The 288,358-nt window shown below is 45.0% G+C and overlaps 1 protein-coding gene, 2 long non-coding RNA genes and 1 pseudogene across 12 annotated transcripts; 2 read left to right on the top strand and 2 right to left on the bottom strand.

The window, feature by feature from the left end:
- The first annotated feature begins 14,873 nt into the window (after positions 1–14,873).
- On the top strand, positions 14,874–14,931 carry LOC120096366 (U6 spliceosomal RNA; annotated as a pseudogene).
- Positions 14,932–56,325: 41,394 nt separating this feature from the next.
- Positions 56,326–273,440, top strand: C13h1orf21 (similar to human chromosome 1 open reading frame 21). 6 transcript variants are annotated; one of them, NM_001433973.1, is given in 6 exon segments: positions 56,326–56,669; positions 146,278–146,499; positions 175,321–175,415; positions 235,958–236,034; positions 243,201–243,261; positions 264,572–273,440. In NM_001433973.1, coding segments are annotated over 5 exon segments (366 nt in total). In that variant the 5' UTR covers positions 56,326–56,669; positions 146,278–146,405; the 3' UTR covers positions 264,611–273,440.
- Positions 80,416–85,619, bottom strand: LOC148001678 (uncharacterized). The gene is made up of 5 exons (XR_015636012.1): positions 84,768–85,619; positions 83,165–83,253; positions 82,808–82,992; positions 81,755–81,814; positions 80,416–80,671 (listed from the first exon to the last, which is right to left on the bottom strand). It is a non-coding gene; the product is annotated as an uncharacterized LOC148001678 (long non-coding RNA).
- LOC108352552 (uncharacterized) lies at positions 86,498–96,753 on the bottom strand. Of its 5 annotated transcripts, none has more exons than XR_015636008.1 (8): positions 96,542–96,747; positions 94,545–94,684; positions 93,168–93,260; positions 92,876–93,003; positions 88,798–89,105; positions 87,093–87,155; positions 86,759–86,969; positions 86,498–86,618 (listed from the first exon to the last, which is right to left on the bottom strand). It is a non-coding gene; the product is annotated as an uncharacterized LOC108352552 (long non-coding RNA). The 5 variants fall into 5 exon arrangements; XR_015636007.1 differs by having other exon boundaries at positions 93,168–93,317; positions 96,542–96,728; XR_015636009.1 differs by lacking the exons at positions 87,093–87,155; positions 96,542–96,747 and having other exon boundaries at positions 93,168–93,317; positions 94,545–94,680.
- Positions 273,441–288,358: the final 14,918 nt, after the last annotated feature.

The raw sequence follows: 288,358 nt of genomic DNA, 5'->3' as shown, positions 1-288,358 counted from the left end.
AACTTGGCTCTTGGTTTTGGGGTGCATGGAAATGTGTCTGTTTTAATAGTCACAAACCTGTCTGTCATCTCCTCAGACAGAGTCTAATATACATACGTACAGCAGGAGTATGGATGACTTTCAGACATGCTCAATCACCCTGGTAGAGATCAAAAACACTCCCATCCGTGACTTACTGCTCCACAATAACGTGTCCCTGCACAGAAAATGCCTCAAGTAGTATAAGTGTGACTATCTGAATTTACCAAATTACTCAGTAGATCAGAAAACTCAGTATACATAAGGAATTCACAACATCTATTAGAAATAAACATTTGAAAAAGGTGACTTTTGAAATAAATAGCATTGACATGGAATTAAAACTGATAAAGATCAATCATAATAAACTACATTCCACACCATCTTGGTGCCTTATAAAGAAATTCTAAAGATATAACAAAGCATTTAAAGCCTGTGAGCAAAGTCGCTTCCTGTAAACTGTGCACGACAAGGCATTGTTCCCAAAATCTTTCTTCTCAGACTCATCTACGTATAGCCACAGAGAGCTTTCATAGTACTTAGCAGATTGCTTCTCAAATGTGTATTTTTGCATTGAGGAACGTGTTATATGATAAAGGTAACTGAACGGCTTCAGAGGACAGTGATTTGGGGGTTTTATTTTTCTCTAAAGATAAAGCAAGCAAGAATAAGACAGAAGATGGGTGCGGTGGCCCAGGCCTTTATTTAATTTCAGCCTCTCTCCTTTGAAATTTCTACCCTTAATAATAATCAAATCTAAACAGCTTTTATTCAAGTCTATTCTCCAATGTACCCGTGTACCAAGAATAGAACAGTCAGCCTGACCTAATTGGTTTTGGACATATGCACAGTAAGGCAAAATTATGTCCTCTAGTTAACTTTTAGGGAGGATCCCCCACTTATTATCTTATTCCTGGGCTTAATTATGTGTGCATACAATGAAATTCAGATGAATTATGGGAAGGGACATGTGCAGTGGGAAAAATGAATATATTATCTGATCTATTAATCAAAGTCAAGAGCTACCCTTTGTGACCAAGACCTCCTTCTCTTGAACTCCATAAAAGGAAACCCAAAAAATAATTGGGCCCTTGACTATTCTCAGTCATGTAGCCTGTTGTCAATCATCTTGACACCATACCGCTCTATGTTCTGCACCTATCACTTTGCTTTGGAGAAAATTGTCACACTTCTCTTGCTAATCTGAGAGGCTTTCCTTCAGTTCTCTGGATTAGAGGCCAAGAACCTAGAAACACAAGTTCATCCCGGACCCTGACCAAGGGTAACTGTTAAACTTAGGGGAAAGCATTTGGTTCTCTAAAGTTAGAAACACCCAAGCAAGAATCCTGCCTTGGAAACATTCTCCTTGACCTCAGATATAAGATTTCACCTTCCTGGCTCACTTTTCCTCACTTACAAGTTGGACGAGAGAATCTTTGCGAGACTGTCGTGACAATATGAGGTGAAGCAAATGCTGATTCACACCAACTTTGACCTATCTTCTTCTTAATTTTATTATTCTGCCTCTGTCTACAGGACTGCACACTTTTGAAAACAGGATACGTGTTGACCCTTCATAACAAGTTACCACAACATGTAGTCAGATATAGAATGCAGAGCGGGAGCCCCAGAAACATTTTTTGTCCTGCATACTATTTTGTTGACATTACATGAAGAAGATCGTTGACTTAAATGAACAATGTTTTCAAGTCTATCCTCATGGTTTTCATTCTCCTATCTTTCATGTGAATTCCCATATGTGACAACACATTCTATAAACAAATAAAACGTTGGCACAGGATGATATTTCAAGCATGTTATAAGCTAAAATTCTTGAATAAGATTGAGGAATCTACTTAATATTAACCCCTGAAAAATGAAGTCCTCCTGAATATTAATTAATATTTTAGTATAAAAATTCCAGATTTGGGAAGTAAAAGTTTCTGGACACATCTGAGAATCAGCCCAAGTTTGTTCTGTCAACATGCCACCAGAGGTAAGGAAACGTTCATGTTTTCCTATTGTGCAAAGTCACGTCTACAAAGTGACTCTTGTCCAAGTGGCCCTGTCATATGAGACGGCTAAATGTTTTTCACTTAGCTTTGCAGACACATCCAAAGTCATACTGACCGAAACAATTTAGCATATGACTCATGGAAGCTTGAGTCAAAATTCAATGCAGAACTGTTGCTTCTAATGAAGGGAAAGCAGTGCTCACAGAGAACACGTATCATACAAAATGAGGAGAGTCAAGTTGAGACACAAGGCCATTTGGGGAATAAGAGGCAAAGAAAAAGATCAGGTCAAGTTACCGGAGGACAAAGATTAGAAGCGTTTGACTTATTTGAGAACTACGTATGGTCACACATCTATAATTCCAGCTTATAGGAAGGACGGCAAGTTTGAAGCCAGTCAGAATGTCAGAGTGAGTTCAAGGCCATGCAACACTTCTAAGCTAGGACCTGTATCAAAATCACACAATGAAACCAACCAACCAAAAACCATTCAATTCAGAAGGGATTCACCTGATATATAACTTGTTTAATATACTAGACAAGAGAAGGTAACAGTAGTTCCTATGTGACATGATAATAAAAATGTGTGACCATCTTTGCTGCCACAAAATATAGCCGTCCCTCTCTCCCTCCCCCCTTCTCTCTCTGGTTTGTTTTCTCAACACAGGGCTACTCTGTTTAGCCCAGGTTGTCCTAGAACTTGCTGTGTAGACCAGGCTGGCCTTGAACCCACAAAAATACCCTCCTGCCTCTGCCTTCTGAGTGCTGTGATTAAAGACATGTGCCACCATATCCAGTAGTTACTCTTTTTTATTTGTTTGTTTATTTGTTTACACTCCTGAAGAAAACTCACAGATATATACTGTAGTTGTTGGGGAAAGAAGGACTTAAGTTCCTTTGAGGTTTCTTTAAAGAGTGTCCTGTCCGAAGTCCTTAATATTCAATTCAACAGAGAAAGGAGAAATAAAAAGAACCTGAAAGAGATACATCCTAAACCTCGTTCCTGATGCCTCATTGTTAATCATGAGCATGACCTCAGGGACCTCATATAGACCTGCTCACTCTAGTGAGTATATAGACCCAAGACCACTTTATGAATACAGTGGAAGGAAAACAACACAGATCTTCCAAAAGTGCTTAGATTTCCCAATTCCTTAACCATCAATTCTTTGTATTACATGACAGATCTCAGATAGTCCAGACCCTCTACACAGGGCCCCTGTGAATATGAGCCTTACTTATCTAAAGGTGATGTCAATCTGGGACCTGGCTCAAAGGCTAGAGGGTTTGCCTAGCAAGTGTAAGGCTCTGGGTTCAGTCCCCAGAGCTACAAAAATAGACTGAAGGACAGATAGCATTGGTGCCATTTCTAATGAGGGGGTTGGTGCTTTTCCTTTTGAGTCTGCATAACTATTGAGAAAACCTCAAAGAATGATTCTTAAGAAGCTTGTGGACGTTGTGGGTGGTCCCCACATTTCACCAGTACTTATGTACAGTAGTGTTGACTTTCTTTCATCAATTGCTCCTCGATAATAAACGTCTCACCTCCCAAACAGCCAGTGAGACAAGAGATGTTGACTTCACTACAGCTTGAAGAACAGGGGAGGCTGTATTCAGAGGTCAACTCCTAGAATCAGATGTTCAGCCAAGTTTGGCTTCTCCAGACTTTTTAAAACTTCCTTTTCTCTCCAAGTTCAGTACTTAGAGCTAAGACTGAAGTGATGCTCTCAGTGTTTCACAGCTGAATCTGAAATATGATGTGGGTCTTCTTTACTATTGTAATTTACAGTGTGTTTTCTTTTATTCAATAATGCTTCTCGGAGAGAGAACCTAAGATTTGACAAGAGGGGTACGCAAGACTACAGAAGAAAAAACACCAACTTACTGGTCCTTCAGGCAAGGCACTTAAAATGTTGTTTGTGTTAAAATAAATACACATCTATTGTTAAAGATAATTCACAGGAATTCCTCGGGAAAATCATGAGACTCTGGAACAAGGCTATGCGTGAAAAGCATACTGCGAAGGACTAGGGAGATGGCTCAGCAGATATGGAATGCTGTCCCAGAAGACTCAGGGTCAGTTCCTAGCACCCAGGGTAGCTCTCAGCCATGTGCAACTACTTGTGTAGTTTCAGGGAATCCACTACTTTCCATGGGCACCAGGCACACATATGGCCCACATATGTGCATGCAGGGAAAAAAACACTTAAACATATTAAATAAATAAATAAAATATTTTTTAAGCACACTATGAGCTTTACCTATAGTCTCTTGGGCATGAAAGGTACTACAGGAAATGAATAGCCTAGGGAAACCTTTTCTCTCTTTTTGCCTCCAAACCCTAAAACAGACAGTAAGCAACATCCATACACTTAGAGTTTTCAAAACCTACTTTAAAATAAGGTGTCAAATGCTTTGACCCTCTTTCTAGCCTACCACCCAAAGGTAGGGGAAAAAAGATGATAAATGGGACAAGGGGATGTGGACCTGTTTAGAAGTAATTCTTTTGGTCCATACCAAACTTGTTTGTCAGATACCAGCAGTCCAGTTCAGAAGTGTCACCAAACACAAATCAGCAAATCCAGCAGATCCAGCAGAAACAGCCAGGCTTCCACCAAATCGGCACAAGTCAGCAGGAATGTCTAGGAACATCAGGAATGCTGTGTCTCTGCTGTGTCTCTCTCAAATAAAAATGAAGCTCAGGGAAAGCATGAGGCTAATGAAGAGCTAACTATGCCAGAGTCCCATCACTATCCACTGAGTCCTATGTATACTCTCTCCAAACATCATGAGTTCTCTCATGGGTCTTGCCTCAGCCAAACACCACGTGTGAGACTTCATCTCATGACACAACCAGAAACTTCCACTTCAAACATCTTTGCCACTGTTACTAAAATTCCCATTTTAGTAGTAGGTTCAGCCTTTGGCATTTCCTCATTGGCAAGGCCCTTTCTGGTTCTATGGGGGTCAACCCAGTATGGTCACAGGGTCAATGGGAGACTGAAAGATCAGTATCAAAGAGTAGGGACAGAAAACAGGTCATAGCAGAGTGAAGACTTCATAGTTTGAGTCTGGAAGGAAGGGTCCACAGACTAAGGCATGTTGGTAATTTCTAAAAGGTGGAGGACAGGGTATAAATTGATTTTCCTTAAAGCCCCAATGGGAATAGTTCATGGCACTATGTTAACTTTTAGTTAAACTTAATTTTTAGTAACTCATTTTGGCCTTGAAACCTACAGAACTATAGGGAACTAAATGTGACTTATGCCTCTGAGTTTCTGACAATTTTTTACTAGAGCAATAAGTAAGAAAGAGGACATAAATATGCCTAACAGGGCTTTAGTGGTCCCAAAGTTCAGGTTTTTTTTTTCTAATTCTTGTTACTATTACTGGTTTGAGTTTAATAGTACTATGCATCAGAGGTTCTCAACCTGTGGGTTGCGACCCCTTTGAGGGTCAAATGACCTTTAAACAGGGATTGCTTAAGGCCAACACAGATAGTTGCTTAAGACCAACACAGATATTTACACTGCGATTCATAACAGTAGCAAATTACAGTGATGAAGAAGCAATGAACATAGTTTTATGGTTGGGGTCACCACAGCACGAGGAGCTGTATTGAAGGTTCACAGCCTTGGGAGGGTTGAGAACCACTGCAGTTTTTAGTTTGATTAAAATTTCTGTAAGTTTTAGTTCCACTAACAGAAAATGGGAAAAGATGGAGTCATGTCAGAAGTAGAGTATTTGCCTAACACGTGCGAGACCCTTGGTTCCATCCTCAACACAGGGCCCGTAGAGAAGCGAGCAAGCACAAAGCGAAGCAGATTCCTTTGCTGATGGGAGTGGAAATAGAACAATGCAAACCGTTTCCACATGATCTCATTCCCACGTGTCTACAGTCAGCAGATTTACAGAGACAGGAAGCCCACCGGTTGCCAGTGGCTTGGGGGGTGGGACAATAGGGAACCTGAGTGACGCAATGGGCACAGGGCTTTCTTTCGTATTAATAAACATACTCTAATTTATTTTTGTACTGGAGACTGAAGCATGACCCAGGTGATTCCTAGTCAAGAGGGCTTTACCGCTGAGTTACATGCTATTCCAAGTCAATGAAATATTCTGGAACAGGATATTGGTGATACTCGTATAACGTCGCGCTGTATTAAATATCGCTACTAGTACATTTTAAAGTTATGTGTTTTACCACAATGACAAAAATTATGAAAAACATGTGTAGAGCTAAAAGGAAGGAAAGAAGGAAGTAAGGGGGGAGGGGAAGGAGGGAGGTACGGACGGATGGATGGACAGACATACGGAGGGAAAAGATGATGAGAAAAGCTAAGCTTTTAAAGTCAACATGAAAAACATTTTAGGCACAACCTCCTGCCCCACCTTGAATCCCCCAGTCTGCCTGATTTCCAACGCTGAAATTCACTTAGTGTTGGCCTGATTTTCTAACAGCTGATGGTTTAGATGTTTTCTGCATATTTCCAAATAATATGTTCATCATGTTCTGTAACCCATTTATAAGCATTGACATTATCTAGTGACTTCTAATTATAGTTGATAAGTACACCATTCTGCCTTTTATTCATCATATTTTCTGTATCCAGGATCCCTTTCTCAGTCTCTGGCTTTCTGTTAGTACCAGCAGGCCAATCTTCTAGGCTCTCTCTCCCCCTGGGGATGTGCTTACAATGGTTCATGATTGTGACCTGGCATAAGTCCTTTCTGTGCACTGAGTTTCTTCTCTGTCCCTCACACTGAAAATGCTTCCTAACTCTTCATATTTAAGAATAGAACACAGATCACCCCTGCTCCCCAATGAAAACCTTCCTAACTGTGCACATTTTCCTATAGAACACAGATTACCCCTGTTCCCTTTCAACCTTTTACCATTATCTGTAACCTCTAGGTAAAGGATAAATCCTCTATCTATAAACTAATTACTGTTCGATGTTTACATTTTTATTCCTTTACCTATTTCGTATTAGAACCCTATGAAGCTAAGATAAATTTCTGTGTTTATAAGCTTAATTGGGAATGAAATAATGTTTTGAGCGAGATATACAGCACTCACTCACACACTCCTCAGTGAAAACTGTCTCTGAGCTGTTTGTGCATTTAATATTATCCTTTTTTTAAAACGAGTAAATATTCAGACATAGAAAATATCTGAATAGACAGTTTTCAGGATGTATAAGTGCTCTCTGGGGCATATAATTTAAAATAAAGGTCCCTTACATAGGCATTGAATGTCTAAAATTCTGAAAGACAAGACCGGGGGAGAAAGGCTCAGTAAAGTGTTTTCCATGCAAACCTGAGGACCTGGATTCAATCTCCAGCATTAGGAAGGCTTTTTGGTTTTGTTCTCAGTACTGGGAAGGTGAAGACTGGTAGACCCGTGGGGTTCATTGGCCCACCAGCCTAGCCAATCAGAGGAACCAATCACACTAGCCGGCATGCATAGATACATATGACAATATTAAGTACTGGCAAACTTGCTGAACAGATAGTGTGCTGTGATAAAATGTCTGTAAAGCCATTCCCATGAATTCCCATTCCTATGAATTTCACAAAGAGAAAGGCAAACATGTCCACAAACAGATTTGTGTACAAGGTAACTAATAGCTTTACTCAAGAGAGCCTAAACTAGAAATGATATCAAACTCTATGTACGTGGACATATACAAACACATTTTAGTTAGGATTATGTCATATAATGGAATGTTTCTCACCAATGGCAAAGAATCTGGGTCAGGAAAAAAGGGGAGTGAATCTCCAATACACTGAGTGAGTGAAGTCAGACGTGAGAAAGCATGTGTTTCATGTGTCTACTTGTGCAGTGTTCTGCAAGGGACAGTTCTCAGTGATGGTGTTAGCAGTTCCCTGTTTGCCTGGGTTGTCATTTAGGTGAATTTAACTAGAAAAGGAGGCATGTGGAAGTAATGCATGTTTCAGGGATGGGAATCACTCTTTGTGTTAGCTGTATTAGTGCTCATGCAGGCGTACGTACTCACAAAAATGAATAGAAGTAAACTCTAACGTTAGTATGCATGACTGAGTTTAACGTACTCCTTAATAAAGTTGACTTTTAAATGTTTGTGGACTCCCACTTTTAAGTTCACAGGAGCTTCTATCTAAAACCACACAGCCCAGCCTTAGCACCTATACTGTCACAGGAAGATGATGCCACCCATCCATGCTATTGAGACCCTGAAACAACCCACAGAATAGCCCGTGGCTGTATGGTTAATATTCTTAGGCCCTCGTCTCCTTAGAGCTGGACTCTTGTTATCCTTCTGGTGGATACCGGTGGTCTTCAACCTTTGGACCAATGAGACAAAGCAGAAATAATGTTGCTTCAGAGCCAGGCCAGATCGCTATGAGTCCAGTCTCTAGGAAGCCTTAACAATAACTCTTACTATTGTTCTTCCTATGGGGTTGCCATCTCCTTCAGCTCATTCAGTCCTTCCCCTAACTCTTCCACAAGGGTCTCTAACCTAAGTCCAATGGTTGGCTTTAATTATCTACATCTGTCTTTGTCCTTGGCTAGTCAGGCCTTTCAGAGGTCTGCCGTACTAGGCTCCTGTCTTCAAGCCCTACATGGAGGACCTGGAAGGGGCAACTTCTGAATGTAAATAAATAAAATAATTTAATAAAAAAATAAGTCCTACTACCTTACTTTAGAGAATACATTGAAAAACTCCCACAGGCTTCATGGACAAGGAAAGGGGTTGCCAAGCCAAACTTTTGACATTACCCCCCAAAATACCCAGAAAATGTAAGTGAGGACGCCTGGACCGGAAGGGTAGACCAGACACCACATGAGCACTGCTCAAGAACCCCAACTGCTTAGGAACCGCTACCACCTCACAAGGCTGTAGACTCATCCAGCCAAGTGCTGACCTTCATCTTGACCCACAGAACATGACAGAAATTAAAAAGTTGTTGTTCTAACACTTAGTATTGTACAGTTCTGGTTAACCCCAAATCCATTAAAGGCCCTTCTTTTTCTCCTGCTTCCCATATTCCTGTTTTTCAATAGTTTCTTTCTCTGATATGTCAAAGTCAATACCCGTCTACATATTAATTATTCTACTCGTGGGATTAAGAAAGGGCAAATATCTGAGAGACTCATAAAGGCCATCCTCACTTGTCACATCAAATCCACAAATGAACGATGAGAACTGTCAAGTCAGAGCCACCGTCATCCCTAGCTCCCACCACGGAGCCTGTGCTGTGGATGGATGCTTACCTCATGCAAGCTAAGGTACAAATCACCCATAGTACAAATGACCCCCAAAGGAAACACTCTCGAGTTTCCTGTGGATGTTTAGGTAACTCCTCCTCCTCCATGGAAGGCAAACCTCTCTGAAATGCCAAGTCGCTCCTTGGAGTCCCAGGTAAGCTGTTGGGTGCATCTGAAGGAAGAGATCTGCTGAAACATGGGATGGCAGCTGACCTCAGCATCTGTGTTGATACATTATGATAAATAGAAAACACTGATGCTTCACTTCGTGGCCCTGGAACTTTGCTTAGCTACAAAATGCCAGCTGTCCCCGAGGCTCCAATTGCTTACTACTCAAGAATTCGTTCCGAGTACGAGAGAGAAAAGAGGACCGTGCACAAGCTGGTGGCAAACCCCAGGGAATAGTACAGATCTGAGAGCTGTTGAGACGAATCCGAGTGCTTTCAGATCATAAGACCTCCATTCGTCATCACTTCTAAGCATATTCTTGCAGAATCACTGTTTCGCTGATTGTTTGGTATTTATAACAATAACCTATACGTCTACAGTCTGAATACTCAAGGCCAAATGCTAATACTTTAACAACCTGCCAGTGCCACTAGGTTATCCAATTATGCCACCTCCTGAATAAAAGGCTATCACGGTTATTTACTGTACGTTATTTACAATGACCTAAAAACTTTGCCATGACCTTTGTACCATCAACTTCTTTTACTTGATGCTGTCGCCAGTCCCCAGTCACAGGGGCCTTTATTAAGCATTTTCTATGTGGTGTACTGTATACCATGTTTTTAGATGTACTATTTTACCTGAATTAATATTCATAATAGCCCCCAAGAAAGACACAATGTTATCATTTTATATGTAAAGCCCCAGAAATTGTGTGACTTAGCCAAGGTGACCTGAATAGAGTGTTGGAGCCAAATAGTCAAGTCTTTGAATACCAAGTTCAGCCCCCCAGATGTGTATCTTCCAGCCATATAACCAATTGCTTGACTGCTATTTTTACAATATGACTAACAGACACGTGAAATGTACTGAATAAATAAATAGTTCTCATTGGCCCCTTCCATCCTCCTGTCCCTGACCTCAGTCAACAGCCATATCCAGTTGTCGAGGCAGACACATGTCATCTTTCCTTACCCTTAGTTCTCGACAGCGGCTACCCGGTTCTGTTGGTTTCCATTGTCATGATATTCATCTGAGCCACCTCCATAACCTCACCCACTACAAGAGCACGGTCTCTGCATACAGAGGCCACATTGGAGTCTGTAAGGAGTCATCACTCACTTCTTACAACATGCCCCACACAGCGATCTCTTCACATCACACACACTATGACAGCCAGACTCCCGGCACAAATGCACAAAGAGCGGCAGCCGGCCAGTTTTCAGTCTTCTGGTGCTCTCTTCAGTTTTGTAATGGTTGAAGCCATTGTTATTGGGAAGGGAGGGAGCCCAGGCAGAGTCACGTCAGTCACCATCTGTGCTCCACATTAGATCCCTCTCTTGCTTGTCAGTTGGCTTATTTCCTTTTATACAAATCCTCCACCCATGTGTCCTCACCCTAACATAAGCCACTAACTATTCCAGGGTGTTTTGTTCAGATGCTTCTGGAAACAGTGCATTGATGTCTTCAACACACTTCTTTGTTTGTCCCACTGTGTTGTCCACAGTGGTCTCCAGCTTCTGAGCTTCCTACTATCCTTCCACCTCAACCTTGGAGAGAGTCCACTGCAGGTCCTGATGATGCATGGTTTTCAGTTACATTCTACCCTCATCGTTTCACTCAGGGTTGTGAAGATGCATCTGGGTAACATGTTCCATACAGTGTCTATCTGGTAACTGCTATCCAGGACTCTGATGTATCCACTATTTGACAGTTTAGCCCTAGAGGGATGGTCATCCAAGTCAGACTGGTTCCCACCCTCCAAATCACAAATAGTAAATCTCTCACTGCTGTGGCCTTGTGTGGGTGTCACTTAGTCAGTCATACCGATGTGCAATCTTGCATATTTAACTGGAAACTGCACTGCCAAACGGCTCCAATAAAACATTCATAATGAGACAGCCATTGTCACAGCGGGATAGCTAAGAGCTGCGGGTGTGTCCCACACAAGATGAGACTGTGTCAAATAAGATAACATGATCCTTCTTTCAGAATGAGACAATCTGGTACACAAGTAAAAATAAAGAGAGGGTTGAATAGTATATAAAAACCAAAATAAATAAAACACCTAGAATAATATTAATGTCTCCTCCTGTGAAATATGCAGTTTTGGCAGAGCCACAAATGTTGACAAAGTGAGATACACAGATACACCTATATCCATGAGGAAAACCTTACATATTAAAATTAGGAATGATCCAAGAAGTTAAGAATAAATTATAAAATGTTAGTCCAAGCAGTAGGTAACTACTTGGAAATTTAAAAATATGGAACATTTCTAAAAGGAAATTTGATCAAGAAGACCTTAAAACTAAAGTTTTAACTCCATAATAAGCAGTGAAAAAAGGAGAAAGCCTCACACGACAGTGAATGAGGTGAAATGAGTCCTCTGAGCTGACAACAGCAGGGCCATGACGCCGGTCTTGCTTTCAGTGACAGAAACAAACATCTTTAAAGTGTATCATCTATCTAGAAATATTTTTACAAGTTAGGAAAAGAAAATGTATGGAGACAAAACTTCATTTTAACCAAAAGAGAAACAGAACAATGAAGTACATGATCTATTGCAAACTTGAGTAAGGCAATAAGAGAATGTGACAATACAGATGACAGAAAGTGAGAGGGACCTTGGAGGTGGCAGAGTAAAGATGCTTGCCATGAAAGTCTAAAGATCTGGGTCTGAACCCTGGAACCCACCCAAAGGCGAGAGAGAACCAGCTGCACAAATATGTCCTCTGACTTCTATGTGCACACCGTAGAACTAGTGACCCACACATCTCACGCATGTGGGTGATCATAACATACACACACACACACACACACACACACACACACACAGATACACACACACACAGATACACACACACAGATACACACACACGTACATAGACACACACACATGCATATACAAGCACACAACAAAAGTAATAAATTGAAATAAATTTAAAGAATGAGAGAAGAGTATGAGCTACAACGGATGGGAAACTTTTAAAAATTGTAGACATAATTGCAAGTTTTCAAATCTAGAAGAAATTGATAATTTGTTAATAAAATATAAACCACAAAAATTAACCCCAAAAGTAAAATATGGAAAACTTTTAATGGATGAATTGCCTGGAGGATGGTAGAAGGTCTGTGGACACGTTCACTAAAAAATGTCACATACCATTTCAAAGCTTTTACCTAACCAGGCTTTAAGGAGCAGAGAGTTTCTATCTCACCAGCTTCCTTTATTCCTACACTTCCTTCCCTTCTCCTCACTGCTTTTACTTTCTTAAACTGATTTTATCTTCCATAGCTTTAACAGCATAAAAGCAGACACAATCTTTCTCATTTCACAATGATTTGCAATTTTCTGTTGTTGTGTCTGACTTTAAAGAGAAATAATGGGCATATACCCAAAAGATGCCCCAACATATAAAAAAGACACGTGCTCCACTATGTTCATAGCAGCCTTATTTATAATACCCAGAAGCTGGAAAGAACCCAGATGCCCTTCAACAGAGGAATGGATACAGAAAATGTGGTACATCTACACAATGGAATATTACTCGGCTATCAAAAACAATTACTTTATGAAATTCGTAGGCAAATGGTTGGAACTGGAAAATATCATCCTGAGTGAGCTAACCCAATCACAGAAAAACACACATGGTATGCACTCATTGATAAGTGGCTATTAGCCCAAATGCTTGAATTACCCTAGATGCCTAGAACAAATGAAACTCAAGACGGATGATCAAAATGTGAATGCTTCACTCCTTCTTTAAAAGGGGAACAAGAATACCCTTGGCAGGGAATAGAGAGGCAAAGATTAAAACAGACACAGAAGGAACACCCATTCAGAGCCTGCCCCACATGTGGCCCATACATATACAGCCATCCAATTAGACAAGATGGATGAAGCAAAGAAGTGCAGGCCGACAGGAGCCGGATGTAGATCGCTCTTGAGAGACACAGCCAGAATAGAGCAAATACAGAGGCGAATGCCAGCAGCAAACCACTGAACTGAGAACGGGACCCCCGTTGAAGGAATCAGAGAAAGAACTGGAAGAGCTTGAAGGGGCTTGAGACCCCCTATGTACAACAATGCCAAGCAACCAGAGCTTCCAGGGACTAAGCCACTACCTAAAGACTATACATGGACTGACCCTGGACTCTGACCTCATAGGTAGCAATGAATATCCTAGTAAGAGCACCAGTGGAAGGGGAAGCCCTGGGTCCTGCTAAGACTGAACCCCCAGTGAACTAGATTGTTGGGGGGAAGGCGGCAATGGGGGGGAGGATGGGGAGGGGAACACCCATAACGAAGGGGAGGGGGAGGGATTAGGGGGATGTTTGCCCGGAAACCAGGAAAGGGAATAACACTCGAAATGTAAATAAGAAATACTCAAGTTAATAAAAAAAAAAAAGAGAGAGAGAGAGAAATAAAACGACAAAGTCTTCTTTCTAATCATTAACTGATAATTTCTATATTAATTCAGTCTAAGTCAATAAATAGTTATTTGGAGCCAGTGAAGGATGAAGTACTGATTGTTCCTGGGAAGAACAAAAATGCCAAGTTAGAAGAATTTAAACAAAAATTTGAACAGCATAGTTATTATGTAGCTGTTTTCTCTGAATTGAAATATTTATTCTTGGAAGGAAGTGGGAGGCTCTTAAGACTTGAGTAGAAGAAATGTAAAAGGTTCAGGAAGTAAAATTAAGGGGCTCAGGAAAGTGCTGAAGCTTACAAGACTCACATGGCCCCTCCCCTAAGTTATAGGAGCAGTAAGAATTACCTGTTCTCTGCTCTCTGGCCAGCCTAGCTGCATCCAGTTATATGTGAATCTTCAGAAGTACAGCTCTTGTGAGTTGTCACCCATGTTGGTGTAGAACTTTTGGCAAGTTGGTTACTACTTTTGGTCTTCCATATTTCTGTAAGTGACCCCAATAAACTAGCTAGATTTGAATAAAATCACTCTGCAGTCTGACATAGATGCCCTATCTTAGTTGAAGTGATGTTTACTTAAATCTCATTAGAAAAATTAAACAACAAAAGTTAATACCCTTCTCTTAAGACATAAGAATAGAAAAGGAAATATCCACTAGTCACCAAAATGACAAAAGCTGTTCAGTCTCACAGACTGTTCAAATCTTCACAGCTATGTCTTATGTGAAATGATCCTGTCTATGTTCTGGGAACCCTCACAGCTGCCATAGTCATAAACAGGCTTAGAAACATTAATAAATGGTGCTGAAGAAGCTTAATAATTCTGGTAACTAACAACCAGCATGTTCTGCAGTAGATTCTTCTTTCCAGGGCCATCTGGTTCATATATCAACATAGAATTTTGTTTAAAAGGAAAACAAACTAACAAACACAGGTTAGTGAGAAGGCTCTGGGGGGTAAAAGCACTTGCCATGCAAGCTTGAGGACCGTGCTCGCTTCGGCAGCACATATACTAAAATTGGAACGATACAGAGAAGATTAGCAAGCTTGAGGACCTTCAAATCCCTACAAATCTACATTCAAGCCAAGCTCAGTAGCCCATGTCCATAATTCCAGTGTTCCAGTGAAGACAGAAGTGGAGATGGGAGAATCCCTGGAAACTTGTGGCCCAGCTAAACTGGTACACATATGATGAAAACCTCTCTCAAACAAGATGATAGACAATAACCAACATTTAAGGTTTTCCTCCGACCTCTACTCATATATGGTGACACATGTATACCTGCACTCACAAACGTGAAAATACACACACGCACGCACGCACGTACGTGCAAACAAACTTTCTTTCGTGGTTAAAAAAGAGCTAAACCATTGTCCCTTACCTGGCTGAGAGCATAGCTAGACATCACAGACTTAAAGTAATTGTTCTATGGTAATTAAGGGTGGGGGATTTTGTTTTGTTTTGTTTTGTCTCTTCAAAAAGGCATATAAACTACAAAAAATAAAGGAGATTAATGCCATTGAGAACCCCGTTGCTGATGCAGGTAAACATAATGAATTTAAACATATCTAAGCGGGAATAGGAAGTGGCATTTTATTCCCCGTGAGTCTGAGGATATTGCTGCCTTTAAGGACTTATGAATTCTCTCCCTACACATTAGTTACTTTTATTATTGCTGTGACCAAATAGCTGGCAAGAAGGAAAGGAAGGGTTTACGTTTGCTCAGGGTTTATGAAGGGATACAGCGCATCGTGCCCAAAAAAACTTTGCAGGACTGTGAGGCAGCTGCTCACATTGTCTCTTCAGTCAGGAAGCAGAGAACAGACAGGAAGTGAGCTGGGCTCTAAAGCCTCAAGTCTTACCCCTCATGACGCACTTCCTCCAGCAAGACTCCACCTTCAAAGGGCCCCGCCCTTCCAGAACAGCGCCTTCAGCTGGCGATGAAGTGCTAAAACACAGGAATCAACAGTGACTATTTCACAACTAGTGAAACTCAGAATGACATTATTAAGAATGTCTGACCTGAACATTCAAGAAGACACGGTGTGGTGTAGTAGGTTATGGAATTGAATCAATGGTTTCCAAAATTTGGGCAAATATGGCCCTCATTTCAAGAATCCGGATTGGTATTTGCTGTGTGCACAACCTTATTCAGACTGTGTTCTCCAGAATAGAGATGACCAGATGTTAAATCTCAAGTCCACACGAAGAATTTCCATACCAAAAAGAATAGGAATTGTTGGCTTTTTCAAATTGAGCCATTTCAGAACTTTTGGAGGTGCAGGGCCAGACAGCGCCTCACTATACAGTCCTGGCTTGCCTGGAACTCACTATGTAGACAAGGCTGGCCTTAAACTCACAGAGAGCTCCCTGTCTCTCACTGGGATAAAGATGTGAGGCCAGATATTATAGAAGTTTTAAGAGCCTGTGATAGGTTCTCATCTCTACATGGTTGGCTGGAAGTTCTCGGACTGGGTTGCTGAGGGGTACAGGGCAGGTGTGGCCTATCACACAGTCTTCTTTCCAGTTTGACTCAGTCTGAGGCTCACGTCTGAGGCCACAAGGAGAGTGGCTTTCTGCAGTCTGCCCTCATGCGTGCTTCCTGGTGTCTTAGTTTCCTAACCGCTTGTAGTCTGAACTGAACCCCCTCATGCTTGATCTAACCGTGCTGGCATTATTCACTAGTTGTTTCGAGACTTGGCACTCATCTCTCAGCCATCCTGATATGACCTCCTCACAGGTAGGAACTTGTCTTCTGTTAGTCTGGCAGGCTAGGGATCACTGCACCAAGCTAGATCCTGCAAGCGTAGGAGAGACATTTGGTTGGTCGGTTGTAGACCATAGGGAATGAATGGTGCGTGTTTCTCCTGGCCTGCCAATTTAAAGATACAAGTTCCTCCCTCTCGAAGGCCTATCACTGAATTATGTACAAGGGCGTGAGGGTTACCATCTGCTCGTCACGGTGTGCTTTGCTTGTCATTAGTGATTTCCTACATGGTCCTTTAAATTAGAGAAATGCTGCACATCCATTACTCATTGCCCACAGTGATGCTTTTGTGAGCCGTTCCCTGCTTATCTCAAGGGACGTGTGGGACTGACCCAGAGCAGTCTGTGAAATAAGCAATTTTATCTCTCCTCCCATCCTTCCTTCTTAGGCTTGTTCACAGCTTACCCGTCCTTCCAGCCTCCTTCTCCAACCTCTCTCAACTAATACCCTATTCATTAGTTGGTAAGAACTATAATATATCATGTGTCAGGTGTCATATATCTTACATCTTATATATCTTATCTTATATCTTTTATATTGTGTATCTTCTTATATCTTATATCGATCTTGTATCTTAATATTATATAACTAGTATTAACTCTTCGCAGGACTGTTTTTATTTTACTAAAGAATTCATAAAGAATGGGGTTTTGGGCATCTAGAGGAATTAATCTGTAATCATATATTTCCTATCTTGAAGAGTGGAATGACACTTAGTGACCAGCTTCCTGAAAGGTTGCTTTACTCAGTCAAGACCCAGTGCTCACGAGATTTAAGAAAAAGGTCCCGTTTCTATATGAAAATTTAGATTGTATTTTTTTAACTTTGCATAGGAATATTCATGCTTTAGGGGAACAGGCTTGAACTAATGAAACTCATGAATCACTATAAGTCAAAAAGTAATTAGCATGTATTTGTTTTCTTTATTATAATACTCGTAATTCTCTTTAAGAACGAGGTGTCACACATCTGGTAGAAATGCCACAAAATGTCCCCCTCAGCTCAGCACAGAGCTTACATAGCAGGCAGGCAGACATTCCTGTTGAGCGAGGCTGGCTGTGCAATGAGACTTTTTGGCTGTTGCTGTTCTCCACGATATCAAGGGACCTGGAGATTAATAATTCATTGGACTACTGTTTGTTGAGAATGAAATCAAAACAATCGATCAGGTATCAAAACATGCAATTAGGAATGAAAGCAACACACATGAAAAGCAAGTCCCATTGAGGAGATTATTAAAGGAAATTGGGGGTTAGAATATGAAAGGGATGGATCGCTACATAATTAGTGTCGGCAGAATTCAAATGTTTACTCGCTTCAGAAGGTTTAAAAAGATAAAAAAAAATTGGTGTAAGAAAGAAAGGAATGGCACAAAAGGAGGGAAAATGTATTTTGTGACTTTATTTGTTTATGGCGTTGGGCCTGGGATCACACTCGGGACCCATGCACACTAAGCTACATCTTCAGCAAGAAAAACAATTTTAGTAGCCGGTCACAGGAAAGACAAGGTGTTAGGCAATGTCCTTATTTTGCTGGCTGTGAACGTCCTAAAGCTACTGGCTACACAAGCTATCTATCCCTCAAGCAAAGCCAGAGGCATAGGCCTCAGGCATAATTCCATACGGGCAGCAGAGGAGACAAACAGGATTACGTGTTCTAAGTTGATCTCAGACAAAGAATTTGGGCTACAAGAATAAAGGGCGAGAGTGGGAAAGGGATTTGATCGCTTCACAGAATCTTTTTCAGTCACTGCCAGCCCACTACCTGGGATAACTTCGGAAAGACTGCAAAACCAAAGCTACAGTTACCCTTGAGCAAACTTGGAGGAAATGTTATTCCGCCCGTGTCTCTTTAAGTAGTCCTTTGAGCAGCCAGAGACTTCTGCCGTCACATTCCCTCATAGCATTGCTATGTTCCGTATAAAGGCATTTCTGGGTTAATTACGTCTTAGGAAAACAGCTTCTGTCAAGTCTAGGAAGCATATTAAACTGAACTGTTCCTTGGTTGCACAGTGTAGGACAAGCCAATGTGACATCCTTAAGTATGGCCGTTCTGATTCCAGCTATTTCTCGGTCGAGAGCATAGCTGTACATAGGTGCTCAGTAGCTATTTATGAGATCAATGGAGACACGGCCACCAATGCGTCCTTTTTCTCCTGCGTGTTTCATGTTCAGAAAGAGCTTGTATGGGAGATGACAGTGACTGCCTTACTATGTTTGTTGTTTCAGGCCAGCATGCTAAAGTGAGTTTTAATTCCTGGAACTTCTTTAATACAGTCTAGGCAGAGAAACAACCTCAGCCCCATCTTACTGAGCTCTAGATATTGAAAGACTTTCAGGGATTGCTTTCGGCCCTATTGATCTGATTTGCATTGCAAATATATTTAATTCATAGTGCATTTTACTTCAAAGGAATAAAAAACACTTCCCTTTATTTGTAAAAATGGTTTATTGATTTATTTTACGTGCACATGTTTTGCTGGCATCACGTCTGTGTGCTACATACAATTCCGATGTCTGTGAGGGCCAGAAGAGGGTGTTGGGTCTCCCTGTAACTAGAGTTACAGATGGTTGTGAGCCACCATGTGGGTGCTGGGAATCAAACCCAGGTCCTCAGGAAGTGTAATAAATGCTCTTGACCACTGAGCCATCTTGCTAACCCAAAGGATACTTTCTGCTTGAATACTGCCTTAGAGGGGAAGCTTTTCTCATTGCTGTGTTTATGATTCTTATCTCACACTACAAAATCCAAACAAATTCCTCAGCCCAACCTAAGAAATAATTGTAGAGAATTGTAACATTAAGTTTAAAAATTAGTCTAATTTTCTAATTAGTCTAATATATTGTACATTCAAGAAAGGTTCAAACATGGAAATGTTGGGAAATTACAGATTTTTAAGTTTAGTTCCTCTGCACATAATGGTAAACAAAATTAATTAAATATTCTTTATTAATGTGCAAGTGTTCAGTAGCTTTTATGTATATATAATCACCAACATAATCAGTAAGAATGCTAACTCCTCAATAGAGAAAGACGTAAAAAAAAAATCACTGACAATTTTAAAACAAAAGGATAAAAATAACCTTAAAAATATGTTAATGGTCAACATTCGTAATAGTTCAAAAATTAAAATTAAAATTGGAAGCTCGGTTTTCTCTCTGTCATGTAATACATATTTCGCAAATAACGTTTATTTTTGGCAAAAAACAGACACTTTCTGGAAAGCATTTCTGTGCCAAGACAAAACAAATATGCTTTGATGTTCTCAGGCAAGCAAAAGCAATGTTCTACTTATGTTTTCTTCATCATGTTGCTTATAATAGCTAGAAGTGGAAAAAATAGAGATTTGAAGTGAAAGGGATAAAGTAACATGTAGTCGGAAAAAAAATTCAACAAAACTGTGAGATCATGAGAACCTTCATATAAAGCAATGCTAAACAAAAACAAAAGTACTCCTCGCTGTGCATGCGTATGGCTTGGCTACTTCAGCTTATGTCTCTGTGCATGCTTGGCAAAAGCTTCAAAGGACATTAAAATTATTAAAATACTGAGTCTGCATTGTGCTGATTTACCTGATGTTTTCTTCTGTGTGTCTTTTTCCTCCACACACTTCCTCCCGTGATCATGTGTCACTCCCTTGAGTTTTAAAATGTAGCTTCTCAAAGTTAAAAGAAATGAAACGCCTGCTCCAAACTGCCTTCTAGACGTTTCCACAGAAGCATTCAGCTTTTTCTGGGGGGAAGTGATCTCTCTGCACATTCCCTAGGCTCTGTGCCCTGATACTGTATTACAACATAAAACTGCTCTCCGCTGACTCCTCTGAGGAAGGGATACTTGAGTGAGAGATGTTGCCAGTCTTTTCAGACCGTACCTAAGAGGCAGGTCATGTCGGATGGATCAGATGTACAGTTAATACTAAGAAGGAAAATAGCCTGGGACTAAGGGTCTTGGCTCAGTGGTGTAGCATATGTTGAATGTGAGAGGCACTGTGTTCAATCTCTAGCACACACACACACACACACACACACACACACACACACACACAAATGTAGGGAAAAATACAGTGTATCACAAAGATATCACCATCAGCCTTCAGAAGAAAAGAAACATCTTACCTAGTGCAGTGTCCTTGAGAAATCTTTCTTAAGCCTTCCCTAGTGTCCCTCTGCCTTTTCTGTAGTCTTGGAGATTGTCCTGATAGGACCTCAGTATTTGCAGCACTACACAAGACTCCGTTCCCAGCCTCATCCACCCAGCCAATCTGTGCGTCCCTTAAGCATAAATGTCTGTTTTATTCATTTCTGCCCTGTTGATATCTATCCTGCTGAGCAACCAGAGGTATTTATTGTCTGGGAGGCTCAACTGAACCTTGCCTTTAAAAATGAATTCATGTGAATCCTGGTGGCACAGGCCTTTACTCCCAGCACTGAAGAGGGAGAGGCAGGCAGATCTCTGCGTTTAAGGCCAGTCTGGTCTACAGAGTAAGTTTTGGGATGGCCAGGAATACTCAGAGAAGCCCTGCCTCAAAAAAAGAAAAAAATTAAAGTGAGAAGTGCAATATTAATCTTGAAGTCAGATCAGTGGATGGTGCAAAATCCTGACTCCCTCTTCAGTTCTGTCTAAAGCACCCATAAAACGAGTGGTTTTAGATTATTTGATCCAAAGTAGCTTCATGAAGCCCAGCTCTTGTGTCTTTAGCACATGTTCTCCTACAAGACTTCTTGTCCATCCACATATGGAGCCTTAACTCAAGCATTTATTTTAATAACTTTGTTTGGAAATGACTACATAAAGCCATGAAACAGAATTGCAAGTTTTTTTGTTTCACTGAAACTGGATCAATGTTTCCTGGCAAACACTAAGTGCCGTCAGTGGCTGGCCAGGCTTCTCTGTTGGATGTCTGGTTGTTTCTTACTTGTATAGCGCAGGAAAAGTTGGATGGTACAATCTACCAGAATCCTGAGAGACTCTTGAAGCTGGGCAAACCGCTCCGTCTGGAGCACACATTCATTGGTTAGTGCTTTCATTCATTGGTGAGTGTTAGTGCTTCCTGTGAACTCTGCCTGGAGACCTGTCGTCCTTTTAGGGCCTCCGAGAAGCCTTGCCTGACCACTCTGCCATGTAAGCTCCTGCTGCACTTGGAATGGACTTCTTCCCACATCTGCTTATTTCTCCAGACGTGAAGTCCTGTGAGGGCATGGACAGCATTGTATATGGTTTTGTAGCCTAGTGGTCAAGCACAGTGCATAAAATGTAACCATTCTAACAGAACTAAACCACTGGGGTAGGGGGAGCCGAGGGGGACTATGTTTTTTAGATAAATGCTTGCTATATTTTTACACTTTCTCTGGGAATTATCGCCTCCTAAAAAGAATATTAAGGTTTCCTAGGACATAGGTTATATTAGTCATTTTTTTTTTTGTTGCCAAGCTAAAAACACCATGACCAAGGCAAAGTATAGAAGAACCAGTTTACTTGGGCTCTTTGTTTCGGTTGGATAAGAATCTTCAATGGCAGAAATCATGGCTCCAGGCATGGTGTCAAGAGCAGGAAACTGAAAGCTCACATCTTCAAAGGTCAGAGAGCGAACTGGAAGAGGTTCTGAGTTTTAACTTTCAGAGACATTTCGGCAAGTCCACACCTACCTATAACCTTCTCAGCGTCACCAACTGAAAAGGAAGAATTCAAATACATGAGCCTGTGGAAGACATTCTCATGCAAACCACTGCACTGGGTGACTGTTGGAAACCATTGGATTACAGTTCTGTCTTAGCTCTCTCTACTGGCAAATTAATTCCTCTTGAACCTCAGTTTCCTAATCCCTTAGCTGTGCTGATTGAAGACTAAATGAAACAATGTTGTTCTTCAGAAACCTTAGAGGGATTACTAATCTCTCATCTATGGCTGGAGGTCACCCTATGCTCGTAAGAACACACTTTCCCACCAGTATTTTCTTTTCTTTTTCTGTAAGCTTCTTGTTTTTACCCATCAATCCCTTTGACACTCTAGAGCAGTGATCAGCAAATACGTTCCAGAAAAGGTCAGATGTTGGCTGTTATATGTTTTAAAAGCTTTGCGTGTCCGTTGTATGCCATTATTTTTCTTTCATTACAATCTTTTTAAGATATAAAATGATTCTCAGTCTAGATACCGTACAAAAGCAGGTCTCCAGTCAGCTTAGACCTATAACCTCTAGTCGGCTGACCCCATTGTCCAGCAATGGTCCCTGACTGGCAGCATCAGCAAGTTGAAGGAACTCATTAATAACGCACATCCCTATAGTCCCTTTCTCCTCTCTGCCTCCTGAATCAGAAACTCTGACTTTGTGCCTAACAGCCTGCCCCACCCCAGGTGATTTGAAGGCCCATTGTCAAGCTCAACTGAATATCAGACTCACGGAAGGAGCTTTAAAGCAGGTCAGTACCAAAACTCCCTTGGATACCCAGTCAGAAATTCTGGGTGTGGGACCAAGGCACAATGCTGTTTAAGATGCTGCAGGTGATTCTGTTTGCTGCTTCTGTGATAATGGCTATATAAACCCAGGAGAGACGGCCTTCACATCTGCAAAGAAAAGTTTAGTACTGATAATGTTGCCAAAGGTTTGTAGTGCTTCAGAGTCTTCTTTTGATAATTTTTGAAGGGATCTCGCTACAGCTAATCAGAAGACAAGTACCTACAGTTACATATAAAGCAAAATATTAGGTAAAGTGCACATTTTAAAGGTGTATTAATTGAAGGCTGAGAGTGGAGCTCAGTTGCGGTGTGGTGAAACACGCCCGTAATCCCAGCACCCAGGTTATCAACTGTACTGGCTGGTTTTGTGTGTCAACTTGACACAAGCTGGAGTTAACACAGAGAAAGGAGCCTCCCTTGAGGAAGGAGCATTTTCTCAATTAGTGATCAAGGAGGGAGGGCCCCTTGTGGGTGGTGCCATCCCTGGGTTGGTAGTCTTGGGTTCTATAAGAAAGCAAGCTGAGCAAGCCAGGGGAAGCAAGCCAGTAAGTAACATCCCTCCATGGCCTCTGCATCAGCTCCTGCTTCCTGACCTGCTTGAGTTCCAGTCCTGACTTCCTTTGGAGATGAACAGCAGTGTGGAAGTGTAAGCTGAATAAACCCTTTCCTCCTCAACTTGTTTCTTGGTCATGATGTTTGAGCAGGAATAAAAACCCTTGACTAAGACATGAACCAAGGATGGGGTTTATTAATTATCGAAAACACACTGAATTAAATTACAAGCACCATGGAAGAAATCACAATGGTGGAGAGAAACTAGAGCAGAATACGTGGATATCTGCTGACTGGCAGACCACTAGTGTGGTGTGTGTTTAGCATGCACAAAGACCTACATTCAGTCTCTAGCTGTGGTGAGCATTGAAAAAGTGGGAATCAAAAATCCAAAGTCAGGGTTGGGGATTTAGCTCAGTGGCAAGCGCAAGGCCCTGGATTCGGTCCTCAGCTCAAAAAAAAAAAAATCCAAAGTCACCCCCTTTTATAGATAGAGTTTAAGGTGAACCAGGGATTCAATTCGAGAGACTCTGCCCTTCCAAGTGTATGGATAAACCTAACTATATTTGACTAATTTGCATATGAAAAAGAATCCTTTTCATTTCAAAGTAGCCCACAATTTCAGTCTTACAAAAAGAATCACTCTAGAAGAATCACTCAAGTTCTCTTTCCCAATTTACTGAGGTGAAATCTGAAGATTATCTTTCTAAACCCCAGGCCTCACCACAGTGAGCTTGGTCCATTATTCCACTAACTGCTCAAAGAGTATATACTGTGGGATGTTTCACTCTAAAACCCTGTTTTCCTATATGTGTTATGTATTATGTGGAGAAACATCTGCATGGTTTCATACTGGTAAGATCATGCTAGAGCGTCCCATTTGACAAATGACATTCAGATAGTCTGCTCTAGCTACAAACCAGTTTAGCACTCATGCATTATTTGGCTTCAGGTCAAGGTGGTGTAATATGACCGACAGGGTATACTGCAGTGTCCCTAGCAGCCATCTTAAAGATCAGCAAAACTCATTCCTGTAAGAGAAGCTCATCCTGTAAGGTCAAGCCCTATGGTCATAGGCGTGGGATCTTTGACTGGAATTGTTCCTTGCAGGGAGAGGCTTCTGGGTTCTGTCTCCGCTGTGGCAGCAGGCTCACTGGATGCTTCTGCCTTTATCCTCGTCCCCTCTGGCCACTGACCACTACTCTGCCTTCTTTGTCATTAGCATTCCCAGTTTGCTCAGGAACCAGATAGCCATGTTCTCTGGGGAACTCTGTCCTTCTTTCCAGTTGATTCCTGCTGGCGACACAAATCGTGGTAATTCCACTGTTGTGGTTAGTGTTTGGAGTGAGAATGGAACCACAAATCTGGCCAATGAAACCTCAGAGGAAATCTGTAAGAAGAGCTTCTGGAAAGGTCTCCGTCATTCAGTGGGGTGCAAAGAAAAAAAACCTGCCTGCCTCCCTTCTTCCCTCCCACCCCTCCCTCCCTCCCTCCCTCCCTTCTTCCTTCCTTCCTTTTTCTTTCTTTCTTTCCCCCTTCATCCTTTCTTTTCATTGTTGGGAACTGAGTCTAGGGTAGCAAGTGCTTTTCCACTGAGTTAGATATTAAGCCACAACATGGAGTTTTGTAAAAATGTGTGTTGCTGGGAGCCAATGTAGCTATGTTGCAATGAAATATGTCTTGAGCCAAAAGCTGACATAACACATAGACGTACAGTATGTTAATTGGGATTTGCTACAGAAATAAAACCAATTATAAATCATTTTGGAAGTACAATTTAGAGAGTCCAGGAAATCCCTCACTCTTCCCACCTACAAGCCACAGTGTCCAGAAAGCTGGGGCTGTAACTTTTGGTTCAAGGTCAAAAGTCTGAGAAGTATGCTGGGTGCAAGGGCTAAGTCTTGGACAGACAGATTGGGCACCAGGAACACTAGCATCCAAGGCACTCTTAGGCAGATAACCAGGAGTGAAAGAGCCCTGTAGGTAAGACTGCTCAAGAATATGGCTGTTAAATGAACCCACACACCTATGGTCACTTGATTTTTGACAAAGGAGCCAAAACCATCCAATGGAAAAAAGATAGCATTTTCAGCAAATGGTGCTGGTTCAACTGGAGGTCAACATGTAGAAGAATGCAGATCGATCCATGCTTATCACCCTGTACAAAGCTTAAGTCCAAGTGGATCAAGGACCTCCACATCAAACCAGACACACTCAAACTAATAGAAGAAAAACTAGGGAAGCATCTGGAACACATGGGCACTGGAAAAAATTTCCTGAACAAAACACCAATGGCTTATGCTCTAAGATCAAGAATTGACAAATGGGATCTCATAAAACTGCAAAGCTTCTGTAAGGCAAAGGACACTGTGGTTAGGACAAAACGGCAACCAACAGATTGGGAAAAGATCTTTACCAATCCTACAACAGATAGAGGCCTTATATCCAAATATACAAAGAACTCAAGAAGTTAGACTGCAGGGAGACAAATAACCCTATTAAAAAATGGGGTTCAGAGCTAAACAAACAATTCACAGCTGAGGAATGCCGAATGGCTGATAAACACCTAAAGAAATGTTCAACATCTTTAGTCATAAGGGAAATGCAAATCAAAACAACCCTGAGATTTCACCTCACACCAGTGAGAATGGCTAAGATCAAAAACTCAGGTGACAGCAGATGCTGGCGAGGATGCGGAGAAAGAGGAACACTCCTCCATTGTTGGTGGGATTGCAGACTGGTACAACCATTCTGGAAATCAGTCTGGAGGTTCCTCAGAAAATTGGACATTGAACTGCCTGAGGATCCAGCTATACCTCTCTTGGGCATATACCCAAAAGATGCCCCAACATATAAAAAAGACACGTGCTCCACTATGTTCATCGCAGCCTTATTTATAATAGCCAGAAGCTGGAAAGAACCCAGATGCCCTTCAACAGAGGAATGGATACAGAAAATGTGGTACATCTACACAATGGAATATTACTCAGCTATCAAAAACAACGACTTTATGAAATTCGTAGGCAAATGGTTGGAACTGGAAAATATCATCCTGAGTGAGCTAACCCAATCACAGAAAGACATACATGGTATGCACTCATTGATAAGTGGCTATTAGCCCAAATGCTTGAATTACCCTAGATGCCTAGAACAAATGAAACTCAAGAAGGATGACCAAAATGTGAATGCTTCACTCCTTCTTTAAAAGGGGAACAAGAATACCCTTGGCAGGGAAGAGAGAGGCAAAGATTAAAACAGAGACTGAAGGAACACCTTCAGAGCCTGCCCCACATGTGGCCCATACATATACAGCCACCCAATTAGACAAGATGGATGAAGCAAAGAAGTGCAGACCGACAGGAGCCGGATGTAAATCGCTCCTGAGAGACACAGCCAGAATACAGCAAATACAGAGGCAAATGCCAGCAGCAAACCACTGAACTGAGAATAGGACCCCCATTGAAGGAATCAGAGAAAGAACTGGAAGAGCTTGAAGGGGCTCGAGACCCCCTATGTACAACAATGCCAAGCAACCAGAGCTTCCAGGGATGAAGCCACTACCTAAAGACTATACATGGACTGACCCTGGACTCTGACCTCATAGGTAGCAATGAATATTCTAGTAAGAGCACCAGTGGAAGGGGAAGCCCTGGGTCCTGCTAAGACTGAACCCCCAGTGAACTAGACTGTTGGGGGGAGGGCAGCAATGGGGGGAGGGTTGGGAGGGGAACACCCATAAGGAAAGGGAGGGGAGAGGGGGATGTTTGCCCGGAAACCGGGAAAGGGAATAACACTCGAAATGTATATAAGGAATACTCAAGTTAATAAAAAAAAAAAAGAAAGAAAGAAAGAAAAAAGAATATGGCTGTTAGCACTGAGGAAGCGAGTTCTGGTGGGAGACTGATCTTTTAACAGCTCATTCATTTCTTAGCCCCCTCCCTTCTCAGAGGTAGGTAATGATGTTTCTTTCAATGTAAGTTCTCTCTATTACAAGGCTACACCTCACTGAAGTTCGTAGCTTTGTCGTCCAATCCTATGCCAGACACTGCACAGTGCACCGGCCACACCATGTGGTTCCTGGCATTTTAAAAATCTGTTTATGTTTATCACTCTTTACGTTGTTGTTACCATGGCCACAGTCTGAGCTGCCCGAAGGCTACTCTACATGCCTCTACATGCCTGGTGCTTTGCATGTCATAGGAATCTGGTAACCATCAGATGACTACACAAGTGAACTCTTCTTGCAAATCAAAGGCCAAGGAGGAGCTTGAGCACTTGGGCATATTTCTGGTTCTATCTTGGAGTCAGAACCCTGAGTACTAGCTAGCATCTTCTTCCCACACCGAGTTAAAAACCAGAGTGAAGAGTATTGTAGCTCATTTTTAAGAGCACAGTGACTCCTTCCTTTTCTCTTGCTCGCCCTCCATGGACACTTTTGAACTAAGTGACTGGATCCTGTGGATATATTTAAGGCAGACATTTTTATGTCTTCAAGAAAATTATTCTTTGAAGCCCTAAGAATTTCATCATTGCAGTGTGTGCAGTGTGTGTGTGTGTGTGTGTGTGTGTGTGTGTATGCACATATGTGTACATGCATGAGTGTGAACACAAGCATACCTTTTGAGAGAGATGGCCAATCATACCAGTTCTACAGTTACAAGTTTATAGGGAAACTTTGAAAGGATGGACCAAATCTAAACATAATACTGCTTGACAAGTAAGTGCCTTCAAGGGAAGTGTCTCATCCAGCAGACTGACTCTGGTAGCTGGCAAAAAGGAATTGGCTTAGATTACCTTCTAGGTACCCTTCTGTCCATCCCTTAGAAAGATAGATTTGTGGGCCTGGGGGTGAGAATGAGCACAGGAGAGTATAACGTCATTATCTACCTCAGAGAAAGGAGGCTGCTTCGTGCTAAGACCAGACGTCACAAGAAACATTGGGAAAGAGAGTGAAGGGTCTGTCACTGGAGACCAGGGTCCTCTGAAGCAGACTCTGATTTTGAAATGAATCCCTTTTTGGACAGAACATCCTCAGGAGTTCAACAAAAGAGGAGAACATTCTAGACCGAAGCAAACATGCATATTAAACACGCTTCTTAAAGCCCTTGGCCGTCCACGTAGAGATGTATTGGCTGAATAACTGATACCAAGTGTGGTATTAATCCCACTGCAAACGCACTGCTGGAATCCTTGTGCAACACTCAATGTTCCCTATGAAATAGGGGCTTGCGTGTCTTTTACACTGCATTGTAAGTGTCTTAAGACGTGACGTCTTTGAACCTCAGTAGCCTAAGACACTTCCAGTGGCAGACACTCGGTAAATGTTTTGAAATGGAACTAAATCAGCATTTAATAGTGACACGGTCCAGACTCCATTAGTTGACAGATACTTACGAAGCCTAGGAGAAATAAAACAGGTAAGTGAAGATATTTCGCTTATGACCGGGATCTGGAATCAGATAGACCCCATTTGGTATCCCAGCTTTTCCAAGGTGCACGTGCTTCCTCACTGAGCCTCAGTTTCCTCCTTGAGAAAATACGGGTGTCAGATTTCTCAGTGGAATGTTGGGAATGAAGGGAGGCACTGCCGTAGGTTGAACTGTGTGGCTCCTTCCAAATTCATGTGTTCGAGTCCTCGGTACATCACACCGTGACTTTTGGAAACGAGGGTATTGCAGATGTAATTGGGTAAAATCAGCTGAGGTGTACCCACCCATCCTACTGGAATATGACTGCTGTCTCGGTTGAAATGGAAAGTTTAGAAGGTAGACCTAGACACATAAAGAGTACAACAAGGGAGTAAAGCAAACATCAGAGTGACATTTCTGACCCCTCCAGATGCTAGGAAAGTGGCATGCATGGGACAGGTCCTTCCTCATAGCTCTCAGAAGGAGACAACCCACCAGCCATTTAGATGGCCTCCAGAATTGTGAGGTGATGGATTTCTGGTGCTTAAGTGACTCTTTTGTGGCGTTTTGCTAAGATGGTCCTAGTAAGCTCATATAAATAGCATAGCTGGGACAGCGCCTGGTCTAATGGGTGTCCAGATTTTATACTTACTGTTTGATGAGTATCATATTTTCCTGGGAGTTTATGCTTCAGGATGACTTTGGCAGAAGGTAAATATTTGATGGTTATGGGGAGCCACCGAGCACACTAGTGGGTAACATCATGATTTACATTAGAAAGGTCAATATTGGCTGCTAGGAGTTAAAATGGAATGGCAGGGAGTAGGGAAATGATATACGTTGTAAGTAAAATATCCCTCTCTGGAGAACCACATTTTCAGGAGCTTATTAAGAATCTCTCTCTCTCTCTCTCTCTCTCTCTCTCTCTCTCTCTCTCTCTCTCCCCCCTCAGTATTTTTCTTTTTTCATTTTTTTATACAATGAAAAGAGTACTTTTTCTTTTGTAAACTAAAAGTACCGAGAGATAAAGAATACCTTTGTAATCATCTCCTTTCAGAGCTGGGTGACACAGAGGAGTTTGTTTAATTTAACAGTTGTGCAGTTGAAGAGCACGCCAGTGGCTTCTGTTGGGACTCAGTTTACCAGCGTAGATGGCATCACAGTGGCCGGGGGCGGGGGGGTGAGTGAGGAAGCGGCCATGCTGGGACACAAGACGACCTTCTGGAAAGGTCTAGGCTTGCTTTTACCATCACAACTCACTCCGTGAAAATCAGCCAGGCTCCGCTACAACTACACTGATTTGCCTCCTGAGCTCTCTCTCCGATGACTTAATTACTGTGCTTTAAGCCCCACCTCCTGAAGGTTCTTCCCACGCCTCACACATCATATAACATGAGGCTCAGGCTTCCAAAATGAAACTGTAGTGGACAAGACTAAGCCATACCTACACTCTGTTCTTCATGGTATATTCTTGAAGCTAAAAGGAACCAGCTAGCCAAAATTGAAATCAAAAACCTCACAGTTGCCTTCAAATACTCTTAATGATTAGGAATGAAACCATTGTGCGTTTAGGAGGAAAAGTACAGTAAATTCTTCTTTTATTTCCCAGTGTTTAAAATAGTCTCTTCTTCCTGTGTCCAAATTTAACAAACAGCGGGCTATCCATAGACACTCTTTCATCCAGCAGCAGATTCTGAGTGGGCCTTTAACTCCAGTTGGTGCTGCAGGCTGAGGTACCCTGTGATAGGTTTTCTCTGCTGACAAAATGAGCCAATTCAAGCTGAATTAAACTATAAAGGCAGATTTATTAGGGGAAGCTCTCAAGTTCACCAACCTCACAGGAGGTGAACCTTGGATCACTGAAGCTGTCAATCAGACAAGGGGTGAGGATGGGGAGTGATGGGGGTGGGTAATGGGGGAGGGGAGGCAAAAGAGGGAGAGAGTCTGGATTATATATGGAAGCGTCTCTGGGCAATAAGGAGCCCAGGCCCTGGGCTCAAAAATTCAGATAGAAGGCTAGATATGTCAGTCATGCCTTTTAACAGGTAGGGACTGAGGGATGCTATGAGAACCTGGGAGCCAGGTTTAAATATGCACCTCAGCCACTTGTCCTGAGTCTGACCATGGTGTCCCCTGAGAATGTCTCAAGCTAATGACAGATGATCAAACAACCCAACAATTCCCGTTGGTGGAGAAGAGCATCTCAAGATTCAGGAGCTTTAAGGGATTGTGCTGTGGAGAAACAACCCTGCTAGAAAAGTCCAGAGGGACTTCATGGGGCTATTGAAAGGTCCCATTTCAAGAGATGAGCAGGGCTGACCTAAGTGGGATTCGGAACACAGACAAAGGGTATCGTGTCTAGCATAAGGAAGAGATTCTTCCCCTGAACCAGTCTAAACCGAGAGTACAAGGGAGGGGAGGTCTGGAACCCCATAGTGCAAGAACAAGAGCTCAGTGCTATGCATGGCAGGAGAAATGTGTGCGGATGGAGCTTCAGGTACTGGCAGGGAAGGAAGGGATCATGTAGTCTCCGACACTGCTTTTCCTGGGTGTGTGTGTATGTGTGTGTATGTGTGTGTGACACGGGTATGTGGTTTTGTGTGGAGGCCCCAGGCTGACAGCAGGAATTTTCCTAAATCACCCTCCCACCTTATCCCTCTAAGGCTGCTTGTTCTGGAATCCTGTCTCTGCCTTCTGCGGCTGGCATTGCAGGCAGGGTGCCACACCCACCTGGCATTTACATGGGTTCTGGGGATTCTATTCAAACTCTAGTTAGTGCCCTTGTTTGGCAGGCAAGTGTTTGAACTACTGAGAAATCTCCCTAGACCCAAGGTCATGAAAACTCTTGCTGGCCATACTAAGCTGTCTTTATTGGATCCCTTTGGCAGTGAATGATACTTTTATTGTGAGGAAATATACACCCCACCTTAGTAATTTCTTTAGTATGTAAGTCAGTGACAGTAAGTGTATCCTTTGAATTACACAGCCTTCTCCACTCCCTACCCATTTCCAGAACTTTCTTATCACCACAGATGCTGTGCTAACTAAATACTCCACCCAGTTACCCCATCCCTCTTCTTGGGGACTTGGAAACCACAATCCCACTTGCCACCTCTAGAGATGTCCCTCTTCCAGGAGCCTTATGTGAATGGAATCATTCGATATTTGTGTCTTATTTTTCTGGTCTGGTTCACCTTGCATGAAGTTTTTGAGCGTCATCCATTTGCAGCCTGCTTAAGGATATAGCGCTCTTTTAGTGCCGTGGGTATACCGCACTGCGTTGTGTTTGTGGTTGCTAGGGTTGCTTTTGCCTTTTGGCTCCTGTAGATCATGGAGCTGTGAACAGCTGTGGGTAGCTACCTGTTTGAGTCCTTGCTTCTAACTTCTCTAATGGAGCTGGCAGGCTGTACAGTAGTTCTATATTTAACTTTGTGAGGAGCAAACTATTTTCCATAGCGACTGTTCTGTTTCGTGTTGCCACAGGCGATGCAGCGGCTTTCCGATTTTCCATGTCCTTGACAAAATTTCTTACTCTCTGTTGTGGGGTAGTAGTTATAGTCACCATCCTGGTAAGGTTAAAATGGCAGTCTACCGAGTGTTGGGTTTTTTGTTTGTTTGTTTGTTAGTTTGTTTTAAAACATTAGTTGGAGTGGGTACACCCATGCATGAAGGACAGCGGACAACCTGCCAGTTTTAACTTCTACCATGCGGAAGCAAACACCCGTTGAGCAGTCTTTCTGGCTTGTCACTGGACTTCAGAGCTGCATCTCTCTAATGGTTAGGTGACGTTGGGCATTTTTTCACGTGTTAATGGAACTCCCGTATGTCTTTGGAGAATCGTCTATTTAATTCCTTCGCTTTGTTTGAAGTTAGGTTGGTTTTGTTTGATTGGTTTTTTGGTTTGGTTGACTGGTGGATGTTGAGTTGTAAGTTCTCTTCATATTTCTGGGTATTGATTGCTTACCAGATTCATGATTTGAAAATATTTTCTTCCATTTCCTGGGTCATCTTTACATTTTGCTGACAATCTCTTTTGATAAACAAAAAAGTCAGTGAATAGTTTTTCTTTTTTCCCCCGGAGCTGAGGACCAAACCCAGGGCCTTGAGCTTGCTAGGCAAGTGCTCTACCACTGAGCTAAATCCCCAACCCCAGATAGTTTTAAGATGATAAGAGGTTGTCATGAGTTGCCCTGAAGTTGTTTGTATTCTCGTGTTAATTCTGCTTCCTCAAGGGGGGGTTGTCCCAACTAGTAGTTAGTCCTACTCAGATGATCCCATTTTAACTGGTGAATAGAGGCTAGAGCCTGTGACCGGGCAGTGGAAGGGATAGGTGGGACAGAAGATCTTAGAGAGGAAGGCAGGTGGAGAGAGAAGAGAGGACAGAAGTGGAGGAGGAAGCCATGATGGAGCAGAACCATGTGGCCAGGAGAAATCGCAAATACAAAGGGGCCTCATAGCTGGGGAATAAGTTAGTTGGACCGGCCTTATCTAGGCACATAGCTTATAATTATAATAACTGGGCTGTGTGTGTGTTTTTTAATAAGGGCTTATTGGGGTTGGAAATTCCAACAACAGGGATATTTTCTAGTCCGTGTATGGAGAGGGAATTTGAATAGGGCAATGTCAAAGGCAGAGAGACAGGTTGGATGATCATAACCCTAGGCAGGGGATAATAAGATACGAGCTATGAAAGAGAAGGGAAGGTGGGGAGGAGGTGGTTTCTTTAGAAAAGTGCTTGCCCCATAAACAACAGAACCAGAGTTTGATTTCCCAGAAGTCATGTAAATTCTGTGTGGGCATGATCAACTACCAACTCGAAGAGAGAGACAGGCTAAGCCAGTGTGGGAACCAGTTAGCTATACTAGTTTGGTGAACTCTGGATTCAAAGTGAGAGACCAGTCTCCCTAAGAAAGATGGAGATACCTAATATTAACCTCTGGCCTCAATGGGCACACACTTTTGTACACACACACACACACACACACACACACACACACACACACGTGTATACATACATGGAGGCACACAACACAAATATAGGTGAAAGGGGGAGCTGGAAAGAGAATGAGAGAAGAGAAGGAAGAATTCCGTTGTGTGACTTTTTCTAGTGCTACACGAACACCTCACGTATGCAATGATGGTAGGCCTGAGAAACCATCCCACCCAAGTCTAGCTTAGTGAACCAGGGAGTTTATGAGGCTTCAGATAGTTTATCTGAAGTATAGATGGCTCAAAGGCAGCTGGACGGCTGCAAAATGCAGACCTGCATAGATGACTAGTTGCAAAGCTGCATTCTTGATGCTCCTGGGACAAGTCCCTGGCCTTTATGCTTAGGGAAGAGCCTCCTCACCCCGCCAATTGCCACTGCTCTGTATAAGCTTGGGGAAGAACCTTGTAAATCTGGAGCTCCCTGAACCTTGTAAGTTTCGATTACTTCTGGGCTTTGTGTGCTTTCTTGACGTCTGATGTCTCCTGGGGAGAGTGTTTCAGGGCAGAGAGTCACACAGCAACTTACTTAGAAGGAAGGTAAAAGTAAACAGGAATTGGGTGTGGGAGGAGGGAGAGGAATCTGGTAAGCAAAGCGGGGAGAAAGTGCTAGAAACTGTTTGGATAATTACGAAGAGATTACAGGACCCACCTGAGGAAATGGGGGTGAGGGCTGACAAGTGGGGACCCCTGGGAAGAGGAGGTTCTAATGGGTAAGATGAAGGTGGGGTTAACTGAAGGCCGGTACTCTGGCCTTGAACAACTCAGCACAACATCCCCTTGGTTTACCGTTAACGACCTAAATGAGGTTCGTCTATTACAGACTTTCTGGACCTTCCAGAGGTTAAATAATGACACAGAGACTTACTAATTTTTATTATTAGCTTAGGTCTTTAGCAGTTCTGACATTCAGCTAGCTCAATCTAAATTTATCCTGACCCTTCTAGCACCACCAGATCTATGTCTTTGCTGATGTTTGTGTCTTCCCACCTCCATGTCCCGCTGATGAATCTCCCTTTTTCTCTCTCAGAGACCCTTTCCCTGCCAGGAAGTTCTGCCTCCATTTCCCGCCTAGCTATTGGCTGTGAGCTTTTTATAAAAACCAATCAGCCAACAAGGAAGGTGAATGTTTACACAACATGTGATGGGCCCCAGGAACCACAATACCGAGATCCAGTCAGTACTTAGCTCTCTGCCAGTACAGCAGTCAACGTTGACAGTGGACACACCTCCACATAACATCCCCCAGCGACCTTCAGTATGGACTGGGCTGGGTGTTGGGAAGGATGAGGGACAATAAATAAGTGTGAAAAAGAAACTCGTGTTCAAATCTGCATTACTCTGTGCAAGTACTGGTCCTTTGAATACACATCCTAACCTCTATTAGCTCCAGGTCCTTGTCCGTCACAGAGAGAAAACAAAAGCCTAGGAATGGTTTGAGGGTCAAACGGAAAACGATTCATGTATGGTTCATGCATAACAGTTAGCAGTGCACCTAGCACACAGAAAACCTTGATCTGTGAAAGCCATGTCTACAGCTCTGTCTCCTGTGCTCCAGGAAGGTGCTGGGAGAATCTTAGGTTTATAATCAGAAAAGTAGGTTTAGGGGCTGGGGATGGTTCCATGGATAAAGTACTTACTGTGCAAACGTGAGAACTTGGGTTTGGATCCCCTCTCCCAACCCCATCCCCACATCTAAATAGCTAAGCCTTGCATCATGCAATTGTGATCCCAGCCTTTGGGGAGACAGAGGATTCTGCTAGTCTAAGCAATCAGTAAACCCCAGGTTCCATGAGAGACCTATCTCAAAAAATAAGGTGGGGGTGGGGAAGAATGAAGAGATGGTTTGGTGGTTAAGAATACTTGTTGCAATTGTCGAGAACCATAGTACAGTTTCTAGCCTCCAAGTCAGACAGTTCACAAATGCTTGTAACTCCATCTCTAGGGAATCCAAGGCCCTCTTCTAGCAACTGCATGCACACACACACACACACACACACACACACACACACACACACACACACTCACACACATACACACTCACACACACATACACATACACACACTCACACACACACTCACACACACACTCACACACACATACACACACTCACACACACAGACACACTCACACACACATACACATACACACACACACACTCACACACACACACACACTCACACACACATGCATATGTTCAAGTAAAGAATAAAATAAAATTTAAAATACAGTGGAAAGCAACAGAAGACAACTGACCTCCACAAGCACACACATATAGTTGTACACACACACACACACACACACACACACACACACACGAGCATGTGTAAATGCACATGTGAAAGTTAGGTTTTTTCAGTCTTTCTTAGTAAATCACATGCTATGTGCCTTTGCAAGTGCCTGTTAACCTGGCTACCTCGTTCAGATCCCAATATACCCCAGTTCCCACCCAGCCTGCACTATCACTCAAATTACTTCCAGGAGCAGGGGAACACCCAGACCATGCACATTCCACATCACTTCACATGCAGACAACCAGCTAATCAGTATTTGTGAAGCATCCTAAATGCCTATCGTGGTCTTCATTGCTTTCCTAATTCGAAATTAGAAAAGCCCAATGTACTTTATATTGTGCCCGAGGAACTTTATAGCCTAGGCATATGGCATCCAGCCTCACAGCCTCTAGCCACCTAGGATTGCTGAGCTGCCAGACTGCAGTTAATCTCAATCAGGATGTGCTGTAAGGGTAAAGAAAATACTGAATGCCACATTTAGATCAATAGTAAGGAGCATTATTATTAACACTTTTATATGGACTCCATGTTTAAGCGATCATATTTTGACATAGTGGGTAAGATGTACTCTCATATGAAAATGATTCCACTACTTCTCCTCAGTTTCTGTATTAGCAAGGGTTTTACTGCTACCATGAACAGATACCATGACCAAGGCAACTCTTTTTTTTTTTTTTTATTAACTTGAGTATTTCTTATATACATTTCGAGTGTTATTCCCTTTCCCGGTTTCCGGGCAAACATCCCCCTCTCCCCTCCCCTTCCTTATGGGTGTTCCCCTCCCAACCCTCCCCCCATTGCCGCCCTCCCCCCACAGTCTAGTTCACTGGGGGTTCAGTCTTAGCAGGACCCAGGGCTTCCCCTTCCACTGGTGCTCTTACTAGGATATTCATTGCTACATATGAGGTCAGAGTCCAGGGTCAGTCCATGTATAGTCTTTAGGTAGTGGCTTAGTCCCTGGAAGCTCTGGTTGCTTGGCATTGTTGTACATATGGGGTCTCGAGCCCCTTCAAGCTCTTCCAGTTCTTTCTCTGATTCCTTCAATGGGGGTCCTATTCTCAGTTCAGTGGTTTGCTGCTGGCATTCGCCTCTGTATTTGCTGTATTCTGGCTGTGTCTCTCAGGAGCGATTTACATCCGGCTCCTGTCGGTCTGCACTTCTTTGCTTCATCCATCTTGTCTAATTGGGTGGCTGTATATGTATGGGCCACATGTGGGGCAGGCTCTGAAGGTGTTCCTTCAGTCTCTGTTTTAATCTTTGCCTCTCTCTTCCCTGCCAAGGGTATTCTTGTTCCCCTTTTAAAGAAGGAGTGAAGCATTCACATTTTGGTCATCCTTCTTGAGTTTCATTTGTTCTAGGCATCTAGGGTAATTCAAGCATTTGGGCTAATAGCCACTTATCAATGAGTGCATACCATGTATGTCTTTCTGTGATTGGGTTAGCTCACTCAGGATGATATTTTCCAGTTCCAACCATTTGCCTACGAATTTCATAAAGTCGTCGTTTTTGATAGCTGAGTAATATTCCATTGTGTAGATGTACCACATTTTCTGTATCCATTCCTCTGTTGAAGGGCATCTGGGTTCTTTCCAGCTTCTGGCTATTATAAATAAGGCTGCGATGAACATAGTGGAGCACGTGTCTTTTTTATATGTTGGGGCATCTTTTGGGTATATGCCCAAGAGAGGTATAGCTGGATCCTCAGGCAGTTCAATGTCCAATTTTCTGAGGAACCTCCAGACTGATTTCCAGAATGGTTGTACCAGTCTGCAATCCCACCAACAATGGAGGAGTGTTCCTCTTTCTCCGCATCCTCGCCAGCATCTGCTGTCACCTGAGTTTTTGATCTTAGCCATTCTCACTGGTGTGAGGTGAAATCTCAGGGTTGTTTTGATTTGCATTTCCCTTATGACTAAAGATGTTGAACATTTCTTTAGGTGTTTATCAGCCATTCGGCATTCCTCAGCTGTGAATTGTTTGTTTAGCTCTGAACCCCATTTTTTAATAGGGTTATTTGTCTCCCTGCAGTCTAACTTCTTGAGTTCTTTGTATATTTGGATATAAGGCCTCTATCTGTTGTAGGATTGGTAAAGATCTTTTCCCAATCTGTTGGTTGCCGTTTTGTCCTAACCACAGTGTCCTTTGCCTTACAGAAGCTTTGCAGTTTTATGAGATCCCATTTGTCAATTCTTGATCTTAGAGCATAAGCCATTGGTGTTTTGTTCAGGAAATTTTTTCCAGTGTCCATGTGTTCCAGATGCTTCCCTAGTTTTTCTTCTATTAGTTTGAGTGTGTCGACCAAAGCAACTCTTACAGGGATAACATTTTACTTGGTGCTGGCTTACAGGTTCAGAGGTTCAGTCCATTGTCATCATAGCGGGAAGCATGGCAGCATCCAGGCAGGCATGGTGCAGGAAGAGCTGAGAGTTCTACATCTTCATCTGAAGGCTGCTAGTGGAAGACTGACTTCCAGGCAGCCAGGAAGAGAGTCTTAAAGCCTACAGTGACACACCTACTCCAACAAGGCAACACCTCCTAATAGTTTCACTCCCTGGGCCAAGCATATTCAAACCATGACAGTTACAAATACAGGCATTAGATAAATTTACATTATACAAAGTTGTTTGCCTAATATGTCTTCTTGGGTAGCACTGATCTTGACTCAATGTGGGTTTAGTAGAAGTTTACCCAAGTCCCAAGAGGTGGGAGTGAAATATGCACTATAATGAAATTGTAGCATGAGTCTGAAGAGGTGAAAGGTGACCTGGCCTGGATCCATCACTTGCCAGAACTGGAGCTGACACCTGTTTGTTCTTCCATTTCCTTCCCATCTGCTTCTTCTGCCATAGCTGAAATGGTGAAGGCGATGACGATGGTGAAAGGTGAGTGTGGAAAGGTGGGGCAGACTGTAAGAGTTAGGATTCAAGTCTGCTCACAAGTTGTGCTTGTTTGGATCCTCTGAGAAGCAATGTCAAGATGAACCTGAACGATCAAGTATTTTATTAAGGGAAATGCTTGTAAGAGAAAAGACAAGGAAAGGACCACAAGGCTGGGCCAGAAAGCCTGAGACACAGGAGGGAGAGAGGAAGAGGAAGGCTAGAAACATCCTAGGGGCCTCATAGTCTAGGATAAGCCCTACAAAGGGCCCACAGTAGGGAAAGTCTGTTCTGTCTTAATTACTGTTCTATTGTTATGAAGAGACACCACCATCAAGGTAGCTTATAGAAGAAAGTGTTTAACTGGGGGCTGGCTTACAGCGTCAGAGAGTTAGTCCATGACCATCAAGGCAGAAAACATGGCAATGGGCAGGCAGGGACTGTGCTAGAGAAGTAACTGAGAACTTATGTCCTGATCTGCAGGAGGGAAGGAGAAAGGGAGGGAGGGAGAGAGGGAGGAAGGGAGGGAGGGAGAGAGAGAGGGAGAGAGAGAGAGAGAGAGAGAGAGAGAGAGAGAGAGAGAGAGAGAGAGAGAGAGTCTGTTGTGGGCTTTTAAAAACTTCAAAGCCGGGGTTGGGGATTTGGTTCAATGGTAGAGCTCTTGCCTAGCAAGCACAAGGTCCTGGGTTCGGTCCCCAGCTCCGAAAAAAAGAATAGAAAAAAAAACAAAAACAAAAACAAAACTTCAAAAGCATATCTCCAATGACATACTCCTCCAGCAAGCCACATCTCCTAACTCTTCCCAAACAGACTACCAACTGGAAACCAGACATTCAGCTGTATGATCCTATGGGGCCATTCTCATTCAAACCACTGTGTCTCACAGGAGTGGGTCTTAGTAGCCTGGCTGTACATAGTTGTGGACTGGAGTAGTGGAGCTTTGCAGCAGTGTGTCAGGGAGCATAGTCACTAGGTCCCTGGTCAATGTTCTCCCTAGTAGGCATCTGCTGGTATACCACAGAAGGCAGCCCTGACGACACATAGGTTAGTTAGGCAACTTAGAGAAAGCATGGTCAGTACATTACTGGCAAGAGATCAGAGAGCTAAAACACCACTCTTTTCTCTCATATACTTAAAGAAAAAGGACAACCACAGCATGTCATTAACTACAGTGTAAATTGAAGTCCGGTGAGCCTAATACGGGTTTGAAATGAAAACCTTAAAGGTCACTTCCACTCCTGTACTTGTTATACGTCTCTTTTTCCAGGGAAAGACTCTTTTCTCAGTTAACATGCCCTGTGACCACAAAAGTGAGATATTTGTAGATACGAAAATATTGTAGTCAGTTCCTGCTTTGTAGAAGAAGCTCTGAAAACTGAAGGAGAAGAAGGTAGAGAAATGGTACTGAGAAGTGGTAGTACTATAGCTCAGGCTGGCCTCAAACTTGCTGCGTAGCACAGGTTAAACTTATAATCCTCCTGCCTCAGCCTTCCAAGAGCTATGATGACAGACATGTGCCACTACAGGTGGCTAAAGATAATGTAGGTTTCAGTGTGTGTGTGTGTGTGTGTGTGTGTGTGTGTGTGTGTGTGTAAGTCAGTATCTTAGTTACAGCTTTACTGCTGTGAACAGACACCATGACCAAGGCAACTCTTGAAAGAACAACATTTAATTGGGGCTGGCTTACAGGTTCAGAGGTTTGGTCTACTATCATCAAGGCAGAAACATGGCAGCATCCAGGCAGGCATGGTATGGAACGAACTGAGAGTTCTACATCTTGCACTGAAGGCAGACAGGAGAAGACTGGCTTCCAGGGAGCTAGGATGAGGGTCTTAAAGCCCATGCCCACAATGACACATTTCTTCCAACAATGCCACACCTACTCCAACAAGGCCACACCTCTTAATACTGCCACTCCTTGGGCCAAGCATGTACAAGCCACCACAGTCAGAGAACAGCTTTATGGAGTCAGTTCCTGCTTTCCAGGGATTGAACCAATCATGAGCTTGCTTTTGTGACAATGACCCATATCCCCAGTCCAAGATTTTAAATACATATAAAATATAATATATTTATATAATTATATTTATTTTTATATATCACATTTGTATAAATAAAATATCTATTTCCATATATTTATATATAACTGTATAAGTATATGTAAATGATATATAAGTAATATATAAATGTATAATATTTATATATATACAATATATAATACATATAAATATGTCTTTATTTTATAGTATATAATATATGCATAAATATATGTTATATACAAATATGTATAAAAGTATACATGATATATAATATATTATATTTCTATATACTATTAGCTTTACTATGAAATATGTAATAATATGTTAATATATTATTAATATGGTAATTATATTATATAATTAAAATACATTAATATATTCCCCTGTTTTATTGAAAATAGATTATTTTCTCATATGATATATCCTGATTACAGTCTCTCCTTCATCTATTCCTCTCAGTTCTTCCCCGTTTCCCCTCCCATCCGGATCCACTCCCTTTCCGCCCCTCATTAGAGAGGCACAGGCTTCTAAAGGATAACAACGAAACATAACAAAATAAAACATAACAAGCCAAAACAAAACCCACCACATCAAGGCTGGACAAGGCAAACCCACAGGAAGAAGGGTACCCAAGAGAAGGCACAAGAGTCAGAGACCCACTCACACCCTCAGGAGTCCCACCAAAATACCAAACGGAACAAAATGGTATGTACACAGAGGACCGGGGCAGATCCCATAGGCCCTGCGTTTGCTGCTGCAGTCTCTGTGAGTTCATACGAGCTTCGCTCAGCTGGTTTACAGCCGGGCTACGGATCAAGCCCAATCCTGCCTGGCAATGTATATTTTTAAAAGCAATCGCTCACACTCTGCAGTGTAGAAGTGGCCACTATTTGTATTTTACTGTTTTTCCAAAGCATGTGAATATGTAAGTTAACTAATTTTATTAGGTTTTTACAGATTTATTTATTTTTATTTTATGTATGTGAGTATTTTGTCTGCATGTATATATATGTGCCTGGAACCTGCCAAGCCCAGCAGAGGGCTTTGGACCTCCTGGAACTGGAGTTGCTGGCGGTTCTGAGCCACCATAAGGGTGCTGGGAACCAAATCCAGGTCCTCTGCAAGCACAGTAAGAGCTGTTAGCCACTGAGCCACTGCTCTAGCCCTAATCTAATTTATCTTTGCTATACTTGTGATCCTATGAAATGAATAATTTCCATAAGATTGTAGTGTAGTCAGAAACATTCCTATCATCCTCCAGCCCTTAAACTAACGTGTTCTAGTGAAGACCTTTGGTTACTTCCTTATGGTAAGTTCCTGCATGAATAACTAGTAAAGGTAAGGGTAGCTTCTGGTTACATGTTCATGGAAACGTTATCGCCAAGAGAAGAGTCTCTTCTTCTAAACTCTTGTCAGCTCCACATATAATAATTCAAAAAGGAAAATCATTCCTAAATGAATAAAGAGAAAGATCCCATTTTAATGTTTTAATTATTAATAAAATGAACCTTTTCATTTATATTCTTAGTAATCTACTTTCCTTAGCCATATCTTCATATCTTTGAGCAATTTCCCATTGAATGGTGTCTTTTTCATTTGTAGGCCTCTTTGCATATTAAGAAAACTATAATTTGTTTATCAACTATATCACGGATATCACCCGGTGTGTCACTTACTGTGATGCTATGTGGCACAGAACTGTTTCGAAACTAGCACTTTCTTCCATTCGTGAGATAATGCTTGCCTGGTTTTGTATTTGTAAAGATTCCTCCTGTGTTTGGTCTTCTACTAAAATAAAAGCAGAAGCGGCTTTACTATTCAGTTTTAAATATCTCATCATCCAACTGGACTTCAATTGTTTTGCTCCATCTAAAGTTGATATTTTACGGCTGTTGCCAGTTTATCCCTGTAATTACCACATCCACCCTTCCCTCTTCACCTTTCCCACAGGGAGCTGCTGCAAATCCTTCTGTTCCACATTCCTGGTTTTGTTGCATCAGATAAGGAAGCGACTCAGGGCGTCTACGTGAGGAAACGCATTCACATTTCTACTTTAGCACGAACGGTGGGACTCAGCTTTGAGCTGTGTTGCGAAATGAATTTTTATAGCCAATGAAGTATTTAAGCGTGTGAATGATGTTTATATCTTTTTATACATCAGAGTGTGTTTGAAATCTCACTTACAGTCGTAGTTCTTGGTGTTGTAGTGAGGCAGACTGATAGTGGCCCTAGGCAGTCACAGCAGTGCTGGATTGGATCTTCCCAACTTCCTTTGCGTTGGTGTCTGTGAGGCCTGGCCATTCTGAGATTTCTGATCTTGCATTTCCAGAAAGTTTCTGTTTCCCATTATGTAATTACAGTAATTCTTTTTGCTCCCTCTGACTCAAGCAATGATGATTAAGCTTCTATTTCTTGCAATTAAAAAATAAATAAACCTACTTGGAACGCCATGCGTATCCTTCAGGGCTAAAGAAGAGACGAGTTCATCAAATGAGGGGGTGTTCCTGCCTGGAAATGGACTGGATGTCTAAGGGAGGCAGGCAGTCCTGGCAGTAGGGATCCGCTCTGGTGAGCGGCTGTTGTATAAATGCTGCTGACAGTGGCCAGAGCTTAGCTGGGGTGGATGCTCTTTCAACAGTGATCTTAGCGATGTGATGCACTCAGGATTTTGTAGCCGGTGCATTCTCTGGGGGATTAGTAAGTGCCTCTTCCTACCTCCAAGGCAGCTCTCACCTCTCTAGCCTCTAAGCTGCAGTCTAATGAGTGTCCCCTGCATACACCTTCCTCCTGCTTCAGAGTCTTTCTTTTGCAAGTACTGAATGTAGGGCTCCCATTCTTTTCTTTCAAAAGAGTTCTGCTTCGTTGAAAGAGTGTCCAGCAAACAGTTCTTAGGTTTTCCTTGTTGAGGTTTGGTCTTTTGCTATCTAATGTAATGCTACTAAGTGCAGGCCCCAAAGACCGGGTTGTCCCAAGTTACTTCTGATTGGTAACAACCAACAGCCAAGAGCTGGGCAGAAGAGACATGAGTGGGGTTTAGGTTTTGAGGGCTTGGGGGTTGGAGGGACGAGGAAGAAGGTGCAGGAGAGAGGGAAGGAGAAATCTCCACTTAGGAATTGAGAAAACATGGCTTCGAGGGCTAGCAAATTGGAGTTAAGAGCAGTCCAGATGAAACATAGTAATGACTCGGGATTATCGATAGGAAAGTAGATTTTAACAGAATAGAGGAAAGGCAACTGCCCAGTTTTTGTGCTGTTTAAGGCTTATTGTAAATATACAGGTTGTGTGTATGTTTATCTGGGAACTAAATTGTCTAAGGCGAGGTAGAAACCCCGGGTTGGGGTTAAATAATATCTACAATGCTTCTGTACTGTAGAAGCAGAGCTTGAGCTTCTAAGATGCTTGCTGAATGGCCCCTATTGTTTTAATTCCTTTGAAAGGAATTAATTTTCAAAGGAACATGGGTGAATTAGGCTTTTGTGTTCCAACTACCATCGCGAGGTGGAAATTCTTTCTTGGTGTTTAAATTTTTTTTCTTATTTAAAAACTAAAAAAGAATTAATTTAAAAATAATACTTTCTTGGTAAGGTATTGTGGCTGCACCTTTTAATCCCAGTACTTGGGAAGCAATGGCAGGCAGGCAGAATACTGCGAGTTCGAGACTGCCTTGGCTTATATAGGATAGTTCCGGGCTACCCGGGGATGCATAGTAAGCCCCTGTCAATGATGATGATAATGATGATGATGACGACGACGACAATGATGATGATGATGATGAAAATAATAATAATAATTTATTACTGATTCTGCCAAAATAATCATCGGGAGAAATGCAAAAAGAGGAGATTGTTAGTAAAAATGCCAGGATATCTCAATAGCTGAAAATATTATTCAAATACAACTTGAATCCTCTCAGAATATAGTCTGTTCTTCCCTCCTTCATTTCTCCATTTCCTCTTCCCTGCCATTTATTTATTTATTTATTTATTTATTTATTTATTTATTTATTATTTATTTAGATTTTGCTGTGTTCTTCCTCCCAAACAATTTGTTATTTGTTGCTGTTCCCTCGTTTGCATCAGCCACTCATGTGGTGCAGGCTGGGCTTGAATTCTCTAAAGCCAAGGGTGGTTTTGAATTCCTGACTAGTCCAAGTGCTGGGGTTATGCATTCATGGGCCAGCTTCGTGCTTTCTTTCTCCCCTGTCTTCTCCTTTATTTTGTTTAGTGTGTTCAAGGGTACTCCCGGATGATATGAGACAGGAACTAGTGAACTCAGTTACCACATTTGAATCTCTCCACTTAGCTCTGTGCAAAGGCTTGTGGGAAAGCCAGAGGAAGCCTCGTGCTTGCTGCCACGATGGCAGACTTCCAAAGTGGGGACAGATGAAGACACATCGTGATCGTCATTACGTAGATGCAAAGCGAAGCCAGAATGAAATGAAGTTTTTACATCCACCAGGAGTGGGAACTTAAAAAAAAAACAATAAAAATGTCTGTGAGGACATTGAAAACCGACCCTCCTGGATGCAGGGAATATGTAAGCGTGTCGGTGGTAGTGATTGTGGAATTATGTAAACATGTTCAAAGTTACCAAACCGTATGACTTACAAAATCCGTACATGCTTTGTAATAGCTAAATAATACTATTATAATAAGTGAAAGAAATACACCACATTTCAATCTCTCTCTCTTTTTATTCTTTTTGTTTTTACAATGCAGACTGTATCCTCCTCCCAGTCTACCCTCTGACTGTTCCACATCCCATACCCTCCCAACCCCCAACCCCTCCCATCTCCAAGAGGATGTCTCCACCCCCCACCCTATCAGACTTCCCCTCTCCCTGGGGCCTCAAGTCTCTCGAGGGTTAGGTGCCTCCTCACTCACTGGGGCCAGACTACTCACTGTAGTCTTCTGTTGTATATGTGTTGAGGGCCTTGTATCAGCTGGTGTATGCTGCCTGGTTGGTGGCTCAGTATCTGAGAGATCTCCGGGGTCCAGGTTAATTGAGACTGCTGGTCTTCCTATACGGTCGCCCTCCTCCTCAGCCCTAATTCAACCATAGGGGTCAGCAGCTTCTGTCCATTGGTTGGGTATAAGTATCTGCATCTGACTCTTTCAGCTGCTTGTTGGGCCTTTCGGAGGGCAGTCATGATAGGCTCCTGTTTGTAAGCACACCATAGCGTCAGTAATAGGGTCAAGCCTTGGAACCTCTCCTTGAGCTGGATCCCCGTTTGGAACTGTCAAAACAAACAAACAAACAAACAAACAAACAAACAAACAAAAAACAGAATAGCGAAAACAATACTTAACAATAAAAGAACTTTTGGGGGAATCACAATCCCTGACCTCAAGCTATACTACAGAGCAATACTGAAAACAAAGCAAAACTTCATGGTTTTGGTACAGAGACAGGCATGTTGATCAACAGAATAGAATTAAAGACTCAGAAATAATACACAACCAGGAGGATTTGAATTCAAACACTCACCCCATCTTTAAAGTCACAAGTCATGTGTGCTTGCCTGCACCTTAACCGGAGGTGGAGACCCAAGGATCACTAAGGCAGACTGGGTGCCAGTCTAACTCAAGGTCCAGTGAGAATCTCTGTCAAAGGAGAGTAAGGCAGAGAGTGAGAGAGAAGGACATCTGATGTCTTCTCTCCTCTTTTCTCTATGTATGCACAAAACTACACACACACACATACACACACACACAGACACACACACACAGACACACACACAGACACACACAGACACACACACAGACACAGACACACAGACACACAGACACACACACACACACACACACACACACACTGGTTTCAAGGTAAAGAGTGGTCAAGGTGGCTTACCCAGGACCACACAGTAAGCAAACGGCAGGGCAAGCGGACGGTTTGAGAGGCAGCGCTGAAGACATACAGGAGTTTGACTGTCCCAGGAGTGGTGAACACAGAGAAGACACACAAGATGGCTCAAGGAGAGAAAACTACACAATATGGGTGGGAACCTTTCAGCGCTAGGAACTGAAACCAGTCTGGAAAAGCAGGTAGGGCCCAAACTATGGGAGGACTGATGTTCCTGATTGGCAGTTCAGACAGACTTCCTTCAGACTCTCCAATAAGCAAGAGCCTCTTAAAGTAGAATGAGAATTATGCAGTGGATTCCTCCAGGTTGAAAAGGAGAGGGGAAAAAAGCCCCCCCCCCCAAACCTCTCTAAGGTGGAGGAGGCTCAGAAAACGAACAGGCTCACCCATCAAGCAGTAAACAGTTGTGGGGAAGATGAGACTTTGGTGAGGTCGCCTCCTGGGTGGGGCAGAAGGGACTCTGTGACCCAAGTGCTATGAGTTGTCACTATGCTCGTACTCTTTTGATAATGCCCCTGCCTGAGGCAACCATGCTCCTGTGAAGTAACACTGCTTCACCAGCTAGACTTGTATAAAATCATTTCTTTGGTCCGTGGTTGTCCTCTCTGTCACAGGAATAGGTGTTTCCCCGCATCTCCCAGGAAAAGTAACATAGTAATAAAATGTTTATGTTGTAGCAAGAAGACTCCAACGAGAAGACCTGTGTATAACCACTGGTGAAATCAGATATTGGAAAGGCTGGACCCACATCAAGGGTGGAAGGGATTGAACTTAGATTGGGGTTGTAGAACTAAACAGAGAGAAAAGAAGGAAATAAACCACCATCCCAAACTGCTGTGAGTGTATTTAGTCGCTTATCTGTTTGCTTGTTTTGCTGTATTAGGTTCTGACCGAAGGGCCCTCTGCTCCCTAGGCATGAGTTCAACCACAGACTCTGTTATAGCTTCAGCCTTGTGGAATGTATTTAACGGTTTGTGTTTAGACTTAACTTGCCATTGACATCTGGCATTTTGAAAAGGACGAGACTATTTTTTACCAATTGTTATTCAGGACCAAGGAAGACAAGTGTAAGCATTTGAAGTGTTGAAGTGTAGGGTGGTATCTTGTCCCAAGCCACCTTTGGCCTGTAATCTCCAACCTTGCTTAATGGTCTCCTTGCTAAAGACATAGGAAACTCCTGTTCATTAAGCAGCTCTGTGGTCCCAGAGTAGCAAGCCCCTCTTCCTGTCCTGGAAGCTCACACAGGTCGTGCTGGGAGGTGTACTGAGGATGCCTACCATTCGGAGGATTCCAGACATGAAAATTGTTCTTTGCTATTCTAAGTCACAGTAGCTTGGCAGGCACGTGGCAAAGAACCCTGTGTAGGGCCAAGTCTCAGCTCCGTCATTTCTCATCTGGATAGTGTGGTTTGGGGGCCTACTTACTTAACCGTTGTGTTCCTTGAATTTCCTACCTAGAGAATAGAGTGAACATGGCCACCTCTCAGCGTTGTTGGATGCTTAAATGAGCTGAGATGTGAGGAAGAATTTAGAAATTGCCTTATACATTGCAGCACTCAGAATACTCTGAGACCTTGTTTTGAGATTTCCTAATCTCTTTCTTTTTCTTTTCAGAAACAGTCAGAAAACAATGGTTTGCTGGTTTCTCTGGGGTACCAATATTTTCCATTAGGTCTTAAATGGTCAAGTTCTCAGTAATTGTGCCTGAATAATTGTTCAAGCACTGTTTACAATATCTGAAACATGGAATCATATCCAGATGCCCTTCCCTTCAGTGGATGAAAGGATAAAGTGGTGTGTTTATGCAGTGGAATACCATTCAGGCATACAATGAGTCAAAACTCTGCCATTTTCAGTACGGTGGGTAGAACTAGAAGTCACTGTATTAAGTAAAATAAGCCAGACAATGATAAACAAACACCACATGCTCATCCCCATTTAAGAAACAAAAAGTCACCAGTTACCGTGGCTCACACCTTCAGTCCCAGCACTCGGAAGGCAGAGGCAAGCAGATCTCTGAGCTCAAGGCCAGCCTGATCTACAAGTAAGTTCCAAGACAGCCAAGACTACACAGAGAAACCATGTTTTACTCTGCCCCCACCTACCCCCAAAAAGTAACCAGAAAGTGAAGCTTGTTAGAAGCATGGGACAAGCAATGGTTACTAGATGTGGGGGAAGAACAAGATGGTGTGAGAACAGAAAAAGAAATTGACGAGGGACTTTTAGACACTGGGAAGATGCTGGGGGGGGGGTCATAGTCCTAGAGTAGATACAGAGGAAGTGGTTAGTTCTAAAGTAGGAGCAGATGGGTGTACAGAATAAATGTACAGTGTGTGCAGTGAGGAACTCTCACTGTAAAGAATTCCACTAGTTATACAAATAATATGCATTTAGAATATAATTTCTAAAAATCACAACATAACACAGAACCATATTGCAAGTCAGTTCACGTCATCAGGCCCAGTGCAACTGATGACACTAATCTGGGGGTTGGTGTTTCATTGTATGAGTATTTTAACATTGGACCACTTTCTGAAACAGAGTAGAGAAAAGAGGGGGCATTTTCAAAGAGACAAAGTTGATATATATATATATCACGCATATGCTTATTTCTGTTCCACATTCTCTTCTCTCTTTATCTCACCTTCTTTGGGTTGTGCCACAATTGCTTAGCTTTCCGAATGCTGGGATTTGCTGTCACCATTAAGAGGAAGAAAACAGCAACTTCACGGATCAGTCCCCCAGTGCCTCCTTAAGGCTGCACTAGGCCAGAGTATTACAGGACTCACACAGTCTGCCTCTGTCTCTGTTTCTCACAGAGTTTAGTAGCCTGGAGCATGAGGCCATCGTGTGAAACAGCAATACTTTATGTCCAAGTAAAATGGAAGCAGGGCTATCATTCAGCAAAGATCTGCAAAAACCAAATGACGTGGGCATCCAGGGATTCGTTGTCACGCTCTGGGTAGAAGAGCTGGTCTGTGCATTGGGAAGAAGGGCTCCATACTAAAAAAACTCACCTTGCTAGCCTCCAACATTGGAGTAAAGCAAAGGTCATGAAGCAAAACGGAGAGGAAACAGACAGCTCTGCGAGCTCAGGTTAGCCCTCATTCCTCATCTCAATCCACCCCCCACCCCCCACCCCCCCCACCCCCCCACCCCCCTCCCCCCCGATAATACAGCTCTTAAACTCCTGGCTTCAAGCCTGAATATTTTGGTCTACCTGCTCAACTTGTGAAAACAAGATAAAAGAAAATATATACCCTAAGGAGAAACCCAAGGAAAAATAAATGTAAGAGCTGTAATTTTCAGATCTAGAAAAGCAGGTTACTCGGAGTAATTCACACATTGTTGAAAGACCAATTAGAGTCATTAACAAGTTGTTGGCACTGACTTTAAACTCTCTACTCTGATTTAACCTGGAGCTGCCTGTCCTAAAAGGCATGATTCGGTATAATCAAAACACACATACAGCTCTCAACCTACAACTGCATACAGGGTACAGCGTGTGTAAACTTTGTACCCTACTCCTCAACGTTGATTTGATGGAGGGACTAAAACTAAAGACGCACATGACAGGTTTTCGAGAGTGTAAAGCTGTACAATGTTGTCATGTGGAGAGGGGGACATGGTACACTCAAGGGACTGCTTTCATTCAGGTGGAACTTTTAGACTGAGTCTGAATTTGGTTTTGGAAAATAAACTTTAAAAAGTAGACCAGTTTTTCCTTCCTTCCTCCCTCCCTTTCTCCTCCCGCCCTCCCTCTTTCCCTCCCTCCCTTTCTTTTAAGGAAAAATAGACGAGAAGAAAAAGAAAATATCTGTCTCCCTGTCTTTCTGTCTGTCCCTGTGTCTCTCTTTGTCTCTCTGTCTCTGTCTCTCTCTGTCTCTCTCTGTCTCTGTCTCTGTCTCTCTCTCTCTCTCTTTCTCTTTCTCTCTCTTGTTCTCTCTCTCCTTCCTGAGACAGGGTTTCTCTGTCTTGGAACTCTCTTTGTAGACCAGGCTCCGGCTGGCCTCGAACTCATAGAGATCTTCCTGTCTCTGCCTCTGGAGGGCTGGGATTATCGGCATGCACCACCATGCCTGACTGCAAATATATTTAATAAAGTGTGGGCTCCGGCATGGAAGCAGTAAGATTCAGCTGCTTATGTCTTCCCTTCCTGTCCCTCCACCTCCTGACCTCTGTATCTTTGTGTCTGCTCGGGAAGACTGATAACAGCATCAGACTGTGACATCAGAAAGATGCAGTGACTTAGCTCAGAGTCATTTCGAGTTACACAATGTACGCATGACACCCAGCACGTAATCAAGGCTCACTGCTACTGCGTGGAGTAAAATGAGAAGAGCAAATTTCAGGGCATTCGAGGATGACTTCTGTTTGAATTATCCTGCCCAAAATACCTACCTCTGTTTATTTAGAAGACTGAAAGCCTCTTGAAACTGTGGGACGCTCCAGGAGAGCAAGACGTAGCTTTGCTATCTTCTCTTCATCTTAGCTACTTCCCTGGGTTTCCGTTTTACATCCAAAGGTAAAGGGACTCTGTCAAAGTCAGCTTATAACAAGGGGTCATAGACTGGATGACTTAAGGCAAAAATGTAACTTCTCATTGTTTGGCAGGGTTCAAAGGCCAAGATCATGATGTCAACATGGTTGGGATTTTCGTAGGAACCTTCCCCAGGGCTTGAACTCATATCTTCTTGCTGTGTTACTGTGTGGAGGTGGGGACATAGCACAATATCTGCTTGTTCCTGTCAGGGCACTGATCCCACCATGAGTACTAGGAGCTCACCTGGAAGACCTCCTGTGTCTAGTCACCTCCCAAAGGTCCTACCTTCTATCCCATCAGGAGCTAAGCTTTTAATATATAAATTTAAAAAATAACCTACACAGTCCATAATACAATTATGTTTAAAATAAAAAAGTTAAGCTGGTGTGTTAGATGAGTGGGTGTACAGGGCAATAGCTGTAGGGATAGGAAAGATGATGGTGATGATGATGATGATGATGATGATGATGATGATGACGACGACGATGACGACGACGACGACGGTATCTTTGAAGACTTTTTTTAAATGATCCATTCATTCATGTGTGTGCACACACACGTGCTGAGATCAGACAGCAACTACCAGAAGTAAGTCATCTCTTTACACTACTTACTTATTTGCATTTATTTATGTGTACATACACATGACACAGCTGTCCCAAGGACAACTTGTATGAGCCAGTTCTCTCCTTCTACCACATTAGTTTCTAGGACCAAAGGCAAGTCGGCAGGCTTGAAGCCAAGGACGCCTACTTTGTTTTGAGGCAGGGTCTTTCTGTCTCTGTCTCTGTCTTTCTGTGTCTGTCTCTGTCTGTCTGTCTGTCTGTCTGTCTCTGTCTCTGTCTGTTTCTGTCTGTCTTTCTCTCTGTCTCTGTCCATCTGTCTCTCTGTCTCTGTCTGACTCTGTCCCTGTCCATCTGTCTCTCTGCCTGTCTGTCTGTCTCTGTCCCTGTCTATCTGTCTCTGTCTCTGTCTGTCTGTCTCTGTCCCTGTCCATCTGTCTCTCTTTCTCTGTCTGTCTGTCCGTCTGTCTCGTGTCTGCTGCTTACTGGCCCAGGGAGCTTCCCGCTGATTCTCCAGTTGTCGGAGAGCAGGGATCACAGCCCCTTGGCTTTTTATGTTGGTGCTGGGATCGGACTGAGTTTGCCTTGTGCAAGGAGTGCTTTACTTGCTACAGTCATCTCCTCTCCCCATCTTTGCAGATGAGAATGCAGCTTTTCTGGGCAAAAGGGCCGTCGTTCTGGAAGTTATATTCAAAGTGTGGATGGTACGGGTTCAGATAGTCTGGTGCTGCGGAAGAGCAAGGTAGTGACGCTTGTATAAGAAGATGCCTTGGTAAATCTGCACATAACTACTTATATTTATTATACTCACCTTACCAACCATGTGTCAAGTAGAGCAGTTATTTTACAATGAAATGCCTAGTAGACCGGGCTGACCAGGCCGTTGGTTTTTTTGCTGTTTATTTCTTGAGACGGGGTCTAAGTGGTCCTGGCTGGCCATTTTGAGATCGTGAGGCCCTCTGCTTCTCAAGTGCTGGGTAGACCGTTGAGGAGCGGCCTCTCTGGCTCCAGGCCAGGGTGTTTGTGGTTATGACTTCTGCATGGGTTAGAAATTGCTAGGTAGGATGCTTACCACCGTGCCTCATACAAGCAGGGTTTTCAAAAACAGACTTTTATTTTTGGTGTGTGTGTGTGTATGTGTGTGTGTGTGTGTGTGTGTGTGTGTGTGTGTGTGTTTGCGCATGCGTGTGCACGCATTGCACTGGCATGTATATAGTGTATCTACATGTACACCTGTTACTAGAAGGGAGTGATGGGTCCCCCAGAAGTGGATATACAGATGGTTGGGTGTCAGGACAGAACCTGGGCGGTCCACAAGCTCAGGGAGAGCTCTTCACTTGCTGAGTCTGCCCTGCCCAGGCCTGGACTTTTGCAGTTCTCACTCCGGCATGGGTTAGTGGCACATTTGGCTCCAGGCCCCCTAGTGGCGGTGCTTCCTGCTTCCTCCACCCACGTGGCATTCTACCTATTGCTGGGATGGCTGGGCGTGAGAAGGTGGTGGTGCTCTCTATTGCCCTCTCTCCCAAATAGGTGGGCAAAGATCCATGTAACATGAGGAATTGGTGTGTACTCTGAAGTAGTGTTTACCACAGAGGTTAATTTCTGTAAGAATTCTACCACCAGTGGGTAAGCTAAGAATCCATGAGACTTGCATATGCTCTCCATGTATGCCAACCCTTCCCAAGGGTTTTTAATGCTTTTTTTTAAAAATTAATCTTAAGAATGGTTCAAGTTGTAGATATTTCATGCCCTGTGACACTAGATTGATCATCTGTGCCAGTATGGACATTGTCAATGAGATCTAAATGAATAGTTTCTCCGAGGAACAAATAATATTAGCAGTGTATTGTGACTGGGACCCGATAAATTACCTGTTCCCCTAATGAGGTGCTTAATACATGTGTGCTGGCCAAATAATAGTAGAATAAATGGGGAAAAAAGTCATGCACGAAGCACTTAGCAAGTGCTTCTCTCTGGACAGTGGAATTATGATGATTTTTTTATTTTCTTCATATTTAGCTGAATTTTTCACATTAAAAAAAATTTCACAGCCTGGTATGGTGGCGCATCCCAGAGATTCCAGCACTTGGGAAGAAGAGGTTGGGAAATAGGGGTTCAAGGTCAACGGAAGCTACCTACCCTCTACAAGAAAAAAACGTAAAGAGGAAAAAAAAAAGCACGCTAAATTTGAGGTTAATATACACTGAAAGTGACCACTCTTGTTTATTTACTTCTTATGCCAGACATGAAGTACCACCTGTTTATTTTCTTCTTGCTTTCCTAGCAAGCTTATGAGGAAGAGACTATCAATTCCATTCTGTAGAATTAAAAAACAAAACAAAACAAAACAAGGGCAACAACAACAAAAAGCTGACTAAAACTTCCACAAGCACCTTCCCTTCCTAACCACCCTCTTTCAAGGGGTTAGGCGACAAATATAGGTAACAGAAAGAATAAACTAAAATATGGGTACGTTAAAAAAAAAAGGCAATCCAAGTTGAGTTTCACGAACAATGTAATATTAGCCTTTGATGTTGACAAAAGAGATTTAAAAAAAGAATTGAATTTAAAAATGAAGAGGCCGACTTTCCAGACACGAATGGGCGGGTTTTTTAGCTTATTTCATTAAGCCAAATTATGAATTTGCTTTTCAATTAAGTGTCATATCACTGTCACAGCTGCGTCTTTTTCTGTCTTCCAACTTCATCCTGGCCGAATGTGGGAAGTGGTTTGGCTGTGTGTGTAATCGGTGAGGTCTGGGGAGGATCTTTTACCACCATTGTTTCCATGGGTGTCCTCGCTCTGGGGGCCTGGCATTCCTCAGAGTCTAAGGCAGTGAAGGAGCAGTGAAGCGCGCAGAAGCTGCACAAAAGACACGCAAAGGCTATCAGTGTAGAAGGATCAATTCAGCGCGCACAAGAAAGGCCCAGTGAGCCTGGATGAGGGGGAAAAAAATCCCTTCCCAAAGGGAAGGGAACGGGTTGACCTGTGGGGGTCCACAAAGAACTGGCCCACTGGCCAGGGACGATCTTTCTAGGTTCTTTATCAATCACTCAGCTAGGGCGGCCTCGCCCCTTCTGTCCAAGGAGGCCAGGGAGGGTGGGGAAAGCAGAGCAGGGCGTCCACATCTTTCCCCAGCAGCTTTTAGCTTTTACTAAGTTGCAGAAGCGTCTTCCTTCATTCATCTTGCAGGCGCCGCAGCTCCGAGGCAAGGTGGAGACGCTCAGAGGCGGATCTCCTGGCCTTGGATGCGGCGGGCTCTGCCCAGCCTAGGAGGGGTAGGGCGAGGCTGTGCAGCCTTCCCCAGTTAGCTCTGAGCAGGCATAGCCTCTCTGCGCGGCCCAGCTCTGTGGATCTGCTGGACAAGCATCTGCCCTCCCGGCTCCTGCCTCAATCCTGGTGAAGCCTCGGTCCGCGCCCACGCCGCCAACCAAGTGACAGGACCCTGGAAGGCCAGACAAGACACAGCCTTCGTATCTGGGCCTGCCCTCCAGCCTGCACCGGTGCGCGCGAAATCACAAACACATACATACACACACACACACACACACACACACACACACACACACACACACACACTCCGTTCCGGCTGCACCCACACCCGCCACACAGACCCACAGTCTGCTCTTCCTGCAGCGCGCACACACACACACACACACACACACACACACACACACACACACACACACACACACACACACACACACACAGCTCGCCCTCCCTGCAGCACGCGTGTGCATGCTCACACTAAGCTCTCTCCTCTTCTCCCTACAGAACACACACACACACACACACACACACACACACACACACACACACACACACACACCATACACACAGACACCCCATACACGCACGCACACACAGGTCAACAGCCAGACACAAGCTAGTACACCCTCCTCCCTCCCCGAAGCCCTGGCTGCCCAGCCCCTCTTTCCCGAGCGCCGCGCCCGGCGGCCTCCGCAGGCCCCGCCCCGGGGGAGGAGAGCCGGCCGCGCGCGGGAGCTGGGCAGGGGAGGGGACGGGCGGCGGGGGAGTGTCTGGCTGCCCCCGCCCCTCGAGTGAGCGCCTGGGCGCGGAGGTCCCCTCCCTCCTCGCTCGGAGTCTGCCAGCTCCCGCTCGCTCCCTGCCCACTCCCGGGGGGCCGTTCCGTGGCGCGGCCGCCGCGGCCACCGCTTCTTTCACACTTTAGTTGCGAGCCGCGCGCCGCGCTTAGTGACTGGAGAGCTGGCCGCGCGCCGCCTTCCCGCACGCACGCACGCGGGCCCAGCTCCGGGGTTTTCAGCTTTTACTCCAGGCGGCGGGGAGGAGGGGGAGCCCCGGCCACACTGTAGGGAGGAGGAGGAGGACGTGGAGGAGGGAGGAAGAGAAGAGGCGAGGAGGCCAGGGGCGGGGGGCGGGGGGCTTGCCACCTTCAGCCCCCCCCCGCGAGCGCCCAAGGTAAGCGGGAGCCACCTCCGGCGCGCTGGGCATCCCGGGTGGGCGAGGAGGGAGGCCTGCGGGGTGTCTGCCGAAGGGATGGGAGCCGCGATCCCCGTGCTGCCGGCGCTCTGCTCGGGCTGGGCTGCCGCTGCGGGGCTGCTGGAGCTGCTCGCTCCAAGGGACCGGAGCCAGGCTGGGGGAGTTGGAGGGGGGCGTCTGCTTGCAGGGGCTGGGATGCGGTTAGGGCTGCTGACGACTTTCGTCACATCGAGGCCTGGGTGGTTGGTGTGAGACACCCCTCCCTTCCCACCCGCACCCCGCGCCGCCCTCAGCCTTCCTGCTCTTCTCTAGCTTTGCCTGTAACCGCTGTTACTTTGCAAGCAGGAGCTGGGAAGAAAAAAAAAAAAAAAAAAAAGACACCCAAATTTAGAATCTTTGGCTAAGTCTCCAAGTCCCTTCTCTCGTTCCCACTGATGGATGCGTTTATGTAGGGGATATGATCCCCGGGATTTCTGAAGTTTTGACCTTTTCAGGGTGGCTGTTTTTCTGTACATCTGCTTGCCTTCCTGGGTGTATTTATTATTCGTGCCCTTGCAGAGGGTGCTTGGTTGAATTACAGAAGCAGATTTCTTTCCCCTCTGCAGGCAGGCAGTTCGAGAAGTGCCGCGGCGGCTGGGCTGCCTTTGCTCAGCTGCTTAACGTCCTTCCTTATCATCCACCCTGCCCCCTCCCTCCCTCCAGAGAGAGATTCTTTTTATACCCCTATGTAATGTGTGTGTGGGAGAAGTCCCTAGGCCGAAGAGCTTTCATTGCCCATTCATTCCTCTTGTGAAGGCCCTGAATGGCTCAGGCATGTTGATAAAATTTTGGTGGGGGGTGCCTTTCTTTGCCTGTAGAGTTGCTTGGCCGAAGATAAAAATATACACACCCAAACACGCAATAATCTTGAGAGAGCAGGCACAGTTTGAGAGGGAAGTGATTTGTTTCCAGTAGGAAGTTGACAACCTATGAGATACCTTCATCGCCTGCGAGTTAGGAAAAGTGTTTTAAAATAGAGCGTCTGCTCGGTGTGGCTGGGAAGACAGCCCTAAGTTCAGTTGCTGAGCAGCTCTGAAAGCGATACACCCTGACCAACCAGAACCTCAGTGAAGACAGCTAGCTATTCTGACTCAGACATTGGGAGGGGGCCGGCCGCCTGGCCACAGATGCCCCGCACCCCCTCCCCCACTTTTAGACTTGTGAGGAACTGAGAAGCTCATTACACAAATGGTTATAAGGAACACCTTCCAATTCAAGGCGATGTTGTTCACTTTCAACCTAATGAGAATAACCTTTGAGTTTGGCAGAATTGGGATGTACCAGGAAGAAACAAACATGGGTGGAGTGGACCTGGACTACTTCATCTCCTATGGGGGGGTGAGGGTGGGGAAAGGAAGATTAGGTGATATTTAAGAAGGGTCTGTTAAGTCCAAGATGCAGAATTTGGGGGTTCCTACCCTCTCCCTTTTTTGTGCTTTGGGACTGAGTTATATGATTCACTGAGTACGTCCTGGGTTGGCTGTTTGGAAATCCAATTGATGGGGTTTGGAAATTAATCTGGACCCCACCATCTGCTTTTGTTTCCCTACTTAACAAGGTAGGAAGGGTCCCTGGGATAGAGCAGCCCATCGTGTTTAAAGGCATTAGACACTATGCTGGAACCGGTACTTCAGAGATCAGACGTGCAGCATTGAAATGTAATCCCTTCTAGTGTGTGGTACTAGGCTTAGAGCACAGGGTTGTCAGGAAAGAAAAAAACACAGTGCTCAGGACTCCGGATGCCTCCAGAGAGGGCTGAGGTAGCTCTGGCTTTCAGCTCGCACCTCATTTGGGATAGAAACTCTGTTCACACCCTGTCCAATTTGGAACATGTACCCCACTTGCCCTCCCTCTACCAACTGTGTGGTTGGCAGAGAGGATCCACATCCTTCAACAGGAAGAAGTTCATTCTACGAGGATCCCAGCTTCTTCTTAGCTTCTTCCTTTTTCAGGGTTAAAAATTTTCACTCTAAGTTGAAAAAAAAAAAACCAGATAATTTTGTTTTCTTGTTAACCTCTTCTCCAACCTACCTCACTTAATGATCTTGTATGGATTTCTGGGCGCTGATAGGGCACTGTACAGACTGTTTTGATGAGATCCTGTCTCAAAGGAGGTGGACAAAGTTTCTGAAGATAACACCTGAGGCTCGTGTTCTCGTTCTCTCTCTCTCTCTCTCTCTCTCTCTCTCTCTCTCTCTCTCTCTCCCTCCCCCCCAATATCTTGAAGAGTCACAGATGTGAATGAAGACTGTCCCCATTCACAGGTGCTGTCTGTGTGACTGCTTAACACACGGTCCAAGGATGAAGATGGTTCACACCTTGTACCATGTCCAGGCTGCAGGCGCTTTAGTATTGTGTTGGGTTTGGCAAGCTCTGTTCAACATCGTACCTGAAAAATGGCTTGCTCTAGGCACTTGTGTGGCCACTTCTACTGCAGTATTCCTTATCAGAGAAGTTATCAAAAGCTAATCGTCCCTGTGCTTCCATTAAGTCGAAAGAATGCAGGAGACATTTATACAGAGGAACCCACGTATGTCAATAGCCATATAAAAACAGCTTTAGTCACAGGCCCATTTAAATAAGAAGGTAATGGGTTTTTGTATCCTTCGGAGTTTTCTTCAAGCCCTACTTTGAAGATAAGCTCAAAGGAGAGACTGTGATGGTAATTCTGGCTGGACACTGGAAGAAGACTGTCGGTTAACAGAAATTGCTCAGCTCATGTTGTCTTATAACACAATGACTTGTTTTCCTTTGGTTTGTTAGGAAGGAGTACAGAGGGGGTGTGGCATCGCTTTGTGTGTTAGGAATGTAATTTTCCCCCTGCTGTGTGGCTGAAGTCTCAAGCTGTGGGTAGTGGTTTGAATGGTTTAATTCTGGATCTCCTCCTGGCTAAACTCTTGAAGCCTAAACTCACCAGCGTTTGAGGCTGTCCCCTGCACCGTGCCTTGGTTGTATGTGGGCAAGCCTTCTGAGCATGGCTGGCCAGAGGCGAGACTTGGCGCCTTTGCTCTTACAATGCAATTTTACGTGAAAATGTTTTTCTTTTTCTTTCTTTTTTTTTTTTTTTTTTACATAAAAGTTGACTTTCCTCTAACTTTTCAGGGACATATTGACTGTGTAAAGCAACCCCCAACATCTAGTGAATAAGGACTCACTCTGATATTGAAGGGGCTGGACTTAGTTTCATGAAAAAGTACAGAACTTCAAGAATACTATTTTGGAAATGATTATAGGATGGGCTCCACCCCACAGGGCATGGAGGGTTATGAGAGGTGGCACAGGTATGAAGACCCCACACAGTGCTCATGGTGAGTGTTCAGGGTTTCTCTGACTTGTCTCTGCTTTTAATATATAGTGTATTTGTGTGTACTCGGACACACGTACATATGAGGGCAGAGGGCAGCTCGAAGGAGTCGGTTTTTTTCCTTTACCTTATGGGTCAAACTCAGCTGTCAGGTTTGGTAGCTGGTGCCCTTATCTGTAAGCTGTGTCACTGTCCCAGGTAGAAATAATTTTGTCACTAATATGTTTTTACTAAATATATCCATCTTCAGCTATTTCATGGTGCTTTGAGCTTCACTCCTTAGTGTGGAGGGAGTAAATCATATTTAGGTAGGTTCTTGATACATCCTGAAAAGTGGATTGCAACAGACAGTTCAAAATACTGCTTTGAAAAATATGGGTGCATACAAACACACACACACACACACACACACACACACACACACACACACACACACAGAGAGACATAACATACACAGACACACACAGAGAGACACACAGAGACACACAGAGAGGCACACACAGAGACACACAGAGACACATAGAAAGAGATACACATAGACACAGACACACACATACAGACACATACACACAGAGACACACGCAGACTTAACATGCACAGAGGCACGCAGATACACATACACACACAGAGACACACACACACACACAGACACACACAGACACACAGACACACACACAGACACACACACAGACACACACAGACATACACACAGAGACACATGCAGACTTACATGCACAGAGGCACACAGACACACATACACACACAGAGGCACACACACACAGACACACACACACACAGACACACACACAGATACAGGGGTAGGCCTTTTGTGCAGGAAGAACTGCAATAGTAAGAGTGCATTTTAAAAAATAGTGACAGTTTTGACTTTTGGGGCTCATAATTCCAGAGCCTGTCTGAAGCGGTGTGTAAATTACAATACACATATTTTTTAAAGTAGGCAATCATTTTAGCCTGACGGTGTCAGTTCTGAAGTTTAATCTTTACAAGTTACAGCTGCAGTGAGGAGCATGGTGACATGCTGCGGTTGTGCAGTTGTGACAGGAGTTCTCGGGGGTAAACTGGGGCCGGGTAAACATGGGGGCGAAGCACAAGGGTGCCTGCAGCTGTGGGTACTAATGCGATCCCTGACTTCCCTGTAAGTGCGTAGCTGGACGACTGAAGTTGCTCTGTTTCCTACCCTCAGGGAAGAGTACAGCTTTCCCAATCTGAATTCAAGCTACTGACCAAGCTACTGGAAGGCAGGGCTGTCTTGCTTCTCTTAGAAACCCCCATGGCAGCTGGACCGGCGTACCACTTCGCACTTGGAAGTCACTCAAATGGTGATCAAACTGAAGGAATTAACTTAATTAGTTAAGGGTCTGTAATGTGTTTAAGACCTTGGAGAAATACATTAGATGCAGACATAGTTTATAATAAATCTGTGTGCTAGTTTATTAAGAGCTGTGTCTTAGGCCTCGGGGTGGGGTTTTTGAAACATACTTGACAGAGAAGTTAATACAGGTTGCTCCATTAGTCAAACAGGATGCTCCGTTAAATTACCTCAGTTCTTGATGGGGTCATCTTGATTTGGGGTAGCCATAATTCCCTTGATGAACCCTTCTCTCCTGCTACCTCATTATTTGTCAGCCAATACCGATATCTCTTACTGATTCTCTCAGGGCGTTCTTTACATGTGTATAGTCTTGGACATTCAACTTCAGTGGTAGCAACCAGGGGTTTCCATGTTGGCGCCTGTCCTGGTGCTGAGGTCCTTGGGGAGAGAGCTCTAGCTCTCCCAACTCCCAGTTCATTAGGTTCATAGCTGCTTCCTCCCAAATCACCTGGAAAAAAGCAACATGGAGTCCTGCCCAGTTTTGTGAGCTCCTTCCGCTCCCAGCATCCTATGGCTCTCTCAGAAATCTGTTCTCTTGGGCTGGCCTTACCTCCCTCTAGTTTCTCAGCCAAGTATCCCTTTCAATTTTCTGTCCTTCCTGGAGCTTTTCCACGCTTTTCTGCCCCACAGATGTTCACCCACAGCCCCTTTGCCCTCTCTTCCCTCCACTGTGTTTATACCTGTGAGACACCGAGGTTTCTTTGAGAATGGGCTGCCCTATTATCTTAACCACATCTCAGGAGCCACTTTCTCTGCGTTCCTCCCACCTGCCCCCCAACTGCAGACTTCCTGCTTCCAGCCAGGCTCCTCCCCTCTGCCCTCAGGGGCCTGAGTCCTGCTTTACCCTACAACTCCTTACTCCTCCCACTTTTTTTCCACCCATCAAGCCTTAGATCTTCCAGCACATATCTGCCTCTGCCTGTTTCACAGCCTTCTGCCATCTCAACAGACGTGTTTACAGCACTAGTGAATTGACAGACAGGCACTCCATACCTCATGGGATAGATGGAATTGGAGCACTCCAAGTTCAGGGAACTTTTGGACTTGGTTTTCACTAAATTGATTCCGTGGCGCTGTTGTTGATTTTGAAAACCTCCTAGGTCGTTTGAAAGTACTTGGAGCATCGCACTTCTCTGCGTCTGTGTTGCTTTGAGGTTCCGTCCTCTGCCGCCGGATAGTAGCGAAAGAAACTGTCCTGACGGTGACGGCTATTTATAAAAAAACGTGATCAACAAATCCTCGGAAGCATTTCACAGCTTTCGGTAACAGCCCCAGCCAAAGGCTTCATTACACATCAGGTTCTCCTTGCTAATCACAAATAGAACGGTTTTATTTCATCTTGATCTTGTCCTCTCCTTTAGTTAATATTGCTATAACCTGAGCCGCATCCCCTCTCCGCTAATTTTTTGTGATTTTACAGTTCTCTGTGAGAGTTTGAGAAGCCCCTGGGACACGTTTATGCCAAGCAGAGGGCTGTGTAGCCAAGAGCTACCTTGCCGACGTCACCCCTGAATCCGTAGTGGATATGTTGGCCTGGCCAGTGAGTGGAACCACTTTGACAGAGGATTACAGACTGCAGCCTGGGCAGATGTAATATAGCTCAATGGTTGGGCACGTTTTTAAAAGCAGGTCTGAGGCCATAAGTTTGATTCTCAGCTCCAGAAGAAGGAAAAAAAAATAAAAGCAAAAACTGTACAAGCCAACTGACCTGTTTGTTTGCGGACTGGGCTTTAGAAAATTGGGCTTGAGAAGCAGCTAAGGACCTGGTCGTGCCCAGGGAGACTTGGGTTTAAGTCAGGTTTTCTCTCTGATGCCTCACTGTTACTGGAGGGTGGCAGATATTGCAGGGGTTGAGTTCATCACCGAACCCATGCATTTCACTTCCCATGGTGACTTATGGCTTTTCCTGCCCGAGAAGTATGTTGTTTGCCCTGGAAGGTGGGTTTTTCTTTTCATACCTGTGTTCAGTAAGTTGTGAGTGAAGTGGGTCTCCCAACAGCCCGAGAGGCACTGTGCACGTCACAGCTGCTCCGGATGGCTTCTCCCTGAACTCCCTTGTGGTGAAGGAGGAAGACAGCATTCCTGGGCCCCAGTGTGGGAAAGGCCTTGGCGTCACATGGCTTCTCATAAGAAGATCCGAAGGACCCAGGTAAAGTGAGGCAGACATGGTTCCTGTGTGCCAAGGGGTGACGCCGGTTCTGTCTGCAAGCTCTGCGGAAAGCAATTTTCCTATGACAGCCGTGTAGCAGTTCCTAGGATCGGAAGGTGGTAAGGGACGAAGCAGCGTCTACCTTATTATGAATCTCAAACGGATGCTGTGATGGAGGAATTCACCATCTAGGAATCTCTGAGCGCTGCCGAACGTCTGCCGAAACTCCAGTGTTCTGTTTTCTAGGTCAGGGACCTAGGGCTGAAAGACAGCTTCCCCAAAACATATCTGCTCACCCTCCTCAGGCTGTCCGTGGGATAGCCTCACTTTTGCTGTTTCTCCTGAGACTAAAGAAGCCCTTTCTCGAGTCTGAGTTCTGATCCTTCATGAGTCAAGGAACTCCTTCTGCTGTGAGATTAGTTTGCTCTTTACCTTCCGGTTACTCCTCAAGCACATCTGTTGTTAGTACCTTTGGTTTCAGGTTAGATCATTTTCTTTTCCACATAGAACCTCGGATGTTACACTGGGCAAGCCCACCTACCACTGAGCTGTGTCCCCTGTTCATCATTTACGTACTTTTTGGTCCCAGCTAAATCAATGCTCTTCTGTCCTGCCTACTGAGGCAGAAGAATTGACCGTGTTGCCTAAGTAGTTATTGGTTGGTTGGCAGCTAATAATTGATTTTAGGCTTGGATTTCTTTAAAAAAAAATTTTTTTTTTTAAAAATGAAAATGGTGCTCCCATTTAAAATTCTCTTTAAATGAAGAAGTCTAGTCTGCACCGGGAAAGATAGTGTTGTCGTTGGCCCAAGCGAAGGCGCTTATCTTTATTATTTGCTCCGATAATTTATTGAGCAAACATTTGCCTTTGTTGGTGCCTCTCTCTGTCATCTCTGTGCCTGGCCCTGAGGAGATGCTGGAGAGAGCTAAAGGCCTGGCCCCTGGCTTGGTGGAGTTCCCAGGCGAGCCGGGGAATTGTTGTGTGAACACGGCCGGTGCTGAACACACAAAGCTCAGATAAGAAATCACTTGAGTTGGGAGACAGGCCTACAGGACAGCCATTCTCCCTGGGAGTAGTCACTCTTACTAACACTGCTACCACATGACCTCACGATCCCTCAGGAAGCCTCAGGTTGGACGGTCGAATGTGTGCGGTTTGATAGGTTTTTATTTTTCTCATTCTGTGCATTGCTGGACTCTTAGGCTGGCATTTTGGGACAAACAGGTCTGGAAGGAGGACGATGAAGCAGGCCGCCACGGGCAGACCCTGAGCTGAGGAGCCTCATGGGTACGGCTCTTCGTGGCAGGCAGCTCTTGTCAGCTGAGGGAGAGCTGGAAGCCGAGGCTCATGAGCTGTGTAGAGTTGGCTGTAGAGCTTGGGCTTTTACTCAGCGTCTACGCAGGGGGAGTCACTGGAAGTGGGAAGACGCATAGTTTTACATGGCCTTTTCTTGAGTGTAGAGAAGAGACTAAAGGGGGGTCAACCAGAACAAGTGGACTGTTCTGTTAATGCCCAGCTCAGTCAGGGATACTGAGAGCCCAGTTAATTCTTCTGCAGGCAGATAGGCCAAGGATTTAAAGCTAAACAAAACAGACCAGAACTGTAAGAAAAATGGTGAAGGCTAACTGCTAATACTCTCTGGATGGATCACGCTCGCTAAGACGGAAGTCCGTGTATTGAAGACAGAGATTACTGCGTCAGTTTAAAATACACGTCTTAGTTTTGTCTGTTCTCTCAGGTGGAGAGGCCTAATAGGTAGCTGCCCTTCTGGCCTGGCTTTCAGAAGGGCGGTTGGGGTAGAGTAACAGGCTTGACCTCAGCTCAGTCATCATTTCTTAGCGAATCATTTTGCAATTTCCAGGGCAAGGTTAAATCCCTCCATTCCACCTCCTTACTGTACCATGTGACCCCTCCTCTGTATATCACCCGGTGTCGCAATCGCGTGCACACTTTTTATGATTTTTGGATTAACATTAATTCTGCACCCCAACCGAAGGTTAAAGCACACGAGGGCAAAATTATGTTTCTCTTTGGTCCTTCTATATTAATAAAGAATCCCATTACACAGAGAGGAGAAACAGCACATGTGTGTGTTGAACATATGTGTGTGTGTGTGTGTGTGTGTGTGTGTGTGTATGTGTGGGTATATGTGTATGTGTGTGTGTGTGTATGTGTATGTGTGTGGGTATATGTGTATGTATGTGTGTGTATGTGTGCGCGTGTATGTGTGTATGTGTGTGTGTATGTGTCTGTCTGTCTGTATGTATGTATGTACGTATGTATGTATGTGTGAAATGTTATTGTGATTTGGTTTGAGATTGCCCTGGGAAAGGATCCAAGAAAAAAGCAGAACATTGAGTTCTGGGAAACTCCAGCTTTTATCTGTAATGCGATAGAAAGGACAGAGGAGAAAGTTGCAAAACAGAGGGTCTCAAGGAGGCAAGCAAACTAGGGCAAGAGAGGTGTCTGTGAGACGGGGGTGGGGAGAAAGGATGGAGCAGTGGTGTGTATCAGAATTCTTGCATGAAGGAGTAAAATAATACTGATGAACCTTACCCAGGATTCTTGATGTCTCTTATTAAAAATGCTGGGATTATCTACTTCATTGAAGAATATCAAATATTTCCTCACTCTTCAGAAAAAAAAAAAGCCTTCATTGGCAACTTGCCATTGTTAAACTAGGCTCGGCTCCACACAAAGCCTGAAGTTCAATCAGTGCCTTAGTTTGTGTGCTCAGACTCTCAGTTTGCCACTCTGTAACTTACACCTGAGGAGGTGGTAACAAATTGAGGCTGGGTTTTGGAAGGAAGATGAAACAGCACAAGGTTTAATTGTTGTGGATTTATGACGGCGTATTGATTTATAAGGGGATAAAAATACGTCTTGCTGATGAATAGCTATTAGGACTCACCACACAGTTGCAACATTATGGGAAACGACGGCTAATTGTCTCCTTCCAGAAGTGGAGGCTGAGAAGCGGGGTCATTAACCATGGGTAGTATAAAGGGAAGCCCATGTAGACTCTGGCTTTCTTGTTTTCAGTCTCTGCAGAGAGACTCAAGGTAGAGGTGGGTGATGCACCCTAATACAGTGGGAAGGATATATTAGCTTTGGAGTCAACAGACTCTGTTCAGCTCCCTCCACTTCTAGCTTGCAATCGTGACTTACCGTGGCAATACTTGGCAATAGTACTAAGTGAAGCTAGTGTACTGAGTGTTTACTCCCTCACAGGTGCTGTGCTGAGAGCATTACATACATTCTGTTTAGTGCTCACAGTAGCTAGCTGCGACAATTACTCTTTTTAATTTTATTTTTCTTGGATATTTTATGTATTTACATTTCAAATATTATCCCCCTTTCCCTCTCTTCTTCCCCCCTCCACCTGCTTTTATGAAGATGTTCCCACTTCCACCCACCCACTCCAGCCCCAACACCCTGGCATTACCCTACACTGAGGAAATGAGCCTTCACGGGACCAAGGGCTTTTCCTCCTATTGATGCTGGACAATGCCATCCTCTGCTACATATGTGGCTGGAGTCATGGGTCCCTCCATGTATACTCATTGGTTGATGGTTTAGTCCCTGGGAGCTCTGGGGGGAGGGGGGTGTCTGGTTGGTTGATATTGTTGTTCTTCCTATGGTGTTGCAAACCCCTTCAGCTCCTTCAGTCTTTTCTTTAGCTCCTCCATTAGGGTCCCCCTGCTCAGTCCAGTGGTTAGCTGCAAGCATCTGCCTCTGTGTTTGTCATGCTCTGGCAGAGCCTCTCAGGAGACATCCGTATCTGACTTCTGTCGGCAAGCACTTCTTGGCATCAGCCATAGTGACTGGGTTAGGTGGCTGCATATGGGATGGATCCCCAGGTGGGGCAGTCTTTGGATGACCCTTTCTTCAATCCCTGCTACTCTTTGTCTCTGTATTTCCTCCCATGAATATAGATGGGGACAATTGAGAAGCGGCATGCTTTGACCCTTGGTCTTGTGGGTGACAAGATGTTGTGATGAGACCAGAATCAGTTTCTCCGACTCCATTATACAGCTTTTTAATGATCAACTCCTTGCCAGCTCTGCCCTCTCCTCTGCCCGTTCCCCTTTCCCACGTTTCTATTTGAAGCATAATTACAGACATGGTTATCATCTTGTCTGTGTCTATAGAATACTGTTTCCAAAAGATAAGAACCATTTTTCATATAACCACAATATCATTTCATTCCTCAACTTTTCAGCAATAATTCTTTTTCTATCAAATATCAAAAAAGCAAATTATCTTGATTGATTCTTTTCTTTCTCCTTCCTCTTCCTCCTCCTTCTCTTCCTTTTCCTCCTCCCTTTCGTCTTCCTCTTCCCTCCCCTTCTTCCTCCTTTTCTTCTTCCTCTTCCTCCTCCTCTGCCTTCCTCTTTTTCAATGATTTCTTGGTGACACTCAGGATTAAATGATGTTCATAGCTGAGAAATGCTTTTATAGTTTGGCTTCCTTTCTGTTTATCTGCATTTCTTCCTCAGTTTCTTCTCTAGAGTTTATCTGCTGAAGAAATGAACATGTCTTTAGAGGTTTTTGCATTTTTTATCCTTTACATTCTCTTCTTTCCTGTTCTTTCCTGCACACTGTTTGCTCATCCCGTGGAATGTGGTACACATCCCTTTACATCACAAGAGTGGTCACAAACACCATGCTTCTTCTGGGAGAAGTTAAGAGGCAGCATCTTGACTCGTGTCTCGTAGGTAGCGAGCGAGGTGCTGGGACTGCAGGCCGGGCTCTGGGGCCTTGTTGTTAAGCTGCCCCTCCCATAATGATCCCAGGCCCTTTGAGCCACTGAGGGCCACCGCCGTTGCAGAACAGGTTATAAAGCTAGGTTAGTCTTTTATCTGCACTTGCTAGCTGGGAGTTTTCTCTCATTAAACGTATCAACCATTTGGTAACCTTGAGCTACATGTCTTTCAGTATAATTAATGATTGTTTTTCCTTCCTTCTATTTTAATTAATGTTCACAGTGATGAGCTGATTTTCTCCTATCTTCCAAATGAGACCAGAGAGGTAGCTGTTGTATTGCTTAGGTAAATATCACTGTGAACACATAGATTTTAATGTAATTTCCATTTATACCCCCTGTGATTGTTTATTCCTTTTTGTACTTTTTTTTTTCTAGACAGGGTCTTGCTTGTAGCCCAGGCTAGTCTCCAGTTGACAGTCTTCCGGCTTCAGCCTTCAGATGGTTGTTTATTTTGAAACTCATTCTATGTTTTTCCATCGGGAGAGTCTTTATATTGCTCTTTGAATCCACTTGGCAAGACTAGGAAGTCATTGATAGACTCGCTACTCTCTGGTTTTCAAGGTATTGCAGCTGCACGTTGCATGTTTGTGCCTCAGCTCTTAGTAGGGTAAATGGTGTTTAGATACCAGAGCCTGGATAGTGAGCGTTCTTGCTGCCTCCAGACCTTATTGATTCTTTCTTCCAATGGGAAGAACTAGGAAGGCATATACGTATACACATACCCACCGAGATATGGGTATAAACATATATGCAAATATGCAGATGGAGATAATAATTTATGTGCACATATTTGTATATGTGCATCTTTATACATAATTTTATCTGAGGTTATCAAAAATTTTTTTTTTTTGTCCTTTTAGGAAAAGCAGTGGCATTCTGTAATTCTATTCATTCCTCTTTGCACTTATTTCCCTTTGGAGTTTTCTCATTACATCTTACAACTGTGACTTTGTGGTGTTAAAGTATCCAAATTAAGCATTTGAATAGATGGCTGCTTCTAGTCTTCTGCACTTGAGTTGTAGTGGGGTGTGGTTTCTTTTTACTTGCAAATCAAACAAAAACCCTTGAGTGTACAAGACTCCAGTGGAAAGCCTGGTGAATATTTGTTAGTATTCAATGCCTTATCTTTATCATAGGTTCTAAGAAGTAGAATCACTGGGCCAAAGGATAAATACCATGGGGTTTTGCTCAGTGCAGTCAGCAGTCCCCTGTTGCCCTTAGAAATGCTGCAAGATCCCCAATGGATGCCTGGAAGTGGCAGATTATGCCCAAGTCTATTTTTTTCTAGACCTCTGTTAAAACTTACCTTATAAATTAGACATAGTAAGAAGTTAAAATTGAACAACTGTGACACTATGCAGTAATAAACGTTATTAAAAACATGACTTACATACTTCCAGATGTTTCCATTTAGTATTTTCAGATCCTCACCATTAGATATACTGTGAAACCTTAGTATTTTTGTTATCTGAATCGTGAGAGATGATGACTTCACTACCTGACTCCACCTTGAGTCAGGGTCTGTTGTGTCCCAGGGTCTTTGTGGCCAAGAATAACCTTGAACTTCTGATCTTGGAGCTTTCGGTTCCCAAGTGCTGGGGTAACAGCTCTTGCACCATCGTGCCCAGTTTTATGTGGTGCTGGCCATCAAACCATGGCTGCATGGATTTAGAGGAGCAGCCCAGCCTTCTTTGTATCTCTTCTACAATGAGCTGCCTTGCCTTCTTTCATGGTTCTGGCTCAGGTGCCCTTCCCCCCACGGATCATCTCCCGTATTTCCTTTATTGTTATTTTGGAGATGTGAATCCTAATGTTTGTGAAGTTCTTCTTGGTTCATCGTTTATCATGCTCACTGATTGCACTATTCATTGTATAAATGAATAATTTCATCTTTTTATTGCTTCGTGGTTTTCGAGTCATGCTTTGGAAAAAATCATCCTTATTTTCCAGGCTTTAGAGTAAGACTGTATAATATAATATAATTAATATAGTATAAACCATGCATGTAATTTGTTATTAGCTACAGTAAATATGTAGATGAGATTAATTACAATAATGTATTTCTTTTAACCCCCAAATGTTATTTTAATAAGTAATCTATATTTAAAATTATTGATACTTAAATTTTTATTAGTGTATATTATTCAAAAATAGTTAAGTTTCATTGTATTCCATACATCTGTAGAATGCATTTTGATCATATTGGCCCATGCTAAACATTGTGAGACCACGTGTGTATGTTTTAATTAAAAAAAAAGATTTAAAAAGAATTTTGTAGCTATATATGCATGTGTTTATGTAAACCATGTGTGCAGGGGCCCTTGGAGGCCAGAGGAGAACGTCAGACTCCTGGCGCTGGAGTTACAGGCAGCCTGAGCCACCACGTTGGTGTTAGGGATCGAGCCTAGGACCTGGGCAGGAGCAGCAAGTGGTCTTGACCTCCCAGCATCTTTTTGTTGTGATGTTTTAACTCTTGGCATAGCTCAGCTTTGCCCTACACTTTTGCGGTAAAGACTTGCTCTGTATTTAGGTTTCACAATTTGCAGTTGAAAAGGAGTGGTTTCTATAACTGTGTCCCAAGTGCACCCGTTTCCCAGTAACTGAATGCAGTAAGAGTGCTTGATCTTCACTTTCATTTAGTTAAGAGTAAATCAAATAATACTCAGTTCCCGAGCACGCCGGAGCCACGTGTGGCTGGCAGCTGCCATTTTGGAGAGCACAGTCATCGAGAAACTCACCTATGTCGTGGTGATTCTGTCAGTAATTTTTCACTATCAGTTTATCTCAGTGGATGGTGTGGAGACTGGATCCAATTTCCTCTTCTTTCAACCCGGTTATCTGGGTATTGCAAGCCCCTGCTTAAAGAGTCCATTCTTGCCCATTGGTTTTTAGATAGGCCCCAATTATAGAATTAATTTCCATAAGTAATCAGTTGTACTTCTACATTTTCTATTCAGCTCTGTCCCTTCATGCTCCAGTACCCTGCTGTTTAATCATACCGAATGTAGAATGTATTTTAATATTAAAACCATTCATGGTGTGGTACCATCTCACGCTTGGCCAATCTGTCAAGTGTTGGGCAAAGACATGGAACGGAGGGGCCAAGCCCATGGTGCTGGTGATGTCAGATTGATGCAGTGATTATGGGAGGAGGTTTGGAATATATCATTCCCTTAGCTGTCAGGAGAGTGGGATGGGGTCTCCTTTCAATATGTAGCAAGACTGGAGTGGGAGCAGTAAGCTTGGTTTACCACACCAGCATTCCCAGTCTTCATTTGTGTTGGGTTGGCTTCCCAATGAGGAACCCCCAAACCCCAGTGAGAGTACAAGAATGCCTGGGCAGGGCTGGTCATGGTAGCCACACTCTTGAAATGGCCAATGCATCTGCCAGCTGCACACTGAGTAAGGAGGCTCTGTATTCATACAAGCAGTAGTGAGGGTCACCTACACGTTGGTAAGTCACCCTGAAGTACCCTGATGTCTTGTCCTCCTATAGGCCTGAGTGCTTTTAAAGCTGTCATGTTCGAGGCTCAAGGAAAGACCACTGGGGCTATAACACAGTAGGGCACCATGTAGGTGAGGTTTAAAATTGCTTAAGCAGTCAACGTGCCTTTTTGCGTAATGAGAGAGTTGTGTGCGGGAAGCTGTATTCAGAAAGCAAGGGGATGATGATGATGATGATGATGATGGTGATGGTGATGGTGATGGTGATGGTGGTGGTGGTGGTGGTGGTGGTGGTGGTGGTGGTGGTGATGGAGTGTGGGGGCTGTGGGGGCTGCAGGGTGAAGGCAGGTTGTGCTTGGGAAGGGCCTTGTGGAAAATTCCCTGGGTCCTCGCCTGGTCCAGAGATGGGCATACAGATGCTCCTTTTGCTTCTCGGTTAAAATCTACATGGGTTATTGAGTAATTCCTTGCAAAAGAGGAGCCAAACAGCATTGATCTGAATCCAGACACAGAGGCTAAGTCAAGCTCAAAGTAAATGTATGTGGGAGAGAGCCTAAGCCTGCCTGGTTGTTTGCTTTTGCTTTTTTTTGTGTGTGCTTTTGTTTCTTGTGTCATAACAATGACTTCTCAACTGTATGAAAGACTGAAGGCAGAATTTCCATTTGGTGTCTTGTCAAGCAGCAGGAAGCGTGTTCTCATGTAATATGTGCACACAAGGGACCGTGTCACCAACAGGTACAGTATGTACAGACTTCGTCGGTGCTTCCACAGTAAGCAAAAGAAAGCACGCTACTTAAGTAATCGTCACTACCGTCATTGAGTGAGAGCACGTTCTCCCTCCTTCCATCTCCTTGCTCCCTCCCACCTTCTCCTTCTTCGTCAGGATCTTACATGTATCAGGCTGGTCTCAAATTCACTATGTAGCAGAGTCTGTCCTGGAACTATTAATCCTCCTGCCTCGGCCTCCCAAGGGCTGGGATTATAGGCACGTACCAACCATGCCTAAGGAGAATGCATTTTCATAGCAAACTCCTAATGAGCACGTGTTATCTGCCAGATGCAATATGTGCAGGAGCTCATTGGGTTTGAAATGCAGCCCTGTGGAAAAGCAGACGCGGTTTCCCCTTTGTAGATTGATAAACGGTTGCCTAAGAGGATAAACGACTTGTCTGAAGTCACACAGGAAGCACATGGTGGACTATGCATGCACGTTTATCCGGCCTCCAAATCCACATTCATAATTTCTGTTTCAGACCATTCTAACTTCTGCTCTTTCTCTCTGTCCAGTGCTTCAGCTTTTCCTCTGTTCCTTTTTGCTGGATGGATTGTTTCTACCTCCTAAGATTTTAGACAAGGAAACCCCTCCGTCTTTCGGGAGCAGCCCTTCCTGATATCTCAGTTGAGTTTTAAACATCAGTCGTAGACTTCCTTCACGGCGGAATTGTTAAGTGGTTGCTTCCTGCCTCTCTGACTTGCATGGATTTCTTGATGTGAGTGGATCTGGTTCTGTGGGAGGCCCGTCTCTGCGTCTGATTCCTTGTTTTTAAATACAAAGCCTTCCTCAGTATGCGTCCTTCAGACTAGCCTGTACTCCCAAACCTTTCTTAGGTACAAACTCCACCAGCGTCTCTCTCAAACTTGTCAGGTTGTGGTACCCATGATGGTTTCTTGCTTCCTAAAGAACCTACACTTTCCCACTTATAATAACAAACAAGCTGTGCTCCTGATCTTTTATCTTTGGTATTACAGTTTTTTTAAAAAGCAGAGTAGTGGTAATTCTTACTTTGGCTTGATGGTACAGATGTGTGTCTTTGCAAGTCCCCAGGGCTACTCCTCCCTTCTTTCTACTGATATTTCCATCACCAACTGCAGCTGAGAAGGGGGACTGGGCGACAGGATAGGAAGGAAAATTCAAATGAGCATTTGGTTGCTAGGGAACCTGGTTTACTCAGAGATTATGACTTCCAAAAATTATGTAGAAATGGCAGGAGAACTCCTTGGGAGCTGCTGTCCCTTCTTCTGATTCATGTCTCTGTGGCCGTTGTGCCTCTTCCCCTGAGAGTGGATATACTCATTGTTTCAAGGAAGTGAAAGTGGAAAAAAAAATAAATAAAAACTAGGGATGTAGGTCAGTGGTGCAGTGCCTTCTTAGCACATAGGATGCATAGGTTCGAGCCCCAGCACCAGCGGAAGGCAATAATGTCTTAAAATCAAAAAGAGAAAGTCAGAAAAAACGAGAAAGTTGGGGTAAGAGTGAAAATGGTGGCTGCCTTGTACGACTTTTCACATCTCTGGTGAACTGTAGGTCTTCGTGTGCCTCTTGATGACCAAGGGAGGCACTGTTAGAATGACCGACAGGCTACATTTTTGTATTTCCTCCATTTTTGCTGTTTCGAGTCTCTGCCGAGTCAGCTTTAGGTTCAAGGATAAGGAAACGTACGATTGCATGGTATAACCTTTGCTCTGTGTGAAGATGAAATCTTCAATTTTTCCACTTTAAAAAAAAAATCATGTTTCTGATTAGTTAAGTTAGAAACTAACCACATTTTCCCCTGCACAAACTCCTCTGGTTGGAGGAGAGGCACAGTGTGTAAATGTGGAAAGGGAGAGCAGGGAGACCCAGCTTGGCTGTCTCCCACTCTGTCAGATCATGCACTCCCCATTTCTGGGACTCTTTTTTGGCTCTTAAATGTCACAGAGATAGGATTCAAGTGAAGGCCAGGGATCAATGCCAGTGACAGAGAAGGAAAAACAACCCTATATATGATCAAGTACTGGTTTTGGGAGGTGTGATTTCTGTTTGAAGGTGTGGCTAGCCTACTTGTTAAGTGGCAAGGAAGATAGGAATGGGGAGAGGATTCTTCATTGGACTAGCGCTGCCTGCCCTCAGAGGCCCCGACTACAACGACGTCCTTGCAATGTAGGAAATGCATTCAGGATGCTTTCCCCAGTGATTGCTCCATTAAAGGGCTATTCAGGAAAGACTTGAGCCTCGTTCTGACCCTGTTCCATTGTGTGGAGTAAGGGAACCTTGTGGAGACTGGTTCAAATGTGGATGCATGTAACAGTAAATGAGCCTTTCCCCTCTGCCCTTGTCCCTTCGCCTCTCTCGCTGTGTGGAGTTGAATCTTTGCTGTGGAACTAACTATGCTTGTCATGCTTTATGTGTTCAAACCGAGTGAGGAAACAATTAAATACATACATAGACACTATTTCCTATAATCGAATGGATATACATTTATCTGGTAGCTTTTAATGGGAAAAAACTAAAGAAATCTACCAGGTGATGTCTTCTTTCTAAGCTGAATGAACCCGTCCCCAGGGGTCCCATGTCCAGCTCCACTCCACTCCCTTTGTGCAGTGTGTACATCTGCCAGCCCAGGGCATGCTCATCTAGAAACTCAGACACGTTTCCCTCTTGAGCAAACACAATTCAGCATCCTGGGTTGCTTTGATAGCTTTAATAAATAGGTTGTTAATAAATCTGTGTTCCCTTGGAAGCATGATGGCTTTTCTGGGAATGAGGAGCAGCAAACAAGAATGTTTAAGACAGGGCATGAGATCTCTGGCGAACTAGTCATGGTGACTGGGATGCTACATGAGTGTGATGTTTAATATAGGTGCTCATTTATTCCTTTTTATCAAGTATGCCTAAAGTGTGTGTGTGTGTGTGTATATGTGTGTGTTGTGTGTCTGTGTGTCTGTGTCTATATGTGTTCGTATGTGTGTGTGTTGTATATGTGTTGTGTCTATGTGTGTGTGTGTCTGTGTATGTGTTGTGTACCTGTTGTGTGTATATGTGTGTGTATGTTGTATATGTGTGTCCATGTCTATATGTGTGTGTGTGTCTATATGTGTGTGTGTCTATATGTGTGTGTGTCTATATGTGTGTGTGTCTATATGTGTGTGTGTGTCTGTGTGTGTGTTGTGTACCTGTTGTGTGTATATGTGTGTAAGCTGTGTGTGTCCATGTCTATATGTGTGTGTGTATGTCTGTGTGTGTCTGTTGTGTACCTGTTGTGTGTATGTGTGTGTGTATGTGTGTCCATGTCTATATGTGTGTGTCTATATGTGTGTGTGTATGTGTATGTCTGTGTATGTCTGTGTGTGTGTCTGTTGTGTACCTGTTGTGTGTATGTGTGTGTATGTGTGTCCATGTCTATATGTGTGTGTCTATATGTGTGTGTGTATGTGTATGTGTGTGTGTTGTGTATGTGTTGTGTGTATGTGTTTGTATGTCTATGTGTGTGTGTGTGTGTCTGTGTGTTTGTGTGTGTGTGTGTTGTATACCTGTTGTGTGTATGTGTGTGTGTGTATGTTGTGTATGTGTGTCCATGTCTATATGTGTTTGTGTGTGTGTGTGTATCTGTGTGTCTCTGTGTGTGTGTTTTGCACCAAGAGTCATGATGGCGGGAAGAGTTTACAGATGCAGTGTCTGGTCCTTGTTTGGGTGGATGGGATAGTGGCTATCGGGAGAGGAAGAGAGTTTAGAGTCCATCAGGTAGCACTGGGAGTCTGGCTTCTGGTTCTCACATCTTATTAACCTGGCGTCTAACCTTGTTAGCTCAAATGACTGATATCACTCAGAGTAGTTGAAGGATTAACAGGCAAGTGACACCAAGCTCAGGCAGTCAGGGCAGAGAAGTCTCATTCCCTCAGGAATTCCCGAATCTCCGTGCCGAGTAGGTAGATGACTCAGTACGCTTGGTAAAACATTAAAATTGCTCTATGAAAACTGGGAAGCTTGTGGATGTTAATATTATTACATCGCAGTGGGGAATGGCTTGTTTTTGGCGGTGGTGTGTCTGAAAATTAAACATAAACCCTGAACTGAAACCTTACTTTTCAGTGACTGGATGGATGGGCAGCTGAGTGAACCCCAAAGCTCAGTCAGTTATTCCACGGCAGCCACGGAGTTCAGAAGGTTTGTGCTTATAGACATGAGCTCCTGCCTTTGAAGAGACTCCAGCATCTCATAGCAGAACCTGCTAGGAGTGGGAGAACGCTGTTGTATTGCCTTGATTTCTGTCTCTCTGCCTCTGTCTCTCTCTTCTTTCTTTCATTCAAATCCAAACCGACAGTGGATTGTGATGGGGTCATTTGCTTGGACCTGGGGCTCTGTAAAATTAAAACTATAAAGTAAATGTTAGTTGTCATGAGGCGTGGTGGCGTACATCTTTAAGTCCAGCACTTAGAAGGCAGAAGTAGGAGAACTCTGTAAGGTCAAGGCCAGTGTAGTCTACTTAGAGAGTTCCAGAGCTACATAGAGGGACCGTCTCAAAAAAAAAAAAAAAGTGTTCTATCCAAGAGGGATTTAAAACAACAACAACAGCCACAGCAACAAAACCTGTTTGTTTCTTGAGGAGAGGAACCCCTGCAGAGACCTCTGGAGTGGCAGTCACGGGTAATGCTAACTGGACAGAGTACAAAGGTGTGTTTTCCTGAAGGCTCCATCTTCCGTAGGGGATTCTCTGACATTTGAAAAAGCTGTTGTAAACGGTCAGATTTCACCACGCTTTCTACTACAATCCAATCTGATGAAGCCTCATGCATAACAAAAACAACACATTAGGGGCCCTTTATCTAACGCCACAATGCTCTCTCAGAACGTCTGTGCCTTTTGCTGTTCTCACAGTGACCCAGTGGGCTTAGATGTCAGCATTCTGTCTATCGGAGACTACCTAGAGTTATTTCAGGAAGAAGGCAGGGCGTGGGTAGTTCCCAACAGTCTTCTTTTTCTTTTGTTTAGACTTGTTATTTTAAATTATGTGGGTGTGAAGGGGTTCAGGGATGGGTTTGTGCATATGAGGCAGGTGACCACAGAGGTGAGTCGTGTTGGATTCCTCTGCAGCTGGTGTTGCGGGCAGTTGGAACCTGCCTGACTCCGATGCTGGGAACCTAACTGCAGTCATCTGCAGGAACGATGCACTCTTCCCTGCTGGGCTATCTCTTTACACCCAACACTGCCATTTCATTGGTCGTTTTTTTTTGTTTTTGTTTTTGTTTGTTTGTTTGTTTGCTTGTTTGCTTGCTTTTGTTTTTGTTTATTTTGGGTTGTTGTTGTTGGTGGTGGTGTGTGTGTGAGAGAGAGAGAGAGAGAGAGAGAGAGAGAGAGAGTGTGTGTGTGTGTGTGTGTGTGTGTGTGTGTGTGTGTGTTTGCTTCTCTTCATTTTTACTCTGTACAAAAACAGATTCCTTTACAATTTGGGGGAAAGCTCAACCTGTGGTTGTCTAAAATTGATAGGATTTTGCTGTGCTGAAAGCCTTGGTCTGGGGGCATCCCGAATTCCCACTCCACAAACTATTCTTCGTTCTTTGCCGGTTAGATTCCTCTCATGTTGGATCTGATTCTGATCCTAACCTAGTGTAGGAAGAAGTTTCTTCACAATACGGGGAGGAGGTAAAGGAACCAGAGTGGAAATCCTGGAAGTGGGAACGTGGGCTGTGGACTTAGGAAGGGAGGGGGAAATCTGCAGAAAATGAACTCAGTGGAATTTAGGGCAACTTCTGTCCCATGTGCGCCCGATTGAAGGGTTTCTTCATGGGTGCTGGCAAATTCAAACAGGAAGAAAGTGAGCTTTGCCAAAGGATTAGTATTCTCTTGGTCATGAATTACCAACTCCTTCCAGAACAGCAATTAATCTCTTGCCGAGTGAGGGCCTTGCACTGCCTATCTGGGCAGCTCCAGTCTCACCTTGCTCCAGGCCAGGCTCATAGTGGGCTTGACAAATATATACTGAACTGAATTAAGTGTGTTGACTCCAGGAGCTCCCAGGACTTATTGTTTCATATCCTTCCACTCTGAGTTACTGAGTAATATCCTACGGTTCTAGCCATACCCCAGTTGGCTTTCCTCTTATTTATGCCTTTCCCCTACAGTACACCAGAGCAGCTACCGGCTAAAGAGAATCAAAGCATTTATTTAAATTTGTGTAAGGGCAGGGAAAGAGATAGCAGAATGGGGGATAAAGGATGAAATATTGACGAGCTTATGGGAAATAAAAGTGATATATTAAACATTCTCTACAGAGAAGAAGTTATAGAGATGGTGGGAGATTTACTCTTTCAATATGAACTGAAGTATAATTTATCTAAAAATTTAAAGTAACATCTGTAACAGAGTTTCTATGGCAAAATCCTTTCTCTAGCAGCCCCAACAGGCTGTCCTCTGTATGCAATTAAAGAAGCGAGCCCTGGAGAGCAGGGGGTTTTAGGCACCGTGATGGCATCTGTAAGGGGAACAAGTAAAGGGGTCCACTGATCCCCAAACCCATGGTCACACCTCCAATGTGTGTTAGGGAAAGAACTGGAGTGTCAGTCAGAGATCTGCAGACCTAGGCAGTTGCAGTCAAAGTGGGGTCTGGTCAGTCTTTTTCTTGGTTCCAGTTCTGAAAGGTGGTTAAAGAAGCCCTTACTGGTTCTGGAGGAGGGTTCATACTGCTTTTGTAGAGGACCTGAGATTAGTTGAAACTCCACCTCCAGATCTGATGCCCCCTGTCTTCTGTGGACACCTGCACTCACGTGAAACAACCGCTCTCCATAAACATGATTAAAATTAGTATTAATAAGGAAGGCTTTACTACTGGTCCAAAACATACAGGAAATCTAGGACTCAATGAGAAGATCAAACCTAAGGATAATAGGTATAGAAGAGAGTGAAGACTCCCAGCTCAAAGGACCAGTAAATATCTTCAACAAAATCATAGAAGAAAACTTCCCTAACCTAAAAAAAGAGATACCCATAGACATACAAGAAGCCTACAGAACTCCAAATAGATTGGACCAGAAAAGAAACACCTCCCGTCACATAATTGTCAAAACACCAAACGCACAAAATAAAGAAAGAATATTAAAAGCAATAAGGGAAAAAGGTCAAGTAACATATAAAGGGAGACCTATCAGAATCACACCAGACTTCTCGCCAGAAACTATGAAGGCCAGAAGATCCTGGACTGATGTTATACAGACCCTAAGAGAACACAAATGCCAGCCCAGGTTACTGTATCCTGCAAAACTCTCAATCAACAGATGGAGAAACCAAGATATTCCATGACAAAACCAAATTTACACAATATCTTTCTACAAATCCAGCACTACAAAGGATAATAAAGGGTAAAGCCCAACATAAGGAGGCAAGCTATACCCTAGAAGAAGCAAGAAACTAATCATCTTGGCAACAAAACAAAGAGAAGAAAAGCACACAAACATAACCTCACATCCAAATATGAATATAACAGGAAGCAATAATCACTATTCCTTAATATCTCTCAACATCAATGGCCTCAACTCCCCAATAAAAAGACATAGATTAACAAACTGGATACGCAATGAGGACCCTGCATTCTGCTGCCTACAGGAAACACACCTCAGAGACAAAGACAGACACTACCTCAGAGTGAAAGGCTGGAAAACAACTTTCCAAGCAAATGGTCAGAAGAAGCAAGCTGGAGTAGCCATTCTAATACCAAATAAAATCAATTTTCAATTAAAAGTCATCAAAAAAGATAAGGACACTTCATATTCATCAAAGGAAAAATCCACCAAGATGAACTCTCAATCCTCATCTTCGGTCGGTTTATATACAAGTGTGCAATTTCTAGGCTTGAAAGTAAAATGATGCTATCTGGTGCTGGATAGAGGAGCGTTATTTTTTATTATGGCAGCTTGCTATTTTTGTAACATGGTGATTTGGTTGAACACAATAAAGTACAGTAGTAACTGATCTCCCCTTCTTCCTGGATGAGTGAGGAGATGATTAAATGTTGATGTCAGCATCCTTGAGCATATTCAGATGAGCTTCTGCTTCTGTTGAAAAGGATGCTGTGTTTGATTGTGGTCCGAAGCTTTGAAGCACTACTTGGCATCTCCTTCCTTGGAGGTCTCACTGTTTAAACATAACAGATTTGATAGCTTGTTGGTAAGGTGAGGTCCAGCTTGTCTCCACTAGGTCATCTTCATGTGAATCCGGTGGTTATACGGTTTTGTTTTAGGGATATTTCATTTTTTTAATAACGGTTTTAGCTGACATTCATGGAGAGAATGAATCCTTAGAAGTGTGCCACTAGTGAAAGGAAATCCTGTCTAGAGTATGTTTCTTTACAAAGCTGTGTCACACCATCCTTTGGGCCCTCTGCTGGAAAAGTAGAATCAAGACTCAAATAATGCCTTTTAAATTGTATCCTCTAGTATTATAGATGTAGGACAGTACTGTATCATACCTCTGTGGATATAAAATAGCTTGTACCTGCTTTATGATACGTAGTAGTGACCGTGCTTTATCAGAGCTGTTTTTACTGATGTTGCTCAGAATGTTTTCTTTCCAGATGATGATTGAGAAGCTAATTAAAAAAAAAAAATGGTGCCAGGTACCACAAGAGTAACAGAACTGTGCTGTTTTCTCGGGTTTTGTTTTTTTACTTTTTTTTTTTTTAATGGAGTGTGCTGGATGTCTCTACAGTTTTGTTCAGATGACTGCAGAACCTGGAAAAGCTGTTGCTGCTGTTGATGCATAACACACTGCTATTATTGGTCTTTTTATATAAATATAAATATATTTATATATATTAATATTTATATAATATTATTTATATAATATATATTTATATAATTTATATAATTTATATAATATATTAATATATTATATATAAATTTATATAATTTATATAATATATATTAATATTTATATAATATAAGATATATAATTTGAATTTTTTTGAAACTTTAGCTGTGCTGTCAACTTTGGAAAAAAGTATCCCCGTTTACTGTGTTGAGTTGGCACTGTACAGAAATTAACAGCCATATTGGTCTAGAAATGTTGAACTTAAGTTTTTTCCATTTGTACAGGGGTAACACACTGTATTAAATATGTAAGGTCTTAAAAAAAATAAGGAAGGCTTTAGTGCTCGAAGCGGTAAGGTGGTTCTCAGGAGGCATTCCTGGGTAGAGCTTTTCTCCTGTGGGTTATCACCTTCATCTGCTGGGTGGTCTGTCCTGGGAGGTTTTGAAGTTCCTGGAATCCATGGTGATTCTAGAAGAAGGGTTAAGGACAATGACACCTCTGTGCTTTTAGCCAGAGCAAGGTCTATAGACACAGAATGTAGGCAGAAGTCAAGCTTTCATCTCTTAGTTCCACTGTGGGCCAAGGGAGCAGCCCTTACTTTTTAGCAGAAGCAGCTAGGGGGAAAAAAAGTCTTGATTTATCTAGGAAAACAAGCTGCAGGTTTCTTCTTATTGCAGAGTTTTATTGATATGGCCCATAAAAAAAATACTATGTAAGCTAAAAGATCTGTGAATAACATGTCTGAGAAACGCAGCATTAGAAGCAATGTTTGATAATTGTATAGATGAGATGCTTAAAGAGATTGGGAATTGTCTTGGGACCGTTCGCTTGAAATACAGGATGAAAAATTTTTTAATAGCTCTAGGATTTTATGCCTTCACCCTAAGTCCTGAAGATGCTGAGTGGGCAAATTGTTACAGCACAAGCGTAGTGTAGACCGCTCTGTAATTTTGGAACAGCTACTGCTAGTTCATCTCCGGGTGGACACATTTCTGCAGATTGAAATGGACTACAATGGATTCTGAATAGCTAAAACTCACTAACGGTTTATGATGGTATTCAACAAGAATTTGCAGTCAGGTTTTAGATTTTCTTTCTTTCTTCTTTTTTTTTTTTTTTGATTCTTTTTGGAGTTCTGTAGACATTTGTTTCTTTAGGTTAGGGAAGATTTCTTATATAGTTTTGTTGAAGATTAGATTTTCTTCTAATATAATTCTTCTGGTTTATTTTATCTGGCACAATGAAAGTTTAATTTACCAAAAAAACATCTCTTGAAATCTCTGTCAACTGATGTTGCTTCTCTTGGGCAACCGTGGAGTCCTACGTAGGTAATGTAATACATTTTTCCAGTTCTGTACTTTACTGATAGTATGTCACTGTTTAAATTCGAATCTTTCTACCTAAGGGATAGTTTATGATCAGATCCAAGATCTGAGAGTCCCCTCTAGTTCTAGAATTTACCTGCTAAGTGGACTTGCTTTGAGGCTGTGGAGGTCTACTGGGCAGGACCAGAGGATGCTCCTTGTTCATGACTGACAAGTGTGGATGCTTCTTATTTGTGACAAGAAGGGATGCTAATCTGTTGTTTGGAATGAGTTGCTGAGCACCTGGTGCTTTCCCACTGTCCGTCTGTTGGTTGGTCCGTCCTGGAGAGTGAATGACATCTTCTCTTAACCTACATCCAGCATCTAGTTTAAGGAAAGAGTGCTGACCACGTGGTTTCCTCAGAGCCCATTCCTTTCACAAACCCAAGTTTAGTCTGGGCCCACCTGGTTCGCTTCCCAGAGTTCCCAGAGTCATGTGAGATACTAAACTTACCTGACGCTAATGCCACGGGTGGGAGATTCACAAGACGATTGCGTGTTTATAAATTATTTGACAGAGCTGTCCATCATCGTGTGGAACCTCTGAGGAAATGGGGCATTTGTTTGCATTAAACTCCTGTCTGCCTGCAAGTGGTGGATTCTGTGATGACTATATCATTGGCTGGTTTCTAGGTTTCTGTTTACTTTAATTACTTCATTTCTGTCACCCACATTTAAATATCATTCGGGTGAGATACAACAAAGCTTTTCTCAGGAAGTAATGAAGCCAGGTTCAGTTACATCATTTGAAAAAGATGGCAAGTCATTTCACCGTAGTGGGCTGCGGGGCCTGCAGGGCCTGCAGTGAGGCTTCTTGTGTGAGGAATGTGTACTTGAAGATGTATCTTAAGGACTCCGGTCTAGAACATATTTCTGTGCTTGAGAATGTTCTGACGGGAGGTAAGCATCCCTTAGCAGGAATGAAATAAATTATGCTTAGGCACTTATTAAATATTTTTTGGCGTGTATGTGTTTGAGTGTGTGTGTATAAGTATGTGTGTATGTATGCATGTGCGTATGTATGAATGAGTGTGTGTATGAGTATGTGTGTGAGTGTTTATGAGTATGTGTGTATGTATATATGTATGTATATATGTATGAGTGTGTGTATGTATGAGTGTGCATGAGTGTATGTGTGTATGAGTGTGTATATGTGTATAAGTGTGTGTTTGAGTGTGTATGTATATATGAGTGTACGTATGAGTGTGTGTGTATATGAGTATGTGTGTATGAGTGAGTGTGTATATGAGTATGTGTATATGTGTGTATGCGTATGTGTTTGAGAGTGTGTGTATATATATATATGCATCTGTGTATGTATGTGAGTGTGTGTGTATATGAGTATGTGTATATGATTGTGTGTATGTGTATAAGTGTGTGAGTGTGTGTGTATATATATATATATGAGTGTGTGTATGTATGTATGAGTGTGTGGGTATTTGAGTATGTGTGTATGAGTGTGTGTATGAGTATGAGTGTGTGTGTTCATGCATAGGGATCAACTTCAAGTGCTGCTTTTTTGAGACCGGGTCTCTCACTGCACTAGGACACTCTCAGTAGGATAGCTTCGTTGTCTGGCGAGCACTGGGGATCTCCTGTCTCTCCCCCCTCAGCACTGGGTAACAAGTGCACAGCATCATGCCTGGCTTTTTTTTTTTTTTTTTTTTAAAAACCAAGGGTTTAGGGGATTGAACTCAGGTCTTCAAGCTTGTAAGGCAAACACTTTAACAACTAAGCGATTGCCCTTTTCCTATTTATTTATTTCTTAAAGAATCACAATAATAAAGACAAAAAAATGCCATAGTCATGTAAAGCCAGAATGTTCATATCTAGAAATAACATAGTATAATGCCTGCCTAAGGTCATCCAAGTCAGTCTACAAAGCTGACCCCAAGTTTCCCTGCAGCCACTTGAAGAAGCATGATTGGTTACGGACTCAGTTATTAGGTAAAAATATATCATTGCTCTGGACAAGCGTGCTATTTCTGCTACTATACAGGGCGGGGGTGGGGGTGGGGGTGGGGTGTTCTCCTTGAACATTGGCAGTCTAGCTTTACCTGGGAAATGCCACGGTTCCTTCCCCAGGATGCCTAACAATTCTGTTGATGACGGCAGGCGTGAGCTTTGCAAGACACCACTCTCATCTTTTGGGATGAGGTCAACACAAGGTCCCACAAGCAAGAGGAAGGAACCTGGTCTCCACAGTTCCTCCCGCCGTCTGCCGGGGAGAACTGTGTTGCTGGAGTGAGGCTGCAGTGTCCTCTGTGAGCAGATTTCAAATTCAGTCAGGAGACTGATTGAGGCCCCCATACGCCGTGGTGTATGGGTGTTACTAAACAGCACGTGAGAGAAACTCTTGATGCTCTGGTATCCAGGCCTGGGGGTGTAGCTCACAGAAGTGCACCTGACTAACAGATGGATCCGGGACTCAGTCCTCAGCATAGTACATATTCCCCGGTGCCAGAGAATGGAACAATGTAATATCTGCCATCCAACCCCTAGGGTGAAGCTCATCTCCAAATCCTCATGAAGATGATGGTGGATTTGTAGTCAGTGCTGGCATTCATTAGAGCTAAATCTCTTTCGCTCAGAGCGACTGCGAATTGGGGAGCGAGAAGTTTGCTTTGGATTAGCATCCTTGTACCGTGCGAGCATGCGAATGGTGTCAGAGTTGGTTCTGTTAGCTTCGCTCATGTGCGTGAAGCCTGGAGAATATTGCTTTCCTGGGTTGGTCGGCTCTGCAGCTTGGCAGTGAGGCTCTGCAGTAGTGGTGCCAGACCTCACCATACCAGGTGAGTGTCTCTAAAGAGCACCCAGGAGGCTGAGGCATTGAGTGTAAGAACAAACAGGTCGCTGTCATAGGGAAGGAAGTGACAGCTCCCCTCATCCTTGTTCTTTTTCCCAGAGCTATGGGGAAACGTGTCTCTGTCATTGAAACTATTGCTGTGTGTGGCCGAGGAGGCCATCTTGTCAGGCCTGCTTTTCTTATTTCTGTTTTGTAAATAAGAAAGGAAGCTAAATACAGGAGAGGAGAGGTGTCCTACTTTGCTCCCTGTTGTTGAAACCAGGGCCAAAAGCAACTTGGGGAAGAAAAGATTTATTTCAACTAATGTTTGCAGCCCGTCACTGAGGGAAGTCAGGACAGGAACCTGGAAGCAGGAACTGACACAGAGGCCGCGGAGGGGTGATGCTTAGTGGCTTTCTCTCCGTAACTTGCTCAGCCTGCTCTCTTTGGTCCTGCAGTGCCAATGTCCCTAGTGGGCAGTGCCTTCCCACATCAATCATTAATCAAGAAGGTGCCCTACAGACTTGGCTACAGGCCGGTCTGACAGAAACAATTCCTTAGTTAAGGTTCCCTACGCCCAGATATTGTCTAGGTTTGGGCCAAGTTGACGAAAGCCAACTAGCATAAAGGGGACAAGTCAGATCCAGGAAGGTGGAGCTAGGAGGAAGGAAAGTCCCTCTGCCCTTGTGTACCTCTGGGCAAACACCACAGATAGATTTCTCCGTCAGTCTAGGGGTACTGTTGTGCACTTCCCTGTGTGATGGGCGACAGCCCAGCTCTGACAGACTTACAGAGGACTTTTGTAGAACACTTGAGTAGTAGTGTGCCTCCTTCCACCCTGTAAAGCCCGACGCTGGACCAGAAGTTAATAGCTGCTCATTGAGTCAGTTTGGTCAGATGCTAGGAAATTGGCTTTGGGTTGTAAATATCACATTGGTCTTCCTATGGGAATTACACTATCTAATGTGACCATGTAAACGTGAATCAAGCGGACACGGCCTCTTGGTGGTGGTGGGGTTGTTATTAGAAATGCAAAATCAAAAGCCTAACCAAGCTACCAGTTGGCAATAACTGTTCCAACCTCATGTTTAATCTCGTCTTCTCGAATAGCTTTATGTAGCACCTGTAAAGAAAAAGTATTGATGTTGGCCTTCTGTTAAAACCTTGGCGTGCCATTTGTAAGTTTTATGCTCTAGCAACTAAAATAGATAGTTCTGATTCCTGGTTTAGTGATCATCTCAGCTTCTTCTGTATGGTTCTTACCTCCAAATGGAGACATCCCCTCCCAGGGGGCTGAGAGGGACTCTGAGGAGGCGAAGGAAGTTTTCAAGGCTGGGAAGATTAGAATGTTGTAGTTTGCTAGGAGGAGGCTCATCTGTGAAGCTGTGTGAAGCACAGCTGGGGTGAAGCCTTCAGGAGCCTTCACCCATGCTGGCGTGGGCCCTTGAGTCACCCATTCACCTCTAAGTAACCCCTGAAAGAAACCACAATAAAGTCACTGGTTCACCACTGGGGACTTTGGTAGAATCATTTCCTTGGGATAAAGAAACACTTACACACATCTCCCCAGGAGAGATCAGTGACAAACCCTTCTTACCTCTGAGTGGAGCGGGGACAAAGCTTCCGCTGTTTCATTTTTCAGCCCGTGAACATCATTTTCCTTAAGTCAGACGTGGATTTGATAGAGATCAATACAGCCTGTGCAATGCAACCTGGGGACTAGAGAACTTCTCCCCCACACTCCAGAGCCTTGCCCTGGGTCAGAAGTTAGTTCTGAACTTGGTCAGAGAGATTTCATTTTGTTGTTGTTGTTACATATACATATACATATACATATACATATACATATACATATACATATACATATACATTATACATATACATATACATATACAATACATATTCAAATACATATACATTCGATGTGCATTTGTGTCATAGTACTTCAGAGTGAAAAGAAAAGCTGCATGTAAGGAATATGGCCTTTATTACCATCCTGGGGGGTGGGGGAAACAGTCAAAATACAGAGCTGCTTTCATAGCAACAACCCTGGTCTTCAAATGTAGTCAGATCTTACGTCTGCCCTTCCCTCAAAGACACCCCTGGTGTCAGGACAACTCTGATGGTGGTTGCAGTTGGGAAAGCTTTTAATCTTGGAGTGATCATTTGTAAATGGCGAGGTTTGCCTTCCTGTGGATCCCACTGTGTTGTTGTAAAAATATAAAAATAAAAAGAGTAGTTGTTTTTTGCCTCGCTAGGTCTGTACTGCGGTGCCCAAGGTATCTACTAGATATCTTGGCGGAAACACAGCCCAGCCGCACACTTTCCTACACTCAAACCCTCACATAAAAAGAACACACAACACAATAATCTTAGATCCAATTGGTAAGATATAATTGCCCACTTAAACATACAAAGTCTGGTACCATCCATCGCTTGAGAACATTAATAACAACCTGTGAATACACAGAGCAGAATCTTAACATCACCTGCCATGGCTTCTCCCCTCTCTCCGTCTCCCTTCTCCCTCCTAGTCTCCTCCTCTTCCTTCAAACTTCTCTCCAGCCCATCCTTCCTTCTCCTCCAACGACAGGCCTCCTTCTATCCTGTACCTGCCCCTCACCTGTACTTAACAAACTCAATGGAGAGGTGGTTCTGGTGAAGTCACCTGAGTCCTGAGTACCTGACTAGGCAGCTGTCCTTGGGGCAGTGGAATTAGCATCAAAATACAGTTACTTCAGGGCAAACCACAACACCACTGGGCATGGCAGTTCTGGTTCCTAGCGCATAGGTCAGGTATGGGTTACTGGTCTAGAGATGGGCATGGTTCAGCAAAGGAGCTTTATGCGTTGAAGCGTACTCGCCTGGCAGGCAGAGGCAAGGGTCCTTGCTACTGTCTCTGCCACCAATTAGAAGTGGGACTTTGAAAAATCATCCAGCCTCTCCCTGTCCTTCGGTCACATGTCTAGAACAGAATCAGCGACTTCAGAGCAGAAGCCGGTCTCCTGAGCAGCTCACTGAAACGAAGCTCATGGGTTTTATCTGCTGACGACAGCCCGTTAGGGATGGAGACCAGCAACCTGCCCCGCTTTGTGTGTTCTGTTCTGGTTGAGGTTAGGCTGTGGCCCATATGCTCACAAACATATGGTATAGGTCAGCGCTCCCCTAACTGTGGGAGGTGACCCACCATGGTCTTGGAATTCATTTAGTACAACTTGGAAAGCTGTTTGAAATGTTGAACAAGAGAAGAGAGAGTACCAGAAAGCATCGAGGAGTAAGGAGTAGCCACGTTAGAAAGTTACCTTCTGTGTTGTTAGGTACTTGTTATACTCAAACGTCCTGGCTTCAAAAGACTGTCCTGCCTCCTCAGCTGCTGGTTGTATTGAAGAGTCCAAAGAGGTGAGATGGGGAATCCCGGGAACAAAGGAACTGTCACTTTAAAGAACACACCATTCTGATCGGTGTGCTGAAGTCGTGTGTCACCTCACTTCATACCACTGGGATGCAAATGAATTGTTCCTCCCGTGTTTCTTCTTTACTCCCTGATGATCGGTTAGTAGTCACGCTAGTTGTCACACCAGCAGCGTGAGTTAGTTATCCTGAGAACAGACTGTTTAAAGCGTGTTTTATAGATGTTACTCTGGAGAATGCCATGGTTTGTCCAGGGTTTATTAACTATGATATGGATATAGTTCATCTCCCAAAAGTTCATGTGATAGACGTGCGCTCACCTTCGTAGCCGTGTTGATGTGATACAAGTTCTAAGAGGTGGGCCCGGTGAAGGCTAATCGGGTTTTAGGGTCTGTTGTCCTCGGAAGAGATTAATTGTAGCTTGTGTGTGAGTTGCTTCTCTGAAGAGCATATTGCTTTAAAGTGACATGATTGGGGCTGGAGTAATGCTTAGGGGTTAAGAGCACTTGTTCTTGCAGGGATCTGGGTTCAGGTCCCAGAACCCACATGGTGGCTTACAATGTCTGTAACTCCAGTTCCAGGGGAATAGACACCTTCTTCTGGCCTCCAAGAGCACAGGACACAAAAGTATTCATGGAGGAAAAGCCCTCACACAGAAAAATAAAATAAATAGGGAAATCACAGGCTTAGATCCTTATCATATTGTAATGCAGTTGGAGACTTGCTAGGATGCTGCCCTACGCTATGAGCTAAATCTTCTTTGTTAAGTATCCAGCTTCAAGTAATTTGTTTTAACAACAGAAAATAGACTAGTATAGAAGTAGTTCAGACATCCACTGGACATCTTAGAATATATTTACTTAAGACAGGGGGTTACTATAATAGGAATCTCAGTTTTTCTTCTACTTAATTAAAGTAAGTCCCAGACCAAAAAGACTGTCAGGGAGAAGCTAAATCTTCACAAGAACAAAATAATTTTTTTTTCACAAAGAGATTATTGAGAGAAGTCTCCACAGTTAAAACTCCCACGACTACTGTTCCTCTCTCTGCTGGTATTTACTCAGTACATATTTTTGGGTCAAGGCTCTCTAATGCCCCTTCCGTGATTTACGTAGGACTTTTATGTATTCAATCATTTATTCTTTGAGGACTCATATTTTATTGTTTATTTCCACCAAGCAGGCGTTGAGAATAATACAAAAAATAAAGTTTGTGGAAATCAACCAAATTTCTAGATTAGGAGAAAACTGGCAGAAGTCATTGATTCAACTCTACTCATTCTCTATCTGCATGTATATCTAAGTGGGAAATATCTTCAGAGTGCCTTTGGCGATTTTGTACCAATTCCAAAGAAAAGCCTCGTCGTCGCCATGTAAAAACAAACACAGCCCGGGCACATCCATCACCCTGTCCGTGTGGCGCTCTTCTTTAGAATTTCCCCTCAGAGTGAGATTGTGATCCTCACAAGAAAACCAGTTTCATGACTTGAGGGTTACACCTCATTTTTATGAAAAACAGCATTACTCAATGTGATTGCCTGCCCTGTTCAGCAAGCCTGGCTCTGCATGCCTGCTGCTTGCTTCCCTGAGCTCGGCCTCTCACAGGATGACAGTTCGCAGCCCTGAGCTGGTGGAGTGGCAGCTCAGAAGGCACCGTAGCAGGGGGATTAGTACATCAGAAGCAGCCTTCTTGGGAGTCTGGAAGAAGCACCGGATTCCCAAAAATGACCACGTAGGAAGGCCAGCAGACTGAAGTGGAAAAATTTGGAAACAGAGCAAAGCAAAAAGTATTCACTCCCGGGGTCACAGTTTGATTAATGGCTGTTAAAGAGAGCCTGAGGGTTTAGAGTTTGGCCAGGCAAACCATGACCAGGAGCTGGGTAGACTCCTCTGTGATTCCTTCCAAGGAGTGTGTGTGTGTGTGTGTGTGTGTGTGTGTGTGTGTGTGTGCGCGCGCGCGCGCTCTCTCTCATGGTACATGGTATGTGTATGTGTGTGTGTGATCATGGTACATGGTATGTGTGTGTGTGAGCATGCACGCGCAGTACATGGTGTGTTTGTATGTGTGTGTGTGTTTGTGTGTGTGCTCACGGTACATGGTGTGAGTGTGTGTGTGCATGCAGTGCATGGTGTGAGAGAGTGTGTGTGGGTGTGCTTGCGCTGGTGTGTGTGACCCAGTTGATTGATGGCTTGCCCTCAGCACTTTTGGTTCAATAGTGAGTCAAGGCTGATTGCCTAGGCAAGGCAGGGCATGCTACATTCGATGTGCATTTGTGTCATAGCACTTCAGAGTGAAAAGAAAAGCTGCATGTAAGGAAAATGGCCTTTATTACCATCCTGGGGGGGGAAACAGTCAAAATACAGAGCTGCTTCCATAGCAACAACCCTGGTCTTCAAATGTAGTCAGATCTTACGTCTGCCCTTCCCTCAAAGACACCCCTGGTGTCAGGACAACTCTGATGGTGGTTGCAGTTGGGAAAGCTTTTAATATCTTTTTCCCCCCTAGGGACAGCCTGTTTATTTTACATTAAAATTGTTACAAATTGTACATCTCAAAAATTAAGACTAAGATTGTTATCATGATTAAAAAAAAACATTTAGTAGGGATTTAAAATTTGGGCTTTTTAACAGTTACCAGAAAGGGAGTTCTTGTCATTTATGTAAAATCTAATTTTAGAGCTTGGAACTCAAAATACAGAATTAACAAGCAAGAGGGAAACTTCAGTTAGCTGTGGACTAGATGTTTCACTGAAACCAGGCAATTTCTAATGTTGAAATGTCAGCTTCTCCTTAACCTTTGGGGGGGCCGGGGAGGGGGATTGTACCTAGTTCATGAGAGCCACTCTCTATCTGAAAAGAGTAAAAACAAGTATTTCCTCACACAGTGTCAGGGAGAGAAACCATAGGTGAATTTAGGCGAAAAGACAAAGTCACCTATGTTGGAAGAAGGCCAGGCCTGGAAGGTGACAAAGCTTGGTCATAGTCCTTATGTGGGGACTGGCCTTCCCTCCTTGGCCCCCACTATCTTTGATTCAAGACTTGGGTGAGGTGGCACCTCTGTCTTCATGCCCTGCCTGCTCTAAGTCAAACAAGAACTGATTTAGAATCCTCCCTCCCTCCCTCCCTCCCTCCCTGAAGACTGGCTGGCCCTTCTGGCAGTGCTTGCTCATAGACTTGGCCTACCACCGTGGTGATTCACAGGAGTGAAGTCCCAGTGGTGTCATGCCTTTTTCTGCTGCTCCATGGGGCCTCCTGGACCCAGCTGTTCTAGCTGCGTTAGGTTTTGCTCTGCTGGGCTTGTGGACTGCCTGTCAGTCTTCCAAAAGCCAGGCATTATGGCTAAGAAGTAGCTGACTTACAGGGACCTTTTTCTCTTGAGGCATTTTTTTAATGCATGGGCATCTTTTATTTAATGGCAAGATCTGCAGGGACTACAGTCGCTGGGGCAGCATGATGCCAGTTTGCGAAGACTGGTGAGGAGATTAGGGCTTTCCTTATCACAACAAGCCTTGAGGGGGACCAGGGCTGAATTTAGTAAGCTGGGCCATCTCATTACATTCTGTTGTTGTTGGTTTGACTGTCAGAATGGTGTGATTGAGTTAACAAGATGACCAGATATCTTAATATACAAGTATAGCATTAGTCAGGCTTGGTGCGTTCCTATGGTTCCAGCACGGTGGAGGCTAGCCTGGGCTATGTAGTGTGATTTATCTCATAAAACAAGAAGAGTATAGCCTCTTTCACAGTATGCCTCCCATTCACTTCATTGAATCTTGCTTTTCTGTCTATCACTAATGGAATCCCAGAACCTCAAACACACACACACACACACACACACACACACACACACACACACACACACTCACTCACTCACTCACTCTGTAGGTCTTTGGTAATCTCGAAGGCATGGATCAGTTTTGAAATGAAAGCAAAGTGGAACTCAGATGGCCTGGGCCTGCAGAGAGCTCACCTGGGCGTTTTCAGTGGCGTGTTCTTAGATGATTCAGTCTTTCTGAGCCCAGTGTACGCTGGGAACGGTAATGCCTTGCTCATTGGCTTTGGTGACGATGAAAGGTGAAGAGATGTGACACTCCGTGTCTGGCACAGAGCAAACGTACATTATTAAACTGTGACAGTCAAGCATTCCTGCGCTTCAGTATCTCGGCTCTCCCTACCCCACCCCCCCAACCCCCCCCACCCCCCAACCCCCCCCACCCCCCGCCAAGGCAGATAGTTATAAACAAAAGATTTATTTAGCTCACAGGTCTCCTGGCTGGAAAGCCTAGTGTGTGGTGCGGGAGTCTTCTGAGGACTTCCTGGCCGCTTTAACGGATAGTAGAAAACATGCAGGAGCGCTGCCAAGTGTGGTGAGTAGGGCAGTGTGGACGAGGCTGAATGGCTGGGTAACCTTGCTGTGGAGTAATCCACTCCTGAGGGACCAGTCCAGTCCCACGATAGCCAGGACTCACCAGGAAGCGCATCAGTTAATTACTCTAGAGGGTACAACACCTCCCAACATGGCTGCTTCCAGAGTGAGAACCTTTCGGGGATGGCTGAATCCCAGCTAGATGTAACCCAATCCTGGTCCTGGAAGCTTCAGTTGGTGATAAGAGATGTCCAGTTGGGGCTGTCTCGCCCCGTTGTTTGGCAGTTTCTTTAGATCTTTTGCGTGTGTATATTTTACAAAGTTGCTGCGTTGAGTTTCCATGCTACCTCTCAAATGGCCCTTGATTATAGCTGCCTTTCCCCGTATTCCTCCCTTATTGCCCTCTTCTCTCCCGTCTCCACTGGATCCTCCTGATCCCGCCCCTCCCTCCCTCCATCTCTAACCTTCTAGTCTATTCCCACTCCTAGGGAGATCCTGCCATCTCCCCCACACCCAGTGGCCACCCCTTACTCTGCACCCACCCTCTGTGGCTCTGCAGATGGTAGCTTGGTTATCATCGACTTCACAGTCCATACCTACATGTAAGTGAGCCAGTGTGTGCACACCACATCTGTCCTTCTGGGGTCACCTTTCCCGGGGTTTTTTTTTCTACCCATTTCCTTGCCAATGTCATGATCACATATCATGTCCTCTCTTCAGAGACAGTTGTCCTGAGGGACAAATACCCCTTTCCTTCCCTCCTATTCCCTTCCCCTTCTCCCTCTTCCTCCATCTCCTGTCCTCTGTCTCTCTGGGGCAAGTAAATCTCCTTCTTCCTGAGAACTCAGTTGTGGGGATCCCGAGCAGTGGATACTTGCCCTCTGACCTTTGACCCCCTGAATTGGAGTCAGTGTATACATTGTAGGTCTTCCTAGCGCTGAATACAGTGTATACATTGTAGCTCTTCCTAGTGTGCTGTCATTCAAATTCAAAATGAAATGACTAGGCAGGTACGCCAGGGTGCTTGTCACCAACCCTGATGACCTTTGTTCAGAGAGCCTGTTCTCATAAATTGTACGCTCGCTTCACTACGGGAGCAGTGACAGGCACGTGTGCATGCGTGTGCACGTGTGCGTGTGAACGAGACAGGCCCACACATTCACATAAACGCGTAGTAACAACAGATTGAAGGGGCTCTTCAGGGGAATTGTGAAACCGCCCTTTATGCCCCGAGAGCCAGGATTTAGGCTGTACAGGAGGGAAATGTGCTCACCTCATTTGTTTTACTAACAATGGATCCTTGGGCTTGAAACCCGAAGCAGTTTCTGTAGCCTCAAGTGACTTTTGAGTTGTTTGTCCATATTGCCTCGTGGGTGTTTGTCTATGTAGCTTGAGATTATAGACGGATCCTTCCTGTACAAGTGAGGAGTTCATTATCTTGGCTGTGAGATGTTATTAGAGTTATATCTCCAGGCCTGGGCAACTGTGAAGTCAGCTACCACCCAGTCATGGGACCACAATCTTGGCAGTGTTAAAATGAAACCTGTGATCACAGAACATCTTTACCTAAAGAAAGATAACATTGCAAAGCCATTCATTTTAACTCTTGGGAGGAAAACCCTGAATGTGTCTTGGGTTTGCTTTCCATTAGGGCCTTGTTTTTGTTTTGAACAATCGTTAGTGCTAGTCTAGCCCCTAGGCTTTCTGCCTTGCCCCCAAAAATGTCTTACTCAGCATTAAAATCCACGTGCGTTCCTCCTGACGTTAAAGATTGGTTAGTTCGGGGCTGGAGAGGTGCCTCAGTGCTCAGGAGTGCTTGCTGCTTAGTTAAACCTGGGTTTCATTCCTAGCACCCCGTGGTGGCTTCTATAACTCCACTTCCAAGGAACCCAGTGAACTCTTGTGGCCCCTGCTGGGCACAAGGCATGTACCTGGTATTCTGCAAAGCAGCGATACACACAAAATAGTTCTAATGTAGAAGTAGTCTTATAAGTTAAGCTTTAACATATTGATCTCCTCTAGCAGCATCTCCTTGAGCTAATTTAATATTTTAATTTAATATTTTAGGCCCATAATGAAAATGTGAGATCTGTAGTAAATAAAGGCTGGTTAGTGTACAGAAAACAGTGGAATGATCCAGAGAAAGGCCCATTATCTAAGGTTTGGGTAAATTTGCCATCTTTTCAGTTGTTTTGCCTTTTTGCCTTAGGGTTGCAATCTCCCTCCTCTCTGTGATTGGGTCAGTCATGCACGTCAGACTGTGATTGGGTTAGCCGTGAATGCCACACTTTCACTGTTGTTAGGTGCTTTCTGTGCATCTCTTCTCATAGCCGATATCACTTCTCATTTATTCAACTTTAACGAGGAAATCAACACAGTGTGCGATCTATGGCTAGTAAATGCGTGAGAGGCAGGGTGGAGTTTCCTTGGATCGTCAGTTCTTTTTCTATTGAGAGTTTCAGTTCTCAGTAATAAATCACAGCTTCTGGCTGGAGAGATGGCTCAGTGGTTAAGAGCATTGACTGCTCTTCCAGAGGTCCTGAGTTCAAATCCCAGCAACCACATGGTGGCTCACAACCATCCGTAATGAGATCTGATGCCCTCTTCTGAAGATAAATAAGTAGATCTTTAAAAATATATAATGTTAAAAAAAGAAAAGTAAGTGAATCACAGCTTCCTTCTCCGTTGGTCAGAAATTCAACAGGTCAAAGGGGAAGTATTGTTTACTGCAGTGGTGTGCCTGCAATTTGGGGAAGTTTTCTAATTTCAGACTCACCATGGTAAGTCTGCGCTTCAGTGGGTGAGCATTGTCTGGGGTTCCATACAATAAAGCTGCTTCATGGTCATATGACAAGCACTCCAGGGGCCCCGTGGGTGCTCACACACTGTGTGTGCCAATATATGTATGTGTATATATACATATATATGTCCAAGAGCATGTGAAAGTAAAAATACTAACACTAACCCTGGCAAGGGATGCGTTAGCCAGGCTTGTGAGATGGGGTAAATAGCCTTTGAAGTCACATGATATTCGATGGTGGGTATGATTTTGGTGTCGTGGTTGCTAGAGCATGTGTGTCAGGCAGGGAATGAGCCATAGGACAAGGACAAGGCTGCTGCTGACTCTTACTGCCAGACGTGTGCCACTGTCACCACCACAGTAACCACCACCACCACCACCACCACCACCCGTTAGTTCCCTACTTGTCTTTTTATTTGCATTTCAAAACTTAGTTCAAATCTCCCCTGTAGTCCCTGAAGAAGACTTACCATTTAGACATAAAGTCTTCCCAAAAGCCTCGTTCTGATCCCTGATTGGTGTATCCAGTTACCAAGAGGCGATTACGAGGGCTCTGCCTTACAGTGGTTGTGTCCGCTGAGTGAGACGTAATTTGATGGATGTATGTAGACTTGGAGAGGCAAGGCCTAGCTGGGAGGAGGTCCCTGGGGTCATGTCCTTGGGTGCTCTTCCTTCTAGGCCTCTCAGTCTCTGCACTTAATGGCCACTATGAGGTTAGTGGGTCTTCTTTGCCACACCCGCTGTACCATGACGATCTACCTTGCCACAGGCTAAGAGCATTGAAACCAACTGGCCATGGACTGCAGCCTCTGAGACCAAGACCCAAAGTAGGTTGTCCCTCTTCTCCTTTCTGGTGCATTCTGTTCCAGGGCTGAGAATCTGATTCCGAAGCCTGAGATTCCTAAGGATGTTGGGATCGCACCCTCAGCTGCTACTCTTGGGCACGTTACTCAGTAGTGAGACGCAGATCGACATCATATGGTAGCAGCGTTGTTGGCTTCGTTGCCGGCTTAGTCGTTCATCTCCAAGCTATTCCTGTGAGGCAGGAAATGCTGTCTACCTTCATTTCGCAGACTGACGGAACTGACGTGCAGAAAGAAACAGGAAAATTGTTTACGGGCACACAGCAAGAATGCGGCTATACTGGGAGTTAGCACTGGCACTTTGACGTCAGAAATGTTGTACTCTCTGTAGATAGCTTTGCTACACCACTGTGTGTTTAGTTGTAAAGCCTCATGGTGTGACTTTCAGCGGTGCTTGGCATGCAGTAGTTGCCCAGGACCGAAAGGCATGGTCATCATAATTTCCGTCCCTTTAATTTGATCGAGAGCCTTTTCTTCTCATATATTGTTCTCTGGTAGTATTTGGTGCAGATCACGCTCATTAGGTTGAAAGCATCTTGAAGGCAGAAACCACACATGGCCTGGGTCCCCTAATAGTCGCTGAATGATTAAACGCATGAATTGCTTTGATCCTGCTGCAGAAAACCAGCTCTGTGGAGTGGCTCATATCTAGGACTCCCAGGCACACACTGCTGGGTTTGAAGCCTGCCCCTGTCACCCGTTGTCTTTGTGTCTTGGGTACGTTATTTATCTTCCACTCCCTTGTTTATTTAATGGGGGTAATATATTTGTTATAAAAACCAAAGAGATAACGCCTATCAGGGCCTCAACAGAATGTTTGCTTTGTAAGGGGTCAACAGTTTCAATTATTTTTTAATGAATTATTGCTAAAAGATAGGGGTTTCGCCTCACGAGGTGGAGATTGCTTTCTCACTGAGGAACTCCGCCTATCACAGGACGGAACTATGAGCAGATACATTGTAATTATGTACAGTAAGTTACAGTAGGTAGAGTCTGGGTAAACTGCAGGGAAAGGAGAAGAGCCAGCGATTTGGTAGGGAAGATAGGTAAGTTGGGTGTTGACCAATGAAAAGAAGCGGTAAGACAGAGCAGGAGTAGGGTCTGCAGATGCCGGGATTCCAGACTTAATTGAATAAGGAATAGGAAGTCATGGAAAGTTCCTGAGTGGGAGGGTGACATCAACAGAGCTGTCCTTTAGGGAGATTAATCTGACAAAAATATGTAGGATGAGTTAGCGGGGAGAGAAGCGAGGAAATAAATATCGCATAGACCTTTAGCGGAACCTCCTACATGGGATAGAAATTCACTCCGCAGCCGCCCCGTACAGATGGTCATCCAGCTGATGCCTGAACCGCCCAGCAATGGGAAGGTCACTAGCCCATCCCGCGGGTCCCTCTTTCCTATTCCCCTCTACGTCCCTCCTAACCATCCGTGCATCCATCATTTACTGTTTCCCGTGTGCCCCACAAGGCTAGGTCCTGGGAGAGTCAAATCATAGTCTTGCCTTTGAGAATCTCAATCCAGTAGTCTTTCTGTTTGTTGGTGTTTGTTTGTTTTTGTCCGTTACCAAGTAGTTCCGATGGCTGGGAATTGCTTCTTTTTAGCGTGATCCTGATTCCGCTCACCTTAAGCCTCTTCCCCCTCACCCTGTGCCCTCAACCTCAGTGTGCGCATCTCTCACGCTCACGAACTTGTATGGGGGGGGGGGAACTTTCTCTCTTCTCTGTGGGAAGCCAGCTCCTTTATGAGAGAGAGCCTCATAAAGCAGATTTGTAAGCCTTAAGAAGTTCTGGAGCCGAGGGAGGCTTTGAAGTCATCGAGAACCTGTATCTCGGCCCTCATCACTCTAAGGTAAGATTTGAGTCACAGATAAGTTGTGACTTGCTCAAGATCACATAGCTGCCAAGTGACTAAACTAGGTCAAGAACTCGGGCTTTCCAGTGTCCAGACTTGCTAGGCTCTTAAGTTGTCTGTCTCATAACCCCGCCCAGATGTCCCACACATTTATAGCCTCTCTCAAAAGTCTGGAAGCAGAAGCCAAGTGTCCTAATGCAGTTGTGTTCTGATCTGGATGGAGGACCGAGTTAGAGTGGTAAAGGCCATTAGTGGAATGCCCCAGCATCCTGACAACCTCATGCCTATATATTCTCATGCCCTCTCTCAGTGGACCCTGTGGGTGGGTTTGTTGAACTCCTGTCAAGAAGGCAAAACCAAACCTCTGATTCGGATTTTGAGGATTGAGTGCTCTGTAACCCTCGGCCGCCAAGCTTGTGTATGGATGTGCATGCTGGAAAGCACTGACTTCAATGTCAGTTCATCCTTCCAGAATTTCTGTCAGACCCTAATGGAGATGTACCAGACAAAGCACGGTATTTGTGAACTGCTGTCGATGGCAAGTGTGGGATGCTTAGGCATTTGTTCCTTGAAGGGGGCGGGCACTTTCCAGCATGTCTGTACACAAGCTCTGTGACCAAGGGTTAGAAAGCGCTTCATTCCTGTGATGTTCAATTTTGCCTTCTTGAGAGGGATTGGTTTTCTTGACCATGTCTTATGGGGAGAAGGAGACAAGCAACATTCTTAGGAATCAATCAAGATGTGAAACAGGCCAGTACTCGTGGAGCCATTTTGAAACCAGCACATGAATGCTAATCCTTGCTTCTAAGATACCGAAGAGGCCTGTCTTGCCTTTGAGGTCCTGCTGGATGTCTGTCCTGTGTCCTCACCTTCCTTAGACTTTTCGTGCTGTGAGGAGAGCCCCTAACCCCCCACACACTCGTTTTGTTACGAGCGAGGCCTGAGGCCACTTTTGAAAAACAACTCATATTCTCTGGGCTAGAATGCACTTCTCCTGTCAGCACATGTTCTGTCTGGCAAGCGCATTTACACATTTATGTGGAAGCCCTTATCACAGCCTGGAGAATGTTTGCTTTGCCCAGATGTGCCCCCAGCCCGAGAGTTTCTTGAGAACATAGGCCAAAAGAGGGGTTCAGTCTTACAAACCTCTCCACTGCCTGATCCGGTAGAGAGGTCAAAGTATGCTTCAGTTGCCTCTGGTGTTGGAAATCCCTCCCAAATTTATGTCCTGGGCAGTTTTGCTGGTTTCCCTCTGGCGTCTTCCCTATCAAGATAAAGATCTTGGAAGGGACAGGGACCAAGGTCGGAGCCAAGGAAAAATGTGGCCCTGAGGAAGCTTCCTCTGAGTTACTGTGGGAGCATGCATGAACTTGGTTGCTGTTACGTAACTGTGAACCCTCAGACCTGGGTGCGACTCATGTTTGTCCATTCTGACTGAAACTGCCAGGATTGCTACAGGGACTCACCTAACTGGGGGCTTCTATCCCTCTGTCCCCCAGTCCCCGAGTTGGTTCTGCACACACTGCCAACACGGCCCTGCTCAGAGGCTGAGGGATCCTACGGCTCCTCTGTTGCCATCCCTTCGGTTCCAAGCCCCATCGCTCTTAGAGCAGGCATCAGCCAGCACCCCACCCACCTCTCAGGCTTGGCCTTCTCCTCAGCCTGTCCTGTGGTACTGTAGGCTTTGTTCTCGCCTCCTAGGCCTTCTTTTCACCGCTGGACCTGACAAGCTTTCTTCTTCTGGGACTGTCTTCTGCTAGCTTTAACTTTCTAACCCTGTCTTGATTCTTGGCTTTGGTGCTATTGGGTTAGGGAAATCTTCCCCAATGGTGTCTCTCATAGCATCCGGTACTATCCTTTCTTAACACCGATGTGTTAATTCACTTAATCTCTGTCTGTACTTTTCTGTTGTTGTGATAAACTCAAGGACCATTGGAAGAAAACAATTTACTTTGGATTACAGTTCTAAAGGGCTAGATATGCAGGTGAACAGGAAACTGGTCATGATTCAGACACACATAGGAGGCCGTGTAAGCTAACTGGAAGTGGATCAAGCTAAGGCTTCTCAGAGCCCATCCCTAGTGACGTACTTCTTCCCAGTGCTAAAGGTTCCACAACTCCCTTACACATCAGCACCAACTGGGGACCTCGTGTTCAAACACATGAGCTGGATGGGGGACATTTCTCATTCAAAGAACAACACTATCCCTCAGCTCCAAGGAGAGGCCAGGGCCTTGTCTGTTTCCTAGCAAGACCTACTGTGTGCTCCTCACAGAGTGGGCACGTCTCAGTTTCCCCATTCAAGTGACACTGAGATCTGAGTACCTACCTGTTGACTTGGGTTCTTCAGACAGATGAAGAAACCACTAGGGTTATATAACCTTTAGCCCAGTGAGTAAATGGCCCTCTGGGAGTAGAGATGTTGGCTGAGGTATTCAGAGGGCTGTCACAGGTGTGTCAAGAAGGCTCTGTCTGAGCCGAGTTCATCTCTAAACTTGCTATTTTATGCTTCGGATGTCAAGACTCTCGACACCCCAAACGGACCAGACTTTTCCTGCTCACTAACAGTTCTGTCAGAAACAGGGTATACAAGTTAACTTGACGAGGTATTCTTAGTGAATCCCTATTAGTGCCTTGTGATTATAAAAATCTCTGCTAAAGTTCCATTTTAGCTTTGACAGAAACCTGGCGACTGCTTTAGTTTTCTGAATCTATCCCCATTTGGAAAGAAAAAAAAAAAAAGGAGAAAAGAAAGCTGACCTATCAACTCGTGTTTGCAGTTGCTTTTTGAACTCTGTGTTTCCCCAAAGATTCCCACAGAGGCTCAGAGGGCAGGATCTCCTCATCTGTTCTCTACTGCCTCCCACCCCTCTTAGATATTTCTTGTTATTTTCCCCTGTTCTTCTTGCTAGTAAGCCAGGGAGGGAGGTATCTTAGGGTAGGAACCAGAGTGGTGAACCTGGAGGCCTGGAGGGTGCTCTCTTCAGCTGGATGGTAATGGGGCAGCCTTCCCTGCCGTCTGTTGATAAAGTAGTTGACACGAATGAGCTTGCTCTTTGCAGCTTGTTGCCCCAGGCAGCCCCACTTCCTGCTGTCACCACCTTTCAGCTCCAGAATACAGACCCAGCAACCCTTCTGCTTCAGTTCAAGGCCTACATAGCTTCCTTTTCCCATCCTCCCTGTCCCCTTGACGGGAAAGTTGGGCTTGTTGCCTTTCTTTTCCTTTAGCCTTCCTGCCCCTTTCTCCTAGCTTTAGTTTATTTTGGGAGTGGCCATTCTAACTGTGTCCGGATTTGGACCATACTTGGAAATGGCTTTGTCTGCCTCATACCAAAGCTCACTGACTTAACTAAAACTACATTGGGGCGCCCAAATTTGAATTCTGCCCCAGCTATCTGGCTTTTGGGTAGGATCCTTCACCTTCCTAAGCTCCCCTCACTTTCCTTGTCTATAAAATGAGAATGATAATAGACCGAACTTCTGTAGATGCTAGGAGGTGTCAGTAACTCAGAGGTCAGTAAGTCAGTGGAGGGGAGCAGGCTTTCAATGTTAGCCACCTCAATGTTTGTCTCTTCAAACTTTAACCATGGAGAAATCCCCCAGCAGACCTACATTGAGTTCCTTAACTGACTCAGACAGTATGTCACCATGGGTAGGGACTATGACTGAGACTTTGTAGGTTAACAGATTTGCCACATGAGGAACAGGACTATAGAGGGCAGCTTGGTGGGGGTCGGGGGGATGGAAACCAGGGCCCAGAAGCAAAGATTCTTGTTCCCAGTAGGTGTAAGAGGTGCTCTACATGACCAGAGCAGCTGGAGGCAGGGAGGGAAGTACTTAGCTTGGACAAGGCTGACTGGATCTCACGTGTCAGAGTTAATGAAGTATACACACCTGTTTAACCACGTGAGCCCTTGAGTTGTGTTCGTATTTTCCAGGCATCCATGTGAGAATTTATTTATATTATTTTTGTTGCTTCAGGACAGGGTCTCATGGAGCCCACGCTGGTCTTGATTTTCTATGTAGCCAGGGCTGGCCCTTAGCTCCTTGTTCTCCTGCTTTCTGAGTGCAGCTTCTTCCAATATCCTCTTGTGTCTGGAGATAATTGTTCCTTCCTAAGGACATAGATGTTTCTGTTGGTTCCAGAAAGACCTATGGTTTACTGGCCTGTGCCCCCGGGGGATAAAATAGGGAGACAAAGAGGAAGCAGCGGACTGAACAGGATGCAGTGGGAGATCTGTTTTGTGGGATCCAGATGCAGGGCGTGATGGGAGTTCTGTTTCATTATTAGGATGTCCCACGCAGAGGACTCAGTTAGGGAGGAGGACTGGGCAAAGCTGTGATCACTGTGCCCATGGGCGTACCCACTTTAGTCTTTCTTCTCATGTGGTCCCCTCTGTGTTCAGTCTCGGTGACTCTAGATAACAGAGTCACACTCAGGCGTCCACTGTATCTTACTCGGCCTTTGAATGCCCAGTGCTCGGCTCACATCGACGAATCTGATGCCCATCGAGTCTGGAGACGCTCACAGTCCATTTCTTCTCTATTTACAGCCCACTCACAGAAATGGCCTCTAGGTTGCTAATGGTGGGAGAGGAAAGAGAATCTGGAGCCACACAGCTGGGCATCTGGCTCCTGTGAAGTTAACTGTGCCGTTCACATCCGTGCCGACTGCGGTTGTAGGAAAGTTCTTCCCTTTTGCAAATGACATATTTTTTTTTCCTTTAAAAAAAATTCTAGAATTGCAGGTTTCCAATTCTGAAGTTCTGTGATTGTATGGTTCTAAATTAATTTAGGAAAGTAGGCAGACAGTTTTGAACGTGTTTCCATGGACACTGTGGGTGTTGGTTGAGGGGCCTGCTTAGTCAGAGTTGTTGCCATCTGTCGCCAAGAACTGCTGGGTTTTGGTCCGAGGGCAACTCAAGACACAGCCAGGGATCTGCTGTCCTAACTTTCGGCTGAAATATTAGAATGTTCCAGCAGCTTAGTATTACCCTCGGACCTCTGTATTCCAGGCAACGTACAGCATAATACGTAGCCTTTACCTATACTAGTTAGAAAATGATTCTTAGTGTAGGTCTACCCAGTGTGATCCGCTTTAGGATAAGCGTATGCTAAACATTATCTACTATTAATGCAGTCATTATTCAGGTTAATTGAAGGTAATTTGCATGTGTGTGTGTGTGTGTGAGTGTGTGTGTGTGTGTGTGTGTGTGTGTGTGTGTGTGTGTAGTGGTGGTGGTGGTGTATGTGCCAGGTTTGACAACCGTAGGCAGCATCCGTTTATAATCTGTGACCTCCTGAATGTATTGGCCCGAGTAACAGTGACAGGCAGCAGTGTCTCTCATGTAATAAACCTTTCAGTCAGTTCCAGTTGATCCCTCCACTATGAGCCCTAACTCAGAGAAGAGTTGCTAGTGGCGAGTCAAGCCTGATAGGTCTTATTATTTGAAGGAATTTGATTTTTCTTTTTCTCTCACCGCTAATGAAGTGACAGTCCTTTCATTAAAATGACCACAAATATAGTGTACATCTTAATTATCAATTGGTTACTTACGTTTTTGAAAAGCCGTGATTTTCTTTTTTTAATTTTTTATTCGGTGACATTTGAGTTCATGAAGCAACGTAGGAATGCTTCTTATCTTTGTTTTTCTTATCTGATAAAACCGTCCTGGAGTTTATAGGGGTCAGGACCTGTTAACTGAACTACGTCCACACCGGCATCTGCCTCCCAAGCTGTCCTGCAGTTCATCTTTGATTCTTATTAGCTTTGGAATATTTATAGCCGTGCCCATTCATCATTTCTTCCTTTAAGACCCAGCGCCTGTGTGAGGAGGTAGGAAAATTACAGCCTCGCACCATTCATAGGCTTTTGATGATTTAAGGTATGCACTGAAATCCTACGTGGAAAACATGAGAGGTTTGCCAAATCCTCGAGGGAACTAGGAGCTCCCTGGTTTTGCTTCTGCTGTGTTTAGTGATAGAAACAAGAGTCTTGAGTGCAAATTCGATGCTTTCCCTATCGTAGTTGTGATAGGTCTAGGAATCTTTTATTTATTTATTTTTTAAACCTTCATTCAGCCACTTCATTTCCGCAGTGACATTCAGGATCAACGCGCTCTAAGGCACACCACAAAGTACGGGCTTTTATCCCCTCAAGTCTGAAGGGGGAAGAACCACAGGTAACATTGCTTTCCTATTTCTTCTGCTGGGGTCACCATTCCTGATGGCTCGTCATCTGGTGGCAGGGGTAGAATCTGTATGCACAATGGCCACTGCACCGGTCCCACCATACGAAGTTGAACAGATCCCTGAGAGGGGAGTGAGGGTGACTGTAGGGAAGAAGGAAACTAAGATTCAGAGATGAAGGTTAGAAATCAGGAGGACTGTCCAGTGGTGACAGCCTTGAGTTTAGTTTTCTTAGGCTTTCTATACCTTACACCATCCTGAGAAACAATGTCACAAGCTAACAGAGACTGTGACTAACATGCATTCGACATCTGTACCCATCCGGAGGCCTCCCTGTTTCTCTCTGTTCCTTCCTCTAAGATTAACCAAACATTTAGCCCCTCCACTTGAGCTTCAGGTGTATCTCCTCTTATTGTTCTATATGTCAGTAGGTCAAAAAAAAAAAAATCTGTCAACAGATGCTGGCCTGACCTGACTCTGCCTGATGGGCAGGCTTTCACAGAAGCAGACAAAATGGCTCCCCACAGGCTACTCATGACCTTGAGTCATTCACTCTGTAAACATCTGTTGAACACTTCCTAGTGGCTGACACTGACCTCTGGGTTAGGAATACTGTTGAGAATAACACAGAAGGTCCTTGGTTTCATGGGAGACCAGTCCCAAGAGCGAGTGGCAGCCATAACCAAGAAAAGAGTCATTTTCAAACAAACATTTCAGATACTGGTTAAGTGTTGCTAAGTCAACAAGTAGGGTGGTAAGGTCCTCTGGCCCTGTTGTGGTGGATGTCCTTTTAAGTCAGATGTTCTGTGCTGAAACCTGATGGGTAGGGTTAGCCAGCTGTGAGAAACTGGCCACCTGGAGTGGATGGGGGTGTGACAGTGGGATCCACTTGAACATTTTTTGTTCATTAGACCAAGATGCTTGAATCTCACCATGGAAGGGATTTCAGTAACCTCCCTCCCCGCATTGCACACAACCACACGCATGCATGTCACCCGTTGTTGATTTCAGGATGCACACATTGTGCTGTGAACGTGCAAAGGGACTTGGTACTTGAATCACACTTACCCAAAGAGAATACAGAAGACTGACCCGACGTAGGAAACCAAGGCCCTTGTTCCAGTAATTTACACCAGAGCAGTAAATAAGGAAACCTTTGTCTATCCGGAGGTTTCTCCCACACCGTCCCTTGGCCTGCTTGACCTCTTGTCTGAACTCTGTGTTAGGTTCTTCCGTTACTCGAGACCTTTTCTCAGGGTGCCATACCCCGAGTATAAAGGCAGCAAACAGCATCGGGTGAAGTGGACAGGAGACATGGGGGTGTAAGGTGACCGGTGTGCTTGGATGGTGGGGGCCAGGGTTAAGTTACATGTAAATCTATAGCACAAACACTGTATTATGAGCTTTCCCCAGTGATCTTAAAAAAAAAAAAAAAAAAAAAAAGGCAGGCTTAGAGAGATGGTTTAACCAGCCAAGGTACTTGCCACCAAACTTAAGGACCTGAGGTTTGATTCCTGGAACCCATGTGGTCAAAGGAGAGAACTACTTCCCTCAAATTGACCTCTGATTAAAGAATTGTAAATGCACCCCATCTACACACACACACACACACACACACACACACACACACACACACACACACCATAAATAGACAGCCATATTTTAAAAATTAAACTCAAATAAAAAGAGGAGGTTAGAGTTCGCATTCTCAGTAGCTTTTTGGAGCTGACTTGTCCCTCCTGGTTGGTGTGACGTGGGACTTCGCTCATTCCCACGCTCTGTACTGCTTGGCCTTCAAGGGGCCACACTGAGAAGACAGTTTTGTTTTATAGTTGTCTTAGGAATTCAGGAGCTGGAAGTGGTTTGGGCCTTCTGTAATCAACCAGGGAAGAAGCCTTTACCTTTCTCTTTTCAGATGATGTGGTACTAAAAGGGCGGATGGGTCCCTCTGCATATGTGGGACCCATCTTTCTAGCTTTCACCTACTTCACAGCCCACAGGGAAAGCAGTTCTCACAGCAAAGACATACTAAGTGGACAGAATTGCTCCAGGTCAGGTGTGGATTGGCGCCTGGGACTTGGGTACAAATTTCAGACAGTAACACAGCAGAACACCCCCTTGGCGACCTTCTCGTTGGAAGCTCTGCCAATGAGACAAACCCCTTTATAAGATTGTGCACCCCTTTAGGATAGGGACTGTATTTTGTCTCTTCTTGAATACCGTTGTGCTATTAAAAAAATAATAACAACAGCTCAGTCATGAAGAGAGTTATTTTGGCTGCGCGTCTGGGAGATTTTAGTCCATTGCTGATGACCACTGGCTGTTGCCTTGAGACTTGAGGCGAGCAGCACGCTGGTAAGCAAGGCTCATTTACCTCATGACTCATGTGAGAGACGGAAAGAGGAAGGAGCTGGGATCCCACAATTCCTTTAAAGATACCCCAGATACCTTAAAACCTTCCCCTTGGCCCTACCTCCTAAAGTATTCGTCCCCTCCCTATAGTGCCAAGCTGGGATTAGTCCCTTAAAATGTGGGTGTTCGGGAGGCCATTTCGGGCCTAAACTATAGTACTATAGTCCCATGCAAAGTTTTCTACAACCGGGAGAGAGCCCCGAGAATATGGTCACCTTAAATGCAACCAAGATCTCCAGTGAGGGGGAGATAACAAGCGTTGTCATTGGGTTGTCATGACACATCATTAAGAACTTTGTTTTTCTGGCTTTGGCTTGTTTGCTCAAATCCCTGTGGTCTGAATCCTGGCTCTCACATGGGTTGGCTGTTTGGAGCAGTGTTGTGGTGGTGCTGTCAGAGATGGTTGTAGAACTGTGGGAGGCAGGGCCTAGCCTATAGATAGAGGTCATTAGAGGCAAGCCATAAACCCTGTAGCCTAGCCTCACTTCTGGGCCCAGTCTCTGCTTTCTGATCCTGTTGCCATGGGCTGACCTGCTCCTACAGCCATGCTGTCCCAATCATGACAAACCCCTTCTTCCCTGAAGTTGTTCCCACCAGATAGTGTCACAGCAGTGAGGAAAATAACCAGTGCAAACAGGTTTACCTCATCTGCGCAGGCCCTGGTCTATATATCTATACAAATGAGGATGATAGAGTTATGCGCAACGGAGCCAGACCTCACTCCAGGGCTGTCCAGATAAAAGCATTGTTTTACCTATCATATCCCCACCCCCTGACCCCCAAAATCTCCGCTCCCTCCCTCCTCTCTCCCTCTCTCCCACCCTTCTTTTAAACCTACTCTCTGCCTTATGTATCGCATACAAGAAGCCAGGATTAACTTCTGTGATTTAGTTAAAATAGAAACTGGCTACTAATGAGATCTGTAAGATGCTTGAGACCAATCCAACAGTTCACGAACGACAGGTCACCCAGCATTTGTTAACAGGGCATCATCTTACGTGTTAAGAGTTACAAGGATTGTTAAAGTTATGATGCAAAGAAAAGTGGCACAAAAAAAAAAAGAGAGAATCTATTGATTCCTAAAGGGCTTTTCTTTCTTGAGGTTGATTTGGAGAGGGGCAGGAATTAAGAGTTTATTTATTTGGTGGTATTTCTCCAGATACCATGACTTGAAGACTCACATTAGACAAGTTTTCTGATTCTGTTCCTCTAGTTCTGACGGCACCGAGTCTCATGAGGGTGTGGGCCACTAAGCTGGATTTTAGAATGATTGGGGGTGGGGAGAATAAGAGAAAATGATTTCTGGTTCTTCCACAGTAGAGGTGGATGGCTTTGGGAATCTTGCTTCAAGATCAACAGCAATCAGAAAACATGTCCATTGACTTTTTTGTTTGTATGTTTAATTCAAGAATTTGTCTACATATTTACCTTTGGAAACTCAGGGACTCTCTTAGTGTCTTTGAAAGAAACTTACTAAGAAGTTAAACTTTCTTCAGTATAGCAAGGCAGTTAGTAGATTTGGAGAAGTACTGTCAATACTCCCAAGGCTACAAAGTGAAGGTGATGCAAGCGTGTGTGTGTGTGTGTGTGTGTGTGTGTGTGTGTGTGTGTGTGTGTGTGTGTGTGTAGTGTGAGTTGGGAAATGTATGTGTCACTTAAAGGTAACCTTAAGTTATGCATTCAACAATTATAGGAAACAGTACTGAGAAACTGCCTTGAGAGTCAAACATTGCACTCCCCAGGGAAGCTCCAAAAACAGGAAGGTAAACAATGAAAAACAGCTTCAGGAAGTCCCTGAAACTGACCAGATTCATTCAGCCCCTTCCCTGCCAGAGTAAGCAACAGAAGCTGCAAAGACAACACAAGCTAAGCAGAAGAAGCAGGTGGTTCTCAGACTCTCAGAGTCCTATTGAAGGTAAAGCAGTTGCTTGGAAGGGTAAATTCCAACTTGTTGAGTGGCTAGCAGGCTGTGCTGGGTGCTTCAAGTTTCCCAGTTTTGTGAACTGTCAGCTATACTCTGGTCAGACTTGGTGAGTCCTTTTTGTTCCTGTAAATAACCCTTCACTCATACTCTGATAAGTAGTCCCAGTCAAACTCATTCCTTCACCACGTAGGACCCTGGTGATATGTGTGCTTTGGTCTGTTGTGGGACTCCTATCTGGGGTGAGTAGACAAACGTGTTGTATCTCATATAACAGAAACCTCAGGCTTTTTGTTCTTTGTTTACTGAAAGAGGCTAACCAGAGGCTATCTTCTCTGGAAAGGTGGAGTCCTGGAGCAGCTTTGCATTTTCTTTAGGGTTCTGATGCCAAAGACTAGGAGAGGTGTCTGCTTGTGTTTGAACCTGATGGTCCTCTCCCCTGCTCTCTGTTGAACCCAGCCTCCTCAGTAGCTAAGTCCCACTGGTTCCCTTTGGAGTGGCATGGAAGGCAGAGGTGCCTTTCCTCTTTTGGTTAGTGGAAATTTCCATCCCGGGTTAAACCGGCACTTCACCTCAGTACAGCTTCCTCTTAATTTTTGTCATGGAGTTATTTTTAGCGAGTTACCATGTTTCTCTCATTCCCTGTTTGACTATGCTCTATCTATTCCTTCTCTTTCGCCATTAATTCATTCCCACAGCTCTTCCTTGAACCTTTCCTATACTGAGAGATACGGTAAACTTTTGTTGTTGTTCTTTTTAGGAAAAGGTGGGGAGGGGCATCTGTTCTGTTTGGAAATCAGGTGTCAGATCCGCCCTACCGCAGGTTCTGGTTTCCAGGCTAAGACTTTCATTTAGCATAACACGATTAGAATTTATTCCCTGAGCTGTTTATTCTTTTATTCACGCCGAACCTAAAAGGACCTTACTATTTTTAGGTCCAATTTCAAATGAGAAGGCAGGAGCAATGCCGTTTGATTATTACAGTGACGAGTGATTGTGTGCATCAGAGCTAAGCACACACACGACCTTCCTTAAATCCCATACTGAAGCCATGAGTAGGAGGTTGTGTGTTTCCTGGTTTAACCGCTGTGGAATGAATGTATACTTCCGAGCTTCTTGGAAACTTATTAGTGTATTTAAAGCTCCTGCAAACTGCAAGATAATCTAGGATTTGTCATTACTGTAGAAGCTTGTTGAAGAGTTGGGCAGTAATTAAAGTAAAACATTAGTTTGCTTTTGTAGCATTTCATGTACGATAGGCATGGCTGTTAACAGGGCTTGGTGTCCCTTTACTGGTCTTATGGAAGATAACAATGAGTGTCACAGCCCAGCCTTTGGATTCTGTTCAGCTACGGTGTGATCAGTAAATAGAAGATGCTGATAAGGAAACGCACCTTGGACTCTTGGGTCATGTGGCACTTGATTCACGTCCTAACTTTCCCCTTACTCTTGGGTGGGCTTGCAAGTCACTCAGCCTGAGGACACTCACCTGTAAAGTGGAGACAGTAGACCCTTGGGTAACAGCGGTCCCATTCAAAGGAGAAATAGTTGTGAGTTGCTTAGGACTGGGCACACAGGAAATGGTCATTAAAATGACAGCTGCTTCCAACTGTCATCATGTGCAATGCAATAATAAACTGTAAGTTAGGCAAGGCCACGCAGTGCAAGTTCTGAGTCTGTCAGCCGTAGAACCCCCATTAAATCCTTTTGTGTCTCTGTGAGCTTATTTTGATCATGAAGATATAGAAAAGAGGGTTATAATAAACCTTATGATTGGAAATATTGAGCGCTGACCGACCTTCATCAATGCTGGTGACCCATCCCTTTGGCTGACAGACTTCTAGGACAGGGCGGCTCTAGGCACGGAGAATTACTGGGGAACTTTTAATTACACTGGCCATTAGTCTCCCTGTGGCGCTGACCAGTTTGGCTCCAATCCCGTGTTTCCGGTGACTGACGTATACTTTCTGGGTCAAGGCTTGGATTATTAGATCCTTAAATACTCTGAGGATCCGAACTCATTTGATTGTTAAGATTAAAGTCTTTATTCTTCTCGAGTTGCCATTCTTCAGAACATCTTTTTTTCTTTTCCGTTTTAAGTTAATTTTAAGTTAGGATACAGAGTCAGCTGTTTCGTTATGGCGTTTAAATATGTATATGTCATCACACCGTGTTTGTATCCTCTGCACTGCTCTCCCCCTCTCTTCTTCCTGGTTCCCCCCTCTCCCCGCGGCTTTCATGTCACGTTAGGTGATCCTACTCTTCATCTTCTTGGATGTATTCTGTGATGATAAAAATTCTGCGTTTGAAAAAGGAAGGTATAGTGAAAGGATTATGACACCGTCTCCATATATATTGTCTCCATGTCAGATGATCCCAGGTGTGATTGTTAAGAGTGAGTCAGAATTTGGTGTCTGACCGTCAGTGTTTTAAATGATTAAAATCATATGATGTTTTCATTTTCAAAGAATTGGCTGCATCCTCCCGGGCCAATCTTGCACGAGGCATTGTAACTTGACGTTGGTAATAGCAGTGGTCTGGGCTTTGAGTATGAGCCATGGCAAATGGAGAACGGAGAGCCCCTCTGTGCCTTTCCCGCCAACGTGCAGTCACTGCTTCGTTGATTTGGCCCTTCGGTTCTTATTCAGTCTGTTTTATTTCTATAGTGGTGTGCCCTGCACACACAGCCCTGGGTGAGACTCGTATGTTTAAGGAAGGGTCTTCTTCCTTAGCTGGGGATGACAAGAAGTGCCTGAAGTTTGTGCACCACTGGATACTGGATTTTATATTCCATGGGGAGGGGGATCCATAAATCCTGTGGCAACTTTTCCCCTCTACTTTCAGGAGCTCGTGACTGGTACCAGAGCCTATGATCTTAATTTCCTTTGTAAATATGAGAAAGCAGTAATGTGTCCACTCCTACTTCTGCTTCTTTTTCTGACCTCATGGCCTCAAACTCAGCAACCTCCTGCCTCACCCTCCCAAGTGTTGATAGACTAGCCCTCTGCCTCCACATAGAGCTGTTTGGCATATCGGGAGAATTCAAGTCCTTTCCCTGTAATTAGATGGTTGATTTATTTCTTTGGGTGTCACATCCCTTCCTCCTGAAGCTGTCCCGATCGTGTCTGAGGGACAGTAGTGAAGTCTCTAGAACTTCGTCTGTCATTCCCTCCCTGTCATTTGTGGAGCATCTGAAGGGACGGCAGGTCAACTGTAGGTTCCTGTTGATGTGGCGACTCTGAAATCACTGGGCCAAGAGTGCTCAACCAAGTCTGAAAGATACTGATTCTCGGGGATCCGTAGCCTGATGTGTAGCCTTAGCGGGAAATGAGATGTCCTGTCCTCGGTGGGGTCTGCACAAGGACAACAGCGTTTCCATAGTGACTGGAATCAGACACAGTATAACTTTCTACAGTAAGCAGATATTAGAGTTCTTTCCATGAAAGAATTCTTTTTCCAGGTGTCTGGACTTCTAACAAACTTTTCATCTGTAGGTGCTAGCGCTAACTTGTTGTTCTTCCTTCCCATGATGCCACTTTCTGTAGAGATCCCAGGCTTGTGATCTGTGTCTTTGCAAAGAGAGATCTTTGGCCCTTCCTCTTTGAGTTCCATCCCACGGTTATGCTAGCCATGGCTCCAGTCTGTCATTCTCAAGTGCATGGGGCTCCAGAACGCCCGCTTACTAGCCAGGAGACGTTGGAGGAAGTCATATTAAATTCTAATCTAGTCCTTTTTAATCTGAAGACAAGCATGCGATATCAATGCACAAAACATGTGCAAGTCCCATGATTGTCATGAGTGAAATGCTTTATGCTGTCATTCAGGGAACACTGAATGTGCACAAGGAGGGAACTAGCCAAGAGGATGCAGACAAGGAGGGTTAAGAAAAGAGTCTCCAAGCTGGGGAAAACCGATGGTACCTGTTGAGTTCTCAGTGTGGAAACGCCTAGAAGGATTGAGCATTGGTTCACGGGTCACGTGAACTGTGATTTATGCTGAGGTAGACAGGATACAAGTGAGAAAAGAGCCAGCTGTGGTGGGTTAGTGCTTCCGTGACGGGCGGGGAAGTCTTCCAGCAGAGGAAATGTTTGATGGGCCTGTCAGATGACAAAACTTCCTGTAAATGCTCATCTGTCGCCTCTACGCTTGTTCTCTGTGGTGCTTGCCTTTCGGTGGTCTCTGCACTGGCTTCCCTTGCTGGCTTTTGACTCAGCATCCGTCCTAATAAAAGTACATTATAGGTGTGCATTGAGAACAGACTTGTTCTCAAACGTCACTCTCCGGGTGTACACTTTTGTAATGAAAAGTCTGTTTACTCTTCTGGGTCAGTTTTACCTCAGACTACTGCTCTACTAATCAAAACTCGCTTTGTTTTAGACATGGTATTTATTTCTAATGACCAGGTAATTATAGTACGTGGGGCTAGTCAGTGCTTTGGAATATTTTGGATGTAAATGTTGAAGATAAATTTATTCTTTAGGGGTATACACAAGAGGAAGGTTAAAGGTGACGAGGCAGCTTTCCAGAAGAGGGGCAGTCTATGTATGCACTGAGTGTGTTCTGAGGGACAGTCTATGTATGCACTGAGTGTGTTCTGAGGGACAGTCTATGTATGCACTGAGTGTGTTCTGAGAGACAGTCTATGCACTGAGTGTGTTCTGAGGGACAGTCTATGTATGCACTGAGTGTGTTCTGAGGGACAGTCTATGCACTGAGTGTGTTCTGAGGGACAGTCTATATATGCACTGAGTGTGTTCTGAGGGACAGTCTATGCACTGAGTGTGTTCTGAGGGACAGACATTGAGTGTTCCTGTGGAGAACGATGCCGTGTGGGGAAGAGAGTGAGAGTCAGTGTCATACAACCTTGAGTCACCATGATATCTTATGTTAATAGTTAACACCGACACTGTGTCATTGGCTAAATATTTTTCTTGCAAGATAAAGAATTGTGGTTGTATGGACTTTGTCTACAAAGTAAAGATAAGTTATCCCTTCAGTTGACGTGATAGAGAATTCTCTTCTATGAGTTTTCTTGGAAGAGAGCACAGACATTTCTTATTTTGACAGTTGTCATGTGCAGACTTTTAAAGCTCAGGACTTCCCATCAAAGTAAACACACAAAAAGGCTACAGTGTGTTGTTGTTTGTTGTCGTGTGTGTGTGTGTGTGTGTGTGTGTGTGTGTGTGTGTGTGTGTGTGTGTATGCGGGTTGGAGCAGGCGTTGAAGACTGGCACAGAGTGTATCTGGAAGTTGGAGGACAAAGTGTCACTTCTTGCTTTTTAACTTGCCCTGCCTCCCTCTACCCCCCTCCTTTTTTTATAACTGGCTTTTTCCCTATAAGAGATAAGGAATGTCAGTGCTCTCCTCTCTCTCTCTCTCTCTCTCTCTCTCTCTCTCTCTCTCTCTCTCTCTCTCTCTCTTCTGTGTGTGTGTGTGTGTGTGTGTGTGTGTGTGTGTGTGTGTGTGTGTGTTTGTGTGTATGTAGGTCAGAGGACAGTCTCCCGTGTCATTCCTTAGAAATCATCTACTTTATTTTTTGAGATGGGATTTGCCGTTTTCTTGGGGCTTGCCAATGCGGCTAGATGGACTGACCAATGAGTTCTAGGCTCTTCCTCCCCAGGGCTGGGATTACAAGTTTGTGCTGCCACACTCAATTCTTTTCCCTTCTGTCTCCTCTCCCTCTCCCTCTTCTTATCCCCTCCCCTCCCCCTTCCCCTCCCTTTCTGTCCTCCTCCCTCCCCCCCTCTCCCTTCCCTCCCTCTCCCTCTTCTTTTACATCTTTAGATCCTCATTCTTGCATAGTGGTCACTTACTACTTTACTGATTGACTAAGCTGTCTCTCCCATCCACTCCAGATGAATAATTTAAAATAAAATAAAATACCCCCATTTATATATCCTGATAGAATTCAACAGTCTTTAAAATTATGTTTGCCAAAATACTGAACCTGACTTTATCTGATCAGAAGTCTACAGCCAATGTGAAGGGATATAGCTTGAAAGACACCAAGGGGGCCCGTTCTAAAGGAGGGACTGGATGCTGATTTCAATGAAAGGGAAACAATAGGGGGATTGAGTGTTGAACACTAGCCTGGTTCTTACAGGTTTAAAGAGTGTGCAGGGTCTGATAATGGAGTAGTTATGCTTTTTTTCTTTTGGTGCATAAATGACATTTGATTTATTTATAATCTTATATAAAATTAATTATGTAATATTTTCATTATAAATAATTTTATTTTTTATGAGGATTTTTAAATTCTTTTTATCTTTTTTTCCCCCTTTTTAAGTGGTCCTTCTAGAGACAGAATCTAATATTTAAGAATGAGATCACAGAGGGGCAGGCTGATGATTTAAAGTTAGACATGGGTACAAGGAGCTGTGTTTTACTGTTTTCTGTACTCTGAATATTTATTCAAAAGTGAATATTAAAAACAGCAACCAACCAATCAGAGCCTGACTTTGAAATGCACCGACTTCCTCTGTTCTTCCCAGGCTCCTGAGCGACTGTGCCTTGTATGGGAGGGCGGGGTCTCCAGCCACAGACCAGCTTTAGCTGTGTCGTCGAGACTGCATTTTCTTCTGTTTTTTTTTTTTCTTTTAAGATGTGTTTTTCCTTTGAGTGTGAGTCTTGCCTGCATGCACGTGTATGTCTGCTGCCTGTGGAGACCAGAAGTTGCATACATAGGTTCTTTTGGAGCTCGAGTTAGAGACAGTGTGAGCAGCCATGAGAAGGCTGGGGCCTCTGGAAGAGCAGCAAGTGCTCTAACCAGTGAGCCACCTCTCCCGTCCACTCCCCATTGCTTAACCGCGGTTCTCTCAAGGCTTTGTTTTATTCTAGAATTCCTATCAGTTCATAGATGAACTTAAAAAAAATTAATTAACTCCTCCGAGACGTACTGCTTTGTATATGCAAATGTGTGTGGGTTTTTTTTTTTTTTTTTGTCTCTGTTGTTTTGTTTTAATCCAGGCTTTTGACTTTGATCTCACCAGTTCAGGGGCACCTGATTTAAGCGCATTGTGGACTGCCTCACGTCCTTCTCAATTATCGTGGCATGTTTGGTTCTTCTCTGGTCTGCAGCAGACCCTGGACATCTTTTGTCTACCACTCTCTCCCTTGTTTGCATTAACACCTCAGAAACATTGTGTGGGTGATTTCTGCTCAGAGGTCGCATAACCCTCTGAACTAGCCAGCCTGCCTCCCTCCCTCTCTCCCTCCCTTCTTCCCTCCCTCCCTTCCTTCCTCCCTCCCTCCCTCCTTTCCCTTCCTTTCACATCTCTCAGTCTGTTGTACCCTCTTCTTATGTGGTACATTGTCCTAGTTCAGACCCTCAGCATCCCACACTTGCTTAGGGTCTCAGTACAGCTCTTCATTAGCCTGCTCCTGTCTTTATTAGCCAGCTCCTGTCTGTCTTCATGAGCAGTCCTGTTCCTAACGACTCCTCCTCAGACTTATCTGGAGTGTTCCAAGTCAGACTCCCCCCCCCATCCCCCCTTCTTTGATTGCTGCACTTCCGGGCTGTCAATGTGGAAGATGCCTCTTTATCCTTCCCAACATCACTGCCCAGGACTGTTGTGGGCTCTAGTTGTGTGTTCCCAGGGCTGGGCGCTCCTCTGGGAGGACTCTCGCAGCATCCTTGAGGATGCCCAGTTGTTGTTTAAGACTTGGGAGCTGCTGAGTACAAGTTTCCCAAGTCCTCAGGGACTTGCTGTGGACCTCACTTCCTGTTTGCCTGGAGATGGGGATAGGGAGACCACACTGCCTCTTTTCTTTTGGTTTTCATGACTCAAGAAGGGAGAGAGATGAGTCCTGGGCTGGAGGAGAGGTGAAGAGAGCATTTAATGATATTTTTCTTTAGTGGCCTGAGTGTTTCTCCCCTTTTAAATCCCCCTGTTTTCTTCTACCTTTTTTTTTTTTTTTTTTGTGACTCCTATCAGGGGTAAAGCAGTTGTAGTAAGATTATTCTCTTCCTAATCTTTGTTTAAATATACTTTTGAAATCAATAAGGCGATAAATTATTATTTTAATTCCATTATGTACTACTTTTAACAACACAAAGGGTTTAACTGGATTTATTTTGAATTAATCAATTACTATGTTGTGTTCCTGCGACCGTGTCTATGCATGGCATGGTGCATGTATAGGACAGAGGGCATCGAGTTTGCTCCTTTTACTTTTACACAGGTTCTGGGGCTCAACCTCAAGTCATCAGACTTACACGGTGTGCCACCGGCTCTGACTGGACTTCTTAATGCCCACGAACCACCGAACTCACTGTTGATCGTAGACCCATCTTCCCAGAAAATAATAATTAAAAATAATCTTCAGAGAACAGTTTGCATCAGAGAACAGGCTTTCTCAGTCATCTCAGCATTGTGTATATAACGCCAGTCATTTAAGGTCCCCGTGTTTTATATGTTTGTAAGCCGAGGATGAGCAGCTGTGAGCTTGTATCTAATTGTGTGATCGTGCATCTACATAGCTTCCTTTCAGTGGCTAGCAACTTCTTCACACTAAGAGGCCAAGCATGCAGACCCTTAATGGTTTTGAAAAGGGGGAACGGAATGCTTGTACTAACTTGGTTTTAGAAATCAAAGAGAAGTTCTCCTAGCTGGTGTGCAGGGCATGGATCCCGAGCATGGAATTGAAGGAGGACTTTTATGCTGAAATTGGGTATGAGGCATGTTGTAGCTTAAGGATAGTGAGCCTTGAAGATGGTTGCATGGTAGGGTCCTGGGTGGATGCCTGGCATAGCTTGGGTCACTTCACTGAGGATTTTTTTCAAAGGGTTCGTCATCCAAGTTTCAATTCAAGAAGTCCCATTTTACTGAACTCACTGGAGTTGGTTAAATGTGTAGCATGAAAGGTGTGGGCTTTGCTACCCAGCCAGGCCCAGTGGCCCTCCAGGCAGGCTTCTACCTGCCGCCCTTTCCTGAACTCCTCTGGTCCCATTGCAGTTTGTGAGATGAATAACCAGAGGTAGTGGCATGTTATCTGCCCGATAGACATCCATTGAAGCGGATGCTAGCAATGTCTTAATACAGAGAACAAGAAGTCTGTGCTTTATGGTGGCAATGTTTGGCATTACACAAAGGTATCTGCACACACTTTCCTCCAGAGCCTCCAGCACACACACAGAAGGGGAGGGGAGAGAGATGTCTAGGTTGACAGTTCTTTTGATGTAACTTTTATATATTTTGCTTTGTCAACATCAGCATTAAACTTAATGAAATTCAATGTTCACAAAAAGTTTTAGAAAGGTCAGGATAGATCAGAACCATTTTTTTTTCCAGCTAATGAGTTATTTTAATCCTTATAATGAGCACTCATTTAGGGTGGCTCACAGCTGCCTGTAACTACACCCCCATAGGATCCAACACCCTCTTCTGGCCTCTGCAGGCACCTGCGCACACGCACAAACACATAATTGAAAAGTAAATAAATCTTAGATATTAGATATTTATTCACTTTTTGGTACTATGTAATATAAGGACAGTTTTATGCAAGTACATATACGTTAAGTATAATTTTAAGTATTTTTTAAATTCAATTTTGAACATTGGTTTTAATTTCAACCTGTCTATCAACATTTGCTTAATATTTTGTGGCTCTGAGGAGTGAGAGAAAAAAAGAAAGGGTGTAGCTGGACTTTTGGTTACTTTGTGTGTTCTTTTTTCTTTCACCTTTTTCTACCTTTCTTCTCTTCCACACTTTTAACCCCCTAAGGTAGGAGAGGAAAAAGGATAGAGGGGGAAGGGGGCACCAATAGCAGGAAGATTTCTTTCCTGCTGCTGGTAAGTAGCATTGCGTTCCTTGGTGCAAGCTTGATCTTCACTGTCAGCATATCTAATTTCTTCTTCCTGTCTTGCACGCAACTACTTGACAAACCACAGCCGACAACATCCAGCTACCAACTGGCCAGTCAGCCCCTTTTCTCAGGGCCCTGGCGTCTCTGAAAAGTCCCCCAAAATTCCAAGCATCACACACTCACGGAAACTATCTGCAGCTGGCAAAACCACGCCCCTGCTAGAGCCCAAGGCAAATCGTAGTCACCTGCTAAGAAGCAGCCCCATGTGACCACATCTAGGATTAAAATGAAAACATATTCTCACAGTACTTCTGGGTTTTTTTTTTTTTTTAAAGAAACCAAAATTCTTGCTACCAAAAGGTTTTCCCAGAGATCTAGAAAGCATAGCTGCAAAGCATGCGGCAAACACAATTGTGTGGGGTCTGGCGGCACGTGCCTGTCATTCCCTGCATCTGGGAGGATCCTGAGTTCAAAACCAGCTTCAGCTCCACAGCCGTGTCTCAAAAGAATTATTATTCTTTTAAAGCTCGTTGTGTAATTTCCTCCCTGTGAGTATTGGGCGCATTGAAGGCCTCTTTTGCTGCAAGTTCACAGAGAGGGCAGGAGTGAAAACTGGGCATTAGAATACTCGAGCTTCCCTTGTTTATAAACTGGGCGGGCAATTGCTTCACCGACTGATTACAGCCGATGTAAATTGTTTTGATTTTAGAAATAAATGTTAACATTTAGTTTGCTGTCGGACACAAGCGTGCTAATGAGTCCCCGAATGATCTCTCGCTGCCCCTTCAAGGCAAATGTTTTGTGGCATTGAAATCACAAGCAAAGCCAAGGCCAGACACTTAGGTGAATTTCTCCTTTGGTGACATATGGAGCAGCACTCTGGAGGAATACTCTTCATAGAAAGTTCTGGATCTTATTATTGAGAAGGTAGCAGACAGTAGAACCGTGATGGAAAGGAGGATGGCATGTTACTGCCGTGTCTCCTAGGCAGGACTTAATGCTTTGTTTTGAAAGAGTCTCAGGCTGTAGTTTGGGCTGGCATCAAATTCAAGGCAGTCTGCTTACCTCACCTACCTCACCTGAGGACTAAGATCACAGCCCAGACCTGGAGATACAGTGATTACCCACCTCTGTCCTAAGTGGAGTCGTCGCTGGGGATGCTCCGACCTCTCCTCTCATTGGCGAGGTCACTTACAGAGGCTCTAGGTCTGTCTTGTTTGTAACAGACAGCAGACTTAGGAATTGCTCTAGAAATGACCTCTGTTTGCGACAAGGTCATGTGACATTTAGCTCATGCAATAGCAGCGTGACCCCCATCATTGCCAAGAGAGGCATCGCGACCACCACGTTCACTGGTTTTCACCGTGTTCCTTTGTGACTGACAGACATCTCAAAGCAAGCTTTGGTTAATCTTTTTAATCAATAAACGCCATGGAAAAGTTCTGTGAATCCCTTTGTTTACCATACCACACAGAGTCGGTGAAATTGTGTTCTCTAGGGCAGGAACAGATTCCATGTGCTGTCTTCCTTGTTTATTCCCTCCTTGACTCTCTTGGAGCACCGCCTTTCTGTGACCCGGCGGTTTCAACTGGAAACTGCCTGTTTGATGGGGGATTTTTTAAGGCCTTTAAAAAATGTAGTAGCTTTGCCCCGTCTCCATTGTTTGTACCTTAAAAGCTTTCACTGGCTTCCTGTGAAAGTCACTTAGAAGGAAGCACAAAGACTTTTCCTGAGTGGACAGCTGTCTCTAGAAGCTATTGATACACATACAGACAGGTATACAGACAGACAGGCAGGCACACACACAGACACATAGACATAGGTATACACAGATAGACACACACAGACACACAGATAGGTAGATACATACACACACATAGATAGATAGATATACACAGAGAGACAGACACACACAGACAGACAGATAGGTAGATGCATACACACACATAGATAGGTATACACAGACAGACAGACACACACAGAGACAGACAGATGAGTAGACACACACACAAGGTAGGTAAACACATACATACAGATAGGTACACCCACAGACACACAGACAGATACACACAGACACACAGACAGGTACACACATAGACACACGGACAGATAGGTATACACACACACACACACACACACACACACACACACACAGAGTGAAATCCATTTCTTTTGGAAACACAGTAAAGAATTTTTCATGTTTGAAGGTTAGCCCTTTTAGTTGCTGAAGCTGCGAGCTGAAGGAATGGATGGGAATGGTTCAGATGACCCAGCTTTTACCTACTTTACTACGCCATGCTTGAGACAAATAGGTACGTTCTTTTCTATGTTCTGTTGTCAGGATGGGTATAAGTAGAATCAGTAATTGTAGTCGCAGATTCTTAGATGCAAGTTTAATGGTCCAACAGCAGCCGGGGAGCAGCAGCTGGCAGCATAACCCACCATCACAAGCTTATGGGAGAGGCAGGCTCTGTGAACAGGAACCTGGAACAGCGATTTGATTTCCCTAAATTTCTTAGAAGACATTGGTCCCGAGCAAGCACAACACTGGTCTCAGAAAGGATTGCGTTCTTTGGAGGAAATGGGGAACGGTGCATATTTTCTCTTACATAAAGAATCTTAAATAAATTATGTCCTTGTTTCAAAACAGTCTAGATTTTGAAAGTGGGAATTAAAGTTTAATGGGGTGTGATGGGCCGTGGGTATCTAATAATAGATCTGCTCTGACATCTGCGTTTTGAGTTTCTCCAAGTTCTGTTGTTAAAGACGCTGAAGATATGGGTAGGTGAGTCTCCAACTTTATGACCTGGTGTGTGTTAAGGGCTTCTGGGCCCCCTCCAGGGCGTTGGCATTGCCATGTTGTGATGGCTTAGATAAGAGATGTGGAGCTGATCTTGGGTGATTGCATTGGTAGGGGGTGTTTTTCAAGTTACCTTTCTTTTCTAGAAATTGGCTCCATTTATTTAAGTTTCAGATGCCTTCAGAGAGAATAAATACTGTGAGCCTAACCAGAATTAAGCCGTGTTACAGAGACAGTAGTGTTCCATTGCTGTTTAACCTCACCAAAGTCAAGTCCTCAGACCCTGGCTCTACCAGACGTTTGGAAAGAGCCTTAGATGTCTGCCTTACCACTTGCTGGGTGAGCTGTCTAGCAGTTGAGCTTATAAATAAACCCAGTTCCAGCAGTGCGTCTGCACCTCCAGTGTGCATACGAGGTTTTTAGCAGTCGGATTCCGAGTCCCGGGTAAGGGCCCGAATCTGTGTTCCTGAAATAATCTCTCTCTGGGTCTTGTTGGTCCCCAGATCACACCTTGGGAAACAGACATAGAAAGTGGATGTGACACAGTGGTGCTCCTTGCACCCTGCAACTGGAATCAGTGTATCCTTTGGGCAGTAATCCCCTCTCCCTTTGGGGACAGCAGTGGGCACAGTATCACACATGCTTGCTGATGTTAAGATTTACTACATAGCTACTGAGATGTCTGTTCTGTTTCCAGCATCTACAAAACCTACACATATCAGTCCGTGAATGAGTGTCTGCCGAGTGAGGTTATGTATGAGTGACTGAGTAGTGCCGTGACTAAGGATCTTAGGAGTGTTGTCCACTGTGGGGGGTTTTGTTTGTTTGGGTTTTTTTTTTTTTTGTTTTTTTTTGTTTTTTTTTTTTTTTTTAGGCAGGGTTTCTCTGTGTCCTGGAACTCTCCCTGATCTTGATCTCAAAGATCCATCTACCTCTGTCTTTGTCTCCCAAGTGCTGGGATTGAGGGCAGGTGACACCATCCAGCTCCTGGCCACTTTTGGCTTTCAGTGTCCGGGTTTGAGAAGTCACCTCTGGGATCAGACACAGCAAGAAGCTGTCAGTTCTTCTGCGTAGAGATGAGTATTGCATGTGCTGAGACCCCGCTCCTGTCTGTGTAAGATGTCCGTGTTGACACCTGCTTTCCTTTTCAAACCTGCTGCTTGCGTTTGCTTTCTGATTCACCAAGATAGCGCATCAGAGCCAGTAGGTTACAGATGGTCTGACTTAATTTTGAGGTATAGAAACTTGATCCTCAGGAAGGATATGTTTCTCTCATGTTCTTTTATGACACTTCTGTTTCTCATTCCTCTTTGGGAGCAAGTGTGGTGGCCCAGACACAAGATTTGAATTTTATAATGCTAAAATTCTCCATGCCCCATCACAAACCTAAGGATCTCTGCAGAATTTTTCTGACTCCATGGAGACATACCTTGTAGCCTTTCCTCTGATACTTAGTTTTCTGTTAATTTAATCTTACTGTATTCACAGGGTTTTTATTTTGTTTAGAGTGTATAGCATGATGTTTTGATATGTGTATGCCTAATGAAGTGACACAACATTCAAAGTAACACATCTAGATACTTTCTTACCAAGGTCCCTTCTAAAAGGTGGGCACGTATGTATGTTTTTGTGTATGTGTGCATGATGTGTGTGTATGTGTGTTTTGTGTATATGTGTTTTGTGTATGTGTATGTTGTGTGTGTGTTTTGTGTGTGTGTGTTTTGTGTGTGTGTGGTGTGTGTATGTGTTGTGTGTGTGTATGCACGTGTGTGTACATGTGTGTAGGTATGTTTGGCAACAGCACCAGAACTCTACAGTCAGCAACTTTCCTGTGTAAAATGCACATGTAATTTACTTACCCTCCATGGTTGCGGCCCTTGAGCCACTTCCTTCCAAACCCACAGGTCTTTCTGGTAATCACTATTCTGGCCCCTGTTTCTGAGTATTTTCCTTTATTTTAAACATACGTCCCAATTGCTGTGAAAGGCACACAGTATTTAAGAGGCCATACAGTATTTGCCTTTCTGGGTTAAGCTTATTTCTCTTAGCTTGAGACCACCCAATCTACTGCATATCTTTGTACATGTGAGGTCTTTTATAAGACGTAATAAGACTCTATTTAAGAGTACCTCTTTATTCGTGCATTCTCAGACAGTTGATTTTCTCTCTTTTTCTATAATATGGCTCTGTGAACCATGCTGCGGGAAGCATGAGAGTGCCGCCATCTCTGTGAAGGCCTCATTCTGCTGCCTTGGAGCACACGTTGAGAAGGATTGCTAGAGCGTGTGGTGGTTCTAGTATTGATTCTTTGAGAACCATCCGTGCTGTTTCTCAACAGAGCTGTAGAGTTGCGTTCCCTCCAGCAGTGCACAATGTTCCAATTTCTCTACCTTCTCACCGACACATGTTGCTTTGTTATCTTTTAGAAATGGCCATCCTAGCAGATGTGGTGATTATCTCATTGTGGTTTTCTTGGACATTTCCCAGTGACCAGGAATGCCAGGACCTTTTCACATATCTGCTGGCTCTTCCTATGTGCTCTGGAAATAAGTCTGGAAATAGATCCATTTCCCTCTGTTGAAAAATCAGAATATTTGGTTCTTTTTTTTGGTTTCTGTTTTTGTTTGTTTGTTCTCTGCTATGGTGTTCTTTTTGAGTTGTTCGTTCCCAGTCTTAGGTATTTTCATTTGTGTAGATACTGGATATTGCCCTGTCTCATCTTCCCAACAAGTCTGCCTCCTACTTTCATGGTCTTTTGTGCATGTGACCCACTGAATTTACTTACTGTTGCCCATATAAGCATGGGTGGATGGTCAGTTCATCAGTGTCTGCACCACGGAAGAGAGTGACACTCTTTTCACCAGCCACCAGCCACATTAACTTTATATGGTTTCTTGGTGATGGTGGGTAGCATGGTCCCTTCTCCCAGGATGAGATGCTGCCTGGCCTAGTCCTGCGCAGGTCTCGTGCAGGTCGCCATAGCTTTGTCAGTTCACAGTTGCATCAGCCATGTCATATCTAGAAGCCCTGCTTTCTAGAACCTTCCCCAGCGTCTGGCTCCTGCATTCTCTCTACCTCATTTTCTGCACTGACCCCCGAGTCTGAGGAGAAGGCTCCATGTTCTATGCCTGAGGACTTCACAGGTCCTATTCTCAGCCTTTATCAGTTGTAGGTCTCTGTATTAGCCACCATCCGCAGCAAATGAAGTTTCTCTGATGAAGGCTGAGGGCTTCGCTAATATGTGGATATGACGATAAGAATTTAGGATCCAGTTTGCGTTGCAAGTTTCTCATCACTCGCCTTTTGCTCTCTGAAAATTGCTCCACTGGAGTCAGATCATAATATAGACCTCTGTATAAGTTTGGGTATGCTATGCTAGTCTAATAATGAATGTGGACTGAGGAAAATCAAGGAGTTAAAGGCCTAGCTAAGACAGAAAATTGTCTGGAGTACCCTTCTGGAGAGTTGTCAAAGGATCATTGGGATCAACTTTCTCCCATGACCATAGGTACAATAACACCACCCTTTATATTTTAGAGTTGTAAGCAAATTCTTCACAAGACAATGTTGCCTTGTGTGCAGTAATAAAGATCTTAGAACATTCTGGAAATTCTTACTTGAAGGAAGGAAGGAAGGTATTCAGGACATAGTTGACTAGAATTACATCCTTCATCTTGAGAGGAAAGTTAGTATGATTGACAAATAATGAACCAACGTAAGTAGACCTGCCTTCTAGAGGCATAGGCTGTGTAGTACATGGACTAACAGACAGACAGACCGCACTGACCTGGTGAGACAGACAGAAGGAAAATACTATGAACATCCAGAGGGAGGAGACCTGATCCTAGCTGAAGGAAGTTTAGGCTAACAGTTGGATAGAAACATTCCTCCTTTTCTTTCTTTATATTATTCTCTTTTTGTTTCTTTGATTTTGATGGGGTTTCACTCTGAAGCCTTAGCTCACCTGAGACTCAGTAGTAGACCAGAGATCCTCCTGCCTCTGCCTCCTGAGTGCTGAGATCAAAGGTGTGTGCAACTACGCCAAACTTGAAATATTTTTTTAACCTAGATTTTCTTTCTCTCTACTTCTTAAGCAGACTCAACAGGTTGCAGGCAGTCTGATGTCTATGAATATACTATCATGATATTCTGGTGAGGTCTGTGTCAATTTGACATAATTCAGAGTCATTTGGGAAGAGAAACTCCTGCTCGAGAAAATGCCTCCATAAGACTGGCCTGTGGGCACGTCTAGCAAGCATTTTCTTGATTAATGATTAATGTGGGAGGGCTCAGCTTACTGTGGGTGGTACCAACACTGAGCAGGTGATTTTGAGTCTTTTTTTTTTTTTTTTTTTTTTCCGGGGCTGGGGACCGAACCCAGGACCTTGCGCTTCCTAGGTAAGCGCTCTACCACTGAGCCAAATCCCCAACCCCGATTTTGAGTCTTATATGAAGAACAAACCAGTAAGCAGGAACAGTGTTCCATGGTTTCTACTTCAGTCCCTGCCTTGGGTTCCTGCCCATACTCACTTCAGTGACAGACTATTACCTGGAAATATGAGATGACAAAAAGTTGTCCTCGAGTTGCTTTTGCTCATGTTTTATCACAGCAGTGGAGACACATGGGCTTGGAGCTCTGCCCATGTACTGCCACTGCACTGCACGTGTGACTAAGCCCTTGTGGACTCTCGCATATGCTTGTGTCTCATCCAGGCCACTTTCATGGGTAACGTGCCAACCTCTGTCACGCTTGCATCCACCTTCTCTTTCCTCCATCTGATTGGCTACGGGCTTTAGCACAGGTAAAGATAAAATGAGCTTGCATCAATTTTGAGTGTCCTGAGACACCTTTCTGGGAGTAACACTTAGTATAAACTTCACCAAGGCAGCAATAGTCCTTTTTACCACTGAAGGGTGTGTGCACTTCCTCATAGAGAGGCACTTAGCACTTTTTTTTAGTGATCCTTACCCCCTGTAAAAGATCTACTAAGGTCCCAGTAATGCACTTTTTGCTTTGGGTACTTTGCTTCAGGTATGGATCCCAGAAGGACCCAACAAGGTCAATGCTAATTTACCTATTTTGTGGGAGATGAAACAGGTTTAAAGAGATTAGCTCTTTCTAGGTTCGGTCCTCTGTCCAGTTTGTCTGTCTGTAGGTGAGGAGTGAGTGTCCCATGCTAAAAGCGGGTATGCTTAAAGGAGTCCTGTTCTTGCTGGAAACCAGAGCAGAGGTTGCTGATCATGGAGGGGGAACGGCTGTTTTCTCTTGTAAGGGTTGTTCCTGAGGTTCCTATTGCTTTGTTCAGCTTGGGTGCAGGGGGTGGGGGAAGTGTCCGCTGGACATCAAACCCTGGGTCTCCTGGATGCTTGGTGAGTTATGGGGCTGCGAGCAACATTTCAGCCTGTCTTCTGCAGCATGTGCTTCTCCTCAGGAGGTCAACTAGGAGCTACGAGAAGGTTTATCACAATCTCATTGTGGGTTGTTTGGCTGTGCTGGGTTCCCTTGGCTAAAGCAGATTAGAGGAGTCTACTCTAAAGAAGTTAACGTGTGTAATTAAAGATCTCGACAATAAAAACAGCGTCTCATGCCTGGCCTGTGTGCACTAAAGTAAATGGATATGCTGTTGAGTTTGCTGTAATCTGAAGCAACCCCACAACAATTCAATTTAACGTCTGCATTCGTTTATACCAAGTCTGACTTTTACAACGGTCTGGCTCGCCGCCAGTTATCACAAGAGATTTGGGAGATTTTTCTCCTAACGAAAGTTAATTTTAATTCATTGCTAAATGTATGCCATAAAAGGAACTTGAGAGAGTCAAACTAATTCAGCGTCTGAGCACTGAAATTTGTGTCAGGAAAGAACACAGTGGTGAAAGGCGTTGTGTCGAAACCGTAAGAGATTAATGCTCGCACAAAAGCTCGCAAGTTGATATGGCTGGAAGTCAGGGTGGTATTTGTGTGTTACTACATTTCTGTATTGTAGAGGTAATTTTCCGTGAGGAAAGTTTGGGTCTTTAGAAAGCAACCTGGGGGTAGTTTTCAGGCTGAAGTCTTCCTTGGCTGCTTTCAGTGTGTCTGTTTGTATGTCTGCTTCCGTGTGTCAGTTTCAGAGTGCTAAGCCCCACGTCGGCTTCCCTCACCCTCACTGGCTGAATCCAATGCTCTGCAGAGCAGTCTAGTTACTGAGCAGCCAAACTCCAAGGAAGGGGTTCATAACTCTCTCAAAAATAATTATTTCTCTAATCATGTCTTTTCTTCCCTTCTGGAGAGGGTAGAAGCTAAGTCTGTTTCTTTAAAAAAAAATTGCATTGGGCTCAGGTCCCCGTGAGAGCAAAGCAGTCCCCACACCACTGAGCTATCTTTCCAGCCCCCAAACTCTGTCATGCTGTTCTGTCTTGCTTACATGCTTTTAGAGCAAACACTGTCAAGTATTGAATTTGTACTCTTAAGGAACTGGCACCGGTGGTAAAGTGCCTAATTTGGTCTCACAGAACATTGAAACAGCATGCGACTTTCTCCTTTATTTTCCTGTGAATGAATGACTCCCTCAATTTCCCATAAAAGAGATTTTATTGGTGTTCCTTGCACCGTGCATTGGCTTAAGATCCCAGAGCTGCCTCGGGATCGTTATAGCCTGTCTCTGTTTATCGACACTGTCTACATTTTTAGCTTTATCTGTACTCAGGAAGCATGCTCTGGACACCACGCCCAGTCACAGTACAAGGAGTCATCTAATAGTGAGGGGAGAGTGCTGGCTTCCATTTGTCCCTCATCCTTGGCTGACTCGACAGACACTTAAGAAAGGAGTGGGGAGAGTTACAGAAGGGCTATGACTATACCCTGTGAGGGGCTGTGGATACACCCTGTGAGGGGTTGTGAGGGTTGTGAAGGGTTGTAAATATACCCTGTGAAGGGCTGTGGATATACTCTGTGAGGGCCTGTGACTATACCCCATGAGGGCCCATAGATACACCCTGTGAGGGGCTGTGACTACACCCTGTGAGGGGCTGTGGATACTTTGCAAGGGTAGAGGTAATTGAGGCTTCCCACAAACCAGATGCTTCGCCCTGAACATAAGAGGTGGAAGTGAGTAGCTTACAGTGTTTCATAATTATAATCCCACTACACTGAAGGCTGGGGCAGGAGGATTGCCATGAGTTTAAGGGAAGCTTGGGGTATAGTGAGTTCTAGGTCAGCTGTACTACACTGGGACCCGGTATGAAAAAGAAAGAAGAAAGAAGACGTGACCTGGCAGGGAAACAGAGCATCCATTCCCGTCTCTCTATTTCTCCCAGTGCTTCCTCTGGCTGCTCCCAGTTTTCTCTGCCTCCCATGACCCCTTAACACATAGCTATATTTTTTTTTTACCCCTTTACTCTCCAGCTTTTTTGTGTTTCAGACTTTCCCTACTAGAACTCTCCACTTGGCCCTATCTAGACCGGGGGTGGGGGGGGGTGCTGCAAAGGCAGGAAGTGCCCTGGGAGAAAACAGCTTCACTGTGGATAGAAACCATTATCAGTTCTCTATAGAGACTTCGTCACAGATTTAATTCAGGATCGTCTTGTGCGTGGTGATCGGAAGAGTAGTTAAGTAGAGCTGAGTGAGAGGAAGGAGGTCACTCGGGGAGCCCCAGGTACCAGCACTCGTTCTGCCCCCTGCAGTTGCAGGGTGGCTCATGATCCCTGTGTGGCTGGGACGTCACCGACCTTGTGCAGCTTCAGAGGACACTGAATGGAGTTGGGTTGAGACTGGGGATGTTGCTCAGTGGTGGGGTACATACATAACACGTGTAAATCCCTGCAGTCCTGTCTTAGTTGGGGTTTCTACTGCAATGAGAGCAACACCATGACCAAGAGCAACTGGGGAGAAAAGGGTTTATTTCAACTTAAAAACTCTCAGATCATGTTCTGCCACCTGGGGAAGTCCTGGCAGAAACTTAGAGCAGGAACCCCAAGGCAGGAACTGAAACCGAAGCCACGGGGCACTGTTTACTGGCTTGCTCCTCGTGGCTTGCTGAGGCTGCTTTCTTATAGCGCCCACGGCAACCACATCCCAGGCCAGCATAGCCTGCAGTGAGCTAAGCTCACCACCACCAATCATTAATCTAGAAAACACACCACAGCCTTGCCTACAGGCCATCTAGTGGGGGCGTTTTCTCAGTTGAGGTTCTGCCATCCCAGGTGTGCCTAGGTTTGTCCTAAGTTGAAATCAAACTGACCAGGAGACTTCCATGCTGGCACTGCTACCAAAATAAGATAAAAAGAAAGAAACTGACTTGTGTGTGCTAATAGGAGAAACCAAGGTGAAAGAGGTTATAAATGCCATTGACTATTATCTAATACTCTTAAAACACACACACACACACACACACACACACACACACACACACACACACACACACACTGTTACTCTCCTGCAGAGATCACATTGAGGTAACGACTCCTTGGAAGCCACCATCTCCTCATTTAGCCTGGACACCCAGGTCTGGGTTAGCTTCCTTGGCATCTAGAACCATCTGTTATTTGTCCTCCAAGTTGTCTGAATGAGCCTGACAGACTGACTTGGTGTTGGTGCTAAAGACACCGCGTGAGTGCGTGATGGGGTGTTGCATAAACTTGAGTTTGTTGCCCATCACCATGGGACACTGAGGAAGGACCGATGTCTTTCCCTGTCCCCAGCTGTGGTGTGATTACCTGCTGTCACTGGGCATTGCTGCTGGGAATAGTCTGATATCCTCACCTCACTTCCTGCTGTGACCCGGAACGTCCACGGCATTCACTCCACTCTTTGTACCTCTGGTTAGAGCCTCAGAGACACAGGTTCTGGACTGGCCTGCCCTCTGTGGGGTCCACCTCTTCTGGTGGCAGTGAGCAGGCACTGATAACATATCATCCTCTCGACAGAGTTGTGTGGGTGTCCAGCTTCCATTGATGGAGCTGATGGGAAGGAAGGTACCACAAAACTGAATGTAAGATTCTGAGCCTTAAAGCAGTCCACATCCTCACATCTGATCTCTGGTACCTTGGCAAGTTTCAGCCTCCATTTCCAAGGCAGAGCTTTTAAAATTTTTCTCCACTCCTGAACCCTTTTTACGAAGAAATTCTGACAGGACTTTATAGGTCTACACACTAGACATTTATCGGGCATTTCCTGATGACAAATCATCAGAAGATGTCCTTTAAAACAGTTCTTTGATAGACATAGAATTTTGCCATTTATTAAAGCTGACACAGGTTTGTTTACTAAGATTGCTGGGATTATTTTCACCTAGAGTTAAATCTTGGCTGAATGTTTGCATTTGTCAGATGTAGAAGGCCTTCAGCATTTTCACATGTGATGCCTGTTTTGATCTTATCAATGTTGAGAATGCCATGTTATCACATGATCGCATAGTATAAAACAGCAGAAGTATGTTTAGAAATACTTACTTTGGAAACTGTTGGAAATTCTGTTCTAATCCTAAACCAAAACAGGGTTTCTCTGTGTAGCCCTGGCTGTCCCGGAACTCACTATGTAAACTTGGCTGCCTGGAACTCAGAGATCCTCCGATGAGGCTCCACCAGGACCCAGCTTGCTTAATGCTTTGTAAGTCAGCAACTCAAACATCAGCATGTGCATTCAGACATTTTAACACAGTATAGATTGAGAATGCTAGTTTGGTGCGCACTGAGAGATAATGGTTGGAAGGATAGTTGAAGTCTTTGTTTTCCAGGGCTGGGAAGATGGCTTCAACTGTAAAGTCTTGTTGTTGGTGTGCTAAACACCACGGCAAAGGGCGGCTTAGGGGAAAGGGTTGACTTCATCCTGTAGAACAGAGACCATCATTGAGGGAAGATAGGACAGGAAGGTAAGCAGGAACCACGGAGGAAAGCTGCTCACTGGTTGCTCCCAGACTCAGTGCAGCTGCCTTTCTTTATAGCACAGATTCACTTGCCTTGGGATGGTGTTGCTCACAGTGGGCGGGGCTTCGTACATCTATTAGCAACCACGAAAATGTCCAGACTGTTCCCAGGTTAGTCTGGTGGAGTCAGTTCTTCAAATGAGATTCCCTTTTCCTAGATGTGTCAAGTTGACGGCCAAGAGCAGCTGTCACACAATGTAGACTTTCCAGCACACACACACACACACACACACACACACACACACACACACAAAGCCAGGTGTGGTGATGTGTGCCTATTATCCCAGGACTGGGGTGGCAGAAACAGGAAGGTCCCTGGGGCTTGCTGGCCAGCTTGATTGGTAAGTTCCAGGTTCAGTAGAGATAACACCTAACACTGAAATCTGATCTGGTCTACACTCAGACACACACACACACACACACACACACACACACACACGCACACACACACACACACGCACACGCACACACACACACACACACACTTGTTGCACATGAACACAAACACACACAAACACACACACTTGCATGCACAGGAACACACACATAAACACACACATACACACCCCTACAGTTTTATACTTGTCTTCCATAAGTAAGCCGTAATGTTTCTGTAACAGCAGAAGACTTGATATGAATGGTTAATAAATCAAATATTGCAGTGGATAGTGGTCTCTAATCTCAGCTATGTCACTCTAGGCATAGCTTTTTTTTTTTACCACTGCATGGTATGGACAGCACACGTAGTACAAAGCGTGTGTGTTGTATGTTCAGAACCTCTAGCTTTAATTGTTTGACCCCATGTTGGACTCTGATCCACAGCTTAAGAAGTTGTATCTTGGGCCCTGCCACCTATAGATCTGTATCTGGTTATTGCTGCTTCCCCGTGACCCGTCTCAGTGGCAGCCCTTCCTGCATTACAAAACAGAGTCACTAGTAGACAGGAGGCAGCTGATGTTTAAAAAGGCCGCAGGTCTGGCTGCAGCATTTCCTGTCTTGTAGATTGATGGTGTCCAACTGCTCAGCTGATGCCGTTGTGCATCCGTGTTTGAGAGGACAACAGGGGAGGAGGGTGCTTTTAATCTAGAAAGAACTCATTACTCCGTGAGGGATGAAGGGTGAGCTCCTGGCTTCCTCATGTTTGACTTGTTTGCTTCACTGGGGGAAAACGAATGACTGTGCCATCCTGTAGTGAAGGCCACTGTCTCTTTGACATACGAAGAAACAGCCTTCCACATTTGATTTATTTATGTATTTTACTGCCACTGGAGCTGTTAAGTTTTTAAAAACCACATTGTTATGTTGCTTTATTTTATATTTTCCCTTCAGTTTTGGATGGGAAGACGAGAACCAATAAATATGTCTCTGCTTTTTATTATGTAAGACGTGGAGGGCTCTTAACTGTAAGTGACCACTAGAAAACCAGAGCCCTCTAAAGTCTGATGGATGTGCCAATAAAACAAACCAACCCCAGGGAGGAGGACAGGGGCTAAATTGTTTCTGGAAATATCTTTGTGATGAGGACTCACCTTTTATCCGTTCATTAAAAGAAAGCATTAAAATGCCCTCCTCTCACTCTCCTGCCCCCTTTATCTGTCAGAATGTAGGCAGTAATGAGTTCATTTGTTCATTTTCACTACAAGGGCATATCCGGCCTGCAGGTATCCAGAATATAAAAATGTTGGGTGCTGGCTTTTAAGAGCTTCTAGCTGCTTATTAGTGTGAGTGGTGCCCAGGCAGAAGTGTATTTGGCAACTGGTCCTAAGTCACGTGTATTTTCCCTCTTCATAGTCCCGATGCTCAGGTTTTTGGAGCTGGCTTCAAGGCTTCTGTAACCTTCTAGTTGTTTTTCTAATCTGTCAGTATCAATTTGTCAGTTCCAAACCTGACCCGAGCAGTGGCTCTCTAAGCCCATGCCAGGCAGGTATACATAGACATGGGAACGGTTTAGGAAGAAGCCTCTCATGGCTCTGTTGCTAGGTGACTGAACCCTGAAGAAACTGGGCCCCCCATATCGTCTATGCTCCAAATTTGTTATTTATGGTTGCAAACAGATGCTGTTCATAGTTGGATAAACAGTGAGATACAAAATTAATAAAATGAAATAGTTGGACACGGCACCTCAACAGATAACTAAGGCAGGTGTCCTGGGCATGCTCAGTGAAGGAGACTGGTTTGAAGTTACTGTTTATGCCCAGGGAGTGGTGGGCTGTCTTCACAGAGCTGAGACATTCAATCGGTTATGAACTTGAACCCTGTAACCAGAGCCAGCTGACGAGGCTGCAATCTAGTGTTCCTGACCTAGAATGGGATTAAAAACATCAATTTGGGATATAGGGTTTTTAGATTTTTTTCCTTTTATTTACTTCTCCCACTAAAATGTCTCTTTTATTGATATTTTAATCATATGAGCAATTTTTAAAAATTAAATAGCCCTTATTCAGAGACAACGTTTACCAAACATTTGACCTCTTTAAACAGCCCGGGATAGTGATTTTTTTAGTTGTACTTTTCATAAAAGTTTCTCTAATAGGCAAAATTACTATTGTTTTCCCATCCTATACATGTCTGCCTTCTAACCAGCATCTAAGGTTGACAATTGTTAGACTCCTACTTTTTGCAAAGAGTTGCAGAAGATTGGAGTAATCGGAAGCATAACTGGCCCTCAAAATTTATAAACAGCACCAAAAGTTCACAATGCAAAACAACAGTATGGGTGATTCCCTAAGGCTGTGTATAATTATTTCCTAAATAATTATATTAATTATTTTATATTAATTATATTAATGCCAATGTCAGAGAGAGAAGACTTCAAGTAGTCCAAGTTAGATGGAAAAGGAAAGATAGGTATAGACTTACAGCAACTTGCAGGGTCCTGAGTTGGTCCCGCAGCCCCATGCTGAATGGGGTCCCACAGACCTATGCTGAGTGGGTCCCATAGACCCATGCTGAGAATGATAGGGGAAGGGAAGAGCTGTGGCTTAGATGTATTCTGGCTGGCCTTTGAAGGGTGGGAAGATTTAGACAGCAGGCAGAGATTTTAGGAGGAGTTGTGTTTTTAAGGGGACAGGTGAGAACACACAATTCCATAGCTAGACACCACGCTTACCTATTGTATCAGAGTAAAAGCTAGAAGGAATGGCATACGTGTATGGAAAACTTTAAGTCACAAGGCAAGGATCTAAGCTTTCTCTTGGAGAAGTTCATTTTTACTCTTTTTAAAAGATGCATTTAATTATGTATGTATGCATGTGTGTATGTATGTATGTATATGTATGTATGTGTGTGTGTGTGTGTGATATATACTGTGTGTGCAGGTGCCTTCGGAGGCCAGAGTCATCAGATCCCCCTACGTACTAGCAGCCAAACTCAGACCCTTTGCAAGAAGCCCTGTGCCACTGAACCAGCCGTCTCTCTAGCTCTTACTTTCTACCTTTACATGTTGTAAGTTCTGTTAGAAGCTGGAGTTAGTGTGAGGCGTTATGGGTTATGACTGTTGACCATAACCCCAGCACCGAGGAAGCTGAAGCAGGAGGGTGACAAGTTTGAGGCTGGCCTGGACTACCCAGCAAGAAACAAGAAATCGAGTCTACACTGCATCTTTCTGGAAATTATAAGATAGGCGATTGGGCATGAAGGCTACTTTGTACTGTGATTGGTGTGGGGTGGGGCCCTGAGTTGGGTAACCATCCGTGGTTCCAGCGCCTTTTGAAGATGTTGGTTTACGTCCTCCAGGAGTTAGGCCAAGGTGAGGCAAGGTGGAGTAGCAGCTTGGCACTGTGAAGATTTGTTGACTCCCTGTTCTCTCATAGTCAGAGCTTCCAACATAGTCGCGGGGAAAATAGGGAGACGGGGTCTACCTTCAAAACACTACTGCCTCACAGTGTCTGCTATACTGCCATGTCTAAGGCGCACCACCGAACTAACTAATGCCCTAAGAAAGAATTTAGATGAGCGAGAGAACAGAGTCATGGGATGTGGTACATATATGCTTCCCTGGGAATGTGAAGGCTACAATGGTGGTTTGTGGAGGGCAGAATTCTGAGGGAGAAGGTACTTGGTGAGACTAGGCTAGTTGCTGAAGCAGTAGGAAGACGCAGTCATGGTTTAGCAGGTCTGGGCGAGAGTTAGTAATCTAAATTCCCCAGCGTTCAGTGCTCTCATTTGTAACTTTAGGACCCTGACCTTAATTAGCCTGAAGATGTGTCTCACTTTAGAAATCCGAGTATCTCAAAGCCTTTTACCCCGGAAGCATTAGTGAGTACTGGTGGATTTGAAGTCAGAGGAAGGCCTTAATTTTATCACTGTCATGGCAGACATTATGAGGGCAGTAGTGTTTTGTAGGTAGACCCCCATCTCCATATGACATTGTCCACGGATGAGATATTTAGGGATTTGTGAAACTCCATAGTAAAAATTTGAATCGTTTTCTGATGCTTTCAAAACTGACATCCGTTGGACATGACTATGCAGTTTTCCCTCTCAGGCCAAGCGAAACAGAAACACAGGAGTACAACAGAGTGAAAACGTGAGTTTGAAGGCCAGGTCCAGAGATGATCTACATTTTGTCTTATTATCCCAGCCTGTTCCTGGGTTGGCAATAGCAGGGGACAATGTGGTGGCATTCCTCATAAGCACAGCATAATAAACAGCCTGCCCTGTGTGTGTGACCTTTAGACATAGATAACCACAGCAGGTGAGCTTCCCGCTGGTGGTTTTACAGACACAGCTAGGACAAGGGCTAGCTGGACTGGAATGTCGTCAGATCCTCCTCTCACTTCTAAAAGACCTCTCTGAGGTTAACCACTGAGCCAAGTGTTCAGTGCTGTTTCAGATAAAGCCTCCGTGCCTCCAGTGAGAACTGCCTGTAGCCAGCATGTCTTGATGCTGCACTGTGGGCCTTCCAACCCGTGTGGCTCAGTCCCGTCGAACTTGTCACGTGGTCTCTTTCTCTGAGTGCATGCTGTGGACAAGTAGGTGAGAACACCGTGTTCACGAACAATATGACTTCAAGTAGGGAACACTGGGTTGGTTCAGAATAATTATTTTAGTCAGTCGCAATTTGTAGAAACGTCTACAAGGTCATCATAGCTTGAGACCTTTAACCCCATGTATTCTTTAATAGAATTTCTGCGGCCAGATAAGAACACCAAGGCTGCGGGAGGAGCATCATTTCTGTTTGTCCACTCAGACTCCAGTGACAAAGACTAACTGTAGGTGCAGTGAAGAGACCCTTCTGTCCAGAGTTAAGGTTAAATGTGGCAGTGGCAGGGCCAGCTGACCCACTCTAGGGCATGGCTCTCACTGTGCTGACTTTGTCTTGTTCTCTTGGATCTGGTCTCCAAGCTTCTTAGAGCAGTGATTACACAGAATGGCTTTTTGGCTGAGTGCTGCAGAATCAGTGAGGTTTCCCGAAGCCTTATGCTTTTCTTTAGAACAATATGAGGAAAAATGGAGATGCTTACAAACAAACAAACAAACAAACAAACAAACAAACAAACAGTCCAACTTAGACTGAAGGGTCTGGGTTTTGTGACCTGACCTGAAATGATATTTATCAATCCAACTTCTGAAAGGCCTTGTCCTTATATGGCTCTATCGGATTCTATCAGATAGGTCCATTGGTAGTGCTGAGGGCCATGTATTGATTCCGATAAATGGGGACATGCATGCAGCTGTGTTCACATGGGGAGGGATGGGCGGAGCTGGGGAGCTATTTTAGTTTAAATCTCCAAACCCTAGTGAAAAGTAGAAAGCAGGTTGTCAAAAAAAAAAAAAAATACTGTCAAAATAAGTAAATTGCACACGTCCCCAGAGCAGATTAGGGTCAACATCCGGGTACCAAAAGCTTTGAAAATTCTGCCATTATTCCTTTTCTGTCTTTTTGGGGGGATACATTTAAAGTTCTCTAGTGCTGGCCTAAATGAACATTCTGAACTTGGATTATTGGTGCCGTAGTAAAGATGCCACTGTCCAGGAAGGTAAATTAAGACATGAGGCTGAAGGCAGCTCCCTTCCTTAATAGCATCCTCCCATGTGTGCCGAATTTCTCTGGAGAGAGATTCATTTCCAAGACACTTCGTCCATCCGCCCTTTATCAACCGTTGGCCTGCCAGCATGGGGGACCGAATACGGAGGGAAATTATCAGGACAGGTTGTAATCTTGGAAATCTCCCTGGCGAGGGGGAAGCATACAGAAGCTGGTGAGTTTCGTGTTCCTTGGAGCTGAGACCAAGTATAGCTTCCTGCCCTCCAATGTGTTCGCACACAGCCCATGTCTATAGAGAGCGACACAGAGAGTACCCGAGCACAGCAGAAACACCGGGCACTGCTCAAGGCTTTTAATTTGTGCTGCACAAGGACCACGCGCTTCTCCTTTTGCGGAAAGAACCCTCTCCCACCTTACCTTCCTTTAGATTGGCCTGCTAACCTCTTGTTACTAAAACCCATAACCTTGCATGACTTAACTCCCTTCTTCTGTTTCTTTCCTTCCTTTTGCCTCTGTTCTTAAGCTCCTCAACGTGCCACTGATAGTGTGGACAATAGGTACTTAGTGGTTGGTTTCTTCTCACCGGGGGCCATCTTTGGTATTTGCCGAAGGCCATCTCTGCTCTTCTCTGCATTCCCAAGGCCTGATTCCAGAGTACAGACGAGACCCAAGACACAGTGAAGTAAGGAACATTGCCTGCACATCCTTTCCCAGAGATACTGGGTGCAATTTTCTACCTCGTGTCTCTGAGAGGAACATCTTCCCCACGTGAGGACATTTTATCTGTTTACATTCTCCAAGCTTTCTCAAGGCCCTTTCAAATCACAAACGACACTCTCTAGAGAAAGTGTGACGACTCCAGAAGACAGAATTTGAGGTAGCCTAGGCTTTCCTGTAGAGATGTTTCAGCGAGAATTTCACAAAGCAGCTGGGGTCAGAGAGCCAGTGGCTCTTACAACCACACATGCCTGAGATCCTAGAATGAGAGCCCTTAGGCCAAAGGAAACACCAGCCTCTTGTGGGGAATTTCATTTATTTTGGTCCAGGGACTAGAAGGAAGAAGAAAGTTATTTTGGGAGGGAAGAGGGGTGTATGTTTATATTTTTAGGAAAACTGTTTTGAAAATTGTAGGACTAAGATCTTTTTTAGTGTTCCTATTTTATTAAAAGTAATACTAATTCCGGCCATATTAAATATATCGTCTCTCAAATATCAATGCCAAATTAAGTTCTCAAATAAAATCCTTGTAGTCTTTTATATTTCTAAGTTATAGAGAGACATTTGTTTCTGTTTCATCCTTGTTTGGTTTAATTCTTTTAGAATTTGGTTTATTTTTATTTACGCATATGTGTGTATGAGAAAGAGGAGGGGGGAGGTGCATGGGGCGGCCTGCAGAGGTCAAATGAATTGGACCCTCCCTGGAACCAGAGTTAAAGGCATTTTTAAGCTAGTATGGGCGCTCAGAACTGAACTTGGGTCTTCAGCAACACTTTTGAGAGTCCATACGACTGTAGGTGCGTGGTTTTAACCAAAATCTGTTTGTCTGCCTACCTTCCCAGAAGCCACATCTATTACTCACGGACTTTGATATACCAGTATGTAGGTAACACAACAACAGAGTTTTAAGGCATGGTATAACTCACTCCTGGAGTTTTTTCCTAACCAATTCCTTACAAGAAGCCTTGCAAGAATTAATTTTATTCATGAAAGCCAGGATTGTTCAATTCTTGCACATTGAAGCCATCACCCATGGGCGCCATCATCCATGGGCCACACGTTATCAGTAACAATACTGATATTTCTGTATACTACTACCTTGGAGTACTTCTGAGAAGCGTCCAGGCTGTTTAGACTTACAAGCATCTGCTAATGGAGAAAGTGTTTTAAAACAAGACAAAATGAAAACAAACAAACCACTGTGTGCATGAATTGAATCTAGGTGAGAGGAAGGTTTTTCCCGACTGGTTGCTTTACCCTTTTCCTTGTGCCTTAGGTCAGGTAGGCCACAGAATGGAGCTTGGCTGTATGAAAGCCAGCCTCGGTCCAAAGGCAGGCCTGTGATGGCAGAGACCGGAGTTGTTGAGCTTCATGTCTATCTACACTTTCCAGTCCCCACCTTGTCTCTCTGCCTCAATTGCAGAGTCCCACAGAAAAGCGGCTCGCATAAGGCCTGCTGCTACCATAATTCTCTGAGACTCCTCTGTCTGACTGTTCGTTTTAGAGGTGTGAGTTCTCCCATTAAGAAAACAGAAGCCCCAATCCATGTGCCTTCGGAGTTAATAGCGTATTGTTGATCGTCACGATACCGAATGCGTGTGAGCAGAGGGATGAGGACAGTCTGTGATGCTTGACTTCCAGATACCTTCGTGTCAAATGTGGCATCTCTGTATTTTTAGCAGCCACACTGAAGGATGAAGAGGTGTTAACAGTAGCCCAAGGACACTGATAGATTAGAAATCACTTTTTTTTTCTTTTTTTTTTTTTCCGGAGCTGGGAACCGAACCCAGGGCCTTGCACTTGCTGGGCAAGCGCTCTACCACTGAGCCAAATCCCCAACCCCTAGAAATCACTTTTAAGTTTTCTTTCTTCTCCCCTTCCAGTGGGCTGTGTATTAACAATCATTACTGAGAAACATAGCAGATGGGCCAGCAGACCGATTAGTTATTTATACATACATATATACATGTATATGTGTATGATTAGTTATTTATACATACACACATATATATACATATATATATACACATATATATACATTTCTTTATGGAGCTTAGATATATCTCTTCAATAAATGGAAGTCATTCTTGTCTTGGCTTCCCTTTTTAATCAGAAGTACAAAAGGGGCCACTTCACTCTGGTCTGTTAATAATGCAGCTACACCCTTGCCTTAACTGCTGTCTTCATAGCTCTCTGTGTGCCCATTGCAGTCAGAATTTGATTTCTCTCCAGTCCTGCAAGGCTCGTGTGGACCTTCATGTCCATGTTCTTTCCTGGCTTCAGTTTCTTTATGAGGTTTATCTTTTTTTTTTTTTTTTTTTTTTTTTTGGTTCTTTTTTTTGGAGCTGGGGACCGAACCCAGGGCCTTGCGCTTCCTAGGAAAGCGCTCTACCACTGAGCTAAATCCCCAGCCCCTCATTTTTTTTTAATTCACTTTTTTTTTCCAGAGGTGTTTTTCTTCACAAGAATATTATCTCAAATATTTTGGCGTTCCTGTCCAAAATGAAAAGGTCTTTGATTGATTGGTACAAGGTAAAGTTACCTATAACATTATGTAATCAAAAATCTTTCACTGTAGCCCTTTTGTTTAAACAAAGGGGTTATTTATCTCTTGGACTGTCCTCAAAAATAGTTTTTTTTTTGTTCTAGTTTTAAGTTTTATGAAAGTGATTTTTTTTTTGAAAAATGAAACCCTGCTTCTCCTAATTTTTCCTTGTGATGGGTATGTGTATAAAATTCGTGCATGCATACGGGTGGGATTTTCCACGGCGTGCCGTGAGTTAGTGTGGAGAACTTGGAGGACTTTGAAACATGATATGGGGAGAGGATGCACATGCAGGCTCACACACTTTTAAAGTCCTTCATTAAAAAAAAAACCGAATTAGATTCATACATTTGCTAATGGATTTTATAAAAATTATGGAAATGGTCTATAAAAATGGCATTGAATTAGGTTAGGTCATGGTATTGTGGTGCCCACATTTTGAGGACATTATAGATGATATGAACCCTCCCCCCTCAGTCATTTGAAGAGAGTTATACACAAAGCCATAAGCAATTAATTTGACTCTGTGTTTTCTGAGACGCTTGATGGCCCTGTCTCATAGCTTGCTTAAAACCATATGAACCTGTGAGTGAGTCAGTTTTAGAAGTGTCCATCAAACTTCAAAGAGGTGCTTCAGTTCAGTTCTCACACTGTGATCCGCAACTTCAAGCCATAGCTCGCTGTTAATAACGATGTGTGAAAATGTTTGCACCAGAGCCTTGCCTCTGAGTGCTGTGGGGGCTGGGAAGGAACTCAAGCAAAACTGAAAGAAAGGTGGAAGCCGAAAGGAAGCTGATGTTTATGTGAACCAAAGGGGAGTTCTCCTGAGCAGGTGATCCGAGCCCTCTTAGGGAGAAGTTTCTAATGTCCTCTCAGAAAGATATCTTAAGTTGACTGAGAGTAAGTGGAGATGAAACTTTGACATTCGACACTGGTATAAAAGGTTAGTGTGTTTTGCAGTTCAAAGGCGTTTTAATGATGGTTCTTCAGTTGTGGTCTGGTCTCAACCCCAGCACCTCCCTAGGCTCACTTTCTCAAAGCTGAGTCAGGTGCCTGTGAGGTGAACGCCCTGTCATCCTGTTTTCAATCTGCAGAAGCCTGGACCACACTGCTGTGAAGCTGGTCTAATTGCCTCCTCCACTGATCATTTATATTCTGTGGGGGCAGAGAGGAAAATCATATTTCATCTTGCTTACCACCGTGTGCTTGGTACCTACCAATCACAGTCTATTACTAAGGAGTTTTCAATTAACGTCTGCTAATTAAATGATTGAATGATTGGACAAGTGCTTGTGACATATTCAAAACTTTTCCTCTGTGATCCGTGCATGATTAACTTTACAAATTAGAGGTGTGCCCCTCAAATGACTCCAGTACCATCAAAGGGGTAAACTTATTAAAATATATTTTCAGTATGCTTGTAAAACTTGAAAATGTCACTTTTAAAATCAAAATAATGCTGTAAGCTATAGTGTTATTTCAGAAATAAACTGCACACGGACTGGTGATGGAGAGCCAGTTCCTACTGAGGGACAGTGCTTATTAAAGCGTAATTAACTGGATGTGGTGACACAAGCCCTCAGTTCCATCTAGGGAGAGGCTGAAACAGGAAGATCGCTTGAGCCCAGGAGTTCAAGGTCTCTCTCGCCCCTCTTTTCCTCTACCTTCCCCCCTCCCTGTGTGATACATACTGAATACTCTCTATATACAATATATATTATCTATTATAGTATAAGTACAGTTCAAAGGAGTTGTTATAGTATATAGTATATGTATATAGTATATTATATACTATATAGTATATAGTATATGTATATAGTATATTATATACTATATAGTATATAGTATATGTATATAGTATATTATATATAACATATATGATATATAACATATATAACACATTATATATCATATCATATATAATGTATATAATATATAACATACATATGTATATAACATATAACGTATATAATATATCACATAATATATAATGTTGTATATGATATGTAACACATATAATATATATACATATATAACACATATAATATATAATGCATATATACTATGTAGGTATATATTATATATAATATATGATATAACACACATAATATATAATGCATATTACATAATATAATATATATAATATATAACATATGTAACATGTATATATTATATAATGTGTATATGTTATGTATATAGTGGACATTCATATATAACTAAACTGAAAAACGCCTTATAAAATCATTTGAATGAATACAAATTATGTTCAGTATCCTTGTTAACCTGACCCTCACTCACTCTATACTCGACTAACATAGGTCTCCTTTTAAGAACCATCTGGCATGTTTTGTCTTTGTCAGCCTGAAGCAATACGTTCGTTTGTTTTCCACATAACTTTAACTCTTTACGTCCTACTGCATTTTGAATGTGAGCACAGCTCTGAAGAGTGAGGAACACCTTAATGCTACTCGGGGTCAGGAGGTTACTCCTGTCAGCTCCCCACGTTACAGAGGTCTCTTCTCACCTGTGGTCTCAGTATCCATGGTTTCAGTTACTTGAAGTCCACGAAGATCCTAAGAGTCCTGACTCGTTCTGTAGAGAACAACAGGTTCCCATGAGCTTCTGCGCGGTATCCTGGTTCCCACTTACTAGTATTCACCGTCTCTTGCTTACAGTGGCTAATCTGTAAAGTGATTTTCGTTGTAAATATGTGTATAAGGAGAAGCATGGTTATGTGCCATGTTGGTACTGCTCCATTTCCATCTGGTGAGGGTCTCAAACATTCACACCTGGACAAGAGTAAGGCTTCAGAAGTCTTTGAAAGAAACCACACGGGAAGCATGAAATTTCAAATGTGAAGTTGGAACAGAGAGCAAAGCGGAACACCTGAGGTGACTGGGGAGGACGTGGTGAGAACCCCAGTGATTGTGTTAGTACATTTCTCTTTTTGTTTTCACTTGATTCTGAAGAGGTGGCGAGAGGCACAGAGAGAGGTTTCGGTCTGTGTGGTTTGTCTCCCCCATGCCCGTGTGAGGTGGTTTGCTCGTAGACTTCCTTCTTGGAAAGGAAGGGGCATCCATCCACACCTGTGACCTCCTCCTCTGCTGCTGAGCTGAGGACAGGGCTGATGCCAGGCTGAGAAGGGGCTGGCAGAGTCCAGAAACCTCAGCCGCAATGGCTGGGCAAGGGACTGCAAGAACTCTTAGCTGCTGCAGCCTGGGGAGGATTTCTCATCTCCTTATCTCTTGTTTCTATGGTGGTTTTTCAGAGACTAAACAAAGAAGGCAGGGCATAGCCGTCCTACTGTCCTATGACGTATGATGCTCACTTTATTAAGTCGGGTGGAGGCGGCAAGCCACGCCTTCTCCGGGATCTTCACACAGCACTAACTGTGCTGGCCTCCTCCTGCCCTGACCCTTCTGGAGCAAGCACACAAATGTGCTCTGTCTTTCCCCAGCCCAGGCCTTAGTTCATCTGCTCCTCACGTCTGCACGCGGTCGCCGCGTTCTCAGACTGGCCAGCTTCTACCAGATCCTTACTACCCCCGAAGAAATACCACTTCCTCTGTCTAGTCGCTGCTGCTGCTGCCCAGTCAGCATGTGGGCTGCTCTTTCGAATCGTACGTTGCCAGAGATTCGGCCACAGCCTTGTGCGTGCGTGCGTGCGCTTTTTTTTTTACTGTCAGCAGCTCTACCCTGTCAGGCTCCTGGGAAGTAGAGTTGTTTCAGAGACATTTCTGCTAAGTAATGAAGTAGCTTGCGTGTGTGAGGGTTAGTGTGTACGTCCAGAAGCCCAGATTCTGTATAGTCTTAAAAGAATGAAATGTGTTCATTTAAGGTCCCCTGGTGTGTGAAGGAGGTGTTAGCATTAACCCTCTAGGAGACAGAGCATCACGGTCTGTAATGTTTCTCCGAGCACCTTTATACTTTCTCCTCATGATCAGTGACAAGAGAATGAACCGCACTATTATATACATGAGGTAGCTCATGTTGTGGTCATAGTTTCACTGTAGCTCATGTTTGCGTGGACTGGTTTTGCATCATGACCTTTGAATTTAATCTTGTTCGTTACATTAACTGGGTTGTTGAGAAGGTGTTCTTGGCTGAGGTTATGGCTTACATGATCAGATGTCTATATCCATTGATATCCTTTGCGTTCCAGGAAGGGCTTAGGGGCCAGCAGTCCTGGAGAAAGGTGAAGCTTACAGGTCATGTTTTGGTAGTGCCCTCTGCAAGACTTGGCAGGCTGGACTGTTCATAGCAAGGATGGGGATGGTGCTGGCAGGACGTGGATGCTGGGGAGGGTAAAGGACGCCGTTTCCTCGGTTTTGCCGGGGCCTCGAGGAGCCGAGGGTTACGTGGATAATGGGTGGATGTAGGCAGAGGGCTGGATAAGAGCCGTATTTCAGCAGGGATAGCTTGTAGGCTGTAGTACCTCATTTACAGGGCTGGAGTGGCTGGATGGGACAGATGACAAAACCCAGCCAAAACAAGCAACAGTGTCTGAGTGCACTGAGCAGCCACCTTCCCTGTGGCAGGGCAGGCAGTCTCACTTCCGTCAGAACGAGGGGCAGCTCTGAGTGGTTTTTTCATAAGCAGTTCTATGCCTTTATGAGAGACAAGTTCACCTACAAGCCATGCCGGGGACTAGACAGGCTGGCTGAGCTCTGCTTTTCTCCATCGTCCTACATGTACAATTCAATCCTTAAAACGGAGAGTGAGCACAGCCAGTCTAATTCTTGACTCAGGCCAACTCCAGATGCATAACCGAGCCCATGGCACCGTCTTGGGAAGAAAGGCGGTCTCCTGAGTCAGATAAAACCTAGCGTTGGCCTGCAGCTAGAGGTGCAGCAAGGTACAGTGTGGCCCTCGCCAGTGCGCTCTGCTTGCTGGCGATTCCAGAAGGCCAGCCAGTCCGTAAGCACCTTGGATGCTGTGTGACACCCAGTCATTCTCATTCCTGGAGGGCTCTGTCCCTCTCTTGAAAATGGTTCCTTCCCAGCGTGCGGCATATGCAGCATGCCTTCCTGGGTTGCTGTCTGAGCATGGATCAAGAGGGGATGCCCACCACACTGTACTGAGTGAGGAAGGCAGGGATTGGAGTGAGGAAGGCAGGGATTGGGCTATGGAATGGCGGCCAGCCACTACCCCTGGGCTGCAATACCAGGTGTGCAGTCTTCCTTTCTGACCCCAGCTTTCTCTTCTTGCAGGTGCACACCCTGTTGCCAGCACCACCACAAGGTGGATTTCCTCTGTGCTTGAAGAGAGAGAAAACAATGTCCCCGCGCCTGTAGAGATGATTTGCAGTTCAGCCCAGCTGAAGCTGACTGAATGAGCTATGGGCTGTGCCTCTGCCAAGCATGTTGCTACTGTTCAAAACGAGGAGGAAGCACAGAAAGGGAAGAGCTACCAGAACGGGGATGTGTTTGGCGGTGAGTGTTCCCATGCTTTCCTCCCGGCCCGGCCTGGTGGGTTCTGGGCCAGGCCCTCTGGCGACAGGAAGTGACCAGACCGATCCGTGCCTTCTGCTGTTGGGTCAGAGATGGGTGAGAATGGGCGGCGTCAGTGCAGTCCCTTCCTCTTCTCAGTCGATGTCATTAGTATCCAGGGAGGCTTGGAGACAGTCAGAGAGGTTTTATGTCACCTCCACCTAGAGAACTAGGGAGGCTCAAGTCGTCGAGGTATCAGGCAAGGATGCGTGTCCTCAGGGGCGACAGCTGAAAACATGGGCCCAAAGTGCGGCGAAGGGAGGTTTGTGAATGGAAAGGCGGGTGTGTTCTAGAGTTAATAGAGTGAATCCATATTTAATACTTCAGCGGAGGATAATTTCAGTATACTTAGTGCAAAGGTCACACAAATTGCCTCTTCCCTAAGCCCAAATAATTAAAAAAACAAAAAAGGCAGCTTTTAAACACCAAGCTGCTTCACAACTAACACTCAGATGTCTTCAGTAGCTCTCACAACTCTGGGTCTTCATTTCTGGGAAATCAACAGAATAGTGTTCTGTTTGCCCCTTCAGTCAGCCTGTGGCCTCCATTGAACCACAAACCCCTCCCCACAGAGGCTCACCAAGCCTAGGTCACTCTGGGGCATTACCTTCCTAGCCACTTACTGAATTTTGAGCTTCTTGACTTTGGGTTTGTCCTTCGAAAGATCAATTTCTTCTTGATGGAGTGTGTATATTCTGGTTATAATATAGGGCACATGGAGCAGGTTTGGTTAAATGACTTTAACAGAAAAGTCCACTGCCTGAAAATATACATTAAAAAAGTAACAAACAGGGGTTGAGGATTTAGCTCAGCGGTAGAGCACTTGCCTAGTGAGCGCAAGGCCCTGGGTTCGGTCCCCAGCTCCGAAAAAAAAAAAAAAAAAGTAACAAACAACACCGTTTCCTTTCTTGCTGGGTAAGGAATCTCACCAAGAGTTCTCTCATCCCCAGTTACTCAAACAGTGCTGTCCCTTGTACGATGCCTAGCTGTGAGTGTATGTATGCGTGCACACATGCCTGTGAGGGAGTGTATGTGTAAAAGTCACATCCCCCAGTCCCCAGTCACTCTCAGTGTTGTCAGTTGTACAGTGTCTAGCTGTGCATGGGTGCACATACCTGAAAGTGTGTGCATGTGTGTGGAGACCAGAGGATGATCTTAGATGCCTACACTTAAGCGCAGTCCACCTTGGGTAGTTTTGTTTGTTTGTTTGTTTGTTTGTTTGAATGAGTGTCTCACTGGCTGGGCAAGTTCCAGGGATCTGGCCTGTCTCCATGTCTCCCCAGTGCTAGGAGTATAGGCTTGTGCCACCAAGCTTGGCCTTTTGGTATGAGTTATGGAGAACAAGACTCAGGTCTTCATGCTGTAAAGCAAGCTCTAAACTGACTGAGCCATGTCCCCAACCCTGGCCTTCGATTCACTGTAATGATTGTTCTTGAACTGGGATTCCTACTGTTGCATTGCCATGTTCTCTAATGAATGAGAAGTTTTATTCCTATAACAAATTTGTTGTGGTAACTGCCTGGAGGATTTAAAGGATACGGGAAAATAATGGATATTTGAGCATCTTCATAAAGCCAGATACCAGCTCACTGAAACCTCACCGAATGGGAAAACAGCTAATTGGAGCTGGAGTCATTACTGTGACCCTTTCAAACTTTACATCTGAGAGGAAATGATCCGTCATCAAAGACATTTTTAAACTAGCCTTGGCGATGGTCTGTCATGATCACTTTCATGGTGGAGCTACTCCAGCAGGAGCTGTTACCATATGTCAATACCGGGAGGCATTCGCATTCATCTTCATGTTGGATTTTCACAACAATCCTGTGAAATATGTGCTGTCTCAATTTGCATATGTAGAGGCTGAATCACAAAAAGCTGGCTGCTTCCAAGCTGCCCAGCCATTCTGCGTCAGTACCCGCGTATCTGGGGTCCTGGTTCACCACCGTCCCATGCTCCCATTGCAGGATAGCGTTTAAGGCCTTTTGCGAAACATCATGGAGATTACAGAGGCAAATATTGCATAGCTCTTGCTATCCAAGACTTTGTAGGAGGATGAGGAAGTGTTGTGAGACAAAATAAACCAAATAGCAGAAGATACCTATCATAGTAACTTTAAAGGCAGAATCAGAATGAATTATTTTCTCCCATAGACACACACACACACACACACACACACTCTCTCTCTCTCTCTCTCTCTCTCTCTCTCTCTATATATATATATATATATATATATATACACACATATGTGTATACATATGTGTATACATATATATATATCACATATGTGTATATGTTTATATATATGGGGAATGAAGTAAATATACATATGTATATGTATATTCCTTCTCCCTCCTCTCTCTCTTTCTCTCTCTCTCTCTATATATATATATGTATATATATTCTCCATATATCTAAGTGTATACACACATACACACACATATATACATAATTTATATATTATACATAGATATATTTACTTCTTGACCACAATTCTCTCCCTCTTTTTCTCCTAGTCCTTCCTCTCACTCCTTAGCCCCAGCTGCCACATCCAATCTTCCTCCATTTCTTTTCAGAAAATGGCAGTCCTCCCTCCTATGGCTATCAGGCAGCCGTGGCACATCACTTTGCATCTCCTCTCCTCTTAAGGAGCGATGAGGCAGCCGGGTAGGAGGAAGGAGCCCCAAGGGCAAGCAACAGCATTGGACAAGCCCCTGCACCTGCTGTTAGGAGTCCCACAAGAAGGCCAAGCTGCACAACTATGACATTTGTGCAAAGGGCCTAGGGACTCACAGTGGCTCACAGAGACTCGGCCAGCAACCAGGCAGCCTGTGTGAGTGGATTCATTATAGAGGTGGCAGGTAAACCCGGCCTGGAAGCGTCTGAACTTGTTGGATATAAGATCTAGGAGAGAGCTGGGTAAGGAAAGGCTTGAAGTAATACGAGACATATTCAAGAATTAGAAAGAGTCCAGCTTGAATGGAGCATAAAATATAAGTGAAGAAATCCAAGTCAGGGTTAAATCGTAGGAAAGGCATATTAAATTACAGTGGGTGATACTAGTATACAGTGTTTGTAGTCAGCTAGTCAGCTGTTGCTGGGTAGACTCTCGGTGGGGTGCAACAGCCAGAGCTGGTTTTATCGCTGAGTCAGCTGGGTGCCATTTAACCCCTCCCTCACCCTCCTGGTCCTGTACACCGCATGCCACTGAGGGCAAAGTCTCCTTCCTAAGACTGCGAGACTGTGAACCGCACAGATAGGCGGTCTCTAGGGACAGTTATCCTGCGTCACACCTCACTAGACAAAGCAGATGGCAGAGGCCCAGAATCAAGAGGGAGAAGTGCGTGCTGACCGTAGTATTGCATTCGTAGCAAGGATGTGCATGCAGGGAGCAGCTAGAATTTGGGGCATCCAACTATTCCAGGTCTACATAGTTCCTGCTAGCTCTGTGCACCCGTGCCGTTCAAATCTAAGAAGTACAGATAAAGAAGCGGCTGTTGTTGTTTTTAACATCTCCCTAATGCTGAAGCTTTATTTACCCCACTATTAATCATCTGGTCAGTTCCGGTTACATATTTACAAGTTTGTAGTATAATGTTAAGTAAAGCAGAAACACAAAGGTGAGCAAACCTTCACCCGTCACCAGAGATTCCTTCCTAGGGTTAGGCAGTAGAATTCCCAGAACTCAGTGTTGAAGTAAACACCCATATGTTGCTGGGTGCTGCAGCTTAAATATGACAAGGTGCACCCTGCTTCTGTCTCTCTGTTTGAACTAGTTTGCAAGAAGAAGGTCTCCTATCCCATTGTCACCACAGACAGTACAAGATAACTGTCTGCTTGTTATTAGCCATTTAACATCCTGTCACACAGGGGGTCAGTGCTCTGTATCTGTGCAGTAAATGACCTCCAAGTCAGCGTCATGATGCAGCGTTGATACATTGTTTCTCTTTGGTGGATCTCCTGGGAGCCCTTTTTTCAAAGAGAGGTAGAGAGCCCTCAAGGAGATGAGAACGACTCACTGTCACACAGCATCCGAGGTGGTGCTGGATTGGCTGGGGCTCTGAAATCACCATCGAGCAAAGCACACCGGCGAGAGCCACATACACACACAACAGTACTCTACTGTCCAAAATGGCCTCCGGCCCCTGCTACAGTTCTCTCTTCCCATAGAGTTGCCTAACTTTGCAAGCAGCTGCTCTCATCCATGTGGGGAAGGCTGCCCAGTGTCGTCTCTAATGCCTTCATCTCCTCAAATGCTATATCAAGGGTCGACTGTTGGGCGAGCCTTTTCTGAGGACTGCAAAGCTTCTCTGTCTCCTCAGCCCAGTTTTATCTGTCCTACGCATGTGTGTTTTTGTTGATGGGTATGATCTCTCTTATAAGCTGGTTAGCAAGCTGTGGGTAGGAGATGCACGGTCTTTAGAGGACCCAGGTTTCCAGAAAGCTAAGCGCAGGATGAAGAGGGGATGGCCAGAGATCAGGTTGAACGCTGACCCTTCCCTCCCCACTTTGTAACTAAACTGGCTCTGACCGCTGCTGAGTTTGGTTTAAGGAGCACCCGATGTTTCCACCAGCCCTTTAAATAGAGATGCATGGACGATTGCAGTCCAAGTCTTCTGGATGATATTGTAAGGCCAAGCAGCCGGCAAGCAACCGGAACCCGGCTGCTATCCCTCACGTGGACTTAGTTATATTCTCATGCTTGACAGTCCATGCATTGGAATATGGCATCCACGGCTACCTGTTTAAATTGTAGGGACCAATTTGTCAGGGCCATGTTGAAGATTAAATGATAGGCTGCTCCCGGTGTATTCAGAATTGCAGAGCAGTGGGAGGCAAAGTAATAATTCATTGTGTATCTCTCATAATTTTGATTGCACAAAGTGAAGATTCATTAAGGACACTTTGCTCATAAGATAATTACAGAGAGGATAATGTGTCTCTGTGTGGGGCCGTAGCCATTAGCCACATGTGATTCTGATGATGTGGCCGGGCCTGAGATACTTTTCCATTTTGTAATAAATGAAGAGACTAATGTGGAAAATAACATGAAATAGCTCATTCATCACTATCGATCATATATTCAAATGGTGATTCGGGTCCATCAGATTAAATAAACTGTATTATTAAAATTACTTGCACCTGCTGTTTTCTTAATGCAGCCACTAGGAATGCTAAGAAGCCAGTTTAGGCATGGCGGCACCTCCCTTTAATTCCAGCATTTGAAAGGGAGAGACGGGTGGATCTCTGAGCTTGAGGCCAGGCTGGTCTACGTACTGAGTTCTAGGACTGGCAAAGCTACATAATGAGACTCTGTATCAAAAACCACCACCTCCTCCTCCTCCTCCTCCTCCTCCTCCTCTTCCTCCTCCTCCTCCTCCTCTTCCTCCTCCTCTTCCTCCTCCTCTTCCTCCTCTTCCTCCATACCACCACCACCTCCTCCTCCTCCTCCTCACCACCACCACCTCCTCCTCCTCCTCCTCCTCCTCCTCCTCCTCACCACCACCACCTCCTCCTCCACCACCACCTCCTCCTCCACCACCACCACCTCCTCCTCCTCTTCCTCCTCTTCCTTCCTCCTCCTCCTCCTCCTCCTCCTTCCTCCTCCTTCTCCTCCTCCTCCTCCTCTACCACCACCTCCTCCTCACCACCACCTCCTCTTCCTCCTCCTCCTCTTCCTCCTCCTCTTCCTCTACCACCACCACCTCTTCTTCCTCCTCTTCCTCCTCCTCACCACCACCTCCTCCTCCTCCTCTTCCTCCTCCTCTTCCTCCACCACCACCACCTCTTCTTCCTCCTCTTCCTCCTCCTCTTCCTCCACCTCCTCCTCCTCCCCCTCCCCTTCCTCCACCTCCTCTTCCTCCTCCTCCTCTTCCTCCTCTTCCTCCACCACCACCACCTCTTCTTCCTCTTCCTCCTCCTCCTCCTCCCCTTCCTCCACCTCCTCTTCCTCCTCCTCCTCTTCCTCCTCTTCCTCCACCACCACCACCTCTTCCTCCTCCTCTTCCTCTACCACCACCTCTACCTCCTCTTCCTCTTCCTCCTCCTCCTCTTCCTCCTCCTCCTCTTCCTCCTCCTCTTCCTCCTCTTCCTCCACCACCACCACCTCCTCTTCCTCCTCCTCCCCCTCCCCCTCCCCCTCCTCCTCCTCCTCCTCCTCCTCTTCCTCCTCCACCACCACCACCAACAACAACAACAACCGGAAACCAGGATGTCAGAGGCTGGAGGTGTTAGGATTGGGATAAGTTATGGTTGTGGAAGCTAAGAACTCAACAAGCTAACATCAAAAGGTAATCCAATAATCAAATCAAAGAGAGGGTGAATGAAATAAACAGGTACCTTTCAGGAATATCACTTGTTTTCCGTATGTGGGATATTTAAAAAGACACTACTGTAGGACTAGGAACTATAAGGGAACACCAATGTAGATAATGAAGGTTTCAAAATTTTCAGAGTACTTCATGTACTTGTATAGAAATACCACAGAACCCACTTTTTCATATAAGTAATGTACATTAATAACAATAAAAGAAAACGCCGGTGCCCAGTATATGAAAACATGATGAACACTATTAGCCTCCAAAAGTACAACTCAGAACTTCGCTGTGCTCAGTCTTACACCAGACAAGAAGAAAGGCACAGAAAATGCTGTCAAGGATTGGGGCAGGTGAAGGAACCTTTACAACAGAGTTCCTGACAGTGCCAATCAGACCAGCCACTGTGGAAACGAACGGTATGGAGGTTTCTTCAAAACACCAAACTTAGAACGACGACCATATGATCCAGCTATTCGACTGATATGTGTGTGTGTATGTGTGTGTGTGTGTGTGTGTGTGTGTGTGTATGCATATATATATGATATATATATATATATATATATCATATATATCATGTATCACCCAAAAGAATAGAAGAATAGGAGAAACCCACATACTCATGTTTGCTGTGGCACTAGCCACAATAGCCACGCTATGGAGTCATCCAGGTACCCCGAAGGGCGTGACTGCCTAAAGTAAAGGTAGTCTACACAGGCAGTGCCTTCTATTTAGTTACAAAGAACAAAAGGAGGTTGTGTGCAGAAAAATGAATGGAACTTGAGATCTTTATGTTAAAAAAAAGCCATTTACACACAGACAAGTTTGTGTTTTTTTCTCTCATATGCAGAATTTTAGGGAAAGAGACTTAAAAGTAAAAAAGGGACTAAAATAGATAAACTAGAAAAGATAAGGAAAAGGATATGACTAAATCTCTTTATAGACCTATGCATGGAAAGGCCACTGTAAAATCTGTTACCTCACATAATTTCTGTTTACCAATAAGAAACTGAAAAGCAAAACCAAAAGCCTTAAACATATCCTAGTGTGGTCTTGGAAGATGTCATGATGCTTCAAATAAGGGCTTGGAAAGCTTTGCTAGAAGCCCACACAGACTTCATAAATTATAGAAAGCTGACATGCTGGCCAAGAGTTTTAACTGCTTTGTTACTTAAAGCCTTTGAGAATCAAAACTCTACTGCCTGAGGGAAGTTGCTTCTGGAGACCTTGGAGATCCTAAATTAAATCAGTGTTTTCTAAAACCTGCCTGTTGCACACCAAGTAGCCAATGACATTTGTTTCTCCAATGTGTTGGGCACCATATTAAGCATGCGACATATACCTTCCTCTATCTTCAAAACAGCCGGAAAGGAGAGAGGGCCTCTAGTGTGCCAGACTCTATTATCAGGTGATCACACACAGACAGACAGACAGACAGACAGACAGACAGACAGACACACACACGCACGCACACACACACACACACACAGAGAAAGAGAGAGAGAAAACGCACACACACACACACAGACACACACATACACACATATATTTATTCCCAGGGAATATTCCCAAATGTTGATTTTTCATTCGTCAGTGAGTACCACAAGCCTGCTCTCTTGGTATTGGAAATGGCTGTAAGTGAAAGGTAGGATCATATCCTGCTCAGTGTTCCAGGCAGCCAGACTCCAACAGGAAGAAGCCTTTGACTTGGCAGAACCTGTTCCAGGATTGCCACCAGAGCCCCCCAGGATTTCCAAGGGGTCCCAGCAGATTCCTTTAGTCAGTCGGTTGTCCCTAGCTGCCTGGTTCCCTCTGGCTATAGTGAGGTGAGCTCGGCTTGGCGGAAGGCAGCGGCGAAGTGCTGCTGCTTCTGGCAGCCTCCAGTGAGGCACCAGAGCTCAGGCAGGGCTCGTGTGGTGCTGGGGGAAATTCTCCAGAAAGTGACTCATCAGCAGGAGTGGAACTGGGAGCATTTCTCTACCTTTAGCAGTTCTCAGTGTTTCCTTCCAAAATGACATCGGAGAATTTGAAACTGTGACTTCTTCCCGGAATCCTGGATGGCGTAACCAAGGATGTTTCATGGGCACCTCCTGGCAGCCTTCATGTCACTTCGCCCACCTGGCGGACTGGCTTCCTTTTGTCTCTGATGTTCCTATGTAGAGACCCACGCTGAGGTCTGCTGCTTTCACCACTAAATTATTACACGGCATCAGAGACATACTTCTGGACTCTGGCATTACATTCTAAGTCTTTTCCACATGCGGTTGCTATCACTATTACGTCTGTGCTGGAGAGGAGGAGGCTGGAGCTAGGGCCTGTCTTGGTCACGTAGCTGAAGAAGTGGGATTGTTCGTATGATGAGGAAGGCAGCCTGACTGAGGGGATTCCCACCTCAGGAATAAGCTTATCTGTTGGGGACATTAAATCTGAACTAGCCTTGGCTTAGGAGCTTTGGTTAAGTAATTGCTAACTGCCTGCCTTAACTCGGCCCTGGCTGTTAAGTGAGGATGTCTGGAGATTCTATTGTGGTGATTAGGGTTATTTTTGGTGGAGTTGAAGTACAGACATGCTCACCACACGGCTCTGAAATCTGGCAAACCGGCTTCCAAGCCTGCTGAGCTCCTCATGAACACATAGCCTTGTCAGACCAATGAGCTCATTGGCTTAGGTCCTCTCTGTGCAGCGTGGAGGAAACCAGCATTGTGCACGGAGTTGTGGGCCTCAGAAGCCTGTGTGTTAAGCATTCCCCTACTACTTGGTGACACATGATAAGCTGTGAATGGGTGCCAACTGTTAATCTCCACCGTCCTGTTGGCAGCCTGAAGACATGCGTGCTTGTGTACGCAGCTGTGACTTCTCAGAGTTGTTGATCGGTCCTCTGCGATTAAACTTGGGGGAATCGTTTTCATCGTCTTACGGTTGTCAGATTCAACAGACTTGGACAATCGATCCATTAGCCTGATGACACTTACCTTTTTGTTTTAGATTTTTAATTATTTGTGTTACTGTGATTATTCCCTTCTGTCTTGACCTAATCAGAACTTCTGTCTGTGTAAGGTGTGTGTGTGTGTGTGTGTGTGTGTGTGTGTGTGTGTGTGTGTAAGGGGTGTGTGTGTGTGTGTGTGTGTGTGTGTGTCAGTGAAATCAGGAAGATAAAGAATATGACTTAGAAATGATAAATATGACAAAATTTTGCTGGATTTTATAATCTAATAAGCCTGTATAAAAGGCACACAATCCAGATATTTTAATTCTGAGCCATATGCCTAGACTGGGAAGATCTAGGGCTGCACTAACTCATTTCCCAGCTATGAGGTCCCTTATCACTTGCTGTTTCTCCTGGCCACACTGTTCTGGTCTGTGAATGCTTCCTCCTCCACCCACCTTTCTTCCTTTCTCCCCCTCTCTCTCCCTACCTCCAATTCCCTCTCAAGCCTTCTCAGTCCCACCTTTCCCCTCCACTGCCCAATCACAGGCTTTAGCCTTAATTTGACCAGTTACCTAGGGAGAAGGTTCACCCTGCATCACTTGAGTACCTGATAATCTGCTTGCAGGGGCAGCCCCCTCTTGAGGAACTAGTGTTAGCATTTGAGTACAAGCAGAGCCAGGCAGACCCACTGCAGTGAGATGGCATAGTTCCATTAAAGTATGGGTTTAAGTTTTTCCCACCATACAGCTCAATAAGTGTATATGTTATTCATTGTGTGTGTGTGTGTTTTTTATTGCTGTGACAACATACCCCAGTAAACAGCTTTGGGGGTAGGGACTTACTTTGGTTACAGTTTCAGCCAGTGTTGGGTTGCTCCAGCTCATTGGGCCTGAGGTCGAACCAGTCATGGCAGTGGAAGCTTGTGGCAGAGAAGGCTGCTCCTTATGGGGCAAGGAAGCAAAGAGAAAATGAGGAAGGGCCCATTGGCTGCTTCCCCAAACTAGACCTCGTGCTGTAGTCCCCCACCTCTCAGTGGTTCCGTTGAATTATGAATTTAAAAAAGAAAACATTGTGTCCACTGATGAGGTCTCTGATGAGGTCACTCGTGAGGTCACTCATGAGGTCAATGCCTTCATGACCTTCCTCATGCTTCACCTCTGAACCAGGCCTTCAACATGGAAGCCTTCAGAGGACTCCAAACATACACAAGCCATATCACCAGGCATAAATTAGTGTGTGAGCGTGTGTATGGCTTCCCAACTCTTCCTGTGCATGTGGACTGGGGATGTTTCTAAAGGGTATTTCTTGTGAAGCAGTGTATTGGGGATGAGGAAACAAGACACTAACGGTGCCTGTGCCTGTCGTAGAGAACTGCATCTAGGACTGAATGAAAAATCAGGATCACATACAGAATGGGGGTTATTTCAGCTCGCATTTTATCTGTGAAGGACGGTTATATTATTAAAATTGAATTACTAAGAATTTCCAGATAAATCTATTATAGTTTTATTTAGTTAATGTGTGTGTGTGTGTGTGTGTGTGCGCGTGCACTCTTGTATACATTGTGCACACCTGTTACAGTGTATTTGTGGAGGCCAGAGGACAACTTGTAGGAGTTGGTGCTCTCCTCACTGGTGTCACCATGTGGGTCCCAGCAGTAGAACTCAGATAGTCAGGTGTGGCTGCGGGTGCCGTTTCTCTAGGCGTCCTCTCGCTGGCCCTTCAGATGAATCTAAAGATGTAAGTATAAGATAAGAAATCTGGAGCTGAGGGGTTAACCTCAGTCCGTAAAGCGTTTTCCACACAAGCATGGGAAAAGTTCCATCCCTAGGACCCACGTAAAAAGTCATCCGTGTATGGCCCAGAGAACATCACCTAAGGATGAAGAGGTGGGGGATGGGAGGTGTGTTCTTAAAGAGCTCTTCTGGGTGAGACACAGAGGTTGCACTCGTGAACTCCTCACCGTGACTGTGGTTACTCACACAAGACATGCCCAAGATTGGACCAGTCAGCATTTCATCATGGAGAGGGGAGGAGCTGATGAGCCCCTCGCTACTCCCTGACGGTTGATTGACACACTCTTTAGTCTTGTAGCCAGTAATCAGTTGCCCATGCTTCAGTAATACCTCACACAGGAAACCTAATTAAATACAGCAGGTCTCTCACACACAGAGAAGACAGGAAAGTAGGGGAGGGGCATTATGGGAAGAAGAAATGTTTCAGAGAAGGAAGGAGGGGGATGGGGTCAATGGGGGGTGAAAATGGATACAATACAGTCTATGGGTGCAAGAAACGCAGAGTAAAAATACACTTTACAAAGTAATATTTTACAAGGTAATTTTTTCCAAAGTGGCAGCTGTGATGACATCATGTACTTCGTAAGCTCAGGGCTGAGAAGGAAGAACAGGGGCTCCCGGGCCAGCCAGATTGGCCGAGTGCCTTCATAATCTTAGGTTGCAAAACGTCTTCCATACAATGCTATGAAATCTGACCCCATAAAAACAAGCTGACAATTTTGGCTGCCTGAAAAGTCTAAAACCCCTGTTTGGCATTAACTAAACAAACCACTGTAGGCTGAATTAAAAGACAACGGTCAAACCATGAATACCATTTGCAAAGCAAGTAAGGCCAATATGGGAAAAATTTAAAAAAGAATTCTTGAAGTCTAAAACAAAGAGCATCCTAAGTGAGCACTGGACTAAATGTGTGACTAGGCACAAATTTAAAGAAAAGTTTACAAGAGTTCAATAAGCAGGCAGAAAAATACTCAACTGCTTAGTCGTAAATAGCCCCTATGCTCACCCCCATTCCCAGCCAAACCCCCATTCCCACCCAATCCCCATCCCCCACTAAAAGAAAGTAAAACAAAGCAGTTTTTACCACCTCAAACCAGGCCGGAATAGACATCTGTCTTATGTTCTAATGAGTAATGTCAAACCAGAAATTTATTTTCTGGAGACTAAATAACAATGTGCATATGGGATTTAAATAATTATGCCTTTTGCTCCTGCAGTTTTGCTGGGTCTTTTTTTCCCCCTTTAATTAGGAGATAACTAGACAGGCAGATGTTGTCCACTCTTGTATGCTCGAAGGTCTCCTTCACTGTCGGAACATATGCGCCGTAGAGCCGTCAAGGGATAAGTGACCCTGCAGTGTGAGGAGATCTCGCACAGCGTGGCTTAACGATAATGGTTTCTCGAGAGTTTCATTTCCAATTTTATTTACTTGTTTGCTGGTCCGTTTATTGATCTATTTATGTGTGCACCACAGTGCACATATGGAGGCCAGAGGACAACTTGTGGGAGTCAGTTTTTCCCTTTCACTACGTAGACCCCGAGACTGAACTCAGGTCCTCAGAGCTGGCAGAAGGCACCTCAGCTGTCTTGCCATTTGTCTTTTGGTTTCTGAGCCTTACAGGGTAGCCCAGGCTTGCCTACAGCCCATTGATCTACCCAGTCTGGTCTCGTGTTCATGGCAATCGAATGTCTCTGCTGCGGTTGGAGGCATATGGTGCCATACCTGTCTGCACGTTTTATTTGTAATATACGTACTATTCTGTGCTGGAACATAAAGAAAGAAGGTATTAGGAGCCTTCACTAACATTAGCAATAGTTGTCTCCCTGTGATAGTTTCAGGCGATTTTGAATTTTGAATTCAGCTGATCTGAATTATAAATATAAATTATTTTTTATAATTAATGCTTCTTATTCCGTACATCTATTTATATTGATAAATGTAATTTAAATGTTTCCAACCTCCAAAGGGTTGTATTTTCGGGGAGTGCAGATTTGCTCCCTGAGGAAAGTGTACTGTGTCTGGGAATAGCTTTGGGTCATGGTGTGATGGTATGTTTCCTCAGGTAGACAGATGGGGTCTCATCTAGTTTCACTCAAATCTTCGTGTTCCTTGTCATTCTGCAAAACATTTGCTGGCTGTTTTGCGTGCTTTGGACACCATGCTAGGCATCGCGGCTCATACAGACCTGACGGGCAAAACTGCCTTTAGGGAACTAATAAGTGGGTGACAGATGGATATCTTGGCGTACACTGTTAGTATCCTGTGGTGATACAGCAGAGGGTGCCTCATTGAGGCTCTGGGAGGACACACACAAAGGATGATTAAAGTCTTTGCCTAAAAGATGAGCAAACAAAAGAACTGGTGTTTCTGAGACAAGGTGCCAGTAGAGGCAGAGGGCTCAGAAATGGTGCAGTGAGGACAAGGTCTGTCCAGAGGAGGCTAGGGGACCGAACAAATAAGCAAGAAATCAGAAAATCTCACATCAGGAAAGGAGCCTTAAATATTTGGGAATTTTACACTAATTTTACCCCCCCCAACACCAAAAAGCTCACACAGACAGTATAAGAATCATGTTACAGAATTGGAAATTGGCAGAACATGTGGAAAATGCTAGAAAAAGAGCCTAGAAGATTGGGAGCTAATTTCTTAGATGGTCACCCTTACCTCATATTAGATCATAAGGACCCTGAAATGATAATTACAGAGCACAGGCTCACATGTATGCCGAGACTACGTTATTACTAAACCATGACAAAACCAGAAAAATCACGGTATGACAGTGTAACCCTTGTCCTTTGTGGGATTGGACGCGACCTACTTATTTTTGTGAATCGATGGTATCTTCAAAGAAATGATATGTGCAATTTGTACGTCCTATGTTACATGCAGATAGTCTTCATGAAGACCGTCAAGGGAGCTGGTAAAATGGCTGTGTGACCTGAGTTCGAGACCAACACACACATAAAAGTCAGGTGCAGTGCTAGAGAGGTAAAGACAGGTGGAGCCCTGGGGCTCATTGGACAGCCAGTCTCATCAAAACCGTGAGCTCCACATTTAGTGACATAACTGTCTCAGAATATAGGTGGAGGGTGACTGAGGGAGACATTCAATATTGACCTCTGACCTCTGAATATAGACACGTGGATGTATACCCATACACACTTGTGTGTGTTCTCTCTCTCTTTCTCTCTCTCTCTCTCTCTCTCTCTCTCTCTCTCTCTCTCTCTCTCTCTCACACACACACACACACACACACACACACACACACACACTAAGCTTTGGGAGTGATCACCGCCTTAAGATTTGAGTTGCTCCCATTGCTTCAGTGAATTCTGTTTCTTTGCCTGTTTCTAAAGGGGAAGACTGAGACATGGTGGGAGGAGTCTGTAGTATCATTCCTGTGGGACAGCAGGAGAGACATAGTAACTGTGAGATGTCCACCTCCATGAGACAGCAACAGTGTGGTACAGCGGTCTAGCTTTAAGCCACATGCTCTCCCCTCAGTGTTCTTCAGCGGTGAAGCATTTTCAGTTGAGCAGTTTGTGATCATAAATTGTTGTCACAGCTTAATTGTGTTCCTGATAACAATGTTCTAACTGTGAGGAAAATTGCCCCGACCAATTAAGCGCTCCTAAGCAAACAGTCCTCCGTGAGGGGTGTTGATTGGCTGTTACGAGGTTAAGAGTGTTGCATGGGAATGAGTTCATAGGAGAAGGCACTGTATGCTTTCTGGGAGTCAATACCAAGGGTTTAGATCAGGCATCCCACCCGCAGGTTTTACAAGGAAACTGTCAATGTGTAGGAGGTCGTTCAGCAAGAAACGGAGGACACAAAGCAAGCACTAAAGAGCAATGCGTGTCCTGAGGCCCAGATGTCTACCAGTGCCCGGATGTTCCTGCTCTGAATGTTCATGTCACCTCTCAAGTTAACATAACGGGATTCTAGCTCCCGATTTAATGTTCAAGGTTTGGTCTTTGGAGATGTGGTTAGGTCCCGAGACAACACTCATGAATGTTATGAACGAGTCCCAGGAGAGCTGGCCTGCAACTACCCTGTACCAACACATTAAGGCACCATTTGTGAAAAAGCAGGTCTCACCAGACCCCTGCTGGCACACTGAACTTGGACTTCCCAACTTCCAAAAGAAGCCACATGGAAGTGGTATAACAGCTGAGCTGACCTAGACACTCGGGTGATAGGAAGATCCAGTGCATCCTGCTTTAGAAGTTACAGAAAGGGCTGGAGAGATGGCTCAGTGGTTAAGAGCTGACTGCTCTTCCAGAGGTTCTCAGTTCAAATCCCACATGGTGGCTCACAACCATCTGTAATGGGATCTGATGTCCTCTTATAGTGTGTCTGAAGACAGCCACAGTGTACTTATATATAATAAATAAATACATCTTTAAAAAAAAAACAGTTACAGAAAAGAGCAGAACAAGATGAGATAGACTTTCTCTTCCCTGACAGAAATCTAGCCCCAGTGCAGGTGGTCATCATTATTCTGGGATCACTGTTTGTGACCTGCCTGAAGAAGGTGTACATGCTTTACTACGTGGTCTTGTGCACACTCACAGGTAAGGGAGCGAGGTTGCGAGAGACTAGGTGTCTTCTGAAGGTTCTCACAGGTCACTTCTTGTAACATCTGGTCAGAATCTCTCCTCTGTTTGATTCCCAGACCTCATTCTGTCAGTGAACAATGTGTGCTACTGAAAGAGGAAACGAGGAAGTCGGGCTTCTAGGCACGGAGAGGGATTAGGAAGATATCCAGAGACAGTGCCTTTGTTCTAGAAGCTTCCAGTTCAGTGGAAGAATACCTTGATTCACCTGTCTCTTGCTTTATCAAGAGTTTTGATTTATCACACACTGGTTTATTAAGCACTGTATAAGTGAGGCTTTTTTTGTCCCTTGTCTGCCGTATGGGCAGCAATAGATAGTCACTAGGAAGTGGCGACTACTGTGAATCTTCAGGTGACAGTGATATCAGAGCTCTGAAGTCATGCCCTCCTACTGTAACTTCCTCCTGAGCCAACTTTGAGTGCTGTACTCTAGGCAATGTGATTCCAAGAAAGGCCAAGGGTACCTGTGTCTGGACGCTGACTGCTAGAGACTCATCTGATGTTTGGCACTGCTTGGCTCTTGAGCTCCTCGGACCATCTGAAAACTGCGTGCACCAGATAATTAAGGTCACAATAGTAGTATGTGTATAAATGTCTTGCTAACATATAACTCTTACTGTTTAAACATGCATAGAGTTACCGTTCTTAAGGTTTCTCATAATAAAAGCTCAGCTAAAAAGGGCCGTAAGTGGGGAGGGGTGAAGACTATGGGAAACAAACATAGTTTCTGTAGTCCACTTCCTTGGACTCATAACCCATATTTGAAGGTATAGTGTATATGAATATTCAGGTTTTTTTCGTTTAAAATGTTTTCATAAGCATATGTGTATGACTATTAAGAAATGGAGTGGGGCTGGAAGCACAACTCAGGAGTTAAGAGCACATACTGCCCTTGCGGTCTCCATTCCAGCATACCATCCTGTTGCAGGGGATCCAGCGCCCCCTCTGGCCTCCCCAGGTACTGCACACAGGCGGTGCACATACACATACAGTACAAAATAAAAGTTAAAACAGAATTAAAAGTAGGGGAATAAGGGCAAACCAGAAATTGTATATCTACATCCTCCACACTGAACAAGCCCCCCAAGCTTCAGGCAAAGCAGCAACCGGCCCAAATCTCTGTGCAGACCACGGTGCATTTCCAGTTTGAAAACTATACTCAAAACAAACTAAATCACATTTGAATTCTCTTCCAGCCATGGATATTCGTGCTTGACTATATAAATGTCACTGCTGATCCTGATAGGCTGCCACGGAGGAAATTGTCAGATTGTATATAAATATGGGCATTTAGTTTTAATGTACCCAGCGCCTTTGCGTTTATTATGTCATCCACGTGGCAGTATTTTTTTTTTAAATCTCTAGTTCTGTTTCCCTCCTTTCACTCAAATCATTACTTCACAGTGCCTGGAGAGAAGGGCTGTTCTCCTGTGCCTTACCAGGTTTCCCTGACGCAGCTCTTAGATTAGCAAGGTTTAAGAGAGGAAACGGTGGGATTTTAGTTCTAATGCAACTCTCAAAATCAGAATTACCCATTTAAGGAATACTAATTGTGCAACTATTACTAAAAGAAAGCTTGACTTTTGCTAGCAGATAAAGGAATGTAATTAATACCCATTTTGCTGATGTGATTAGACAACCAATGACCATAAAGTAGGAAATGAGCCAGACAGGAGCTGAAAGGACAGAGATATAATCAGACAGGGAAGAGGGCACACACAGAGAGAAAAGGGACCAGCAGGTGACTGAGTGACTTGTTCAGAGGTTGGCCAGAAAAGTCAAGGAGTTGGCTTTTGCCCACACCTGAAGGAACGAAGCCTGAAGAGACAGGGAAGTGTTTACAGAAGAGCTAGGCCAGCTGTCTGAGAAGGAGCTGTCTGGTGGGTCCCAGGAGGGAAGCTTGAGACGCTGGTGATACACACAGAGGAGCAGCTAGGCCCAATAGCCGAGGCCAGCATGCAGGAGAGGGTTCCCAGTGGATGAAGTCTGACTTTGGTTTTAAACTTAAAGAATCACCCAGGGCAAGAGGGGTCAATGGGTTCAACGTCATGGTCACATAGAAGAAATCCTGATACTCAGACGCACAGTTGGGTGACTAACCATAGTTAATAACAGTGTCATTTGTGTTTGAAAATAAGCAGGGGCAGGGATATTTGAATGTTTTTACCACAAACAAATGGTGTTCAGAGTGGGCTAATAACCCTGATTTGGTCATCGCATGCTACACATATACAGGAGCGATGCCCTCGAAATGTTTGTAAGTGTTGTTTGTCAGTCAAAAAGTTAGGAAGAACTTTTTATCAAGCACTGTCCTGGCTGTCATGTGGGCAATCAACTGTAGGTGAGAGAGAGGCATACTATGGTACACCTTTAATATCTGCTCCTGGGGTACAGAAGCAGGTGTCTGTCTATGAGTCTGAGGCTAGCCCAGTCTATATAGTGAGTTCTAGGCTAGCCAGGGCCATGCAGTGAGACTCTGACTTTGTGTTTTGTGGGAGTGTGAGAGCGGAGGAGCAGTTAAGAGCTCTATCCCATTGTTCTAGTAATCGGTGCGATGGGGTCTGAACTAGAGTTGTCAGCTGGGGTGGGGAGCCACTTCTGAGTTAGGGATTCGTGTGAAGAAGGACAGTGCACGTGCCTCTGTGCCTGTCACAGCCGTCTCACCCCTGGTTTTCCCCATGCGGCTGGGAGTGGTCGGACAGTTTATACCCACAGAAGCTCCCCTCCTGAAGCAGAGACATTCTCTGAAGCTTCACAGTGTGACTAAGAAGCTTGAGCATTTAGGAAGTGTACCGGGCTGGACTGAGAGACTAATTCAGTCAGAGCTTTTGCATATTGTCCCGGCCTTGTTTTTACATTTGATTCTGGCTAAGAGGTGACGAACAGGCTTAGAGGTGATGGTGATGTGCTTACTGGAGGGTCTGGGGCTCAGCTGTGCACAGGCACACGGTAGAGAGTCACTTCTGGTCTCTAGGGACCCACGGAACGCAGTTACCGTCCCGTGCACTCAACCTAAGCATGAGAGGGGACTTTCAGACATGTAGTGTTTGTTTAGTTGGAGTGGATTATTCCTTGGTTGGGGGCCAGCGCTCCCAGCGAGGCCTTCCTCTCCGTGACAGTCATTTCTGTCTTTCTGCCACAGTCTCCGAGTCTTCCACTCTAGTCACACCTCAGGGTCTTCTGAGCTCCTGTTTATGTATTCCCCATCTGCCCTCAGCCTCAGGCCTCCCTGTACCCCCACTTCAGAAGCATTCACTGAGTTCTCCCCAGGTAGCAGCAACAGCGGGTGCTTCAGGAGAGGAACAGTGTGCACTTAAAACACTGCTGTCTGTGGAGTCCAAGCAAGCACTCAGATAACTTCCCACTGGGAATCTGCAGCGTGTTCTCTCATCTGCCCTCCGTTCCCACCATCCCTACCCTAAGAGCACCAGGAGTCTTTGGAGTGCTCAGTGGGGATGAGAGAGGAGGGGGATAGGAGGGAGGGGCTGGGGGGAGGGGGGAGTGCCCCATAGCAAGATACAGTGAATGTGTGAGCCTCCTGTGAGAGACATTGATGTTTGTGTGAAGGTGGCTTGAGCTCTACGGATCAATGGTGGGGAGTGGTCAACAGAAGACGGATCTTGAAAGGTGAGGTGGTAGAGACAGTACAATGGCCAAGTGCAAAGGGTAGAGGAAGGAACAGGAAACTGGGATGATTAAAATGGGGTTTAGTAAGCCAGAGCCAGGCCCACCCAGGGAACATCCTGAGGGAGCCATGAGGGCAACTGGAGGTGATCTTTGGTTTTATGAGGATGCAGCAAGAAGTACAGGCTTATCAATGGGAAGGCGAGCTGAGCCAGCAGACCTCCCTCCGTGCTCCCGGTATTCCCGCCCCTCATTAACAAAATTTATGGACGAGGGAAGCAGGGAGTATTTTTCAGAAGTAAAGAAATTACATTATTTTACCATGAAGTATGGTTTGGATGTGTTTTTCTATTTTCAAAGTCCGATCACACACGTATCGGGGAATTACTTCAGCTGAAAATGACTCTGTCTATTTTCTTCCCATTCTTTCTAATGACTTCGCTGCCGCCAAAGTCTTTTTAATAGTTCCGTAACCCAGGGAAAGCAGGGCTCCTGGAGGCCAGCATCAGTCCAGAGACATATTAAAAGGAACACCCTACATCACTGAAAAGCCATTTAAGCTTTCACTGAATGACCCCTAAAACCTGAAACGTCATCTCATTCATGAACAGCACATTGAAACTTACTTACTCCTCCATTAATTTCTACCATTGGCTGTTCCTGTCTTTCTTCTTTTGGACTACCTCTGAAAGACCCCCGGAGCAGGGAGACCCTCACTCAAGTCTCGGGATGATGCGACCCCCCAAGAACTCACGTGAGACCGTCCTTGCTGTAATAAACATGAGGTTTATTGATAGGAACCAGTGCACTGGGGTCGAGACTCGTATCCCACGCAGGGGCAGTGGAGTTCGACCCTGAAAGGCTGGGAGAAAGGGTATTTAAAGGGAGAAACCACAACCTGAGGGGGCAGGGATGGTGTCATTGGAAAGTGTCAAGAATACTAATGAAAAATCACAAGGAGGAGCTTCCTGTTTCTCAAGATTATTCTCTAAGATTTTAATCTAACTTTATGGTCAGCTAGTACAGGTAGAGGGCAGGGCCTGGAATTTGAGGTATTTGAGGCTTTTTTAAACTTCTGACTTCTTAGCTGCATTTTTTATTCTTTCACCTCAAAACTCTTTTCTTGAATGCCCTGCAACTTTCCCTCTAGACCAGCCTACCAAGGGCTTCCTGCTTCTCCATACCTCTCTCCTCCACTTTAGCCTTGCAACTCAGGTATCAGGCAGACTGGCCTGGTTCCCTGGCTCCTTATGCCTCTCGGTCTATACCACAAATCTCACTCTCCCCTCCCTAGGCAAAGCAGCCTTCTTCTTGAGTCCCAGGATGTCAGGTGCTTAACATCCAGACAAATGAGGCAAACAGTTCTCTGCATCCTGTCATGATTATCTGAGAATCTTAACTCTACCAGAAACTCACTGAAGTCAGGATCCAGTGAAAGGAATTAAGTCAGGTGGACATAGTCATTAGATTGTGGTTCTTCACAGAGATACCCAGATGTGCATGTCCATGCAGACACATGGCAGACACACACACACACACACACACACACACACACACACACACACACACTCCTTTGCCTTAACAAAAGGGTAACGGGGAGGTTTCTGGTGTTGGCTCAGGATACAGTACCTGCTCCAGAAGGAGTATGAGATTATTCTGGAGCAGACATGAGTGACCATGGCTGAGGCACAAGGACCGAGTTGCATTGGGGTTTTTTGGACTCTTATAGACACGGAACATAACAAAGCCATGAATCAATATGTGCCAAATTCATTGATGGGGACGCCAGGTAGGCTCGTCCAAGCAGAGCAGGGGACCTCTCCGATGCTGCCCTTAGTCTTAGACTTGTTGATAGAAGCAAATGGTCTACTACGTACTACGTGCATTTCAAATGTTTTACCTAATAGTGACAAAGACCTTCAGTCAGATACAGAGTTTGGTAGCGTTTACTGAGAGGACTAAAGACACTTTGGTAGTGTTTTGTCTCCCTACAACCATGAAGTTGTACACAGTCTGAAGGGCCAGCTCCAGAGAACCTCAGTTTGCAATGGATGATCACACACTGCCTTCCTAATCAGCCATGGTATGAACTCGTGAGTATGTTTGCTGGAGGAATACAGATGAAACACTAAAATCTATCAGAAACACAACTTGTGCTTCTGGCCCTCCAGGGAGTGGCTGGGGAGTACAGGTCTCATGTAAAAAGGACATGCGTGACACTGTGGCAGTGTTGTGTGTTGTCTGCCCTTGCTCTATAGTTTGCTCAAAAAAGAATGTCAGGGTTTGTATTTATTTTAGGTTTTAAATAAAACACATACAAATAGACTATGTAAATTCTGTTACAGACCCAGTTCTGAAACTCTGCTATATCATAACCCAGTCAATGTTCCATGAAATTGGATCATTAATGCCACTAGAAGGAATTTTAACTGATTTTTGCTTACCTTTGTTTAAATATAAACAACCATTAGGTTTCACTATTGAATAAACACACAAAAGGCACAAGGGATTTCATATTAGTGAGAGTCACACACTTAGATTATGTGGTATCTTAAAAGAACTGTATATATATATATATACACATATATACACACACATATATATACACACATATGTATATATGTATATATATACACACACACACATATATATAGCCGCTGTGCTTTCTCTAGCAGCCTTCCTAGAGTTATATGTTCTGAAGTTCAATCCCACAAAGTTTAAGCCCAAAAACCATTCTCCTTGTTCCTTTCAAGCAGTTGGGATTTCTAGGTCATTGACAAATGGTTTCATGTTGAAAATAGTTTTTATTTATCAGGATTTGATTTATACCCTGAAAAGAACAGAAACATCTATGGATGTGCGGAAACCTCATGTTAGAGCTCTTTGAAATTTGAGGCGCAGGGCGTGTATAACTTCACAGAAACTATTCCGTGGTAGCCATCGCACTAGAGCTGATGAGATCCCTTTATACAAGGGCAGTGAGGAAGTTAAGGTTAGGGACTGCCTGGCTCAGGGACTTGATGGCAGTTCGTGTTCCCCAGTGGGGAGTGTGCTTCATGCATAGCGGTTCCAGATTTAGAGTCCATCTGGTGAACCTTGGCAGCGAGATGCTCCTCAGGCTCTGTGTGCTGAGGGATATGCCCAAGCAGGAGACATTTTCAGAGTAGTTTTCCCTCTCTCCCAAGACAGCTATTTTCCTTGAATGCTTTCTACACTCCTGTCCCCCATTCGCCTACATAGTTTATCACAGAACCCAGCACCTAGTGTATATTTGATAGGAGTTTTCCAAATGAGAAACGGTTAAAAGTGAGCTCTGATCTGCTGGCACGATCAAAGCCTTCGCTATTCTGTGTGCTTTAAATGCCTTTACAGCTAAACTCCAGCTCAACAAATGTCACACGCCGAGCGCTGGCTACAAAGGGGAACATAATGCTCAACTGTAGAGAATGATGTGAGAAGCTGGAAACCATGAGGAACTAAGAGTTACGGCTAGAAGTTAAAGTGCCCGGGCTCCCAGTTTCCCTTTTTATAAGCTGTGTGTAAAATGAAGGGGTGAGGGAATGGGAAGTGAAGAGAGGATGGCAGGAGAGGAAGGAACAGAGAGTAAGATGTACCTGATGAAAAATGTCCCGATTTGATCAAAAGCAGAGATCCAATGTTCAGGAGGCTCAGTAGAGCCCCCAGGAAGAAAAAGGCTGCATGATACAGGCGGTTGCGCTGTAGGCTTCTTAGCACACATCCAGCCTCAGTTTCTCCCTTGGTGCTGTATACTTTGGAATGCATCCATTACAGATCCTTCCTTAACAAAAATAACCTTTTGACTGGGCAGGAAAGAAAGTTTGAGAATATAAAAGTTTGCGGAATGACCTTGAGGCACGCCTTGGTGGGGTGCTGCCATGGAGGGGCAAAGGTAGTCGGCTGGAGCTCGCTGGAGCTCGCTGGAGGCCTGCAGAGTGGCAGCCCCAAGGGAGGGGTTTGAAGAGGAGGCGGTTTAACTGCAAACACCTTTCTGCCTGCTTACACTGGTGGCTCAGCTCTAGCCTTCTGCCAGGAGAGGAGAGGAAATGCCCCCTCTCTCCTCCAACATCACAAGACTCTCTCCTCCCAAGACCGGCTGTGAGAATCTCTGTCCTCTTTGGGACCTGGCTCGGCTCTCTTTAAAATAGAGGGGCTTCTAGGAAGGAAGCAGAAAAGAAAACTTCTCTCCTGTATTTTCTGTGTGTCAAAAACATAGCTTTTAGTGTGCGTGTGTGTGTGTGTGTGTGTGTGTGTGTGTGTGTGAGAGTGTGTGTCTTTCTATGTGTATATTTGTGTTTGAGTGTGTATTTGTGTGTATATATGTGAGTGTGAGTATTTGAGCATGTGTGTATATTTGTGTGTATGCGAGAGAGTGTGAGTTTATGTGTGGGTCTATGTGTGTATTTATGTTTGAGTGTGTATTTGTGTGTATATATGTGAGTGTGGGTATTTGAGTGTTTGTGTGTGTATGTATGTGAGAGAGTATGAGTATATATGTATTTGAGTTTGTGTGAAAGTGTGTCTTTTCTATGTGTATATTTGTGTTTGAGTATGTGTTTGTGTTTATGTGTGTGTAAGAGTGTATTTGTGAGTATGTGTGTATTTCTGTGTGTGAGTGTGTATGTGTTGTTGTTTACTTTGAGTTCTTGCTAAAAAGGTTAGTGGTTTGACTCCCATGCATGTCTCTCTGCTTCCAGATTCACAATTGCAAATGGTTGACAGTCAATAGTGGGATAAGGAAAGATCAACCCCCAGCCCCCTTTTTTAAGATTTTTTTCTTTTTCTTTTTACGTGTGTATATGCGTGCCATGTGATGTGTGTGAATGCCTACAGAAACCAAAAAAAGTCAACAGATTCACTTGAACTACAGTTAAAGGCATCTGTGAACCCCAGATGACCAGGATCTTTAGCTAGGGCAGCCCCTGCTTGTGATTCTGTGTCACCTCTTCAGCTCTGAATGGACCCTTCTAAGTGAAAAGCCCAACTAACTCTGGTTTTGAAGAAGCCCCATTCTGTGGGAGACCAGGGGCTAATCTCCAATTCGAGGAAAAAATCACAAAGTCCACCTGAGCAATCATCCCATGACCCACCCCCCACACCCCCTTAGCAACAGCCAGTCTACAACAGCAGGACCAAGGTACATGGAGATAACCTGAGACACCCTGCAGAGAACAGGTGACCTGACCATCCTGTTGTCTGGTGGTTTTGCTGCTTGTTTGGCTCCTGCAGATTATGCCAGGAATGCAGTTTTTTTAAATATTAATTTGCTGACCTGTATGGAAATTCCCCAAGCTTGCTGCGACCACAATAAATCCTCTGTACCCTTAGACTCAAGGCTCTCACTCTGACCCGCCACAATGGGGACAGTGAGAGACTTGCTCTCGAACTCGTAATAAAGCCCCTGTGTGTTTACAAGGGAATCAACTCTTCAGTGGCCTTTGGGTACCTGCAACTTGGGCACATAAGTCCTGTCCCTCAGTTGCTTGCTGCTGTCTCCCAGGTTTACAGATGGGCCCTCGACAGGTTCCTTAATAGTAATACTTTTAAGACCCTGTCTTTGGGACTGGAGAGATGGCTCAGCAGTTCAGAGCGATGGCTGCTCTTTCAGAAGATCCAAGTTCCATTTCCAGCACCCTGGTGGCTAACCACTCTCTGTAACTCCAGTCCCCCAGGCAGCTGGCACTGTCTTCTGCCTCAAAGGTCACTCCCTGCATTAGTGTAATGCAGACATTCGTGCAGACAAAACACTCATACACACCAAGTAATAACAAATTAGAGTTCTCCAAACAAAGCAAACAAACAAACAAAACCCCACCCTGATTTTAATCAATTAGCGGGAGACAAGTGCTTTTCTAATTTCAGAATCATTAGAAGTCGGAATTTTCACAAGCATTGCTGCTAGAGGAGGGAAAGCAGAGGCTTTCTAGGATGGGTCCTCCAGCTACGAAGACAGTTGTTTTCCATGACAGTGAAAATCTGAACCAGCTTGGACACAGTTTTCCCTTTTCCTCTTTTTTCTACAATGGCTGCTTCCAAACAATTCCTAACTCCCTGATGCTGTTGCCTTGAATAAGAGGCAAACAGAATCCCACCACAGATCTGTTTTGACTGGAAGCCTGAAAGTGTTTACAGGGCCTGTGTGTCTGGCATGCATTTTAATAAGCCACCTGACAAGATCAGCAGAGAGAGGGGGGACAGGTGTGAGGGAGAAAGACAGTCTAGCCTCTGCTCATCAGCCAGTGGCCACACCTTGCTGCTGTCAGGACTCCGGCTGTCCCCCCAGTGCAGGCTCTGATAAAAGGGGCCTGAGGTCAAAATTTAACTCACCTGTGCCTTTGACGGAAGAAAATGTAGATTTCGGCCGTGAATATCTTGCTGCCATAACCCGAAATGCTGGGTCCACCCCACCCTGAGGCCTGAAGCAGAGTGCTTTCCTGTGGGTCACATCTCCATGGAAATGTATGGCGTCTTCATTAATGGATTGTCTGTCTCCAGATGCCCATCTCCATTTCAGGCCTCAGCCTTCAGAAATCTGACAGGCCCTTTTATTATACTTTATTTTATTACGTATTTGGTTATTTTTAAATTGCGGGGTTTTGTTTTGCTGACTTCTTGTCTGATTCCAGGATGGATTATGCATAGTGCATTGTGTGAGTAGTGGTGATAAGCCAAGCTCATAGTCCTAGATGTTAGTTTCTTCGTTAGTAGTCACATCGAATTGTCCCAACAGAGCCCCTGGCCAGCCAGCCAGGCTACTAAGGACACCGTAAACCTACCTGCTGTCTAAATTGGTCAGGATTGTGTGATGATGAAAAGAAAGGAAGAAAGCCCGTGTTCGCAGGAGCTTTTCCCTTTCCTTGGAGAAAAATATTAATAGCTATGATCCCATGAGGGCTGAGAAAAGAGAGTGATTGTTTATCGTGCTGCTCAGTATCTGGTCAGACTGGGCTGGGGTGGGCCAGACTGTAGAGGGCCGTGGGCAGGGGAAGAAAGGTGGCCCTTTCCAGGGGACACCTGTGCTATGTAATGTGCAGAGAGCTGTCTGGTCTCCCAGAAGTCTCTGCTGTGTTCTATAATGATCTGGAATCTTCCCTGTCCTGTTGCATGAGGTTTGGGGCCCTGGGTAGAACAGGGTCTACCAGATTGTGATAGTTGTTGAATTTAATAATTGAAGGCTCAACTAAGCATGTGTTTGTTCAATTAAACCATGGCAATTATGTCATTATGCTGTGGCTTATAACTATCAATGCCTCAAACCAAAGTTGGGATGCCTGTTGTTTTTTTTTTTAATTTTTTTTTTATTTTTATGTTTTTACCTTTATTTTGATCTCTGCATGGTTATACTGGGAACATAATTATGTCTGTTCTTTTTTAATTAGCAGTGTTTTTGCAATTCATGAGTAAACAATCCTTAATTAAACGTGTTGGTATTATTAACTTCCTTTTTTCATCTGAATAGCAAATCAGAGGATGAGAGTCTCTTGTTTGTTTTTTGTTTTGAGATAGCATTTGCCGCGTAGCCCAAACCGACCTCAAATTCACTATGTAGCTTAGGCTGGCCTCAACATCAAGATCTCCCCGCCTCAGTCTCCTGAGTGTTGGGAAAACACACATGAGCCGTCATAATGGGCTGTGGAATACTTTTACTTTGTACTTGTCAATTCGCATCTGTCTGTGAACTTGATAATTTTAGACTCAGGATTCCTGAAAGGCTCATCGCTGTAATTCTATAAAAGTCTCTCAGATTTCTTTAGAAGGAAGTTGATAAGGGGCACGGGAGATGGTAAAGTGCTTGTCACTTAGACGTGAAGACCTGAGTTCAAATCCCTAGCATGAATGTAAAAAGCCAGGTGGGAGGATGTGCCCCTGAAATCCCACTTTTGGAGAGACAGAGATATAGGGTAATTCTGGGACTTGCTGGCCAGGCAGTCTAACTGAATCATCAAGTCTAGTTTCTACAAGAGAGCCTGTACCAAAAAAAAAAAAAAAAAAAAAAGATACAGGAAGACTCCAGAGATTGACCTCTGGCTACCACATGAATCCAGAACACACATACACACCACACTCATGCACAAACATACAATAGAAATACAGAAAAAAATAATAGAATCAAGATCTACCTTGATTTACTAAATGGAAAAACCAAAAATGGCTGAGTCATAAACATTGGGTCTTTTTATACACATATACACTAGCTTCATAAGGACAATACAAACATTTGCCAAGCACAAATAGATGTCACTCTAGCTAGATTTCAGAAACACTGTGTTAAGAGGTAGAGTGGAAGGAGGACCAAGAGAGTCAAGTAAACTGGACCCTTGGGGCTCTCAAGAGATTGAACCACCAACCAAAGAGTAAGCATGGCTGGACCTTGGCCTCCCCACACACATGCAGCAGATGTGCAACTTGGCCTTCACATTGGTCCTGAACCAATGTTAGGAGAAGGGGCTGTCCCAAAAGCTGTTGCCTGTATGTGGGATATGTTCTTCTAGCTGGGCTGCCTCATCTGGCCTCAGTGGGAGAGGAAGCACCTAGCCTCGCAGAGAGAGTGGTAGGGAGCTGGCTTTCTTAGAGACGACTCCGTACCATTTTTGAGGCAACTGGCCGGTGAAGTTTTCTAATTCCCTAATTTCTGTGATTTTTCTTCCCCCACAAGTTGGGCCAAAGATGAGTCAAAATCACACTTGTTTTTGAACTCAGTGTGCCCAAGTCGTTTCCTGTTGACAGGAACCTGGTGAAAATGTCATCCTTGTCATCGCCAAATCTCTGTCCTGGAGAAGGACTTTGGGTGCCTGCTTCCCTGATTTTTTGTCCCATGACGGGTTTGACTCTGAGATCTGTATTCTCTTCTCAAGTCCAGGTTCCTCTACAGCCCCCTGTGCTCTCTGCAGTGGGGCCTTACCAGTCCCACTTAGAACTAGTTGATAGTTAGGCTCAGATTTAATGGAAGGGCCCTAAAATGAAATAAAGATCCCATTTCCAATTGGTCTTATTTGTCACTACAACTCTGTAGTCATAAACGGTACTATATTTTCCAAAAGCGGAAAAAATTAAGGAGCGAATGCCCAGCTGAAATAGGTTGCTACAGACACTGTTTACAAACGGTTTCCTAGGGATAAAGGAGGATGCTCTCGTGCTCCTGGCTGGGGTGTGGTGCTCCCCAGTGTGCCTGGATTCCAGAGACTTTGAGAGTTGGAAGCGCCTCCATCTTCAGAGTGTGCTCGGTGTGTATATAGTGTCTGTGGTCACACAGGGTCTCTCTGGATTGGGAACCTCAGCCAGCCCTCCAGCAGGCCAGGCAGAACACCTACTGACAGGGACCCAAGCTGTCCATGCATGCTTCTTCCAGACTGCTCCAGATGAACCCCGTGTAAGCTACCCGGGGTAGAGTCTGGCGCGTGGCTTTTGCTTTGCTGACACTTTTCTGCCATTGTGGTAAAAGACCTTCGTGTTCTCTGTCTTTCAGATGAGTATAGGATCAAACCCGTGGAAGAGGTCAAATACATGAAAAACGGGGCAGAAGAGGAGCAGAAAATAGCAGCCAGGAACCAAGAAAACCTGGTAAGGACGGAGGCTCTCCTTTAACAGTGACTTGTGGTGACTGTTGTAAAAGAAAAAAAAAAGAAAAAAACCCTGCATCGCACATTGATTTGAGGCTCACACCCTGGTTCAAGATTTCTTGAAAATGCTGTTGCTATTCTTAGCTTGCCTGGAAGCTGCACCATTAGCCTGTATCCTGTTTGTCTCGGAATAGGTCCCTTTTTAATCCTGATAAGAAATGCTCCAGGGAAAACTCAGCAAACTTATGTTTCTAGAAGTGAAGCTGAAACCCGTGATGTAGGATTGAGGTGTGCAGGAGGAGGACCCGCCCCCTTGCCTCCTAACTCGGATTCAAGTCAGGTTGAGTAGTAGTAGAGTTTCATCATCTGAACCCTGTCACGAGGAAGTTGTCTTTCAAAGGAAAACCGCATAATTCTAAAATAGGTCCGCATCCAAAGAGCCCATTCTTCACGTTCATGGTGTCAGAGGCACCGCACCTTTGAGTTAATGCGAGACATGTAATAGTCGGGGTCAGCGAGCTCCTTGCTCTGTTATCGATCACTGTGCACATTCTTCCCCAGCAGCCCACCTCGATCAAATATTTAGGCAGTTATCATATTAATTGACTTCTCAGAGTTTAAAATAGTTAAGAGCGTACATTTATTCGGTTGCACTGGTATATGATGGGTTTCGTTCATATTTTGCATGTATTTTACACTTGTAATCATTACACGGTGAAAGGACTCATATCCAGAATATATAAAGAGTCCCTTTAAATAAACAAGAAAAGGGTAATCTCTTTATAAAAAAGAAGAAATAGACCAAGTAGAGCGTAGAGCGTCAAAGGCGTACACAAAGTTGTTCTCCATCACCTGGACACTGCGCACTCTCTCAGAGACACATTCTCTGTGTGTACCTGAAGGATACTGACCAGCAAGGCATGCTTCACTGGGTCTCTGGTGGGCTGATCTCTAAAAACACTTGAGCTTTTGTTCGTTTGATTTTTCTGTTTCCAAGAGCCAGAGGTGTGCTGGCTCTCAAACCAGTTTGTGCTGGTTGAATGTCATTGTAATTATGTAATTTAGTTAAATAATATGCAAGCCAGTGAAACACCAGCAGGGCAAGAGCTGTTACAGTGAAATTTAAATGGAATGCTTTGAAAAGTCTTGATGAAGGCGTGTTATTAAAAGCTTGCCGTTTAATTGAATTCTACGTTCAGAGTCTTTTACGAGGGCCTTTACTTTCTCACTTGAGAAATCAAACAGAAGTCTCAGCTGTGCATTGAGAACTGAGGACGTGGTCAGTGAAGGTATGGAGGGGGTCCCCTCTCACTGTCCCTCCCGGAAAGGAAAAGCCATCCATGTTCTTGTGACAGAAGATGGTGAAAGAAACCTGCATCTTGGTATCTTAAAGTAAAATAATACGTCTAGGGTACATATACATTTTATATGTCCCTACTTTCACTCAGTGGCTTTAATTACCTGTTTGGGTGGTGTCATCTCATACTACTTATTGTAATTAGGGAAATGAAAATTAAAAGCGTGATCCCATTTTTTCAACCATTGGATTGGCAAAGACTTGAAATTTGATAATACCAGATCTTGACCTGATTGTAGGAAAATATATGCTGATGGGCCAGTGAGAGGACAGTGTCGTCGTGGTTGGTGTCTATGGCAGTTTAAACGTGCAGAGCTGTGACCCAGCACTTCTACAACTTGTAGACAGTGGGCGGCTGCCCACACGCACGAAGAAGCTTGCATGAGGAAGCTCGCACGAGACAGTCACTAATTGTGCTGTTTATATCGGTAGAAAGTTGAATGAAGACCTTTCTGTCTGTCAGTAGGAGAACAGTAGTTACATTAGCCTAGGTAGCAATTAAAAAAAAAATAAGGAGCTGGAACTGTTTTTTGAGAAAACCATGCCAATTTCCGTGTTGATCTATGTACTGTGATGCCAGGTAGGAGTCTTAAAAGTGAACCTGAAATGGCAGCGCTCTGTGTTTTCCCACAAATGTTTGTCGTGTGTGTGAAGATTCATAGATACAGATGTGCTCCAAACTAGTGGCATACCAAGTTCAGCTAACTGATTTGCACAGTGGGCACGATCCTGGAACTCTCCTTAGTGAGAAACTGTGCAAATTACATACGATGTTAGCACAGTTCCTGGGGAACACCACACCATTATATTTAATATTTAAAAATTAGAAAACTGATTTATTCTAAGGGGCTGTAATAGCAGTTTTCTGGTTTTGACTACTTTGCAGTCATAAGCAAGATGGTGACATTTTCTCCTTGTCTCAGGTAGGTAGATTCCAGGAGGTGGGGGCACTAGAAGTCAGCCAGGAGGAAACTTAAGATGCGTTCAGTTTCGTTCTATGGGAGTTCACAGTTTTGCATGTAAATAATTTAAACATATATTCTAGACTTGGCAGGATCTAACCCTTTGCCTCTGCTAGCGTCTGAAGCCCTCCTTCCTCGATGTTTAATAAAACACCATCTCGCTTTCCTTCATTAACACGTACCATTCAAAGGCCATCCTCCCCCCCCCCCCCCCAGTAGCTGTTAAGTCGTGCGCTGCCAGTCTGTTTCCTATGCTTGTTTGGAACTTGCGCTTCCTAGATTGACAAGTGTTGCCTTGATCTTACTCACCCTTCCAAGATATCTTTGTCTAAATAAGAAGACTCATTTCCCTCTAATGATACACAACACAAACTTTTGATTTCTGTCTTGTCCTTAGAGTTGAAGGATGACCTAAAACACCACTCTCCATGGTGCGGAAGAGATGGCTCAGTAGTTAAGAGACTTTCCTGTTCTTGTGGAGAACCTAAGCCAGACTCCAGAAACCCTGTCAGGCAGCTCTTAACACCCTGAAACTACAGCTGGAAAGAACCCAGGCCTCTCTTCTGGGTGCCTCAGGATAAGGCACCGTGTGCACAGATCCACACACAGATATTCAGTCACATAACTAAAGATTAAAAAACAGGTTTTAAAAACACCATTATTCTAAATAATCAATAGTTAAGAGTCAAAATTTTTTTTTTTAAAAAAGAGATGTTCTAATGCACTTCAGCAGGGATGTCGAGTGGAATTTAGTTTTAAGTGTGGTCATACTTGATGCTGGTGAGTATGTTTCCAAACATACCACAATGCACTGCAGTTCCCCAAAATATCAGCACATTAGATCACCAAAAAGACTTGAAATCAGGAAACATCTTTGGTGAGAGACAGTGGGCTAGACACATGAGTTTTTTTAGAGCAGTGGCATCTAGCCGGTGAAGCAAGAAAGTGGCCCTGGCAAGAGGGCTCCCGCCCTACAAAGCTCTGAACTGAGAAGCAACTGGAAACACAAACCAGAGGATATTTGTGATTCCAAATAGTTTCGATTACCAGGGAGCTGAGTGCCCAAGACCATGGCCACCAAATGAGTCTGATTATCAGTTACATTCTGTAAGGAAGGAAGGGCATGTGAGCAAAGACAGAAACTTCTGGGTGCTAATGCAGCGTGTGCTCTAATCATGTAAGCTTACCCATAGAGATGGTCTCATAATTAGCAGTGCAGAAATCCATGTGGACTGCGCTGGCTTAACTTTCTCCACTATGTTTACCTTTCCTGTGACTTGTACAGCAACCTTTACAGCGCAAAACGACTTCTTTGTTCAAAGCCCAGCCCGCTGATCTTACTGACGACTGCCTTTGACCACTTGTCCTCAAATGCAAGGTTAGATGACTCTTTTTAGGAACCAAATAGTGCAGAGCGCTGACTCTGAATGTCTCGTTTTCCCGGGCCACTGGAACATCCCTGGTCCTCTTTAGAACGAGGTGAATGAGCTGGCAGTGACAGAAGTGGGGGTGCTTCATGAAGCATCTCTACTCCATCAGAGCTTAGATGTGTCCTCAGATTGGGGCTTAGGTGAGTTGGTGGGAAGGGGGGTGTCTGAACTTGGAGGGACTTCCTGGCTTAGGGACCTTTAGACACTGAAAAGTTCCCACAACCAAGTAAAAGAAGACATGTTTTGTACTTTATTTATGCAAGGACAATTAGTTACCTGCCTGGATGTGACCAAATACCCAGAAAGAAGCAACTTAAGGGAGCGTGAGTTCATTTTGGCCACAGCCCCTGGGGATAGTTCTCATCTTGAAGAGGAAGGTCCTGGGCAGTTCCAGGGTGACACGTGTATCCCCGATAATTGATGCAGCAGGAAGCAGAGACCAGACAGGAAGTGGGGCAGGCTGTCAAGCCTTAGGGCCTCCCCTCCAGCGACCTACTTCCTTCAACAATACTCCACCTCTAAATGCTCCAGAGCCTTCCAGAACAGAACCACCAGTTAGGGATTTACGTGTCCAGACACATGAGCCTGTGGAGGAGATTCCATATTTAAACCACAGCAGCAGATAAATAATGTGGTTACCGCTTGAGCGTCAGGCTCGGCCCGAGCACATGAAGAGTTCAGGTTCTCCAGAGGTAAGGCATCCTCTTCCTCCCCTGTAGTATAGGTGGACATCAGGCTGAAGTTCTTCCAGGTAACTGTCAGCCAGAGGAGGGCAGAGTAGGCGAGCAGAGGACTTTGGTGGCGTCCTTCTCTCCCACTGCTGACTGTCTCTTTATCGATCTTGGACCATTTCCTTTCCCCGGCTGAGCTGAGTACATTCAAGGTTCCCCAGATTATTCTGGCACTGTGGTAATTTGTTTTCAAGTCGGACAAAGGTACTTTAGTCTCTAAGGAGGAGGGCTTTGTTGGCTCAGCCTTCTGAGTGCTCCTGTGAGGAGCAGAGGCCTGGCTCCTGATTTGGGAACAGCATGTTATGGAGTGAAAACATAACAGCCCATACAGTCCATTGCAAGCTCCAGCCATCACTGCCCTACCTAGTTAAGCAGTCACCGGATCCACTGATGTTACTGGTGTTTTACGGCAGAAACAAAAGTAGGTTCTAGATAATCATTTCATCCACTACCCTTGAGAAAAAAACCTATCCTCTTGGTGTACTTGCAGGAAACAAAGGATCAGTTATACACAACTTTACTATACACAGAAATTAATGATGCAAATGTGGCTGGGGGGATCCAGGGGCTAGGAATTGGGCCCAGAGCCCCACGTGTGCAAGGCAGGTGCTGTACCACTGAGCTGCACCCCAGCTCCTCAAAAATGGTTTCTGAAACAACGGCAAGGCCATCATGAAAGGAAAGCATAGAAGAAAATGACTGGAATCCATTTCGGGTTACTTTTTCTCTTTCCCATACTTAATGCATATAGCAAGGAGAGTGTGAGCAAAGTGTGTGCTCCCAGAACCGTCTGTCTCTTGAATAAATCCTTCTCTCAGTGATCTCAGTTCTGACCGTCAGTTGGGGTACATTAGGCACACTGAAGGAATGGAAGGATTGACGAGGCCAAGTGGTATCTCTCAGGAAACTCTAAGGGAGACTGATGTGCACGGTGCAAGAAGAAGTAAGGGGAGTCTCTTAGTGAGGCCTCAGGAAGGCAGGAGAGAACTAGCATAGAATGGTGGGCCCTCACTTGGGATCTTAGGAGAGTCATAGTGGACTGGCTTGTCATCAGCTGGTGACTGGAAAGAATTTGAGCAGAAGGAGAAGTTGAGCCAGTCTTGGGGAAGGGACAAGATTCATCAGTGACTTGGGAGGCTGGTGGAGTACTTAAGGAAGTCTCTGTGACTAGTTGGCATATCATCTGGCTTTACATAGCCATTGGGTGACACATTAGTTCCGAGTTGACTGGTAGTCGTCACCTTATGTAGTATAATAGAGCATTCGAATATACAAACTGACTAGAGCAGACCCTGCTGGTCTAAGTTAAAGGTGGAGGGTGGTGATAACTTCCGTTCCCAGCATTGTTGTCAGAGTAATTGCTTTTGAAGATGCTTTCCTTAAATGGTCTTAGACAGATCTGTTCTCGGTCTGCATCTACCCAGCATAGACAGCCTCTGGAATAGCCTTGAACATGATAGAGTTGCCACAGCAATGCTTGGATTTAGATTTCTGCTTCCCTTTTCCAACTGTGATCCTGATGTTTAAGTAAAACTTGACAGAAGCCATCTTGAAGGAGGCATTCTGTTCAGGTCATTTAGATATTGTTTGCTCTCACACATGGACATTTTGTTTGCAAGTGGCTCCGTTACAACAGTGGAGTCTGGGAAAAGAGTGACAGCCAATGTCATCCAAGTGCTTAGAGCCATAGTACAGTGGTGTGCCGTTTCCGCAGGCTGTTCAGATTTCTCTATTATAACCTCTGTCACGCTAAAAATAAAAACCAGAGTGTATAAATTTCGCTCCTCTGTTGACAAACTCACAAGGTAGCTTCACCCCAGTTTAATAATTTATACCATGGAAGCGAGAGTATCCAAAGAAGCCATCATGTGTCCAAAAGCTGGGCTCTGGTCAAAGTCTCTCCTTCGTTTGTGAGAAGATAATATCTGGACTTTGTGGAGATGAAAGATTCACCAGCTTCACGGCTTTTATCTTCAAAGGGTTCTTGCTAATTCTGAAACTCTGAAGGAAGCAGAAAGAGAGAGGGAGGGAGGGAGGGAGGGAGGAAGGGAGGAAAGGACGGGGAAGAATAAATGAACAAGGTATAAAATATTCATCCTTCTCCTTTAAAAGCAGAAGGGCGTGTTGCTTAGCCTGTCAATATCATAATAGACAGATGAAAATGCTGCTCTAACTGCCTGCTTCCCATGCGTGATGGGGCTAATTTAATTTATTTACTCAGCGTTCTGCATGATAGCTGATGCCAGATTTCTTCCTACTGTGTAAAATACAACATTTGAGAGTGACAACAATCTCTTTGCAAACTCGATGAGCTGTCTTGTTTTTCTTTGTCTGAATGGGTGCTACCTTACAGGTTTTCACATGTGGGCAAACTTCCCATAACCTGGCGATTTGGAGGTTTGATTAAGCTGAAGTGAACAGTTCCTTGATGGATTTTTATGTTTAAGGGAACTCTGACCAGAAGTGAGATTGGACTCTGGAGACAGGAAGGAGTATGTGAAGGAAGGATTGGTCCAGAAACAAAGCGGAAGGCTCACTGTTAGAACAGAGACACGCAAGGCTGGCGTGACTCTGGGTCTCCCAGATGTTGTCCAGGGTCTCCAGAGTTTGTGGCAATGCTGAGCCTACAGGGGACAACGGGAGGCAGCAGCTGTAGTCAGAAGGGGAAGGTGTGCTCTTGTTGCTGCTCTGCAGAGGTTCCTTAACCCCCACAGCGCTGAAGCTTGCTATCCAACAGTCCCCTTTGGCCACGGGGAGAGGGGTCAGACAACGTGTCACCAGTGCCGAGCATTCATGCCTGTTGTTTAGCTGTGCTTCCAAAATTAACTTCTCCTTGTTCATAAATATACTACTTGCTCGAGTTACTTTAAAGCACCCTTGGCAAAAGATAGACGTGAGTAAAAATAAGGGAAATCATTCACAAGTCCCGGGAGAACCGGTTATGTTTTTATACCTCATATGCATAGAAATGTAACATTCCCAAACAAAAATAGAACTTGCAGGGCTAAATATAGCCCAGCCCCATGTCCAGCAGTGATGCTTTTAGACTATTTCCTGAATTGATTGAAAAACCATACAGAAGCCACCAGACTCCTGGTAAGACTTCTAGTCATAATCACCTGACACTAGAAGAAACCAAGATGTCTTTGGCGGATGAGTGGGCAAACTATGGCACATGCATGCCGTGGAATATTACTCGGCGGTGAGGAGTGAGCTAGCAGGCAGCGGGAACTTTTAATGACTCGTCAGTGCATTTTGCCACCTGGAAGACGCTGGGCTTTTTACTTGGAATCACTAGTGCTGAATTCCCTCTGGCTGTCTTGGGTAGAACTTGACGTGGAAAATGAAAATAAATCCAGCTATTAATATTCTAAAGCTCACCACGGGCAAGCTTACATTTGGGCTGTTGCTTTTAGAAAATAAGAACTATTTGGCGTTCGGTGGTAAAGTCACTCCCAGTGTATTGAATCATTTTGTAAGCCCTACCCCTGTTTCTGGGCTAAAAATAAAGACCTACGTTTTTAAAGATCCCTCCCCTTCCCACCCACACCTATGGATAAGTAATCCAAACAGTAAGTAAAATGTTTCCGTGGAAACATTGTTGGAGTCCCTCGAATCTTTCTGAAGTTAACTTTCAATAAGCGAGTTTGAGATGACAGCCCAACCACCACTTGAAGTACGTATGGTATTTTAGTGTGCACAACCTATTCCCAAGATAAAATTCTAGTTGCTTACGAGAGGTACAGTTGATTCTTCTAGGCTTTGCCATCAATACCGATCTGATGCGCTGGTGTTATATCTAATGGCGGGCCTCTACGCTGCCTAGCACCTTTCTTCCTTTCTGAAGCTTCTGCTGGGATCTCAGGGTTATCCGCTTAGGACATGGGCTGTGCTTGGCTAGATGATCACGGTGGTTTGCACACAGGGCTGCAGTTCATAGAGGCTGTGACCTCACCTGGAGGTCAAATCTCCACCTGGGACTTTTCTACATGGTGTGGGATTCTTGTAGCTGGTTAGGCTGACGGTAGTCACACATTCCAGCAGATAATTGGCTTTGTACAGGCAGCGGCACTCCCTGTAATTGTCACAGAGCCTACCAGGTGTAAAGAAGAGGAAAATAGACCCCACTTCTTGATGGCAGAGTGACAGGCATGGCAAAGGGACAGGGAGAATGTCCCAGCTACCTTTGGGAGCTATAGTCCTGCTATAATCACTAACTTGCTTGAAGGCGGGGAATGACTTCAGACATCTCTACTGAGCCCTTTGATCTAGTTCCTGTTCAAAAAGAAAAGTTGATCAAGACAAATAGGACCTCATGCCCCTGTCCTGAAGGACGCACCCTTGGAAGCACTTAGTACCCACGGGCACATTCTCTACTGCAGGGGACAGAGAGACCTGTTGTCCGTCAGGTCTCAGAGTGAATCTGAGATAAAGCACCAACCTTGCTTCTAACTCAGCAACCTGACCCAACAGCAAACGCTGCAAACCTTGCTCTCCTTCCTCACAACAGGAATGACGGTCACAGGTCTGGGTTACTCTGAGGCATAAGTTATATGCTCTTTGTAACACCTAATAGACAGCAGCACATAGTAGGTTCTTAATAAAAGGTAGCTGCTGTTCCTCTCAACTGTTTCCTGATTTACATCTGGAGCAGTGGCTCTCAACCTTCCTAGTACTGCAACCCTTTAATACAGCTCCTCACGCCGTGGTGACCCCAAACCATAAAAGTACTTCATAACTTCAAAAGTTACTTCGTAACTGTAATTTTGCTGCTGTTATGAATTGTAATGCAATTCTCTGTGTTTTCTAGTGGTCTTAGGCAACTCCTGTGAAAGGGGGTTGTTTAACCCCTGGAAGGGTTGTGACCCACAGGTTGAGAACCACTGATCTGTAGCCTATGCCTTTAAAACTTTCTAGAGGATTCCAGGCACTTCAGTGCTTGTGAATCATGGTTTTACTGTTCTGTGACCCATGACCCATGGAATCATTCGAATTCCAATTTTAGTCTTTGAACATAAGTACAGTATCATAATAACTGTCGACTCTCCTAAGAGTCCTAATATGGCGGTCATTGTTGAGTTGTTGCATTTAAAGTGGAAGATTCCGAATCTTAACTTCGAGCCTTCAAGTTTAGATTAGCCCATATGGCATGTGAAATTTGAGAAAGAACAAATTCAGAGTTTATAGTGAATGATAATTGCTTGTCTAAATCACACATTAATGAGGAAACGCCGTGTCTATCTTTAGCCAGTTGTCTTGTCTCAAGAGCCTGCTAATTAGCTAAATGTTTGGCATATCTTGGTTACCCCGGTGGCCTTGATAATTAGGGTCAGCTTTGGACTCACCAGTCTTTCTTCTTATTTCCACTTTTGAAGGCGTCTTCATCCACAGAGCTTTCTGGTAGCGCCTCACTTCTGAGCAGCACAGAGGGTACAGAGAGAGCAGGTTCACCAAGTGAATCTTCTCACTTTCTCTGCTTTCAAAGGATGCTTAAGTTAAAAATAGCCTTTTACTTTTCCAAAAGTAAAGTTCCTATTTTTAAAATGGGGGAGGGAAATCTCTACAGGGCTAAAGCTCTTGGTAACTTCCCAATCTCTGACAAGAAACAGAAAGATTCAAGATTCAGCACAAAGGGACCAGTGGTTGACCCTTTTATTTGACTTGTTGATTTATTTTTACACAATCTTCAAGGAGTCCAATAGTGTGCTACTGAGGTAATCCAGCGTGTTACAGATGGAGATGTCGGAGGCTGGAGAGAAGGCTCAGTACTTAACAGTCCATGTTGCTCTTGCATAAGACCTGGGTTTGGTTTCCGGTACCCACGTATTTTATCACAAACATCCATAACTTCTGTTCCAAGGAATCCAGTGCCCCCTTCTAACCTCTGTAATCACCAGGAATATTCATGATGCATACTTATATGCAGGCAAAACACTCATATACATGAAAATAAAATAACTAAATCTAAAATACACAGTGAGTGGAACCCAGAACCCAGAAAAAAGAGTCTTGACTCTATCCATCTATCCATCTACTCACTCACATAGTAAGAATTCATTAGTCACTGACTTAGTTCCTGGCTTGGTTTTGGGTGTGGTCTGGAGTACGAAAAGTCCTCTGTCTGCTGCTGAGAGGCAAACCCACGAGGAGCATGTTTGCATGGAAATTCCTAATGGGTCTAAAAGGTGGACATGTGACACTGTGCACATGACTCTAAAGTCCCGTAGAAACCTCGGTGGAGGGCCACATGCTCCTTTACCTGTCTGTGTATATTGAGCAGTGCTGCAAGATTTGCCTCATTGCTGGGAGTAACCTCTGTGCTGGGATGAGCTGTTCATTCCACAAGTAATCATGTATGGGCCCAGAGTAGAAGTAAAAGGGATCACAAAATTGCAAGAAACATGGCCTCTTTGTGATGTCCATATTCCAGAAGAAATAGACTGGAAAAGAAGTCTAAAAGATGGCACTTACTAATGTCCAAGCTCTGAGCACAGACCAAACGAGCAGTGGTCATCGGGACAGTCAGTCAGTTACCTGAGGAGCTGTGAGAAAACTGTGCAAGGACTGGAGGGCAGTGAGAGAAAGGAGGGTGAGGGATAGCAGGAAGAAAGGCCAGGGAGAATCATGGCAGCCAATCAGAACTCTCCCGGGCCTGACATGACGGAGTACAAGACTTAAGATCTGAAGGGCTTTGAACACACCCGGACAAAACTGGACCCAGGGTCACATGATGGTGAAACACCTGGCTGTGAACCCAGATGCCAAGGCTCAGACCTTCTGCACTCTTAACTAGAGTGCGGTTACGCACCTCTCTGAGCCTAAGTTTCCTGAGGACATGACACAGAGCAAGGAAAGCCTCAGCCCCCAGCCTGCTGTAGCGAACAGGAGTGACCTTGTATCCCATAGGCATTTGGAAGCCTTTGAAAGTCATTATTTTGCTATACTTAACTCTACTCCAGACTACAGAATCATGCATTATCTTACAAGATTTTTGAAGATTCAGCGAATTAATCTTTGTGAAGTGCTACTGACTGCTGGTATGTTTCTCAGTGGTAAGACTTAAGCTGGCCAGAGCAACGTGAGGAAGGAAGGTTTTCTTTGGGTCTATACTCCTTGGCGATTCTAAAGTCTAGTTAATAAGGAACATTAGGCATCACAGTCAGGTGTGCATGTTTATAACCCATTAATTTAATGAAATACGAGAAGCAATTGAAAACCGTTTTGTTTTGTTTTTATTTGACAATGAGTCCAGTAAATTCAGAGAAGCTGAGCTCCTTTGCCTGGGGTGGTTCATGTAATAAAATGAAATCCAGTATTCAATGTATATCCCACTCCACTTTCAGGGCCACTACGTCTTCGAGTTTGATTTAAAGGACATATGTAATTCTGTCCTCATAATTGTCCATCGGGGTGGGGGTGGAGAGCCATCTATCTTTGTTAGATGCATATAATAGCTTTTATAGCTGCACAGTCATGGCCAGCATAAATTTTGTATTTTTTTAGTATTATATCATTTTCCATTTTCCTTTACTGTCATCGTGTTAAATTTTAATGGGTGTGTAAAAGTACTTCAGATTGATTTCCCTTTGCTTTTATCCTGCAGCTGAGTATTAGTCGTTTTCCTGTCATTCATCATTACATAGTACACCGTGTTTCTGTGAGCATGCCCCCCACCCCCAAATACAGCGTTCCTTCCCTTGATTTATTTCCTTAGATAAGTCTTCAGAAGTAGGATCACTGACTCGATGGTCATGAATGGTTTTATTGTTTCCCACGTTCACTGCCTAGAGCCTCCGCCTTGTATGGAGACTGCCAGTCTCAGCCCAGATCTAAAAATGAACATTTCATGTTTTAAAAACTTTTGGCGACGTAATGGTAAATACAGATGATACCTCAAGGCCACTTTTGCTCTGTGCGCTTTGATGACTAACTCTTTGAAATATGTTTTCACCTAATTTAATAACCCCCCGTTTTTTCTTCCTGATTCCATTTTTCTTATTCAATTAGTAAATGCGTCTTGAGTATCTACTCTTTGCCAGACTTATGCTTTAGAGACGGAAAGGAAATGAAAGACACAGGATTTTATAGTTTGCTAGGGAAGGTGTGTGGATGGGGGAGCAGCTTCGGTCCCTGAGAAGTGTCCACATGTGATCTGCGTGAGACACCAGAGGCAGGACTGTGACTACTTGCTGAGGAATGTGACTCCTGAGCTGTTTTCAAAGACGTTATCAATGCTACACACGTGCAGACACATGTATGAGTGTTCTTAAGAGCTGTGTGTTAGGAACACGTGTTACTCATTATCGTGGTATGGTGGCACAAGAGGAATGGCATACAAAGATGTGTACACCTACCTGTAAAGGAGGAGACAGGAAGATGTAGCAGCCCAGAAAAAGAGAGTGAAAGGCTCAAGAAGGTGAGGGAGCACTGGAGGATGACGGCAGTAAGGAGGTCGCAGAGTTTGGGGGACGTCTGCGAAATTGGGCTCCCCCTGAAAGTCCTCAGTAAACTTGGCAGAAGCAGTCACTGGGCCTTGTCAAAACTGAAGTCAACCCCATGTCCTTTTAGCTCTAATGTCCCCAGAAGGGTAGCATAGCAGAGAAGCAGTTTATGTGTCAAAGAGACACTATTCAAATATGGCTGTGCAGCCTACTAGCTAGGTGGCCCTGTGCATTGCTAATGCCACCAAAGATTTACAGCATCTCCTGTTAGAGAATGATCAGATATAAGATGCTTAATGCAGTGCCTAGCACATATGGGTCCTTTGTCAATAGCAGCTGCTGTGATGGTTTTTGCTCCTTTAAATAGAGTGTAAATAGGATATACGTGCAGTGTACATCGCTCAGTAGTAGAGCATTGTGCTAACCTGAATGAGGCCCATAGTCCCATCCCTAGCAACCACGTAAGTAAAGGAATGCATATGTTCATAGATAGTGATTTTTAAAAGAAGTATTTACATATCTACCCCATTCTTCTGGTTGCAGGGAAGCTAAGCACTTAAGAACGGGTTATAATCCCATTTAACTCAGGACCATTGGTAAAATAACTTGGTCACTCTCAACCTCCGTTTCCACATCTGCAAAAACAGAGACAATAATTACACCCACCACATAGATTCATTTTGAAATTTAAAACAAGATGATGCCAGCCATCTCGTAAGTGCTGAGTCATGGGTGACAATGCATTTGTGACAGTGTTACAGTTTTGACAGGGATGAAGAGGGTGGTGATGTTTACAGTGATGGTGCTGGTGACAGTGACCCCCTCTGGATGAAGTAACTCGAGTCCACTTACAGCATAAGACTAATTCTAGGACTTCTGACTTTTAAATGCCTCTGTTACCCATTAGTAACATCATCCACTTTTACTTAGCGATCTTAACGTTCTCCTTTCTTTCTTTGTGGGCTTCACATTGTGAATCTCAGTCCCTATTATCTCCTCGTCCCCTTGTCCCCACCCTCTGCTGTTACATTTTCTGCCTACCAAAATAAACACACACACACACACACACACACACACACACACACACACACACACACACACACACAAACAAAAACTAAACAAAGCAAAGCATAGAAAACATATCGCTGTGGAAGCTGCAGTGTGTTGCAGTCCACCCCTCTGTCCACACATCTTCACCTGCAAATGTTCACTGCACTGAGTCATCAGTCTAGCTTAATGTCTCTGGCTTCTGTGACATTACCATTATTGGGTTTTTATGGGCCCTCTTCTGATTATCTTATTGTTTCCCTGTGTCATGGAGAGGCTGCAGTTTTAGATCAGCATGTGCCCCAGCAGTTCACAGATGATGTAGGTTTTGGGCCCACCTGCTCAGTCTAGGTTACCCAATATGGCCACTGGCAAGAGGCAGGGTCAGCTCTGCTCCTCATGCCCTCGGAGCCAGCTCACCCACCACACTCATGCTTCCAGAGCCAGCTCCACTGTGTTGCCCAGTTGAGGCTTGGGGCCCAGTCTCCCAAGTGCTACAGCTGCTCAGGGTGTGGGACAGCTCCTGCTCTCACACCCTTGAGCCTGATTCACCCACACCTTCTCCATCAGGGCCCGCTGCACTGTGTTGGTCAGGCGAGGTACATAGCCTGCTCTCCAGAGTGCTACAGCCACCATCACAGGTGGCAAGAGGCAAATCGTGAGGGGTGGGGGAGGGGGAGCAACACCCTGTACCCACTCCACCTCACATCAGATGAGCGGTGGAGCCAGCTCTCACCCTCTAGACAGAGCCACCCATCCCTCCTACACCAGCTCTATTGTGCTTCCCAGGCGAGGGACAGGGTCAGCTCTCACAGGAGCTGCAGTTAGTGAGGGGCAGGGCCAGCTCTCTGCTCTCCTGATCCTGGGGCCAGCTTTCCCAGCTGCCTGAGGTGGCGAGGGGTGGGGGAGAGATGACTCTCTTTTTCTTTCTTTTGAGGTTCACTCATGCTCAATTTTCTGTTCCTTTTGTCTTAGCAATCTCATCAGGCCGTTTGATCAATGCTCATTGGACCATTTGATCCATCATGATCGATGCTAAATAACTTTTTTTTTTCATACAGGGTCTCACTATATATCCTGGGCTGATCTCAGGCTCACCGTGTAGCTTCAGGTGGCCTTGAACTTTTGACACCCTTGCTTCTGCCTCGCAAGATTACAGTTGAAAGCCACCATACCCGGTCCCATGTGCTTTTTAATAGGTACTGCCTTCTCTTTAATCAATCATCATATCAGTCATCATACTTACCTATTACCCCACACAGGAGTGACTGTGGTCACCAAGGCCTGTCACTGTCAGCATCTCCCCACTGAGAAACTCCTCTTTCTCCATCCCTGGTATTTGGAGCAAACCGATTTTTGTAGATACCGTTGCCCACAAAAGCCTGATGGAATTCATCCCATGTAACTAGTCTGTAGGCCTTTTCCCTTCCCTAGCCCCTAACTCCTCCTCATTGCTTCTCATTTGCTCTCCACAGCATCTGAAGTGGACTGTACACTTTTCTACCTGTTTGGTTTTTCTTGGCACCACGCTTAATGCAGCAGAGGCTCTGGTCAGTGGTTCACCGGTCTTGATTTGCCTTTGGTGTTTTTAGAGAGCTGCCTCTCTCCTTTGCTCTTTGCCCACTTCTCTGGAGGCCTCTCAGTGCCATCCGCGCTGGCTGTGTCTGCCATTTTCCCTCCTTTCTCATAGCTGCTTATTTCTCACCACCCTGCGTCCATTTCTAGTGCCTGGGTCCCACTCACCCACCAACCTGTAGCACCAACTTGACTGTCACCTAAGCTATGGGGATGTTATCTCTGTCACAGAGCAGGTGTGTTCTGCTCTGCTTCATTTCTTTCTTTTATTTTTAATTACATTTTTTTATTTACATTTTAAATGTTATTCCTTTTTCTGGTTTCCCCTCCAGAAACCTGCTATCTCCCCCTGCTTCTATGAGGGTGCTCCCCGCACCCACCCACCCACCCAGTCCCTTCCACCTCCCTGCTCTGACATTCCCCTACACTGGGGCATTGAGCCTTGACAAGACCAAAGGTCTCTCCTCCCATTGATGCCCGACAAGGCCATCCTCTGCCACATATGCGGATGGAGCCATAGGTCCATCCCTGTGTTCTCTTGGGATGGTCATTTAGTCCCTGGGAGCTCTGGGTGGGGGGTGACCCATAAGAGTGAGTAACATCTGCTTCCCAACTATTTTTCACAGCATGTGCTAGGTTTATTTCAAGGGATTTATAATTGCCTCTGAGGTCTTGTGGGCTTTCCTTTTCCATTAGTGCTGCATGGCTATCATTGAGGCCGGGTTCCCCCTACTTTCTTACACTTTCTCTCCTAGTGTTTGAGTGTGAGTTATAAGAAAATGGAGCTTAAAGTCCACTTCTGCCAGCACTGGGGTGGAGAGCTGGTCTACTCCCTGACCCTCAGGAGTTGGCGGGGCACAGCTAGGGTTGTAGTTGGGCCAGTTTTAGGGCCCATGTTTATCTTTCCCCAGCCACCTGGTCACTGTCAGTGTTTATCCCCATAACAGACTAGAAGCATGGCTCGAATTTCATGCCATTGTTGTGCTGGTCTAAAAATAACAGTTTTCTTCCCGTCTTGATTTTTATTCATGTATGTAACCCACGGCCTTAACTCTCAAATAGTTTTATGTGGGCTCTGTTTTTGTTTTGTTTTGCTTTGTCTTGTTTTGTCTGTTTAAAGGAAATTCTCTCTTCTTCTCATCTTCCTCAGCAAGCTGAATTTTGCATCCGATGTTGGCAAAAGTCTAGAGCCAGCTCTAGTGTATGGAGAAGAAGCGCCCGTGGGCTCTGATCACGTGGCCTTGCCTGTCCGACCTCGGACAAGTCCGTGTGAGCCTCAGATTTTCAACAGAAGCAGCCATGCTGACCTTCCAAGAGGGCTGAGAAGGCTGAAGGAACTAGCCAGCGTGCCGCCCTTCCCAGGGTTTATTAAACGATAGGTGCTGCTCTTACGGTCCTGAAACTCCCAAGCGGTTGGGAAGCAAGGCCAATTTTATAATATTGATCTAACTCAAACACAGGAGAGAGCTCCCAGGTACAGTTTTTATATTAAAAAAATAAAACCACTGCATCAGGACTCTGCAGCTCTTTGTTGTGCCTCTGTGATGACCACTCCTCCATCCCACCCTGCTCTCCATCCCACCCTGCTTGCTCCAGTGATTCTTGCCACTATTAGAGCCATGTCTTGAGCAAAGTCAGTGGCTTCTCGTGGCTGTTGTATTAACACCAGAGTAGGGGAATCCTTATGATCATGTCTGTGGGCTTTGGTTCCCCTTCCCGGAGTCCTGAGGTTTTCAGGTTTCAGCCCTGGGTTGAACCCCCTAACATGTGCCACTTGCCTGCCCCACAGTAACCACTCTGAGGACACTCCCTTACCACCTTCTCTCAGAAAACAGCCTTTTACCGCCTGTCACTCTGGTTTATGCAGTGCGCAGCCACCGGCTCCTTGGAGCCGAGTGCATTGGGAAGTCTGTGTGGTGGGTATTTTCGTTTTGATTTGAATGACTTTAGACAAGGAGAACCATGGAGGAGTGTTGCTTGCCAACTGTGGCCTGCAGTTTACTTTGGAGTGAGGTGGAATTCCTGTTTTAATTTTCTGAATGTCAGTCTCGTGGCTTTAAGGAGATGGGAGGCTTCTCTTCCCCTCCCCTCCTCCTCCTCCTCCTCCTCCTCCTCCTCCTCCTCCTCCTCCTCTTCTTCCTCCTCTTCCTCTCTCTCTCTCTCTCTCTCTCTCTCTCTCTCTCTCTCTCTCTCTCTCTCGTCTCCTGAGCGCAGTGTGGCCTCTCATTCAGTGCTTCTGCATTATCAATGCCTGGTTTCTGTAAGGCAGTACTACCAACCATAACTGCTGTCCTCTGTCGTATTCATTTTTTTAATTTACATACTAGTATATCAGGGTCCCTCTTTCTCTCACTCTGTCACTCAGGAACCATACATTGACCCTACAGCTTCCAAAAACCAAGAACTGCCCCATGGTTGAGGAATAAAGTTAGAGGATAATCCCATCCCCGAGGTGCTTGCAACTTGTCGGGATGTTTTGGAAACATAAAAAAAAGAAACTAAAATATGGTTAAACAGACGATGCTGTGGAGATCCAAGATCCAAGATTATTTTCCCTCAGAGTCGGAGAGAGTAGGCGAGGACACCCAGAAAGAAGACACTTGGGAGATCGTGAGAGAGAGTGCACAGAGGGATTATGAGAAAAGGTAACCCTGAAGGGGAGCGTAGGTCATGCTTAGCAAACTGAGCAATGGGGGCGGAGAATCTGGAAGGGTTGGCTGCGGGTCCTATGAGGTCAGAGCTCAGGTGTTCTCAAGCAGCAGAGGCCCTGGGGGATTTTGAAATCCAGCATGTGACATCAGCTTTGAAACAGTGACAGCATTGAAGAGTCTGAGCACTCCAAAGTTCAGTGAGGCACAAGAGCAGTTTGTTCTAGGAAAGCGAGCCCCACCCCCACCGCTGTGATTCCCCGCTAGTGCGAGTGTGGAAAAATGACTCAGGCCGGCTGAAAGGGGACACGGAAAGAGGGATGTGTAAAATTCAGCCTGCGAGTTCAGTTGTCACGTGATGCAAAGTCAGCCCTCTCAAGAGGTTTTCCCAAGCGAAACCTTAGCAGAGCTGTTCCAGCAGGGAGAGAAGAGCCCTACCCATCCCCTGCTTCCATAGTCGGGATCTCAAGCATAAGCAGGTAGACAAGTTGCCTCCTGAAGCACTTCCCAGCCATTTTGTAACTCCTCACCCACAGCCTCAGGTGCAGGAAAGACAGCGGGCATCCCGTTCTCTGTTGAATGTCATTTCAAAACAAGTGAACAACCAAAGAAACGTTGAAACCTCTTCCCCAATCTGATCATTAGCCCCGCCCCTCAGATAGTTAGCCCCGCCCCTCAGGCGGACTCCACCTTAAGTGAGGCAGTGTTTTCCCCTGTGCTCACCAAAAGCTGCTTGTGTTTACCATCAAAGTCGAATCCCAGTTATATCTGAGGTCAAGTGCAGAACAGATCACTGACCACTGCTTGGAGGAAGAAGTGGGTTGAGAATTGTCTGGTGCATCTGCTTCCTTGGTCACAAACTTCAATTTCCTACTTGCTTTAAAGCCTGCGATCTACCACCAGATCCACTGGAGTCTTCTTTTAGCCTCTCTCACATCAGAGTGAGCCAGCTCACACAAGTACAGTATCACCCTGTTATAAGCATTTATTTTGTGTACACATAACACTAGCACACAGACAGTCTGCAGGGTAGTTGTGGAAGCTTTCCAGATTCAGAGACCCAGGCCCCTTCTGTATTGTTGCTCTACCATATCCAACAGGCAGCTTTCAAACTGGATTTTAAAATGCCGCTTCCGTGCCTGTCCGCCGCTCCACATACCAACCAGCCAAATAGAAGAGAAAAATGCCGGAGGTGGAAGGGGGGTGATGAGTGCACTCCTTCCAAGACCCGACCACTCCCTAGCCTCTGTGCATACCTTTCTGACTAGAAAGTAGTAACAGGTCACACCTTGTTGGGAGAGATGTGGAGAATCGCTGCTGTGCCTTGTAATATAAGCGTCATGTGCTATGTAGCCTGTGTGAGGGTTAGATACTTGAGAGCTATAATAATCAATGCAGGCTTCGTGTCTAACTGCCTATAAACTAGTGGGAAAACCTCTGACAGTATCAGCAGGGAGACACTGCCAGATTCACGAGACCCCGCTGGAATGCTTTACTTTTCCTGGCAGGTAGGATTCATAGTCCCTCAAAGGAGAGAACAAACAAGAAACATATTCTCTCTCCTAACTCTAGAGAAAAAAGGACTGGGGCTTTAATTTCCTTTTAACTATCTGTACATCCATTCTTTGTTTTATATCAAATCAGTACAGAGTTTGTTTCTGTTGGGTGAAGATTACCAATTCCCTCCCTTTCAAAGCCCAAGATAGGAAAGCATAACAAAGATACATTATTGAAGCCGGGTGTATGCTGCATCTAACGCTTGAATATAACTGGGGTGGACATTTGCTCAGTTGTGGCGAAATCCATATAGAAGATCCCATCTTTGTCATTTTCTAGGTGAAGTAGATACACAGTATGGAAATGTCACCAACATCTCCTTTCCATCCTCAGAAACGGAAATTCTATTAGATTAATTAATCTCATACACACACACACACACACACACACACACACACACACACTCATCATTCTGCCTTCTGCCTTGATGTTTGTCTACTCCACGTACGCCACGTCACTGGAATCTGTAGGGTTTGTCTTTTGGAGATGGGCTCTTGCGCTTAGCATAGTATCATCAAGATTAACCCTCACTATGCCGCGTGAGAATCCCTTTTTACGTGTGGATAATAGTCTGTTGAACATATTCAACTGTTAATCTTCACTGTCGTCTTGGTGAGGTGTAGAAGCTAGAAGCACCATGGAAGCGCCGCTGTGTGCGTCTACTCGGGCATTTCCAGAAAAATAAAGAACAGAGAAGACCCATCAGGAAGCAGATGGCCCCGTCCTGTAGGCGAGGTCCTGGACTGGATGGTGAGAAGAAAGTGATCTATGGAGGTGTTGGCCATTTTAGGAATTTTCTATGTATTCTGGGCATTAGTTTTATTGGATCTCTTTCTTATGTCTTCTTCTGTTCTGCAATTTCCCTTTAATATTGTTGGCTTTGTCTTTTGCTGACTTTTTAAAATTTTTTAATGATGTTCAGTTCTATCTTAATTTGTTGTACAGGTCTTTAGTGTTTTTTTGTTTCTTTGTTTTTTTTTTTTTTTGTCAAGTATAATATTTTTAAATCGTTTGACTCTGCTGTCTCCTATAGTTTCAGGTCTTGCAACAAGAGTTTTGTCATTTTTTTTTCCTTAATAGAATTTTTTATTTATTTTGGGACAGTTCCATAGATAAACACAATATGTCTTAGTCATATCCATCCCCAAGTCCCTAGTCAGCACTCCTCCCACCTTTATGACCCGGTTTTGCTTTTAATAACTCATTAAGTCATCAGTGCTGCCCACAAGAATGAACAGCCAGCCAGCCATATCTCTGAAGACAAGTGACCCCCTCGTCCCCTGCAGCTTTCTGTCATCAATAGCGCTTGCTCAAAGGTTATAAGTACAGAGATCACATCACATCCAGAAGACAGCAGCCCACCGCTCCCCCCCCCCATTCTCCAGCTCCTCTATTCTCTCTGCTCCCTCTTCTGAGATACCCTCTGAGCCTCATGGGAGTTCATGTAGAGGTCTCCTTAAGCACTGTCCACTCCACAGTCACTAAGCCTCAGCACTTGGACCAGTTATGAGGCCCTGGCATTGATGGCTGCCTTCTGCAGAAAGAGACGTCTCTGACCAACATGGCACAGCTGTGCTGAGTTGAAGGTCAGAGTAGCTCCCTCCAGCCTAACGTGCCCTATCTGGTAATGTGGAGAGGAGCAGCAAGCGGGAGCCCTTGGTCCTTGCAGCATCAGTGTTCGCTGTGGCTCTGGGATGTGTGCTGCACTTACTTAGGTCTATGCTGTTGTGTCTTGAGAGTTCTGTAGTCCTGGGCCTTATACATCTCATCCATTTGACTTGGGTCTGTGCATGGGATTAGGGCCCAGCTTCGTTTTGTGCACGCACATGCCCATCTTTTCAAACACCAGTTGTTCAGAGGAAATATGCATCCTTCCTGCACTATCTTGGCTCCTTTGCCAGAAATCATTCAACCGAGTGTGCAAGAGCTCATTCTGGGACTTCCGTTCCATTCTGTTCTTCTCTGTATCTTCCTTTATATCAGTACCATACTGTGCTTGGTATTGGTTTTGGGACAATAACAATTGTTGGGTTGTTTTTTTTTTTTAATGTATTACTTTTAACAATTTATTTTGTGAGGTTCTCCATACTAGTTTCTGTCATCTGCAAACATACCTTTTTATAACTTTGATACTTTTTCTTTCTCTTCCTTAGCTTATTGCTCAAGGACTTCAAGTTGTACACCAAACCGAAGTGATGAAAGCAGACTTTTATTTTATTCTTTGTTCTTCATTCTGAATGCTAGAGAAGAGTTACTAGCTTTTGGGCGTTGAGTCTACTGTTTGCTGTGGGATTTATATGTAGCTCTGGTTATGTTTTATCTTCTTTTTCTACATCGTTGACCTTTTTTTTTTGTCTTTTTTTGTTTTAATTTTTTATTAGATATGTTTCTTTACTTACATTTCAAAGGTTATTCCCCTTCCTGGTTTCCTGTCCATAAGCCACATTCCTTCCCCTCCCTCCCCATACAGGTATTCCCCCTATACATTCTCCCTTATTGCTCCCCCACACTCCCCTGCACTGGGGGGTCCAACCTTGGCAGGACTAAGGGCTTCCCCTTCCACTGGTGCCCAACAAGGCTATTCTCTGCTACATATGCAGTTGGAGCCCTGGGTCAGTCCATGTATAGTCTTTCGGTAGTGGTTTAGTCCCTGGAAGCTCTGGTTGGCTGGCATTGTTGTTTTTATGGGGTTGCAAGCTCCTTCAACTCTTTCAATCCTTTCTCTAATTCCTTCAGCGGGGGTCCTGTTCTCAGTTCAGTGGCTTGCTGCTAGCATTGACCTCTGTATTGGACATGCTCTTGACTTTTAAATCATGAATAAGTGTTCGATTTTTCCAAGTCCTCTTTGCTTCAGCTAAGAGGGTAATGTGGGGCCCATCTCTTCCTTCAGTTAACAAATGGTGTCATAGCTGACCCTCTCTCACTCCTCATCCATACATGGCTGAACCATCCTGGATTCCAGGAGCAAAATCAGTACGGTTTTGACTTGTAATCCTTTTTATTTTACCCCAGTGTTAGTAAATTAAGTTTGCTAACCCTGTGTTAGTTTCGTGTCAGTGTCGGTCTGTAGTCGACTTATGTGTAGTGTAGCGGCTTTGGCTTTGGCATTAGGATTATTTTAGAGTTAGGATTATTTTAGCGAATAAGTTAGCAAGTGTTTCTTTTTCAGTTTTTTAGAAAAGTTCGATAAAGACCACGTTCATTCTTGTTTGGTGTCTGATTGAATTCATCAGGGAAGCCAGGGGCCCGAGGCATTTCGCAGACACTCTACACCCTTCCCATTACAGGGAATCCTGTAAAGCTCCTGGGACGGTCGAAGTCACTCTGGGTGCTCACTGTCAGCATCCTCAGCCTTCTCCCCTTGGGCTCACGGGCACGTCATTACCCCAGTGACTCTGTGACTTGTCTTACCTAGAGTGTCAGTGGCGGTGATACATATCGCATCCAAGGGAATCCCTTGAGCCAATGCAAAATTCCACAGGTTCCTCTCTGCGGTGATACATATCGCATCCAAGGGAATCCCTTGAGCCAATGCAAAGTTCCACAGGTTCCTCTCTGCGGTGATACATATCGCATCCAAGGGAATCCCTTGAGCCAATGCAAAATTCCACAGGTTCCTCTCTGCTCCGTGTCATGATGAGTAAGTGTCTGGATTGCTGGTCTCTTCGTCTGTGTCTCTGAGCGAGGCCATGACTTGCAGCAGTTTCTCAACGATGGCGGGCGTGAAACCTGAGTTGTCATCTGAAACCAGTGAGTTCAGAAATGTGTTAGCACAACATGAGCCCCTCTGAGAGAAACACACACCCCACCCCAGGAGTGGTAAGTGACAGGAGCCGGGGTAACTCCTCTCCGGTCTCCATAAAGTGAACTCACTAAGTAAAATGTCCACCGTGGTTAATAAGTGCCAGATAAATCTTGTGTGTAGTCTGTGTGTCCCTCTGAACACTTGTATCCAGATGCCAGTCAGTACTGCTCTAATTACTTCTCAGTTTATTTGCTGTCCTTTCCTGTACTTACTCATGAGTGCTGTTGGCAGTTTTTAAGTGAATGTATACCTCTGAACAGCTTATGTTCTGAGTATCTTATAGATGTATCAAGATTCTAAAAGGAATCAACAGACGTATATTCTTGAATGTGGCAGTTGTCGCTGTTTGGGGGGGTTCTTGCAGTTGCTAAATTAACTTTGAGAACATTCAGTGTGCTAGAACGTTCCATATGCGGTCGCATGATGAGTGGTTTTCTGTTCTGTAAACTGTAGATGATCATGTTGGAAATACTGTCATACCGGCTTTCCGCTCCAAGTGTCTACCATGTCTGACTTATTATCGAAGTATGTTTTTACATTTTAAAAATAACTTGTTAAGGATAAACCCACTGTGTGGAAGCCAGTTATAGGAATAAATAACACTACATGTGTGCTTTTTATGTGTTACATCTTTTAAGTGATGCACATAAATTAGCTCATAAAATCTTTGTAACAATCACATTATGCATAAGAAAACTGAGGAATAGAAAAAAATCAAGATATTTGCTAAGACTTTTATGCCTTTCCTACCACAGTTAGCGTATGGTACTTTTTAAACCTAGGAAACACAAGTGTTTCTCTGTTGGAAGTGACTATTATACATAGTTTCCACGTCAAGCATCATGCTAACTGGCAAAACTTTCTATAACGATCCGAAGAACCACAGTGGACCACTTGGCCGAAGCTTGCCTGTGCAGCCTGTACTCTTTTTCCTCCTACCTCAAAAACATGAGCTCATCTCCTCCTTAGGTCCCAGGCTAGGACTCTTGATAAGCGCCTGTCTGGATGTCTTAAAGTAACAGAAAAGGGTATGAGTCGTTGCTCAGGTCCGGCAGAATGTCCGGCTCTGACCGTGACATATTTACCTAGAGAGGTCATTGTGGCCCTCGGACAGTGTCAGGAACCTCATTTACAGTGTTACTCAATGAACACTTTAACAGCAGTACCCTGGCTTTCTTCTGCATGGCGAGCAGGGTAGTCCTGGAAGTACAAGTTAGGAAGCTCATCTTGCTCTTTGGGAACGATGCACCCAGGAGTGGAACCCAGTGGTGTCTCAGACTGTTGTACAGAGATGCTCCAGATGAACCCTCTGAATGCCAGCAGGGGGGCGATAGTATTTAATGTGACTTCAGTGGAGGTGCTGGATCCTGGGCCAGCTATCCCTTTACACTTTGGTAAGGGCAGAATTCCTGACTTTTTTTTTTTTAAGTTGAACATTGTAGGGAAAGAAGGAGGTGATTAATTGCTCAAACTGTGTTAGTGTTTTTGTTCTCAGAAGAGATTCCTCCCCTACAGAGTGCAGTCATATTTAGCCTGTCAAGATAGTGTCGCCTCTTGTAAGGACGCTCATCACCGTGGCACTTGCAGCTGCCTATTGAGCAGAAACCCTCCAGCCATCCTGCTGGTCTCTGGTGGCTGTGGAGATCCTAAGGAATGGGACCAGGGAGTTCACAGAATAAAACCAGGAGCAAACACCACGTGTCTGCAGCAGGCTAAGGGCTTTAATGTCTCCGCTCATTTACTACGAATACTTTACTTCATACTAGGAGTATGAAGAAGGCATTTCAGTATCTCTCCTTCCCAGAGAAGGAAATCTTACATACCTAGGTAATGTGTCTAGCATCATGTAGGCAAGGCAGCCTTGCAGGAGAGGCTGGGATGACCCAATCATAGTCTACAGTATCATTCTCTCAGAATAGTAACCTATAGGATGAATACTGACTTGTGTATCATTACTTCTTGTTATCTGAAGTTACTGGCAACATCTGGGACATCGATTCTGAGCTGCTAAGGAGAGGAGAAACCTCCTCCCGGGAGAAGCTGTTAGCCCTCCCTGCCAAGAGACTGACACAGTTCCTCAGTATTAACTGGCAGTGCTTACTCACAGATGAGAAGTAGGAAATGCCTGTGTGAAGTCCAGTATGTATGGGGCAAGTGTCAATGACAAGAGAGAGATCATAGCCTTAGTGTCTGCCCAAGGACTCAACCGAGCTTCGGGTGAGAGTCAGAGACCCAAAGCTCCAAAGTTAAGCTTCTCAAAGACTTCCTGCCTCCCAAAAATACATCATTTGGGGAAATAGGGCAGGTGGTGAGAGCCCCATGGCTTCGTCCAAAGCCATCTGTGACCATGGATAGAAAGGAGAACTCACTTAGAGGTTGGGAGTGCGTCTGCCTGTGAAATGTCCCCCTGTCTAAGCCTTGGAGAGCATCCCTTGCCACCAGAGCCAGTGCTCTTTGATTTTCCTGCCACCGACCAGTGCAGTCTGGGGAAGTACCAGTGACAATTGAGTCGGACTGTGACTTCATTCCGTACTAAGTAAGGAGCCAGCAAGTCAGTTCCGTAGCCGTGCAAGGCCTTTCACTTGCTCACTTGAGAGATTAAAGTGACCATTTCCTACCACACATCCAATCGGTTTTGATGTTTACACAATGCTTTTCTAAAACGAGGACTTCCCCGATGCGGTGTGGAGAGGTATGTTTGCTTGTGTCATTGTAAGAGGTATGTTTGCTTTCATTTGTAAAAAATGCTTTTGATGACTTCTGTCAGTAGAGGTACCGGTGGTGGATAATTGAGTGAAGTGGAAATTATCAGAAGTGATAATTTAGATCACTTCTGATGTTCGTAGCATGAAGTTCACCCTTAAACCTCACATGATCACTTACTATTCTGTGTGGTTTAGAGAGAGCATTCAGAGCGAGCTATGTCTACTTTCAAACCCAATTTTGGTGGTTATTATTTTGTGATTGTGGTGTGGTGATTTTAGGCATGTCATGGTAGTGGTGTGGAGGTTGAGACATGGTGGCTTCCAGTCTCTAGGAATAAACCATTTGGCTCTGTAAGAAGCCTCTGCATCTCTGGTGATGTATTGGGTGCATGCTAAGACCTTTTAAGATGAAAGAAACCCAAGTCAGTGCAACCCCATGGCATTTCCCCCACTAGTTGAACACAGTTGTTTAAGGACTTGGGAAAATCAGAGCTCTCCTGCTTCATTGGCATCACATTCCTTGATAAAAGTTTTGGCCAACAAACCAAAGCGCATACACAGGCTGGTCTGAGGCCCCCCCCCAGGCGCACGCATATGAAGCAGAGGGAGAGGATGCGCCTAATTCTGTAGAGGCTTGATGCCTCAGGGATGGGGGTTGTGGGGGGGGTGCAGCTTCTCAGAATTGAAAGGGAAGGGGGATAGGGTACAGAACTCTGGGAGGGGGCATTAGGAAGGGTTATATAAATAAGTGAAAAAAGAAAGAAAAAAAGAAAAACTGTTGGGAAAAAAAAAGTTTGGGCCAAATCTTTTCAAATTTTACTGCAAATTACTTTGGGGGTGAGAGGTTAAGACAAGGTCTGATCTAGTCTAGGGTAGTCTGAAACTCCCTCTGTAGCCAGAGTTTGCCTTGCGCTCCTGACCTTCTTGCCTCTGCCTCCCAAGTAAGGAGTTCATAGGCACGTGCCTGGCTTGTGTGGATTCCTTTGATCTTGGTAGTTCACCATTAGGCCTTTATCATGTGTGGTGTACTAGTTATTTATTACTCTATTAGGTGTTGCCATGGAAATTAGCATAAAACAAGCACTTATTTCCTGCCATCGTTTCTGAGTTCGGAATCAGGGCAATTAATCTGGAGTTTCGGGTTCACGGTATTTCATGGGCCTGCACTTGGCCAAGGTCTCCATTGTCGCAAGCTACAATTAGGGCTGGGGGATTCCATTCCAAGTTCCCTCATGCCTATGTGGAGCCTCAGGACCAGCCTGTATGCACGCTCATAGTGAAGCTGCCTGAGCATCATCCCAGAGGCAGAGCCCACAAGCCAGAGAGCCCCCCCCCCCAGAGGAAAGCCCCACCTTTCACAATGTATCTCGGGGAAGGGGCACGCCCACATTTCTGCAACACATCATTGGTTAGAGGCCTGGCCTATGGGAAGAGACTACCCAAAGGCGTGAACTCTGGATGCTGGAATTCCAGGAGGCCACTTGGAGATTGCAAGCTCTCAACACAAACCCCAGGGAAGTTCCACTGAGCCGCATGGCCACCAGCCCACGCAATGATGGGGAATTATATTGTCGACTCCGTTGCAAGCTGTTAAGATCTGTGTATGCAGATATGAAAATATATAAATCACACTAGTAAATAAAGAATCGTGTTAGGAAGTGATGTATCGCTGCCTGCATTTTACGTAAAATTAAAAATAGATGTGCACGCAATCTGGCATGATATTCCTTTTTTAAGAATGGAAAACCGTTACCAGCAATTGAATCTTCTGTCTCTTCCTTCCCCTTCCTTTCTCTGGTGAGGAGTTTTTAGAGCTTTGGGATTGAGGCAGCTCCCTCTGTAGGGATGACTTATCCCCCAGTCGACTCTGGGCGCTTTGGTCCCCCCCCCCAACCCCCACACTGATCTCTCCAGCTCCAGACCTAGGCCTGCAGGCAGATACTGCTGAGGCTGTAACCACGCCCCCCCCCCCCAGCCTCAGCTTCTCATTGGCAGTATGCCTGCCACTCAGTTTGCAGCCTGTGTGACCGAGAAGCTCTGCTTTTACGTCCTCAGAATACAGAGCAGGAACTTTTTGTCTCCACAAATACTTCATGTCCCAGGATGCCTTAGTCTATCTGGAGCCTCCTGAGCCACTAGAACTCTGTCCTGCCTGCTTCCCTCCCAGCCTGGGGTGTTGTCTCAAAGCCCTTTCAGCTCCACGCTGGCCTTGAGGGAGAGCCAGCCTGACTCTGCAGTTTTCCAGAAGAGCACGTTTCCTTCCAGCCCTAGAGGGAAATGTTTCAATGAAAATTCTCCTTCCGATTACGAATGGCTGGCTGCGTCTGTCAGCCTGCCGGGTTCTCCTCGATGTCTATGGGGGTCCTCACTTATTCTGTGACATGTATGTAAATCTAGGCGCCTCCTTCATGCCTCAGGTTGAGTACTTCTTCCAATAGGACTCCTCCATGACTGTCCTTTTCAGTAATTGTGTTCCTTAAAGACATTACTTTAGCATTTTCTTTAGCAGTGGCAGCGGTGATGAACAGGAAGCCTGGTTCCTGCCGTGGTGGTTCTTGCTACCCAATAGGAAAGCCTGTTGCTTCTTAGCTAAGCATGAATGACTGCATGGCCCCTTAAGGGCTGGGAATGAAAAAACCTGTTGTATATGAGAGGCTAGACCTTCAGGGTTGATGCAAGATTGTGCATTGCCTTTGTAGAAATTAGGGAGGAAAACCCCCTCCTCCTCCCTGTGGACATCTTGAAAGGCAGGCAGCCCCCAGGTGTGTGCAGACTCTCTGGCAGAGCCTGGCAGGTTGATGGGCCCGTTTTCTAGTGCTCACAAAGACTTTCTTTTTTTCCAGTTGACACAGCCCAGTCCCAGCACTCATGTCTTAGCTGACAGGGCAGCCTTCCCACCCCTCTGCTTTAATGGCAGTTTGTCCAGTTGACAGCCCAGATGCTGGGCGCTGGCTGACCTGGAGGATCAGTGTAAGCCTAAGAGAAGATCTCAGGACGAATTGCTAATGACTGGGGGGGGGGGGGCATCTATAGCCCTTTAGGCAAAGGAAGCTATACATCAAGAGTCAACAGAGTTGGGACAGGGAGACAGGCCACATAGTAGACCATTGCTGAGTAAACATGAGGGACTGGGTTGAGACCCCCCCACATCCAGCACTGACATGGAAGCCAAGGGCAGCAGGCCTTGTCTACAGTCCCAGTCCTAGTGAGGTGGGAACAGCAAGTGGCTTGCTGGTCACCCAGTCTCGCTCACTTCATGAGCTCCACTTACAGAAAGAAACCCTGATATCAAAAGATAAGGTGGAGAGTGATTGAAGACTCACCGCATGTTTATACATGCATACACACATGCACGCACACACAGGCCACCAAAGTAGGAGAGGCCTTGGAACTTCCAGGAACTAAGTTTAGAGAGCAGCAAACAACCTGGTCAGGATCTTCTAGGACAAGGCTTCAGAGTGGCACTGAGCATGCTCTTCCTAGGCAAGCTATGGCTTATGTTTAAAGTGGTGTCCTTGTCTATATAGGGCTCTGACCTGTGTGGCTTCCTTTTGTCTTTAAGTATCATCGTTCTTTACTTATATGAAGTTATGCCTATGATACTGTCTCACTACTAAACATTCAGAATGTCTCTCCTCTCCCTGCACAAAGGGCGTTATGTGTGTAAGTCCTTAGACTAGCTGATGGGAGCATGGTTTCCAAGAAGCACAAAGAAGAAATCTAGGAAATCGATCCTAAAGAAGCTCTTTGATTCCCTACCCCAGGTTTAGTGCATGAGAGGGAAGAAGAGAGAGACAGAGAGAGAAAAGAAAGAAAGCCCATCTGGTGTTACCTCCCTCTACAGCTGAGAGAATAAAGCCAGATGTGTTTCTCTAATTTTTTGTCAGGCTTTCGGATATTTAAATTTTTAGCTAATATCTTGATTTTTAAAACTGAATAGGTTAAATGAGAATAATCAAAATGAATCTACCGCCCTCTAGGAGGGTAGTGTGGGAAACTACCAGACAAGAATCCAAGTAATGCATGTCTGACATTCATAGCAATCTGAAATGTTGACCTAGGACGTCAGCAGTGTAATGCCCTGAAGTGTATAGTCCTGTGACTGGAAACAGACACGTTGTGCTGCCCCATCAGCAGCCACTCTGATGTCACCTGCTCCTTCTGACCATTGCAGAGGTTGTTATAGCCTAGGGAGAACCTGTCCTCTGCTGTGCCCTGCATCTGGGTCTGCTTCTCAAAGTCTTGCTCACTGTTTCTGGTGGTACTTAGTGCTGCATGGTCTGGGGGAAGCAGGCTGGCTGGTACTGGGTAAGAATCAGGCCAGTGTGGTAATTCCCACGCACATGACCCAGTCACATAAGCCCTCTCCCTCCAGCTCCCTCTCCTCCTCATTCTCTCCCTAGCAATCGCTCTCTCCTTCTCTCTCCTTCCCCCGCTACTCCCAAGAGTGGGCTGATTACATTGGTCCTAATAGAGAACATGAACTAAGCCAGGCCTAGGGGCACACACCTTCCGTCCCAGCATTGGGAGACAAAGGCAAACAGATCTCTGTGAGTTCAAGGCCAGCTTTGTCTGCAAAATAAAAACCCTGTGTCACAAACAGGAAATAAACAGTTTAACCTCTGAGTGATTCAAGTAAATGTTTAGAGGGAACTTTCGTTTAAGTATTCATCGGATCCACGCCCCTCACAGACTCTTTAGAGGAGACTGAACAGCATGTACTGAGTTCTGCGCATGAGTCTGCCCTGAACACCCACAGGACCTAGACGATGCTCAGGGAGTCTGTGAACTTGAATGCTGAAGTGCATTACCCTCACACCTTAGACCTGTGTTTTCACCTGTCTCTAGCACAATTTAGACTTCAATTCTGACCGATTTTCACAGCACCTCTCTTTGGAGGAAAGACTACAGTGCTCAGCAAGCAACATCCTGGTTATCAACATGGCTGCCATGGCGGTAACAGGGCCTGTGCACTTTGAGCTCTGTAAGTCACAAGCTTTTCCATGTAAGGTTACAGTCGTTGAAATGCCAGTGGACACACACAAGTGAGGCACACCTGGTGGGATGGACAGCCTCCTCCTCACTGTGGATGTTAGAATGCTAAGCTGGGACTCAGCTCCCCCATCTGTAAAACAGCTTAATCACACGACTGGAAGTCTCGGTGAAGGAATATTCTTCGCCCTTTAATTATATACAAAAGTCTGAGACCTTGTTTCTTGGCAGTTTGCTTCTCTGGCAATGTATTAAATCTATACTTGAATGGAAAATCATGAGGAAACATGTTGGGTCCAACAGTTACACCTCTTTTAGTTGTTGGCCTTAAATATTTAAGTCTGCAGTTTTCTGTTCATAAAACAATGTGTCCTCCAAACATTCCTTGCCTATGAGATAACATCTGTGGGTTTTATTGTTTTTTTAATTATGTAATGATAAATCATAATTATCATAAGGGTATCACTTATGGGTTACAAAGAGATGTTATGATTTTAATAAAGCGAAGAATGATAAAATTAAGCTGGTTAACCAAGCTATGACTTCAAATATTCGGTATTTTCGTGGTGAACATATGATAGTATCATGCACAATACTTAACAGCTAGCTGTGTTCAGCACGATGTGTCATACTCACCGCTCATGTCTGACTGTGGCCTGGTATCCTTGGATTATCATGTCTGTATCCCTCCCACTTCTCAGTCATTGGTGTGAGTTTGATTATTTGATAAGAGTCCACATGTAGTGTTTAATGATCTCCAGATCTATCTGCATTATCTCACACAACAATCTTCTTTGTAAGAGGTGGTATACGGGTATATTTTTATACATCATATCTGTTCACCCATCGATGGAAACTGTGATGCTATTCTGTTGTTGTAAATGCAGTGAACACGGAGTACAGATGTCCCTTTGACAAGCTGATGTCAAATCTTTAGGGGAATGCCCAAAAGAGGGTTACTGAATTGTACAGTAATTCTATTCATTCATTCATTCATTCATTCATTTACTGTGAGTACCTAATGTCAGAGGACAATGTACAGAAGTCCTCCTCTCTTTCTACCATGTGGGGCCTAGGGTTAGAACTCAGGTCATAAGACTTAACAGCAAGGAGCTTCACTCGCTGAGCCCTTTTGCTGCCCCACATAGTAATTCTGGTTTTAGTTTTCTGAGGGAATTCCTGAAGATTTTCCGCAGTAGCTTTGCTGACTCACTGGGGGGTTTGTTGCCCTTCTCTGCTTGATTGATGGCTTTTGTGGTATGTGGAAATTGACACACGTAAGTAAGAAAGAGACTAACAGCGACATAGTTCTGGAATATTCCTGGCTGGTCTTTCAGCTCCATACCCCCACCCGGAGCTATCACTTGTCATTTTAGTGGAAAATATCCTGTGGTACTAAAATGATTGATTTCTGCATTTGTTTTTAAGTCCATAAGTGGTACTACATTGGACAAATGTATACATTGTTTCTTTTGAACCTGAATATTTAATCGTCTGCAGAAGGTGCCTTCAGAATGATGACTAAGGGTCAGAAAGTAATGGCTGGCTAAGGGTGTTACAGTGACTTCCCTCAGGGGCCCCACAAGTACTGAATATTACCTTCTAAAAACAATAGCCAAGCACAGTGCTAGTCGGGGTTGCAAGGTTTTATATTGCTTGCTTTAAAAAATATTGTGAGAGGACAGTAAATGCATTTGGTTTAGTTTTATAGGCCGCCTGATTTTTTTGAACTTGTTTCTTTCAAAGGCAAATTATAATGCCGCAGAGAAATTATTGATCAGATTTCTCTTAGCTCCCTTACTTATTTAGCCAGGCAGGGCTGATAGGCAGAGCTCAGACACTCAGGCTGGCCTTCCAGTTTAGTTCCTACGGCTTCGGTAGGATGGATGGATTCACCGGATGGATCTGAAGCACAGGTAGTGGTCAGTGACGTGGTAGAAGAAAGGTACCATTTGATAACACGTTCTGTGGAAGGGGAAGATGCTATCACAGACCCTGGCATATACAGCCAAGTGACGGTGATTAGAAATGAGAAAAGAACCCGCACACTGATACAAGCTGACGCACAAGTGTTTGAGCACCACAGCATCGCAGACCAGCGGGGGAAATACCGCTTGATCAGTCACAAACCACCTACCAGTGAATACTGATGAACTCAAAAATTGTCCTTTGTAATCATGTTATTAAATTCTATGAGAAAACAATTGGTAGTTGGCCCATATTGGGATGAGGTAGTGTTTGGTTAAAAAGCAGAACAAACCACAAGAGAAATTATCGTTAAACTTTATCCTAAGTATGAGAAACAAAATCAACTTGAATTCCCACAAATCAACCAAGATGTAACCTAGGGAGATCTCAGGTAACCCGAGGGCAGGACCAGGGCTGAAGCCCGCATTCCCAGATCCAAAGGGAAGTACTTCTAGAATCTGGGGGTACTTGAGCCCTGACTCTTGCAGCTGCCTCCCTGCCTGGCTTCATTACTGAAGCTCAGTTGCATAATGGGGTTCTGCTCCTGGCTAGCTGCCCTCCCTGTGGCAATCTGCTGCTTAGAGGGAGGGTGAGCCCACTGCCTCCTCTGGGCAGGAGTGCATTGGCCAGAAAGGAGCTCTGGGCAAAGCAGGGGTGATTGGTGGCTATTATGTGTGAATTTGAAATGCCATAGATTGGATAACACGAACACTTTAAAAGACTGAGAAAAATAACTTGTGATGATTATGTAGGGTTTGTTTGTTTGTTTCCCCAGGAGCTCAGTCAGCCTTTCTTCCCTTTTTGATTCCCAAGCTTGCTTTGTATGGGTTTTTGGTGTGTCCTTCTCCTGCCCATTTCCTAATGATACCTTCTCTAGCTCAGCTCAGCCTCTCCTGGCTCAGCTGTCACCAACTGTCCTCTCTGCCCACTCTGCTAACCCGAGTCACTTTCAACTGTTTTCACTCAGCTCAATCTGATTTCTTCTCTGGCCCCACTCAGGCGTCTTTCTTCTAGCACCAACTGTCCTCTCTGACCCTGCTCTCTGACCCAACTGCAATCCTTCTCCAATCCCATTCCTGTCTCCTGGACCCTTCTCCAACCCCTACTAAATCCTACTCAATCTCTCTCAGCCTCTGCTGGCTTCTTTATAGCCTCTCCTGTTCCCAGAATTCCAAGAGGCAACCACCACTGAAGGACATAGGGTCCTTTAAAGGGCCAGGCACACAAAATAAATCACACTGCACAAGTGTTTCCAAACAGTGATGCCTCAGAGAAGAAGGTCTTGACAGTCCTGAAATGTCTCGCTCAGTGCAGCCTTTAAGTGGGCTGAGGAGATGATGGACAGGTTGCAGGAGGAAATAGGATGTGTGGAAGGAGAGGAGAAAGTTAACCTTAGCCGGGTGTAAGAGACACAGATTAATAAAACAAAGTGATGGTTTTTGCTGAGGACGCCGGCAGCGCTTTTGTGAGGTTGGCCTGTTTGTTTGTTTTTTTTTTAAAAATCATTGTTTGTTTTAGCAAAGAGTGAGTCAGATCTTCACAGTCTTCTGCTGAGAAGGTAAATAAATACAAGCTTTCTGGATAGAGATGTTGCAAGCCGAAGATGTGATCCCATTCCATTAGCCAGTGGCCCTTAGAAGGTAGCCAAGGAGACAGCCATGGAGACCGTACCGTTTGCAGGAGGTCGATGGGGGGGAAACTGGGAATAGCCATCTTTACTTCATGAGTAGACTGTCCATGGATTTAGAGGGCATGTGCCCCTGAAAATCATTCAAGGATGTCTAATTTTGCCATTCCTACTTTGTAGATGTGTAGGAGGCAAAACTTTTAGAGGTAATATTCCAAATTTCAGCAGCATGTAGTGAATGTAATGAGAGATTATTTCTTTACTACAGTGAAAATACTACTTTGGTCATCAAAAGAGCGTCAGCAGCCACATACCTGATGTGTGTGCCAAAGATAAATGTCACTCTCAGATGACCCTCCGCTCCCTCGGCCCCTCCCCAATCCCGCTCTCCCCTTCTGAGGATCTGTGGCTGGGCTTCCTTTACCCAGGGAGCTAGAGGCTGTGCCAGAGGGTGCTCATATCCACACCAAGGCAGCCAGACCCTTGTGTGGTCCTTGCCCAGAGAGGTGGGTGTCCATATGCCACTGCCTGTGGAAGGCTCACTAGAGCCTGTGGAAGGCTCACTAAGGCCTGTTCTTCTGTAGAACCTTGGTGTGATGCAGGAACGAGCTCTTGGTCTCATCACAGTTACAGCCCGAAGGAGAATTCCTGAAATAAAAGCTGTCTACAGTGGCTAATTAAAACTTCAGTGATTGTAGAGATATTGGAATGTTACCATTCCAGAGACAATTACAGTTTACCTCGGGCCATCTTTAGCTCTCTCAAGAGCCATTTCTTGTCCACCATGTCTTGTCAGAGTTAGTGCCCCCCAGTAAACAGATACAAACCTTTTAAAGTATTAACTTAACAAAACCCCATTCTCCCACTAACCACGGGGCTAAGAACTCGGCTGGGTAGCATCTGAGTTCTAGAGCTGAGATTTCTCCTGCCAACCAAGCCACCCCTCAGCTGCTCCTACCAGTGCCTTTTTATTTCATTTCATTTCATCTCACTTTTTTACTTTTTTGAGACAGGGTCTCTCTATGTAGTCCTCGCCGGCCTGGAACTTGCTGTGTAGACTAAGTTGGCCTTGAACTCAGAGCTTCTCCTGCCTCCTCCCAAATGCTGGGATTAAAGGCTTGTGCCATCGCCCACAACGGATTTTAGAAATGCCTTGGTTTACAGCTTTTGTTGGTGCACTTTTTTACATACTTTTTTGGGTTCTTCTAACTCTTCCTCCGTTTCCAACCCTTATTCCGCCTAACCCCTTCCAACCCCAACGCTAGGAAGGTGAGAAAGAGGGTTAGAGGTGAACGGGGCCTAAACCTCTTTCAGCAAACAAAATGGAGTACTTCCTGCTGATTGGGGGCATTGAGGGGACAAGTCCAGTCTTCACTGTCAGGAACCCTACCACAGCAACAGTTATCAGGAGCAGCAGGAGTGGGGTGAGGGGTAGGGGTCTCTGGCATTTATACACTCTCCAGAGTCCCAGAATTAAACTACCTGCAGCTGGCAAAGACTATTCCCCTCCTAGAGCACAAGACAACCATAGTTAATGGCAGCCCCCTATCCCACACCTCGGATTAGACAAAAACATACTCACGTGATATAAATGTTTTTTTTTTTTTTAAAGAAACCAAAATTCTCATTACAAGCTTTCTTTGTTCTGTTACCATAACGACTTCCATGTTGGAGCGGTGGAGCCTGGGGTAACCTAAGTCGTTGTTCCCAGACCATGGTCACTCAGATTTGCCTCCGAAACAAACTCTCTTCTTCTTTGAGTTGAGAGCTGAGTTTTGGCATTGGCAGGCCAGTGTGCACACGTGTGCATGCACGTAAACATGTACACACACAAGCATGTGCAAACACTCCTGGTAGCTTCCTGGTCAGCCCTCCAATGCTCCTAAATTATTCTTCTCACTAAAACCACACTTTCTGGTTTCACCCTCAATTCAGAGGGTGACTTTCAGAAACGAGGGTGCTGTGAGGTTGTTGAGGGAGGCTTGACCCAAGTAAGAAGTCAGAGTAAGGAAGGCTTCCTTCCAACACAGAGGCATTCTGTGTTAGCTAAATGTGCCTCTGGCAGGAAAAATAATTTTCATCTTGCAGCTGAGCAACTGGAACCTCATGCAAATCAGCGCTGTGTAGAGCAGCCCACGGGCCTTCCATGCTGGCGGACACAGTGGACCCCTGGGGTGAACTCTGTGGACCCAGGGTGGACTCCTGCTAAGAACAGATAAAGCTTAGCTGTTCCCTTTGGCTTTGCTCCCAACTGTACTCTTGTAGATCTGTAAGAAGTATTATCCTAATCAGTAATTGCCTCTTCTCTTCCCCAGGGTTCCTGCCCTCCCTACCGCAAGAACGCATGCACGTATGCACGTGTGCACGCACGCACGCATGCACACACACACACACACACACACACACACACACACACACACACACATTTTCATAGTGTTCAGAATATCGCCTCTCACTTTGGAGCGTTGGCCAAGTACACTGCAGAAGTAAATGCTACTTGCTTCAGGGTTGGGGAGTCAAGTAGCAACGACCCAGTGGAGGCTCCCACTTGAGAACAGCGCCCCCCCAGGCCTGCTCACTCACTGCATGCTTCTGATACGATAAAGTTATACCCAGCAACCCTCTCCTGCTTCAGCGCCCAGGAGAACCCAGAACCTATGTGGCAAAGGAACCTTTGTTTCTGGGTCTGGGCAGGAGAGGCCCTGGGACAGCCCCTTCGGTGTTTATAAACACACTAGGAAGGAAGGCTCTGCTTCAGGACACGGCCCCTGTAATGACGGCCCATTGTTTTCTCAGGTTTGTGTGGCCATGGAATGATTTGAGTCAGAAATGCTTAAAAAAAAAAAAAAAAACCCGCTACCTTTTATTTTGGAATAGCTCAAGGTGTGAAAAGAAAATACACAAAGGAAAACGGACTTGGATTTACAGATCGGGGAAAGGTGATCCCTGCAGTGTGTGGGCTCTGTACCATCAGGCTAGGGGAGGAACACAGGCCACACTTGCTTCTTAAATGCCTGAGCCTTATTGTTACAGAAGGTCGTTATAATTTTAGAAAGGAAAAGATGAATGGAAGGCTGTCTTGGCTTAAAGAATCTATTTCTATTTTTTGTCCAACTGAATCACTCCGTGATAAAAGCAGCCCTGGGCATCACAAGACTTACTAACCTTTAAGTCATCTCCCCTCCCACTCGGCTCCAGAAATGGCTTTTTTCTTCCCCTCTTGGTTTTTATCTCACTCTAAACAATATGTAGCTTCTCCACACTGGCTGGCATCACAGGGACTTAGAAATTATCTCGGATTTGTTTGCATGTGTATCCGCTGCCCTCTCCTCCCATGCCCTCACTCTCAGATTGGAAACCACAGTGTACACAGTGAACCTTCCCGACTCATGAATAGCAATGAGGGCATCATGAATTAATCATTACTGTCCTTAAAGTGTTGGGTTGGTCCGAGAAACCCAATTCAAACTACTCCCTTTGTGACTTCATTGTGCTTTTTAAGTATTTAGATTTTCTTGGTGCTTTTTTCAGAATGTTTCAATTTTTGCTTTAACTTGAAATAGCCTTGTAGCACTACCTCAGGCTAACTATAAGTAGGGCCTTGCTTTCTAGATCAGATGACTGATTGGACGTACCTGTTAGGATGTGGGGACTTGAGGGGACCTCACCAGAGTGTAGTATTCCTCAGGCTTCCTTGAGACGAGCCCTTTGTTTAATATTAATGCGGGCAAGCGTCTGCTTACAAAGCCACATATGCACCCTGCCTTATCTGCTCGGCCTTCCAAATGATAAGAGGAAAGGGGGCAGCTGTTCTGGAGTCCACAGCCAGCTTTCCAGGGGCAGGGTTACAATCCTGGCTCTCTTACTCATTTCTTCTTCTCCTTAATTCATTAGCAACTGTTAAAGTGGCCTCAGCTAAGGCTCCAACTCCTATCCGCTCCCTCTCACCTCCTCCATTCCAACACTCACCCATGAGAACATCTTACCAAGTCTGCTACAGTGAATAAAAGTCGTTAGTGTGCATCAGTAAATAGCACCCCCCCACCCCTCGGTCTATATGAGTCACAACTGTTAGTTTCACTCGCAAAGCTTCCAGAACTTTGCCTTGGCAAACTGTGCATCTTTTTTGTTTCCTAGAGTAACCGGTCCTAGGACTTTATGTTTTCAATATCCGACTTTTATAACAGGTTCCAGAGTCAATATATGTATATACCCTTGAGTTACGAACAAAAATTATTAAGAAATCTTTAAGAGTAAAGTAAGATGGCCGAGTACAACTGTCTGCCCTCCTCCAGCCTCTCCTGTACAGGGTCCAGTGAAGTGCTGATATTTCTTTAATAAGAAAAGGGATCTCCTACATCCCCAAGTTCTCTGGTCAGCCAGCTCACATCAAGAGTCAAATCCTTAATATGGAGTTAGGCTCTGTTTCTTCCTCCTAAATGATGTTGGCGGGGGTTGGGGATTTAGCTCAGTGGTAGAGCGCTTGCCTAGCAAGCACAAGGCCCTGGGTTCGGTCCCCAGCTCCAAAAAAAAAAAAAGAAAAGAAAAGAAAAGAAAAAAAAAGAGGCTGGCTAAATGATGTTGGCAACAGCATGTCATTACTTATTCAGAGAATAGTCACCAGTGTTATATCAGTTCATCTATGACGTATCAAATCCTTTGCACTATACCTGACAAGAGCCAATCACTTGAGAGCTGCTAGGAAATTCCTCAGGCTCTGTGGGTGGGATTGCAGAGTATAGGAGGCTAGGGCTGAGTGGGACCTACTCAGTAAGAGTCTACAACATGCCAGGAGCCACACTGCAAACATGAAAATTGAGTGGGTTACTTACCCTTGTCTGCGTTTGGGTTTCACGTCCCATAAAACATGGGTAAAGATTGTGCTCTCAGTGAGCGTTTGTTGGGGAAAGCAGTCAGTAAGATGCCCAGTCCTTTGGGCTACCAAGAATTCATGGACGATGCCTGGCTGGCAGGTAGGCATGGGACATGTTGCTCTTGGTTCAGTAGAAAAGGCAAAAGCAGAAGGGTCTACTGGCTTCGCTTTGATGTTCGTCACCTCGGCTCTCTACACATGATATCCTTAGTGTGTTATTTCAGGAGTTATTTCACATTTGGGATTTCTTGGAACCAAAGAAAGGGCACAGTGCGCTTTCAGAAAGTCTGGAGAGAGTGTTTCATACTGGCCTTGTAAGAATAAAGAATGAACGAATGAATGAATGAATGAATGAATGAATGAATGAATGAATTTCAGTAATAGCAAACTTCTGGGTCTGTTGACCCAAGAGGAAAAGGAAAGAAAGAGAAGGGGGAATGGGGAGGAGGAAGAGGAAGAGGAGGAAGAAAAAAAGGTCAGAATTATTTCAGATAAATTCATGCTATGTCAGGGTTGGGGATTTAGCTCAGTGGTAAAGCACTTGCCTAGCAAGCACAAGGCCCTGGGTTCAGTCCCCAGCTCCAAAAAAAAAGAAAAGAAAGAAAAAAATTCATGCAATATCAATGTTTCATTTGGAACCCATTCCAGAAAATCCAGTGGGCTCAAAGAATCCTAGTGTGATATCTTCCTACAGATGAAGAAGGTGGAGAGTGGGGGTGAGGGTTCAGGAAAGGGACTGCTTCCTTAAAGCCTGTGACCCCAAACACTCTTAGCAGAAAGTCTCCACTTTCCAGATGCCCCCGTGGAACCAGCGCTGTCTCCTTCAGAAGACGCTAGTCCCCGAAACAGAGGCAGCCTCTAGCTGGCACAGGGCCACCAGGAAATGAATCCTTTACTTCACCTTGAATGATCCTTTGATCATGGATCGAGGAGCTGGTGACTAGTGGCAGCTCCTAAATTGCCTGTTTTAAAGAATAGATGGAAATTATTTTTAATTAGTGCTCACCAGTTGTCTGTTTGTAAATGTCAACCTCTGACGTGCTTACGGGCCTTTTGAAAATACTTTTTTCCCCCTTACTTTAGCTAAGCAACCATTTTCTAAGCACTCGTGTTTCCAGTGCTCCCTGTAAACACTCTTGCTCAGTAGAGGTCCACGTACAGCCTTTGTAGAAACCTCTGATTTTACTGGAGGCCACTTTCACAAAGGCATCTTCCAGATTTAGACTAAATCAGGAAGCTAAGGAGATGGCTCGCTCGGTGGAGGAAAGTACTTGCCGTGTAAGCATGAGGTCCTGAGTTCAAATCTCTGGAGTCCATGGAAAAGCTGGAACTGCAACAAGGCGCCTTTAATCCCATCCCTCCTGTGAGGAGATAGGAGGTGGACGTAGGAGAATCTTCACAAGTGTACTCTCCAGACCCTGTCTCAGGCAAGGTAGAAGACACAGACATGGGCCAACACAAAAAGTTGTCTTGTGTCCCTCACACATGTGCTGTGACACACATGCACTAGCATTCATACATACAAGTGCACACACACATCCACACCCACACACACACACCCCACTCACAAATAACAACATTAATCATTGCTACGTATAGAATAGAATGAACTGTGAAACATTGGGTTTGCTTAGCCTGAGGACTTCTAACAACCATCCCTGTACCCAGAACAGAGGCATAGCCATGAGCGTACCCTGCCTCCAAGTGAGAGAACACCAAATTTCTGTTCAGCTCTAATCTGGTTGGCAAATACTCCCGGTGGCAGCATGGAGGCCATGCTTGGCATTGTAGTTTCAACTGTTATGATTTGGTCACAGGCATAATCTGATCACAAACCTTCTCCCCAGTCCCCACCCAATCACTTCTCGCCTGAATTTTCTCAGTGGCTCCCTAAATGTCACTTTAGGTTCTAAGGAGTCTAACTTAGTCTGGTGAGTGGCTATACTTTTCACAGTTTCTTGAAATCTGACCCTGTGGGGGTGGATTCCCTCTATGGCTTGCCTTTTCTTTCTTTATTTTTGATCATCTAGGAGTAGCTTTCACCCACCAAAACCCTTTTTTAGTATACTCATCAAAATAGAAGTTTTATTATTGCCAGCTGAAAAGAGCTATGTTGTGTACGCTGGGGGAAACTATTTCCAAGAACAAATTAAAGAGTTCCAGACAAAGCAGCAAAGGAAGGGACTCCTATGGTGTGGTGGGGCGTAGGGAGAAAAGCCACTGGGCCCCCGTGTTCCAAAAACTGTCAGGTCACAGCAGCAATTACACAAAGAAAAGGAGGCGAAGCTTTGCTGTTCACTCTCACCTTCAAGAGTGACGTAATGGTATCTCCCCTACGCTACAGAGGTGTGCCTCTGTGACCCTGGCTAGATCTGATTCCTTCTGGTCAGGGGTCGACCAACACATGTTCCCTGGGATCCTTTTGCTTAACACTACTTTGGAGGCTGTCTTAAGATATCAGTGATATGCAGAAATATGTTACTTCCCTTAAGGTATGGTACTGATACCTTTATAAACTGATGGCATGACTGTTCCCGTGGTATAGTTAAGAGGAAGGTTGTTTTTGTAGATCTGAAAGAAGAAAGAACAGCCGGAGGCATCTGGAAGGTTCTAGAGCAGAGACAGAAAGGAGCAGACTGGACCTGCTTAGAAAAGAAGCAGGAGCAAAGGGGTGTTGGAGTCAGAGAGAGTAGAGCACGGTAGGGGAGGGAAAGGGAGAGACAGAGAAAGACCAGTAGAGAAAGCATTAAAATAGAGAAATAGCAGGGCTGTAAGGAGAATGAGTGGCTAACTAGAGGGAAGCCAGCGAACTAAGAAAGTTGAGGGCAGGGAGGAGGTAAGAAAAGCTCTTGGCATGGACTCTGAAATGTGTCACAGGCACTTGAGATACTGAACCTGGGGGCCAGCATGGGCTTTAGTACGTTCATAGGGACCACAGATAGCCATTAGTCCTTTCTGACTTCTTGAATTTGGGAAAATGGAGTTTCCTTTGGATCTGATGGTACCTTAGTATGCTGTCTTTTATTTACACAGAGCCTTCTAGCCCATACAAATGACCGTCCCTCTCTTACTTTTGAGGAGGTACTGAAAACTGATTATGGAATCAGGTACCTTTACCAGTTAAGGAAAAAAAAATCACTAGCCATGTGCTGCTAAAATTACTTTATATTGGAGCTTAGCGTTCTACAGTAAATAATTTCTTACACCACCAGTGAGAGTTCAGAGGCAGGAATGTGGATGTGTGCTTAGTTCCTAATTATTTGGTCTTCGAAGTTAGTCCCGCTTGTCACTTAGCCTCTGATGTGTTGGGGAGGTTTTCGATTAAGGATGAGCCAGTGTAATTAAATTTGTGTCATTCATAATCAGTTTTAGGGCAAATCCAGCTTTAGGGGTCTTGTAGGACTAGACTTGGTAGCCACTCAGATAACATGAGTAGGGATTTAATCAGTGTGCCTGGCAGGAGAAACAGAGAAAGGGCATAGATGTGTCGAAACTCATCTTCAGGATACTGACATGAGCCTCAGGTTTCCTCCTGAAGAACACAGACAGAAGAGCCTCTGTAGTGAAGCCTAAGATGTGGTCTGGTCCATCCTTGCTTCTATTCTCGTTCTGTGAGGTAGTCCAAAGAACTCCTTATTGCTGGAGGGGACAAGATGGCTCAAAGGAGACAACTAATCACGTTCCTTACCAGGGATATCCTCTGGTGGGTAAGTGTCCTCATCTGCAGGAGAGGGCTTTCTCTCCAGGCTGTGTTGCTCCTGAGATTTAGAAGATGTAGATCAACTCGAAATCATTGGCATCTTGGGAATGGCGACAAGAATATTGTAAACAGCTGATAGGAAGACACCTGGGTTACTCAGATCCTGGGGTCTTCAGCCAGAAAGAGGGATTTGGAAGGTTAGGCAATACCAGTCCTTAGCTAGATACTCCTTGGGTGATTATCAACTGTACTTCCAGAGGTAAGGAGGTGCCCCAAAGCTCGGGAGACATGAACGATGAAGGCAGTGAGACCACCAGGTTTTATCCTGCCTTGTTTATTTAGTTCCTTGGCAAGAGTGGTGTTGAACAGCCGCTAGAAGCCCAGCATACACACCACACCATTCTCTCCTTCTTTCCCTGTGTGTTTCCCACATCGTGACTTAGGGACAAGTGTGCAAGAGGTCAGGACAAGATCTCCTGACCGATAATACTTTGGAGCCACTAAGCTTGACTCTGTTCGTCTTTTGTGTCACACATTCTGTTACCTACTGCACAAGGCAAGCCTCACACCCTCAGTTTACCACCTACATGCCATTGTCTTCTCATTAAGTTCCCGGACATGTGAGGAGAAAGACACAGTGACTGATGCTTCTGCACAAATAAGTCCCTGGAAATAGGATGAATGAGACTATTTTCTTAAATGTCTTCTGTTGCAAAATATCTTGTTAATTAACACTTACCAGACTGGAGCCAAGCAAATTTCAATTAAAAAGAAAAAGCAAGAATGAACTAACACACTGCACAATTCAAAGAAGCAAATGAACAAAACCTGTACACTTGTTCAGCAGTGCCCCCTAGCATGTCTAATTTTAGACAGGCGAACCATGAAGCAAATCCTGGCTGTCTTTTATTTTCTTTGAAACATGTTATTTTTACATGTCTAATTAAATGGGCAATTGTGGGCATTATTCCCAATCTGTATGTCACAGATAGCTACCAGCAGGGGATTATTGTATAACCTAGCAAAATTGCTTCCTGTTAAGATATGTCTAAAAGTGATATTTCTGCAACCCTGGGTATCCTCTATTCCTCGCTTCTACTTTGGTTGACTGCAGAGAGAGAATCCCCCCTCAACTTGGTCATCCGTTTAGGAAAGAGAAGTAACCAGGCAGCGAAAGGTTCCTAATGTGGGCTAGGGAAATCTTTATACATAACCTTCTTTGGAGAATGACCAAGATTCGGTCTCCGGAGCCACTGTCTCTGGATGTTGTGATCTTGAGGAAGTTCCTTGCTGCCGTGGGACAGGCTGTGTTCCTCTGTGAAACAGGTAATAGCACCTGTGCCTATGAAGTGGAACTGCTAAGCACTAACAGAGGAAGCAGTGTCTGTCATCCGTTGTCATCGTTACCATTAGTTCATCAGGACCGTGTGGATGTGAACAGCAGAAGCAGTCTCCTTTTAGATTTCCAACCTGAAATTCTTTAGGCATGTTCCTGGAACTCAGTTTCCCCATCTTGAAGTGGGGTGACATCAAGTGCTGGGCACTGTCGTACAAGTCGAAAATTCATGTCAAGGGCCTATGTCTTAGGGTTTCATTGCTGTGAACAGACACCATGACCAAGGCAACTCTTACAAGGAACAACATTTAATTGGGGCCGGCTTACAGGTTCAGAGGTTCAGTCCATTATCGTCGAGGCAGGAACATGGTGCATCCATGGCAGGCATGGTGCAGGAGGAGCTGAGAGTTCTACATCTTCTGACTGCTAGCAGAATACTAGGTTCCAGGCAGCTAGAATGAAGGTCTAAAAGCTCACACCCACAGTGACTCAACAAACCCAGGGAAGCCAGTTACACCCCACAGATGACAGAAGGCTCAGGAAGATGGACTAAAACCAAGAGGGTTGATTGGAACTTGGTTCTAAAAAAGCCATTTGGAGATGGGGAAATGGCTCGGTGAGGGAGGTACTTGTCTAGCAAGCCTGAGGACCTGAGTTCAGACCCTCATCACCCTTGAAAAGCTGGACAGGTGTCATGCCCCCCATAATCCCAACTCTGGGTGAGGGATGAGAGGGGAGCTTCTGCCAGTTCCTGTGAAACCCTGTCTCAAAACTAAGCTCAAGAGCAAATGGTCTCCATGCTCACCCCAACCCCAACACACAGACACTCACAGACACACACACACACACACACACACACACACACACACACAGATACACACACACACAGACACACACACACACAGATACACACACACACACAGATACACACACACATAGACACACACAAGCATACCAACTCCCACGTCACCATTCTTTTTTTTTTTTTTTCTTCAGGCAGTCTAAGGGAAGGATACTAAACTAAAGTCACATCTCTTAGTGGAAGCCTACATTCCTAGTGCCAAGACCCTTGGTTGTTACTCCCTATTTGGTACCCAGCATGCTGGCAAGAAGGTACAAAACCTCCTGTAGATGAGATGAGCCAAGCCTTCTCACGCCCCCTCTTCTGCTTACCAAGCAAACACATAGCCAGAATTCGTCAAGTCTTTTAGTCTGTCCAGACACCCATTATTACCACAGTGCACACCCAAGGGCTGGGAATTACTGCCGGACAGCAGCCCTGTCTCAAAGCTGATCTTCAGAGCTGGTTTCCAGGCAGGAAACCCCCCTTCCAACAGTGGTTCATCTCCAGGCAGGAACTGTGCTGCTCTCAGCCTCTGACTTGGCTGTACTGTCATGCTCCGGACAATTCCGTGCCCCCCTCGCCCATAAAGAGCTCAGACACTGAAGTTCTGTGGACCTCTGGATCCCTGTTTCTCTAAGGAATCAGCTGCTTTGCATTTTCAAAGTCCACAAGAATCTGAAAGGTTCTGCAGGGGTGCAGCTTCTCTTTGACAGCACCCTGCATATCGATCTCTGTGGCAGTCGTGATTGTTCCAATCCAGCCGAGCATTGAGACCACCATTGTTCAGTGGATTACGTGGCACCAACGTTGTCCTGCGATATTACACTGTGTAAGCACACTAGTAAGTGTTTCAACAGATCTAATATATGTGAGTATGTTTTCTGTCTAGTGTTGGTTTCGAAATAAGAATCGCGTGCTTCGTTAAGTTTGATCGAGGATTTTAAAATACGTATTTTTAAAAATTCTGTATTTTAAACTATATAGGATAATATATAAAATAAGATTTGCCATTTTGAAATTTTTAATTCTTTTCTTTTATGGTTACATGTGTGCATGTGTATGTGTGTGTGCATGGGCATTTGTGGCCATCCTGGTGAGTTTAGTTAAGCTTCCAAGAGCATGTGCAAAGGGCATAGACTACCTATCGGTGTTTACCCCACTGAAGAAAATGAGACTCCTTCCGGAGCAACCAATAGGCTCTCAGAAAGGGGTGCCACCTCTCCCTTTGACAGGTGTACCGCATGTCAAACTTGCAGCACTGCCAGCACAGCGTCCTCTCCAGGACTTTCTTCCTCTTGCAGAACTCCAGCTCTGTTCCCATTAACCCCTCCCTCCCATTCTTCCCAGCCCCTGGCCGCCGCCATCCTACCGTTCCTGAGTGCTGTGGATTTTGTAGCTCTTACACAAGTGGTTGTTGTTATAAGTGAATGGGTAACAACTGACATTTGTTACCATTGGATCCAGAGATGTATGGTGAAAATACTTCACGGGCATTTAGAGTGAAGCTAAGTTCTTTTTCCATTCCTTGAAATAACTCGAAACATGTTTTTTTGAGGAGAAAACCCCACCACGAACCTCTCATAGCCTAGCTTAAAGGGGAGGAGGGAATGAATGAATTTTGGTAAATGCTATCTCTTTCCGGCTTGCTTTTCTTTTCTCTCCCGCTCTCCTGTTCTCAGAGCGTTAGTCAAGGGTACAGTAAAGACACCAACCCTGTGTCTCTGTTCTAAGGATCACCCTCAAGATTCTCCATCCGTTTCTGGGCCCAGATTTATTTCAAATGGAATTATTGTGTAGCAAACAAGAAAAGCAAATGGTCACGAATCCACTCAGCAGACACAGAGTGACTACTGTTGCTGTCTGCTGTTGTGACTTGGATATGATCTGTCTCCCGAAGGCTCTGAGCTGATCAGTAGATTAGCTCTGGGTGGATTCTGATTTTATGGTATTAATGGTGGATGATGGGAACTGGTGGGAGGAAGTCGTCACCAGGAGTGTGCCTTTAAGAGGTACCTTGTCCCTGGCCCCTGCCTGCCTGTCCACTTTCTGGACACTATGAAATGAGTGGCTTTCTCTGTCATAAATTTCAGTTGCCACGGTGCCGTCTTCCCCCAAGACCAAAGCAATGAATTCAGCTGACCTCGCTCTAAAGGTTCCAGGGCTGTGGACCAAAAATAAATCTTTTCCCTTTTAAGTTCTTTCTTTCAGATATTTGTCACAGCAACAAGTCTATCACATCTGTATATAAACACAGAGTATGACTGCTGGTTTTAAAGGACTTGGATGGAGGCATTTAACCCGGGCGTTAAGAAGAGGCAGATGGATCAAGAGTGATGGCTGTCTATTAGGACAAAAAACGGAAGGAGAGGTTCCACCCCAGAGGGTGTCAGTGTCATCTTGGCGTCTTCCTTATCTTTCTTCGTAGTCTGGGGCGTTGGGCTGGACTACTGCGTCTTGCTTACACGGTAACGTGCTCACAATCTGTGGAGGTCATTGAGGAACCATGAGGTGGCTCTGAAGCAGCGTAGTGGGTGGGTCCTTACTTGGGTAAGAGCAGGCAGTGCCAGTTGACACTTCTCCCATTTCCTGTTCACCACAGATAAAGGATGCTTGAGGGAAACATTGCCACATAATTATTTAAAGTCACTCTAGCCTGGTGATTATAAAACACCAGCCTAGGTGGCTAGAGCAAACAGATACCATGTATTAAATAATGCCTCTACAGAACGAGAGTTGATGAAACAGCTTACAGGGGGGAGGGGCAGGTTTTGATTATGATGTCAATATCTGTGTTGTAGTTGGCTCACAAAATGCCTAAATATTTAGGAAGTAGTTCTAATATATGGCAGGATAGGTATGCATCATGAGTTGCACTCTTCAGAGTGGGTGTGCTCTTTAAGTTGTCTCTGGTCTCTCCTCCTTGTTCCTCGGAGCTCATTGACCCTTCAGGTTCTGGGCCTTGACTTGTTTGGGCCTGGAAAGGCAGTTACAGTCTCTAAGCAGTGACCTAAGGACTCTGTCCTTAAAAATGGGCCTGTCATCCAGACCTTGGTCTCACCTTTGGATGTTAGAACATAAAAGGGAGCTTTGAAAAGGAGAGGACTCCTTCTTCCCTCATCCTCTTTAATTGATGCGGTGTTGGCTTCTCAAGTAACGCCAAGTATGGATTGAAGAAGATGTCCATTCGGGGCCACTCTTTCACCGTGGATTCGTGTTATCTTAGACTCTCCAGTTCTTTAATGGCTTCTGTCTTATCCTCACCTTACATAGTTGTCAGAAGAACTGATACAAATTAAATAAACAGTAATAGTAAGAATAATGGCCGACATTTACTGAGCCCACTGAGTCCTGTGATTGGATTTCATCTGTATCTAAATCAGTTAGAGCCTAGGGGTTAATGTGATGCCTGACAAGGGAAAGATGTTGTCAATGCTGGCTATTATTTTTATCCTTGTTACTGCCTTTCTGGCGTTGAGAAACCTTCAGTAAGGCAGAGTCAGTGTCTCTGGCTTCCCTTTGTTGAATTCCCCTGGGAAATTCAACCAGTTAAATACGCATGCTCTCATGTCAGAAGCAAATGAAGCATTGTCTAGAAGTTTATCCCTGGTAGCCTGAAATGAGAGAGCAGCAAGCACAGGAGGGGAAAGTGAGACCATGCATTAGGCACAAAGACCCAACATACATGTCGTCTTTTGGTGCCCCCAAAAGACGATTAGACCACAGACGTGGTGCGCTGTGTGAGCCTTCGTGTCAGCAACGTACTGTCGAGATTTTGCAGAGTGGCATGAGGTCTCCAACATATCAATTAAATTATACCGTGAAACTTTGGATTTTAATCAGAAGCTGTTCTTTCAGCCACTTACATGGTAAGTTCCTCTTACATTATGGTTTGTGTCTGTTTGGAAAAGTGGAGGCTGTCTTCTCTTTGAGTCTCAGAGGAACAAGCACACATTTGTTTTGAAGAGACTTGGGGGTTGGGGGCGGGGGATGCAGCCTAAAACAGTGACGTGTTTTGTGTGCTTCCTTTGGACGTTTTAAATCCTTTCCAGCAGGTCATAGTTTTTCATGTGTTGGTTTTTCCTAAAAGAAAAAAATACCTAGTTTAGTCATGACCCTTGGTGGGACCTCAGAAACAGTCCTTGCTCGGAAGAGATTGGCAGTGTTGTAAGGTCTCGTGTAAGACAGGCTGGCCTTGAAGTTGAGATACAGTTAAGAATAATCTTGAACATCTGATCCTCCTGCCTCCCCAAGTGCTAAGATTGTAGGCATGAGCCAGCACACTGGCATAGGCAGCTTCCAACAGTTACTTTGAAAGGAGAGCACAGTGAGTGGCAGGGTGTACCGTACCGGGGACTTAGCCTTAAAGGGTCAAAGTGCATCTTATTGCACATGCTCAAGGGGAGGATGATACGCCCGAAAACAGCGAGACAGCATTTCAACAGCATTGAAAATACCGGTGAGACTTCGTGATTGAAAACATCGATGTCAGAGCGCCAGAAAAGTTTAAATTATGTCATGAATGTTGCAAATTAATATTGCTTCTTTCATGCCGTGTCACTGTAAATACGTGCAGATACATCTGAACTAATAAACTATATTGAAATCTAAAGGTCACAGCAAAGATCGTCATAGTTAAGCCTGCCAAGAGCTGCCTTGGTAAAACAAGCAACCTTATCTTCGCGTCCCAGTAGCCGATTGACACCCATAAGCCTGCACTTTCGTTTTGTTTTATTTTTACTTTTTTACTAAAAGAGAGGAAGATTCTTGCTGAGTTCTAGAGATAAGGGATGAGGGATTCAGCAGACTGACTCTCAGAAAACTAATCTTTCTCTAGTGTCCTGGGTAGGAGGGGTTTCAGCCTGATGAGTCTGTGGCCCAGGCACCTCTCCCGCAAGCAGCCGTAGTCTTGACTTATGCCTCGTGGGAGAAGACAAGGCCATATGAAGCAAGGGGGGTTATGTTGCTGTTCCTCTTTTAGGATAAGAGCCCTGGGGGAGATAGTTTAGTGCTTGCCACAGAAGTATGAGAACCAAAATGTACTCCAGAGCCCACGTAAACATAAACGGTGGTCTTATAATTTCAGCACTTGGAAGGTAGAGAGGAAGGCTCCCTGGAGCAAGCTGGGTAGGTAGCCATATTGGTCAGCTCTGGGTTCAGAGGAGAGACCGTGCCTTAATAAATAAAGTAGAGAAAAGATTAAAGAACACTCCCAAGTCAACCTTGGGCTTCTAGCACAAATGACTTCTAGCATAAATGCACACACAGGCCTGTGTATGTGTGAGTGCGTGTGTGCACATGCACACAAGACAAGAAAGGAAGAGGATAATGTACATTTAAGCACCAGCCCTCAGAGAGAGGTGTCCGTCACCTGAACAAAGGACAGAAGATCGTACGCACTCCAGGGGAATATGGTTTTGCACAGTGACGTCGCCTGGGGGGTAGTGGGTGAGATTGTGGATAGCTTATTTATGTTCACATTCTAATGGAGGAAGACATTCATGGGCTTTAGGCAACAGTCCAGGAAAGTCAGGATTTCCAAGAATAGAGGAATTCTTACCTGAGGTTTCTAAGCATGTCGTGAGCCAGATGCATGATGGGAGCAGGCAACTTAGCAGGACCAACCATTCGAAGGTGCCTTTATGGCAAAGGGCTATAAGCCATCGTCCGTGTCGGTCGGTCACATTGGTTGTACCCTGGAGCTCATAGACCATCTAACACTATTCATTTCAGCCTATTAGCTTCCCTGCTTATCTGGCTTACCTCAGCTGGACCTCAAGGGCATGCAGAAAGTGGAGAACAGTGTGATCAGAAGCCTTTGCGCAGGGGCCAGTTTAGTAAGCCTCGGCTCCATTGTCAGGGACGAAGTCCTAATCGGAAAGTCTCCTAACACTGATCCTCAGTTAGGCCGGACGAGTTAGACGCCTCCTCCCTGACTGGCCACTGTGCCGTGCTGCACAGACCCACCACTGTCCATTCCACCCTCTGTAAATCCTCCCCTCCGGTTTCTTACTGGGGTGTGCACCAAATTTGGGGGCTACTGTAGAAAAAGATAATACGGGAGCTTTACTGGAAGCTTCTGGAAGACTGGGTAACTAAACTAATGAAGAAACAAGGCTCAGCATACCTTTAAGCATGTCAAGGTGAGCGCCACTAATTTCTGGCTGTGTGCTTCTCTAAACGAAGCAGGGGAGGGAAGAGGCGTGCTTGCTCTGTACGGCCTATGCACTGTGAATGTTCGCCATGAAGAGCTTTTTCAGCCTAGTCAATACCTACAACCAGACTTCACCTGAAGCCTTGGCTGTGGGTCCTTACGTAATGGAACGCTGCCAGATTTGATTATCGAGCACACAACTGTTGGGAATCCAGTGACAAACTTCATCTACTCTGTAAGATAATTATAGCACAGCAGATCTGACGTTTCTATGAGCTAGAGAGCCAGAAAAGGAGGGTGCTATGAGAAAGGGTTTCTTGTGGGCTCAGACTTCCGAGGGGGGAAATGTGGAAAGAGGGAACTAAATTGAAAAGAGCTAAATCTCTAAAAAGAACTAGAAAACAGGGCCTCCCAAAGGTGTGCATTTTTATATCTGTTAAAATAAATTTAAGAGTTACGGGGAGAAAAGGGGGAAAAAAAGAAATCTTTGTTCTCCCAGTTCTAAACTCAGACCTCTCATATGTGTATAGCATACACTCACTATATGGGCTGTGTTGCATAGATTATCTTTTTAATAGTATATTTTACATAAACATTCACGTGCATCTTAATAGAAAGGATTTGTACTACAGAGAGACCGTAAGCAGAATAGCAAATGTGGTGACCATTGCATTCTCTTTTCCCAGCAAAGTCCTCTGTCCTTCTATGACATCACCACCATCACAGGAGTGACCAATCTCAATGCTTTCCGACCGTTTTTATAACTGGAACCACAGGAGAGATTTGCCTTATGGGCCATGGAGTTGGAAGGATTGAATCTGGAACTGGTGGGGTCAGGGAATAAATTAAACCACGATGATAAGCAAAGACAGACGGACAGACCGACAGACAGACAGACTTTACTACCTGCATGAAGCCAGGTGCGATCAGATCCATTCCCCTTAGGTGTAATCCAATACATTCCTTACTGGCTTGAGGGAATCAGATGGACTGTCTGACTCTTGTCTCTGAAGGAGTCCTAACTGGTGTTCTCTCAGCATCTCCGGGCTCCACCCCTTCCCCTCTACTCTTTCCATCCACGCCCACATACCTCGGTCTTCTCACTTCACAGTCTAGCGTCTTCTCTACGGTGAGGCTCATGCTGCACAGTTGGTCAAAAGACCACACCAGGATTCCTGCATCAGACTCCTCAGGAAGCAACCTGCCTCTGCTTCTCCTGCTCTACTGAGATGCTTCTGGAGCTCATATCTAGTCATAGAACGTCCCTGCTTAAAACACTTCAGAAGTCCCCATTATGTCTGTAGAATAAAATCCAGAATCTTTCATTCTCTCTCTTCCAAGCCTGGAGGCCTGTGGCAGAATCTCAGGTGGTACTTAACGCCACACCAGCTGTGAACAGGGACACAGGCAGAGTAGACGGTTGAATTCCTAAGACCTTTGACCCTGTTGATGAAGATCACAGTGGATGGGACCCTCATTCCTGTGTATTTTGTTTTGTTTCGAGGAAAGGAGCAATGGAGTGTGACTGTCCATGCTTTCTATGAACTTTTCTGGAATCCATGAACTACACATGTTATGTCCAGATTGCATTTGACACAATTTAGCTAGCCACCCTGGTCGCGCATTCAAGTGCTTTAGTCCATTCTGAATTTTGGATGGTATTTTGATTCAGTTCAAATTTGCACTGACATCTTTCTGTATTTCTATACAATTTCACATTTTAATATAACTAATGGTATTTGTTATATTATGCATCAGATTGTTCAGAAAGGGAAAATTCTATCATTTGTTAGGTAGTAATACGCACACACTTTTAAAAACTAGAAATATGACAGTTACTACGGCTATCTAGAAATAATCCAGTTCTCCTCAAAGCATCTCCGGGCTACACTGTATAAGATTGTGCTCGATCCCGTGCATGCGTGCGTGCGTGCGTGCCTGTTAAGCCTCGGTTAAGGAAATGCCTCCATGAGATCCAGCTGTGACCAATGGAGGAGGCCCAATCCATCCCTGGGCTGGTGGTCCTGAGTTCTGTAAGAGAGCAGGCTGAGTAAGCCATGAGGAGTGAGCATCAAGCAGCACCTGTGACCTCTCCAAAAAGGTTATGAAACCAGAGCAGCAGAGTACTTGCGTTTCATATCGATCTGACTTGTGTTTCTGCTCTGACTCGTGCTTTGAGGACGCAGAGAAACGAGGATTCAGATCTACTCTATCTTCTCATCTTGCTTATGGGCGTGTAATCCAAATAAACCCTTTTCTTCCCAACTTCCTTTTTAATCCCGGTGTCTCGTCGCAGCAATAAAACCCTTACTAAAATCCATTCTCTCCCTCCCCCACCCCCTTCTGATTTCTTAAGACACGGTCTCACTATATAGCCCTGATTGGCCTGGAACTCACATTGTAGACCTGTCTGACCTCACGTTTAACCTACTTATGACCGTATATGTTCTGTAACATATGATGGCCAAGGAAAATGAGGATTTAACTTTGATGACCTCCAGCAGGGTGAAGTTCTATTGATGGGAGCCTCAGCCTGAGTGCCCTGCTCGGACTAAGGAGCGGGTACAGGAAGTAAACTTTCTTCTGTTAATCTCCTGATATTAGAGGCCATTTGTTACACAGCACAAGCTACCTCTCCCTAGCTGATAAAAACATCATGGGAAAAAACTGAACATAGATCCAATATATGTGTACGCTTTGAAAAAAACCTGCAGAAGAAGCGTCTTTTAAAAATATCCTTAACTTAGAATTGTCAGTAGGATTTGGTAACACTGTAGCTTGTTTCTTTTAATTACCAACATAGTGACTTAATGACTTTGTTCTAAATTTGTTGATATACAATTAAATCTGTTCCGAGCTATTTCCTGTGGCTGTTTAACTTACAAGATTGTTTTAGATGTTTCCGGTCTGCCTTAAAAAGCAACTGCAGGGAGAGCATTGGGATGCCTGAAAATCGCTTTCCCCCTTCACATTTGTTTGCTGTGAGGTGGGACGCATGGCAGAATTCTTCATTTATGGGGAAAGAATTGCAAAAAAGCTGAGACTTCACATTTTAACTTCCTCACCAGTAAATGACTTTAACAAAATACTGATAAGTCTAGAAAGCTCTGTTCCCAAGCAATGACAGTGACGTTTGGGGCTTCATGCTATTGTTCTGATGCTGGTTGAGCCACATTTAATAGCTGCGGCTGATGGAGTGGACATCTCGATACCCCAACATGCGGTAATTCTGGAGAACTGGATGTGGCTCAGCTCATCACAAGCGTGCAGAAGACAAGCTATATAAAAAGAGATAGTGTCCTTTTCCATTTTAATATTGTGTGAGAAATCAAATACGTGATGTCACAGGAGGTGTTTTACAGACTTGGCATTCTATGAAATACACCCTCCTGTGGTGAAATTATTTTGTATCTGAATATATTCCTGTTTTTCAAATGTGCATATGTGCCCCAAATTTTCTTGACTTGGCAAAGTGTTTTGTTTTGTTTTGTTTTTTCATAGTTTCCATGGGCTTTCTGAAATGAAGTGATTCAGATATGGAGGTAGACAGACAGACAGACAGGCAGGCAGGCAGGCAGGGTGTGGGAGAGACACCATCTACAGGATAAACCTTTCTTGTCAGGTGTCACTTCTCCCACAGAAAGCTGTAGCGGTTCCAGGAACTGTTACTTTGCTCCAGACCTCACGGTCTGCCAATTGGGTCTTCTAAGGAAGAGAGAAACCCCTGAGGCTGGGCATTCGAAGCCATGAGGGTTCCTCTCTACACTTTAAGCCCAACTGGAAGAGAGACCCTCACAGCTATCCCTGTCAACCCAGGCAAGATGAATAAGACAAAGAAGTGACAGAGAAAAATATGCCCATCCTTCTGCATTAAAGCCCTTGGCAGGTGAATTTCTGTGAGCATCCTGGGTAGATGCTGCCTTCTTCTGCATGGAGGAGGTGAGGTGAGAGAGAACGTTAGGAGAGTCATTGTCCCTTCTGGGTATTTTCTCCTCCCCACCCCTCCCCCTCTGGGCGTTACCAGTAGGGAGGAGGAGCTCTTGGCGTCTACCTTACTACAGTTGCTTCGGCTGTCTTCTGCCACTGAGAAAGGAATGATCAGTTTACTCTGACAGGACAGTATGCTCTGTTCCTAAAGAAAGAAATTATTCCAGGCAAAGAAAAAAACTAAGTTATTTAAATAACCTTGTCACTACCTGACAGTAGTTTGCAAGCGTCTTTTGGGAAATGGATACTTCTTCCAGCTGAGGGAGCCATTGAGCGTTGTTAGGGGGTGGCTGCCCTTGCTGGTCTCTATGGCCAGGCTGAGGTATCTGTGCAGAGCCCTAGGAACTGTGGAGGGCAAGTGGGGGAAATCCGAAGGATGAAGGCGTCTGTACCCTGAAGTGGAATGCGCAGATGTTTGAAGAATTTGCCGAGGGCTCCTTTTCCGGCTGCAGACTTCTCGGCCTGTGGAGCCTCTCTTCAGGGTGTTCTGCATGGGCCCAGAGTCTGTGTTCTAGCAAGCATCCCAGAGGGTTGGGATGTGGACAGAGGAAGACCCTTCCGCCCGACCCTGTTGTCCCCAGCTGAGGTAGGAGGGAGGGTACCTAGTTTTTAACAGCGGGGTAGCAATGGACCCTTTTTTATCTTCTAAGGAAGAGAACATCTTGGTTGTCTCTTGCTCCTCCCAGTTTCACTCCTGGTGTGGGTGTCTCAGGGCTCCCAGCACACGTTGCGTTAACACCTCCAGCGGTGATCATGAGTCTCCATCCCTCCCAACCTCTTCAGCCATTTTTGTTTCCTGCCCCATCCCCTCTGGGTTTCCATCCCTCCCAACTACCTCTTCAGCCTGTTTTGTTTCCTGTCCTCTCCCCTCTAAAAAAGGGCAAAGCGCCTCACATCCCCTGACAGACAAACCCTGGTGTACAAGTGGATTGTGTGTCTAAACAAACATGAAGCTGGCCTTCTTTGATAAATGCGGGCAACCAGTAAATATATAGGGCCAGTGTGTGGCAAGGCACAGATGTCCTGGGAGAGGCAGAGGGAACAATGAGAACACATTCCTAAAAGTCAAACTTTAATGGTACAGTTCCCAGGGGAATAGGAGGAGTGATTCAGAAACTGGCGGGTGTGGAAGGGAGAACGTGGAGAACCTGGACCCATCATGCATTGCGGATGAGAATATGTTCCCTCGGGGGACGAACCTTACCATACAGCCAACAGTCCCACTCACAGGAGTCTCCCCAGGAGAGATTAAAGCGTACTCGCCGGTACACAAGAATGCTCACGGCGTCGTTCTTTATAAAGCCCCAAACTGAAAACAATCTAAACTGCCCATCGAGTGATGGCTAGGAGAGCGAAATATGACCTGTTCATATGCTGGGATGTTACTTTTAAATTAGACGAAGTTCTGATGTGGGTTGCATGTGAGTAAATCTTAAAAACAGGCCAGGTGAAGAATGCCGAGACCAATGGCCACCCCCGTGTGATGTCACTTATATGAATATAGAAAATGCAGGTTTATAGGGACAGCCATGTGGTTGGGATCTACAGATGAAAATGAGGATTGTGTACATCCAAATGGTTCGGGAGATATTTTCGAAACAATGGAACCATTAAAACGACTACAGCAATCTATATACCGAACTACAGTTATACTATAGAAGTTTTATGAAATGCAAATTGACCCCACGAGGCTGGTAATTTTATTTACATGAAGTGTGCACCGTGATCAGATACTCGGTAAGCGTTTTTCTGTGAGAAAAGGAAGGAACCGAGGCCAAGGGTGGTGTGCACAGCCCTTGGGTTCCCTAGGAAACCCTCACCAGGAAAACGCAGATGAGACTACCTGACCTTGGGTTTTCACCTTCCAAACTGAGCTAACTAAGCCCCTTTTCTTTTTATAACAAATTACTGCTTCCGGTATTTCATCATAGCAACAGCAAGCGCTAACAGTAGTGTGTATCGGCCGCCCCATCATGACTCACAGTAGACAGCTAATTTCCATTTTCACTCAAGAATGCGCTCAATGAAGCAATATAAATTTAATTTTATTAAATCCTGTGCTTGGAGGCATCTCTCTTTAACAGCCTCGCAGTGCAGTAAGAGATCTGCATAAAGCATTTCCTCTGCCTACCCAAGGACAGCGTCCTCGTGAAGAAGAGCGGCACGGTTGATGGAGTTGTTAGCTGAATTAGCAGCTCCTTCTTCTACTGGAAGAGCAGTGCTCCTTTGCAACAGAGACGCCTGGCGGGCAAACCACTGATGCTCAAACCTGGGAATCTGCCATGCCTTTTTCTCAAAAAATGATTGAAGAGAGATTCCCACTTCGAGGAAAATAATTGACAGGAGTCTGTTTTGGATTTTGCTGGTGATAAAATTCAGACGTTAACCAAAATCTGTAATGTTGAAAGGCTTTCTGTCTACCATTATGAACTTGGAGTGGGCAGAGATTTCAACCAATGCATATTTCAGAATAATATGAATGAAGTGTCAGAACTTGGAGATTATAGATAGAAGTGGTGATTCTAGACATTTGAGAACTTGTGGCCTAGTGACCAACAGTGTGAGCTCAGTGTCAGGCTGCCGGGGTTCAAATTCCAGTCTCACCACTCGTTACTTATGTAACTCAGTTAAGTTCTTCATCTCTCAGTGCCTCAGTTTGCTAATCTATAAAATGGGGCTGAAGTGATCAGGAATAGTGTTGTACGCTGTAATCTCATTGTGCTGGAGGTGAGGAAAGGAAGGCTCACTGTCTCGAGGGTAAAAAGCAAGAGTGATAAAATGGCTCATAGCTCTGGGAGGTGTTGTGGGTGTGAAAAAGAAGTTAATGTATGTAAATACTTATGAACAACATATAAGTCCATATATGTAAATTCCTTAGAATACTGTCTTCCTCAAAATAAGTCCTCGATAACTTGTTACTACTGATCTTGATAAGTTGTAATTTATAAAATAAAGGCTTAAATGCATAGTAGAAAGTTTTGCCATTGAGCCTGCCATTTGGGAGTTTGTTCGTAACATAGCAATTATATATTTAACATATATTATGAATAGCAGATATAAGTGTGTATAATAGGCTTTTAAGGGAGAGTTGAAGAGGTATATAATTATGTTGGGTAGTTTGGTAAGTGAAATATAAACAGGTTACAGTTGTGTGACTTGTCAGCTCCCTGCCTCTGTGATGTGGAAAGTGATGATGTTACCATTTGAGCTCTAGGAATTTAGGAGATTGAACGATGAGGGGGAAGTGGCAGACCACACCTGCCTACTTATCAGTGTTTAAGGAAACACACAGCTTCAAGGACAAAGTATCCCACCCTCCCTAGAGGGAGGTTTCCTCTCAGCTCTTCTCTAAGGCAGGTCTCTTGCTAGGACTGTTTCCTCACACTGCTGCTCCGTGCTGAGCACCGTGCATGACACTTGAGACCCTTGTCAGGCAGCGCAGCCCCAGTGGTAGCAGTGGACATGGCCTGGGCTACTGGAGCTGCTGTGTGCAAGACCCAAAACTATGTGTTGTTCCCTGTGTTCCCCAGCAGAGGAAATAGTATATAGCCCATACTTGTTTTTAAATTTATTCTGTTGATCATTAGGGGGCGTGGCCAACACAGCGTGCTCATGGAGGGAGCTTTGGGAGTTAGTTCCCACCTTTCGTGTGGTTTCTGGGGATGGAACGAAGTCATCAGGCCTGTACACTGAGGACTGTGACTCACTGAACCATCGTACCAACCTTATTTTATTCTTCTTCAAATAAAATAATACACTATTTTACTGTAAAGAAGGTAAGGTGACCTGTAGGGAAGCGGTAATTGTTTTCTTTTTCCAGAACATGAAATTACCATTATTTTCAGAGTTGGTAATATTATGTTAGCCCATTTGTGTTTGATGGTAAATAACAACTGGTATAAAGGTTGCTGGAACTGACTGAAATGGCATTTCTTCAGAAAAATGGGGACACAGAAGAGTCCATTTGGGGTCCGTGGGTTTCACGGCATCCGGGTTACACCACATGAGGTGAAGCCGATGAGCTAGCCCATTGTGGTTTTTTAGCTCCTAAATTAAATAGTGGTCTCTTCGATTTTGGCCACATTTCAAGTTCTTTAAGGATGAATAGCCTCCTATTAATGAGGTCTAGAATGTTCTTTCCTTCCACTTTAAGGGTATGTTTTTCGAGCTGTGTGTAAAGCACTTAGCACGTGTCTCTGAAGCACAGGCTGGATGTCTTTTTGAGACAGTATAGGTACTGGTACACCAGCAGTTTAATACTTGAATGTCTCTTCCTCTGTGCCTGCGCTGCTGGAAGTACATGATCTTGTCAAGCTAAAAGCCAAAGACTTTTATTGATCCAGTAGAATCTAGTCCCAACATTTACTGTAAGTAAAGCTATTATTAGCCCTTTGCAGTGATGTCCTTGTCCCTGCTAGCGTCCTACTCACACTCTGTCTTACAGGACAGCCAGTTCACCTGGACAGGTAGACAGTGCCTGCATCTGTCCCAGTCCCCTCTTCCTGACACTGGAACCTTTTGTCCCTCCTCTCCCTATTAGAAACCAGTAATTAAAGCCTAGCTGCATGCTGTTTTCTAAAGGGAGTGGTTGCCAAGACAACGCCTCCTTTCATTCCAGCCCTTCCTTGTTCAAATGTCTGGCGGGTTCTGCCTGTGCTGTGTAACACCTTTGCAAGGACCTTTGTCTTTGTGAGGGACATAGCTTCGATGGAGGGGCTCTAGTAGATCAGAGGTCGTGAGGAAAATGCTTGCTATGGCCTGGCCGCAGGTTCTTATCTTCCCTCTTACCCTTGTGCTTGCATTTCAGGAAAAAAGTGCCAGCTCGAACACAAGGCTTAAAACTAATAAAGAAATCCCTGGATTCGTCCATCAACCCAGAGCAAAGTAAGTTCTCCTTTCTGCTTTCCCTGGATTGTCTCTAAAACCCCAGTTTTGCCTCTCGGGTAATCGGGGCTTATTATAAAGCTTTAGTTATTGAGATGGTTAAAAACAAAGCAAAGAAAATGGTCTCAGAGCATCCTCAGTGCATATCAAACCTGACAGTTCCAGGCCAGTTAGTAAAATAAATAAAACAGAGGGATAGCCTTGTGGCTTTCATATAGGTGGGGAGGGGGCAGGCAGTTCATTAAGATACAAAACACACACAAATCTTACAGAAATGTTCTAATCCATGAGCGCATTAAGCTTGTGAGCGTATCTCCATCAGAATATACTATAGCGGTCACAAAGCCAAGAATGACACACAAATGGCTGGGTAGGTTTCCCAGAATATAGAAAATAATTCTGCAAATTAAATTGCAAAACCCAGAGAGTAGGCTAACACATGTGAACAGCCACTTGCCTGAAGAGGAATCCTGAGTGGCTGATCTGTTCAAAAATCGAGTTATTTCATTGCATTAGATTTTCAAAAAAAAAAAAAAAAGTGTAAGTCTGACAATACAAAAATAAGCCAAAATATGAATAGCTAATGCTCTCAACCCCTGCTGTGGGTTACTGGGCAGCGTGACGTCCGGGAAGCCAGTTTCCTGTCTAGTAAAGTTGAAACCAGGCAAACTTCACCCTCTAGCACTGCTGGTGTCCAGTATATGCCCTTGAGAAGCATTTCCCATCGGGCTGGGGGAGTGTCCATCGCACAGTTTAGAAGATAAACCAAGTGTCCCTCACCGGTGCCATGGGTAACGTGCTGAGGTGTACTCTTTGGATGGGGATGCTGCACATCCGTGAAAATGAATGAGGGAGGGTACGTGTTACACACATCAGGGCGGGTTGTGCTCAGAACGGTAAGGCACGATGTTCCTTCGAACTCAGAGACATAAAAATCAATGTTTTGCCTACAAGTATATGGCAAAATAATAATAAAAAAAGCCAAGTAATAAAAAAGCATTATGTTGAAATGATGGCTCCTGACTGGGAGAGACACAATTAGCCAGAGGCTCTCTCCTAATTACAGGATTGCTGCTAATAATATGCAATTTTAAGAGATCTTTGACTTGAAAAGTTAAGTTGTACATTTCCTCAACTGCACAGGCAAAGGTACGTGAAGATATTATGGCTTACCAACATACGGACACTCTCATTTTAATAAAATCGATAATGTCCTGGCCATGGTCATCCATGACTGCACTTAGGAACAGAGGCAGGAGGATTGCCACATGTTTCTGGTTGATCTGCTCACTGAGTTCCCGGCAAACCAAACTACAAAGACAAAGAAGCTGTCTTAAAAGGAGTTAGCAAAATAATGCACTAGAAAATAGATTTTGATTCATTCGCAGACTGTCCCAGGGCTCACTCCATGCTGGCGACAAAATCACTTTGTCACACGAGACTCTTGTTACATTTCTTGAGAGGCTGTTAATCTTCGCTGTAGTATCTACTTAAGGCCAAGTTAATTCCCGGGAATGCAAGTACGTTTAACAGTCACCTCCTCCACATTCTGACTGCTGTATCAAGCCCATAGCAGAAGTCATTGTCGAGCCTTCCTTGAAAACCTGAGATTAAAACAGACTGCTTTGTGTGGTGGCTGTTCCTGGTCGTCAGCTTGCCTACATCTGGAATTAACTAAAACCTAAATGGCACACCTGGGAGGGGTGTGTTCTCTCTCTCTCTCTCTCTCTCTCTCTCTCTCTCTCTCTCTCTCTCTCTCTCTCATCATTTGAAGTGAGAGGATCCACTTCTAACCCAGATCCTTGAGGTGGGAAGATAAACTCTTAATTCAGGTCTTTTGATGTGGGCCACGTCTTCTGCTGAATGCCTGTATGAAGGACATAACAGAAGGAAGCTTTTGCTTGCTCTCAGTTCCCTCGCTGGCATTAGAACCTACATTTCCAGATTCTAGCATATACTGAAGACCAGCTCAAGCATCTATGCTCTTGGACTCAACAACCATTGGGTTCTTCGGCTTTTCATTCATAGGTAGCTATTGTTGAATTAGCTGGACCACAGCCTGTGAGCTCCTCTTCCTTTGTGTGTGTGTGTGTGTACACATATATACATACACACACTATACATATACATGCATGCATGCATGCACATGCGCGCGCGCGCGCGCACACACACACACACACACACACACACACACACACACACATTCAGTCTCTAAGTTCTGTTCCTTTAGAGAACCCTGACTAACACAGCCCAGTATCTGTGAGTGACTAAGCCCTTGACCCACATGGCAATGAGTTTCCTCATCGGGTTAGGGAAGGACTCAGAGATTTGATGTACACTTCAACAAAAAATGAACTGTGTAAATGTACATAGGATTCGCTGTGTTAGAGTGATGGCACAGCTGACTGTCTCCCACTGAGACCCATGCTTCTTGTCACCAGGCCGTCCCCAGGCAGCCTCTCTGATGCCTGGCACTGCTGTGTACTCCGTCTGTCTTTGGAGACCACAAGACACCTAGTCACACAGCCGCTCACTTCCCATGCAAGCACCCTGAAGTGGGCTGGTTTTTAAGACGTGTCCCTTGGATCTGAGTTCTAGGAGATAGCTGCAGGGATGGGAACTGCTCCAAACTGCTAGAGAGAACACCGTCAGTGTGGACACCTGGAAACTGCGTGGTGTGCAGGGGCAGACCAGACTGCAGCTTTCAGAGATATGTATTAAATGGACTCATGTGCTGTCTTGAGAAATCGCATTTTCTGCACACCAGCGCGCGCGCGTGTGTGTGTGTGTGTGTGTGTGTGTGTGTGTGTGTGTGTGTGTGTGTTTTAAGTTGCAAATGCAATCTCATGTGCTTGGAATGCCTTGTGAGTGAGGGATAAAAGGACAAATGCCCTTAAACGGGGGCCGCATACATGGAATACAAGATACTTGCCCAATGAAAGATGGGTCTGCCCTGTAGCCCAGAGCTCTGCAGCAATGCGCAGTACCACACGGGTCCCGGCAGCTTGCCATTCATCCTATACAGAGCATGCTGCACTATAAATTTTAAAACTACAACCCAAGGCAATAATTGGCTTTTTAGCACAGTCTGAGGCACTGCCAGGTAAAAGGCAAGAGAGGGTTCCTCTGGGCAGAGAGACACACAGCTGGGAACTAAGCCTGAGCAGTCGGCTGTGGCCTGTAATCAAGGCTCTGGTCATGAGTTTGGGTTTGAGCTTCATGGGCACTGACATTGGGTTTTTGATTTGTTTGTTTGTTTTCAAAATGAATGAATGAATGAATGAATGAATGAATGAATGAAGCTTTGTATGAACCACCGCTGGGAGTGTGTCAGAACTATTAGAATTAGAACAAACGAAAAGCACCACAGTGACAGGGACACCTTGTAAGTCTGATCTCCATCACTAAGACAAACTTCCGAGAAGAGACGCCTGAAGAAAGGGAGCTTCATTTCCTTCAAAGTCTTCTGCTCTGCTGTTCCTTGGCCTCTGAGGAAGCAAAACCATCCCGGCCAGGAGCATGTGGTACAAAAAAGCTGCTTACCCCGTGGCAGCCAGGAAAGTGGAGGCAGGAGACAGAGACAGAGACAGAGAGATAGCATGAGCTTGTAAAGAGAGACAAAGCGCATCCTTCAGGAGCTTCCCCCACTGGCCTCCAGCCTCCTCGTTCTGAGGTGGCCACCACCTCTCAGTAACCCTCAGTCAGTGATGAGCTTAATGGTCCCCACTCCCAGAGACCCTTCCTTCTGAATCCTAAGCCTCCGAGGCAATGCCTTTAGGAGGTCATTATCGGATCTAAACCATATTATAGCTATATATTATGGGCTGAAGTTTCCCATCTTTGGAAACTGTATATGTCACAGAAATGGAAGCCGAATGCCTTAAGCTCTGGAGGCCATTTTTACCTGTCATCCCTTCACTGGATTGCTTTGCATTAAGATTCCATAGTCCCACTTATCTGAGAAGCAACAGAAAGAAAAACCTCTGAGGGTGTACAGTGGTTTTCCAGAGCTTTGCAGTGCCTGGGGTATTCACTGAACTTTGATGGTGAGTGCGGATACCAGAATATAGCTTTGTATAAGAGTTGGGTCTGGTCAGTATTACCCCACATATTCATGTTATATAAACTTGCCTGCAGCAGAGCAGTCCCTTCCTAGTATGTAGAGAGGAAGGTTAAGAAAATCAGTGGATTTTGCCTCTCTACCAACTCCCAGTCATCAGTTGTGTCTCAGGAAAAGAAGATGCTTAGAATAGAGTTGGTACCCAGGGACCTGGTCCTCACAGGGCAGTTTGTCTCTTAAATCAGGTAAATTATGGTATCACGCTGCTGCGTTAGTAGGATCTCTGCGTGGTTAAGGGGAGAGTCCATGTGTATCCAGGCAGCCTGTCTCATCAGAGTAAAAATTCTATGGGATTTTATTCTCTAAAGGAATCTCTGCAGAATTCCTTCTGGAATGATCCCATGGAAAACAGAGTAAGCCTTCCTCTTTCTACCTTGCTAAAAGTAAGGTGACGAACAGGTAGCTAGGACCTTGAAGGGGACATTTGTCCCTCTGGCAGTGTGCCAGAGCCCTCTGGCAGAAGCATGTGTCTGAAAGAGCTCTGTCCTGCATGAGGTTTTGACGATGAGAAGCCCCTCAGTTCCACTGACTGCAGGGAGCAGACTGCATTTTGCGAGTGAATCTGCCTGGTTTGTCAAGGCAGAGGCAGCACTTCCTTGTCAGTGGGCAAACTAAAGGTGCTGAGGTTTTTGTGCTTGTGTCTCCACACACGTCTGTGTCAACAGCCTTCACCTTCAGCCTAAGTTCCTGACACAGAACCCATAAGCTCCCTGTGATGGCGATGCAGAGTCGAGGTTTCCCCCTTCGCCCTCTGTCCCCCATGCCTAGGGACGACTGCCCACCAGGCATTGCTGTTTTCGTGTTGTAATCATTAAATAAGGATGTAAGTGGAGGTTGGCAAGGGCTGCTGATGGTTAGTGGAAAGCCTGCTTATGTATGAAGAGAAGTGTGAGGTCAGGCACCAACCTCACCCATGTGACGAACCACACTGCCTCTGTGAGGGGTCAGGAGTCACATGAATTTAAATAGCATTCCATCAGTCAACTAGATATTAATTGCCTTGCTGTTACATTGCTAAGAAAAACAACCAGGGCGCTAGAGCTGGATCAGAGGTTAAGAGCATGGACTGCTCTTCCAGAGGTCCTGAGTTCAATTCCCAGCAACCACATGGTGGCTCACAACCATCTGTAATGGGATCCGATGACCTCTTCTGCTGTGTCTGAAAACAGCTGAAGTGTACTCATATACATTCAATAAATAGTTCTTAGAAAGGAAGGAAGGCAGGAAGGAAGGAAGAAAGGAAGAAATACAACCAGAAAGTTTGCACCATGAACACCAAAACCTAAAACACCATGTTCATGGAGTCTCCTGGACATTCGTCCACATAGACATGTGTCTCCTCAGTGTTCTATATGAAGACACACACCTTTTTTTAACATCTTTGCTACCTGCGACCCACAACTGCTCAGAGCCTGGCCAAGAACAAAACCCAAAGTATGCCCATGCAGCAAACCTGGGTGCCAGACGGTTCATGTTCTGCGCCCTCACGGAGCCTCAGAGTCTCGCTTTCACTGCAGGCACAGCTGAAAAGGAATGAAGCTGACAGAGGACCAGCGCTCTCACAAGAGACAGAGAACAGTCTCAGGGTCAGGCACAGAACTAAAGCACTCAGGCTGCAGGTGATTGGCTGACAGCCGACAGCCCCGTTCATGCTGGTGGCCCTGGGTATCACAGTGTTGCAGGAAAGTATGCTGATTTAAGGCTGCCAGCATGGCCTCTGGTCAACTTATAGTGAACCCTTAGAGTGTGCAGTTGGTCAGGTTTGCCTCCAGAATCGCACAAATAAGCAGAACGTTTTGACGTTTAAGCAGGTAAAGCCGTGATCGAGCTGGGAAAACTTGCCGTGGCACACACACGGGCTTTTCTGCTTGGAATTCCGCCAAGAGGCTGCTGACTGTGTTCTCTTCATCCCAGATGTCTGCCATGTCTTTTAAACCAGCATGGGAAAGAGGGCCCAGTTCCCAAATAGAGCATTTCCTTTATTTGAGCGATTTCATAAAAGGATGGCAAAATCACATGCTAGGTGTGAACGTGCTTTGTAAACTGTGAACTGATTAGTGGTGTCACCGGTGTACGGTGTTTGCCTTCCATAGCACAGCCGATGTCAGGTGCTCACAGATTTTTAAGTCTTGGCCTTACACCTAGAGGAGAGCTTCTCGTGGGGGTCCTGTTCATGGAAAGCCTGCACAGCTTCGGGACACTTACCCCTTCCTGGGTCCTCTGAAGGGTGAAGTGTCAGTCTAATGGCACATCGCCTGGGCTTCTCCCTACACTCAACTTAAAGCAAAGACACCATCCTAGGCCTGCCCTCCATCCTCATCCCCAGACACTGCAACCAGTGTGGTGTGCGTCTCTCACCCAGGGCCGTTCGCCTCCTCGGAATATCTGCAGGTTTTGACAGGCCGAAAGGACCTCATGAGTAGAGAACATTGTGCCATGCCTTTTCCACCTGTGACCCCTGTGTCTTTGTGTTCTTCCCAACACCCGCCATCTAACTAAGCAGGTACAACAGAGCAAGCAAGCACACGACTAAGGGCCACTCAAAGGCTCTGCTTAACTTGTATTCCAGTGGAGTTTCAGCCATTTAAAGGTGCAGAAACTGGTCAGGGGCAGTGCAGTGTCAGGCTGCCATTCTGCCCTCTGCTCGTGTGCTCCCAGTTGGATGTGCTGGTGGTGCAGCCTCTGTAAGATCCGTATTCCACACACAGGCTGAAAATGCCACACATTGCATGTCCTGACTTTCTTCTTCTAGAATCCCAAATGTATTTCTAAAGAAAAAAAAAATAACTGGCAAATCGTGCCCAGTCATGACAGTATAAATAAAGTTGTATTCCTCACATCATGAGCTCTCGTACATAGACTTAGGAAAGATGTTTGCAAGGTCAGTGCTGTGACATCTATTCTAAAGTAGCTTTGGGGGTTTGAGTGGGAAAGTCTGCAGTAAGGAGCTGTGTGTCCCAGAGTTTCAAGGTCCACCGTGGTGTACTCCAGAGGGTGTGGTTTAAGGAAGCGTTGGAATAAGCACTCTCTCTTCTTTGTTTCCCAGCATGCACATCTCTGAAAGCCAACAAGAATTCTTCAGAATGCTGGATGAAAAAATTGAAAAGGTAAGGAGGCAAATAAAAAGCTACATTACTTCAAGATGAATGCACTAACTGCGAGTTAGGAGAACGATGCTTTTAACCCTGTGTTCTAAATCTTCTGGCAAAGGATTGGACCAGAACGTAACAGAGTATATTCAGAGATGATGGGATGATAGAGGCCCCCAGTGCCGTAGGGTTCTCTAGCTCATTCTAGTAGGTCAATCAGGGAGAGCCCGTTGAAAAGCTCAAACCTCACACTGCCTGCAAGAGTCCATCGAGCACCCCCGTGTGCCTGCCACCTCTGAATGCTTTACAGACATCCTGTACCTGTTTGTATTCTTGCCCTCCTCTAGGCAGTGACCTTTTTTGCCTCCAGAGCACACCAGCTCTTACCGTAACACAGAGGGCTATCGTCTGCATTTTGCTGAGACTCCCGATGCTTGAGTCACTCTCCCACAGTTGCCTGGCTAATCCACTGCTCCTACAGCTTCACTTTCTACAGTTTCAATTACTCAAGAGTCAAGGGAGGTCCAGAAACACTAGTGAAAAGGGCAACCAATAATTCATAGCTCTTAAGTAACTCATAGCTATTGTCATAATTATTAATTGTTGTCGTTAACCTCTTACTGAGCCAGATTCATACATTCAACTTTATTATACACACATAAGTGTGTGTGCGCGTATTTTCACACACAGCCTAACTATCGTCCAGTCAGTGTGCATACACGAGGGTGATCCCCTAAGGTGACAGATCTGCAAATTCCTCACACTCAGTACTGTCGGAGCTGTGCTGTTACACCACAGCATTGCTTATAAGTTTGCGGTGATGACATCATGCAAACCATACTCCACTACCAACCGCATGGAAGGACAGCACGTACACTTATGGTGCATGATGCTGGGTAACAAAGGGCTATACACCACTGCCTACGTTACTTGTAGCTGTTTTAAATGTATACCCTCTACTTATAACAAAATATAAGTTATTAAGAAGTGGTGGCCTTGCCACATTGACATCTGTCTCATGCATTGTGATTGACCCTTGCCATCTAGTTCTGTGGGAGGGCTCGTTCTCTCTCTCTCTCTCTCTCTCTCTCTCTCTCTCTCTCTCTCTCTCTCTCTCACCTCAGGATTGCCTAGTGATGTATTTCTCTAAATGTGTCTTCAGCGTGACATCACATGTGAGTGTATAAGATCTGCCACTGTCCCCAGCTTTAAGGATCTTTGGGAGCCTTGGAGACCTATTCCCAACAGATAATAGGGGTACCTATAACAGTCCTGACTGGAATTCCGTAGTCCTGTCTCATCAGAGTCTCCAAGTTGCTTTTCTGCCTGTGTATTGATTTGCATTGACAGGAAAGTGCGAAACCCCATGTCCTGGATGGAATATGGAACCAAACGACAGTGCTGACTTACAAATCTGACGTAACTTACCAACACTATTCTAAAGAGGAGCAAAATAATTGAAACATAATATGCTATAATTAAACCATCACAGGGCAGTCTTTGGGTTTCATTTCTTTTTTTTTTTTTTTTTTTTTTTTTTTTTTTTTTTTCCCGGAGCTGGGGACCGAACCCAGGGCCTTGCGCTTCCTAGGCAAGCGCTCTACCACTGAGCTAAATCCCCAACCCCGGGTTTCATTTCTTATTATTTTACTGAGAGAGAGAGAGAGAGAGAGAGAGAGAGAGAGAGAGAGAGAGAGAGACTGTCTGTCCATCTGTCCATCTGTCTGTCTGCAAGTGCACATGTTTGTTGAGGTGCACATGCATGTACATGCATATGGAAGCCAGACATCAATCCTAGGCATCATTCCTCAGAATCTCTCTGCTTTGTTTTTTGAGACAAAGTCTCTCAGTGGGACCTAGAGCTTGTCAGAGAAGCTAGCCTTTCTAGCCAGTGAGCTCCAGGAATCCACTCCTCCACCTCCCCAGCTCTGAGATACAACCATGTACCATCATGCCTGACTTTTTTATGCGGTTTATGGGGATAGAATTCTGGTCCTGTGTTTTCGAGTTAATTATTTCATGGATGGAGCACTCTCTCTCTAGACTCCTCCCCTTTTCTAGATTGAGGGCTGTTAGGCAGGTGTTGTTTTAACTTTTATTTTTTGCAAACTTCAAACACATATATACTGTATCTTGTCATATATGCCTCTCGCTCCCCACTCCAGCTCCTCTCCGGACTCCTAACTTCATGTTCTCTTTTGTGATTTTATTTATTTCTGATCCACTAAGTCTGATGGGCCTTAGTGTTCTTCATACGTGTGTGGACATGGGGGGACATAAGGAACCTACCTGGACCCACACTCCTAAAAAGAAGTGACTCTCCTGTCCAGTAACCATCAACCATCAGTAACTCCTAAGCCATGGGTGGGGTCTTGTAAAGCCCTCATCCCTTCTGGGCTGGAATTGACTGACTTGATCTTGGGTAACCACAACTGCTGTGAGCTTCTGTGTACAAAGGCCACGCCATGTCTGGGGGGTAACAATTCACAGCACTCCCCCTGTTCCTCTGGCTCCTATAATCTGTCCCCACTCGACATGACGGTCCCTGGGTGTTGGACAGAGGCAGGGGTGATATGGACGTCCCATCTGTGGCTAAGCACTCATGGTCTCTTCCTCTCAGCCTCTTGTTGAACACTAATGCCTCTCTGCACTAACCACTGCCCTCTGCAGTCAGAGCTTCTCCGAGCAAGGATGGAAACAGCCCAGGTCTATGGAGATAAACACACATGGGAGGCAGTTTGGCAACATGACCATTTAGAAGCATGTCAACAGATTTTCCTCTGTGACTTCCCTGGACGTGGATTTTTGGCCATGTTTGCAATATCAGGCATGAATTTCCTCCCAGGGAGCAGACCTCAAATCCAAGAGAAAGAGTAGTTGGTTACCCCATTGACTGCCACCATTGCAGCTGTGGGTGCATGTTGCCTGGAAGATTGGAACTGTAGCATGCGGAGTCCGTGATGGGCAAAACCATTGATATCATTCATGCTCCGGCAGCCTTCCTCACACCTTCCACCTCTGTGAAAGCCAGCCAGCGGGGAGCTTTCTGATCAGCTCAAGACTGATTTCTCTGTGTTCAGCAACCAAAGTGTGGTGTCTCCAGCAGTAAGATGTTACCATCTACTTACGGTGGGCAAGCAAGAGCAATGACTAGAGCCTATGTTATTTTGGGTGTTCTCTGAGGAGTAATTTGTACGGAGACATCCCATACCTGGCATTGAAATTTTCACTTAAAAACTGGTGTCTTTGAAAACGTGGGGTACTTCTGTTCAAACTCCCTTTTTAAAAAAAAAAAAAAATGTTTTTATTTGTTTACAGACCAGTGGAGTTTCCTAAGGCTTCTTCAGAACTGTAATGCATAATTATAGTTAACACACCCGTACATCGACTTTACCCACCCACGTGCCCACACCCACTCAGACCTCGAGCTTCCGGGATTTTCCCCTGTTCACTCAGAACACATATGTTCTACTGTCTCCCCCACTTGCATCACAGGGCCACGAGTCCCCACGCAGACATCGTTTTGGCTAAGCCTTCTCCTGACCCCTTCTTTCCCCTCCCCTCCACTACCCGTGTGAGCCATTCTTCCTCCAATATTCCCCATCTACCTCATTGCTCCTAGAGTTTACTCTTTCCCCTCCCTGTATTTGAAGTAAGGATACTCACAGGAGAGAGGATATGTGGCGTTTACTTTCTGTGGCCATTTCATCTGGACATCTCTCGCTGAGAACCCTCACTTACAGTCACACTGTTTAATGCATGATAGAGATGCTCTCAGATTTATAGTTATTTCAGAGTAGACCCTGTTTCAAAAGTGAGCTCGGGAAAGAGTAAGCTCATAGTCTTGTCTCTCATGGAAAAAGCACCAGTGTGAAGCAAGAAGTGGATAAAGAACTTGAACGGCGCTCCATGGAGTTCTCTGCCCGGGTAGAAATATTTTAAATGGGGGGGGGGGGTGTTTGTTTTCAGTAAAATATTGGCGTATGTCTGGCTTGACATTGAAAACTTCATTTCAGATCAATTACCCAACTTCCCATATTGGTTCAAAGATGTTCAGCATGCTGATATCAATTTGTTTAGTAAAGAGAAGAAGCAAAAAAAAGAAATATTTTGTTCCCACTATGATAAAGATCTTCTCTTTTTCTGTTTATTTGGATTTTCCCACTACTAGTTTTGTTTGTTTGTTTGTTTTTTAATTGTTGGTTTTTTGGGTTTTGCTTTTTGGGTGTTTTGTTTTGTTTTGTTTTTTGGCAGTTAAAAATTTTTAAAAACGTTGTGGTCAATGTAGACTAGAAAAACGGAAAGCTGGATTCTTAAGGTATGTTTTTCAAACATTCATGAGCCCTGACAAGGCATTAAGATGATCTCGTCCCTTCTCAGCAAGTTCCTGAGACTGAAACTTTTACTCACTGCTCCTATCTAAGCGCCTAGGAGAGAACATGACGTCTTTGGCACAACAGAAGCACTGTTTGGACTTGACCATGTGCTGGGTCAAACCTTTCCTAAACAAGGAGAATTTAAGTTCAACATGAACAATGTTCCTACCATTAGGGACCTTTTCTCTCTCTCTCTTTTTTTTTCTTCTTTTGTGTTTGGCACTGATAATCAAACCCAGAGTCTCCCTCATACATGGTGCCCACTGGGCAAGTATTCTGCTTCTGTGCTATGCCCCAAGCCCAAGCACATGCCTGTGTGAAAGAAAGCTGTCACTCCATCAGCTCTGCACTCCCTCGATTCCCACAGATGATGCCCTGCCCTGTAGACTGTGTCTTTCTGGTCCTCCTGCCTTCTCTAAAATCCATCCTTTCGCGTGTGCTATTGTAAGTACTACTGAAGCATTAAGCATGCAAAACTCAAAATCCCCCATCTCAGGGCACGTGTTTGACTCGGCAAAGTCCTAGATATCATTCACACAGCCAAAATTAAGGTTAAGTTCTCACGGGTAATTTCCCTGGGCTTTTAAAACATTGCTAAGCATTTCTTTGGTCAATACAAGCATGAAGACAACTACAAACACAGCTTAAGTCATCTTTGGGGTTTTTTTAGCGTTTATTCAAGCCGTTTTCACCTGGAGCTTTGCACTAAGAATCATGCTGAGAAGTTTTGAGCCGGTGAAAGTTTGTCTCTTCCAGAAATGTCCAAGAACTCCTTTTCTCTTCCTAAATTTTACAGAGCCAGCCCTGTGGGTAAAGCCTGGCTTTGATTCGTCCTAGATTGTGTAGGGCATGGGTTGAAATTGACCTTTCTGTCCTCCTCTCTGGATAGATACCAAAAATTTCACTCCTCAAAACAAGTGTAAAAGCACACTAGGGTGCCAGGCCAGGACCTGTCAATTTGTCTATATAGGAAAACTCGCCGTGTGTAGCTGAACTGCTCTCACCTGGGATGGCGCATCTGGACTGCAGCTGACCTTCATACACAGTTAGGAACATGATCTTCTAAGAACTCCCTAGTGTCCCCAATCCCATATACTTAACACACACATCTGCCAGCTTCAGCTTTTAAATCCCTCCCCCACCCCCATTACCTCAGCTTAGCCCTTGGCTTCCTTACTCTATATAACATCCCAACTCCCAAGCGTTGAGAGGCTGATTTGGAGGCTTATCTTCAATTCTTTTAGGATTATTTATATAGTTGCTCTTCAGAATAATGGTTTCCTTATGACATTACACACTTACGAACAAACGTCCTCTCCCTTTCCCAGGAGTTCATTTTAGGGCATTTTCTTTCAATTAGTTCATTTCTTAGGGCAGGGCAGACGGTCCACAAGCTGTACACACGTGAGGACCTGAGTTCAGATCCCCACTCCCCATATAAGAAGCCATGGGTGGCAATGCACACCTGCACACACACAGGTGAACCCACTCACACACACACACACACACACACACACACACACAAACATGGACGTACCCACAGCACACACATGCACGCACACACGAGGAGTCCAGGGACACAATATGAATTTAACATGGCGCTCTTTGCAAATGGCAGACTCTCCATTCCATTAGGCCCCTGTTGTCCTGGGCTTCGCTCCCTGTACTGAACACAGGATTTGCTCCATAAGTCAGATCCTGAGACCTTAAAACAGTCTCCTCACTTGGGAGAGTTTTGGAGACCCTGGGTACCATCTCACTGTGCCAGCTCAGAGAAATTCTGTCCCTGCCCTACTGTCCTACGTTGAAGACGATGGACTTAAAGGCACTTTGCAGTCCGTTCTGCTTCCCTGTGTTCGTCCCTTGGGTGATTAATAAACAGAGCTAAAGGGCACCACAGACTCATTCGGGATTAGCCTTGCTTCGGTTGTTGAGATGGGACTCCAGGCTGTAATACAGGCTAGTCTAGAACTCACTGTGTGGCCCAGGGTAATATCAAACTCACAGCAATTCTCCTGCCTCAGTCTCCCCAATCCTGGGGTTGCAGGTGCACACTACTGCGCCCGACCTTGTTTTAGGTCATTAGGTTGGGTGGGTAAGGTGGTGAGGAGGAATTGGGGAAGAGGAGAAAAGCATCAAAATATATTATGTGAAAGTGTTTATAAAGACTGTCCCTATTAAAATATGCATCCTATCAAATATAGACTCCATGGAATCTGTCCGTGGGCCCCAGCTCCTGCTGCTGCGATTCACTGCTATGAATCTTACAGAGTGCCCGTGAGCACAGAGGACCCAGGCACTGATATGTATGTGTCCTTTGAGTGAGAAATGTCCACTATAGGCTTATGTCTTAAACCCTTTGTCTTCAGTGGGTGGAACTGTCTGGGGAGATTGTAGAGCCTTTAAGAGGCAGAGGATGGCTGGAGGAAATATGTCACCAGGGCTGGCTCTGTAGCCTCCTTTCTCTCCCTGTTCTGTCTCTCTGCTTCGTGTGTGTGTGTGTGTGTGTGTGTGTGTGTGTGTGTGTGTGTGTGTGTGAGAGAGAGAGAGAGAGAGAGTGTGTGTGTGTGTGTGTGTGTGTGTGTGAGAGAGAGAGAGAAAGAGTGTGTGTGAGTTTGTGTGAGAGAGAGAGAGAGACAGCGTGTGTATGTATGAGAGAGTGTGTATGTGTGTGTGAGAGATTGTGTATGTGTGTGTGAGAGAGTGTGTGTGAGTGTGTGTGAGAGAGAGTGTCTTTGTGTGAGAGAGTGTATATGTGAGAGTGTGTGTGTGAGAGAAGAGTGTGTGTGTGTGTGTGTGTGTGTGAGAGAGAGAGAGAGAGAGAGAGAGAGAGAGAGAGAGAGAGAGAGTAGAGCTGTGATCATCCGACTTCTCACACCTGGCTGATGTCACACCGTCTCTGCCGTGGTGAATGATTACCCTCTGGAAGCATAAGCCAGAATGAGCCTTATGTCCTCGGTTGTTTTTGATCCTGGTATTTTATCACAGCGATAGAAAAGTAACCAGTACAGGAGAGTTAGGAAGCAACGGGAAGTCCTCCCTTCCCATCTCTCCTTCCTTTCTCGCTTCCCTTCCTCCTTCTGCCTAAAAGTTTCCTACTAAAATCCCCCATGCCCAGCATGACTTTGAGACGGTGGCTCTCTTGGTTAGAATTACTTGGGGCGCTATTGTTTAAGCAAATATCTAAAGAAGAGCAGCGTATGAAATCAGATGTTCTAAGATGCACGCTTGTTTGTGTAGGGACCTCTTCCCGGGGAACAGCTATTTACTTACACTTAGAAACTAGGAGAATCCCTGAAGGGCCTGATTTCCGTGGTCAAAGCTATACTGATTGGTAAGAAGAATATGGCAGCTCCGTGCGTGTGAAGTTATTTCAAGGACCTTTGTCTGTTCTATGGAGTTGGGTCGGTCTGGCCCAAGCCCAGGGCACTGCATCAGGAGTCAGAAGAAGCACACTGTTTACCTGACCTGCTTATGAGGATGGTGCTGAGCTCGGGGTGAATAACTCTTTTAGGGACACATAGTCTCTGAGTTGCTGGAGAACCAAATACAATGTTCAACACATGCAGCTTATGAGCTTTCCTTTCTGACGGTGTATTTAAAGGCTCCTCCCATGCCTCCGACTAATGAGAAAACATGGGACTATTGTGTACAAGCCTAAAAAAAAGCCGCATGACCTGCAAAAGAAGTAGTGGCGTGTGTTAATTGGAAATGGGCTTGGCTGCCATGATCATTATATAGAATGGTCTCCTGCAGAGCCGCCATCAGTGAAGTGCTTGCTCAAGCATGAAGAACTGAGTTAGGTCTGCAGTGGGTGATAAAAGCTGGTCACAGTGGTGCACATCTGTAACCCAGCCCTGATGGAGGGGACACAGGGAGCATTCTGGGCGTCTCTGACTAGCAAGTTTAGCTAAAACAGTGGCATCAGCCTCTGGCCTACACACTGCACACACATGGGGGTATGGAAACTCGTGCACGTGCTCACGCACACAGCGCCCCTTCTTGCTCTGTAGTGAGCATGTCCTCAGACTGCAGCCACATTGCTCCCTTCACCTCTCGCCTTGCCTCGCCAGCTCTCTCCAGCTTGTACAGCCAAAGTAAAGCTTTGATTACAAAGAGCAAGGATGTGACTCACGCCTGGTTTGTTTTTATTCCTGCTGATAGCCTTGCGCAGATGACTTAATAATCGTGACCCTGGTGTAGTGTGAACACAGTCCAGCCTTTAAGAGCCCCAGCGTTCCCCTGTGGCTCGTAGGAATTGTTAATGCATTCAAGGGGAATGAGTGGGCCTAGAAAACCTCAAGCGTCCGCTCACTTTCCTGGGCAGAGCTCGAGTCCCAGAGAATCCATGAGGTTCTGCCAGCCAGGTTCACTGGGGATCAGCAGGAGAAGTATTCGGGTTCTGAAGCAATGGAGAGATGAATGAAACAAAAGCTACACCATTGCTGTGAGGAAGGCATGGCCAAAAAATCCCGTGGGCTCAACGCAGTAAAGCCATCAGTGAATGGCTTCATCTTGGCCAAAATACCTAGCTAAGTGTGGTAACACACACCCTAAAATCTCAGATTTTCATAAGGACAAACATGATCATAATTTCAGGGCCAGCATGGACTACAGCAGGAGGTGAACACCATCTTGGGCAATTTAGTGAGACCCCGACTCAAAATCTAAAGTAAAAACGGGGCTAGAAGTGTAGTCCAGTGGTTAGAGCACACTTGCCTAGCGTTTTCCAGGCCCTGGGGTCAACTCCAGAACTGGAATTAAGAAGTCAAAAAATATTGGAAGCATTGAGCAAATCTCTGCCCTTAAAAACTGAGTCTCACTTGTGTTTGTTTTTCTAGAACACAGCTTAGGATATAAGCCATCTGTTGGTTAAGTGGGCTGTACTGACAAGACCACTGGGCTTCAGCGGGCAAACTTTACAAGAGATGGACATGTGGGTGGGAAGACGCCTGTGGCTTCCCATAGATAGGAGATACTTTTAACAGCTTGGATCAACATGGGAGCACACAGCAGGTACATTGCTAGGAAATTCAATCCACTGGGCCTAGAAGGGGATCACAACACACGAGAGAGCTATAAACCTGAGCCAAATGCAGGACCAGGCTCCCGCTGTATGATGGAGGGTGATCACTTAAACTCTCTGATCCTTAGTTCCCACCAAGAAGATTGGATGATGACGCCAACTTGGGAAATTAAAGAAAATCTATACACAGAGCTAGGGTTGTAGCCTAGATGTCCTGTGTTCAGTGATTCTCTGTGCACCACCGAACATTTGAGAGGTCTGTGATAGGAGCTGAAAATGAAGAGTTAACTCAGACCTTGCCTAAGCCAGTCCTCCCAGAGGCAGGCATCTCTACTCAGATAGAGAGAGAATGTTAGAACGGGGCGTCCCCAGCAGCCCTGGCCATCTTCATGTTTTGTGACATCACCTACACATTGAGTCAGTCCGTCGGTGACACAGTACAGCCCAATCCTCATCTAGATTCTTTTCCTATTTGAGGCTTGGTTAAGCTCCTGTAGATTTTTACAACTTGCTTTTATGAGACTTTTAAATTGTATATTACTGTCAGCCCCAGCATGCTTGTAACAATAATAATGACCAAAAAAAAGGTTAAGAAAAGCACCATCCCCATCACAGAGGTGGTGAGGCTGGCTTCGTTGGTTCCTTTAATAAGCTTCAGTTAAGCACAGTTACTGGGTTCTCTGGAGCAGAATTGAAGCACGGGGGGGGGGGGGGGGGATGAAGTATTAGAACAGAGGACTGCTTTCGGACACTTCTAATCCAGAGTGTTGAGTTGTGTGGAGAATGTCCGACCCTTTCTTCCCGTTTCATCTTCCTCTGCAGCGAAGAGTGGAGCTGCCTGGTGTCTGTCGGTCGTGGAGAATCGGGAGGCCCACTGTGCTTGCATAATTCTTAGAGTATTTATTCCGGGGCCTCTTGTTATTCCTGGAGAAATCTGCTGCGTGGAGACGTAGTCTGCTCATTCCCAGAGGACTCTGCCTCCTGTGGACAGTCCCCTCTCTGTAAGAGGGGAACTAAAAGGTCCTACACTCATATCTTCAATCTTGATTTTTGGAAGTTTGGAGCTGGCCAATCACAGCTGCCTCCCAGTGAGTGACAGCTGACCGGGGAGCCAGCAGAAGATCCTGACCCAACACCCACCTTCTTAATGAGTTCAGTAATTCCCAGTACAGATCCAGAACTAGTGTGGAGTACACTTGTAACTTTAAAACATAAAAGGATTTGTGATTAAAATTCTCTTACACACACACACACACACATAAATATATAATATATATTATATATTTTTCACCACAGCAGTCTGTGTTAATAGCAAAAATGAAGATTTAAGAAGCTGGAAGCCACAAGGAACAAATTAAATCTTCTATATCCCAGTGTTGTGCGGCAGTTAAAAGAACTGAGCCAGATGAATAGATAAGCACAGTTCCATTTTTCAAATAATATTATTAAATGAACAGAATAATTGTATTAAAGGTGTATGTTGTAAAGAAATACTATGATACGTTTTTATACTTAACATTCAACAAGTAGACACCAGGTTCTGGTCAATACCAGGTACTGACAGGCATATGACAAATGCATGTGCTTATATCCACATTAGTATGGTATATTCTATATGAAATATTTATAAGTGGCAGGTAATTATATGCTAGGTATTTAAATGTGCAGACACACATAAAAGGATAATTTAGTTGATATAGTGTATTGAATGTTATCAGTATTACAGGAATATCGAAGTCTCTGAAAGGCTTGGGGGTGGGAGCACAGCTCAGTGATAGAGTGTATACCTTTGCCTGAGTTCAAACTGCAGCATCAGAACTAGAAAAGAAGCTGGAGCGACGAACACCAAGCCAGAGCCATTGTAGTTCCATTTCCTAGTTTGGGAGATTTGATGGAAGTGTGTTGCGAGGTGTTCTTGTGTCTGAGTGGTAGCTAGATAATGTCCGCTCCGCTCCTTGTCTATGCTGAAACGTTCTCAGAGTGAAGAGAAGACCGTGAAAATGGGAATGCGTTCCTAACAAAATGTCAAGTGGCAAAAAAACCAGATTACAGAGTGGTCAGGGGCCTTGTTCACGTGTCCCACTGCATCCAGCATTTGCAGCTGTCAGAGGAAGTCTCCAGGAAGCACTAACATCCTGTCAGGAGGCCATGCACCAGGTCACCTGAAACATTCCTATTTTAGATTTCACTTGAAACTCCTAGTCCCAAGGCTCCCACAGTCCTACCAACAGATAGAACTGCATTGCCCGGACCCCAGGAAGTGCTGGTCAGATGTGTACAAATCTTAATTTAATCAGCGTTCCACAGCCCATCGAACCAAACAGTCTCCACGTACAGTTGATGCTGCCACCTCAGCCCCTTACGTTTGTCTGAAGCCCACAGGGTAGCCATCCTCCCTGCATGCTTTCTGGAGACATCCTCTGGGTCAGGCTAGCCAGCAGACAACTCCAGACACAGTGAAATCCAGTGGACCCCACCCACCTTCCTTTCTGGAATTCAGACAAGTTTGCCACCATTACCATTCCCTGGAAGAAGAGGGAAGCCAAGTGGGAAGTGTTCTGACCCGGAACACGTATTCAAGAGGCCTTTCTACTTCCTATTTGGTTCGCCTGTGTTCTACCTTCACCGTTCTTAACAGTGGCCCCTTGTGCTTCCTGTTCTGAGAGCCAGGAAGGAAAGGAAGGTGAGCCTCGTAATCCAGCAGGCAGTGACACGGCCCTGGGGGGGGGGGGGGGGGACGACAAACCACCATGTTGAAAAGTGACCCGTCCGCTGTCTTCAGTGGGCCTAGTCTGTGGGGCAGTTAAGAGTGGTAAGCAGTGTTCTCTGTTTCTCCACTGTGACTAGTGAGACCAATCACTGCCCTTTGGGGGAAGTGAGGACGCATCTGTAATCCAACAGACAAGTTGATGGTCCCAAGACTTTTGCTGTCAATCAAGTCAAAGGGGTGTGACTTGTTTTCCCAAACGTCCACCCTCACTTTAAATCCTAAACACCGTCTCTTCGGGTTATAAAGATTTTACAAAATTTGGAGTCACATCTCTCTCACGAGGCAAATGAATTCAAATCTAGATTTGCCAATGTACAAAATGGGCCTCGGGGAGACCCACAGAGCCCCCACCTACCAAGTGGGTTATATTAGAGTTCCTGTCTTGGACTGAGAAACTGACAGGACACTAAAATTAAGAATCTCTTAGAATCAAGTTCATCCAGGTTTCCCAAAAAAATTACTGCACATCTGGCTATCACCAAAAGAAAAAAAAAAATCTGAACAGGGAAATGTTAAGAAAGATGATGCCCGGTAGAGAGAGAATGGAGTAAAAAAGCATGCTTTCAGAGGATAGAAACTGCAGGAGAATGTTGTTGTGTAGATGGCGAAGGAACAGATGAGCCGTGAAATTCCAAACTGAAGGCTGTAGCCGGATTGTTAAGTTAAATTTTGTTTGCCGTTTTCTCCGTGGTGGATTGGGATCAGTGTTTTTTTTTATAAGTTGCCACCTCCTGGATATTTTCTGAGTTGCGTGTCCAGCAGATTTCAGTTTATCCTGGAAGAAATGGCAAAGCTCTCAAGGTGACCATTGACTCTGGTGTCTGATCCTTAGAGAAAAGGCCACCAGGTTGGCCTCTCAGTGTAGGGACGAATCATTGTGCTTTTTAGGCCCGAAACAAACTGAAACACTTCTGGTCTACATGAAGGGAATCATCTTCACGTATTTAAGAGCTGACTGATGAAGGGACAAGAAAATTTTGCACTATTTGACAAGTGACATGAAAGTCACTTTTTGGTAGCCCCAGGTAGTTTCCTGAGGGGTCATGGTTGAAGGTGTTTTAAAACGTGTCATACTAGATAGCCCAGCTTGCCTCAAACTCTTATCTTCCTGCCTCTGCCCCCTGAGTGCTGGGATAGTTGGCACCACATTCTCTGCCTTATGGCTGCTTTATGGCCGTGGGTCTCAACCTTCCTAATGCTTCAACCCTTTGACCCAGTCGCTCACGGTGTGGTGACCCCCAACCATAAAATTATTTTCATTGCTACTTCATAACTAATTTTGCTGGTGCTATGAATCATATTGTAAATATCTATGCTTTCCAATGGCCTTAGACAAACCCTGAGGAACGTTCATTAAACCCTGCAACCCCTGCAGAGGGGTCACAGCCCACAGGTTGAGAACTGCTGTGTTATGGGGGCTTAGCCCCACTTGTTAAACTGTAGCAGGGGCCAGATGGACAGAGCCTCAGAGGAAGTTTGCCACTCTTTCCTCTGGGGCGTGGGTTTGGTCTGGCCTGGAGATAGAGGTATCCCAGGTTCTCTATCCTGTCTCTGCTCATCCCTGTCTTGTGGGGAAGAGCATCACCGAAGTGATGTAAGCACAAACGCAGACGAAGCTTGGGAAATGGGAGTTTTCCAAGGGTCTGAACTGCCCTCGGCTGTTGGTGGATGGTGGTGTGGCTACGATGAATCTGGTGCCTGGGGGAGGAGGGGCAGGGGGGCAGGAGGTACACACTCTGTCTTGAGAATGAAAAGTCCCATATACCAGGACTGTCATCGTTTCTCTTGTCTCGGGATCTTCCTGAATGTGGCCCAAGCAGCAGTCAGAGGCGGTCACGCTCTGCTGCTTCTCACCAACCAGGCCTTTTTTCCCCACTGAAATAATAATGTCTGGGCCTAATTAGAATAAAGCTCATTAGAGACAGAGGCAGCCATTAATGCCTCCACTGATTTTTCTAATGAAATAAGCCGGGGGAGGGAGGCGACTTTAACGGGGCAACCTATTATTTTTTGTTTTCTTCAGCATTTCTTCTGCGTTTTAAAACCGTTGTTGTGAGCTGTCACTGGACTGAAAATGAAAACGGAGCTGAAAGTGACATGTGACATTTCCAGCCCTGGGGAAGGCATCTGCTTCCAGCCTACACCCCTGCTGGGAGCCTTAAGACCCCAGTCCCAGAGGCTGCTCTCTCCAGGCCCGGCCCGGTTGTGCTTCCTCTGCATTCTGGCTAATGGCTCTAGGTGCTATGGCTGTGCGTGTGGTTATCCTGCCTCCCTTGCGCTCCTGGTTCAAGGCTGAAAGTCCACTCCACAGAAACTTGGATATACCATTGCCTCAGGGCCATGATAGCCAAAGGAACCAGTTGTGAACCAGCTGGGCAGAGAAGAAATCCCCATTGAATTTATGTGCAGGAATTCAGGTAGGGCAATCACATTTTATTAATCCAAGTGCTCCCTGCTACTCAGAAAGCAGTAAGCCCCACAGTGGCAGGTAGAGGCTGTTACAGAAGGATAACAGTCGTTCAAACCTGAGTGTGTGGTGGGCAGGACACTTGTCTAGCATACATGAGACAGAAAACAAAGTGGACATGCTCCTACATACAGTGCATATTGGAAAAGCTCAAAATCATACAAATGATGGCTAGTGGACAGTGGGGATTCTAGTACAACTTCTAACGCCTCCTTACATCCGCCCAGCCCTTCCTCACTTCCACAGTTAGAGCAACACAAGCCCACAAGCCAGCCTGACCTCTGCTCACCCTGTAGCTGCAGCTGACCCTGTTGAATTGGTGGAGGGCAGGGCTTCCTCCAGTGGGCTCTAAGACAGCTGACGGCTTCCTTCTCTCATCAAAACAGCAGGGCACTTTGATTGCTAACACTCCGCAGCCTCCTTTCAAGGTGGAGTGTTCACAAGTGATGTGACAGGAGGCTCATGGGATTCCAGTAGACACCAAAGGACTGATGAGCGGGAAGCATCTCCCATCCTCTCATGTAAGGGAGGCCACCATTTTAGTCAGAATTACTATACACCCTGTTGGGGTAAAGTGGGGCCACCAAGAGGGGAAGAAACGGATTCTCCTTGGAGCGTCTGGGGACAGATCAACAGGAAGATGCCATATCAGACCCAGGTTATAGCAAGTAGCCAGGCAGTGAGTGCTGGAGACCTGTGGAGGCAACTTAGTCGGTGTATGCAAATCAGCGGCTGGGACTCAGGGAGTACGCCAATACTCAAGTTGTTTGTCCTTGGTAGGCAGTACAGGTAGGTTTATCTTGGTACCTGTTTTCACATACTTTTCCCCATGTCTAGTAAAAATGCTATGAGATAAAGACTTGTCACTATAAACATATAAAGCTAGCTGATTTTACATGCCCTGGCCAGTGGTTTTTAGGAAGTAAGTTTGCCCGACTGCAGAGCGGTCAGCACGCTCTAACTTTTAAACACTCGTATTGCATTATTAAGGATGATTGCTTGTGGTCAGTGTCCCGTCCCCACCTGTGCTCGTACATCTCCGGGTTCTGTTTCTCTGCTATAAGAAAGGATACAGATCTTCACATGGCCCAGTGGGGACTGCTGGGCCACTGTAGAAGCAGCTGTAGCCACCACACACTGCAGCTAGCGTAAGTGAAGCCTGCGCCCACGGTGCACCCTCAGAAACCCGCCGCCATGCGTAATAAGTTTTTAATTGTTTTTTTTTTTTAATTACTAACGCAGAGTATGTTTCGCCTTGTGTGCTCTGGCTTGTATTTTGTTTCGAACGAGTTCCCCCCCACCCCCCTGTGCTTTACCTCTCTTTAGGGTCCTCTTACCTGTGTCCTCATTTAAAAAGGAAGTATGAATTTTTCTTGGTTTTCAGAGATTTCATATTAAATTCTTTGGCTGTTTTTGCCAAAGTGAAGTTTTCCCTTTTCTAATGTGTAAGTATAAATATGTGCAGATACAAAGGTGTATGTCTGTCTGTCTCTGTCTGCCTGTCTGTCTGTGTGCACCCATGCACACACCAAAGACAAACCTGGGTATCATCCTCAGGAGTGCCTCTCCTTCCTTTAAAGCAAAGTCTCTGACTGACCTGGAGCTCACTAGTTAGGGTGCATTGCCTGGCCAGCGAATCCTCCTGTCTCCACCATGCCCAGCTGTGTGTGTGCTTGGGGGCGGGGTGCACTGTACGTGTGTGTGCTTGTGCATGTATGTGCTTGTGTGCATGTGTGCTTGTGCATGTGGAGACTTAAAGTTGACCTCAGTGATTTCCTCAGATGTTTTCTACTTTATTGAAAAAGGCTCTCTCTGAGTCTGGAGCTTGCCCAGTTGGCTAATCTGGCTGCCGAGCCTGCTTCAGACATCCAGTACCTGCTCCTGACTGCTGAGATCACAGGGGGCCACTACCCCTCCCCAGCTTTGTAAATAGTTCTGGAGTTCCAAACTCTGCTCCTCACACTCAACCCCAACACCAGCTTTTACGTGGATCATGGAAACTGAGTCCATGTCCTCCTGGTTGCAAAGCAGAAGCTAGTGTCTCTATGTGATGCTGATTTTGTATTTGTGTGGGTTTTGTTTGTTTTTCATATGTTCCAATGCACACACAGGTGTTCTGTTTCTTTGAGGCTATTTAACTGCTTAGTTAACATCTCCTCAGATTAATGCAAGTTCAATGTTATGTTCTGGTACATTAGGACACTCTCAGATACTTAATTTCCATGCAGCTTAATCTGTATTCCTGGGACATGACATTCAATATCTGAGGCATGGGGTTCTGGACATTTGCTTGTTTTGGATGTGTCTTTAAAGAGGAGGAGGAGGAGGAGGAAGAGGAGGAGGAAGAGGAGGAGGAGGAGAAAAAAAGAGGAAGAGAAAGAAAAGGAGGAGAAAGGATTCAGAATCAAAGGAGTGTTGAGATAGAAGCAGGTTAGTCTCAGGAAATGGAGCCAAGGTTGCCTTCAGTCTGCAGAGGCATCCACTGAATCCAGAGGCCTTCTCTGGGGCTACACAATGCAGGCTTTAGCTTCTCTGTTCTAAAGGATTTGTCATTTTGTGTTTGTTTGTTTTCAGTGCATGGGGCAGCACATGCTAGGTAAACACTTTCTCACTAAGCCGTACCCTCCTTTTTTGTTGTTTCTTTGTTTGTTTGGGTACAGGGTTTTGATAAGTTGCCAGAGCTAACCTTCAATGTGGAAGCCTCTTACTTACCTCAGCCTCTCAAGTAGCTAAATATTAGTCTGTGCCACCGGAGCCAGCTTTTCCTGTAATTCGAATCTACACCAAAGGGGCCCCATGGCTCTTTCAAATAATCTTCCTAGTCATCATCATTCAAAGTTTCCATTCTCGCAGTGTGCTGGGGTCTCCAGGAAAACTTCTGATGGGTCCTTCGCACAAGGCGGGGATCCTGACTGACAGTTCCCAGCTCTGGTTGTATCTCGGGGTCTTTACAGAGGCTTTAGTTTTGGGTACCTTTATGGAGGTTGGAGGGACATAGTTAAGAGACCTACTGTGCACCACTCAGCCTGCTCACTTCCTGACTCCTGACAGCTGAACATTTGATGATGCTGTTTTTCAGCAGCTCTTTAACTATTTAAAAGAGACATGAATTTCTCTTAGCAAAGGTTCCCTGGCTAGCCCAGGACTTTATATAAATGGGGGTTCCCATGGGTTATGGAGCCTGGATTCCCTCAGCAGTTCTCTGGGTCACTTAGGACTGGATGTCATGTGGTACCTCTTAACCACAATATGTTCTGATTTCAGAAGTCTTTGCTACCAAAATCTTTGATCCTCTGAGCTGTGGTCAGGTGATAAGAGAAGCGAAACCGACTGGAATTTGAATTTTCTTATCAAGTCATTACAGTCTCACAGAAAAGGCAAGGATTAGTGCAGGGTTCTTGGGCTTCTCTGAGATTTACTCACAAGCCACAAGGCTCCACTCCTACCCTGCAGGGCTGACATAAATAATAAATGAAATGCTGTCTGCAGAGAAACTCGTGGCGCTTGTCCCCTAGCAATTGCAGAAGTTTAGGGGAACACATTCTCGGGAAACGAAGGTTTCAGGATCTTGGTTTGACAGAGGTTTGTTCAGCCTCATCCCTCAAGAGGGTCTTCGTGTGTTAGCGTTAAACTTGGAGGATCTGAAACGGCCCTTAGGTTATTTGATCGTTTTGGTTTTTTGTAATGTGTGTTCATCTAGTTAAGAGTGTGTGTGTGTTTGTGTGTGTGTGTGTATGTGTATGTGTATGTGTTAGTATGTGTATGTGTGTTTTCATCACATGCTCTAGGAGACCAGAAAGATGTCAGAACTCCTAGATCTGAAGTTACAGACAGTTGTGAGCTGCCATGTGGACACTGGGAATTGAACCCAGGTCCTCTACAAGAGTAACAGTGCTGTTAACCACTGAGCCATCTCTTTAGCTCTGGGTCCTTTAGTAGTTTTATAATCTTGTAGCTCTTTTGTATGGTTAAAAACACTTGTGTTATCAATAAGTACAAAAGGTTTCATATACATGCATGTGCATGTGTGCGTGTATGTGCACATATGTGTATGTGTGTGCACATGAATGAGTGATCGCTGCCAAGTTCTTCCTCATGATGGAGGAGGGGCCCTCTCAACCTCATGTGAACTACCTGAACCTTTGCTTAGATGTGAGGCCTTATTTTGACATAAGATGGAGAGGAACTTTAGTTTTTACCATAGAACTTGTGTTTGTGTACAACAGTTGGGGTCAGATCTGCCTAAGACACACTGCCAAGGAGGAAGCGAAGTTCTCTGCCCCCTGTCAGATCACACCTTATGGCCACAGCCCTCACTCACAAGGGTTTTTCACCCTTGCCGGGAGCCTGAACAAACAACCCACTGTTTATCCTAACAGTGAGAGCAGAAGTGGCAACAGCTAACTGTATTGATTACCTGACAGAATGATATATTTTCCCACACATAACCCTGATCACAGCCCTATTGGATAGAGATCATGACTGTGCCCAAGAAACCAAAGCCTGTCATTTTACCCAGCATCCGTCAGCGAAGCCACTCTGAGCCTCCTCAGTTTAAACCACGTGGAGAGCATCCCTTGATGTTTGCAACCCTGTGCTGCCAGATATGTATGTAGCCTGTATCCCACGCTGGAGAAAAATCCCCAGTGGTCGAACCCTTTACAGCTCTGTAACAGGTGACTGAGAGAACAGCCCCTGCCTGGTTTGGGCCAAAGTGAGGGACGGTGTCAGCCTGAGCCATGTCACCAGGAAGGCTGTCGTGGGGCGACTGCTACCTACATCCTCTTCCTGGGAGCATCCGTTTTCTCTGTCCAATAGAGGTTTTATGCTGCAAGTGAATGAAACCTCAAGTTGACTCTGGACTTACAGGTCCTGCAAGGCATGGTGGGAGGGCAAGGAGTAGGTTATCATTCCCGCTTCCGTGAGTCCCAGGGCTTCATTGTAAGGCAGTGTGTGTTTTGTTTTGCTTTGTTTCTGCATATGAAACAACTCGTGTCCACACGCTATGAACAGATGATGTACCAGTCACTATTTCGGCACTATTAATACTAACTTTCAACAGCCATGTCGAGTAAATGTCATCGTTTTTATTTCATCAGTGAGAAAACTGAGACTAAAAGAGGTAACTTGAACAGAGCAGTAAGAAACACAGTCGGGATCAGCAGCCAGACGTGGGGCTAAAAGTTCATTAGCATGACACTTAGGAAGTATGAAATATTCCCAATGTGCAGATGCATAGCAAACCTTTGCACATGTTTATGTGTGTGATGAATAAGTCACATTTTAAGAAATTTAAGTACCTGTGTGTTTAAGAATGGATTCCAATTGTTTAGACAATTCTGGGCTTGTTTGAAAAAAAAAAATTGCTGAATATGCTAGAAGGAGCCATGGGCTGAGGGTTAGAAAAATACCTCTGGTAACCAAAATTTGTAGGGTCTTTGTTTTTGTTATAATAAAATATGACTTATATTATTCCGAATTGAGCCTGAGCTCAAAGGAGTGGATTCACGGCAAACAAAGAATTGTTTGCCACCAATGCCTCAGGCACATCAACTACAGAAAGGAAGTGGAATAAAGAAAACTAAAAGAAACACAAAGAAAGGCTGCACTGGAGCTGCCTGAAATAAATGTGTTATAAAAGAGTTGGTGAGGAAACAGCCTGGGATGGCGGCTTGCTTATCTAAGGCAAACTACTGAAGTGAATACTGCCATACACAAGCTCTAGTTATATGGCTTGAGGTTCTTATTTTTATATGTTACTGAGCCTAAAGACCTGTTCTTAGGGGAGCATGTGCCCCCAGATTTAGAGCATCTGGCTTGTACTTGAAAAGAGAAATCAGAAACCAAATAAGCCAACGTGACCGTTCACAGAAGCCTGTTCTGTGGCACTGTGATGAGACAGAAACTTTTGCCTTGTGCTGTCTGTGGAGACTTGCCCTAAAGAAGTTTGATCAGGACAGCTGAGCTGGGCCAGATAAGGATCCTTGATCCTGGTCGTCACAGTGGAGAGGACGCTCAAAAGCAGCCCTTCCCTGCCGTCCTTAAGCCACCAAGGACCTGCTTGCTGGCAGGCTCATCAAAGCTCCTGTCCTCGTAGTCATTCATGAGGACCAGGCACAGCCGCAGATCTGTCGCACGTGATCATAAAATCCTTATTTGCTGTTCATCATCTAAGCCATTTTAGTGTGAATTAAAAACTTAGGCATCCCCCTGGATCACTCACCCTCCTCCTTGGATTTTAAAATCCAAGCATGGGGAGGGAGCTGCAGATTGTGAGCCGCTGAGGGTGACAGTCGAGCCTTCCGGCTGAGAGACAACTCCTGACCGCATCAGCACTTTGACTTTCTGGTATAAGCTGTACCTCATACACGCCTGTAATGTAAGTTGAGATAAATTCTTACTGGCACTTTTTTAAAAAGCTGATTATGGGCTTGGGTCCATGATGCCTTGAAATAAATAGAGCTTAAAAACCAGCCCATGTGTGCGCATGCACCATGCACGCGTGCGTGCTCCTCGTGTGCACTCCTGTGTGTGCTGCATCCGTCTGAACCCGATGGTCACTGATGAATACTTGATTCTGTTACAAAGCAAACCTAAATCGGAAGGAAACGGGTCAGCCGTAACTATTCCAGTCGCTGGTTTAACTTGTTTATTCCTGTAACCTTTGCTCTTTTTTTTTTTCTTCCCAGGGTCGGGATTACTGTTCTGAAGAAGAGGACATCACATAGCATCAATTCTCCCAGTCAGACCAGGAACTACTACTGTGTAAATAGGTTACACCCCAGTTGAAACCTTTGCAAAGGTCGGTTCTCTTCACTGAACAGCACTATAGCAAACGAAGACTGTTCCATACCCTATGCCCCATTAAATTACAGTGTTTCTTAATGAACCTGCAAAGGAATATTGCTAAACACAAACACACACACACACACACACACACACACACACACACACACACAGAGAAAAAGAAAAAACAAAAAACAAAACTGTTCTGGAACTTTCTTTGTTGCTGCTAGTTAAAACTTGTTACAACTTTTCACTTCTCTCGTGTCCAAGTATGCAGCAAAATTCTGCAGTTCACCTTAAAGATCCTGTTGGTTTCACGATGCTCTCTAGCCTGATTTCTCTACGGTGGGGTAGAGGTGAACTCTGATACAGACGTCAGTTCTAGCCTGGTTCTGCTTTGATGTCAAGCATCCCTCCCCTCTTTTCTCCTTCTCCGTCTCTTTCGAGTGGTCTAGAGATGGCCTGAGCCTTGCTTCTCACTGGTAATGTGGGGCTATGGACACTGGATGGTGACCATGGTGAGCCTAGTTTCTCTGCTCAAAAGCAGAAGAGCCACAATTGTTGTGACCTGACTCCCGGAAGTGACAAAGGAACGTGCGAGCGAGGGAGCAGTAGGTCGTTCCACTGACTAGGACTCTTAGTGCAGGACTAAGCGTGTAGCTTTGGCTTTTGCTCAGACGCAAGTGGAGGTGTGAGCACGTGACCACAATCATTTTCAACCCCTCCTTCCTCGCCTTTTTTTTTTTCTAAGAAAATAAACATTTTGCTGTTTTTATGTATCCTTGTCTTCTCCCATTCATCCAGTTCAGTATTTTAAGATGACCCTAGGTGTGGAAGCTAAGTCCTCCTTTCACAGTGACACTGATGATTGGCCTAGATGGCTCCCCACCCTTCTGGTGACATCGACCATGGTTTGGAAGGGCTGTGAGTGGTCAGAGGAGATGAGGACAACCCGGTGACTCCTTAGGAGGGCTGGAAACCACCGTTAACCTTCCACTTTGTTAGCTATTAAAACGCCACGCTGTTTTCTAATCCCCAATTCGGTATGTTACTTGAGCTTTGCTCATTCGTTTACGTCTCCAGCTCTGGTGGTGTGGGTAAAAGAAAGAACTGTCTGCCTACTGGAAAACATAGGACATTCAGACTGGTGATGTTATTTGGAGGATGTGAAAGCCAAAAGCCCCTGGTGGTGGGGAGTGTCGATTGTGTGTTCAGTAGAGTTTATTTTTCCATACTATATGAAGAGAATGGTCTCTTCTCAAAGACAGAAGTAATATTTTTAACAAATATTGTCACAAGTATATAGCAATCAAAAGGAGAAAAATAATTTTGTATTTTTTTAAATCGTGTTTGATAGCTTTGATGAGGGTTCTCTTTGTTACTTTCAGGGGAGGGCACCCTATTAAATGCCATGCCAGCAGTCCAGGGGTGGGCTTGTCCTACACACACACACACACACACACACACACACACACAGACACACACACAGAGGAATGCTGTGTCTTTCTAAGGGTTGTGAATTTCAAGGGTCTTGCTATCGGCCACACTGCCTGCCACCTTGGAAGACAGTTAAGCTGTTCCCAATTGTCAGAAAATTGTCTGCCACAGACTAGAACAGGAAGCTAAGTTCGCTCTTGCTAAAATGAGCCTTGACTTTCAAAGCTGTCCACAAAATGGCAAGATTCTTCATCTCCTGTCAGACCCAAGGCAGCAAAAGCGAGGGTGGGGGAAATGCAGTCGAGCGCTGTAGAAAATGGACTCGGGTGTTAGCAACAAAATCCCATAATTCTTGCAGCCGGCAGCTGCTATTTTGGGGAGCAGCTGTGGTTGTTACGTAAATAGAGTTTCAGCCAAAAGCTAAGGTTTTTTATCCAGCTTCAAGCAGAAAAAGGCAGGGAGAGCCGAGCAGTCTAGGGTTTTAAGTTCTCTCCCCTTGTGTGTTTTTTTGGCCAAAGGACGAAAATAGTTTTCCTCAACTGTAAATGAACCGCTAAACCCCACCTCAACCCTGTTCACTGGAGACTTTGTTCCCTGTTCTCTGGATGGCCTTTTCCGGGATCTCATGTTCTTATCAAACAAGAAGGAAGTGAACGTTACCATCTTCCATTTGACTCCTCTATTTGGTGTCTAAGACAGTGTCTTCCCAGAAGACCAACTCCCTGTACCCGGAGACAAGACACCCATGTCCTTTTCCTCAGTCACAGTTATCATTTCGGATGTCACTCGGGTCTCTCGGGAACCTCATTTTTGAGTGTTAATGAACCCCTTAAGGGCTGTTTAGGAAACAGCAGTTTTCACGGTTCTCCTCTCCCGTGTTTCACTCGGATACTTTGCTGGACAAAAGTGGTTCTATCTTCAGACGTGACTCTGGTTACCTCTAGAAATAGGTCCAAGAAATGGGATGGTTGACCGGCTTGGCCTGAAATGCTTGACTGTGTTAGCAACGCTCAAAACTGTCTGTTTCCCATTTGTTGGTTTGAATCATAAAACTGTCAAGTGATTCGTGTTTGTACTTTTATTTTTCTATACATTCTGGAAGGATCTAAATTAAAACTACAAGCCCCACACCCCATATCAGAACACTAAGCAGATTGTCTCAGGTAGAATGAAAAGAATAATACAGTATGAACGGTGGAACATCTAGTTGTCCTGTCTGGGTGACTCAGGAGTTGGGAGGAGGGAGGGAAGGACGAAAATGGCCTAGTGAAGCCAGGAAATAAATGTTTAAAAAAGAAATGGACAGAGGCTATTTGGAGAGCTCTTAGAGTGGCTGTGTGCTACGGCAGTTGGTCTAGTGGCCAGTGGGTGGAGTGGGCCTGCTGGCAAGATGTGTAGCTGGGTTGCACACAGCTCCTGTCCTCCACGTTGTAGAGAGTTGTAAAGGTTCAGCAGTGTGTGCACAGCTCTCTTTTGCTTGGCAGAGATTCAGGACCGCGCTCGGAGCACTGCTCTCATAACTGAATACGTGTTGCATACTGGCAGGGAAACTCAAAAGAGCCTTTTACCTCCACGAGGCCTCCCAGCCCCAGGCTTAAGCATAGGGACATAGAGTGACATTGTGGTCTCTTTAGGAACAAAGAAGGTACAAAGTCCAGTGATGAGAAAACTAGGTCAGCCCCCAGAAACAGCCACATAGTGGCTGGGCTCTCCCTGTCTGCTGTGCCTAGCATCTGAAGCTGGCCTTTGATGACTCAAGCAAGAAACGCATGCCCCAGGAATAGCCTTGGCTCGCAGCTCCCAGGCGAGTTCCTCCACTATAGAGACACTCTGTGCCTTGGGCGTACCCAGGTATTGAAGTGGCCGTACCAGAGAGACAGCAGCCCACGTGTGGTAAGCTTCACACTTGACCAGGTCAATGGCCGCCAACCTTAAGTTATAACTTCGTCCTCCACCCAACCTCATCACACTTCTTCCTCTACAGCAGAAGTCCTATAACCCTGCCGAAACACATGACACCTCCCCTGAGTTTTACCTCAGTCAACTACAGTGCAGTTGGGCATAGCCGATAAGTCCTGTTTAGATGCTGGATGAGAATTTAAAAGTTGCCCCATCTCTACTGGTCCTAAGAAAAGAGACTTCATTAAACATATCTGTTTTGTAGTAAAAGAAAAGATCACCTTCTTAATGAAGGAAAATATGAAGAATGGGGGCAGTGTCACACTGTACTCTGACTTTATGTAAACTCTGCCTCCCTGGCTTTTTCCACCAGAAAGCTATCTCTGAGCTGTATTTCTTTATACGGCTTTAGAAATTGATCTTTTTGTTAAGTTGCTTATAACTCAAGGCATGGTTGGTGGGAAGGGACAATGTATTTAGAAGGCATAATGAAATGGTAGCTAGAAGCAGGGGCTTCAAGATGTCATGGGTGGGTTGACAGACCCCAGGGTGCCCCTGCAAAGCTGTGTGAGCCCCTCTACAGATGCTCTGGGATAAACTGTTGGAATCCCTTGAATGAGGTCTGTGGATCTCCTTTTGCAGACAAATGGATGGTTCTTCTAATGGGGAAGACACCTTGATTTCCACAGTCACCTTTTCTATTGTTAGATCTCCAGGAAAGAAAAAAAAACCTCTCACAAGTCTGTGGGAGGATTAGAGGCCCCTCGTGACAAAACCTGGGAGCCATTAATGAAGCTGAGCTTTTCAGGTTTGTCTATCTGAGATCTGATTTCGTCTTGGATGGGAAGAGGAAAAGGAGCTCTAATGGTTGTTACTTGTGTTCAGTCTGTGCCAGATGTTGCCGATGACATTCTGTCCTTTTCTCGTGTGTTCCTCAAAATACTCCCTTCACCCCCATGTTCTGAGCAGTGTGTCTTACAGTTGAATCCATCTGTCCAGTGAAAACACACGTGTTGAAAGAGGAAATGTCATTAGAGTATATTACTGTTAATACTACTATTACTACACACCTTGTAACACTGTGAAAAAAGTCTTTAGGGGGCATCCACCTTCTACAGTCTTTCTCTGGCTGGGTTACCAGCTTACTCTCCTCATGGGGAGTCTTAGCTGGCCTCCCCTAAACCTATAAACTGCACAAGAACCTGAAGAAGTCACTGGTGACAGAGGACTTTGGGGTTCAGAGGGAAAAGGCTTGGAGAGGAGGCTTGGTCACATCCTTTCAGCACTAAGAGGCAACGTACCCCACCTTTTGGATGCTATGGGTTTGGTTTTCCCCCTCTTGGTCCCCGAAGCTTGTTTCTTCAGGGGCTTCTCTTTGGTAGGTTAAAAGCCTCACCTTTGTAGAGACCTGAAGGACTGAGGAGATGCTGCCTGGACCACTCACTTGGACAGAGATCCTCTCTGGTGGGCCACAGTTGAGTATTTCTTTTTGACTGCTGAGCTGGGAGTCTGGCTTTCCAAGCTAGTTTAAGTACCAGACCTAGATCTTAACTCTCAAGATCTTAACGTTTTCAGTCATGTGATGACCTAGAGAGAGTCACTCTAGTCTAAGGTTAGGCCAGCAGCTCAGGAACTCCACAGACTTCATTGCCTTGCTTCAAAACGCATGGGGCAAAAAGATAACTCATCCTTACAGCAGCTATAAAGGTGCCACGTGGAGGGGACCCATGGACACCCTCATCCACGAAATTCCCTGCCTGGGTTCCTTGTGACAGGATCCTTGAGATCCTGATTGTTTCTAACCTAGCAACTTGCACATTCCTTCAGGATGATATGAGGATGGCTCTTATCTCTTAGAAGCCAGAGGAATTCCTTCAAGTCAGGAAGGCCCCACCACCCCGAAGTCTCCTAGAAGACATTGTCTCTTTGCCTTGGCCCATTCTTCTCCCCTTCCTGAGGGTTATTTTTAGACCAAGTCTTTGACTTTGACTGAATAAGAGTTAAAGGAAAAGGAACAACATAAACGTAGCAAGAACTGCCTTTGGTTCTCTGGAGTTGAAAGTTAGATCGTAGGGTTTCCTTGGCTCAGACCCCAGCAGTCAGAAAGAAAGGGGGGGGGGGAAGAAAGGAAAAGAAAAGGCATTTCAGTCCAGACCTTTCACAGACAAGTGAGCAAAGAAAGTTTGGCAGGAGACTCCAAGCCAGATTTTTCTTCATCCAAAGAAGTAAATTCATAAAAGTTACCATTTTCCTGGATCAGATCCAGGCAGTTGCCTTATTAGGACTTTAAATTTGATCTATTCTTTTAGCACATACACAAAGATAGGTGGATAAAGAAAACATAAATACCCAATCATAGACAGGATGAGGGTAGGGGGAAGCTGGCTTTTACCATTCTGTAACCGCTGCAGTAATGTCTAGGGGGCTATCCATGTAACTGTAAGGACACTTATTCAGCAAAACCCGTGGCTGTTTTTGCATACATCTTAGTCAAATCTAGTGGGAGCATGGAGGTCTGTGAGTGGGCTCTCACTTTGTACCCTTCTGTGCCTGTGTCTGCATGTGTCTCTGCCTCTGGGTCTCTGGGTAGGCATTGTGAGTCATGCTCTTTCCCAGCTCACAGTGTGGTCAAGGACACGTGCCATGGCATGGCTCATCAACCCCACGCATCCGTGTGACCTTGACTGTGACATTGTAGCTGCTCTGCTGGGGCGCTCTGTCATCAACCTGGAGAGTTAAGATACCTTTCCTCCGGTTGTCCTAGGTGTAGCTATTCCTGGTAGGCTCCAGGCCCTGAGCCAATGGGCAAGCAATATAAAGGCGAACCACAGTTTCTCTCTTCCAGGAGCCTATCACAAGGGGGAAACAATCCCGGAAGGGCCACCTTAGAGAAATCACAGCAGACTATGGGATCAGATTGCTGTGGTAGCCAGCCAGCTTCAGGCATAGAAGCTTCCAGAAAACTACGAGAACAAAATTCATCCTTGTCCGGGCACAGAGGGAAAGCTATCAGAGGAGTCATCCAGGCTGAGAGGACAGCATAAGACGTACCATAGGTGGAGATGGCTATGCGGCCTTCACACCATTGGGCCTTCACGGGAAAAGGGGTGGAGCTTAGAGTTGCAGAGAGAAGCGAGTAGCATGAGAACAGGGTAGCAAACCAGGCTCTAGGGCTTCCCTGTGGACTCTCAGAGTATGAAGGAGAGTTTCTGACACACCTTTGCACTCACTCCACCCCACGTTGGTCCTAGAGCTGGATGTGACCATTCTCGGGGTAAGGAACGCCTTCCTCTGGGATTACACAGCTACTGGCTGAAAAGAGTGATGCCCATCCATCCTTTCTCCCCGCCTCTAAAAACGTCTTTGAGTTCAAGGGCTTTCCCCTGGGCTAGATCTAGTTTGGAGATTCGTGGGAAAGAGGACTGGGTCAGCCTGACCTGTCTTTAGAGAAATGACTAAAATACCTCTTGGTTGGTTGAGATGAGAGTGTACCCTAAAATAAACATTCAGGAAGCAGCGAGGGTTTCCCTATTTAGTGTGTGATTCGAACCAAATTCATAACCTTTACATAGCCCTCCCTCTCCCCGGGTTAGGTCACTGACCAGGGAGACAGCCAGGCCTCTGCTAGGTCACAAAGGCATACCTGAGCCTTGCCAAGGAGAGGAGCTGGGCAGCTTGTGGGGGGTTGGGGGGTGGGTTTGTTCTGTTTTGTTTTTATCCTAAAGTACAAGGTTGTGAGCAAATGCAGACTATGCACAGTGGCTGAGGACCTTGTGGGACTGTCAGTGCAGGGAGTGAGGCAGGGAAGACCAGGACAGCAGAATCTGGCTGTGAAACAATTCACAGTACCTTTTAGGTTTTCTACAAAAACTTATTCAGTTCACAGCACTGGGGGTCGAGTTCTCTCTCTCTCTCTCTCTCTCTCTCTCTCTCTCTCTCTCTCTCTCTCTCTCTCTCTCTCTTCAAAAAGAAAGAAAAGTTGTAGGCAGAAGAAGCAGAACTAGACCCATCAGAATCCTAGCAATAAGTCAGCTTGTCCAGAAAGCTAAGCAGAGACTCACATGGGGCAAAGTTTGCCTGAGAGGCCGGAGGCTGAAGACAGCTTTTCTAGCCACATGGCCCTGCTCCTCTGCTTGGGGATCCCAGGCAGCGCTCCCTTCCTGCAGCTTCAGGTTGCTTGCCCCTGCCCTCCTGTGCGCAGCCAGACATACCGGAGATCCACACCCCCTTCTAGGAAGAAAGATAGATGTGGAGGCTCAAAGTGCCCACTCTTTTCCCAGCTGGACCTCCAGCTCCTCACCCAAGGATTTCTGGTTCTGTGTCTTGTGGTTCCCTCTGTCACATGCCTAACTCTGGTCTGTTTTGATGCGGATGCCGGAAGCCAGTGGAACATGTAGCCTCTCGCATATCAACTTCGTGTCATTTTCCGCCCCTCCCCCAGCCTTGTTCATTTCCCCTCATCTCCATCTTGATGCCAAGACACGGTCCAAGCCAGGCATCAAAGGCTGCATAATGTCTCCTCCCACAGGTATTGGTGGTTACTTAGGACCATTGCCTACTAGTGAAACAATCAACCTCAACCCAGCTTTGCCCTTCTGAGCCCCTGAAAGATCAGCTCGAATGGGGCTGGGAACATGGAGGGGCGTGCTGCCTGCACATGGACCTGTGAAGTAGTCAGGGCTTCTGTCCCACGTGGCTGCCCCAAAACCTTTGTGAGGTACTGCCCTCTGTACAGTAAGCCATCATAGTGTACATCCGTTTACTTTTATAGTAAGAGACAGAAGAAGAGGGCACAGTTTTAAAACAATGATATGTAAAACAGTGCGAAGGTATGATTTCCTCTCTGAACTAAGTGTGACCGTGGGTAACTCTTGGTGTGTTGGACACCCACTTGAACAGCCACTACCCTGGCCCAGATCAGAATACGGCAATGGCATCCCGAACCACTGTATGGCACTCAGCCTGCGGAAGGGGAAAGTCACAGAGCAATCCCCAAGAGCTTTGAGTCTGAGAAGTCTGAGGCAAACAAACTCACACAGGATCAATTTAAGTAACAGAGAACACTGACAGGGGAGCTGTTCCTAGACAGCAGTGGCTACCGGTGCTAAGAACAGACACACTGTACAAAGCCAGGCTTTGTTCACCTTCCCTCCCTGGGTCCCCCAGAAAGGACATTGTCAGTACCCCATCACTCTCCTGAATGGAAGTCTTTGAACCCTCAAAGTGATTAGGCTATACCAATCCCATGGCACCAGTGGACTGTGGCTTGAATATTTTTGATCTGACTTATCAAAATGTTCTGATGATTCTGTTCCATTTTGAAAAGGGTCTGAGAAAGTATACGAGTCTAATTATATCTACATATTTATACATGTGTATTTTTGTTTATTGTTACATTTTGACATTGGACTTTCTATTAAATAATTTTTAACAGTTGTCCTGGCTCTGTTCTTTTCTGACTACCTGGATCCTGGATGAAGTGGATAGAAATGTCTGTGTGAGACTTTGTGGATAAATCCTTGCCTGCCCTTTCTCTCCTCTTAACTCCCCTTCTGTGAGGTTGTCTTCTTTCCTTTCTGTTTCCATGGGGCACACGCTCGATCAGATACCCAGTTGGGAGCCCCCAAGCATCTCGCCTTCTCCAGAGTTGCCCATCAGCTTCAGAGCACTCACGAATCCATACACCTGATAAAAATGCACACCTTGGAGTAATACAAAATAATGTCTTGTGGAACTTTATCTCTGCGTGCTCCCCACAAGACACACAGGTGCACACACATGTGCACACATGCACATGAACACACATGTGCACATATGCAAGTACAAACACACTACTGTGAGACCTTGGGAAAATTGCTTAACCTTTTTTGCACTTAATAAAAAAACAATAGTTTCCTCATAAGTTTGGCTAGAAGCAGTCCTTAGAAACCACCTAACAAAAGGCCATCTGTCTCCCAAAGATGTATTTATTTGTTCTAGTCATTCTGCCAGCTCACACACATTACTTGTTCACTGTAAGCTAAGCTCTGGACTCCCTCAAGTAGAGGGTCTGGGATTTGAGGACATACAGATGCTGCCATTCTAGAGGCAAACCAGGCCGGAGGGGCAGCATGAACGGGGAGCCTGTGCATTACATGCCCAGCTCAACCCTTCCACTACCTGGCTGGCTTTGAAGTCTCCATGGCACCCAGGGTCCATCCACCTCTGACAAGCACTGGTCTGATCTGTTGGCCCAGCAGCCTCTTCATACAGTGAATCCTACCAGAAACTGACAAGAAGAATCACCAAGGGGTCTTTAAAACATGCGCAGGTGTTCGGCAGAGCCCTAGATGTTAGACAGACGGATATGTATATCGGCCATCCCGTCTAACTCCTCAGAAACTCTGATCTACAGGTTTCAGAATGGTGAGTGATGGCCTGAGTGTGAGAACCAGAGTGAGAAGGCGAGAAGACACGGAAGCCCGAGGTTTAGCATGTGGAGAACAGAGAGAACAGCAGTCTATGGAGGCAGGAATTCCAAACAACTTAGTTACCGAGCGCTTCCAAACACCACAGGAGAAATGCCTGCTGGTAGTAACTCTCATTCCAAACATGTGTGACCCCAGGTTTTCATGGTTCAGACAAGGGCTACCAGTAGGCAGGGAGCGAGAATCTGTCACCTCAAACACATTAAATAAATTAATAAGCAGCTATGGTGTCACTTTGGCAGGACTTACTCAGTCCGTGAACAGATAGGTCTTCGCCATGCCTGTATGTTAGGCTAAGTGGGGACCTCTCCCTAATACGGATGTCCAGACCTCAGGTTAAGTCAGTCCACATTCCCTGAAGCATAGAGCTGTACTGGGGATTTTCATGTATCTTCCTGGACAGTTGTGAGGTAAGGGGCTGGAGGGGATTCATGCGTGGCCTTCAGCAATTTGACTAGACACTAGCAAACAGCTCAGCAGAAGGGCCCATCCTTAGGGAGCCTGGGGAGAGGAGGAGAACGGGCTACTAAGCTTGCTCCGGGGGAAACTACACCCTCCAGGAGCAATCTCTTAGGGACAGAGCAAAGCTGAATAGGCCTGGGATAGAGACCACCCAGTGCCAATTACAGAAGCAGACAGGGAACGTATCCTAATGATAAGCGATTCCCATGTGACCAAGATCTTGGTATACGGCTAGACCTCCAGGTTCTCTGGTTCCTAGGCATGATTTTGTTCCTGCCATTGCAAAGGAGGAGGCTTTTGTGACTGTTTCTTCTCCTGGCAACTGTTTCACAGGACAGCACTCTACTAGCTGACTTCATGCAATATATTCTAGGCCTGTTCTATCCCTGCATCAACCCAGCTAACCCTGCTATGACCAGCCTAACTGTGGGAGGCTAGAACTCAACCCAGACAGCAAGACTCTTTACAGTCTGCTGTCAGGAAATCAAGGCAAATCCCCACTCCCAGAAAAGTCTCCATGTGAAGAAGGACTTGGGGGCAGGGAGAGACACCTCAGACTCCCTACCTGGTCTCTCCGGCAGACTGAACAGAAAAGCAGGGCTTAAGCACCCAGTGCCTTTGGGGAAAGGAGCTGACGTTACTAGTACTGCAGTGGTTGAGTTCCTGGCAAAGGAAGACCATCTTGGTAAGTGTGGGAATTGTTTGACCCAAAACAGGGCAGCCAGACTCGTGGCTAGAATGTCAAGCACTCACTCCAGTTGTTTGCAGAGCTCGGGCATGCCCATCTGTGGGCCATGAGTCTGATGCTGGATTCTGTAACTTCCTGTCAGATTGAGGGCTGAGAGCCTTGTTTGCAACAGCATGGAGTCTCCAATAACCAGCAGCTGTAAAGACTCCAGCTTTCTCCTCCTGGCGTGAGGGTCAACTGGAAACTGGGGATGCGGGGTGGTGGGTGTTTATGTCAGTTGAAGCCTCCAAGGGATACTTATCCATCACAAACCCAGGCCAGTGCCCACAGAGATGCCAGTGCTCCAAGATCAGACTGGAAGTTTTAGATTTAAAGGCGAGGTTGGGTAGTGTGTGAGGAACAGGGCACATGAAAGGGAATCTTTTTCCCAAGCGCCATCATGCTAGGAGTGAAACCGAGGTCACTAACAAGACCTGGTCTGATTTTATTCCCACCCTCTACTCAGGGGCTTTGACCCAAGAAACAAAGAAACTTGGCATCACCTCTTCCCAACACCTCCTTTCTCCTTGAAACGGTGGGTCTGGTGACTGACTCTGCTGACACAATGGTGTTCTGGTGTCTCAGAGGACACTGCAGAGGGCTCCAGGGGTCACCTCAAATATCTCTCCCCACCTCCCAACCACAACTGGAAGGGAAGAGCTTGGAGGAGCCTCCAAAATGTAAATATTCAAATAAGGATTGGGAAGAAGTCTGAAGCATTCTCATTCGGTAGCATGGTCTCCCGGAACACTGGCAGAGTCCACACGGGCGGCAGAGCCATCCTCTGACCCATCCTTGTGAGCTCAGATAATTCACCTAATAACTCCTAGTGACTGGGATGCAAAGTGGATGAGTAAAAAAGTAATAATAATAAAATTAATTAATAAATAAAATACTAAGTGCGCGCCAAAAGAAAAAGAAAAAAGAAAGAAGAAATGGCTACTGACCCTTTGTTTTATAGTTAAAGAAACTAAGCCTCAAAGAAATTAATTTGCCTGAGGTCACACAGAAGTAAGTGGTAGAAATACATTACCAGCTCAGGTTGGTTCTATTCAGAGGCCTGTTTATCACCATTCGGCTCTAGTACCCTTCCTGATGTCGTTGGCATCACTGTGGCTTTGCCGAGACACTCTGCCCATCCTTCAACAGAAACTGGTGTCTAAGTGTGTCCCTCCTGTCCTGAATCCGGCCCGCAGTCCTTTGCGGGTAGATCCACACTGCCTGGAGGCACGGTATGGAGACACCGAGTTCTACCCGCTGGCCAGTTTGACCCTCAAGCAGCCCTTCACACAGAGGCTGCCACCTACTAAGTCCTGGCTCTCCCCCCTTCCCTTTTTTCTCCCTTGCTGCTTTCCGGAGCTGATGGCTCTCTTCTCAGCCTTTTAAGCTCATGAGTTAAATGAGTGAGGAACAGTAACGATCTGCGAGCATCATCTAGTATCTCAGGCATTGTAACAGGGTTCTCCCCAAACCATCCCTGGGAACTCTATCGCCAGCCATCACAAAGCCCCTGTCATCCCCTGGACCCTATCTGCCCAAAGTCTCCGGTAGACAGCACACAACCCCTTCTAAACGAAAGCGTGTGGTTTTGGATTCCCCAGAAGCCTTATTGTACTAAGGAGCACTGAAGAACGGCACCCATTACCCACAGAACCATCTCTGCCAGACTCCTCGACAGTGCGCCATTCTTACTGCTTGATTGGTTGGGACGGGCAGCTTCTGAGAACACGTGACAACTAGTAGCCAATCACTGCTCCCCACACCTAGCAAACTGGTGTATTTGTTAAGGCCCAGAGTGGGAGGCCGATTGAGAAGAAGATAGTATCTATGGATCAATGGCAGTAGGCCCCCCAGCATTTCAGAGCAAGAGGCCTCTGTGTCCTGTGTACTCTGTGGTTTCCAGGCTGGTGGGTGGTTGTTTTCTCTCCAAAGCCCTTCCTCTTACCAGAGGGCTGTGGTCTGGGGAATGTTTTGACTGGAAACATTCAGGTCCTTGGTGGTATTTGGAGTTGTGAGACCCTTCTGTGCTAAAAGTGGAAGAAAATGAATGGTCTATTTCGAGCCTGCTAACAATTCCCAGCCGAAGAACAGGCAGCAGCTCTGTAGCTGAAATGCTGGTTTTCCAAGAGAAGCCCCAGGGGAGCTGGCCACGCGGCAATCAGGGCCTCAGCTCTGGTTAGTCCTGCTGGAGGACCCTACCCTAACTGCAAAGCTTCCAGAATATTATGCCGTTGTTCTGGCTTTCTCTCCACCCTCCTCATCTTCTTCCTAGAAAACTCTGGTCCTGGAGCTTGTGGCGTTCTTTCGATGGTAGTTAGAATCTTCGCACAGGGACTGAGTACCTGTTCGAGAAAGCCTCAGCCCGTTTTGTTTGGGTGTGAGATGTTCGGTTTGACTTCCCCATCCCAGATGTATGCTCACCTGTGGGAAAAACATTAGCTTACTCCTCAGAACAAAACCGGAGCCCCTGCAGCCTGGCATGGCGTGCCTGCCTGGAGTTTCCATCACAAGAAAATGGTGTTTGCTTTGAATCCTAAGATCCAAAGAGACCGACAGCCAGGGGGTTCTAAATGTTCAGTCTATTTAAAACCTGACCAGTGGACTGAAATAACAAAGCTTGTTTCTAAGATTACCATAATTAGGAGTAAGAGTCCAGAAACAGACCCACCCATTCATGATCAATTGCTTCCAAACAAAGGTGTCACAGGAATTCATTCCGGGAAAGCATTGCCTTTTGTTTTTTGTTTGTTTCGAGACAAAGTAATCATTGTTTCTGAGTGATCAGGAAACTCACTAATAGCTTGAGTGGGCTGCCCTCTAACTCATCGCCTGCCTTAGCCTCTGGCATGCCAAGATCACAAGTGAACGCCACCACTCCTGGCGTACTTGTCCTTTAGATAGATGGAGCTGAAACTGGATGGTCCGATGGCTCCACACCTGTAATCCTAGCACAGAGGTAAAGCCAGAAAGGCAACCTCAGCTTCCTAAAATCCTGTCTCCAAGAAACAAAATCATGGCTGGAGAGACGGTTCCGTGGGTAAGATCATTTGCTGAGCAATCAGTCCTAAGGTCATGAGTCTGAACCCCAGCACCCACATTATAAAGTCTGGGCGTGGTCACAAGTGTCTATAACCCCAGAATTGAGGGCATCCACTTGACATGCTTTCCAAAATTCCCACACTCAACTACTTATTCAAGAGAAAGAACCCCACCCACCCAAGACTTGCGTAGTAATATCCATGGCAACCACTCATGAGAGTCAAAAGATAAACACTACTCAAATGTCCATCGACTGAAAAATGGCTTAACAGTTATGGTAGATCCATATAATATAAGGAAAATGATAAGGGGGCAGCTACTCACAGATACAATAAGAAAAAACACCCACAGCTTTTGGTAAAGTGAAGGGGGCCAATCTCCAATTCCTCTTCTAAGACATAATGGAAAATTACGACAGATTTGGATCTGTATTGTGGAGGATTTGGACGGAGGAAACTGCAAAGAGATCCGGAGCTATTCCCTAGAGACGGGGTATATCAAATACTATTCAAAGGTATATTTTGTGTTATTTAATTATCCCTTAATAAATCTAACTGAGAAATGAATCTTCAATACCAGCATGGCTCATAGAAACTCCTAAACGTGGATCCTTTTATTTATAACTAGTGACAATTTTTACCTACAAGGGACAGACAAGATTTACATCTCATACCTATGACCCCAGCACTCCAGTGGGATACTGAACTAGGAGGATTTCTGCAAATTCAGTGTCAGCATAGATAACAGAGTTCCAAACCAGTATAGACTACAAAATGAGATTGTCTACACACACACACACACACACACACACACACACACACACACACACACACACCAAGGTTCTGTAGAAACCCCTTACCCTGTGGTATCTTGTTATGGTACTGCTACGGATCAATAGATCCTCCCAGTAACTTGGCTGTTGCCACTTTTCTATAATGAAATTCTGGAGAAACACCCATGCCTACTCAAAGCCCACCAAGTGCCTTCCTCCCTCTCATTCTTCCAGAGTCACTCAGTTCAGGCGTCCTGCTTCCAAAGGTGACCCAGAGACCCCAGCTTAGCTCCATGATCTGGTCTTTGAGACCTCGTCTATGTTCTGTCTGACTGCACTGACCTGCAATTACCTAAGAGGTTTTGTCCTCCTGCCCCATAATTCCTTGGGTGACAACCATTCAAGGGGCCTCACCTCAATCCCCTGCCCTTATCCCAATCCCTAAGGCAGAAGGATAATGAGTTCTTGAGAAGTGGAAGAGAGTGCAGGGGGAGAGAAGGGAGGGAAGGAGAGGTGGGAAGGGAGGAAAAGAGCAATGAAGAACTAGTCTGAACAAGGTCTACTTATGATGACGTAGCAGCCAGGGCTCCTACCTTAGAGAGCTGATTTTTTTCATTCATGAGGTCAACTTGTTTCACCAGGTAAGTCCCATGGTCTCTTTATCTCTTATTCCTAGGACCTCATAGGTCTCCCAGCATGGAAACTTCACCTCCCAGAGACTCCCAAACCCAGGGCCTCCAGGATTTGTCCTCCTCAGATCCCTCCTACTGGTTTCCAAGTTCCCCAGCCCCAAGCTAGAAGAGCTCATGACAGCATCACAGACTATTAGAGCCCCTGCCATGGATCCCACCAAACAGTTTTGGTCTGCTTCAGCTATTTCCTGGGTCCAGGCTTTCTCTCTCAAATAGCTGAGGTCTAGGTGGCCATGGTTTTGGATCTTTTTTTTTTTTTTAAGTTTGTTAGAATCCTCTTCACACCCTCTGATGGAGACATCCCAGTGGACTCTAGGGAAACCTGGCCCCTTTTCCTACAGGCAACGTTCCCTCCCTGGGCAACTGGACGGCATCCTCAGTAAAGGCACCACGTCCTTGGGATAGTTTCCCACATGAAGGTAGGATGAAGGATGTCCTCACCCCACAGGCTAGTGGGAAACTCATGGATGAGACTGTTTATAAGGAAAGTAATGATGTCTTCTTCACTTGCCAGTGGGGTCCCTCCACCTAATGCTGTGACGGGGGCAACCAAGAAACATCAAAATGTACCCGCTGAATGAACGGGTGAGTGGCAAGCCCTGGGTCTCATTCTCCAGCTCCTTACTCAACTCTGGGCACTTATTGAAGAGTCAAAGAGGGAGAAAGGAGTGAAGCAATGTTGAATAGAGGTTTTCCAGACAAGAGACAGAAAATGAGAGAAGAACAAAGTTCCCAAGGACTTTACCGAAGTGTGGAGCCTTCAGCAAACGTAGCTCATGGAAAGTGGTCCATGATTTTACCTGAAATTATTTTAAAGATTTATAAGAAAATGTCAGAAGGCCATCTTGGTTTTCTCGCTTCTTTCCCTTTCAGTTTTATTTCTGTTCCAGTGATTAAATGCCTGACAAACGCAACTTGAGGGGGGTGGGGAGCAGTTTCTTTTAGCTTGCCGTTTGAGGTTACAGTCCACAACTGTGGAGGAGTCAGAGCAGGACCTCCAAACAGCTCATTTCATCACATCCGCACTCAAGAGCAGAGAGAAGTTCATTTTGATCAATACGTGCTCACTTGTTTGCTTGATTGCTCCTATATAAATCCAGGACCCTGGTTAGGGGATGGTGCCACCCACAGTGGGCCAGATCCTTCCACATGAATAGAAAATCTCCATAGACAACAGGACCTAGGCAGTGTATTGAGACTCTCATCCCAAGTGATTCCACATTATGTCAATTTGACAAAATTAATTGTCACACCTTTCTACTATCAATTTATGTCTCAGAATAGCAAAGCCCTTATACTTTCATGTACTAAGTGTACCTTTATTAGAAGGAGACATACTTTGATCAAGCTACTGGAAAAGAACCAGGTTCTGTAAGTGTTTCTATGCATAGGTTTACAGCTATCCACTGTGTTCTACTTTGCTTTCTGTTGCTCTGTTGCGACACCATAACCAAAGGAGCTTGGGAATGAGTGAGTTATTTGGCTTACAGGTTACAGGCCATCAGTGAGGAAAGCCAAGGAAGGAACTCACAGCAGGAACTTAGAGCAAAAACAGGGCTAAGCTGCTTACTGGTTTGTTCCCTTGGCTTGCTCCACTAGTTTTTGTGTACAGCCCAGGCCTACCTGCCCAGGGATAACACCTCTTTACGTGTGTGTGTGTGTGTGTGTGTGTGTGTGTGTGTGTGTGTGTGTGTGTGTGTGTGTATGCGTGTATGCGTGTGTGCATGTGTGTGGGAGCATGTGCATGCGTTTTCTAAAAGGGGAGTGAATCTTAGTAAAGTTCTGAGGAATACAAAATGCAGTCCTTTCCTGATTCTGCAACAGATGCCTTCCTGGAAAACTTACTGCATTTGAAAATGTGCTACAAATCCTCCATGTCCGCAAGCCAAGTGGAGTGCAGTTTCATTTTATCAAGCATCCAAATAGAGCATCCCAGTCGTATGGGAAGAGGCAGTTCTCCCAGAGGTCACTACCCCAGAGCTCAGCAAAGCTTGTCCAGCATTGACCTCTTTCCCCTGTTAAATGCTGGGACCATCCCAGCCTAACTGAGAAGACATCCAGACATAACCCATATCTCCAAACTCCTCTTCAGAGAACAAATGCCTCAAAACTTGCAGACTTGGAGAGATGGGTACCATACTGGAATCAGTTCTGTTTCTTCAGGGCATCACTCCAGTGTGATTTCCTGTGACTATCAGACTTGTTGAAACTTTGTTCGGAAAAGGTCAGAAGTGACTGGGCCCCGGAGGAAGGGTCATGGCTGCTCAACAGGCAAAGCCCTTTCCCACACTGGAGCCTAGTAAGATTAACTTCACCTCTTGGTTTCTGTTTTTGTTTCTGTTTTTAAGGAGGAATGAGACAGGGGAGATAGCTCAGTTGACAAGCACCAAAGCTGGATTGCAGAAGCTATGTTCAAAGGCAGTGTGGTCACATTGGAGGGGCAGCAACTGGCTCTGGGCCAGTGAGAGCCACTATATGGTTTGCTGCTGCTGTTGTTGTTGTTGTTTTGTTGTTTTGTTGTTGTTTAAAGGTGAATGTTACCTGATGACTGACACCCAAAGCTTTCCTTTGGCCTCTATACACATGCATGGACACACACACACACACACACACACACACACACATTTTCTAAGTTTGTGAAGAGGCCAGTGGTGTCCACCCAGCTAATAAATGTTTCATTATGACTCAATCACATGCTATTAATAGGCTGGAAATAACAGGGGCAGAACTAAATTCCATTCATTTTCAGCTTCTCCCTTTGTTCCTCTGTGTGTGTGTGTGTGTGTGTGTGAGAGAGAGAGAGAGAGAGAGAGAGAGAGAGAGAGAGAGATTCCATGTGTATATGTGCTGCACACACATGCACAGGCACAGGCACCACATACACACACATAGAAACTCACACACACACACACATGCCTAGGCACACACAAACACACAGAGGAACAAAAGAAGAGGGTGAAAATGAATGGAATTTAGCTCTGCCCCTGTCATTTCCTGCCTATTAATAGCATGTGAGTGAGTCACAATGAGACATTTATTAGCCGTCTCTAAAAGTACTTTTACCTAAAATAGTTCTCCAGCCATTTTTCTTTGCTACCCTGACACTGGGCAGCCAAGATGGTGGTAACATTTCCAAAGAAACGTGCATGTGAAATCACGTCTCGCTGGGACCGATGGGTTGGCTGTAGCCTGCTGGCTACACACAGGGTAACTGTGAATGCAGGCTAACATAAATCCATAAACTTACCTAACACATCATTGCTCCCCCCACCTTTTTATGGTCCTTTTGTATGAAGTTAATAGTTTGCATCACAATGTCCAAAGCTGAATGAACCAGCAGCCTTCTTCCCCAGACATTCCATTGAAGACACCTAACTGCCTAAATTCCAACATAGTTTCTTATTGGATTTTTGGGGGGAGGGGCAAATAAATAAAAAGCAGTGTGTGCTTTCACATGTACAAAAGGAACAGAGACAAAAAAGACTGAGATGTCTGCCTCCCAGGACTCCGATGCCAGTGTCTGTCCTCTTCCTCCTTCTCTTTTTCCTCCTCCTTGTCTTTAAGATGATAACCCTCTCTGAGCTAGCCCCTCGCTTTTCTCACTTCCTGAGATCCTCCCAACTTCTCTCTTCCTCTATCCCAAGCCATTTTTAACTGTCGGACTGGGAAGGATCTGACCTGACAGGACAATTAAATATTAATACCTTGATTGAAGAGCCTGTGTCCAAATCAATTAAAAACAGGATATGTAGGGACTGATGGAATATCTTTCATCTATTTTTCCTTTCTGTCAGGACACCTCTTGCCTTCCTAAGGACTGGGACTGATTTGAGGAAGTGCAAGGGCCCAGATTTCTGACTGGTCACCATCTGCCTCGATGAGGCCATGTGCAGGGGCTGATGTGGCTCTTGTCCTACCATGAGGATGAGAAGGGGACCCTGTAAGCCACTCCTCACTGCCTCCATCAAAATCTTCCTGGAGGGAGCAGCCACACCTTGGTCAGCATGTGTCACCCATCTGTGCTTGTTTGCTTTTGTAAGATGTGTGTTGCTTTGTATCGTGTAAGCAAACACAGTGAAGGCAGGCACTTTCTACCCAGTGCCTGACCCTGTGCCTGGAATTTGCTGACCATTTTTACCAGCTGATGAAATCTGCCTCCGTGAATGACCTCAAAAAAAGTCGTGTTCACATGCATTGTAAGTCTCTCCAAGGTTGTCTTAGTCAGGGTTTCTATTCCTGCGCCAATATCATGACCAAGAAGCAAGTTGGGGAGGAAAGGGTTTATTCAGCTCACACTTCCACATTGCTGTTCATCACCAAAGGAAGTCAGGACTGGAACTCAAGCAGGGCAGGAAGCAGGAGCTGATGCAGAGGCCATGGAGGGATGTTTCTTACTGGGTTGCTTCCCCTGGCTTGCTCAGCTTGCTCTCTTATAGAACCCAAGATCACCAGCCCAGGGACGGCACCACCCACAATGGGTTGGGTCCTCCCACTTGATCACTAGTTGAGAAAACGCCTTACAGCTGGGTCTCATGAAGGCAATCTCAAGGAAGGCTCCTTTCTCTGTGACAACTCCAGCTTATGTCAAGTTGACACACGAACTCAGCCAGCACAGCGGTGTGGGGGAGGAAGCACAGCCCTGTGGCTAAAGTTTACTGTAAGTGGGAATGTACTCCTTATTCACTTTCTAGGAAGAAGCAGAAGAAGCCAAGTGGGCAGCCACTCCCAGCCCGAGATAAACTGGTGGTCTCCTCGGCATAGAGCAGGGGATGCTGAACTTGGCTCTCACTGGCCCGGAGCCCAGGGAGTCCCCTTCCCAGTCACTGCCTCCTCAGTGCGACCACACCTGCCTTGGAGCATAGGATCTGCTCCACATTTGCCCTTTCTTTCCAGACCCTAAAGTATTCCTTCCCTGTTTGCTTGTGTCTGACTCCCTCACCAGAGTAAACTTGATGAAGGCAGAGATTTGGGCTACTCCAGTCACCAAAGGATCTCCAGGCCCTAGATTTTGCCCCTGGTATCTAACATCTAACATGCATCGTGTGTGTGTGCATGTGTGTGTGTGTGTGTGCGCGTGCGTGTGTGTGTGTGTGTGTGTGTGTGTGTGTGTGTGGTGTGTGTGTGTGTGTGTGTGTTTGTATGATCATTGTGAATTGAGGCCATATTTTCAACAATATATTTCTCTTCCTTCTCTTGACCTTGAACTCCCAGGCACAAGTGGACCTTTCTCCTCACCCTCCCCAAGAAGCTGAGATGACAAACGCCACCAGACCTGGTCCAACCATGACTTTTGGAAGAAACACCATTTTAAAAAAAAGGGGGGGGGGGGCTGGGGATTTAGCTCAGTGGTAGAGCGCTTACCTAGGAAGCGCAAGGCCCTGGGTTCAGTCCCCAGCTCCGAAAAAAAGAACCAAAAATAAATAAATAAATAAATAAATAAATAAATAAATAAATAAATAAATAAATAAATAAAAATAAATAAAATTAAAAAAAGACAATCAATTATGAAATCTCTCTGCTGAGTGTAAGATTTCCAGTGCTTTGATTTCTTATCACATAGTCTCACAGAAAGGGTGTGTATATATTAAATGACTGTATTAACAAGTCCTGGCCCTGTCATCTGTCTCAAATATCAAGGGCCTCAGCAAGCGGGATATTTTACTTATTTACTTATTTATTTATTTATTTTATGAGAGTGCACACATCTTCTTGTGGTGGGGCACACATGTGTTCTCGTGTGTGGTCGTATGTGTATGTAGACGCAAGGACATCTATGAGTTCACACATGTGGAGTCCCAAAGCTGATTTCAGGTGTTTTCCAGATCACTCTGTACTTTATACACGGAGGGAGAGTCTCTCTCTGACCCTGGAGCTCAGTGATTGATTGGACTACTGTAGCTAGCCAGATCCACGCGCGGATCTCGTATCTCTGCCTCCCAAGAAGTTTGTGGCCAGCTTCCCTGTGGGTGCTGACTCAGCAAACACTTCATCACTGAGCCATCTCTGCAGCCCCAGCCAGGCTTTTTAATTGGACTTCGCTCCCACACTCTACACCCTTCCAGATTACTTAACGTGAGCGCCAGGCGAAGAGAGAAAGCGCCGTTCGCCTGCCCTGCTGTTGTGTTTGAAAGCCGCCGCCGTGGGCAACATAAACTAAGCTGGATAGAAACAAGGAAGCGGGAATAACTACAGGCAGAGCCCTAGCATCCCCGGGAAGAGATGGGAACGCCGCCAAGAGCTTCCACAAAGCCCAGGGCAAAGGCCTCCAGTATCACATGATCTGTAGTGCCTGGTGTAAGAGTCATCCCCAACACTTAGCAGCATAAAATGGTATCCACCGGTACCTGTGGTCGGGCGCTGAAGGCCAGATAGGCTGATGGTTCTGGCTTAGGTGCCTCACAAGGTGGAAGCAAAAGCTAACGTCATCTGCAAGCTCGAGCAGGGCTGATGAATCCATGCTTCCACCCAAGCAACAACCGATAGTTTTCCCGCGGCTGTCTACAGAAAGCCTCAACCCCACCACAGGTATCTCTCCTAGAGCCGCTAAAGGTGCTCATAACGTGGCAGCCGACCTCCTCCCCCACACCCCCAGAGTATCAGAAGTTTCCATGCGCTTCTGTCTGATCTTGGAAGTCACTCTGTCCTTTCCTCTCTATTCTGTTTGCTGGAAATTGAGTTACTAAGCTCAAATCTTAATCCACTACAGAATTCAGCGCGCCCTCTCTTGTCGGGGTGGGGGTAAAGCCAAAGGGTGTGTGTGGACATATTTTAAAGTCACCACAGCAGCTGCTATGGAGAAAGTGGCCTCCACAGCCATTACCGGATACAGTTTTGTAGACGCGGTTGGATGATACACAGAACAGCTGTGGGGCAGAAGAATTAGACATTCCAAATTCACATCTTAAGTCCATCACGCACCAGATGGGTGAATTCGAAGAAAAATTATTTTCTCCGGGCTTCAGTATTCTCTTGTTTAAGATGGAAATCTGGGCGGTGAGAACTAGGAGAAACTGATGCCCTTCCCTCTTCCGGGCACGTGTGAATGCTCAAAAGTGACAGGTGTTACTAAACGACCCAGCATGCCTCTTAGTCCTTAATCTTTGAGTGTTTATAAACCACTAGGGCAGGGTATAAACTGCCTTAAAGATTATCTACATGCTGCATAAATGACAATAAATGTTATTTAGTTTTCTAATGCTCGTGTGTGTGTGTGTGTGTGTGTGCGTGCGTGCGTGTGTGTGTGTGTGTTTATAAGAGGGAGACACTCCGCACTTAGATCTCCAAAGACATTTAATATTTTTTGAGTTTTTCTTTAATATTTTCATATGCATGGATGCTTGTCTGCATGTGTGACTGTGCACTACATATATGCAGTTTCCACAGAGGAAAAAGGTGGTGGATCTCCCTGAACGAGTCTCATATGGTCCTTAGCCACCATATGGCTTCTGGAATTCAAACCTAGTTCCTTTGGAAGAGCAATCAGTGTTCTTAAGTGCTGAGCCATCTCTCCAGCCTTCCGGAAGACATTTTAAATGGCTTATGATAATACCAGTTGCAAACTAAGGACACTAAAAAAAATACACAAGAAAAAATAAACACAAAACCCATGAATATGCAAAGCATAATCCAATGAGGAAAGAAATCCAAAACGAAGAGAATCTAGCAAACCGAGACAAAACTGTGATGTATCCAAGTGAACAGAGAACCAAGATGGCTGCCTTCCGGGGGGCGTGGCTGCTAAACCCGTGCTTGGACTTGATTCTAGAGGGGTGTCTCACAAGAAAGTTACCACGGAACTTCACCACGGAGGGATGTAGAGCCATGTCTGTGAGAGAATGCTCACTGTTTTTAGCTTGTTACCTCAAAGTGTGAACTTGTGACCTCAAAGTACAAATTCATGAGCTTAGATGTTGAGACATTGGAGGGACCCAATCCTCCCTAGGGAATATTAAACTGGAGGTTAAGCAATGTTAACACATTGATTCCATAGTAGGTCTTTAGCAGGTACCCTTTGACGCCCCCCCCCCCCACACACCTTTTAATTGATTGTAGCTGCCTTGGAGCTGCTTGAATATGTGATTGACAGCTGTCAGACACGCCCCCCTTGCCTGAGTGAGTGCTCTGAACAATCCACGGACTCCATTTGCGCCTAAGCTCTGCTGCCACTATAGCTGCTGCTGGAACTACAACTTCTG

This window comes from Rattus norvegicus, chromosome 13, assembly GCF_021556685.1.
Source record: "Rattus norvegicus strain SHRSP/BbbUtx chromosome 13, alternate assembly SHRSP_T2T, whole genome shotgun sequence".
Lineage (NCBI taxonomy): Eukaryota > Metazoa > Chordata > Mammalia > Rodentia > Muridae > Rattus > Rattus norvegicus.
Note: the sequence above shows the minus strand (reverse complement) of the source record. Positions and strands in the feature narration are given on the sequence as shown.

Excerpts from the sequence above, each read along its gene's own strand:
- C13h1orf21 (XM_087580170.1), top strand. The coding sequence starts at position 146,406 with ATGGGCTGTGCCTCTGCCAAGCATGTTGCTACTGTTCAAAACGAGGAG. Across the intron at positions 146,500-175,320 it reads GAACGGGGATGTGTTTGGCG|ATGAGTATAGGATCAAACCC; the intron begins GTGAGTGTTCCC and ends TCTGTCTTTCAG. Across the intron at positions 175,416-235,957 it reads CCAGGAACCAAGAAAACCTG|GAAAAAAGTGCCAGCTCGAA; the intron begins GTAAGGACGGAG and ends CTTGCATTTCAG.